The 275,962-nt window shown below is 42.1% G+C and overlaps 4 protein-coding genes, 2 non-coding genes and 2 pseudogenes across 9 annotated transcripts in view; 6 read left to right on the top strand and 2 right to left on the bottom strand.

The window, feature by feature from the left end:
* Window positions 1-723: 723 nt before the first annotated feature.
* LOC126025205 (U6 spliceosomal RNA) lies at window positions 724-830 on the top strand. Its single transcript, XR_007501247.1, has one exon. It is a non-coding gene; the product is annotated as a U6 spliceosomal RNA (small nuclear RNA).
* An 8,680-nt stretch (window positions 831-9,510) lies between these two features.
* Window positions 9,511-20,359, top strand: NAGK (N-acetylglucosamine kinase). 2 transcript variants are annotated; one of them, XM_049785081.1, is made up of 10 exons: window positions 9,511-9,566; window positions 12,118-12,202; window positions 12,356-12,454; window positions 13,497-13,638; window positions 13,754-13,864; window positions 14,923-15,035; window positions 17,617-17,704; window positions 18,298-18,395; window positions 19,301-19,379; window positions 20,084-20,359. In XM_049785081.1, exons 1-10 carry the CDS (start codon window positions 9,538-9,540, stop codon window positions 20,272-20,274), a joined length of 1,035 nt encoding a protein of 344 aa, XP_049641038.1. In that variant the 5' UTR covers window positions 9,511-9,537; the 3' UTR covers window positions 20,275-20,359. The 2 variants fall into 2 exon arrangements, with proteins under 2 accessions (XP_049641038.1, XP_049641039.1); XM_049785082.1 differs by lacking the exons at window positions 17,617-17,704; window positions 18,298-18,395.
* Window positions 20,360-28,683: 8,324 nt separating this feature from the next.
* On the bottom strand, window positions 28,684-63,632 carry PAIP2B (poly(A) binding protein interacting protein 2B). The gene is made up of 4 exons (XM_049785130.1): window positions 63,456-63,632; window positions 37,251-37,399; window positions 32,172-32,348; window positions 28,684-28,965 (listed from the first exon to the last, which is right to left on the bottom strand). Exons 2-4 carry the CDS (start codon window positions 37,386-37,388, stop codon window positions 28,909-28,911), a joined length of 372 nt encoding a protein of 123 aa, XP_049641087.1. The 5' UTR covers window positions 37,389-37,399; window positions 63,456-63,632; the 3' UTR covers window positions 28,684-28,908.
* A 26,929-nt stretch (window positions 63,633-90,561) lies between these two features.
* On the top strand, window positions 90,562-90,665 carry LOC126025171 (U6 spliceosomal RNA). The gene has a single exon (XR_007501216.1). It is a non-coding gene; the product is annotated as a U6 spliceosomal RNA (small nuclear RNA).
* A 32,613-nt stretch (window positions 90,666-123,278) lies between these two features.
* ZNF638 (zinc finger protein 638) lies at window positions 123,279-244,335 on the top strand. Its single transcript, XM_049785138.1, has 26 exons — window positions 123,279-123,395; window positions 174,826-176,341; window positions 183,286-183,347; window positions 191,795-191,833; window positions 192,569-192,861; window positions 195,584-195,855; window positions 197,957-198,103; window positions 199,543-199,671; window positions 203,902-203,960; window positions 204,170-204,216; window positions 207,024-207,074; window positions 209,987-210,073; window positions 210,259-210,327; window positions 211,432-211,472; window positions 212,296-212,427; window positions 214,080-214,208; window positions 217,938-217,979; window positions 218,914-219,048; window positions 220,519-220,644; window positions 226,711-226,748; window positions 231,944-233,144; window positions 233,704-233,769; window positions 234,725-235,667; window positions 239,762-239,872; window positions 241,184-241,302; window positions 244,019-244,335. Exons 2-26 carry the CDS (start codon window positions 175,028-175,030, stop codon window positions 244,082-244,084), a joined length of 5,718 nt encoding a protein of 1,905 aa, XP_049641095.1. The 5' UTR covers window positions 123,279-123,395; window positions 174,826-175,027; the 3' UTR covers window positions 244,085-244,335.
* LOC126024667 (U2 small nuclear ribonucleoprotein B''-like) lies at window positions 140,090-140,801 on the bottom strand (annotated as a pseudogene).
* LOC126024935 (uncharacterized) lies at window positions 210,863-211,012 on the top strand (annotated as a pseudogene).
* Window positions 244,336-267,694: 23,359 nt separating the features above from the next.
* DYSF (dysferlin) overlaps window positions 267,695-275,962 on the top strand; it is a 226,636-nt gene continuing 218,368 nt past the window's right edge. For all 3 annotated transcript variants that reach the window (XM_049785137.1, XM_049785135.1, XM_049785136.1), the window contains exon 1: window positions 267,695-267,782. In XM_049785137.1, coding sequence (XP_049641094.1) covers window positions 267,695-267,782 — 88 coding nt within the window. The remainder of the gene's footprint in view (window positions 267,783-275,962) is intronic.

The following is a 275,962-nucleotide window of genomic DNA, read 5'->3' as shown; positions in this document are numbered from 1 at the left end:
TGAGGTACTGGAGATCAAGTCCAACTCCCTACATGCAAAGCATGTGTTCCAGCTCATTGATCCATTTTTCCAACAACTTGGTTTTCTCTTAAAGAATATAAGAATAGAAGTCGGAGAGATAGCATGGAGGTAAGGCATTTTTCCTTGAACGCAGAAGGTCATTGGTTCAAATCCTGGCATCCCATATGGTTGCCCGTGCCTGCCAGGAGCAATTTATGAGCGTGGAGCTATGAGTAACCCCTAAGCACTGCTGGGTGTGACCCAAAAACCAAAAAAAAAAAAAGAATATATATATATATATATATATGAGGGGCCGGAGAGATAGCATGGAGGTAAGGCGTTTGCCTTTCATGCAGGAGGTCATTGGTTCAAATCCCGGCACCCCATATGGTCCCCTGTGCCAGCCAGGAGCAATTTCTGAGCCTGGAGCCAGGAATAATCCCTGAGCACTGCCGGGTGTGACCCAAAAACCAAAATAAATAAATAAATAAATAAATAAATAAATAAATAAATAAATATATATATATATAAGAATACTCCATGGCCAGAGAGATAGTACAGTGGGTAAAGTGCTTGCTTTGCATGTGTCCTACCCTTATTGAGTTCCCAGTACTCCATACGGTACCGTGAACCCAACAGGAAAGATTTCTGAGCGCAGAGACAGGAGTAACCTCTGAGTGCCACCGGTGTGACCCCAAAACCAAAAAATAGAAAATAAATATGGTGCTTGCTTCAGCTGCACATATACTAAAATTGGAACGATACAGAGAAAATTAGCATGACCCCTGCGCAAGGATGAAACGCAAATTCGTGAAGCGTTCCATGAAGGAAAAAAAAAAGAAAACAAATATAAATAATAAATAAATAAATAAATAAATAAGGCTGCCTATAGATCCACACAAACTGAGACTTGCAAACCATTGCACACCCAGATATCCTTAGCGTTTGGAAGAGGGAATAAACCAACCTGATTAGCTGTGTTCACTGTCTTGGCCTCAGGCTGTATTCCCAAGGATCTTGCAGGTAACATCTCTTCCTCTCTTGGCTAAGTAGACTCGAAAGGCAGACTACTTAGACTCAGCTGGCCTATCTGCTTCTGCTCTCTGGGGCCACTTTGCAGTTCCTGGAGCTCTGGGTTATTCCTGCGGGAGTCCCTGTCTTATGGAGACCAGCTTCCCCACATCCTGTCATTGTGCAAGCAACCCCCTCACTTTTCTCCTTTTCATTGCAACATCTGACTCCAGCCTGATCGCTGAGGGAGAGAAGTCAGCATGACCGTCTCTCCATATCCACAGTTGGATCCTTCCCTGAGCCTTAACTTCTGCTCTGTCCTGCCCCAAGTCACTTCCTTTTTTCATTTCTTGCCTGGGCCATTGTTTCAACCTTCTAAATGCCTTTCCGCTCCGGGTGCTTCCCTCCACTCATCAAGAAACCTTCCAGATTAGTCATTCTAGAGCCTAGAGCTGGGCCCTCTACAGTGCTGACTGCTTCCCACGAGTGGGCCACAACAGGGCTAGATGCTTTTGAGGGCCCTTGACCACTTGTTCAACTCCTGTTTCCTTCAGTTGACCATTTCACTTCTAAGTTTCTCCAAGTTTCTGTTTCCCAATCTACTATGAAGTTTCTGAAGTTTTTGCTTTGAGTGTAGCAAATCACCGTGGGTGGTTTATTGCTTATTATGTTTAGGAAACCCTGGTTTCTGCCTTATAAGCACTCTCAGAACTACTTATCTACCACTATCATATGCTTAGTTCGAAGGTTACCCTGGAAATACAACAATTCAGTAAAAACAGATGACATCAGGGCTGGAGAGATAGAACAGCAGTAAGGCATTTAACCTTAGGCACAGAAGGACAGTGGTTCAAATCTCATATGGTCCCCTGAGCCTGCCAGGAGGGATTTCTGAGCATAAAGCCAGGAGTAATTCCTGAGCGCTGCCGGGTGTGACCCCCCAAAAAAACAAAACAAAACAAAACAAAACAAAAAAACAGATGACATCGTGCTTTCAAGAACAAGGAATCTATTGAGGATATTAAGACCAAAGTCTTTTGCCCTCCACAAATCCTAACTAAAGCTTTTAAGAAGCATCCTTAGCTACTGCCTCTTTCCCACAAACAGAGTTGCCATGTGGTCAGTCCAGAGAGCAAGTCAGACTGGTTTGCAGATCCCTTCAAGAGGAGCTTTATTTCTTTTAAACAAAATTTCTTTTTTTTTTTTTTTTTGCCACACTTGTTGAATGCTCAGGGGTTACACCTTGCTAAGCGCTCAGAAATTGCCCCTAGCTTGGGGGACCATATGGGACACCGGGGGATCGAACTGAGGTCCTTCCTTGGCTAGTGCTTGCAAGGCAGACACCTTACCTCTACTGCCACCTCACCGGCCCCAAAACAAAATTTCTATTTAGTTAAAGAACTGTGATTTACAAAATGAATAATAGTTGAGTTTTAGGCATATAATATCTCAATATCCAACTCACCAGTGTCATCTCCCATCACCAGAGTTCCCATAACTCGTCATCTCCAACCCCCATTCTGCCAGCCACCTTGACAGGAACATTACAAGTTTGGTGATTGCAGCTTAGATTTCATTTTTTAAGAGTTGTTGAGTCTGTGCTTTGAGTTTATAGCTATTCCACTCTCTCACATCATCTATATAACTGAAGCCAGGACCCTGTACCTCATTACTTCTCTTTCTCATCTTTTTGTTGTTGTTGTTGTTGTTATTTATTTTGTTTTTGTATGTTTTTCGGCCACACCTGGTGACGCTCAGGGGTTACTCCTAGCTATACACTCAGAAATCACTCCTGGCTTGAGGGACCAGATGGGACCCCTGGGGAATCAAACCACAGTCTATCTTAGGCTAGCGTACGCAAAGCAGACACCTTACCGCTTAGCACCACGGCTCCAGCCCCTTGCCTTGATTTCTTTCCTTTTGTCTTTCTCCTCCTTAAGGATGATCTAGGAATCTTTATCACATCACATTTCCTCATGTTTATTCAATATACCACAGATAAGTGAGATCATCCTGTATTTGTCTTTCTTCTTCTGGCTTACTTCTCTCAACGTGATATCTTTCATTACCAACCAGGTTGCAGCAAATTGCAATATTTCATCATTTCTTTTTGTTTGTTTGTTTGTTTGTTTTTTGGGTCACATCTAGCAGCGCTTGGGGATTACTACTGGCTCTATGCTCAGAAATCGCCCCTGGCAGGCTCAGGGGACCATATGAGATGCTGGGATTCGAACCACCTTCCTTCTTCATGAAAGGCAAACACCTTACCTCCATGCTATCTCTCCGGCCCCGATTTCATCATTTCTTACAGTTGCAGAATATTCCATTGTGTATATAGAATCTTCACGATCCATTCATCTGCTGTTGGATATCTAGGCCGATTTCATATCTTATCTATTTATTAAGCTCAGCAATGAATAATGATATGCATATGTCCTTTTGAATAAGTTTTTAAATCCTGTGGTTAGGGTTAAATCCTCGGTTACATTTAACAAACAAAGTTGAATTGCTGAGTCATATGGCAGCTCATTCTGAGTTTTCTGAGGACTCTATAGTTTCCCACAGGAGTCTAACCACATAGCATTCCCATCAGCAGTGAATGAAAGTTCCTTTTTCACCCCATTCCCCCCCAGCATAAATTGTTACTATTTCTGAGATGCGCTATTCTCATTGGTGTGAGATGATATCTCATTGTTGTCCTGATTTAGATTTTCCTCATGATAGGTGATGCTGAATACTTTTTATGTGCATACTGGCAATCTTCTTGTCTTCCTCAGACAAGTGACTTTTTCTTTCTTTCTTTCTTTTTTTTTGGGGGGGGGGTTTGGGTCACACCTAGCGGTGCTCAGTGGTTACTCCTGGCTGTCTGCTCAGAAATAGCTCCTGGCAGGCACGGGGGACCATATGGGACACCGGGATTTGAACCAACCACCTTTGGTCCTGGATCGGATACTTGCAAGGCAAACGCCGCTGTGCTATCTCTTCGGGCCCCGACTTTTCATTTCTTAGAGGAGCTTTTCAACCTCATGAGTCCCAAAGGAGTTGCTGTTAGAATTTTTCAAGCTATACAAAAGGGCATTAAACATTTATAAAGTTAGAGATTAACATTTGGAGGCCGGAGAGATAGCATGGAGGTAAGGTGTTTGCCTTGCATGTAAAAAGTCGGTTGTTTGAATCCCAGCATCCCATATGGTCCCCCGAGCCTGCCAGGAGCGATTTCTGAGCATAGAGCCAAGAACAACCCCTGAGCGCTGCCCGGTGTGACTCCCCCACCAAAAAAAGTTAGAGATTAACATTTCTCTACATCACAACATTTTATTTCCTTCTCTAGAGTAACTACATATATCCATAATAAGTGACATCCACTATTTTTTTTGGGGGGGGACACATTCATTTGACGCTCAGGGGTTACTCCTGGCTATGTGCTCAGAAATTGCTCCTGGCTTGGGGGACCATATGGGACACCAGGGGATCGAATCGTGGTCCGTCCTAGGCTAGCACTTGCAAGGCAGACACCTTACCTCTAGCGCCACATTCCCGGCCTTTACATCCACTATTTGTGTGAGCTATTTTAGACTTTTTACCCAGTTCCATGCAACATATTGTTATAAATCTATAATTCTCACGAAGCAGCTGTATGGTAAAAGAAGACGAAAGGGGCCGGAGAGATAGCATGGAGGTAAGGCGTTTGCCCTTCATGCAGGAGGTCATCGGTTCGAATCCCGGCGCCCCATATGGTCCCCCGTGCCTGCCAGGAGCAATTTCTGAGCATGGAGCCAGGAATAACCCCTGAGCACTGCCGGGTGTGACCCAAAAACCACACAAAAAAAAAAAAAAGAAGACGAAGGCAGAGTATTATAAAGGACAGGAGAGATAGTACAGGAGTTAAGGTGTTTGCCTTGCATGTGGCTAACCCGGGTTCAAATCCTGGCACTAAATGCTCCACTCATTAATCATCAGGGATATGCAAATCAAAACAATAGGATATCATCCTACACCATGAGACTGGCACACATTACAAAAAATAAGAACAACCAATGCTGGCATGGATTGGGTGAGAAGGGATTCTCATTGACTGTTGGTGGAAATATAAACTTGTCTAGCCTTTTTGGAAAACAGTATGAATACCCCTCAAAAAAACTAGAAATTGAGGGACTATAGAAATAGCACAGTGGCAGGGTGTGTGCTTTGCATGCAGCTGACCCAGGTAAGACACGGGTTCAATTCCCAGCATCTCTGAGCCTGCTAGGAGCGATTTCTGAACACAGAGCCAGGAATAACCCCTGAGCACTGCTGGGTGTGGCCCAGAAACCAAGAAAAAGAAAACAACAAAAAACCAAAAAACTAGATATTGAGCTTCCATATGACCCAGAAATACCACTTGTTGGGATATATAGGAGTTTAAAAACACAATGCAGAAAAGCCTTCTGTGTTCCCATGTTCATAGCAGCACTATTCACAATAGCTAGAATTTGGAAACAATTCAACTGCTTGAGAACAGATGAGTGGATAAAGGAAGTGTGGTATATCTATTCAATGGAATATTATGCAACTGTTAGGAAAAAGGAAGTCATGAAATTTGCTTATACATGGATATATATGAAGAGTATTATGCTGAGTAAAATTAGTCAGAGGGAGAGGGACAGACACAGAATGATCACATAATTTTCAGGATTAAAAAAAGACAATATTATAATAATATCCAAAGTCAATAGAAATGAGGGCCAGGAGGACCAGTCCATGGTAGGAAGCTTGCCACAGGGGCTGGAGAGATAGCATGGAGGTAAGGCATTTGCCTTTCATGAAGAAGGTCATCAGTTCGAATCCGGCTTCCCATATGGTCTCCTGTACCTGCCAAGGAGCAATTTCTTAGCATGGAGCCAGGAGTGTCCCCTGAACACTGCCGGGTGTGACCCAAAAAAGGAAGAAAGAAAGAAAGAAAGAAAGAAAGAAAGAAAGAAAGAAAGAAAGAAAGAAAGAAAGAAAGAAAGAAAGAAAGAAAGAAAGAAAGAAAGAAAGAAAGAAAGAAAGAAAGAAAGAAAGAAAGAAAGAAAGAAAGAAAGAAAGAAAGAAAGAAAGAAAGCTTGCCACAAATAGCAGGGGAATATAGAGAAAGAACCACTATGATAATGACAGATGGAAATGATTACTCTAGACAAGAACTGGGTGCTGAAAGGAGCTAAAGCAGGGGTCTCAAACTCGCGGTCCGCAGGCTGTTTGTGGCCCTCTGTACAATATTTTGTGGCCCTGCCCTAGAGGAATCTTTTTTTGTTTTGTTTTGTTTTGTTTTAGTTGTTCGGGTCACACACCCCAATGTTCAAGGCTTTCTACTGACTTTGCACTCAAGGATCACCCCGCCTTTGCCTCCTGCGGCCCCCAGGTAAATTGAGTTTGAGACCCCTGAGCTAAAGTGATATGCATGATACCCCTTCGGTAACAATATTGCCCACCACAATGTCTAAAAGGGAAAAAAGAAAGAGAGAGAAGAAAAATGTCTGCCACAGGGGAGAGGCAGGGGAGAGGCCTGGGGGAGAGGTCTGGGGGAGAAGGGAGGGAAATTGAAGATATTGGTGGCAGAAAATGTTGTACATTATATGACTGAAATGCAGCCATGAACAACTTTGTAACTGTGGGAAAATAAAAAACAATTGTATTATGAACAATCTTGTAAACCACAGTGTTTAAATAAAGTAATTAAAAACTATCTTGACACTGCATGTGGCTTCCCTAAGCACTGTCAGGAGTGATTCCTGACTACTGCCAAGTGTAGCCCCCTCCCTCAAAGGAGTGTAATAGAGCAATAATGACCTGTTTCGGTCATTATATATTTAGGGGACAGCCCAAAGGGAACTAGTGACTGTTCTGGTTCCTACCAGAATGTCACCCACCCTTTCTCAAACGGTGCTTTCCTATTCTCTTTCTCTACCCAAACTGGTTCATCAGTTTGACATAAAACACCAGCAGATATAAAACTTACTTTAAGGAAGAGAGTTCAACACCTTCCAGTCTGCAAGCTTATTGCCACAAGTTCTCTCTCCACCCTCCAACTGCTTTGCTTAATGCTCACCCTTTCGGCACAGTTAAACTGAACTTTCAGGGTTCCAATATCATATTGGTGGTCATTACATAGCTCCATCCCACTGATTTTGGGACTATGCCCAGCTGTTTTTAGGGAGTACTCTGGATTCTGAGCTCAGGAATCATCCTGGTGGGTTTGAGAAAACATATGGGGTACTGGGGACCAAAAATGGGTGGGCCATGTGTAAGGAAAACACTCTCTCCACTATACTATCACTCCAGCCTTTATCTCTTTCTTTCTGCTACAATCATACAGTGTATTATCTTTCAGTGGTTCTTGGAGGCTACAGTGTTTGGACTCCTTAAGTAGATAAGAAACAAGGTACAGATTGTTTTAGTCTATGTCACTTATAAAACACATTTATGTTAAGGCAAAAAGCCCTATGGGTTGGTGAGAAAATTCACTAAAATATTGCATTAAGCACAAATTTTAGGGATACTGCATGCTTGTGGCTTTTACACCCTAACAGAATTTTCCTAGGAAAAGACTAATCCTTGTTTTTTTTTTTTTTTTTATTATGGCTTACCTACCTTTTCTTGGATATGAGGTGGGGGCTGACCAGGGAGTCAGGCCTTGTATCAAAATCTGGGGCCGGAGAGATAGCATGGAGGTAAGGCATTTGCCTTGCATGCTGAAGGATGGTGGTTCAAATCCCGGCATCCCATATGGTCCCCTGAGCTTGCCAGGAGCGATTTCTGAGCATAGAGCCAGGAGTAACCTCTGAGCGCTGCCCGGTGTGACCCAAAAACAAAAAACAAACAAAGAAAGAAATACTGTGACATGCAGTTGTCTGTCTGGCCTGTCTGTATCCTGTTGATAAGAAATCCACTCCAGGGTTCAGAGATAGCACAGGGGTTAAAGTATTTGTAATGACTGGACTGCACTTCCATCCCTGATACCATAGTGATCTCAGGAGTGAGTCAGGTGACTCCAGAATACAATCAAGGTTGACCCAACACACCCTTAGTCCCCTTTAAAATATTCTGCTCAGGGATTGGAGCTATAGCACAGCAGTAGGGTGTATGCCTTGCACAAGGCTGACCCAAGACTAACCAGGTTTGATCCCAGATGGTCCTCTAAACCTGCCAGCATCGACTTCTGAGTGCAGAGTGAGCACAACTGGGCATGACACAAAAATCAAAATAAACAAATTCTGCTCAGCATCTGGGGCTCAATGTATTAAAAAAGTTCTACTAAAGAACTGGACTTACAAAGCTATTAATAGTTGAGGTTTAGACATATAATGTTCTAGCACCAATCCCTCCACCAGTGTCCCCAAGTTTGACTTATAGTTTGGATCTCATATACAGTGGTCTTTTTATTTTTATTTATTTATGTATTTATTTATTTATTTATTGGGGGGTACACCCGGCAGCGTTCAGGGGTTACTCCTGGCTCTACGCTCAGAAATCGTTCTTGTGAGGCTCGGGGGACCAGATGGAATGCCTGGATTCAAACCACAGTCTGTCCTGGATCCACTGCGTGCAATGCAAACGCCCTCCCAGCGGTATTTTTAATGTATCACCCCTTTGCTTCCAAATGGAGGTTTTGCTTTCCAATCTTAATAAGTATAAGCCAAATATATGTCTTTATAGAAGAAACATCATCACTACTCCTTATCAGGGGAGACTTCGCTAAAAAATGACACTTGGAGGGGCCGGAGAGATAGCATGGAGGTGGTGCATTTGCCTTGAATGCAGAAGGTTCATGGTTTGAATCCCGGCATCCTATATGGTCCCCCGAGCCTGCCAGGAGCTATCTCTGAGCCTAGAGCCAGGAGTAACCTCTAAGTGTTGGTGTGGCCCAAAAACAAACAAACAAAAAAAAATGACACTGGGGGACACAGGGTAGAGTGGAGGGAGCGACAGGCCAGTTGAGGGTCTGCACTGCAGAGGATCAAAATCCTCAGGCTGAGACTAGCCAGAAAGAGAGAGACCAAAGGCACCTGATGGATGGCTCACCACCCCTCACTTGGGGGTGGGGGTACCCAGAACAGTCAGGAAACTGCCAAGTTGGTAGGAGCATCCTTTGACACCCCCCCAGGCCCTAAAAACCAAACCCCAAATCAATAGCTTCGCCTCAGCCCAAATGCTCAGAAAAATGGGGGATTTGTTGTTCACTTGTGACTTTTGGCTAGCACCAGGCAGCTACCTGGTAGCTCAGTCGGGAGCTCTTCCGGTTGGAAGGAGCATCCTTTGCCCGGAAGTCCACTAGGCAGTGGCAGGAGGAGGGCAGGGGAGAGAGCCGGGTCGGGGTCAGGGTCAGGGTCAGGGTCACGGGAGGCGCCAAGATGCCGCTTACGACCGAGGGGCGGGGCGGGCTGGACTGTGCGCATGCGCGGGGTCGCTCACGTGACGCGGGGCGGGGCCTGGGGCTGGGACCTGGGATCCCGGGCGGGTGGGTGGAAGTGAGCGGACAGCTGGACCAGCGGCGGGGCCTGCGGCAAGATGCCCAGGGTCTTCGGGGGTGTAGAGGGGTGAGTGCGGCCGAGTGGAGGGAGTGCTGGAGGGGAGGGGTGGTCCAGTCACCCCAGCCGGCCCCGATGGTTGGTCCCAGGTCCCAGGAAGGCGGTGGCTGGCTGCTGGCCTAGTAGTTGGCCTCGAGCCACCCTTTGCATTGAGGGGCTTGCAGAGGAGGGTTGTGGGTGCACCCGTGGTTGCCCTTCTGAGCGTGGGCCTGTGCCCTGCTAGACCTCAGTGGGAGGGAGATCTTCCTATTTTATTTTTCTTTTTTTTGGGGGGGCCACACCCAGGTTACTCTTGGCTCTGCACCCAGAAATCATTCCTGGCTTGGGGGACCATATGGGACTCTGGGGGATCGAACCCAGGTCTGTCCTAGGTTAGTGCGTGCAAGGCAAATGCCTTACCACTTGTGCCACGGCTCAGGCCCCAAAATCTTTAGTATTTTACTGTGGAATCGCTTGTCCCAGCCCTGCCTCATGAATGACCCACCACCGCATGGTCGGTCCCCCGCCACAGAAGTCTTTTCCCTCATTTTTTCCGTTGCTCAGATAGTTCTGCCAAACCAGGTTCCTGGATCAGGGTGGGAATGCTGCTGGAATGCCATCAGAATCTTGGCCTGAGGATTGCTGGGAGCTGGATGCTTTCTAGGAGGTTGCGAGCTAGCGAGCCAGTCACTCACTCTCTCTCCACCCTCACTCCAGGCTCCTGGCCCTGAACTGTGATCAGTCCAGTTTTTCTTGCATTCAACCTGCTCAGAAATTTATACACTAGATTTTTTTTCTTTTAATATCTTTATTCAAGCACCATAATTACAAACATGTTTGTAGTTGGGTTTCAGTCATAAAAAGGACATCCCCCTTCACCAGTGCAACATTCCTACCAGCAATGCTGGATTTTTTTTTTTCTTTTTTCTTAGAACTCTTTACTTCCGCATGGCTACGGGGAAGACCTTTGCCCTTAAATGATGATAGGAGTGAAGTTAGAAAGAGAAGGAAGGAGATGGTCGCCTAAACCCTTTCAGGTGACTGACTGCATGGTGTGGATCTGAGTGTGCCCGATAACCCTAATGGGTGGCTGTGTCCTTCACCTCACCACTTTGGAATTTGAGATTGGATTCACATCTTAGATTTGGTTCTTGGTTACTGACACCACCACCTCATGCATGGACTTCCTGAAACTTTCTGTCGTCTCTGACTTAGAGAAGTAGACATCATAGCACTGCAGACCTCCTTCCTTGCTGCCACTTACCCCAGAGTCAGCACTGGAACTTTTTTTTGGGGGGTCACACCCAGCATCGCTCAGGGGCTACACTCAGAAATTGCCCCCGGCAGCCTCGGAGACCCATATAGGATGCTGGGATTCGAACCACTGTCCTTCTGTATGCAAGGCAAATGCCTTACCTCCATGCTATCTCTCCGGCCCAGCACTGGGACTCTTAATTGCTTCAGCAGGTATATAAACTCTCCCCTCCTTCTGGCTGGTGTTTGGCACAAGCAGAAATGTTTATTTACTGAGAGTTGCCTGTGCTAGGCTCTGATTGCATGAGGATGAAAAACTGATCTGGAGTTTGGCCCAAAGGAACTCACAGTTTGTGGAGTTTCACACAACAGACAACCAAAAACACAACAAACCAAACAAAAACCAAAATCTCATTTGTAACACGGAGTCTCTGCTAACTACAGGGTAAAGTTGAAGGCATTATGGGAGTGGGTCACATGTGAGAGGTGTCAAGAACTTGGTGATCTCGGCCCGGAGAGATAGCACAGCGGCGTTTGCCTTGCAAGCAGCCGATCCAGGACCAAAGGTGGTTGGTTCGAATCCCGGTGTCCCATATGGTCCCCCGTGCCTGCCAGGAGCTATTTCTGAGCAGATAGCCAGGAGTAACCCCTGAGCATCGCCGGGTGTGGCCCAAAAACCAAAAAAAAAAAAAAAAAAGAACTTGGTGATCTCAAATGGGTTCTTTCATGATCAGGACATCCTCAGAAGCTAAGCAAAATTTGTGTTTCAGATGCTGGAGTGAGAGTTCAGTGGATAGGGCACTTGCCTTGCACTTGGTTGACCCAGATTCAATCCCCAGCATTCCATATGCTACTCTGAGCATCATCAGGAGTGATTCTTGAGCAGAGACAGAGTAAGCCCAAGCAATGCTAGGGGTGGACCAAAATCAAAACTATAACCACAACAAAAAGTTCAAACAAAAATTTCATTTCAGGGCGGAGAGATAGCATGAGGTAAGGCATTTGCCTTGCATGCAGAATGTTGGTGGTTCAGATCCTGGAATCCCATATGATCCCCTGAGCCTGCCAGGAGTGATTTCTGAGCATAGAGCCAGGAGTAAACCCTGAGTGCTGGTGGGTGTGACCCAGAAACAAACAAACAAAAATTTCATTTCACTCCAAGAGTATATATAGTAAACAGCAAGCTGCAAGGTTGGGTTTGGGGATGGTGAGTGGGTTTGCTGAAGCAGTCTCTGCTCTGGACTCTGCCTGTGATAAGGACTGAGGCAAGCTAAGCACCGGGTAGGATTTCAGGAGTAGGGCTCATCATTTCCTTTGTGTTCCGCAGGGGAGGCACGCAGTCCAAGGTCCTTTTACTCTCCGAGGATGGGCAGATTCTGGCAGAAGCAGATGGACCCAGCACAAACCACTGGGTAATGGCTCTTCTGAGGGGGACTCAATGGACTTGGTTGTGGCTTAATGATCTAACGCTGGTGGAGATGGTGGCTGGAATTGTCCTCAACAGCCCACAGGGGGTGAACATAGGCCTGCAAGCCTTTAACTCCTCCTTCCTTTAATGGGGCCAGCTGATCGGGAAGGACAAGTGTGTGGAGAGGATCAACGATATGGTGATGCAGGCCAAACAGAAAGCAGGGCTGGACCCTTTGATACCTCTACGGAGCTTGGTGAGTCTCAGGGCAGTTTCCAGGGATTATGTTCCTATGCTTCCTTCAAGAGTGTGAGGGCTATGGGAAGAAAGTCTGAGGGTCTTCTCGAGTCTTGCCACTCCTGTCATCTCAGCCTTTCACTTGGTTGCAGTTATCCAGAAGTCATGAGGATCAGAGTAGCTCAAGGGCTTTTGGAGAATCACTGATCCCTGGGGTTGAATCCAAGCTTTCTCACACAGCGTCTGCCATCCTCAGCAGGCCACTTAACTTCTGTAAGCCTAAATTCCCTCATTTGGAAATGATGGCAAACAGTGGCTACTTCTATAGTGGTTAGGAAAGTTAAATGATATAGTGCACCTCAAAGTGCTTAGCACAGAGCCTTGACCCCAAAGTGCTCATGGGAGGAGAATTCTCACCCTCTGCTCAGTCCTGTCTACATATGACTGTAGCTCTGGCTATTTTCTAAGCTTGTTTTATGTTTTATTGTTGTTGTTTTCTTCTTTTAAAACTTTTTTTTTTCTAAATGTATTCTTCACTCAATGCATTTACACTGAGATGCTCTGAGGACACAGCCCATCCATTTCTCCATGTCCCTCTGTTTGTTCCTCTGCCTAGATTTTCTTTTCTTTCTTTTTTTTTTTTGGGGGGGGGTCACACCCAGCAGCGCTCAGGGGTTACTCCTGGCTCTATGCTCAGAAATTGCTCCTGGCACGCTCGGGGGACCATATGGGATGCTGGGATTCGAACCACCATCCTTCTGCATGCAAGACAAATGTCCTACCTCCATGCTATCACTCTGGCCCCGTGCCTGGATTTTTCTAAGGTCACCAGTGTCCTCCCAAACTCCCAATCTGAGGTTGTTGGACTTTTTAAATCCTCTCTCTGTCCCTTCCTAATTTAGCTGTTGCAGCCACAACCTTCAGAGAAGTCTGTGTGCGGTGGAAGATGGCCAGGGGTCCAGGCAGGGTTTGCCCATGCAGGGGCTGATGGTGGGAGGGCAGGGTGTTGGGAACAGAGCTGAGACTGGGGCCTGCTAACTCCCTCCCTCCTCATGGTCTAGGGTCTGTCTTTGAGTGGTGGGGAGCAGCAGGAGGCTGTGACGATTCTGACCCAGGCACTGAAGGACCGGTTTCCCTCCCTGAGTGAAAGCTACTTCATGACTACTGATGCTGCAGGCTCCATTGCCACTGTCACGCCAGATGGTGAGGAAGTGGTGGTTGCATCTGGTGGTCCTCAAGGTTGAGTCTCTCCTTGGTTGGGAATGTGCCCTTTGGCCTGGGCCTTGCATTTACGGAGCGTCTTGTGACCCTTCTTTAGGTGGCATCGTGCTCATCTCTGGGACAGGCTCCAACTGTCGGCTGGTCAACCCAGATGGCTCTGAGAGCGGCTGTGGTGGCTGGGGTCACATGATGGGGGACGAGGGCTCAGGTGAGCAGTGAGAGGCCTGGGTCCTTCTCTTCCTGTAGCTCCCCATCTCTTCTCTGCACTCACAAGACATGTAGCATTCCCTCAAGACAGCTCTAGGAGATCTGAGGAAGGGCTACGACAGACTAGAGAGGAAGCATCTCACACCCAAACTCAGATTTTGTTGTCCATGTTGACTTTGGAAGGCCCAGGGAGGTTTGATGGCAGAAGTTAAAGCCACAGATAACAGGAGGTGCTGCCCCCAAGTGTAGGTGTGTGTGGGAGCCTGAAGCTTCTCTTTTAGGATGTGGCATGACTGGCCAGCATGTGGCGTGACTGGCACTTGATTCCATCATCGTTACTTTTAGGTAGATGTTGATGTGACAACCGTAACTGTTGTAGTCCCCATCCATCTATCATTGTCTAGTTACTTGTAACTTATTTGCTTGTGTGTTTTTGTTGTTGTTGGTTTGGGGCCATACCAGGTGGTACTCAGGGGTCACTCCTGACTCTGCACTTAGAAATCACTCCTGGCAGGCTTGAGGGACCATATGGAATGCTAGGAATCGAACCCGGAATAGTCATGTGCAAGGCAAATGACTTCCCACTGTACTATCGTTTTAGCCTATCATTTTTTTATAGGGACCCACACCCACTGGGCTCAGCCTCCAAGACTCTTCACTAGGGCTTCTTGATACTGAGCTAGTTACTCTATTACTTTTTTTTTTTTTTTTTAAATTTTTGGTTTTTGGGTCACACCAGCAGCGCTCAGGAGATACTTCTGGATTCGTGTTCAGATGTCGCTCCTGGCAGGCTTGGGAGACCATATGAGATGCTGGAATTCGAACTGGGGTCCATCCTGTGTTGGCCTTGTGCAAGGCAAACGCCTTATCTCTGTGCTATTGTTCTGGTCCCTTTGCTCTATTACTTAAGCAATATCCCTGGCCTAGGTATAGTGCAGCTAGAGCCGTGGTTGGGAATCAGGACACTTCCTTTGCTCTCCTGCCCAAGAAGGTCTGTTTCTTTTCCCGTAAGCTCAGAGAGATTGTCCTCCACCCTTTGTCCTCTCTGTCCCCCCACAGCCTACTGGATCGCACATCTAGCAGTTAAGATTGTGTTTGACTCCATTGACAACCTGGAAGCAGCTCCTCATGACATCCACTACATCAAAGAGGCCATGCTCACCTATTTCCAGGTATTCCCGTCCCTGCCCACTGCCCAGCCCAGAAAGCGTGTTTACTTGGGATATGGCATTGGGAACCCAAGCGAGGGACTAGGGGAGCTGAGGGAAGTTGGGGTGAAGCAGCACTGGCAGGTGTGGGAATCTGATGTGAACAGGATTCAGGGGGCAGCTGGGCTCTGCTGGGAGAAGCAGTAGGACTGCATTTTTGGCTGGAATGAGCAGTGCAGGATGAGGTCGGAGCACTGCACTCAGACACAAGCTAGCATGGGAACTTGTGTGTTTTTGTGCCTGACAATAAACTTCCCCTCTTTCTTGGAAGGGTCAGGAAGGAGCCTATTTTTTGTTTTTGTTTTTTTGTTTTTACTTAAGCACAATTACATACATGATTATAGTTGGATTTCAATCATAAAAAGAACACCACCACCCCCCCACCCCCCGAAGGAGCCTGTTAGGTGTGCAAGGGGCCAGGAAAGCAGTGCAATGGGCTCCTGTACTGCATGTTTGGACATGGGGTTTTATCCCTGAGACCACATGGTGCTCGTGAGCACTTCCAGGAACAGCCCCTGAGCATTACTGGGTGTGGCTCAAACACTAAATGCTGAGGGGTATAAAAGGTGAGCAGGGTGACAGGGCTGGAGTGGTGGCGCAAGCGGTAAGATGTTTGCCTTGCACGCACTAACCTATGACAAACTATGGTTCCATCCCCGGCATCCCATATGGTGCCCCAAGCCAGGAGCCATTTCTGAGCGCATAGCCAGATTTCTGAGCGTCATTGGGTATGGCCCAGAAACAAAAATAAAAGGTGAGCAGGGTGAACTTGGGAAGGTGGTACCTTCCACCCAGCACCCCTGGAATTGACTTTCCGTCTGTCTAGGCACATAGGGAGCAGCTTGGAAACAGCTCTCTTAGTCAAGAAGGAGAATGGAAATGCTAGAAGGTGGAATTTGATTTCTTTTTTTGGGGGTGGAGTGGTCCATACCCTGTGGTGCTCCTAGCTCTGCAATCAGAAATTGCTCCTGGCAGGCTCTGGGGACCATATGTGATGCTAGGGATCAAACCTGGGCTGTCACTTGCAAGGCAAACGCCCTACTACTTTCTGTGTTATCGCTCTGGCCCTGAATTTGCATTCTTGAGGTTCAGTTGTTGAAAATTAAGGAGAAACTAACTGAGCCACAGTGAGGAATAGGGAAGGACCAGGAAGAGAAGTCACTTAGTCAGTTGCTGTGGCACTTCTTCTTTTCTTTTTTTTTGGGGGGGGGGGTGGTGGTCACACCCGGCACCGCGCTCAGGGGTTACTCCTGGCTCTATGCTCAGAAATCGCTCCTGGCCGGCTCAGCGGACTATATGGGATGCTGGGATTCAAACCACCATCCTTCTGCATGCAAGGCATACACCGCCCTACCTCCATGCTATCTCTCCGGCCCTTGCTGTGGCACTTCTGTAGGGAGAGAAGTTAAGCCAGACTGTCTCAGTGCGTTGGTTAGGACCCCACTGATAGGGGCCAGAGAGATAGCATAGAGGTAAGGCGTTTGCCTTTCATGCAGAAGGACGGTGGTTTGAATCCCGGCATCCCATATGGTCCCCTGAATCCACCAGGAGCGATTTCTGAGTGTAGAGCCAGGAGTAACCCCTGAGCGCTGCCGGGTGTGACCCAAAAACCAAAAAACAAATACAAAAAACAAAACAAAACAAAAAAAAAAAACCTCCACTACCCCTTCTTCAGCCCTTGAGTTCTTACAGAGTTGTAACAGGGATGACATGAGAGTGAATAAGATGCTTAACAAGCGGAAGGTGGACTGGACAGAAATTTTAAGTCCAAATCAATGTGTTAAATCATGACTTCCATGGGCCGGGCGGTGGCACTAAAGGTAAGGTGCCTTGCCTTGCCTTGCCTGCGCTAGCCTTGGACGGACCGAGGTTCGATCCCCCGGTGTCCCATATGGTCCCCCAAGCCAGGAGCAACTTCTGAGTGCATAGCCAGGAGTAACTCCTGAGCATTACTGGGTGCGGCCCAAAAACCAAAAAAAAAACAAAAAACAAAAAAAATCATGACTTCCATGTTCATGTTTTTGCTCCACCTTCCTCCACTTTAGATATAGTGGGAATTACTGGCTCCTCAAGATCTAGGAGTTACAGATCAGATCAATTTGGGGGGATGGAAGAAGAATCTTCAGAAGGCAAATTTAATTTAGAAGAAGCAAGTCACTTTCTTGTCAGAACCTTCAGCTTGCTGATGTGCATTGTGCCTCAGTTTAAGAGAGAAATGCAAAGTGCAGTAGACCTCGAACCACTTTCATCAAGGAAAGCTTTACAAAGGCCCACTGACGAGTTACACAACACAATACGGGGAACACACATTTGTGCTCTGTGCTGTGTCCCAGCTAATCTGTGAAGGACAATGGTGTCTGTATTGAGGAGAGGAAACAGAATTTCGCAAGTCCTTGCACTCACTAGACTGCCAATTCGCAAATGAATAAACGTTCTTCCAGTTTTTTAGACAGAAGGAATGCAGGAAGGCCAGCTTGGGTGGACAAGCTCAGTTTTCCCTTTGCTATTATTGATAACCAGCTTTTTCCCTGTCCCTGTGTCTTAGGTGCCTGATCGGATGGGACTCCTCAGTCATCTGTATAGGGACTTTGATAAAAGCAAGTTCGCGGGGTTTTGCCAGAAAGTTGCTGAAGGTAATGGAGGTGGGGCAAGCGTTTATCTGTCTTTATTCTCCAAAGCCTTGTGTGTGTGTGTGTGTGTGTGTGTGTGTGTGTGTGTGTGTGTGTGTGTGTGTATGTGTGTGTGTGTGTGTGTGTGCGCGCGTGCACACGTGCATGCTTGGGTGTTGGAAGAATACTGTGTGTGTGTGTGTTTGTGTGTGTAGGGAGGGAGAGGGTGTGTGTGGGTGTGTGGGTTTATGGGTGTGTGTACTCATGCAAACCAGGAGTATGGACCAGCACAGTCTTGGAGTCAGAGACAGTTGAGTCTAGGGGGGATCTGGGAGGTTCTTCTAATGGAGGCTGGCTTACTCAAGCACCTGGAATCACCCTCCTTACTGGACACTCTGGGTGGATGTTCCTGATTGCCCAGGGGGATTAGTTAGAATGGAGAGAAAGCATTGGATACTAGCTCAGCAATATTCCTGGGGTGAGGCGAGGGGCTGGGGGGAATCTAAATTCTTGTATCTGCTCTCTCTGGGCCCAGCCTGTCACTCATGCTGGCCTGTCACATTCACTGAGGTCTGGCGGCGGTTCCCAGCTCTTCATCAGCACTCTTGCCCACCCAGGTGCTGAGCAAGGAGACTCCCTCTCCCGCTACATCTTCAGGAAGGCAGGGCAGATGCTGGGCAGACACATTGTGGCCGTGTTGCCCAAAATTGACCCGGTGAGTAGAGATAGGAGGTGAGGGCTGGTAGCCTTGGGGTTCTCGGGGGTTGGGACTGTCCCACCAGCTGTCATTTGGACACTTAAATAAAAGAATATAGGTATGAGAAACATTTCCATAGCAAAGCTGTAACAGAAAGTTCTTTGAGGTCTGGGGAGATAACTCAAATGGATTGAACACACACTTGCCATGCGGGAGGCCTGGGTTCCATCTCCAGGCCTTTATGGTCTTGAGCACTCAGCATTGGTGTTTGAGGACTGCCTATGGTGCTGGGGTTCTCCACATGTGAGGCAAGCACCTTAGAAGATCCTTGTGCTCTCTCCACCCCAGGCCTATGATCTATATTTATATTAAATTGGTTCCAAGTTGTGCACTGCGTGGTCATTTTCTTTCAGTCATTTTCTTCCATTCATGATAGTTCCTCTATGTTGTTGCTTAAACCTTTATTGCTTCTCCCCTTTATGAATCTTAATTTATTTTTCTCCTTTTTGTCTTTTTTTGAGTGGGGGGGGGCATTTGAGTCACACCAGTGGCACTCAAGGGTTACTCCTGGCTCTGTTCTCAGAAGTCACTCCTGGCAGGTGTGTGGGACCATACAGGATGCTGGGGGTCGAACCTGGGTCCATCCTGGGTCGGCAGCATGCAAAGCATGCAAGTAAGGCAAACGCCCTATTGCTGTGCTATTGCTTTGGCCCCTCCCTTTTGTTCTTGAGTCCGACCTCTAGTACTTCATTTTGTAGGGTGAACTGGCCTTAAGGAGCTATCCACTTTGACCCAGACAGATTGCTCAGTGTTTCCTTGGTCTGAGGGAGGCCCAGGTTTGAGCCCCAGCACCACCTCAAGCATCAACCCTCAAGCATCAATGGCCATGGTTACCCCAACATCTGTTTTTGCTTTCCGCCCAGGTTTTGTTCCAAGGAGAGCTTGGCCTCCCTATCCTGTGTGTGGGTTCTGTGTGGAAAAGCTGGGAGTTGCTGAAAGAAGGTGAGTAGAGGAGGATGGGATAGATACAGGCAAGGATGGGGTTCAGAGGTTGCAGCCAGGATAGCTGCCTGCCCCAGGGACAGACTTGGGGCCAGAGCTCTCTACAGACACCTCAAACTAAGGCCCTCGGAACTTCTCTGTACTGGGGAGCTCTTTTACATTGTCCCCACAAATTTCCTTGACATTTTGAGCATCTCCCAGAGGTAGGGGGAGGTAGTTCAGAGCGTGGGCTAAGCATAAGCTCTACATGGGGGAACTCTTGGTATCACAAGTTCCCCTGAACAAAACAATAAAAAGGGGAAAATGACACCAAGCCTTGTTATTTGTTTTCTGGACCACACCCTGCAGCTCTGAGATTACTCCTGGCTCTGTGCTCAGAAATCACTTCTGGCAGGCTCAAAGGACCATATGGAATGCCGGGGATTGAACCCAGGCCGGCCACATGCAAGGCAATTGCCTATCCACTGTGCTATTATTTGGGCCCTGTTATTTTTATAAAATAGGCATCAGTTTTAAAAACATTAAAGATAGATGAACTTAAAGCCAGTTTGTGATTAGCATGTGGCAACATCCTTGTCAGCACAGCTGGGAGGACCATGTGCCACTGCTCTTAGTAGCCTTGTTCTGGGCAAAGCTGTGCTGGTCTCCATGACAGCCTCTGGCTGGTCCTCATCTCATTTGTTCTCTGCCTTTTTTCCCTCTAGGTTTCCTGTCAGCGCTGACCCAGGGCAGAGAGAGCCAGGCTCAGAATTCCTTCTCTAGCTTTACGCTGATGAAGTTGTGCCATTCATCTGCCCTAGGCGGTGCCAGTCTTGGTGCCAAGCACATTGGACACCACCTCCCCCTGGACTACAAGGTCAATGCCACTGCCTTCTACTCTTACACTTTCTCCTAGGGGCTGGCCCTGGCCCTACCCAATCCAAGTCTGGTGAGCTTTGGGAGTTGAAAAACAGAAGGAAATAAATGCACTTTATCCATTCCCCTGTTGGATCAATGTTCTCAGCTGTTGGCTGGCACCTGAGGGTTCCAGAGGTTTGAGATTGTCCTAGGTCTTTCTATGTCATTGTGTATGTCCTGAGTCTGCTGGAGTATGGGTCCTCCTGCCTGCTTCCTTGGGAGCATAAAATGCTCTATAGCTGCTAACCTGTAAGGAAGTGGATCAGGAACCCTGCCCCACCATTTCCTGTGGAACTGAGTATTTTCTCTACAAACCAGTACCAGGAATAGTTTCAGACAAACCACACCTGCTCAGCTGCAGAAGCAGAATTTAGCGGGCAGGTCCATTCTAGACTGGGTGAAATTTCCTCTCATTGCAATTTATATTTACAAGCAAACTAAGATTTTATGCTATCCTGCTCCCCCAAATAAGTCTTTGAGTTTATAAGGATGAGATCCAAGAACGTTAATTGGTTGGATATAACTCAGTCAGTTCTGTTTCTGGCAACTTAGCCTGGCTCGGGTCACTGTGGCACCAAGAGTACACATCAATGAAGGGCAGACGTGATGTCTCTCCTTGAAACTAGTTTCAGGTTTTCTGTTGTGTCACCCTTGCTGCTTAATGAAAATCCAGAGTTTTGATTCAAAGTGGTCCTCTATTCAGATGAATAATAGCTCTTTGGCTTGTCTCATGCCCTGGACATCAATTCTCAAAAACTTAATGTGCAGCCTTAATCTAGAGTTTGAAGCCTGGAATTTTGTCTTCTCCTCTGTAAATGTCCCATCCTGTAGGTCAATGATGAGATGGGGACTCTTTGTTGCTGCTTCCTTCCTGGGGTCACTTCTGCTACAAAAGTGCAGAAGCTATTCTGAGGAACCCTGACCTTTAGCTTTCACTCAAATTAGGCCGCAGAGAGGTCTTGGATACTTATTTCTGGCCAGAAGGCATTTCATTCATAGGGTAGCAGTCATACAGGACAGAATGGATATTGCTTTAATACCACTAACTGTACCCCAGCATTTGAGCTTAAACTTCAGTCCCTATCTTCACACCCAGCAGCGTCTCATACACGGTGCTTAGCACTCAAATCTGTATCTTCTGATAAAAGCTTGTAAAGCAGAGGTGCCTGTTATGTCCCATACTCTTAGTAAGTTATTAGTAAGCAGTGAGCTTTTTTGAGAGACCACACCTAGTGGTCTTCTGGGTGACTCTCAGCTGTTTGGGGTCCCTTCGGACAGTGCTCAGAGTACTTGTGCTGGGAACTGAACTGGGCTTCCTGCATTCAAAGTCTGCACTCAATTTAGAGAGCTCTGCTCTTCTTTATCTTTTCTTGTTAATATCGCAAACTCTGGCTCTAGCAGGGTTTGACTTTGGAATATGAAAAAACTATTGGTGGTACTTGACAGAGATACTTACTCTTTTGGGGGCTGTGGTCATCATTCTTCTACGAATCTAAGGGTTGCTATTTCAAGTAGGGAATTTTAGTGCAGGACAAAGGCATCTTGATTTTGAGCCCTGGCACATAAACGTTGGTTTTAAGAAATGGGGGTTAGAGATAACGCAGAACAGAAAATTGTGCAACTGAAATTGTGATCTTGACAAAAGTTCTCTCACAAATAATGCTTCACACATACTCTGTAATGTATGGCCCAATATAGGAAAAAAGGACACCACTCAAAAGCATTTTATTCTTACTTTATTGAGATTTCCAACAGCTGCCATTTGGTGCGTATAGCAAAATTTTTGTTTAAAAAGTAACTTTTTTTTCCATTTTTGGTTATTTTTATGAAAATTATTTTTTCAATTAAAGTCCTGACCCTCTCCCAAAGAATTATTAATAACTATCTGGTAATATTTAGGAAAACAAGCCTCTAAACTCTTGTGAAACAGGGATAAAGGTCCAAAGTCAAGACCTGAGTTTCCTGGATATGCTACATTTGTCCCCTTGGTCCATAAGCGCACCTGTCCCAGTCCAACAGAAGGGTGGGCCCTGCTCAGACCCTCTGGGGGGCTGTGGTTTCCACAAACTCCATTCCCTTAACCTGCTGGACTCACACTCTGCTAAACTACTGGTTGTCTCCTTCCTGCCAACTCCGTGTGAACAAAGGCAGCCTCAGCATGATCATATGATTGGTACTGTGATATTAAATTTAGTAAATTCAGTCATGGAGGGAAATCTAGCATCCCATGTGGATTTCTCTTTCATGTTCCTCAAACACATGCTCATATTTATTGTTGCGATGAACAGGCAGCACAAAATTTCCTTGTAAAAAATCTTGTGGGGCTGGAGAGATAGCATGGAGGTAAGGCGTTTGCCTTTCATGCAAGAGGTCATCAGTTCGAATCCCAGCGTCCCATATGGTCCCCTGTGCCTGCCAGGAGCAATTTCTGAGCATGGAGCCAGGAATAACCCCTGAGCACTGCCGGGTGTGACCCAAAAACCACAAAAAAAAAAAAAAAAATCTTGCAAAGTTATTAAAAAAAAATTCTGCAGCAGTTCAGCCACAAAAGGAGCTTTTGCCAGCAAAGCTAGTTTGAGGAGGGGCGTGCTCAGCAGCTTTCCCTATAAGTTTATGAGCTATAAGTTCTAAGGACACTACTGAATTCACAGGAGGATAAAAAATCCAAGTTGAAAGACCCATGGGGAAAAAAATGGCATATCCAAGCTATTCCTTACTAAGGAACAAATGACCAGCACAAATTTTGTGCCATGGAGAAATCTCAAAAAGACATTTTTGAGAAAAACAAAAATAAGAGACAAGAAATCTCATAATGGGGGCTGGAGAGATAGCACAGCGGTAAGGCGTTTGCCTTGCATGTGGAAGGTCGCTGGTTCGAATCCTGGCATCCCATATGGTCCTCTGAGCCTACCAGGGGTGATTTCTGAGCGTAGAGCCAGGAATAACCCCTGAGCATTGCCGGGTGTGACCCAAAAACCAAAAATAAAATAAAATAAAATAAAAAAAAATCACATAATGTATGATTCTATGACTATGATGTTCATAAAGAGCAAACTTATAGACAGATTAGTGTGCTTGGAGCTGAAAATAGATTATCATGTAAATGGGCATGAAGGGCTATAACTGAGGAGGACAAAAAGTTCTGGGTTATGGTTCTAGAACGCCAGCAAAGTCACTAAAACTGCCAAACCACACACCTGAAACGGTGAATTTTATAATATTTAAAATAAATTGTGGAAAAAAGAAAGACTCCTTGCCTCCCAAACCATCTGTTAATAAGCATTAAACATTCCTGCACTCTCACAATCCACAGGACAGTATTTTCACTCTGGATTGAAACATATTTTCTTGTATGCACATATAGGAAATGTAAAATAACAAACATTTCATATCTCTTTTTTTGGTCTTTTGTTTATAATATTAACGCAGAATGTTCATACTTTATTTAAAATAAAAGGTAGCCAATAAGAAGGCAGGACAGCTCTGCAAATGTTGAATGGGCAAGCCCTTTCTTTTGGAATAGAGATGATGCAGCCATTCCTTTGCAAGTTTTTCTTTTCCCTCTGTGGTTGGAGGTGGCGAGTGTCAAGGCTGACATCCCGTCAAGCAGTGTTCTCAGTCATCATCCTATTCCTATGACCCACCCCCAAAATAAAAGGAGTGGGGACAACAATAGGGATCTGGGTGGCAGGGGCAGAAGGCTAGGTAGCAAGCAGGATTTGTGTATGTTTGGGTTAGCCGTTCCTAATCCTGTTGTCAGTTTCAGCCTTTAGATGAAATGCAGGAGATTAAAAACCTTTCCATTGTGACTAGGCCCTCTTTGGATAAAATCCACCAGGTAGCAAGCAGTGCCTGCAGAAAATACTCTGTCCTCCCCAGGGCAGGACCTGAGAACTAGCACAACTGATCCCTACTGGGAAGGACTCACAGGAGACTTCAAAAGGCAAGAGGAGATCAAGGGCCTTTCTGCATAGGGTCAGTCCTATTCTCTCCACCCAGGCTTATGAGTTTTGCACTATTATCTCTGAGGAGATAATACACAAGCTTTTCCAATCGTTGGACATCTTTGAATCTTGTCACACTGTCAGAAGTCTGTGCCTGTTCCCATACCTCAGTGCCACCTAACCAAGAAACATTAATTTGTGATGCTGGGACTGTTACAGAAAACATTTGCCCCCTCCAGTCACAGCAGGCTCAAGAGACTCCCGGGCATGGGGTGTGTGAACGATTCAGTCAGTTGTCTCCCTTGGTTCTTGCTTCCTACATAAATATAAATCGTCAGAGCATCCAAGTGACCTCCTTACTTCTGCAAAAATCAAGGCAAAAAACATTTATATTATTGTAACATACAATTTGAAAAAAAATGCTTAGTGGTTCACTAAAATATGTATGTATGTATGTATATATATATATATTTTTTTTTTGTTTGTTTGTTTGTTTCTATTTCTTGGCCATAGCCATTGGTGCTCGGATCACTCTAGGCAGGCTTTAGGAGACCTTCTGGGCTGCAGGAAAGAAAGTGGGCCAGCCACATGCGAGGCAAACACCATACCTGCTGTAGCATCTCACTAGCCCTACAAATATTCTCTTGATCCAGTTACCATTATCACCTCAATTGAAGAAATGGAAAGTTCTGAATTTAGAAACTAAATGTGATGCAAAGGTTCAGCCTGGTCCCTGTGAATTTTTAATGTTTTAAGCTTAAACAATCCCCAAGTCAACGCTGCAGTCAGAAACTGGCCTAAAAACCTGGACAGCAATTTTCTGTGGCAGTTCAAAGACCTACAGAAACAAAAAAGGATTTCCTAGAATTTTCCTCTCGAGAATAAGAGAAAAAAGTAATTTTCACTTGTAATTTCAGAGCCAAATAATCATGAAAACTCGGTATCAATCACCAGTAAGACTTGGACCAACCAGAATGAACAACTATTAAAATATATGCCATTTGTATATAACTACCAGTTGAAAGAAAAATGTGTGATGAAAGTTGCCTAAATTTACATCAAGTTGATCACTTATGAAATACCAGTTTGACTACTAAGGGTAAAATAGTCCCACCTTTACCTAGTCAAGTCCAACAAGACATCAGGTTTTTTTTTGTTTTGTTTTTTTTTTTTTTGGTTTTTGGGTCACACCTGGCAGTGCTCAGGGGTTATTCCTGGCTCCAGGCTCAGAAATTGCTCCTGGCAGGCACAGGGGACCATATGGGGCGCCGGGATTCGAACCGATGACCTCCTGCATGAAAGGCAAACGCCTTACCTCCATGCTATCTCTCCGGCCCCGACATCAGGTTTTTTATGATATGAAGGCACAAGCCCTACCCATTGCTGAACATATGTGGTGGTAACAACTTTACCTTAAATACAATAGGTGGAGAAAGAACTGGGCTGTAAGAGGAACCACTGAATGACAAGCTTACATATTTAAGAATGGTTCCCATTCACTGTTATTTCCCAATCCTGAAGTCGGTACACAGTGTGTAAATGAAGTGAAAAGCCCTCAGGTTCTACTGCTCATCAGGAAGGAAGCTTTCTTAATCCTGCCCAAATATGCCTTGTAAAACACACTGCAAATAGAGGTGTACAGTGACACCACAAGTAGACAGGCCCCTGGGACTGCACCCAGCATCTCAGCCTGTGTTCTTGTGTCAGAGAAGATCTTCAAAATGAAGAAATGACTCCATCTGGAACCTGTAGGATTCCAGGCTAGAAGCCAAATAAGAATCCTTTTATACTCTGTGGAGACAATGGTCTAGAAAATGGCTCCTTTAGGAATCCCAACAAGTTCCAAAATTCTACACTTATGAGGCTCAAGGAGGAACAGAGGCCCCTGAAGAAAGGGCCATCTATCTCTTTACTTCCTAGACTTAAGTCTCACTACATACAACCACCTAGCTGACACTAAAAGCTGTTCCTTTATTTGTAACCCTCCCTGAAAAAAGTTGAGTTCTATTGTCTTGAGGTAGAGGCTTTGGGAATTAATGTGCATACCATGCAATTGAAAATACAATTCCCCAAGCTACTCTCCTAGGAGCTACAACTTAACACGGTAGGCCACTTTTCTAATGATACCATCTTATGCTCAAATGAAGGGAAAATGAGTTTCATATTTTAAATCTGACAGTCTGGGTGTTCAAATATTTAATGAGGAATTGTATAAGAAAACCGATATTCTTTATATTTTTTGAGAAAAAGATTATTGGGGGGGGGTGTTGGGTCACATCCAGTGGTCCTCAGGGTTATTCCTGGCTCTGCACTTAGAAATCCATCCTGGCAGGCATGGGGGACCAGATGGGATGCTGGGATTTGAACCACCATCTGTCCTGGACTGGCTGCGTGCAAGGCAAATGCCCTACAGCTGTGCTATCTCTCCGGCCTCAGAAAAGGAAGGATTTTTAAAGTTTCCCTAACCATAATCCTTTCTTTCCACTGTCCCATATGCCCACATCTACGTACTAAATTTACACAGGCTTTATGTCAAGATCCATGGTCCTTTCCTGATAGGACTAGAATACTACACAGTACCAATTACCTGAAAGCTACTGTCTTCCTGGAGGCTGGAGCAATAGTACCTTGGGTAAAAAAAACTTGCCTTCCATGTGACTGACCTGGGTTTGATCCCTGGCATCTCATATGGTTCCCTAAGCCCAGACAAAAGTGACCCCCGAGCACAGAGCCAGGAGTGACCGATGAGCACAGCCAGGTGTACCAAAACTCAAAACATAAAAAGAAGTCACTACCTTCCTCTGGCTTTTGCAATTCCTGTCCGAGGAGAATAGACTCTGTCAACGTACATCTCTGTCCCACAGAGGGAGCTCCTACTGCCCAATTCAGTGCTTTGTCTATGAGCAAAGAACCCTAGTATATGACAGGCAGGAAAGTCAACGGAAAATACCCTGAGAGGAACCAAAGAACTTGCAAAGATGGTGTGGCCAAATGCCAATCAACTACAACTGTTGAAACTATTCCAGTGAGTCCCAGACATCTGGGTCAATCACAGGACTACTTGTCTGGTCTTTGTTTATAGAGTTCTTCTGCATAATTCTATAAGGGGGGAAAACCACTCAAATTGTGAACTGAGGAACTTACTAGTGTCCTGAAAAATAATTTACTGAAGTGTAGAATCCTTTCTCAGAGTTAAGACACCAGAATTAAGTGTTCACAAAGGCTTAATGTTCATAAATGAGACACAGTGAACAAGGGTGAGCAATTCCAGGATGACTTCTTTAGGCTTCAGATGATAGCCAGCATAGTGTACATTTCACGTGCCTTTGGTAAGGCATCTTTCCTAAAATCAAAGTGGGGTGGATGGAGTGGGAAGGATAGAGGGGACTAAACACCATAAGGGATGAAGTAACATGTCAACTCTAGTGTTCTTTTAATTTGCAAGGATGTGTTTGATGGCGGGCTAACAGAGACTTAACAGTGACTGCATGACTCAAGTGATAATAACCAGTTCAGACCTGCAATTAGCCATCAAAGATTTACTGTAACCCAGCTCTTTAGGCCATTGTTTTTTGAATAGGTTCAGGCCAGGAGTCAAGGATAAGTAAGCTACTGGTAATCTTCATTCACTGCAGGAAAGCTGAAGGGTCAGGGAGCAGAACTGCACACTCTGGCTTGCAAACCTGCTTCTCTCACTTGTCATTCTTCCTTTTGAGTCTAAGTAAACTCATAAGTTGTTATCCAGGTATTAAGTGCCCTTGGTAAGTATACAGCAGGACGAGCAAGGCATTTCTTAAGCACCCAGATTTTCTTGGTCAACTTACTTTAAAAACACACAGTAGAAAAATTCTGAAGAATTTACAAGGATTGCCAATTCCTTAACTCAACAGAGACACTATCTTGCTCAACAAGGCAAAAAGTTACCCAGCCATGAGTGATTCATCCTCTCAGCCTGATTCATGTTTCAGTCCTTTGACAATTAGCAAGGTTCTAGCATGGGAGGTTGATCAACATGCCCTGTGTCACCAAAGACCTGCTATAAGCCAAGTGCTCTAAGCCCAGTCCCCCTGGGTATCACTTACAAGTATGACTTCCCAAAAATGTTTAGGCAGGAAACTGAACACATCAACATTGGCTGCTGGGTGTCCCTGTAAGCCCACCCCTTGCCTTCTGAGTGATGTTCATAAAAGCAGGCTGGAAAGGGGCAATGCCCACAGGTAAAAGAAGAGTCCAGGTCAGGAAATGTAGATCAGCAGGCCCCTCAGGCCAGGGCTGGAATCCTGGGATTTCCCTTCTTGTACCCACCCCTGCATTGTGTTCAGGAACTCTGGCCAGTTCCTGTACCTCTCTGGGCTTTAACTTTCTCCTCTGTAAACTGAGGGGGATAAAGGGATCCATGTATAATGGAGAAATTCTGTATTCAGTAGGTGCCTAGTAAAGGGGACTTTAGTGTTTAAAAAAAAAAAAAAAAAAGGTAACAATAGGAAACTGCTCCAAACATAGAACAAAAATTGGTGTACAGTAAGACTGAGCACATAGTTCCTTCCTCCAGTCACAATGTCAAACCACTGCTCCCCATTCCCAGTGTGCACCCCTCACCCATCCCACCCCCTCTTCAACTCCGCCTTTTTGTGTAGTTCTGTACCCAGATGTGGGAATATACAAGTCTTTCTCAAAGCTCTGTCAGCTCAGTACTTCACTCCTGGAATGAATTCCTTGGCATCTGGGTTCAGGTTACTCTTGTTCTGAAATAAGAATGAAGAGATAATAAACCTCAGAGCAAGTTGTACTTTAAAGCTTACTCTCTTTCTGCTCCTGTTATTACTGACACCTTCCTTTTTTTTTTTTTTTGGGGGGGTCACACCCAGCAGTGCTCAAGGGTTATTCCTGGCTGTCTGCTCAGAAATAGCCCCTGGCAGGCACGGGGGACCATATGGGACACTGGGATTCGAACCAACCACCTTTGGTCCTGGATCGGCTGCTTGCAAGGCAAACGCTGCTGTGCTATCTCTCCGGGCCCTTTTTTTGGGGTTTTTTTTTTTTTTTTTTGACACCTTCCTAAGAGTTTTAAGGAGAGGGAGGTAGAATGCTTTACAACTCAAATCATACTGCTAGGCTGCACTTAGTGGCACGTATTTTTTCTTTCCCGCTTTAGAATTCTGTTTCCTTCATAATGTTTTCATAAGCAGCTTGGCAAAGGGGCACAGATTTGCCTTGCACACGGCCAACTGGTTCAATCTCCGACATCCCATATGGTCCCCTGAGCCTGCCAGGAACTATTTCTGAGCAGAGCCAGAAGTAACCCCTGAGCACCCCCAGGTATGGCCCAACAACCAACACCTCCCCCCCCCCAAAAAAAAAAGCTTGGCAAGTCTAACCCCAAAAGAAATTTTTGATTCACTGAGTACCTTAACTCAATGAAAATCAGACTATTCCAATCACATCCGTTTGGTTTATTACAATCCTTATAAAAACAAGTATTTCTGAACTCTCTTTAATATCTAACTCTGCTGTGGACACCAAAAACCCTGGTGACCTACAATCATTCAGGGACAATCATTCAGGACAAGAGGTGTATGAGAACTATACCACTTAGAATCCTGACATGTTTACTCACAGAGAAGACAGAGAAGTCATTTATTTTATTTTCTCAGTATAAACAGAGACCTACCTCTTCAGGAATGTTTTATTATTATTATTATTATTATTATTATTATTATTATTATTATTATTATTATTATAAAGCAATATTCAGAACTATAAAAATAGCTGAGGGAGCATGAAAGGAAAAGACAGCAACAAACATATCAGGGATTAAGCCCACGGCCTCATCCATGGAAGGTAAACACTCTACCACTGAGCCATATCCCTGACCTAGAAAATGGCTATTCACGGAGAGATAGCATGGAGGTAAGGCGTTTGCCTTTCATGCAGGAGGTCATCGGTTTGAATCCCAGCATCCCATATGGACCCCCCCCCTTGCCTGCCAGGAGCAATTTCTGAGCCTGGAGCCAGGAATAATCCCTGAGCACTGCCCGGTGTGACCCAAAACCACACACCAAGGGCCCGGAGAGATAGCAGAGCGGCATTTGCCTTGCAAGCAGCCGATCCAGGACCAAAGGTGGTTGGTTCGAATCCCGGTGTCCCATATGGTCCCCCCCGTGCCTGCCAGGAGCTATTTCTGAGCAGACAGCCAGGAGTAACCCCTGAGCACTGCTGGGTGTGGCCCAAAAACCAAAAAACAAAAAAAAAAAAAAAAAAAAAAAAACCACACACCAAAAAAAAAAAAAGAAAAGAAAAAAGAAAATGGCTATTCAAAACTAAACCCATGGAGCCGGAGAGATAGCATGGAGGTAGGGCATTTGCCTTGCATGCAGAAGGACGGTGGTTGGAATCCTGGCATCCAATATGGTCCCCCGAGCCTGCGAGGAGCGATTTTTCTTTTTTTCTTTCTTTTTTTTTGGTTTTGGAGTCATACCCGGCAGCACTCAGGGGTCACTACTAGCTCCACGTTCAGAAATCGCTACTGGCTTAGGGGACCATATGGGACACAAGGGGATCAAACTGCAGTTCGTCCTAAGTTAGCACGCGTAAGGCAAACACTACTGCCTATGCACGGCTCTGGCCTCAGGAACAATTTCTGAACACAGAGCCAGGAGTAGTAACCTGTATGCTGCTGGGTGTGACTCAAAAACCAACCAACCAAACAAACAAATCAAAACTAAACCTCTTGGGGGCCGGGCGGTGGCGCTAGAGGTAAGGTGCCTGTCTTGCCTGCGCTAGCCTTGGACGGACCGCGGCTCGATCCCCCGGTGTCCCATATGGTCCCCCAAGCCAGGAGCGACTTCTGAGCGCATAGCCAGGAGTAACCCCTGAGCGTCACCGGGTGTGGCCCCCCCCCAAAAAAAAAAGAAAACAAAAAAAACAAAAAAAAACAAAAAAAACTAAACCTCTTCTGGGGCAAGAGTAATAATAGTACAATAGGTAGGGTGCTTGCTTTGTATGCCGCTGTTCAGTCCCCAGCACCTTTTATCATCCCCCAAGCACTGCCAGGATTGAACCCTAAATGCAGAGCCAAGATTAAGTTCTAAGTACTAGGTATGGCCTCTAAACAAAACAAAACAAAACAAAACAAAACAAAACAAAAGTCTTCTACACTCAATTCTTTTGGTTTTGTTTCTAGTTCACACCCAAAGGTGCTAAGGAGTTATTTCTCGCTCCATACTTGGGGTAACCCTAGCCAGTGCTAAGGAGATTATGTGTGGAACTAAGAACTCTAACCAGGGTTGGTGGGAAGCAAAGTACTTTTAAGTCCTGTTCTTCTTTGGCCTGTGTTCAGATTTCTTTTCTTTACTTTTTTCTTTTTTTTTGTTTTTTTGGGCCCATACCTGGCAGTGCTCAGGGGTTACTCCTGGCTCTGCACTCAGGAATTACTTATGACAGGCTTGGTGAACAAGCTAGAGATAGAACATAGGTCAGCTGCATGCAAGGCAAATATCCTCACCACTATGCCATTACTCTGGTCCCTCAAATTTCTATTATTCATCCTAATTATACCAAAATAAAACTTGGCAACGCTATAGAGATGTCTTCACAATAATTTGTGAGATGTGCTGCAGCATCAATGTATTTTTTAATTAAATGATAAAAAAAAACAGTAAAAAATTAGTAGTGGGGCTGGAGAGACAGCATGGAAGTAAGGCATTTGCCTTTCATGCAGAAGGATGGTGGTTCAAATCCCAGCATCCCAGACCTCCCCAGACCCCCCCCCCCCCCCGTGCCTGCCAGGGGCGATTTCTGAGCATAGAGCCAGGAGTAACCCCTGGGCGCTGTCGGGTATGATCCAAAACCAAGTAAAAAAAAAAAAAATTAGTAGTATCTCAGAGGACTCCCAGAAAGCTGAATATAATTCAAATCCTCTGTCACACATGGAGCTACATGTATTCCTTACCAAAATCTCTTCAGAATCATGGTCATCATTGACTGACAATCCATTTAACTGCTGCTGCAGCTGTCCCATGGCCTGAGGGAGGTCGCGTGAAGGAATAAACCACTCTTGGTCTTCTTCATCCAACATCTCCTGGAAGCAGCGGTCCAAAAAATCTTGCTCCTGAAGTTCTTCCTCCACCTAATGAGCAATAGTGAGGAACTCAAATTCAGATCTCTTGTCTCAATAAGACAGCTTCCACTGTAAGCTTTTCTTTACATCCTTTCAGAGGGTATCATTCTGTAATTATGAATGATCTTATATGAGAGCTAAGATGCTTCTAATGATTGGCTAGAGAAAATATAATTTGAAATTCAACAGTAAGACTGAAAAAATGGTTATACAAAATAGCAGAAATTGCATGTGTTTGAGGATCTTCTGTGATCTCTTATTTTCTATTAACCTGGCACATGTGGAAAATCATTTAGAGCTTGAAGTTTCTTTTTCAAACTCCTAACTTTCCATTTTATGAATATAAAAATAATAATGTAACTAGATTATTTCTTGGAAGTGGAGGGTAAATCAAAACCAATTCAGTTTCTGGCCTACCTTTGGAATAATGAAACCCCTATAAGGAAAAAAATACTTTCAGGATCTAAGAACAATATAAAGAACACATTTTGGCACACCACTAGACAATGATGACAGAGATCAAGCATTCTTTCTAAATAAGGAAGAAATATGAATATTATATAACTCTAAACTAAATCCAAAGCTAAAGCAAAGTATATCTACAATATTTTATATTTCTGTGGGCATTGTTAACTCTTAATAAAGGTTAGGGTTTACACTATTAATTAAAACATGACTTTAAAAGGCCTCATCTCTTTTCTTTTCTTTTTTTTTTTTTTTTTTTTGGTTTTTGGGTCACACCCAGTGGCCCTCAGAGGTTACTCCTGGCTCTATGCTCAGAAATCACTCCTGGCTGGCTCGGGGGACCATATAGGATGCTGGGATTCAAACCAATGATCTTCTGCATGAAAGGCAAACGCCTTACCTCCATGCTCTCTCTCCAGCCCCCTCATCTCTTTTCTGCAGGATGCCAAGTGACTTAGAGCTGCTCAACTGCATCACCACTAGAGATCAAGCAATAATAATACAATGTATGGGGCCAGAGAGATAGCATGGAGGTAAGGCATTTGCTTTGAATGCAGAAAGACGGTGATTTGAATCTTGGCATCCCATATGGTCCCCCGAGCCTGCCGGAAGCGATTTCTGAGCGTAGAGCCAGGAGTAACCCCTGAGCGTTGCCAGGTGTGACTCCAAAACAAAATAAAACAAAACAAAAAAACCAAAAAATAATAATCCAATGTAGTCCAAAAGTTAACATCATCAACTCAGTAAAAGTAATTAGTACCATGACTTAATGATTTTTTTGTTTGTTTGTTTGTTTGTTTGTTTTTGGGCCACACCCAGTAACGCTCAGGGGTTACTCCTGGCTGTGTGCTCAGAAGTCGCTCCTGGCTTGGGGGACCATATGGGACGCCGGGGGATCGAACCACGGTCCATCCTAGGCTAGCGCAGGCAAGGCAGGCACCTTACCTCCAGCGCCACCGCCCGGCCCCCGACTTAATGATTTTTCAACATTACTCCCTTTAAAAATTTTCAAGTATATTGAGGCCGGAGAGATAGCATGGAGATAAGGCATTTGCCTTGCATGCAAAAGGACCATGGTTCGAATTCCGGCCTCCCATATGGTCCCCTGAGCCTGCTGGGGGCGATTTCTGAGCATAGAGCCAGGTGCAACCCCTGAGCACTGCCGGGTGTGACAAAAAAAATTTTTTTTTCAAGTATATTACTTACAAAACACTTAAAAGAACGACATATTTCTAAGACACAGGATTAATATGACTGCTTAAGATCTAGCCTAACTTTACCCAATAGCATGCTCCTTCTTAATGAAATTTATCCTTGTCTGTAGTACAACCATAAAAATGGGTACCTAGGGGCTGAAGAGATAGCATGGAGGTAAGGCTCAAATCCCAACATCCCATATGGTCCCCTAAGCCTGCCAGGAGTGATATCTGAGCATAGAGCCAGGAGTAACTCCTGAGCACTGCCAGATGTGACCCAAAAACCAAAAAAACCAAAACAAAACAAAATAAGGGTACCTAGACACAGAAATGATAGGAAAGTCTATGTGCCTAATAGTAAGAAACAAAAACTTGTGATGGAAACTGCTGGCTTCTTCCTAATCTTGTTGCCTTCTTTCTAGGCACTAGAATAGGGGCAAAAGTGGTGACGCAGGTGGTAGGCATCCCATATAGTCCCCCAAGCCAGGAGTGATTTCTGAGAAGAGTAACTAGCGCATCACTGAGTGTGGCCCAAAAAACAAAAAATAATCATATTATCTGGGGCTGGAGAGATAGTACGGTGTGTAGGGTGCTTGTCTTGCATGTAGCTAACCACATTGAATCTTTAGCGTCCCATATGGTACCCTGTGCATTGCCAGGAGTAATTCCTGAGTACAGTCAAGAGTTACCACTGAGGGCCCGGAGAGATAGCACAGCGCCGTTTGCCTTGCAAGCAGCCGATCCAGGACCTAAGGTGGTTGGTTCAAATCCCGGTGTCCCATATGGTCCCCTGTGCCTGCCAGGAGCTATTTCTGAGCAGACAGCCAGGAGTAACCCTTGAGCACCGCCCAGTGTGGCCCAAAAACCAAAAAAAAAAAAAAAAAAAAGAGTTACCACTGAGTATCATGATATAGGTATGACCCCAAAACAAATCACCCCCCCAATCACATTTCTGAGGCAAAAGAGGTAAGGTAAGGGCCTTGCATGTGCCTTATCATATTAACATTACAGGCAACAATATGGTCTCACAATCATTATTGGGGGGGGGGTCATTCCAGTGTACAGAGCCAGGAACACAATTACATTTCTTTTCTATTTTTTGGTTTTTGGGTCACACCCAGCAGCGCTCAGGGGTTACTCCTGGCTCTATGCTCAGAAATTGCTTCTGGCAGGCATGGGGGACCATATGGGATGCTGGGATTTGAACCACCGTCCTGCATGCAAGGCAAATGCCCTACCTCCATGATATCTCTCTGGCTTCATTTCTTTTTTCTTTTGGTCCCCAATCACATTTCTGTGGGCCAGAGAGCAATGGGCTGGAGCACATGTTCTGTATTCAGGAGGCCTAAGTTCAATCCCTGGCACCACAATCCAAATACAAAGCCAGGAGTAATCTGTGAGTATAGTTGGGTATGGCCCCAAACAAACAAAATATAATGGTAGTCAGATTTCCCACTTCACATGATGACTGGTCATTTAATCATTTATTATGTAATCTTCGCAGAAGGCACATGAGCAGTCTGATTACCAATGAAAGGCAAATGCTTTACTTTAGCCTTCACTATCTCTCCATTTATCTGTTAGCTACTCAATTGATAAATGGCACAGGATGGTAAAGAACTAAAGAAGGAACAAATGGTCAAAGAATACTGCTGACCTAAAATGCTTACGCTGAGCTGTTAATATAAGGCCACTGATTGCTGCTCTATCTTGTGGGAGCAGCCTTCCTTTCCTCTACATAACACAACTCACTACCTCAGGCCCACATTCTGCCAGAACATGAGTTCCTAGCCGGGGCATGGTAGCTGCTGTCTCTGCATACAGCTGCTGTTTTTCCAGAAGTCTGCCAGAGCATGACTACTCATTATGATAGAAAAATATCAGTATCGGGGGCCGGAGAGATAGAATGGAGGTAAGGCGTTTGCCTTTCGTGCAAAAGGACGGTGGTTTGAATCCCGGCATCCTATATGGTCCCCTGTGCCTGCCAGGGGCAATTTCTGAGCAAAGAGCCAGGAGTAACCCGAGTGGTGCCAGGTGTGACTCAAAAACCAAAAGAAAAAAGAAAAAAAAAAGAAAAATATCGGTATCCGGGCTAGAGTGATAGTACAGCGGGTAGGATGTTTGCCTTGCATGTGGCCAACCCAGGTTCAATCTTTGGCATCCCATATAGTTGCCCAAGCCTGCCAGGAGTGATTTCTGAGTGTAGGGCCAGGAATAACCCCTGAGTGCTGTTGGGTGTGACCCAAAAACCAAAAAATAAAATAAAATAAAAATATCAATTTATTCTAAGCCATAGTGAAGTTATTCTAATTTTAGAGTTTCATAACCTTTTAGTGTTTGATAAGAACTATGGTCCTTTTGTCTAGAAACTCATAAATTTGTGCCTGCAATTATAAAGAACTAAGTGTTCCTGTAATATATATATATATAATTTTTATGAATCACCAGTAAAATTTTTTCTTTGAAATACCTCCTTTAAATGTCAATTGTTTCGACCAAATTTGACATGTCAAAAAAAAAGGGGCTAATATTCGTATCTTTCATGATAGTGACTCAACAAATATCTGTAGTTTAACCATACCAGGCATTTTTCTTCCTTCTCACTTCACCCATAGCTCCCTCTCATTTGCTCCTTTTCCCATTTCCACTCCCTCTTGCACCGCTTTATTTCTGTTCTAGATTCTGAAACAAGAGTTATGTATCTCTCCAAAAGCCAATTTGCTTTTTATTTTTGATGATTTCTTGTTGCTATTTTGTTCTGTATTTGAGTTCGGCTAAACTGCAGTTTAACATTTTGTGGTTCAGACTCATAGACCTTTATTGCCTTCAAAACTCAGCCTTGTTCTTCCTAACTATGTGATATTGGACATGCTGCTTGACCTCTTCAGAGTTTCCACTTCCTTATCTCTAAAATAAGGACAATAGTACAATTTAAGGACCGCCATAAGGATTAATAAGACAATGCATGAAAAGTGATTTGAAGGATACAAGGACATAGTGATTCTCAATAAACATTTCCTGGATGCATTAAAAATAAATAAATAAATAAATAAAAATATCAGTATCTTCCTCTTAGTTACTCTTGGTTTCTTACTAAATGAAGATGATCTTTGGTCAAACCAGACCAGGCTTCCATTTATTTCATTTTAATTCTAATGTCAAGAAACTTATTTCCTTTGAAACAGACCGATAACAGAGTATTATGTAATTGCTGAATTGCATATACCACTAGCCTTCTACTTTTCTTTACCTGTCTGTTGAAATCCTCTTCATTCTCCATCCACATGTACTCTGCAAATGGATTTTCCTTCTCCTCATGCCCATTTAGCCCCTGGTCCTCTTTGGATTTGACATTGGGTGGTGTACTGGCTACATTGGATCCATTCATTATGACTGAACCTAAATAGGAAAATACATAAAATAAATATAAGAATCAAGAAAGACGTCTGCATAGGCTGGAGAGATAGTATAGTGAGTGAAGAACTTGCCTTGTATGTGGCCAACCCAGGTTCAATCCCCGACATACCATATTGTTCCCCGAGTCCACCAGGAGTAATTCCTGAGCACCACTGGGTGTGTCCCCAAAATCAAAACAACAGAGGTAGGCTGATGTGTGCGTGTGGAAAGTGAGGGAAATTGGTGGCAGGAAATGAACACAAGTGAAGGGATTGGTATTGGAACACTGACTGAAACTCAATTATCAACAACTTTTTAATCTGTATTCCCTGGTGATAATATAAGAATTTGATAAATGGACTGAAGCAATAGCACAGTGGTAGGGCATTTGCCTTGCACACGGCAGACCCGGATTTGATTCCCGGCATCCCATATGGTTCCCTGAGCCTGCCAGGAGTGATTTCTGAACGCAGAGCTAGGAGTAACCCCTGAGCATCGCCAAGTGTGACCCAAAACAACAACAAAAAAGTTCTTAACTGAAGAGGAGCAGAATATGCTCATCTCTAAAAGCTTGGCTATATCCCATGGTTAACAATGATACAAGTTATCATTCTTTAAGAGTTAAAATAATAAGGGCCAGGGAGATGGCTCAAAGGTCCAGACACATGCTTTGTATGCATTCGAGACCTCCAGATTTGATCCCCAGTACTGCATGAGCCTCTGAATACTATGTCAGGAGTAGACCCTGAGCACTGCCAACTGTTCCCCCCCCCACCATACTCACAAAGTTAAATATAAATTTTTAAGAGTTAAAGCATAAAACATGTCATGTAATTTTCCAAAGCTGAATAAGGGAAAGTAGAAAGCTTAAACAGGTCAGTCACAAGTAAGGAAATTAAAACAGTAATTAAGAATCTTCCAAGAGGGCCCGGAGAGATAGCACAGCTGTGTTTGCCTTGCAAGCACCCGATCCAGGACCAAAGGTGGTTGGTTCGAATCCCGGTGTCCCATATGGTCCCCCGTGCCTGCCAGGAGCTATTTCTGAGCAGACAGCCAGGAGTAACCCCTGAGCACCGCCGGGTGTGGCCCAAAAACCAAAAAAAAAAAAAAAAAGAATCTTCCAAGAACCAAAGTTCTAGTCAGGATGGGTTCACTGCTGAATTCTTTCAAACCTTCAGAGAAGAGTTACTACCTTTACTCATTAAGCTCTTCCAAAACATTGAAGACACAGGAATCCTTTCTAACACCTTTTATGAAATGAACATTACACTAATATCCAAAGCAGATAGAGCATTTCCAGAAAAGAAAATTTCAGATCAATCTCTCTGATGAATATCAATGCCAAAATCCTTAACAAAATCTTAGCTAACTGAATCTAACATATCAAAAAATCATATACTCCGATCAAGCTAGATTTATCCCAGGGATATAGGATGGTTCAACATATGCAAAAAATTTAACAGAATACAAATTAATAAAAAGGAAAGGTAAAAGCCATAAGATCATATCAACCAATAGAGAAAGCATTTATTCATTTGTGATAAAAAAACCCTCAATAAGAGATGGAAGAAACTTATCTGAAAATAGTTAGGGCCGCCTATAACAAAGCCACAGCCAGTATCTTATTTTTTGTTTTTGTTTTTGGGCTACCTTCGTGGTATTCATGAGTTACTCTTCTTAGCTCTGCGCTCATAAATCACTCCTGGCTGGCAAGGGGGACCATATGAAATGCCAGGGATCAAACCCAAGTCTGCTGCTTACAAGACAAACACCCTACCTGCTGTGCTATCGCTCCAGCCCCACTGCCAGTATCATACTTAATTTTTACCTTAATGGTGAAAATCTCATTTCCTCTGAGATTAGGCACAAGGATGACCACTGTCTCCACTGTTTTCTATTTAATAAAGGATTAGTCTATATGTATGTCTAAAACCCAACTATGAATAACTTTGTAAATCACAATAATTTAAATAAAAATTAAAAAAAAATCCTGGCTACAGCAATCAGGTACAAATAAGAAATCAAAGGGACTCAAATTAGAAAAAAAAGCAAATGGTCTCTATTTGCAGGTGACATGATAATATACATAATATAATATACATAAAAGACCCTAATGAGTCAACCAAAGAACCTCCTAGAAATGATATAGCTAAGTAGACAGATTCAAAGTCAATACACAAATATCTGGTGCATTCTTATTTACCAAAAAAAAAAAAAAAAATCAGAAAAGAGGTCAAGAAGTCTATTCATTTAAAATAACATTCCAGTTAGTTCACCTCAATATGTTAATCAATTTTGTTTCTTGAATAAATTCTTACAATAAAAAAAGTGAAAAAAAATAAATTTAATGAAAAAAATAACATTCCAGGGGCCAAAGCAACAGACAGCATAGCAGTAGGGTGTTTGCCTTGGAAGTAGCCAACCTGAGACAGACCCAGTTTGGATTCCTGGCATCCCATATGTTCCCCCAAGCCTACCAAGGAACGAATTCTGAGCAGAGTCGGGTAACCCCTGAGAGCTGCTGGATGTGGCACGCACGCATGCACGCGCGCGCGCACACACACACACACACACACAGGAAAAAATGTATCTCAAAACATCAAGTATCTAGGAATCAACAAAGATGCACACACACACACACACACACACACACACACACACACACACAGAAAAATATGTATCTTAAAACATCAAGTATCTAGGAATCAACAAAGATGCATACCATGTAGACTGTAATAACTTTAAATCACTTAAGAAAGTAATATAAGCCCTTAGGAAATAGAAAGATATTCCATGATCATGGAATGGAGAATCAATATTATATTTTTGGTTTTTGGGTCATACCTGGCAACACTTGGGGGTTACTCTTGGTTCTGTGCTCAGAAATCACCCTGGCAGGCTCAGGGGACCATATAGGATGCCAGGAATCGAACCACTATCGGGTCCTGGGTCTGCCGCATGCAAGGTAAATGCCCTACCGCTGTGCTATCTATCCACCCTGAGAATCAATATTGTTAAGATGACTATCTTACTCAAGATATTATATAAATTCAATGCAATCCCATCAAAATTCAGATGACATTCAAGGACCTAGAAAAGTCATAATAAAGTTTATATAGAGGGGTATGCAGAGGTACTAGAACAGGGTTCTCAAACTCAATTTACCTGGGGGCCACAGGAGGCAAAGTTGGGGTAAGGCAGGGCCGCATAAGGAATTTTTCAATTTACCTGGGGGCCGCAGGAGGCAAAGTCAGGGTGAGGCAGGGCCGCACAAGGTTTTTCACACACACACACACACACACACACACACACACACACACACACACACACACACACACACACAAAGGAACAGCGGGCAGGAGCAATGGAAATGACGTCTGCGCTAGGCGCAAAGTATTCGCAATTATTCGCTTACCGAATATTAGCAATAAAAATCACATTAGTAAGAAAAAAAATCGCAAAAAATCACATTAAACATTTGCACACCCCAAACGAAACTGCTCGGGTATGTGAATGTTTAATGCTATTTTTTTCTTACTAATGTGATTTTTATTATGATTATTCGGTAAGCGAATAATCGCGAATACTGTGATATTTGAAGGCCGGTCGCGGGCCACAAAATGTTGTATGGAGGGCCGCAAACGGCCCGCAGGCCGTGAGTTTGAGACCCCTGTACTAGAATAAATAAGCTCTCTGATCACTGGGTCAGAATCAAATACCCAATGACAAACCTATATATATATATATGGACAGCTAATTTTTATTTTGTTTTTTTGGGTTATACCCAACAGTACTCAGAGGTTACTCCTGGCTCTGTGCTCAGAAATCACCCCTGGCAGGCTCAGGGGACCATATGGGATGCCGGGAATCGAACCACCATTGGTCCTGGGTTGGCCATGTGTAAGGCAGATGCCCTACCACTCACTGTGCTATCTCTCCAGCCACTGGAGAGCTAATTTTTGATTAGGAAGCAGAGAACATGTAAAGATGCTTCTTTACATGGTGCTGGGAAAACTGGATAACTACATGTAAAACATTAAAACTTGAGCCTATCTATCTCTCACTTTACACAAAATTCAAAGTGGATAAAAGATCTAGAGACACATCCAATAAATAAGTAGAGTACAATAAGGAAAGTGGGCAGTGTTCAAAATTTGAAACTTCACGGCATCTTCAATGATCTGATGACACTGGCAAAGGCAACAAAATAAAAAATAAACATATAGGACTTGAACAAACTAAAAGGTTCTGCATGGCATAAGGAACCAAACTAAAAGTAAGACAATTAACTGGATGGGAAAAATATTCTCATTCAACATTTCAGATAAGGACTTAATATCCATAAAGTTTAATACATAAAATTTAATTAATAAAGATCAACAAAAACAAACTTAAAAATGCTATTAACAGGGGCCAGAGTGATAGCACAGCGGTAGGGCATTTGCCTTGCACATAGCCAACTCTGGATGGACTCCAGTTCGATTCCTGGTATCCCATATGGTCTCCAGAGCCTGCCAGGAGCGACTTCTGAGTGCAGAGCCAGGAGTAACGCCTGAGCGCCACCAGGTCTGACCCAACCCCCTCCCAATGCTATTAAAAAAACGGGGAGAGAAAATTAACAGACATTTCTTAGAGAAAGACAAGTGGATCACCAATAGGTACATGAAAAATATCAAGACAACAATGTGATAACTTCACACCATGAGAATGGCACATCAAAAATAGTAGGAACGGGGCCGGAAAGGTGGCGCTGGGGCTGGGAAGATGGCGTTAGAGGTAAAGTGTCTACCTTGCAAGCACTACCATAGGATGGACCGCAGTTCGATCCCCCGGCGTCCCATATGGTACCCCCAAGCCAGGGGTGATTTCTGAGCGCACAGCCAGGAGTAACCCCTGAGCATCAAACGGGTGTGGCCCAAAAAACCAAAAAAAAAAAAAAAAAAAAAAAAAAAAGAACAAAAATAGTAGGAACACTTAAATAGTTTATAATAATAATTAAAAAAAAACACTAGTAGGAACAGGGGCCGGAGTGGTGGTGCAAGCGGTAAGGTATCTGCCTTGCTGGCGCTAGTCTAGGAAGAACTGTGGTTCCATCCCCCACGTCCCATATGGTCCCCCAAGCCAGGAGCAATTTCTGAACGCACAGCCAGGAGTAACCCGAATGTCACCTGGTGTGGGCCAAAAAAACAAAATAAAACAAAAATAGTAGGAACAATCTATGGTGTTGGGGATGTAATGAAAAAGGGAACTCTCATTCACTGCTGGTGGGAATGTTCTCTAGTTCAGGCCCTGTGAAAAATGATAGGGAGAATCCTCAGTCAACTTAGAAATGAGCTGCCAAAAGATTCAGCAATTTCACTTTTGGGTATCTATCGCCAGGACTCATTTATTATATTCAAAAAGATGTATGCACACCATTATTCATTGCTTTTAGTACAACAGTTAAGATAGAGCAACAGCTAAGACATATGGATTATAAAGATGTGGTATGGAGAAGCAATGAAATACTATGCAACTGCAAGGAATGATGAGATCATACAATTTGCTGCAATCTGGTTGAAACAGGAAGATATGTTGAGTGAAGTAAGCCAGAAGACAAATACAGGATGATCTCACTTTATCTGTGGTACATAAAATAATTGTACTAGGAAATGTAGTAAAGGGTGATGCCTATATCACCCTTGACCCCAGAGCTAGGGAGGAAAAGGACAGAAAAGAAAATAAATTAGGTGGGAAAGAAGATGAGAAAGGTAAGTAATGGGGAAAAAGGGGACTGGGTTTCAGTTATATTGGGGATGTGCTATACATCCAAAACACCGATCCAACACTGAAAACATGAGATCTGAGCTGAAACCACCAAACTGAATGTGCCTGCCAAGATGGCAGACAGGGGGTGGGAGAAATGGTTGGGGATAGGGTGGGGGATGTATGGGAGTATGGGAGCGCTGATGATGAGAATTGACACCGGTGATGGGATGGGATTGACGTTGAACTATTTAATATGCCTAAAACTTGACTATAATAACTTTGTAAACCATGCTTTTTTTAGGGGCAATTCTTTCATTAAATAAACAAAATAATAATTCTACCAGAAGTAGGTGTTCCTCTGTACCATAAATATTATGAAATGAATTGTCTATATTCACATTTCTTTGATTTTATTTTTGTTTTGTTTTGTTTTGTTTTAGGGCCACACTAGCAGCGCTCAGGGATTACTCCTGGCAGGCTCAGGGGACCATAAGGAATGACGAGGATGAAATCTCAGGTCTGTCCCAGGTCATCCTTGTGCAAGGCAAACGCCCTACAGTTGTGCTATCACTCCAGCCCCTTCTTTGATTTTTTTTTTAACTGAGGTTGAATAGTTTGAGATATTTAGACACCTGGACATCAATATTTATTTTGTAATTTTTTTTTTGTTTTTCTTTTTTTGAAAATTTTTTTTTCTTTTTTTGGTGGTAGGGTGGTGGGGGGTGGTGGTATGGTGAGGGGGTGGGGGGTTTGAAATTTTTCTGATAAAGCATTTTGCCTATTTCTCCTTGGGGTATAATGTAGCTTAAGAAAATTATACTTGCCAAATTTTATTTTTTCATAAAATAATGTACAAATGAAAACATCATACTTGATTGTATGTGGTGCAGGGTTTGAACCATGGTTGCAGCTGCCCCCAAAGGCATTCAAGGCAAATGCCTTACTCCTGCATTGTCTGGCCCACAAATTACTATTTTAGGGGGATGAAGGCAATGTTTAGTAAATTTAATTTTTGTCTATAGCTTGTGTCTTCCTGGCTATAGTAGCCTTTTTAGGGGGGTTGGGGGAGTAATCTAGGTCACACTTGGTAGTGCACAGGGGCTACTCCAATTGGTATTTTGTAGACTATAAGTGGTATTGGGGATCAAAATGGGCTTGATCTCATGTAAGGCAAATGTCTTACTCTCCCGTATAGTCCTGGCTTTTAAAAGTACACATACATTTTTTTAAAATTTTCCTTCTTTTGTTCCCAAATCTATTTTGATATGTTCATTCTCTTTTTCTGTTCTTTATTTGAATGTGAAATCCTGGATCAGACCCCAACATGGCTCCCTGTACACTGAGGAATGTGGCCCTGGAACACAAGAACTGTACCTAATTATATTATCAACTTCTGAAAAGCAAGACTAAGGTTTATATATCTGGTGACTCACTGTAACATGAGGAATTCCACAAATATAGCTAATCATCACGCTCATGTCGCAACTTTCCCTTCCTTGCCTCAATGCTTCAATGCTTCTGCATGCTCCTTCAAGAACTTTTTGAAGTTCTCTTTAACAAATTATATCCTCACTAATAACATCTTGGCAATGTACATGACAAAGTTCTCTACTTCTGGAGAACTGGTCTTCAGTACAAAGCTTGGGGTGAGAAGGGTAAGTTAAGAAAGGGAACATTGGGGCCGGGCGGTGGCGCTAAAGGTAAGGTGCCTGCCTTGCCTGCACTAGCCTTGAACGGACCTCGGTTCGATCCCCCGGTGTCCCATATGGTCCCCCAAGCCAGGAGGACTTCTGAGCGCATAGGCAGGAGTAACCCCTGAGCGTTACCGGGTGTGGCCCAAAAACCAAAAAAAAAAAAAAAAAAAAACCCAAAAAAAACAAGAAAGGGAACATTGGGGCCGGTGAGGTGGCGCTAGAGGTAAGGTGTCTGCCTTGCAAGCGCTAGCCAAGGAAGGACCACAGTTCGATCCCCGGTGTCCCATTCAGTCCCTCCAAGCCAGGGGCAATTTCTGAGCTCTTAGCCAGGAGTAACCCCTGAGCATCAAATGGGTGTGGCCTGAAAAAAAAAAAAAAAAAAGAAAGGGAACATTAAGAATCTCAGAGAATGGGCCCGGAGAGATAGCACAGCTGCAGCGGCGTTTGCCTTGCAAGCAGCCCATCCAGGACCAAAGGTGGTTGGTTCGAATCCCGGTGTCCCATATGGTCCCCCGTGCCTGCCAGGAGCTATTTCTGAGCAGATAGCCAGGAGTAACCCCTGAGCACTGCCGGGTGTGGCCCAAAAAACAAAAAAAAAAAAAAAAAAAAAAAAAAGAATCTCAGAGAATGGGGCCAAAGCAGTGGCATAGTGGTAAGGAGTCTGCCTTGCAAGTGCTAACCTAGGATGGACTAATCCCCCAGCGTCTCATTTAGTCCCCCCAAACCAGAAGTGATTTCTGAGCACATAGCCAGGAGTAACCCTGAGTATCAACAAAACCAAACGAACGTATCTCAGAGAAGAAATGTGCTTGTCAAAGGCAGGGGGAAGGGAGGGAAATTGGGGACATTAGTGAAGGGTAATGGGAACTGGTGAAGGAATTTCTGTATTGTGTTAAAACATTGTACACTTGAAACTAAACCACAAATATCTTTCCAACTTTGTAACTCACAGTGATTCAATAAAAAATACTATTTTTAAAAAAGGTCTCTGCTTCTAAATACAGTAAAAAAAAAAAAAAAAAAAAGGTTGCTTAACCCCTTTTAAAGTTTAAAAAATTTGGGGCCTGCTATGAATTTCTTAGGAAAGCGGATCTCAAAAGGTAGAATTTTTTTTTGGCGGGGGTGGGGTGCACACCCGGCATTGTTCAGGGGTTACTCCTGGTTCTCTGTTCAGAAATCACTCCTGGAAGGCTGGGGGACCATATGGGATGCCCAGATTCGAACCACTGTTGATTCTGGGTCGGCCCCTTGCAAGGCAAACGCCCTACCACTATCTCTCCGGCCTCAAAATGTAGAATTTTATTTTTATTTTTTGGGGGGGCCACACCCAGCGGTGCTCAGGGATTACTCCTGGCTGCCTGCTCAGAAATAGCTCCTGGCAGGCACGGGGGACCATATGGGACACCGGGATTCGAACCAACCACCTTAGGTCCTGGATCGGCTGCTTGCAAGTCAAACACCACTGTGCTATCTCTCCGGGCCCAAAATATAGAATTTTAAACAGTGAAAAACAGCTGGGAAAATAATTTCTTAACAGTTATGCTATAAAAAGACAACATATCAAAATGTAGTCACTTTTACTAAAACCACACCACCACGCTGAGAGTTAAGAGCTGATTTAATTAGTTTCATCCTCTCCTAGGAATGGAATCTTAAAAACCAGTAGATCTGGAATTACCAGAGCCAGCTCTAGTGAGATAATTGGCTCGACAGACCTCAGCAATCCCCTAAAGGAAGGTGACCTTCCATAAACAATCTCTCTGCCAGTCTAACTTCCTAGTCCCATCCCCCTCTGTCTATAAAAGTCTCATTCGATGCAGTACTCAAGAGATTCTTTGTACTTGGCTAGATGGGAAACTGATATATGAATCATAGAGTACAGCCACTGAAATCTTTTGAATGTAAGACAGAACCCATTTGGGGCCAGATAAAAGTACAGTGGGAAGGATTCTTGCTTTGCAAGCAGCAGATTTGAGTTTGATCCCCAACAACCCCCATAAGGTCCCTTAAGCCCCACCAGGAGTGATCGCTGAGTGCAGAGCCGGGTGTAAGTCTTGAGAACTTGAGTGTGCCCCCAAACCAAAAGAACAAACAGATGAAAAACAAACCCATTAATAACTAAACCACTGTCAGTTTAATTAAGCATCTAGCATGAAATGTATGAAAGCAATGATTATTCTGACCTAGGTTCGATCCCTGTATGGTTCCCAAATTTGCTGCCAGGAACAATTTCTGAGCACAGAGCCAGGAATAACCTCTGAGTGTCACCAGATGTGGCAAAAAAAAAAAAAAAAAAAAAAAAGATGATAGTTGGCTACACAAATATGGAGTATTTATATAAACGATAACTGAACATATGGGCTGAAATATATTAACCAGGAAGAAAAAGACAAAATGAGATGGAAGAAGACCCAAGACATAGTCTTAAACTATTCAGACGTTTTACGAAGACAAACAGAGGAAAGAAGTGTGAGAAGTCACAGAATTGAGAAGGAAGCCAAAGTGTGGCATCAATGAGATCAAGAAATGATAGAACCCCCTAGAAACAAAAACAAACAAACAAAAGAGGTCAGTGATAGCACAGCAGTGGGGCATTTGCCTTGGACATGGCCAACCTGGGATGGACCCAGTTTGATCCCTGACATCCCACATGGTCCCCTAAGCCTGCCAGGAGCTATTTCTGAGCACAGAGCCAGGAAAAACACCTCAGTATCGCTGGTGTGGCCGAAAAACAAAAAACAAACAAGAAATGATAGAATGCTAGTGCAAAGAGAGGGCTGAGGTTAATGCAGGCCTGCCATGGGAGAGCTAAATGATTTAATCCCTAGAACCTGTGAAAGTTACTTTCTCTGGAAAAGAGAGCTTTACAGATGTCTTTAAGGACCATGTAGTGAATAGATTATCCTAATGGACCTTCAATTTGGTCATGTCCTTATGAAAGGAAAGCAAAGGGAGACTTGAAATAAGAGGAGGAGGCAATGAGATCAAGGAGGAAGAGACTGGAATGAAGGCATGACAAGACAATGTCACAGCCACCAAAAATCAAAAGAATAGATTTTTCCATGAAGTCTTTAGGAGCAGGTCCTAACTATATCTTGATCTTTTCAGGGTTCATTATCTGGGCTACAACCAGCTCAGGGCTCAGGTGCTTAAGTCTTATTCCTGGCTCTGCATTCAGGGATCACTATTGGAGGGCTTGGGGGACCATATGGGGTACCAGTGATTAAACTCAGGGTGGCTGCGAACAAGGCAAATGTCCTATCTCTCCAACCCCTATATCTTGGTTTTAAACTTCTGGCTTCCAAAAGTGCAAGAGAATGTATTTATGTTACTTAAAACCATAAATTATGCTGTTTAAAGCCATCAATTGGTAACTTGTTACAGCAACTATAGAAAATGTGCCCTATTAAGTGCATATGCTGAAAGCTGCTGAATGAGCCAGTGGAAGACTGGGGTGTGTCCACAAAATTTAGGATGATGATCTCTAATGACCTTAACGAGAATAGCTAAATAAAAAAAAAGGAGCAACTCCTGGATAACTAACGGGGTAGAAGGAATCTTTCTGAAGGACCAGGGTTAAGTGCAGAGCTGCTCCACAGGAGAAAGGGAACCATTTTCTGGCTAATTGGAGCACAACACTATTACAAAGCAAAAAAGAAAAAAAAAAAGATCAAATGTGAAAATGTTGCAGATAGTGAAAAGCCTCACACTGTGTAATGTGAATTCTAGCCCAACATAAACTCAGTTTTCAAAAAAAAAAACCGCCAGCTTCTATAAAGATTAGCACATTGAATTTTTTGGTGTGGAACTGACTTGAACAGGCAGAAATTGATGTCTCTACAGTGCAAGGGTAAGACAGAAATAGGTCATGAAATGGGTTAAGTGTTCAAAACAAGTCTACCCAACCCTCTAAAGAAAAGAGAAGGCATCATTGGACAGTTTGGTTACAGAGGAAACAAGCAATCTATCCACATACAAGGGGAAAACATAATCAAGTATTAGGTTCCAGAGATGTCTCAGTGACTTAAATGCTTGGTTGAAAGAAGTTCATGAACACAATCCTCAGCACACTGCCATGAGCCAAGGTGATCCTAACAACCTCTCAGTTTGGTCTTTCTGGCTAGACTTAGAAAAGTAACTTAGGAAAAAAAAAATATGGCTGGCACGGCACTGCCCTACATGTGGCCATCTCTGGCTTGATCCTTGGCACCCCATATGGTTTCAAGCACAGCCTGTGCCAGGAGTAAACCCGGAGCATAATCAATATTCTACTACTCTCTCTTTTAATCTTCACAACATATCTATAAAATAGGTGTTGGGAGCCGGAGACATAGCATAGTGGTAGGGTGTTTGCCTTGCAAGCAGCCAACCCAGGGCCAACTGAAGTTCAAATCCCAGCATCCCATATGGCCCCCTGTGCCTGGCAGGAGCGATTTCTGAGGAGAAAGCCAGGAGTAACCCCTGAGCGCCCCCGGGTATAGCCCAAAAACAAAACAAAGAAACAAAAAAACGGGCCCGGAGAGATAGCACAGTGGTGTTTGCCTTGCAAGCAGCCGATCCAGGACCAAAGGTGGTTGGTTCGAATCCCGGTGTCCCATATGGTCCCCCGTGCCTGCCAGGAGCTATTTCTGAGCAGACAGCCAGGAGTAACCCCTGAGCAACGCCGGGTGTGGCCCAAAAACAAAAAACAAAAAAACAAACAAACAAAAAAAAGATAGATGCTGTTATTACTATTTTTTTTAAATACGGCTTTTCCATCTACTTAGATTTATTAAGTTTTTTTTTAACCTTGACAATATAAAACCTAGTTAAGTGCCAGAATTAAGGCCTAAAAATTGAAATTTAAAAAAAGTGGGGCCCAAACCCAGTTATACTTAAGAGTTTTTTAATCTGGCCCCTGCATTCAGGAATTACTCCTAGAGGAGACTGGGAGACTATATAGGGATATGGGGATAAAACCTGGGTCAGACACATGCCAGGCAAGTGCTCTCTACCCATTGTACAACTCTCCAGCGTTCTCTCACACTTCTTACCTTAGTTCTAGAATGACATAATTTTTTTTTCCTCAAACACTGCTAACAGAATAGGAAATAAAGCTAAATAAAAATATATTCAAAATATGCTACTTAACAAAGGAACTAAGATTTGGGAAGAAAAAAAAATTAAAGCTACACTTACATAATAGTTTGCAAATATATTATATTCTTTACCATAAATATCCCAAACTCCAAATAACTGAGCCTGTTGGCACTTTAATAAGAAATCAAAACCGTGGGGCCAGCGAGGTGGCGCTAGAGGTAAGGTGTCTGCCTTGCAAGTGCTAGCCAAGGAAGGACAGCAGTTGGATCCCCCGGCGTCCCATAGGGTCCCCCCTAAGGCAGGGGCAATTTCTGAGCCCTTAGCCAGGAGTAACCGCTGAGCATCTAACGGGTGTGGTCCAAAAAAACCAAAAAAAAAAAAAAAAAAAAGAAATCAAAACCTAAGTAAGCTGATAATGCCTTAACACACTATTTCAAAATCCAAAAAGCTCTAAAAATGTTTCATGTTTCATGTCAAAATTCAGGTTACACTAAAACTTGTCCTGAACTGATGTGAAGTTATATATAGCTCCCATTTCTCCCATTTTGTGTGAATACTTCTATTTTACTCAGAAATATGAATGTGACTAAGGGTGTTGCACTAGACTTGCTGGGGCATCATATAACATTCGGGCAAACTAGTTCTCCCAAATCTCAACTTTTTATCTGATAATTGCCTTTTCTGACCTTGTTTCCTTCCTGTAGCCCTCACTCATCTTGTGTTGTGACCCTCTTCGAATATGGGGGCCATGCAGGGCTATAGGTGTTCAATAAAAAAAAAAAAATGACTGAAACCCAACTACAAACATGCTTGTAATCATGGTGCTTAAAGATCTCTATATATTGATATCTTTATTCATACAATTTGATTACAAACAAGATTAATTTTAATTAAGGGGGGGAGCAATGATGCAGACAGTAGGGCATTTGACTTGCACACACTAACCTAGGACGGACCGCAGTTCGATCCCCCAGCATCCCACATGGTCCCCCAAGCCAGAGGTGATTTCTGAGTGCATAGCCAGGAGTAACTCCTGAGTGTCACCAGGTGAGGCCCAAAAACCAAAACAACAACAACAACGAAAAGCAAACAAACCCACAACAAAACACTATGGTGTGGTTGGAGTTAGGCAGTCCTACAGTGGGGAGAGCACTTACTTTGCATGCAGCCTACCAAAAACAGCCAATGGTTTTATACCCAATACCATAAGGTCCCCCGAGCCCTGCCATGAATGACCTTAAGCATAGAGCCAGGAGTATGTTCTAAGCACTATTATGGATGGTCCCAAATTGCCTTCCTCAAAAAAATTTGAAGATAGTTAGCTTTATCAATATTACATCATACAAGGATATGCTAGCACACACACAATGTGACTTTAGTAAATAAATCTTTAAACTCAATAAATTTATTTTCATCAAAAAAATCTATGTCCTAATTTTTCTAATTTCACCACAAGGCTGTGAAAATTCACTTGGGACACATACTGGCAGCTAGCTACATAAAACTGTTTCAGAAAATTAATTCAAGTACAGTACTGACACAGGGGTGCTTGCCTTGTACTGTACCAAAAAACCAGGAGTTTGACCCCTTCTCGGGGTACTACTTGCATGCATGGTCAGGTTGCTCTACTGGCTGGCACCCCAGTGCTGCAGCAGTGTGTGCGGTGTCTAGCATAAAGCCAGGTGAGGTCAAGCACCAAGCTGGATGTGGGACGCTTCGCAAGCACTCAAACCTACCAGTGAACACTGTGGCCAGAGTACAGTGGAGCACAAGTAAATGTACAACCTCTACAACCATAGTCAAGTTACACACCCTGACACAATAACAGCAAGAAAAGGGGAAAATGACATGCAGATTCTCAGGCTCCAGTCAGAGAAATGTCAGAGGTCTGGGATGGAGTTCCAAGTCTATATAATGTTTTAGGAAATCTGGGGTGTTTTAGTGTGCAACCAACATTTGGAACTACTGTTCTAACTGTTTTAACTACAGGAACCAGTTCAACTTTTTTTTCTCCTCCTTCAAATTCTCTGAAGAAGCAAAACAGGAATGTTTCCAAGTAGTGAGGTCAACCCAAACCACTTGTAATACCAGTTACTTCTCCAACAGTCAACACTGGACGAAATAATAAACTTGAAAAGTGAAATCTGTCAGCAGGTAGCAGACAAAACACTTGCAAGAAAGCCTCCTCTATGGAAAGGTGTGGCTTCAAAGTTTTTGTCAGTATTCTTTCACTTCAGATGAGGATTATATATGATGTCAAAGTTCAGCACAACTTTGCCTTCAACTCTAAAAAAGCAGGTGTTTACCTACCTATTCCTTCACAACTGACCACTGTATTCCACTTAAATGCCAGGTTTATATTGGCTTTTTTTGTAATCTTCAAAGGGATTACAAGAATTGCTAGTACTGCATTAAAAATACAATGTTAAAAAAATACAATGTTGATTTACATGTCCCTCATATTTTGGTGGGCCTATGCAAACAATAACTGCCACTTTAACATTGTTTTTATGGTGCTCCTTTGGCTCTAATCCTTAAAAAAAAAAAAACACTTAAACTTTTGAGGTTGAGCCCGCGAGGTGGTGCTAGAGGTAAGGTGTCTGCCGAGCAAGCGCTAAAGGAACAAACCAATTTAGATGCCAATGTGTTCCTGACGTCACTTAATGTTCAGAAACTAATGAAATGACAGGATGGACAGCTAACAAGAGCTTACTAAGTCTTCTACTCTTGTCTTAATGACTTCATTGGAGATACAATAATTTTCACAAATTTGCTTGCCACTGTATTTTTCTTTTGGATTTTGGTTTTTGGTTTTTGGGTCGCACTCGGCAGCGCTCAGAGGTTACTTCTGGCTCCATGCTCAGAAATTGCTCCTGGCAGGCTCAGGGGACCATATGGGATGCCGGGATTCAAACCAATGACCTTCTGCATGCAAGGCAAATACCCTACCTCCATGCTATCTCTCTGGCCCCGCCACTGTACTTCTTTTTCTTTTTTTTCATTGAATATTTTCTTTCTTTTCCTTTTTTCTTTTGGTTTTTGGGCCATACCTGAAGGCATTCAGGGGTTACTCCTGCTCTGCACTCAGAAATTACTTCTGGCAGGCTCGGGGGACCATATGGGATGCCGGGATTTGAACCACTGTCCTTCTGCATGCAAGGCAAATGCCCTATTCCATGCTATCTCTCCGGCCCTTCTGTTTTATTTTTAAAAGGTGCATTTTAAATAATGAAGGATGGGTCACTGGGACAACTAGTTGTGCAAAAATGGAATGAGAGGGGGCCAGAGAGATACCACAGTGGTAGGGTATTTGCCCTGCCTGTGGCTGACCCAGGACAGATCTGGGTTCAATCCCCAGTATCCCATATGGTCCCCTGAGCCTGCCAGGGGCAATTTCTGAGCACAGAGTCAGGAGAAACCCCTGAGCATCACCGGGTGTGGCCCCCCCAAAAAAATACGGGATGAAAGGGCAAGCAAATGGTTTATGTTCACACACAAACACAAAACAATTGAGTAGGTTTACTTTCACACAAAGTATATAAAATACAAATTAGGGTTTAGAATATATGAAAAAGGAGGAGGAGAGGACTTAAAGAAGGGGGCCGGAGAGATAGCATGGAGGTAAGGCGTTTGCCTTTCATGCAGAAGGTCACTGGTTCGAATCCCATACTCTCTCCGGCCCATGAGAAAATATTTTTTTGATTTTTTTCCTTCTTTTTTTTTTGGGGGGGGGCACACCCGTTTGATGCTCAGGAGTTATTCTCCTGGCTAAGCGCTCAGAAATCGCCCCTGGCTTGGGGGGACACCTATGGGAAGCCGGGGGATCGAACCGCGGTCCTTCCTTGGCTAGTGGCTAGTGCTTGCAAGGCAGACAACTTATCTCTAGCACTGGCCTAGAGAAAATAGTTTTTGTTTCTTTTCTTTTCTCTTCCTTCCTTTTTTTTTTTGACTTTTGGGTGATACCCACAGCTCTCAGGGATCATTTCTCGTGGTGTTGGGGGCGGGGGGCCAAATTCTGGATGCCAGAGATCAAACCTAGGTTTGCTGCTTGGAAGACAAATGCCCTGTCCTCTGCGATCACTCTTTTTTTTAATTTTGTCTGATTGAGAAAATGTATAATAGTTGAACATACAGTGAGTGATAATCATTTCACAATATGAGCAAATCAAACACCCTGTAAGCCTTGAATTTATTTAATGTATATAATATACATATATAGCGTTTAATAAGCAATGTAATGTCAATTCTCTTAATAAAAAACTTAATGGGATGGGGAGAGAAGGCAGACAATCAAAATAAAGTTGAAAGAAAAATTAGGTCATTGCCATCTTTGCAGTCCACCAGCTCAATAGACTATACGCAAGAGATGTATACCAAGCCTTGAAAAACCATGGGTAGACTTGTCAGCAGCTAAAAATGGCCATTTTGGGAGGAGAAGACGAGCCAAGTCTCCACCCTGCAAAAGCCATGCCAGCTGCACCCACCAACCTCAACTACAGCTTTGACAATGGCCCAGCTTCTCCACTCAACCACAGAGATGCCAACAGAACCAAAACTCCAGGTATACTGGTATTTGGGCTAACATCTCCAGGACTTTTTTGGAGTGACCTCCCCCAACCACCTTCTCATACTTCCGGAAGTTCTGGCAGCTAAAACCATGCCCCACAAAAGTGGCAATATCAGCCACTAAACTTGGATTCCTGGACCATATGGACACATACGATGACAATAACAAATTTTTGTCAGTACTGTCATCTCAGTAGGAACATACCAATTTAGACATCAACATGGATTCAAAGCCACCTAATGTTCAGACACAAAATAAATAACAGAAAACTACTAACAAATTGCTTAGCATACCTTCTGACAATGGTTTAATGACCTCACTGTGAAATACGTTAATTTTCTTATATTTCACAAATTTTCTTATATTAAATTTTCTTAATATATTACTTATTATTTCTTATAAACAAACAAAACAAAAATACTTTAAAATACATAGTCTTTAAATAAATAAAAAGATTAAGAAGAAGAATTACTGGGGAAGTAACTTGCTGGGGAAAGTATCTGCAATCTCAATACAATGTAAAAGGTAACATCATTAGCCTATATATATCAGTCTTTTAAATTACTTTAAAATGAAAAATGCTCGGGGCCGGAGGATAGCATGGAGGTAAGGCGTTTGCCTTTCATGCAGAAGGTCATTAGTTCGAATCCCGGCATCCCATATGGTCCCTGAGTCTGCCAGGAATGATTTCTAAGCGTGGAGCCAGGAGTGGCCCCTAAGCCTGCGAGTTGTGACCCAAAAATTAAAAAAAAAAAGAAAGAAAAAGATGAAAAATACTCTTGATAGAAAATGAGTAATAGAGAGAAAGGCAACCACATAGAGCATAAAAATGGCCAATATTGGCTGGAGAAAGTACAAGGGATTGGGGAGCAATCAAGACCCCAATAGATTTAATCCCTTGTACCATAAGTGTTGCCCTGGAAGTTCACATACTGTTGATGAACCCTCATGTTGAGATCAACTGGCCTGGTTGGCTAAGTACCACTAGGAGTGGACTTCTGGCACCTTGTGTATAGTCTGGTAGCCTCCCAATAAGATAAAAAAAAAAAGGCAAAATACTTGCTCAAATTCACTGAAGTGTACATACATGGAAGTTCACCCTGGGCAATGGTTAATAATACACAAACACTGCACCTTAGACCTTTCACCCGCTTTACACTTGTTGAGTGTGACCCTGGTGGTATGAGACTGGTCAGACCTAACAGCCCCCCTGAGTATTACCAGGAGTGGCCCCTGGAACCCTCTGAGCACAGTTTGGGAGGCCTCCCAAGATAATGCTAGGACACAACAAAACTCTCCTTGGAAACTCTGTAGTTCAGGTGTGCTCTGAGAAACAGTCACCACCAGGCCTGGCAACTAGATCTGACTGGGATTTCAACCTTTCTTTGAATTTTTTAAATATACCCTAGGGAATTTTCCTCGCATGTGGCTGCCTGGGTTTAATCCCCAGCATCCTATATAGTCACCTACATCTGCCAGGACTGATTTCTGAGTGCAGAGCCAGGAGTAATCTGAGTATTGCTATCTGTGGCCCCAAAACAAAACAAAACAAAAAAATACCCTGCGTTACTTCTTAGAAGCTTATACAGACATGGCCTAGGACAAGCATTTTCTCTTGCACTTGCCATCTGTACAAGAAAAATTTGTTATAGACATTTTACAGCTACTCATATCTGATATGAAGAGGTGAAACTTGCTTTCCCAAGATCAAATATTCCTAAACTCATCTGCTCCACCTTGCAGTCATAGTTGTGTACAGACTAATTTTAAAAAATGTATTGAATGCTAAAGTTTATTCATGTATACTGATTATTAAAGTGCTAAAATCTGAAGAAAAAAACCAACAAAACTCTTATAAAACTACAATGATTATCAAAAGCAAAAGGAATGAATGGGGAAGAGGGAAGAATGGTTCAGGATCTTTTTGGTTGCTGGTGGCATTGTAACTTTGTAGGTGCAAAGGGTCTTTTTTTTTTTCTTTCGGTTTTTGGTTTTTGGTTTTTGGGTCACACACGGCAGCGCTCAGGGGTTACTCCTGGCTCTATGCTCAGAAATCGCTCCTGGCAGGCTCGGGGGACCATATGGATGCCGGGATTTGAATCATCGACTTTCTGAATGCAAGACAAACACCTTACCTCCATGCTATCTCTCCAGTCCCCCATGCAGAGGGTCTTACACAAAAAACATGAACTAGGATTTGTGAGATTCTATAGTATTGTTTACCAATGGCAAATCAAAACAAAATACCAGAACATACTTCCTGTTGTGGAAATATGCCTAAATTCAGGTAAAAACTCAGATTATATAGTATGATTCTACTTTTGAATGTTTATAATGTATACAAAAAACCAACTGAACTAAGATAGTACTGCAAGTGAAGCAAAAGAAGAAAAGTATGTAAAAAATAAAAGTATGTGATTTCTTTTAAAAAAAGGAAACAGTATTATTTTCACTTTTACATATTTAAATCTCAGCTTTTCCTCCTCTACATGTGGCATAAATAGACTAAAGGGCTTGAATTCCTGGTAATTGAGGTAGGCCAGCCCCTTCCTGATGTGCATTAGACAAAACTGCTCTACTTTAATGGTATCCAAGAGTGCTGGGGGTGGAGGGTACCATTTAGTGCCCAAGATTAAACTCCATCCTCCTGCATGCAAAGCACATGCTCCAATCTTTTGAATTATCTCATAGCCAGGAGTGACTCCTGAGCGTCACAAGGTGTGATCCAAAAACCAAAAAAAATTTTGCCAGCAACCGCTGGCAAGCACAAGTACAAAGACAGATGTGAATGTTTTTTTGTTTTTGTTTTTGTTTTTGGGCCACACCCGGCGGTGCTCAGGGGTTACTCCTGGCTATCTGCTCAGAAATAGCTCCTGGCAGGCACGGGGGACCATATGGGACACCGGGATTCGAACCAACCACCTTTGGTCCTAGATCGGCTGTTTGCAAGGCAAACGCCGCTGTGCTCTATCTCCAGCCCCAACAGATGTGAATGATATGACAGCAAGCAGGAAGTGTGGTTAAGTACATATGTGAGTACCACCAATCCTAACTGTGTACCTCAACTAAGAGTGCAACTGCCCAAAGCACAGGAGCAAACACTGCAACTAAAGAAAGGCAAACTTTAGAAAGCACCGAGGCTAAGTGAACAAGTACTCATTCCTGATGTCCACTGACTTGCAATGAACACACCTAAAAATGTGAAAGCAACACAATTATGTGTGTTCAACACCTGGTCATCATTCCAAAGGGGTGGGGGCAGAGGAAGAAATTAAGTAAATACATAAAAAGTATAATAAATACTAAGTTAGTCTTTAAGATTTAGAAATCACAAGCTGTGAGAGTGAGGTGATTTTCCATTCAAGTTGACATTAAACCTTCACAATCACTCTTCTGTGCAACCCATAAGGACCTAATATCACCAACTTTGAAATAAGAAAACAGGCTTAAACACTCAGTATCTAAAATCAAAGACCAGGTTGGTCTGGTTGTTCTAGAATATCCTGACAAGTACATATGGGCAAAAAAGCTTCAAAATTAATTATTAGAAAATAGAGGTTTAGATAGAATAGAAATATTCTAGAAGTCAGATCCTAGGTTAAATGAGTAAGGGCCTGCCAGGTTTCAATTAACCAAATTAATTTATAATTCCTTTCTGGATCTCTCAGTCCTTTTTACTTAAATATAAAATCCCTAAGGGCAAGAGCTTAACCTTTAGTTTATTCACTACATTCTCAAACAGAGACTCACATTAATTGCTTAATAAGTCTTTTGGAGAAGGCGGTGGTGAGGAGAGCACATTTGGAAGTGCTCACAGGGCTCTGTGTTCAGGATTGATCCCTACTCGGAGTACTCAGAGAATGGATACATTCTAGGGATCAAACTGGGGGAGTCAGAGCATGCAAGGTAAGTCCTTATTTCCAGTCCAAAAAGCTGACTTCTAGATTATTTAACATGGCAAGTTTTGCCTTTTTTTTTTTCCAGAGCTAGACATCAAACCCAGAGTCTCACACATGCAAGGCAAATGCTCTATCACTAACTTATACCCCCACGCCATACATTTTTTTCTAAACTAAACAGAAAATAATTTTTTCCTAGCGATTCTGAGGATTAAACTCAGGGCCTCATACATATCAGGGAAGTGGGAAAATTCTATTCACAAACTAAAGGAAAACTCTGAGAGAAGGGTTACCAAAAACTAGATTTCTGTAATCCTTATGATTTGTGGATCCTTTACTTGGGACTTCACCTAATTACAAACACTTATTTCCAATCCAAAATATTTACTGGTGGTGCTTTCTGAGTCATTCACAGACATGTACAGAATAACAAAGATGTTCATCACGCCTCAACCACTTACTGAGGGAACACAGAACAGGAAAGTACTCTGCCTTTTAGTTTCAGCTCTGAGACAAGAAAAAGATGCAGGCAGTAGGGGGCAGTGCAGGGTAGTGAAAAAAAAGAGCTGGGGTCAGTAAAACAGGGTTTGAATCCCAACTCAAGCAAGTGATGAAGAGTGACCTCAAGCAAATCATTAAAAAAAAGAATCTCACATTTTCTCTTTTGTAAACTAAAGAAAATAGAATCTACTGGAATGAGCTGTATTTGAGATTAAAAGATTATAAATGCTGTGAAAATATGCACTTATTTGCTGTAGAAGGAACAGTTTTGAATGCAGATTTAATGTTCTAGGTGATTTAGGGGCCAAAGCGGTGGTACAAGAGGTAGGGCGTTTGCCTTGCATTCGGTTAGCCTAGGACAGACCAAGGTTCAAAACCCCGGCATCCCATATGGTCCCCCAAGCCAGGAGCAATATCTGAGTACATAGCCAGGAGGAACCCTTGAGTGTCACTGGGTGTGACCCCTCCCCCCCCCCAAAAAAATGTTCTAAGTCATTTAATAAACCATTCTGGCTAAGAATAAGAAACTGCTATCGTTATATGTAATAAAACAATAGCAAAGAGAGATAACCAGCGAAGAATAAGGCGATCTTTTTGGTAATAGGATAGTCCTGTAATTTTGACAGAGGGAGTGGTGGCAATTACACAAATATTAAAAAGTGTAGTGTGGTAACCAATAAAAAAATTTAGACTTAACTTAAAGATATAGAAAAAATTAAATTGAGGGCCTGAAGAGATAGCAGAGCAGTGTATGCCTTGCAAGCAGCTGATCCAGGACCAAAGGTGGTTGGTTGGAATCCCAGTGTCCCATATGGTCCCCTGTGCCTGCCAGGAGCTATTTCTGAGCAGACAGCCAGGAGTAACCCCTGAGCGCCGCCGGGTGTGGCCCAAAAACAAAAACAAAAAAAAAAAAAAAAAAGAAAAGAAAAATTAAATTGAGTGGTGACCAGTGACAAGCTTCAAGGAAGTTTTTTTTGTTTTGTTTTGTTTTGTTTTTTTTTGGTTTTTGGGCCACACCAGGTAACGCTCAGGGTTACTCCTGGTTATGCGCTCAGAAATTGCTCCTGGCTTGGGGGACCATATGGGACACCGGGGGATCGAACCGCGGTCCGAACCGCGGTCCGTCCAAGGCTAGCGCAGGCAAGGCAGGCGCATCTTACCTTTAGCGCCACCGCCCGGCCCCTTCAAGGAAGTTTTTAACTTAGGATTTAGACTCGGGGATATAAAGTTTGGCTTTTAAGTAGAGAAAACAATGCCTCCTGAGACAAGTTTGAAATAAACAGATGGGTTTAAAAATGGTACTTTGGAAAATCTGGAACAATAGATGAGACTAGCATCTGGGATCATTAGAGTTCTGGGCCCTACACACTCCCCATATTAAAGAACCTTCTGTTTTTTGTTGGGTTTTTTTGTTTTGTCTTGGTTTGGTTTTTGGGCCATACCCAGCGGTGCTCAGGGGTTACACCTGGCTATCTGCTCAGAAATAGCTCCTGGCAGGCACGGTGGATGACGGGATTTGAACCAACCATCTTTGGTCCAGGATCGGTTGCTTGCAAGGCAAATGCCACTGTGCTATCTCTCTGGGCCCAGACCCTCTGTTTTTGAGTCTGGGCTTGAAGAATTATGAAGGCCTTAAATCACAAAGTCTCTAGCACAAATCATAGTTACAGTCCTTTAAATGTGCAAATAATTACTAAGTACCTGTAAAAGACTAAAAATAACCTTGGTCTTCAGCCTTCTACCAGTTTAATAGTGACCAAGTCACAAGCTTGCAACTATTCTAGCACAATTTTGACTTTGGTGATTGCATTTTGAGGGGGGAGTAAATTCTCTTTACTATTCTGGATAACTGGGCACTTGTTAGAATGGTATGAATTAGGGCTTAAACATATGGCCCATTTAGAGATCATGTTGCCTCCACGGAGCAAAGATTCCTTTTCATTCACTCTACTGTACTTCTCTAGATACAAGATACAGTTTTACATTAGAAAAGCATAAGAAAAAAGTAATATATATGTTTAAAATACAATTCAGGAAAACAAGTTGTTGGCTTTTTTTTCCTACAAAAGTCTGTAAATTCTGGGCCAGAGAGATAACATGGAGGTAAAGCATTTGCCTTGCATGTAGAAGGTCAGTGGTTCGAATCCTAGCAATCCATATGGTCCCCCGAGCCTGCCAGGGGTGATTTCTGAACGTAAAGCCAGGAGTAACCCCTGAGTGTGACCCCAAAAAAACCAAAACAAACAAAAAAGAAGTCTGTAAATTCTGGCCAGCTAGATTTACCTGTGACATTTCATGGCTAAGTACTAAGAAAAATAATTCCAATTTGTGTAAACTCATGCAACTAAGTCCTTACAGAATTTAAAGGTTTTGCCTGTACTTCTGATTTATATTCATCATCACCTCGAAAGTCTTCTTAATTACAGTATTTCAATTTCCTCCACTCCTCAATATCTAAATTAGTATTTTCACAACTCTTAAAAATCTCAGTCTAAGCTAGGTGCGGTGAGTTACCTCCCCTCACCCTAAAATTCTTAGCATAATTTCATTTAGCAGATTATAGCTTGCACCATCTGGAAACATACGGTTAATAACACTATTGAAACCCAAACGGATTTCAATTTTCTCTAAAAGGAGAACAGAGACTGTTGTTCCAAAACTGTTGTTTCTATACCACCAACACAGGCTAGATGGGATCAAATCCTATTGTGCTAAACAGGTGCTGTATTAAAATACATATCTAGGACATATTTTTAAGTCAAACTTGGGGATGTGTGTGAGGCTTCCAAACTGCAAACTCCCTTCCAAACAAACTCAGCAGCTTGAGATATTTATCCAATTCAATCTACTTTCAGAAGGAAAAAAAAAATCACATTGTAATTTCTTGCTGGCAAATGCATGCTTCTCACCTACCTTTTCAGAAATAACCCCCTACGCAAACCGCTGTATTCGGACAAAGACTCGAAAAGTGATGAAATGTCCTATTTTAAGAGGAAAACAAGCAGGGGGTTTGGACCATCTAGCAAAACCCATTCAAGTTCACAAACATAGTCAAGCTCCCTGGATTCACTTTTCCAAGCAGCCTGGAAGAGGAGTAAGCAGAAAAGGTTTTTTGAGTCAAATTCACAAAATTCATCTTGTTAAAAAAAAATCAGTATAGGGGCCGGTGAGGTGGCGCTAAGGTAAGGTGTCTGCCTTGCAAGCGCTAGCTAAGGAAGGACCACAGTTAGATCCCCCAGCATCCCATATGGTCCCCCGAAGCCAGGGGCAATTTCTGAGCGCTTAGCCAGGAGTAACCCCTGAGCATCAAACGGGTGTGGCCCAAAAAAACAAAAAACCAAAAAAAAAAAAAAAAATTTCAGTATACTTTGACCATTTAAAGGATGTGGATTGGGGGATTTTTGAAAGGACATATTCTATATATTTTCTCCTATTCCATATGCTGTAACTATTTTTAACAAAAGGTACTACTTTTATATATGGAATTTGAAGCACATCAGGGTTATTTATATCATTTTGTATAAGAAGTATAATACTTTATAACAGGGAAAGAAAATTCTGATGAAACAATAAACTTTAAATATAAAAATAAAAAGGTTTCTTTCCAAAATCTGGGGAGTGGGAAGGCGTAGGGGGCTCGGTGAAGAAAGGGGGAGTCACCCTTTCAGGGCAGGGAGTGGGCAACGTGCTGGAGGGCTCCCCCAAGAGGTGCTCGGCTCCGATACCAGACCAGGAGTGCAAGCAAGCTCGGAGCGGAGGTGGAAGGGGCAGGTGAAAGGAGTCGAGGCTACGTGGGGTGCGAGCGGGGGAAGGGAGAGTACTCGGTGCAGCACCTCCTCCTCCTCCTCCTCCTCCTCCTCCTCCTCCTGGGCCAGTCGGAACCAGGGATCCTGCCCGGAGTCCCAGTAGGGGATCCGGGGGGTTGGGGGGAGCTGGGAAGTCGGAGGAGCAGCAGCAAGGTCTCTGCAGCAAACGGGGGATCAAGATTCTCCCCCAGGGGGGGCCGGAGAGCTAGCTAGCATGAAGGTAAGGCGTCTGCCTTGCATGCCAAAGGACGGGGGTTCGAATCCCAGCATCCCATATGGTATAAAATAAATAAACATATACAAACATATAAAATAAATATAAAATGTAAGATAAAATAGGGTAAGGAATTAAGGTGTGACCCCCAAAACAAAACAAAACAAAACAAAAATGATCCGAAGCAAGAATAAAGAGGAGCCGGAGAGCTAGCCTGGAGGTAGGTAAGGCGTTTGTTTGCTTCGCATGCAGAAGGACGGGGGTTCGAATCCCATGTGGCATCCCATAGGGTTCCCCCCTTAATCGAGCCAGTTCTGAATGCAGAGCCAGGAGTGACCCTTGAGCACCTCCAGGTGTGACCCCAAAAAATACCTTTACAAAAAAAAAGACTTTCTCCCCAAAGTCAGCCACTTGGAGGACACTCGCTAAAGGACGCCCCAGCTGAAGCCATATGCATGCCACGACGTGAGGGCGCCGGGGCGCGCGCCCCCTTCCTTCCCAGCTCCGGCGCACGGTCCCCTACCCGGGCAGCCCGGGCACCTCGAGCCCACCTGCGAGGGAACCCGAAGCCCTTCTTCTTCCAAGTCCGCGCGCTCCTCCGCCGCTTCTCGAAAGCCTCAAGCCGGCGCCTGCACACGGGCGGTCGCTGCAGCCCCTCGGCCTCTCTCGTCCGTCCCCGAAGCGCAAGCCGCCGCACTCCACCAGCAGCGCCGCTACCACCCGCCAGGTTTTACCTCCGCGGCACACTGGCTCCTAGCCCCGCCCCCCGACGCCAGCCATTGGCTCCCGGGAACCGCCCCCGCGCTCTGATTGGGCCGAAGGAAATGCCGCTCAAGGGCCTCGAGGGAAGCTATGAAGCTCATTGGTTGTACGTCCGGGCTGTTCCCGCCTATACGGCTTTCTGATTAGTCGTCGCGTCTGTCTTTTATTTTTCTCACTCGGCGGGAGGGGGAGGAGACGCAGCTTCTGATTGGCTGAGAAGAGGCCACGCTGATTTTGGGATAGGCACAAGGCCAAAGGATGCTAGTGGTCCCCCAGGTGGGGGAGGAGCTCAGGGCTGAGTACCTGGAGGTTTGTTTACAAGGGCTTTGGCTCCTGCTTCTTCCTATTGGTTGAGCCGCAGCCACTCCCAGCAGGCTGTGCTACTCGGCCTAAGGGGAAGGGGCGGGAACGCAGGGACTCAGTGGGGTTTCCCCCAGCTGTCAATTAGGGAGGGAAGAGGGTTAAGCGATTGTAGGCTAGCTAGCACCTGAGGCAGGTACTGCGCTGCCTTAAGGAAAATTGGCTAGTGGGGCTCCTTGAAGGGTCTGCACAGAAGATGAGGGACTCTTATTTTTTTTTTCCTTTTTCGGGGGCAGAGATGGAGGCCCCCTCCTGGTGATGCCTAGGAGACCATGTGTGCCATGAATTAGACCCAGGGCTCCCACTTGCAAAGCATGTGTCCCTGCCTCTGACACCAGTCCTGGGCCCCTTCAGGATTTGGGGTTCCCCCCCCAAGGACCCTCAAGTGGCAGGTTGTGGCTTATCTTTTTGTATCTAGACACAGCAAGTGACCCCGGACTGGGTGGTCAGAAAGCTGGTGATGGGGCCAAAGCGATGGCACGGTGGGGAGAGCACTTGCTGACCTAAATTGATCCTCAGCATCCCGTAGGGTCCCTGAAGCACTGGCAGGAGTAATTCATGAGCACTGGCAGGTGTTGCCTCGACAAGAAAAGAAAGAAAAAGGAAAGGAAAGGAAAGAAAAGGAAGGAAGGAAGGAAGGAAGGAAGGAAGGAAGGAAGGAAGGAAGGAAGGAAGGAAGGAAGGAAGGAAGGAAGGAAGGAAGGAGGGAGGGAGGGAGGGAGGGAGGGAGGGAGGGAGGGAGGGGGGAGGGAGGGAGGGAGGGAGGGAGGGGGGGAGGGAGGGAGGGAGGAAGGAAAGAGGGAGGGAGGGAGGGGGAGGGTGGGAGGGAGGAAGGAAGGAAGGAAGGAAGGAAGGAAGGAAGGAAGGAAGGAAGGAAGGAAGGAAGGAAGGAAAAGAAAGAAGGAAAGAAGAAAAATTAAGGGAGAAAGGGAGGGAGGAAGGAAAAATGGAAAGGAGGGAGGGAAGGAAGGGAGGAAAGAAAGATGGAAGATGAGGGACTCTTTCCAAATATCTAGAAACAAACCAAACTTCATGAATGATTAAGAATAAACCAACAGGGGGCCGGAGAGATAACATGGAGGTAAGGTGTTTGCCTTTCATGCAGAAGGTCATCAGTTCGAATCGGCTTCCCATATGGGCAGAAGGTCATCAGTTCGAATCGGCTTCCCATATGATCCTCCGTGCCTGCCAGGAGCAATTTCTGAGCATGGAGTCAGGAGTTTCCCCTGACACCCCTGCCGGGTATGACCCAAAAACCAAAAAAAAAAAAAAAAAAAAAAAAAGAATAAACAAAACTTTTTCCCTCTTTGGATTTCTACTGTCCAAGAGTTGGACTTTGAATGTTCTCTTTCAGAAAGTTGCAATGTCTTTATGAAATGTATAAAATGTCTTTATATCACTCCTGGTGAGGGGATGATATGCAGTGAGTGCCTTTACCTCTCCCCAACGCTCAATTCAACTCTGTACATAATACTAGGTAGCGATGTAGTATGCAACTGCCTAAATGATACACATGAAAAAGACTTGGATAACTAAATAAATAACAATGGATATGCTAATTATAGAATTAATCTAACATTTTAAGTAAATTAATTCCAATATTGAAGCTAGGTCACTGAGCATTTGCTATGTTATCCCAGATTCTGATCTAGCTGTAGTTTCTGAGCTGAAGATACACCCAAAATGCTTATTTTTCTGGTGAAGGACACTGACAATAAACTGGTACTCAACAAATAAAAACATCATGTTGCCTCAAGTTCTCAGAGTGAAAATAAAATATTACTGAAAGAATAGCTTCTCAGGAGGAATGCACCATGAGATGTTTGAGAAAGGAGCAGAACAGAGGCCTCAATAATGTGAAAAGAAGCAAAGGGAACACTAAGCAGAATTACTACTACCTGAAACAACTTCAGGATCACTAGTCCCCTGATGTATTTTCAACCTGTTATATATTAGATATAATTTAAGAATTGGCTATTCTGGCCTTAACTTTACCTGCATAAAGATTCCATTATTTTTGGTGAGTTTTGGGGCCACATCCAGTGATGTTTATCCTAGCTCTGTGCTAAGGAATCACTCTTGGTGGTGGTTTATATCCAGAAAAAATCACTCCTGGTGAGGGGATGATGATATGCAGTGGCAGGGTCAGCTGAATCCAAGATGAATAGTCTTTGTACTATCTTTTTCCATGATATTTTCTTCATATCCACCTTTGCCTGAAGTAGCCTTCAAGTAAATGGTGAGAGTATCTTACATGTCCCCAGAGCTTTGAAGAATAGTGTCCTAAGGTTCATCTTGCATCTTGGTACAATAAGAAAAACTCTTCCAGTAGTAGTATTTATTGCCAGGATAGCAATATGATATGGGAAACGGTTGATGATCTCCTGTCATTTCTCTCTATTTCACTGACCTCTTAGAACTTCATAATGGGATGCCACTAATATTAAAAAGGGAACAATAAAAATGGAGAAAAAAGATATACTAGATAGCAAGATGGTTTTAAGAATCAAAGGATACTGCTTCAAAAAAATATAAAAGCCAAAAGACAGCAAAGGATGGGATAAATTTCTGATAATAACATGCAGACTAGCTAGGAGTCCAAAGGGATATTTAGGATGTAAAATTCACAAGAACTTGAAATTTTAGGAGATGGAATCAGTTGAGAAAAGAGAGAAAGGGGGCGAGTAGGAGAGAGAGAAAAGTATATTATTCTTTCCCACATACCTTGCTGTCCTTTTAATAAATACTAACCTTGAGACATAACTATTTCATTTTATTTTGGTAACAATTGAAAAATAGCCAGAGAGATAGCTGAAAGGGCAGGAGGACATGTTTTATGTGCAGGAAACCCAGGGACATGCCCAGAACCATATGATCTCCCATCTCTGTCAGAAGCCGCTCCTAGGCATACCCCAGAAGTCACCCTTGAGCACTGCTGGGTGTGTCCCAAACATAAACAAAACAGAATTCCCCTAACATAAACCATTTTAACCATCAGGATCACTCCTGATGGACTCCTAGTGCTGGTGGGGGCACCCATATGAAGTGCCAGGCATCAAACCTTGATTTAGCTATGTGCAAGGTAAACACCCTTCACTCTGTACTATTGCTTCAGGACCTCCAGAAACTTTTTACCATGCCAAATTGAAATTCTATACCAATAAATTATACACTTCCTATTGTACTTTTCTCCTCATTACATTGAAATGCTTATTTACTTTCTGTCTCAGTTCAACCTCCTGTACATGGAATCATCTATACTCTGGCCTTTCATATCTGACTTATTTCACTGGCTAAAAGGTTTACCCTTATTGCCATGTGTATCAGAATGTCATTCCATTGTGATTGTTTTTTATTTTTAAGTAAAAACAGAACCAAACAGAAGAGAAGGTTTTATTTGGAAAGAGGAAGGAGAGGGAGAGAGGAAGAGAAAGAGAGTAATGCACTCAAAGGAGAGTACAGGTTTCTCCAAAGGTGGAAAGCGCCCCAGTTTACTTCACAGTATGAGAGTAGGAAGGTAGACAACTCAACAGGGGAGGTGTGGGAGAGATATGTATGCATGTACTATGTGCATTTGCTGGCAACATACATGTGCACAGCCCAGATACATTAGCTCAGGGTGCACATGTGCCTGACATTCCATTTTTTTTGGGGGGTGGGGTCACACCTGGCAGTGCTCAGGGGTTACTCCTGGCTCTATGCTCAGAAATTGCTCCTGGCAGGCTCAGGGGACCATATGGGATGTCAGGGTTCGAACCGTTGACCTTCTGCATGCAAGGCAAATGCCTTACCTCCATGCTATCTCTCTGGCCCCTGTCATTCCATTTTCAAGCTGAGTGCTTTAGAGCTTCAGAGACAGTTTAAAGGGTTAAAGCACGTGCTTTACATGCAAAAAGCATGGGATCTACCCCTGAAGCTGCATCTCCAAACACTATGTTGGAGCACATTGGAATATGGCTTCAAAAAACAGAACAAAAGAACAAAAATCCATACCCTCATCCCCCAAAAGTATAAGCCTTCATAGTAAGCCATTGTATGAAATATATATTGTATGTAATATATACACTCTTTTTTTTCCTTCAGCACCCAGAATCAAACCCAGAGTATCACCTATGTGAGATATATTCTATTGTTGAGCTGCGTCCTTGGCTCTGTATGAAACAACTTTTGTTAGTCCATTTACTACCAATGGAATTTGAATAATATTGTTACCTATCGTATCAATATATGTGTAAGCCCCAGATTTTAATTCTTTTGAGTATATATATATATATATACATACATACATACATACATATATTTTTTTGTTTTGCTTTGTTTTTGGGCCACACCCGGCGGCGGTCAAGGGTTCCTCCTGGCTGTCTGCTCAGAAATAGCTCCTGGCAGGCACTGGGGACCATATGGGACACTGGAATTCAAACCAACCACCTTGGGTCCTGGGTCAGCTGCTTGCAAGGCAAACGCTGCTGTGCTATCTCTCTGGCCCCTGAGTATATTTTTTTTACTGCATCACAAGGAAATTCTTTTTTTTTTTTTTTTTTTTTTGGTTTTTGGGCCACACCCTGCGATGCTCAGGGGTTACTCCTGGCTGTCTGCTCAGAAATAGCTCCTGGCAGGCACGGGGGACCATATGGGACACCGGGATTCGAACCAACCACCTTTGGTCCTGGAGCGGCTGCTTGCAAGGCAAACGCTGCTGTGCTATCTCTCTGGCCCCTGAGTATATATTTTTTACTGCATCACAAGGAAATTCTTTTACTGAGAAACAGTCATACTGTTCACAGTGGTTGCTCATTTTACATTCTACCATGAGTGCATACTGTTCAAATTTATCTACATTACCCTGGCTTTTTTTTTATTTATTTATTTTCAATTTTATTTTACTTTTCATTAAAAATACTATATTTAAGCACCATGATTACAAACATGTTTGTAGTTGGGTTTGTTATAAAAAGGACACACCCCTTCACCAGTGCAACATTCCCACCACCAATGCCCCCATCTTCCTCCTCCACCACCCTATTTCTCTCACTCACTACTTTTGTCATGATAGTTGTTGGTGTAGTTATTTCTCTAACTGCACTCACCACTCTTTGTGGTGAGCTTTATATCATGAGCGGTCCTTCCAGCCCTCATCTCTATTGTCTATGGGTATTATTACAAAAATGCCTATTATTTTTCTTAAAACTCATAGGTGAATTTTATTTTTTATTTTTCACCTCATTCACTGTGGGTAGAAATAAAATGTCAATTGGTTCAGCCTTTTTATTTATTTAGGCTTTTGGACCACATCGAAGTTATTCATGGCTCTGTGCTCAGAAATTACTCCTGGTAGGCTCAGGGAACCACATGGGATGTCAGTGATAGAACCTAGTGAGCTGCTTGCCAGGCAAATGTCCTACCCACTGTACTTTCGCTTCTGGTTTTATTTTTATTTATTTATTTATTTATTTATTTATTTATTTATTGTTAATAGCTACTCTTATGAGTGTGAAGTGGCATCACATTGTAATTTTTATTTGCTCTATGCAAATTATTGGCATTACTTTAAAAGTTTTTTATGTGTTTATCGAAAAGTTATATTTATTTCTTTGGGAAAATGGCCATACCCATTCTTTGCTATTGTAAATTGAGCTCTTAAAAAGTATTAATTATAGGACATATATCTTAGGTATTAATTTTTTGTTTTGTTTTTTTGGTTTTTTTGTTTTGTTTTGTTTTGTTTTGCTTTTGTTTATGGGTGGCACCCGGCAGTGCTCAGGGGTAACTCCTGGCTCTATGCTCAGAAATCGCTCCTGGCAGGCATGGGGACCCTATGGGATGCCGGGGATTTGAAGCACCATCCATCCTGGATTGGCTGCATGCAAGGCAAATGCACTGCCACTGTGATATCTCTCTGGCCTCTTTTCTTTTTCTTTTTAATGGTTTTGGGGCCACACTTGGTAGTGCTCAGGGGACCATATAGGATGCTAGGGATTAAATTCCAGGTTATTTTAGGATCAGCCACATGCAATGTAAGTGTCCTACCCATTGTATATTTCTCCAGCCCCTGCTTTTTTTCTTTATTATAAGTATCCTGGTGGGGCTGGAGCAGTGGCGCAAGTGGTAGGGCGTTTGCCTTACACACGCTAACCTAGGATTAGCTAATTGATAAACTCGGTTCAATCCTCCCTGTGTCCCATATAGTCCCCCAAGCCAGGAGCTATCTCTGAGTGCATAGCCAGGAGTAACCCCAGAAAGTCACCAGGTGTGGCCCAAAAACCAAAAACCAAAAAAAAAAAAGTATTCTGAAAGCGATTTCTGAGCACAGAGCCAGGAGTAACCCCTGAGCGTCATTGGGTGTGGCCCAAAACAATAAAACAAACAAACAAACAAACAAAAACAAAAAAATCAAAGTGTCCTCGGAGCGATTTCTGAGCCCAGAGCCAGGAGTAACCCCTGAGCACCACCGGGTGTGGCCCCAAAACAAAACAAAACAAATAAAAGTATCCTGAACTGGAGTGATAGCACAGTGGTAGGGCATTTGCCTTGTACACGGATGACCCAAGATGGACCTCTCAATTCCGGGCATCACATGTGGTCCCCCAGCATGCTAGGAGCGATTTCAATTTCTGAGTGCAGAGCTAGGAGTAACCCCTAGGCGCTACTGGGTGTGTCCAAAACAAACAAACAAACAAACAAACAAAAGTATCCTTTGATGGACCAGGCAAACATGGTTGAGTTCCCACCACATATGATCCCCTGACCACTGCCAGACATATCCCCTGAGCACAAAACTAAAAGTGGCTTCTGATCACCACTGAATATGGTGATATGCCTCAAATTTTAAAACTAGGGCTGGAGAGAGTACAGGGGCTAAGGTGCATGCCTTTGTTCATAGCCAGTCAGTCCGTGGCACCAAATATGGTTTCCTGAACTGACCCCTAAGCAGAGAGCCAGGGACAATCTCAAACAAAATAAAGTAACCTTTGATGTTCAAAGAGTCAGTTTATCCTTCTCTCGCTCTCCACCAGGCCCCTCATTTTTTGTACCACACCTAACGATGGTTAAGGGCTACTCTGAATTGTTGCTTTGAGATTGCTCCCAGAGTTCTCAGAAGATCATGTGTTGCTGAAGATTGAACCTACCCTCTGGCATGTATGGCTTGTACATAGCCCTTTGAGCTATCCCCCAGGCTCTAAGTTTTTGTTTTATTTTGATTTGGGGCCACACCCAGCAATACTTTGAGGTTACTCCAGGTTCTGCACTCAAGAATCACTCCTGTCAGTTCACAGTGACCTTATGGGTGCCAGGGATGGAACCCGGGTTGGCCATGTGTAAGGCAAGCACCCTAAGCTAACTGTACTATGTCTCCAGTCCCTAAAAGAATATTTGAGGGGGCCGGGCGGTGGCGCTAGAGGTAAGGTGCCTGCCTTGCCTGCGCTAGCCTTGGATGGACCGTGGTTCGATCCCCCGGTGTCCCATATGGTCCCCCAAGCCAGGAGCGACTTCTGAGCACATAGCCAGGAGTAACCCCTGAGCATCACCGGGTGTGGCCCAAAAACCAAAAAAAAAAAAAAGAATATTTGAGATTGTGCAAGGACACTGTGTGTACCTGAATACTCTGGTTTTTAAAGCTTCTACATTTTTCCATCCAGCCCCTTGTCACCATACATCTCAAAGAAAAGAATCAGGAAGCTGTGAAGAAAGCTCAAGCAGCAGAGCACATACACAGAAGATAGAAACAAGGCTCTGAGTTCTAGCACCAAGTCCCAAGCACTCCACCGGTGACCAACATGCCAGCATTGCTGAGGCCTATAAAAGATAAACAGTGGAGGGTATAAAAATTTAAAAAACAAAATAGTGCAGGGTACAAGGAAGTTAACACTGTGCTTTTCTAAGCACCTCCACAAGTGATTACTAAGCATAGAAACAGGAGTAAGTCCTGAGCACCTCTGGGTGTGGCTCAAAGATCCAAAACAAAACAAAGCAAAAACTCTGTAATATCCTTAAAAGATAAGATAACACATCATGAGGGCCAGAGCGATAGCGCAGTGGTAGAGCATTTGCCTTTCATGTGGCATATCCAAGATGAACTTCAGTTGGATCCCTGGCATCCCACATGGTCGCCCAAGCCAAGAGCAATTTCTGAGCGCATAGCTAGGAGTAACCCCTGAGCATCACCGGGTGTGGCCCCAAAAAACAAACAAAACAAAAGATGGGCCGGAGAGATAGCACAGCCGTAGGGCATTTGTTTGCCTTGTATGTGGAAGGACTGTGGTTTGAATCCCGGCATCCTATATGGTCCCCCGAGCCTGCCAGGAGCGATTTCTGAGCGTAGAGCCAGGAGTAACCCCTGACTGCTGCTGGGTGTGACCCCAAAACAAAACAAAACAACAACAATAACAAAAAAAAAAACTTAAAATGGGCCTATTATACTGGCAGGCTGGTGGTTTGGGATGCATTTGGGGAACACTGGTGGAAGGAGGTAGACGCTGGTGATGGGATTGACACTGATTCATTGTATGTCTGAAACCCAATGTGAAGGACTTTGTAAATCACAACGGTTTAAATAAAATAAAATTAGGGGCCGGAGAGATAGCATGGAGGTAAGGCGTATGCTTTCCATGCAGAAGGTCAGTGGTTTGAATCCTGGCCTCCCATATGGCCACCCCGAGCCTGCCAGGAGTGATTTCTGAGCATAGAGCCAGGAGTAACCCTTGAGCACTGCTGGGTGTGACCCCAAAACCAAAAATAAATAAATTAAATTAAATTAAAAAAGAAAAGAAAAGAAAAGACGGGGCCAGGAAGGTGGCGCTAGAGGTAAGGTGTCTGCCTTGCAAGCGTCCCATATGGTCCCCCCCAGTCAGAAGTGATTTCTGAGCACATAGCCAGGAGTAACCCCTGAGCGTCAAACGGGTGTGGCCCAGAAACCAAAAATCAAAAAAAAAAGAAAGAAAGAAAGAAAGAAAAGAAATAAATATTAGGCTTGAGGGTGTGCTCAGTTTTAAAGTTCAAGCTTTACGTGCATGAAGCCCTGAGTTTGGTCCCCAGTACCACCAAAGAAAATAAAAAAAGAAGGAAGTGAAAAGATTCAAAGAACAAGAAAGAATTATTGGAATTTAAAAACTCAAATTTAGAGTATTCATTCCTTTTTTTTTTTTTTTTCCTTTAGGACCACACCCTGTGACGGTCAAGGGTTACCTCTGGCTATGTGTTCAGAAAACGCTCCTGGCTCGGGGGACCACTTGGGAAGCTGGGAGATGGAATCAAGGTCCTTCCTAGATCTGCCGCATGCAAGGCAAACAAATGCCCTACCACTGTGCTATCGCTCCGGCCCCAGAGTTTTCATTTCTATCTAATAAACCTAAGAGACTAGGTCTTCCACATTCCAGATTGTAGACAACATGTGTAGGTTGTGTCTTCTCCAAGAGTCTTCAAGGAAGTGCTTCATTCACGATTTCCAGTGGCATCCTACTACCCAGAACTTGAATATATTTAGATGTCGTGGATCTTAGTCTGGATGACCAGATGCTTAAAAAAAATTAGGGTGTAAAACAAAACAAAACACGGATTCTATCAGTAATTAAGAGACAATTGAGGAACTGTCCAAGGAAAAAAGAAAGAGAAGAAAAACATATGCCATGGGGTAAGGGCAGGAGGAAAACTGGGGACATTGGTGGCAGGAAAAGTGCACTGGTGAAGGGATAGATGTTAGAACAATGTATAATTGAAACTCATTCAGAAACAACTTTGTAAAAAAAAATTTTTTTTTTTTTTTTTGGTTTTTGGGTCACACCAGCAGCACTCAGGGATTACTCCTGGCTCTACGCTCAGAAATCGCTCCTGTCAGGCTCGGGGAACCATATGGGATGCCGGGATTCGAACATTAACCTTCTGCATGCAAGGCAAACACCTTACCTCAATGCTATCTCTCCGGCCCCTGTACATTTTTTTAATTAAATTATTTTTAAGTTGATGGGGCCGAAGAGATTCCCCGCATTCTATTTGATCCCTGAGCCTGCCAGGGGTGATTTCTGAGTGCAGAACCAGGAGTAACCCCTGAGCGCCACTGGGTGTGGCCCAAAAAGTAATCAATCAGTAAAGTTAAAAACATATTTTTATTCAGTCACATTTGTTATGATAGTTTTCAGTGTAATTATTTCTGTGACTGCACCAAACAATCTCTGTGGTAAGCTTCATGTCGGGAGTTGGATCCTCCATTCCTCCTCAATTTTGTCTTTGAGAATCATTACACAAATGAACGAGGGAAGTAGAAAGTCTGTCTAGAGTACAGGCCACTGTGGGGTGGGGAGGAGGGACACTTGGGATATTGGTGATGGGAATGTTGCACTAGTTGAGGAACTTTCTCATGAAGCAAAGGAAAATATTTCTAAAAAGTAGAGAGATTTCTAGAGAGAATAGATGTTATATTATTATATATCATTACATTTCATAAAACTAGCTTAAATTTACTCTTTATAATAATGATGACATTAGAATCACTGTAAAAATTATATTTTTATTCAATAAAACATAAAACAGTAAAAATGGACATTTTCACATCAGAAACTAATCTTACCTACTTTTACCTACTTGAACTTTTACTGTGTGCTAGGCATTGCTGCAAGCTCTTAATATATATTAAGCCAGAGTTGTAGCGAGAATAGGAACTAAAGTTCTTTCCTTGCTACTAATTCCAGTTCAATTTTTCACACACTATGGTCACCCAAGTACCACTAGGAGTAACTCCCCCACCAAAAATAAAATACAGAGGCTAGAGCAATAGCACAGAGGATAGTGCATTTGCCTTACATGTGGCTGACCCGGGACCGATCCAGGTTCAATCTCTGGTATCCCATATGGTCTCCTGACTGACAGCAGCAATTTCTGAGTACAGAACCAGGAGTAACCCCTGAGTGCCACCAAATGTAGCCCAACTACCCTCAAAATAAAATAAATGGGGGCTGGAGAGATAGCATGGAGGTAAGGCGTTTGCCTTTCATGCAAGAGGTCATCGGTTCGAATCCCAGCATCCCATATGGTCCCCCGTGCCTGCCAGGAGCAATTTCTGAGCATGGAGCCAGGAGTAACCCCTGAGCACTGCCGGGTGTGACCCAAAAACCACAAAAAAAAAAAAAAATAATAAAATAAAATAAATGAATAAATAAATAAAAATAAAATGGAGCAAGGAGTAGAAACTGACTGAGCACAGTCAAGTGTGGTGCTAAATCCATAAAACAAAAAACCCATATATTAATCCATTTCATCTTCAAAATAACAATGTGAGTACAGTTATTATCTCAATATTACAAAAAGTTAAGAGGCATAAAAGATTATATAAATTATTCAAAATAGGGGCCAGAGTGGTGGCCCAAGGCGTAAGGCATCTGCCTCGCAAGCGCTAGCCTGGGATGGACTGTGATTCAATCCCCTGGCATCCCATATGGTCCCCCAAGCCAGGAGTGATTTCGGAGCACATAGCCAGGAGTAACCCCTGAGATTCAAACCAGGTGTGGCCCAAAAACAAACAAAAAATAAAATTACACAAAATCACTAAGGTAGTAAACGTTTAGGCTGTGCTACAGGTGGGAGTGGGTTTGGATGTCAGTACAGATAACTCACATATGCATCAAGAGGACATCAAAAGATTTATTATGCATATAATGAGTCTACATGACTCTATTGCCCAAGCAGGCTAAATAAGATATCAAGAGAGGCAGGAAGAACGACTGTCATTGGCTTTGATTGTGGCTAGAGTAGGCTGCAATTGAGAGTTTTCAAGTACAAGTGAAGGCTTGCATGATTTGAACTTCCTGAAGAAAGGAGAATTTGGCTTATTGTTTTGTCTACTGGTGGAGCAAGAGAAGAGATAGGGGTGAGGACTGAGATATGTTCACTGTCACATATAAAAAGCATAAGGGCTGGAGAAATAGCGGCGTTTGCCTTGCAAGCAGCCAATCCAGGACTTAAGATTTTTGGTTCGAATCCCGGTGTCCCATATGGTCCCCCATGCCTGCCAGGAGCTATTTCTGAGCAGATAGCCAGGAGTAACCCCTGAGCGCCGTCAGATGTGACCCCAAAACCTAAATAAATAAATAAATAAATAAATAAATAAATAAATAAAAAGCAGAGTCTGGGGGCCTGAGCAATAGCACAGCAGATAGAGTGTTTGCCTTGCATGTGGCCAACATGGGACATCCCAGGCATCCCATTTGGTACCTCGAGCCTGTCAGGACTGATTTCTGAGTGCAGAGTTAGGAGTAGCCCCCAGCACTGCCAGCTGTGGCCCTAAAACAAAACAAAAAGCAGAGTCCACTTCCCCAGCTTTCCTCCCTTCCCTTTGTTGTATCTCAATGTCCAGTGTGTTGGGGAGGGAGAGGATGGGAGACTGGAAAGCTCATCACTTGGTTTCAGTGCTCATATATTTGGTTGTGGTGCTCACTGGAAAACTCATTTGTTGTGGTGCTAGGAAGCATCTCAATTATGTGGATCTGATGTTGTTGTAGATTGTACTTTTGCCTCACTATCTGCAAGCACTGAGTCACAAGTGTCTAGGGAGAAATAGATTACACACACCAGAAATCAAGACTTCCCAAAAGTAATGTAGGAGGACAAGACAATACTTTTCAAAATTCTGAGGGATAATCATTTCTAACATTTGGTAGTTTGGGCTGCCCTAACAAAATAGACTGAATGACTTGAAAGCCACTATTTATCATGGCCTGGAAGTTGAGAAGTTTAAAATCAAGATGCTGGCAAATCTGGCAAAGACCAAATTTCTGGTTTTAGATATCAGTCTTTTGCTATCATCTCACAGGGCTACTCAGTGGTGAAAGATATGCAAGGACTTTCTTTCCTAAACACACTCATCTTAAACATCTGGCCAGACTCTCATGGTCTTCTAAAAGCTCCACATCCAAATACAGTAACACTGAGAATTCAGTGTTAAACTATGAATTAGGGGTTGGGGGTGAGGGAGTCATTAGAAACTATATCTATATTATCATTAAGTGTGAGGGTGGAACAAAATCACTTTTAGACCATCAAGAGTTCAAGAGCTCTTGGATGACTGTGTCATCAAAATTAAAAAGTAATTTAATTTTGGTGGGGATCACACCTAGCTGTGGTCTTACTCCTGCCTCTGTGCCCAGATGCAACCAGGATGAGCTGCATGTAAGGCAAATCCCTTAGTGCCTGTATTATCTCGCCTTTTTGTTTGTTTGTGTGTTTTTGTTGTTGTTGTTGTTTTGTTTTTGTTTGTTTGTTTTTTGGGCCACACCCGGTGTTGCTCAGGGGTTACTCCTGGCTGTCTGCTCAGAAATAGTTCCTGGCAGGCACGGGGGACCATATGGGACACCAGGATTCGAACCAACCACCTTTGGTCCTGGATTGGCTGCTTGCAAGGCAAACACCGCTGTGCTATCTCTCCGGGCCTGTTTGTGTGTTTTTGGGTCTCACCCAGCAGTGCTCAGGGGTTACTCATGGCTCTGCACTCAGAAATTGCTCCTGGAAGATTCCAGGGACCGTATGGGATGCCTAGGACAGACCCCTAGGGAGTCAAACTGGGGTTCGTTCTGTGTTGGCTGCATGTAAGGCAAATGCCCTACTGCTGTGCTATCGCTACAGCCCTTTGTATTATTTCTTGGGCCCCTTGTTAACTCACTTAATTCTAGTTTTTTTTTTGTTTTTTTTTTGTTTTTTTTTTTTTTTTGCTCAGGGGTTACTCCTGGCTGTCTGCTGAGAAATAGCTCCTGGCAGGCACGGGGGGACACTGGGATTTAAACCAACCACCTTTGGTCCTGGATCGGCTGCTTGCAAGGCAACAACGCCGCTGTGCTATCTCTCCGGGCCCAATTCTAGTTTTTCAAATGAGAAATTTTTTTTTTTTTGGTGGTTTTTGGGTCACACCTGGCAGTGCTCAGGAGTTACTGGCTCCATGCTCAGAAATTGCTCCTGGCAGGCACGGGGGACCATATGAGACGCCGGGATTCGAACCGATGACCTTCTGCATGAAAGGCAAACACCTTACCTTCATGCTATCTCTCCGGCCCCCAAATGAGAAAATTTTTGTAAATCACTCAAGTACCTTGTTGATGGTCACATAATGTATTAGTTTTCTTTTGCTTCTGTAAGCAAATAATGGTTTAACACAACAGCAATGTATATCTTACAGTTCTGGGAACCAGAAGTGCTTACTAAATTCAGTGATCTAAAGTCAAGGTGTCTTCCACTTGGAGGCTCTAGAAGTTTTCTTTCCTTTTCCATTGTAGTTTCCTGCATTCTTTGTAACATGGTCCTTCTTCTGTCTTCACAGGCAGCAGCTGAGCTAGCATCCTTTCTCCCTTTGATTTCTTTTTTTTTCTCTCTCTGATTCTGATTACTCTCCCTTTCTCCTTAGGGATTGTCATACCTGGCTATTCAGGATAATCTCTCTAAGTCAAAATTATTAATTTAATCTATACACCCATATACAGTACCTTTGACCATGTATGGTAACATTCCCACAGGTAAGGATTGGAACATAGGCATCTTTCTTTTCTTTTTCTTTCTTCTTTCTTTCTTTCTTTCTTTCTTTCTTTCTTTCTTTCTTTCTTTCTTTCTTTCTTTCTTTCTTTCTTTCTTTCTTTCTTTCTTTCTTTCTTTCTTTCTTTCTTTCTTTCTTTCTTTCTTTCTTTCTTTCTTTCTTTCTTTCCTTCTTTCTTTCTTCTTTCTTCCTTCTTTCTTCTTTCTTTCTATCTTTCTTTCTACTTTCTTTCTTTCTTTCTTCTTTCTTTCTTCTTTCTTTCTTCTTTCTTTCTTCTTTCTTTCTTTCTTTCTTTCTTTCTTTTTCTTTCTTCCTTCCTTCCTTCCTTCCTCTTTCCTTCCTTCCTTCCTTCTTCCTTCCTTCCTTCCTTTCTTCTTTCTTTCTTTCTTTCCTTCTTTCTTTCTTTCTTCTTTCTTTATTTATTTCTTTCTTTCTATCTTTCTTTCTTTCTTTCTTTTTCTTTCTTCCTTCCTTCTTCCTTCCTTTCTTCCTTCCTTCCCTTTCTTTCTTTCTTTCTTTCCTTCTTTCTTTCTTCTTTCTTTCTTTCTTTCTTTCTATCTTTCTTTCTTCTTTCTTTCTTTCTTCTTTCTTCCTTCCTTCCTTCCTTCTTTCTTTCTTTTTTTCTTTCTCTCTCTCTCTCTTTCTTTCTTTCTTTCTTTTTTTTCTTTTTTTTTTTGGTTTTTGGGCCACACCCGTTTGACGCTCAGGGGTTACTCCTGGCTATGTGCTCAGAAATCGCCCCTGGCTTGGGGGGACCATATGGACGCCAGGGGATCGAACCGCGGTCCATTCCTTGGTAGCGCTTACAAGGCAGACACCTTATCTCCAGCGCCACCTTCCCGGACCTCTTTCTTTCTTTCTTTCTTTCTTTTTCTTTCTTTCTTTCTTTCCTTTCTTCCTTCTTCCTTCCTTCCTTCCTTCCTTCCTTCCTTCCTTCCTTCCTTCCTTCCTTCCTTCCTTCCTTTCTTTCTTTCTTTCTTTCTTTCTTTCTTTCTTTCTTTCTTTCTTTCTTTCTTTCTTTCTTTCTTTCTTTCTTTCTTTCTTTCTTTCTTTCTTCTTTCTTTGCTCTCTTTCTTTCTTACAAAGGGGAAGAGAGATTCAGAAAAGAGAGAGACAGAGAGTAAAATAGAGAGAATATGTGTGTGTGGGAGAGAGAGAGAAAGTGAGTGAGAGAGGGGGGGTATCTTTGAGGAGACACAATTTAGCTTTTCACACACAGTTGGATGGAGTCAGGACACAAATCTAGGCAACCTTGGGACTAGAGAGATAGTACAGTGTGTAGGAGAGGGCTTTTCTTGCACAAGACTGGCTCAAGATTGATCCCTGGCATTCCATTTGGTCCCCCAAGCACCAGCAGGATTAATTCCTAAATACAGAGCCTGAAATAAGCCCTGAGCATCATCAGATGTGGCCCCCAAACAAAACAGAACAAAAATCTAGAAAATCTAGCTCCAAAGTCCTTACTCTTATTCTTTATGTCCTGCTGCCTATGTGTTAATTTTTCCATAATTATCATGCTGACATTGAAAATGGATTTAAAAAAAATTGGAACATAATCACACTGGGAGAATGAGGAAAAAGAAAACATGTGGTGAGTAACATAAGAATGAATTCCCCCTCCAAAAAAAAAAAGAATGAATTCCCCTACATCACAGAAAAATGGGAGGTTGAAGAGGTAGCAAAGCTGTGGGGTGTTTGCCTTGATGTGACCAACCCTGGAAGGACCTTGTTTTGATTCCTAGTGTCTCATATGGTCCCCCGAGCCTACCAGGAGCGATTTCTGAGTACAGAGCCAGTAGTAACCCCTAAGCACTGCCGGTATGACCCCCCCAAAAAAACAAACCCACACAATCCCCAAATACAAAACTTAAAAAAGAGCAGATAGATATCATCAAGTTATGAATCCATGAAGATCTATATAAAACTAGAAACAGTTCACTGGGAGGAGGATTATCTCAGAGGTAGAGAAGACTAAAGATTTTCATTAAAAGCCTTGCAAAACCAACTGGTTTAGTCCAACCTGTATGGACATTACTTTGATTAAAGACTTTCATTGGGAAATCGTAGGTGTGAAGAGATTGTTTATGGAGTTTCTATTTGCAGTGTCCTGTCTGCCGGTCTTTACGCTCATGTTCCTGACCTTCTCTCAGGATCCTGTTTCTTCCTTCTGGCTCCTTATAATGATTAGATTTGTCTGAGTTCTTCAGCCTGGACACACTGTTGGTAGACACAGCTTTGGTATTTGTTCCTGCCTCCAAAGGCTGACATTCTGGGTGTCTAAACCTCTGCTGTCAGATGGTGGGCGGGTGGGGAGCCTTTGCTAAATAAAAAGTAAATTGGATGTTATGGCTGCTAGACACAGCCTGAATGCAGAGCAGTTCTGTCCCAGGTTTATGTCTTTAAAGTCAAAGAGCAGATATCAGAAGTAGACACACATCGGGTGTGATCATCCAAGAAACAATAAAGTGAGAAGCCAGGTTATAGAGCTAATGTGAATAAATGATAAAATGGGGAGGGTGAAGTAAGGGGAAAAAGTTTCTTCTAAAAATAATAAAAACCCAGGAATGGGTAATGGAGAGAAGTTGATTTGGGGAAAATCAATGTGCTATCCCTAGTGGGTTGCAGATCTGTCTTATTAAGAACATTTACAAATACACCAGTGCTTTTATCAGATTCATGACAGTTCGTTCTTTTCTGCCCTTGAAAATTAGGCATGAACCTAGGAATTGCATGTGTGAAAGCAATGTGTGTTATTTCTAGACAGGTATCATTATATATGTATATATATATGTATATATAATTTTTTGGCCACACACAGTGATATTCAAGGGTTACTCCTGGCTCTGTGCTCGGGAATTGCTCCTGGCAGACTCTAGGGTCCATATGATTTGCTGGAGATAGAATTTGGACTGGCTGTATGCAAGGCAAGTGCCCTCCCGCTGTGTTATCATTCACATCCCTAGACAGACATCTTAAGAACCAGAACACTGGAGCCTGAACAATAGTATAGCATGTAGTACTTTTGCCTTGCATGCAGCTGACCAGAGTTAAATCCCCAGATCCACATATGGTTCCTGGTGTCCCTACAAGGAGTGATCCCTGAATATAGAGCCAGGAGTAATCCTTGCAAACTTCTGGTGTGACTCCAAAAGCAAAATCTAAGAGGGTTAGAACATGATATGCCACCAGCTTCCCATTATACTAATCACATGTGATCACATAGAGATCACATATTGGTGTAGAGAGCCAGAATGGTGGGTCTGTTGAATAACTAAAAGGAATGGAGTCCCCTGCTGGCTGACAATAGACAGTGAGACTAATTTTTCTCTCTCCTCTACCTCCTCAAACCAGAAAGCAGCATAGTTTTGAGGCATGTACTGGAGCTATATTACAAGTCCTATTAAGAGTTAACTTTTGGGCCCGGAGAGATCCAGGACCAAAGGTGGTTGGTTCGAATCCCGGTGTCCCATATGGTCCCCCGTGCCTGCCAGGAGCTATTTCTGAGCAGACAGCCAGGAGTAAGCCCTGTGCACTGCCCGGTGTGGCCCAAAAACCAAAAACCAAAAAAAAACAAAAAACAAAAACAAAAAAAAAAAACAAAAAAACAAAAAAACAAGAGTTAATTTTTTTTTTGAGTCACACCCGGCAGTACTTACTAGGGGTTACTCCTGGATTTCTGCTCAGAAGTTGCTCCGTTGCTCCTAGCAGGCTCAGGGGACCATATGAGATGTCAGGAATTGAACCTGGGTCCATTCTGGTTTGGTCATGTACAAGGCAAACACCTTACTGCTGTGCTATCACTCCGGCCCAAGAGTTAACTTTGTAAATTAAAATTTTAATGATTTAAATTAGGTTTAAAATCCTATATAAAGAGGGGCCAGAATGAGTGCACAGCAGTAGGGTGTTTGCCTTGCACGTGGCCAATCTAGGACGGACCTGGGTTTGATCTCCGGTGTCTCATATATGGTCTCCGGAGCCAGGAGTGATTTCTGAGCACATAGGCAGGAGTCACCCCTGAGCATCACAGGGTGTGGCCTCAAAAATACCACATAAAGATATGAACTATAGATTGACATCTCACTATGTGTTCTACTATAAGCTTCACGCACCTACTAACAAAGTTCCAGTACTCACGATCAGACTGACCTCTTACATCCATCCATTCCTCTTACCCTTCTTCCCCTTCCTTTATGGTAATCATCAATCAGTATAAGGTTATTCCAGTGATTTATTAGTTTGCTTTGGTCATTTATAGTCTACATATGAGAAAAATAACCAGCATTGTTCTCGTTTTCTCACTCAATTTTTTAGCATAATCAAGTTCCACCCATGAAGTTTTCTTTGAAATAGTTATGTAGTATACCATTCCATTCCAATATTAAAATTGCTTTATTCAGTCATCTATCAATGGACATTTAGAATGTTCCAGCTTAGCTACTGGAATAAAGTTTGTTTGTTTGTTTCTCTTTCTTTCTTTCTTTCTTTCTTTCTTTCTTTCTTTCTTTCTTTCTTTCTTTCTTTCTTTCTTTCTTTCTTTCTTTCTTTCTTTCTTTCTTTCTTTTCTTTCTTTCTTTCTTTCTTTCTTTCTTTCTTTCTTTCCTTTCTTTCTTTCTTTCTTTCTTTCTTTCTTTCTTCCTTCCTTCCTTCCTTTCTTTCTTTCTTTCTTTCTTCTTTCTTTCTTTCTTTCTTTCTTTCTTTCTTTCTTTCTTTCTTTCTTTCCTTTCTTTCTTTCTTTCTTTCTTTCTTTCTTTCTTTCTTTCTTTCTTTCTTTCTTTCTTTCTTTCTTTCTTTCTTTTCTTTCTTTCTTTCTTTCTTTCTTTCTTCTTCCTTCTTTCTTTCTTTCTTTCTTTCTTTCTTTCTTTCTTTCTTTCTTTCTTTCTTCCTTCTTCCTTTCTTTCTTTCTTTCTTTCTTTCTTTCCTTTCTTTCTTTCTTTCTTTCTTTCTTTCTTTCTTCTTTCTTTCTTTCTTTCTTTCTTTCTTTCTTTCTTTCTTTCTTTCTTTCTTTCTTTCTTTCTTTCTTTCTTTCTTTCTTTCTTTCTTTCTTTCTTTCTTTCTTTCTTTCTTTCTTTCTTTCTTTCTTTCTTTCTTTCTCTCTCCTCTCTCTCTCTCCTCTCTCTCCTCTCTCTCTCTCTCTCTCTCTCTCTCTCTCTCTCTCTCTCTCACACACACACACACACACACATATCTGGAAGCACTCAGAGGTTACTCCTGGCTTTACACTCATAAATCGCTCCTGGCAGGCTTCGGGACCATATGGGATGCCGAGATTCGAACCACCGTCCTTCTGTATGCAAAGCAAACACCTTGCCTCCATGCTATCTCTCCAGCCCTGTGGAATAAAGTTTCTATGAACATAAGGTACATATATTTTTAAATTAGTGTTTTTATTATCTTTGTATTAATACTAAGGTGTGGTATTACTGGGTCATATTTTATTTCTATTTTTGTGATTTACAGAAATCTTCATACCATTTTACATAGCTTCATGAATTTTCATTTCATCAATTGTGTTCATGAGTTCTTTTTCTCCACACCCTCTCCAACCAGACTGTTTCTGGCATCTTTAATACATGCCATTCTCAAAAATAAAATAAAATAAAAATAAATAAAATAAAAATATATGCCATTCTCATTGGTTGATGTGAAAATGGGTTGTGATTTTTTTTTGGGGGGGCCACACCCGTTTGATGCTCAGGGTTTACTCCTGGCTAAGCGCTCAGAAATTGCCCCTGGCTTGGGGGGACCATATGGGATGCTGGGGGATCGAACTGTGGTCCTTCCTTGGCTAGCTCTTGCAAGGCAGACACCTTACCTCGAGCACCACCTCACCGGCCCCGGGTTGTGATTTTTTTTTTTTTTTTTTTTTTTTTTTTTTGGTTTTTGGGCCACACCCATTTGACGCTCAGGGGTTACTCCTGGCTATGTGCTCAGAAATCGCCCCTGGCTTGGGGGGACCATATGGGACGCCGGGGGATCGAACCGCGGTCCTTCCTTGGCTAGCGCTTGCAAGGCAGACACCTTACCTCCAGCGCCACCTACCCGGCCCCAGGGTTGTGATTTTTTAAAACAATTTTATTTTTTGCTTTTGGGCCAGACCTGACAGCTCTCAGGAGTTACTCCTGGCTTTGTGCTCAGATATTGCTCCTGGCAGGCTCTGGAATTGAACCCGGGTCCATCCCAGATCAGCAGCATGCCAGGCAAATGCCTTACAGCTGTGCAATTGCTCCGGCCCCAGTTGTGATTTTTCTTTTTCTTCTTCTTTTTTTTTTTTTTTTTTTGTGGTTTTTGGGTCACACCCGGCAGTGCTCAGGGGTTTTTCCTGGCTCCAGGCTCAGAAATTGCTCCTGGCATGCACGGGGGACCATATGGGATGCCGGGATTCGAACCGATGACCTTCTGCATGAAAGGTAAATGCCTTACCTCCATGCTATCTCTCCGGCCCCGTGATTTTGCTAATGTAATAATTTTAGAGATGTGAGGAGAGAGAGAGGTGTTCTAGAGAAAGTATGAACTTCTCTAGAGTAGAACAAACTTCTGCTTTTTTTTTTTAAAAGCTCACTAGTTTTTATTTTGCCCTAGTAAATAAATTCTACATTTTATGGGTCTATTAGTCATTTGTATGTTTTATTTGGAGAAGTGTCTATTCACTTATCTCTATTTTGTAATTGAGGTTTTTACTTGAGTTGTGTGAATTACTTCTGTAATGAAACTTTTTAGCCTAATGTAGCCCCATTTGTCTTGCTTTTGTCTCCTTTGCCATGGAAGATGAATTTCCAAATACATCTCTGTGGACTATGAATCTCTGTGGACTGTGAACTCTATGGTTTCTAGTCTTATAGCCATTTGGGGTAATTGTTGTGTATTGTTAAATTATGCTCTAATTTCACTTTTTGTTTGTTTGTTTGTTTGTATTTGGCTTACACCTGACAGCCCTCAGGGATTATGCCTGAGTCTGTGCTTAGAAGTCACTCCTGGCAGGCACAGGGGACCAAATGGGATGCTAGAATTCCACCATCTGTTCAAATTAGTTGCATTCAAGGCAAATGCCCTACCACTGTGCTATCTCTCCGGTCCCCTAATTTCACTTTTTTAAAAAAATTCTTTTTGCATTTGGCTGTCCAGTTTTCCCAGCACTATTTTATTTGTGTGTGTATATGAAGTAATATCATGTTCACTGAAACTTATTTTAAAAGATGTGAGGAAAAAGAAAAAGAAGAACTTATTTGAGAGAGAACACAGGCTTCTCCAGAGTGAAAATGAGCAAACAAACAAACAAACAAATAGGGACATCTTAGCAACTGGTGGACCTAGATTTGATGATCCCTGGCATCCTATATGATTCCCTCATGGGCACCACCAGGGGTAATCCCTGAGTACAGAGCCAGGAGTACCCCTAAGCATTGATGGAAGTGGCCCCCAAAACAAAACATATATATGTGTGTTGTATGTGTGTGTGTGTGTGTACATACACACACACTGATGAGAAATCAAGGCTGTGTAGACAAACATATGTTATCAGCACTACTAACCAGAAACATTTGATATAAGTTCTTTAGTATAATAAACCCCAGATGAGAGTTTAGTTGGTCAATGAAAGTTTCCAGGGCCCGGAGAGATAGCACAGTGGCATTTGCCTTGCAAGCAGCAGATCCAGGACCAAAGGTGGTTGTTTCAAATCCCCGTGTCCCATATGGTCCCCCGTGCCTGCCAGGAGCTATTTCTGAGCAGACAGCCAGGAGTAACCCCTGAGCAACGCCGGGTGTGGCCCCAAAACAAAAACAAAAACAAAAACAAAAAAAGAAAGTTTCCAAACTTCTGGGGCCGGAGACATAGCACAGTGGTAGGGTATTCATTCACCTTGCACGTGGCCAACCCAGGATAGACCTGAGATCCCATATGGGATCGAGGCATCTCATATGGTCCTTCAAGTCTGTCAGGAGTGACTTCTGAGCACAGAGCCAGGAGTAACCCCTGAGCTCCACTGAGTGTGGCCCAAAAACAAAAACAAATACAAAACAAAAAAAAAATGTCCTAGGCTTCTTTTGGCTTTAATTATCTGAATATTTATTTTTTAATTCTTCTATGTTAAGGACATTTGGAGTAATGAGTTCTTTCTTCACCTAGTATATATTTTTGTTTGTGGTCCCCTTCCTTTTTTTTCTTTCTTTCTTTCTTTTTTTTTTTTTATGGTTTTTGGGTCACACCCGGCAGTGCTCAGGGGTTATTCCTGGCTCTATGCTCAGAAATCGCTCCTGGCAGGCTTGGGGGGGGCCATATGGGATGCCGGGATTTGAACCACCATCTTTCTGCATGCAAGGCAAACACCTTGCCTCCATGCTATCTCTCCGGCCCTATCTCTTTCATTTTTGTCTAGAATTTCTATTATATCATCATGACTACCTTCTTTATACAGTTTCCCAACATGCACATACCCCCGAACTGTTTATTCATGATAAACTTTAAAGATTCACACTGTGAATACATTAGAAGAACCCAGATACCCAATTTAAGTTGGGCAAACTATTATTTTTACATAGTAGCTTGCATGCTGAAAGCAAAGCCCACAGGATCTCAGCACATCTCAGAAGCAAAATTCCAGAAATGTCTCCGGGTTCCAAATTTACCTCTCCTGTAATGGAAAATCCAGGGCTGTCCTTTATGCTGAGGTGGTAATTTGGAATTGCACAATCTTGTGTTCTCTTCCCAGGACTGCCAAAAACCCAAACACTCTAGAGAAGCTCTCTCCCCACTAACACGTTGTTCATTTAGCAATTAGAGCTGTCAGAGAGACACCTGTCTCTGTCCCTGAGCAGGAAGCTGTTGGCAGAGTTGGGATTTCAGGGTCTAGAAAGAAGAACAGTGTGTCATATCTGTGATTTCTTCAGCACTTATTAAAACTTGTATTGTGGCAAATAATTCTGTAATAATGGCACCTAGATGGTATAGTCAGAAAGGAAGTCAGACAGGACAGATAGGATAAAAGTAATGACAGGAATGAACTGTGTTGCTTGCAGATACGGGTACTGCTACCTCTATTCATAACTCCATTCAGCACCCCACAACTGAGGAAGACCCTTTAATTTGCTTTCTAGCTCTCATATATTCCACGTGAATAATAAGAATCCCCTGTTCTTATCTACTGGAATGATCAAGGACTCTCAGAATGATATACTTTGTCTGGACAATAATAAGTCTGTATTTTCCTTTTCACAGACTGAGAGAAGGGCCAGGCAAGACATTTTATTTTGGGGGGGGGTCACACCGGGCAGCGCTCAGGGACCACTCCTGGCTCTATGCAAAGGAATCGCTCCTGGCAGGATCGGGGGACCACGTGGGAAGCTGGGATTCGAACCACCGTCCTTCTGCATGCAAGGCAAATGCCACACCTCCATGCTATCTCTTCGGCCCCAGGAGTAACCCCTGAGCGCTGCCAAGTGTGACTCAAAAACCAAACACCAAAACCAAATAAATTCCCTTAAGCAAAGAAAATAAACAAATAAAAATTTACTGGTTCATTTTCACTGAAAAGTCAGTATATGATTTTTTTGTTTGTTTGTTTTTGGGCCACACCAGTGACGCTCAGGGGTTACTCCTGGCTATGAGCTCAGAAATCGTTCCTGGCTCAGGGGACCATATGGGATCCAGGGTCCATCCTGGGTCAGCGCGTGCAAGGCAAACGCCCTACTGTTGTGCTATCGCTCCGGCCCCCAGTATATGATTTTGGGGGGGTTGGGTCACACCCGGTAGCACTCAGGGGTTATTCCTGGCTCTAAGCTCAGAAATAGCTCCTGGCAGGCTCAGGGGACCATATGGGATGCCGGGATTCGAACCACCGACCCTCTGCATGCAGGGCAAACACCCTACTCCATGCTATCTCTCCAGCTCCAGTATATGATTTTTGAGTGCCCCAATTAAGTGTGTGAGCAGCACAAGCAACAGTGTAACTCCAGCACACTGAAAAATGACAAAAGGAAAGAGAAATAAACAGACAATAATAAATATTATAAATTAATTAATTATTAATTATATTAAAATAAACACATGTTAAATGAATACTGTCTACATTATATAAGCACCATGGGTGCTTATTCTTTTAATTTTTCTCTTCTCTGTCTCTGTCTCTGTCTGTCTCTGTCTCTGTCTGTCTCTGTCTGTCTCTGTCTCTCTGTCTCTGTCTCTGTCTCTGTCTCTCTCTGACTCTCTCTCTCTCTCTCTCTCTTTCTCTCTCTCCCCTTTTGGGCTACACCTGGCAGTGTTCAGAGGTTACTTCTGACTCTGCACTCACAAATTGCTCCTGGCAGTCTTGGGGACCATATGGAATGCCAGGGATCGAACATGGTCAGTCCTGGGTTGGCCATGTGCAAGGCAAACACCATTCCATTGTGCTTTCACTTTGGATCCTCTGTTCTCAGTTCTTTTTTTTTTTTTCTTTTTTTGTTTTTTGGGTCACACCCAGCAGTGCTCAGGGTTTACTCCTGTCTCTATGCTCAGAAATTGATCCTGGCAGGCTCGGGGACCATATGGGATGCCAGGATTCGAACCACTGTTCTTCTGCATGCAAGGAAAACACACTACCTCTATGCTATCTCTCCAGCCCTGTTCTCAGTTTCTATTTTTTTTCTGTTCTCAGTTCTTTTTTTTTTTTTTTTTTTGGTTTTTGGGCCACACCCGTTTGACGCTCAGGGGTTACTCCTGGCTATGTGCTCAGAAATCGCCCCTGGCTTGGGGGGACCATATGGGACGCCGGGGGATCGAACCTCGGTCCTTCCTTGGCTAGCGCTTGCAAGGCAGACACCTTACCTCCAGCGCCACCTACCCGGCCCCTGTTCTCAGTTCTTAAGTTTACCCTTCCTGCATTATAATTTTCATTAATTTTCTCAATTCCTCAATAGAATGGCATCCACTTGAAAATGAACAGTAGTAGAAATACAATATTTTTCTCCTAGACATTTGTGTAAGTCCCTCTCCAGCGTCACTTAAACATCTCAAGTACCCCTTCTCAGAGATATTTTCCTTAATCAGCCTATCTTTTTTTTTTTTTTTTTTTGGTTTTTGGGCCACACCCGGCTGTGCTCAGTAGTTACTCCTGGCTGTCTGCTCAGAAATAGCTCCTGGGGCCGGGCGGTGGTGCTAGAGGTAAGGTGCCTGCCTTGCCTGCGCTAGCCTTGGATGGACCGCGGTTCGATCCCCCGGTTTCCCATATGGTCCCCCAAGCCAGGAACGACTTCTGAGCGCATAGCCAGGAGTAACCCCTGAGCATCACCGGGTGTGGCCCAAAAACAAAAAAAAAACAAAAACAAAACAAAAAAAAAGAAATAGCTCCTGGCAGGCACGGGGGACCATATGGGACACCGGGATTCGAACCAACCACCTTTGGTCCTGGATCGGCTGCTTGCAAGGCAAATGCCGCTGTGCTATCTCTCCGGGCCCAATCAGCTTATCTTAATAATATACCTTACACCCACCAATATTTTTTGTTGTGTTGTTTTGGAACCACACCTGACTATGCTCAGGGATTACTCTTGACTTTGTGCTCAGGGATCATTCCTGGCAGGCTTGGGGGACCATATAAGATGCTTGGGATCAAACCTGGATTGGCTGCGTGTAAGGCAAATGCCCTACCAGCTGTACTATCTATCACTCTAGCCCCATCTACTGTCTATTCTATTTCTCACCTTTTCTTTTATTTCATAGCATTCCTCATTCCCTAAAACCATATTATCTTAGCTTAGATCTACTTCTGGGAAACCCAAACTATGCGAATAAGTATAATTAAAAAAGGCAAAATAAGAGTTTTTCCTGGAGTGTGTAACTTCATAAATACTCTGGCTTGGAAAGCACATTTGTCTATCACTTTTCTGGCTGATGATGAATAACAACAGGCAAAGATACACACGTACTGGTAATATGTAGTTCGAAATAGCATGTGTTCTATAGTTTCTTTTTGTGTAAGGACAAAATATATGATGAGAAATGTGTCATAGGTGATTTTGTTGTGTAAGCATAATAGAGTTTCAACAATTCTAGATGTGCTCGCTTCGGCAGCACATATACTAAAATTGGAACGATACAGAGATTAGCATGGCCCCTGCGCAAGGATGACATGCAAATTTGTGAAGCGTTCCATATTAAAAAAAAACAATTCTAGATAAACTAGCTTATTACACACCTAGGAAGGTTCTATTTACAAATTTTTGGAACCATGTCAATATGTTTTTCCTTGCTGTCTAAAAAACACTTGACTCCAATGGTAAGATATACCACTAAAGGTAATAGTATGGCTGGGCCCCAACACCATCAGTTACATCAGTATCTCTTTAATCTCTATAATCTACCTGATACCTAGTGGGTATCACGTGGGGTCCTAGGGTTGTTCTTCTGGCAGAGTCCCTACCATCCATGACTAAGGCTGTAAGTTCAGTCCTTGGCAACTGCCTCATCCCACTATCAAATTTATCCCTAGCTTTGCTGTCATCCTAATGCTGTAATAATGTGTGTGCACATTGCAACCAAGTATATGACCCTTGGCACACCTGATTCACCTGATTATTGCAATCTAAAGTACAACTCCTGGTGTGTCCCAATTAAGTGTGTGAGTAGAACAAGCAAGTGTGTGACCCTATACATTGAAAAACCCATTGCGATGGGTTTGTGGTAAATGGCTTTGACTATATTGAGAAAAAAATCATTCCATTCCCATCTTGTTGAGAATTTTTTTTTATCATGAATGGGACCTTATCAAATTCTTTCTCTGCATCTATTGATATAGTCATGTGAGTTTTAATTTTCCTTTTGCTGATGTAGTGCATTATGTTGATTGACTTGCATATATTGAACCATCCTTGCATCTCCAGAATGACTCTACTTGGTCATGGTGTATGACATTCTTGATGAGGTATTGGGTCCTATTTGCTAGGATTTTGTTGAGCATCTTTGCATCTGTGTTCATCAGGGATATTTGTCTGTATTTCTTTCTCTTTCTCTTTATTTTGGGCTTCTGTCTGCTTTTGGTATCAGGGTTATGTTAGCTTCATAAAAAATTTTTGGGAGTGTTTCTGTTTCTTCAATTTCCTGGAAAAGCCTGAAAAGTGTAGGCAGTAGGTTCTATTGGAAGGTATGAAAGAATTTGTTATTGAAATCTCTTTTTCTTTTTCTTTTTTTTTTTTTAAATCCATTTTTCAAAAGCATGGGCTTGGACTGGAGTGGTGGTGCAAGTAGTAGGGCGTTTGCCTTACACGTGCCAACCTAGGATGGATCACGGTTCGATCTCCTAACATCCCATATGGTCCCCCAAGCCAGGAGTGATTTCTGAGTGCATAGCCAGGAGTAACCCCTGAGTGTTACCAGGTGTGGCCCAAAAACCAAACCAAACCAAAACAAAACAAAAAATCAAAAGCATGGGCTTTTGTTTGGGGCAAGAATTTTTTGTTTTTGTTTTTGGGCCATACCCAGTGATGCTCAGGGGTTACTCCTGGCTATGTGCTCAGAAATTGCTCCTGGCTTAGGGGACCTATGGAATGCTGGGGGATTGAAACGCAGTCCATCCTAGGTTAGCCACATGCAAGGCAAATGCCCTATTGCTTGCGTCACCGCTCCAGTTTGGGGAATAATTTTGATTACCATTTTAATTCCCTCAATAATAATGAATTTATTCAAATATGATAGATCATCTTGGTTCAACCTTGGAAGGTTATAAGAGTCCAAGAATTTATCCATTTCTTCCAGGTTATCATGTTTTGTGACATAGTTTCTCAAAGTAATCTCTGATTAAACTTTGAATTTCTATAGTATCTGTAGTAATCTTCCCCTTTTCATCTCTAATTTGGTTTATTAAGTTTTTCTCTCTTTCTTCCTTTGTGATTTTTACTAGTGGTTTATCGATCTCATTAATTTTTTTCAAAGAACCAACTCTTGCTTTCATTGATGTTTTGGATTATTTTTTGGAATTCCCATTCATTGATTTCTGCTCCAAGCTTTATTATTTCCTTCCATCTTCCTATTTTTGGTTTATTTTGTTGATCACATCCCAATTTTATAAGCTGTGTCATTATTTATGTAGGCCCCTTCTTCCTTCCTGATGAATACTTGCAAAGCTATAAATTTTCCTCTTATAACTACTTTTTCTGTGTCCCAGATTCTGATAATTTGTGTCTTTGTTCTTATTTGTTTCCAGGAATATTTCTATTTCATCTTTGATTTAGTCTCTTACCCCCTGGTTGTTCAGTAGTGAGATGTTTAAATTTCAGGTGTTAAATTTTTTTCCAGTGTCTGCTTGTTATTCACTTCTCATTTTAGTGCATTATGATCTGAGAAGGTAGTATATACCTTTTTAATTATATATTTATTTATATCTATCTTCTTTATTTTATGTAGGTTTGTTTTATGGGCTAGCATGTGGTCTATTCTTGAGAATGACCCATGTGCATTGGAGAAAAATGTGTATACACTTTTCTGGGGGTGGAGAGTACTATATTATCTATTAGGCCAATTTTTCTCCATTGCTCCCTTCAGTGCTAATATATTCTTGTTACATTGCAGCATGGTTGAGCTATCAAATTGTGACAAGGCAGTGTTGAAGTCTCCATATATATATATATTTGTTTTTGGTTTCTGGGTCACAGAATAACAGGTGTTAATTTTTGAGGTAATTGGTAAGACAGATACCTTGTCACTTTTTTTTTTTTTTTTTTGGTTTTTGGGTCACACCCATCAGTGCTCAGGAGTTACTCCTCGCTCCACACTCAGAAATCGCTCTTGGCAGGCTCAGAAGACCTTATGGGATGCCAGGATTCAAACCACCATCCTTCTGCAAGCAAGGCAAACACCTTACCTCCATGCTATCTCTCCAGCCCCGAAATTTTTCGATATTATTGTGTTTTTATAGATATCTTCCTTCATGTTTGTCAGCAGTTGTTTTACATATTTTGCTGGTCACTCATTGGATGCATATATGTTTAGTAGTATGATTTCCTCCTGTTGTACATATACTTTAATTATTAAAAAATGTTCATCTCCTTCCCTTATAATTTTTTGAAGTCTAAAGTTTGTGTCATCTGAAATTAGTATGGCTACTCTGGCCTTTTTAAGAAAGATGGCTGCTTTAATGATTTTTCTCCAACCTTTGAGTCTGAGTCTGTTTGTTTTAACTATTCAGATGTGTTTCTTGTAGTCAGTAAAGCGTTGGATTCAGTTTTTTGATCCATTTTAGCACTGTATGTCTTTTTTTTTTTTTTTTTTTTTGGCTTTTGGGCCACACCCGGTGATGCTCAAGGGTTACTCCTGGCTATGCGTTCAGAAGTCGCTCCTGGCTTGGGGGACCATATGGGACGCCGGGGGATTAAACCGCGATCTGTCCTAGGCTAGCGCAGGCAAGGCAGACACCTTACCTCTAGTGCCACCGCCCCGCCCCTGTTTGTCTTATCTTTTTTTTTTTTTTTTTTTGGGCCACACCCGGTAACGCTCAGGGGTTACTCCTGGCTATGTGCTCAGAAGTTGCTCCTGGCTTGGGGAACCATATGGGACACCGGGGGATCGAACCGTGGTCCGTCCAAGGCTAGCGCAGGCAAGGCAGGCACCTTACCTTTAACGCCACCGCCCGGCCCCTGTTTGTCTTATCTTAAAGTAAATTTTTCAGTTCATCCATTAAGGCTGGTTTTGAGTCTGTAAAGTTTCTAAGCTGTTGTTTATCCATGAAGCTCTGTATCCTTCCTTCAAACCTGAATGTAAGTCTGGCTGGGTGAAGTACTCTTGGCGATGCATTAATTTCATTGAGTTTTGTCACTATATCTTCCCATTGCCTTCATGCCTTGAGGGTTTCTTGTAACAAATCTGTGGTAAATCTTAGGGATGCTCCTTTGAATGTAATTTCCCTTTTTGATCTTGTTGCTTTCCATCCCTATCTATGGGGTTCATCATTGTGACTAGGATGTGTCTTCGGTTGCTTTTCTTTGGATCTCTTTTGGCTGGTAATATTCAGGCATGTAGGATTTGGTTACATACACTCTAGCTCTGAGAGTTTTTCTGCAATGATGTCCTTGATTGTTAATACTTTATGGGTTTGTTTGTTTTTTCCTTTGTCTCTGGGACTCCAATGATTCTTTTTTTTTTTTTTTTTTTGGGTTTTTGGTTTTTGGGTCACACCCAGAAGTGCTCAAGGGTTACTCCTGGCTCTGAGCTCAGAAGTTGCTCCTGGCAGGCTCAGGGGATCCTATGGGATGCCAGGATTTGAAGCAGGATCCATCCTGTGTTGGCTGCATGGAAGGCAAATGCCCTACCACTGTGCTATCGCTTTGGCAACCTGCAATGATTCTTTTTTTTTTTTTTTTTTTTGGTTTTTGGGTCACACCCGGCGGTGCTCAGGGGTTACTCCTGGCTGTCTGCTCAGAAATAGCTCCTGGCAGGCACGGGGGACCATATGGGACACCGGGATTCGAACCAACCACCTTTGGTCCTGGATCGGCTGCTTGCAAGGCAAACGCCGCTGTGCTATCTCTCCGGGCCCCTGCAATGATTCTTATGTTGTTTCTGTTGAGTTTATCAAAGACTTCTAATTTTGTCTTCACATTCTTTGAGGACTTCTCCCATTGTCTGATCATTTGTTTTCAGGCTCTTTTTTTGTATGGAGTTATGCATCTCATCTTCCAGATCACTGATTCTGTCTTCAGTTGCTGTTACTCTGTTGGATAGACTGTACAGTGAGGTTTTCATTTTGCCTACCAAGTTTTTCATCCCTGTTATTTCAGTTTGAAGTTTTCTCTTTTTCTTTCTTCTTTCTTCTTTCTTTCTTTCTTTCTTTCTTTCTTTCTTTCTTTCTTTCTTTCTTTCTTTCTTTCTTTCTTTCTTTCTTTCTTTCTTTCTTTCTTTCTTTCTTTCTTTCTTTCTTTCTTTCTTTCTTTCTTTCTTTCTTTCTTTCTTTCTTTCTCTCTCTTTCTTTCTTTCTTTTGCTTTCTTTCTCTCTTCTTCTTCCTTCCTTCCTTCTTTCCCTCCCTCCCTCCACTCCCTCCCTCCACTCCCTCCCTCCCTCCCTTCCTCCTTCCACTCCCTTCCTTCCTTCCTTCCTTCCTTCCTTCCTTCTTCCTTCCTTCCTTCTCTCCTTCCTTCCTTCCTTCTTCCTTCCTTCCTTCTTCCTTCCTTCCTTCCTTCCTTCTTCCTTCCTTCCTTCCTTCCTCCTTCCTTCCTTCCTTCCTTCCTTCCTTCCTTCCTTCCTTCCTTCCTTCCTTCCTTCCTTCCTTCCTTCCTTCCTTCCTTCCTTCCTTCCTTCTTTCTTTCGGGTCACACCCGCCAGTGCTCAGGAGTTACTCCTGGATCTATGCACAGAAATCACTTCTGGTAAGCTTGGGGGACCATATGGAATGCTGGGATTTGAACCACCATCCTCTGCATGCAAAACAAATGCCCTACCTCCATGATATCTCTCTGGTTCTGAAGTTTTATTATTTCTATTCTAAGATCCACTTGATTTTTATTTGTGGCTTTTTCAGTTTGTTCCATGCTTTCCTTGTGTTCTATGAACATCCTCCATATGTCTTCTCTAAAGTCTTTATCTGAGAGCTAAATAGGTGGCTGGTAATTTTCGGTTCATTGGAGCTACCATCTTCATTCTTTAAGCATGTTGGAAGCCTGAGTTGTTTCCTCATTGTTGCAGTTGTAAGGTGATGTTTTCTATGTCCTGTGATGGTGTTCCTTGGTCAGGAGGAGTGGCAGCCATGGAGTGGAATGGCGCAGTCTCACTCCACTGGCTCTGTCTCACCTGGGCACAGCTGATGTGGCTTCCAGGCCCCACAGCTTCAGGGTCTGCTGCCCTGGCCTCTTGTCTCAAGGGCATGGGTTCTGCAGTTCTTGGATTACTTTAATTTATGCTAGTTTAGTAAATGAAAACTCTGAGCTAACTCTTTTTATCATTTGTTTGCTTTTTGGTTCATATATAGCAGTACTCAGGGCTTATTCCTGGCTCTACACTGAGAGATCTTTTCTGGTGGACTTGGGATACCATATCGGATCCCAGGATTAAATGAACCCTAGTTGGTTGCATAAAAGCAAGTAACCAACCCAATGTACTATCCAGCCCCTCCAGCTAACTTATTGTTTTGTTGTTTTTAGGCCATACGCTGTGGTGATCAGGGGTTAAGTCAAACACCCTACTAGCTCATTTCAGTCCTTCCTGCTAACTCTTTTTTTGTTTTTTGTTTTTGGGTCACACCCGGCAGCGCTCAGGGGTTACTCCTGGCTCTGTGCTCAGAAATCGCTCCTGGCAGTCTTGGGGAACCATATGGGATGCCTGTATTTGAACCACCATCCTTCTGCGTCTAAGCCTTACTTCTGTGTTATCTCTCCGGCTGATCTTTAAGAGTGTGCAGAAAGAGGCAGCACCTAGAACAGTAGCAACTGTCAGAATTGTGTTTGGCTGGAGCTGATGGTAAATGGGGGACAGGGGAGAGCTGGGTTTCAAGGAAGAGTTGGATTAGGTATGTGACTATATTTTCTAGGAAAAGTAGCAACTCTACCGTCTCTCATGTTCATCTATATTTAATCATTTCCATTAAGAGGTGATATCTCCTTGAATCTGGACATGCATTTTTTTTTTTTTTTTGGTTTTCGGGTCACACCCAGCAGTACTCAGGGGTTACTCCTGCCTCTTTGCTCAGAAATCGCTCCTGGCAGGCACGGGGGACTCATATGGGATGCCAAGATTTGAACCAATGACCTTCTGCATGAAAGGCAAATGTCCTACCTCCATGCTATCTCTCCGGCCCCTGGACATACATTTTTTTTTTATAACCAAGAGAATGTTACAGAAGAGGTTATGGAAAAAAAAGAAAAAATTAGAAAAGGGGCTGAAGAGATAGCATGGATGTAGGGCGTTTGCCTTACATGCAGAAGGATGGTGGTTTGAATCCTGGCATCCCATATGGTTCCCTGAGCCTGCCAGGAGTTATTTCTGAGCTTAGAGCTAGGAGTAACCCCGGAGTTACTCCCTGCCAGGTGTGACCCAAAAACAAAAACAAAAACAAAGTAGAGAAGAGAAGAGGTAATGAGTGAATTCAGTAGCAGCCATTAATTGTCAGGTAACTTCCACCTTTTTCTCTGGGACACTCACTCTTGGAGTTCTGAAATGCCAATAAGAAATCTTGAAGCCGGTGAGGTGGTGCTAGAGGTAAGGTGTCTGCTTTGCAAGCACTAGCCAAGAAAGGACTGCGGTTGGATGCCCCGGCATCCCATATGGTCCCCCCCCCCAGCCAGGGGCAATTTCTGAGCGTTTAGCCAGGAGTAACCCCTGAGCATCAAACGGGTATGGCCCGAAAAACAAAAAACAAACAAAAAAAAGAAATCTACTCTGAGGTATCCAAGCTACCAAAACACTGAGTTACTTACTCTTAGCTCCATGTCAAGGATCATAATGTTGGTGGGCTTGAGGGGCCAAATGGGTGCCAGAGATTGAATCTGGTTCAGCTGTGTGCAAGGCAAGCAATTTATCTATATCCTATGTCACCAGCCCAGCAGTACTAATCTTTTCCACCATGCTCAGGCACCAGATCTGTGAGTGAACAGTTTTCAAAGATACTAGTCAACATCCAAGGATATACCTCTTGAGAAGTCCATAGCTTCTCAAGAAGTAGAGGCAAATGTTTCTTAATGAGCCCTTTATAAATTGCTGACTGATGTACATAATCTGGGAGTCTATTACAATGGTTATTTTATACTACAAGGTTCAGAATAATTTGTCAGAGTCATAATAACCAGAACACTGGTTTGGGCTTTATCCTGAAGGCCATGGGGAAGCATGGAAGCAGTTTCAGTCATTGGAGTAACTAAATATCTCAGAAGATTTAAAAAGGAGCCAAAGAGATGGCGCAGCAGTAGGGTGTTTGCCTTGCATGTGGCTGACCCAGGACAGACCACAGTTCTATCCCCCAATGTCCCATATGGTCCCCCAAACCAGGAGCGATTTCTGAGTGCATAACCAGGAGTAACCCCTGAGCACCACTGGGTGTGGCCCAAATTAAAAAAAAATAAATAACAAAAAGAAGAAGAAGAAGAAGAAGAAGAAGAAGAACAACAACAACAACAACAAGATTTCAATAGTGACTATAAAACCTCAGTGTTACCTAACTCCTAACTCCAAAATGTACCAATGATAGAGGATTCATTGCAACGCTGGTCTAAAATTGCATGCAGTGACATCCCTGGCTGCTGTGCAGAAGCTAACAGACAGGAAAAAATTAACTACTCGTGAGGCTTATTGTAATTCCAGTGTGAGAAGAATGCCTATAATAGGATAGAAGCAGTAGAGAAGAAGAAAAGGATATTTCAGATATTTCAGGGGCTGGAGTGAGAGTACAGTGGGTAGGACATTGCCTTGCATGTGGCCAACCCGGGTTTGATCATCAGCACTCCATATGAGCCCTGCGCCCACTAGGAATGATCCTTTTGCACAAAACCTGAAGTAAACCCTGAGCACTGAAGATGTGGTGCTTAAAACAAATGAACAATAATTCAGAGCTTGGAACTACCAGGTAGATCTTAGTGATGAGACAGAAGAAGTCTGGAATGACAACCAAGAAGAGTCTAGGTCCTGGAGGTGAAAAAGGACTGACCAGTATGATAGATACATTAAGATCTGGACACGTTAAATTTAAGGTTCCTGGGAAAGTCTAGGCATTGTTAAGGGTTCCATTAGCCCATTTCCCCAAATTCTCAGAGAAAAACAAATGACCACACGGTAATGCAATGACACACAGGATTTATTTACCTAGAGCGGTCTGAGGTCCCACCGTCTCCTGTGGCAGCAGGGTTGTCAGTGGAACCCGAGCCTCAGAGATCTTGGGTTTTTATACAGTTTTACAAGCTAATAAGGCTTCAAATCATAAATGTTTTATTGGTTTGTCCAAATGTTATAATTTAAAATAACCAATAATGCAAGCAGAAATAGGTACACATTCTTGATAGTACCAGACCCCCATTTTCATCAGTCACCCTTGCCCACATCCTGATGGGTTATACAGATGTAGCCCAAACTTCCAGATGGCCCCTTGAGAAGGTTCTGATCTGGCAGGGTGGAGGTTGGATTCCTATGGCAAGATGTTTATCCTATTGGTCATCTTGTGAGGGTGAGGCTGACCAAAGAAACCTGGTTTTTGGGAAGCTTATACAACAGCAAGCCTATTACAGAAGCTAAGAGTGGTATTAATTTCTATTCCACTATTATTTTATGCTTATTGCTTCACACTGTCCCATATTGTAAGTATCACTCTCAGTTAATAAATCATAAGAGTACCTGCATCATCTTACATTAATCAAACTTAAACCTCCCTTGGATGCAAGGGCAGGCATTGCAGCCTGTAGTCCTTCAATCCTGGTGCAGGGCATAGATAGCTACAGGCCTGGGCATAAGTTAATCTTTATTTCTATAGTCCAGTTACTCAGTCGCTAGAGCCCACCCTGCCCAGTAAGTTGTTTATTTCACTGGTTACAGTCTGGGCCTGTCATGCTGGACTTATGTTAACTAAATTCTTAAGCAAGATCATACAGAAGCCAAAGCATAGTTAGTTCTAAATAAAACTATGTTTGAAACACACTTCTAAATAAAACTATTTAAAACACAGTTCAACATTTCCCCCTTTTCAGTAGTGCCTAATGAGAAATCCTTCTCCTAACTTGCTAAACCACACTGTAATTACTTTGGTCTTCCATAACTATGGGGGAGTATTGTTTTCTTAAAACTAAAAGCTGGACCATGTTGGCGTGGTCCTTAACAAAACGCACTAACTTATTTAGGATACACAGGCCCAAAGTTAACAAAAGTAGAAGAATTACTAAGGGGCCCACCAGGGTGGAAATTAAGGTGGTGAGCCAAGGGGTCTTAATGAACCATCCCTCAAACCAGTTCTGCAGCCAATCCAGGACCTAAGGTGGTTGGTTCGAATCCCGGCATCCCATATAGTCCCCCGTGCCTGCCAGGAGCTATTTCTGAGCAGATAGCCAGGAGTTACCCCTGAGTGCCTCTGGGTGTAGCCCAAAAACCAAAAAAAAAAAAAATTCTTTGGAACTGTCAAAAACTGTTAACTATACACAGAATCACTCCTGCCTTAGAATACATTCGCCAACTTCCTGCATCCAGGATAGCCCTTGTTCCAGTACCCAACTTGTGTTCTGTTTGAGCACACAGTCCTTGGTCTTTTTCTGGGACTGTGCCTACAAACTTTCCTTTTCCCTCGATAAGGCCTATGATTAGTCCTCTTGGAATTATTGGAATTCTTCCCATCTACACTGTGGGTTTATCCTCAGTATTCATTTGATGACTGCTGTTTAAACCCACTGCTTCATAGTACGGAGAATGGGGGTCAAAAACACAACCAGCATGGCTCGATGAAATTAGGTCTAGCTGGGCCCGGAGAGATAGCACAGCAGCGTTTGCCTTGCAAACAGCCGATCCAGGACCTAAGGTGGTTGGTTCGAATCCCGGTGTCCCATATGGTCCCCCGTGCCTGCCAGGAGCTATTTCTGAGCAGACAGCCAGGAGTAACCCCTGAGCACCGCCAGGTGTGGCCCAAAAACCAAAAAAAAAAAAAAAAAAAAATTAGGTCCAGCCTGTCTTAGAGCCTTTTTGACTGCAACAACCATGGCCAACAAAAGGTCTCTTTCAGCATTAGGTACCGTACTGTTCCTGTCAATCCCATCACCTAGAGTGGTGGGTGTTGGAGCAGTGGTGGGAGTGAATGTGGTAGTAGGGGCGAGTGTGGTTGTAGGAGCCTAGGGGTGGATCTACTCTCCCTTCTTAGTTACTACCAATAGTGACCTCAGATGGTCTCCTCCAACATTGAGGAGGTTGTATATGATGATCCACCCCTCTGCTATCCACCCTTGCTCCTTTTTCCCTAGTTTTGTGAAAGTCAACTGCATCCAAGCAGTACATGCTCTCTGGGATGGAGTGGCCCAAGAGAGTTCCACTAGGTCCAGGAAGCCGCCAACGATCCATAGGTACCACACATACTTCCAGGCTTGGAGTGGGGATGTTAACTGGTATAGTTTGGTCAAATCCAGGAGACAAAAGAATAATTCCGGCCACCAGCCATTGATGGAAGCTATTTTAGAAACTGAGGACAATTTCTCAGGGGTTATTCCATCAGACAATATCCACATGACCTTGGCTTGGTCTTATCTTATGTCAAGTTTATAGCAGGGGAGATGGCAGGGTACGGATCTGGCTCCTGAACACACTCTCTTTTCTGAGTAGCAACTTAGAATGACTACCTCTCAGTCTGTAATAGGGTGTACCCAATGTTATGCCAGAGTTCTATCTCCTGTCCTGCTTCCCTTCTGCTGTGAAGGCTAATTTGGTTCTGTCCAAATTGACTTGCCCACAAGGATCACGAGCTTGTGGCACTACCCCCACCCCTTTGTTTGGGTGTATGTAAGACAACTTTTCAGATCTGAGTTAGTACTGTCTCATTTCCAATCCCTGTCATTGGAGGTTATACAGTCCCAGCTTTTGCAGAATGCTTCATCTGGCCCACCACACATCCTGACTTTCTCTGGGTCATGTCCTGGGAAGGCATAAAACCCATACTTATGGGCCGTTGTAGGCTGGGTTGTGCTGTATCCCCTGTTCAGATTCTGGAAGCAAAAGTGTAGGTCCAGTCACCAGGAGTGAGGAGGTGTCACTCAAGAGATGGAAGACAATACTTCTTGGGTTTGCCATTGGTGAGGATTCATGTAATTTGGACAGGGCAGAGAACATTGGTCACCTGGCTGAGAGCACAAGGAAGGTGTCCTCCTCCTCCAAGAATGAGGAGGCAGGCAATCACCAAAAGTTCCATGAGGAGTTGTGGTGCTCACATCTTTTTACTGGGAATTCTAGTCCAGGGGAATGGGTGACAGCTTAGGACAAATCTTTTTTCTGTTTAGCAGGAAGGTGTGTCAGTTTCAATTTGAGTGGGTCTGATAGCAGAGCTGACTTGGATCATCACATACAACCTCCTCAATGTCGGAGGGGACCATCTGAGGTCACTATTGGTAGTGACCCACTCTGAGGGATGTGACCTTGCTTTCCATTCTTTGGTGCTTTGCTCCTCCTCATGTGTGGCCTTATGCACATGGGAGTGGTGCACCAAGGATCCAACACTTTCCACCTTAAAAGCGGTGGGGGTTGTCAATAAAACAACTGGTCCCTTCCAGGGTATGAGACCGGTGTCTTGGAAGATGTGCACCAAGGGCCTAAATATTCATGGGTACACTGGTATTCTTTTTGTTGTTGTTGTTGTTGTTTTTTGTTTGTTTTTGGGCCACACCCGTCAGGTGATGCTCAGGGGTTACTCCTGGCTATGTGCTCAGAAGTGGCTCCTGGGGCCGGGCGGTGGCGCTGGAGGTAAGGTGCCTGCCTTGCCTGCGCTAGCCTAGGATGGACCGCGGTTCGATCCCCCGGCGTCCCATATGGTCCCCCAAGCCAGGAGCGACTTCTGAGCGCATAGCCAGGAGTAACCCCTGAGCGTCACAGGGTGTGGCCCAAAAACCAAAAAAAAAAAAAAAAAGAAGTCGCTCCTGGCTTGGGGGGACCATATAAGAAGCCGGGGATCCAACCTTGGTCTGCCCTAGGCTAGCGCAGGCAAGGCAGGCACCTTACCTCTAGCGCCACCGCCCGGCCCCACACTGGTATTCTTGTTTAAAACTATGCGAGGCCCTTAGGATGGGTCAGGCCAAGACCCTGCCCTGTCCAAGTCTTGCATCTACACCCCAAAATCCACTGCTTCTTGAGTAATCTCTACAGAGACACCAAATGGACAAAAAGTCCAGGTACCCTGGTCTTTGAGAACTTTGGAGTCTTCTCAGAAAGGGGGCAGACAGCTTCCCCACAACTCCCATTCTGCCAGAAGCCCCAGCAGCCACACACACATCCCACATTACATAGCTATATCAGCTAATCAGCCCAGCCGCACAGATGCAGGAGTTCCTAGACACCTCCAAATTCCTCAATACTGACACCCCAGTAGGAGCACATCAAATTAGATGGGAAAGTAGCACAGAAACTACCTAAATTCAATAAGCAAAACAATAGAAGGCTCAATTTGCAACACATAGCTTAGTAAACCCTCAGATAATGTCTTAATGAACCCATTGTGAGATATACAATTTTCACCAATTTTCCTTCCATTGAAATATTTCAATAATTCAATTAGACACTTAGCTGTAACAAACAATATAAAAGAAATTATTTTATGCCTCTTAAGGGGACAGGCTTGGAGGTGGGTGGGAAACTAAGGGCTATGGTGGAAGGAATGTCGCACTAGTGGTGGGATTGGTGTTGGAACACAGAATGCCAGAAATAACTGTATAATGAACAACTTTTTAAATAAGTTTAAGCAATACATGTTTTAAAGAAAAAAAAAGGAATAACTGATTAACAAGAATAGAAAATAATGATTTAGAATTATGCATTAATGGCTGGAGCGATAGCACAACAGTTAGGGTATTTGCCCTGCACATGGCTGATCAGGGTTCGATTCCTGGCATTTCATATGGTTCCCTGAGCCTGCCAGGAGCAATTTCTGAGCACTTTGCCAGGAATAACCTGAGTATCAATGGGTGTGGCCCAAAAACCAAAAATAAAATATTTTGCATTGGGGCCGGAGAGATAGCACTGAGGTTGAGCATTTGCCTTGCACATGGCTGACCCAGGATGGACCTTAGTTCGATTTCCAGCATCTTACATGATCCCCTGAACCTGCCAAAAGCAATTTCTGAGCACAGAGTCAGGAATAACCCCTGAGCACTGCTGGGTGTGGCCCCCCAAAATCAATCAATAAAAATTATTTTGCATTAAAAATAAGTGAGGGGCCGGGCGGTGGCGCTGGAGGTAAGGTGCCTGCCTTGCCTTCGCTAGCCTAGGACGGACCGCGGTTCGATCCCCCGGCGTCCCATATGGTCCCCCAAGAAGCCAGAAGCAACTTCTGAGCGCATAGCCAGGAGTAACCCCTGAGCGTCACAGGGTGTGGCCCAAAAAAAAAAAAAAGTGAGAGTGCCCCTGATTCAATGTCACTATGTACCTGAAATACTACTGTAAAAAATGATTTGCAAACCACTTTGGTCAAAATAAAAATTATTAATATAAAAAAATAAAAAAAATAAAATAAAATGAATAAATGCTTAAAAAAATAAGTGTTGAAGCTTTTTTTTAAAAAGTACAGTTTGGGGCCAGAGAAATAGAATGGAGGTAAGACATTTACCTTGTATGCAGAAGGATGGTGGTTCGAATCCCAGCATCTCATATAGTCTGCTAAGCCTGCCAGGAGCGATTTCTGAGCATAGAGCTAGAAGTAACCCCTGAGCGCTGCCGGGTGTGACCCAAAAAAAAAAAAAAGTACAGTTTCAGGAAAAGAACCTCAGGGATAAAGAGACTAGTGTAGGGTGTAAGGAGTTTGGCATATAGGCCTGTCAGGAATGATCTCTGAGCACTGATAGATGTGGTCCAAACCTCCCAGAAGATCAAAGGAAGAGGACCTTATAAAAAGATATCCTGAAAAGGTACTAAAGAACAAAAGTGGTAAAAGAATATAAGTATCTGGTGCCAGAAAATCTGAAAGAAGAGAGAATTAGATTTTATCTTGGGGGAGGGCCAGTGATGCTCAGGGGTTACTCCAGGCTCTGCACCAGGAATTATTCCTGGATGTTCTCAGGGGACTATATGGGATGACAGGGACTGAACCTGTGTTGGCTACATGCAAGGCAAACATCCTGCCTGCTATACTATTTATTGCTCCAACCCCAAAGAAAAAAAAATTTTTTTTTTTGGTTTTTGGGCCACACCCAGTGGTGCTCAGGGGGTTATTCCTGGCTGTCTGCTCAGAAATAGCTCCTGGCAGGCACGGGGGACCATATGGGACACCGGGATTCGAATCAACCACCTTAGGTCCTGGATCGGCTGCTTGCAAGGCAAACGCCGCTGTGCTATCTCTCTGGGCCCCACAAAGAAAAAAAAATTTTTTTCTTTGTTTTTTGTAAGAAAAAATTTTAACAAAAAATATAATGGTCACCATAGTCCATATCTCATAGAGCAAAGTAGCTAGTGAATGTGGTTTGGAGAGGTCACTGGTGCGTTTGGAGAGAGCAGTGTCTATGGAGTGGTGGGAATAATGAACAATGAGTGATAGAAAAGGACTTTTGCAGAGTAAAAAAAAACATGAGTTCCCTAAAGCAGACAAGAAAAGAATATTGAAACTGAAAATGGCAGGGCGAGGGGGCAGCGAAGTTGAGTGGGATGACTCAACTCTTTGTTAATTATATTGCAAGCCTTTGTGTGTTGGAGGAGCAGGATGGTGCAGTGGTTACTACCAGCCTTGGAGCCAAGCTACTAACATTTTATCCTGGCTTTATCATCATTTATTAGCTATGTAAACCAGGGAAAATTATTTAATTTCTTTGTCCTTAGCCTCCTTATCTGGAAAGTATAATTGTAACCACTGCTTGGGCTTTTTTGCTTAGAATAAGAATAAGTAACTCAGTGGTAGGGCATTTGCCTTGCAGCAGACAACCCTTGGTAAACTGGATTCTATCCCCAGCACCCCATAAGGTCCCCTGAGCCTGCCAGGAGCAATTTCTGAGCACAGAGTACTCCTTAAGCACTGTAGGGTATGGCCCCAAAACAAAACAAACAAACAAAAAGAATAGCACTCAATCAATATTATCTATATTAGAATCATCATTAACAATTTTATGGGGCCAGAGTGATAGCACAGCCATAGGGCCTTTGCCTTGCAAGCAGCTGACCAGGGATGAACCTAGTTTGATCTCAGGACCTAACCCTAACCCTGTTATGGCAGAGCTTATGTCAACTAAGAGTCAACTAAAAATTTCTGTAAGCAAGCAAAAACAGAAGCCAAAAGCATAGTAGTCTTTTTTTTTTTTTGGTTTTTGGGTCACACCCGGCAGTGCTCAGGGGTTACTCCTGGCTGTCTGCTCAGAAATAGCTCCTGGCAGGCACGGGGGACCATATGGGACACCGGGATTCGAACCAACCACCTTTGGTCCTGGATCGGCTGCTTGCAAGGCAAAGGGCGCTGTGCTATCTCTCCGGGCCCAGTCTTTTTTTTGTTTGTTTGTTTTTTTTGTTTTGTTTTTTTTTGTTTTTGGGTCACACCCGGCAGCGCTCAGGGGTTACTCCTGGCTCCAGGCTCAGAAATCACTCCTGGGGGCCGGGCGGTGGCGCTGTAGGTAAGGTGCCTGCCTTACCTGCGCTAGCCTAGGAGACGGACCGCGGTTCGATCCCCCCGCGTCCCATATGGTCCCCCAAGCCAGGAGCGACTTCTGAGCGCATATAGCCAGGAGTAACCCCTGAGCGTCACCGGGTGTGGCCCAAAAACCAAAAAAAAAAAAAAAAAAAAAAAAAAAAAAAGAAATCACTCCTGGCAGGCTCAGGGAACCATATGGAATGCCGGGATTCGAACCCCTGTCTTTCTTCATGAAAAGCAAACGCCTTACCTCCATGCTATCTCTCCGGCCCCAGTTAGTCTTAATAAATTGTTATACCTATTGTACCTAACTTATCCTAGCTTAATTTTAGCCCTCACATTTCCCCATTTCTTTTTTTTTTTTTTTTTTTTTTTTTTTTGGTTTTTGGGCCACACCCGGTGACGCTCAGGGGTTACTCCTGGCTATATGCGCTCAGAAGTCGCTCCTGGCTTGGGGGACCATATGGGACGCCGGGGGATCGAACCGCGGTCCATCTCCTAGGCTAGCGCAGGTAAGGCAGGCACCTTACCTCCAGCGCCACCTCCCGGCCCTCCCCATTTCTTTTTCGGTTTTTGGTTTTTAGGTCACACCGGCATCATTCAAGGGTTACTCGTGGCTCCACACTCAGAAATCGCTCCTGGTAGGCTCAGGGGACCATATTGGGACGCCTGGATTTGAACCGATGACCTTCTGCATGAAAGGCAAACGCTTTACCTCCATGCTATCTCTCCGGCCCCTTTTCCCCATTTCTTTAAGGGGCCATTCCAGTCTTAGAATGTTCACGAATAGGGTTGTGGGCCATCTTGGCACAATTCCGAGTATTGCTGCTTGAGCATCATCACCTAAACAATACTAATCCTCTCCCTAATAAATGTCATGATTTTGTTAAAAAGAAGAGGTCCTAGTGACAGTAAAATTAATAAGCCAGGTACTGGGCCCAGGAAGAGAAGAAGGTAGGGCAAAATCCCACCCCAGACACTCCCCATAGGGTTGTCAAAAGTTCTTGACGTCTCTTTTCCAATTCTTGTTGATGCTTCCTGATTCTGTCGTGCACAATCCCGGACTTATTGGCATAAAAACAGTATTTCTCCTGCAAAACTAAGCAAATGCCTCCCTTATCAGCAGTAGATCTAAGCCACGCCTGTTTTGGAGGACCACCTCGGCCAAGGAATCTACCTGATCTTGTAAATCCTTGACGGACTGATACACCATGTTAACATCATCTATCAGCAGCTGGGATAGCTTAGTATAATGGTCCAGGGCTACTCCCACATGGGCCAAGCCAGTGGCAAGGGCTCCGGTTATCCCAAGTCCAACAAGAAGGGGAGTAAACTGTATAGCTCTCTTATTCCTGGGGGAGAAGGTATCAAAGCTAGGCAAGGGAACAGGTTGGTCACCTGGGAGGACCTCGATACCTGGCAACAGCAGTGCTGGAATGCAGGATCCAGTTCAATTTAGAGGGAGAAAAGAATATGCCATATTATCCCCAACACACAAAAACTTTTTATTTACCTAGACACATTGTCCTGAAACATTAATGTAATGACTACACGAAGCAAATTGTACTAGACCAACGTCCACATCAAAAGAATCATTCTTAAATGGACTCAAAAGGCATTTTGAAGTCTTAAAGCCAGAGGGTAACATTTGAAGAGTCTCATATAGTATTTACAACTTCCTCACTAGAATAAAGAATCATTGAGTAGAGAAATTACCAGGGGCCAAGAGGCACCCAACTCTAAGCATAATCAGAAATCACTGGCCAAAAGGGGGTTAGTTAAATTAGGGCTTTGTGTGTGGCCTCCAGAATTTCAGTGGTTTGGGAGTCTAGGTCAATGCCTCTTGGTTTAGGCAGCAAAAGTGGGTGGTAATGAAGGCATGGCAGGAGGCTGTCAATGTGGGTTTAGACCCATTCTTGCACTTTTAAATCCTTCATTTGATCAGTAGGGCCCCTATCTGACACATGTATGGGAGCAGTTTGTGGCCAACAAGTGGGTTTACCTAGTGGTGCAGTACAGAAGCCTGTGCATACTTTTGAGTTGGGCCATGTGTTTGAGGAATAACAGACCAATCTCCACCCAAAGTGCCCCTTAAGGTCCTATGAGGTATTGCCATAAAATAGGTTTTTCCATTCTTAGAGCAACCTGTATGTTCTGTGTAGCAGATGGCATTCATCTGATCCACAAAATTGCACTCCTCAACACACTTCCTGCCTGAAGCAGGCAGAGGCTTCGGCTTCCTAACACAAACCTGCTTCTGAGTGACCCCTCCTGTAGTGGAGTCGAGAATGCCCAAATAGGCTATCTTATCTCCACAATCAGCAGATGAGGAGTAGCGTGAGGGCGGAGCCTCCCAAATTCCTCCCGAACAGTCACAGGGGTTACCATACAGTGTTTTCAGGAGCTGCTTTGGGTTGACAGGTTGGTCGAATCCACTCTCAGTTTGTTTCAATATCATGAGCAACCCGAGGCTGATCAGCATTCTCATCTTTCCTGAGGGTGTTTGCCCCCTTTTTCAGTTCCGATTTCCCACCAGTTTCTCCTTCTTGGAAGCTTGGTTCCCCCTTCAGGCTAGTCCTTAGATAATTCAGACGAAGCTTGATTGAAGATCATGAGTCCTGCTAAAGACAGTGGAAATCATTTCCTATTAATGGTTAGTTTTAAGGAGTTGCTGGGACAAGCTTGGACTCTCCAGTGTTCCACTTGCTTGACTTCTCCCACCAGGGCCCTTCGGGCATGAGAGTGGCTACCTTTGGGGTTGTGGTGGTGGTTAGGGTGATTACAAAGGGTCCCTTCCCTCTATGTTCTAGTTCTTAACCTGATGTCTTTTCACCAAAATCCAGTCTCTCAGTACCAGCCCATGTTCTGGGTCCTTTCCCCCTTTTCTTACCTTCGAGAAATGTGCCAGCAAGAGGTTCTTAGGGGTAGTCTGAACTTGGCCCATGTTGTAATTCACACTTAACAAAGCACAAGCAAGACAATAGACAGAAAGCTAGCAACAACACAGATTGCTTTCTCACTTTTCCACACTCTGACTGGTCCATACAAACACCTCAAGCGATTTTACATTCACTCCACTCTCAGGTTTGACAGGCAATCTGCCAAAAGGGGTCCACGACCCTTTAGGGTTCAGAGGGACGTCTCCCTCGACTAGTGAATGTTCCAGTTTAAAAAGGGAAAAAAGAAAAATGAAACCAAAATAAAAAATAAAACCAGCCTGTAAAGGATCCGCTCTCAGGGGTCTTGCCCCTCTACCAGGAGCCTGGCCAGGGTTCATTGAGGGATCTGCAGGTCTGCTCTACCTTGGACTGAGGGAGATACGAAAGCTCGGCTCCAACCTCGTCCATTTGGTCCGATTTCGGTCTGAGGGAGCTCAATGGGAGAGATACGCAACCACTTGGCCTCGGCTCCTATCTCCCTGGGGCCTTAATTTTTCAAATACCTTTGGGCTCTCAGTACTCTTCTACCGATTCCATTTATTCCACTACATACCATTTAAATTACTAGTAGTTTTATTGTACAGCAATCCCTCTCACTTTTTTCTTTCTCATAATTTGTGTGTATTTATTCTGTTTTATTGTTTGTTTGTTTTTGGGTCACACCCAGCAGCATTCAGGGGTTACTCCTGGCTCTATGCTCAGAAATCACTCCCAGCAGGCTCAGGGGACCATATGGGATGCCAGGTTTTGAACCTGTCCTTCTGCATGCAAGGCAAAAGCCTTACCTTCATGGTATCTCTCTGGCCCTGATGTTTTAAGGTTCACCCATCCCTTTACCAGTGCAAATTTCCTGCCACCAAGGTCCCCAGTTTCCCTCCCCTTGCCTATCTCTGTGGCAGACACCTCTCTGGCAAACACTCTTTCCTCTCTCTCTCTCTCTCTCTCTCTCTCTCTCTCTCTCTCTCTCTCTCTCTCTTTCTTTCTTTCTCTTTCTCTCTCTCTCTCTTTCTCTCTCTCTCTCTGTCTTTCTCTCTCTTATTTCTCTCTCCCTCTCACTTCCTTTCCCCTCCCTTTTAGACACTGTGTTTTGCAATACTGTTACTGAAGGAGTATCATACATATCACTTTACCTCCTTTCAGAACCCCATGTCCTGAAAGTGGTCATTTCCAATTATTGTCTAGTGGTCCCTTCTCTGCTCTAACTGCCTTCCCCTGCTCTTTGTGGCAAGTTTCCTACCATGGACCAATCCTCCTGGCTCCTTATTGCCTTTGGGTATTATTACCATACTATTTATATTTTTTCCTCTTTTGGGGCCACACCCTATGACGCTCAGGGATTACTTCTGACTATGCACTCAGAAATTGCTCCTGGCTCGGGGGACCATATGGGACAACAGGACGAACCAAGGTCCATCCTAGGTTAGCTGTGTGAAAGGCAAACACCCTACTGCTGTGCTATTGCCCCGGCCCCTATTTTGTTTTGTTTAATTTGGGGCCACATCCCACAGTACTCAGGGGTTACTCCTGGCCCTGCGCTCAGGAATCACTCCTGGTGGGCTCAGAGGACCATATGGGATGCCCAAGTTGGACATGTACAAGGCAAACACCCTACCTGCTGTGCTGTGCTCTGACCCATACCATAATATATTTTTATATATCACAAATGAATTCAGTCATTCTTTTTTTTTTTTTGGTGTGGTTTTTGGGTCACACCCGGCAGTGCTCAGGGGTTATTCCTGGCTCCATGCTCAGAAATTGCTCCTGGCAGGCACAGGGGACCATATGGGACGCTGGGATTCAAACCGATGACCTTCTGCATGAAAGGCAAATGCCTTACCTCCATGCTATCTCTCCAGCCCCGAATTCGGTCATTCTATGTCTGTCCCTATCCCTATGAGTCTTTTTGCTCAGCTTAATGCTCTCAATATCTATCTATTCATACCGGACAAATAACATAACTTTAAAATTATGTTATTTATACTGTGAAGAATGCAACAGGAATTTTGATGGGAATTGCACTGACACTATATATCTTCAGAGTCATTTTACAATATTAATTCTTCTAAATTAATTCTTCTAAACTATGCTAAATAAAAAAATTAAATGGTGCTTGAGATTAAGCTACTGAATCACACTGAATTACTACTGAGTTACTACTGAATTATATTTTTTGGCATTCTTATTTGTGATTGTAACATGGAGATCTTTAAATCAGGATGTTGTTTTATGTAGAGGATCGCATTCAACACTTGTTTTATTTGTTTGGGGGCCACACCTGGCAGTGCTCAGGGGTTACTCCTGGCTCTACATTCAGGAATTATTCCCGGAGGACTTGGGGACCATATGGGTTGCTGCACTATCATTCAGCTCCCTGCAATGAACAATTTTTACCAGTTAAGTCAGAGATTGCTGAGAAATTGCTAAAATTATCACATTCTTTTCTCTAATATTTAGATTTTCCTACCTAGATTTTCTTTTACAGGTTGGGTCTTGTATAAAGTGTAGCTCTGAAGAACTAAACTGAAAGTAATAAATGACTTTATATAGAAATTATCGGACCCGGAGAGATAGCACAGCAGCGTTTGCCTTGCAAGCAGCCGATCCAGGACCAAAGGTGGTTGGTTCGAATCCCGGTGTCCCATATGGTCCCCCGTGCCTGCCAGGAGCTATTTCTGAGCAGACAGCCAGGAGTAACCCCTGAGCATCGCCGGGTGTGGCCCAAAAACCAAAAAAAAAAGAAAAAAAAGAAAAAAAGAAATTATCAAAAACAAAACAAAACAAAACCAACCAACCAAAAAAACCCCAACAAACACAAAACCAATTCTGTACAATGGGAATGGGACTAAACTCTTCTGAAAATACCAACTTTGAAAAACTATTTTAGAGGGCTAGTGTTAGATAGTGCAGCAGTGAGGGCACTTACCTGCTTTGCATGGAGGGGACTTACTAGGGTCTTTAGCATCTCAGGGCCCCCAAGCACTGCCAGGAGTAATTTCTGAGTGTAGAGCCAAGAGAAACCCCTGAGGATCACCAGCAGTGGACCCCCAAGCATAAAAGAATTTATCCTAGAGAACGGTTAACAGTGGTACTACTTTTTTTGTTTGTTTTTGGGTCACACCTGGCAGCACTCAGGAGTTACTCCTGGCTCCACGCTCAGAAATCACTCCTGGCAGGCTCGGGGACCATATGGGATGCCGGGATTCGAACCCTCAGCCTTCTGCATGAAAGGCAAATGCCTTACCTCCATGCTAGCTCTCCAACCATACAGTGGTACTACTTTTTGATGTTTTCCTATGAACATGGCAACTGAAATATAGTACAGCAACTAGTTGAGCAATGCCTCTGTGGCCTGGGTCCTAGGGAAACTTCTTGGCTAAATTCTTGGGTTCTAATACATGACTACTTATTCTACTTTCTATCCTAATTCAGTAAGGAAACTTGCAGTTATCATGGAAGAATTGAGTCTCCATAAAATCACCTATTTATAAAAATATTAAGGTCCTAGAAACCTGCTGATTTATGTGCAAGTTTAGTGTTTTGAAGGAGAGTGTAAAAGAACAATCTGAAAGTCTGAATATTACATAAGTGGCTGGTTTCATGACAGAGAAGCTGTGCACTGAATTTTTTTTTTATAATTGTAGGGTCAAGGATGTAGCTCAAGCAGAACATATATGTATAGTAGAATATATAGAACCTATAATATATTGGTTTTGGGGCCAGACCCAGCCATGCTTATTGCTTACTCCTGGGGCCCAGGTAGTCACAGGTGGTGCCAGTAATTGAACCCAAGTCAGTTGCATGCAAGACAAGTTCCTTACTAACTATATTGCTTTCCTGGTCCAAGTAGAATGTATATTTTGCAGGTTTGAGGCTTTGGATTTCATCTTCAGCATTACATAGTTTCCCAAGCATCCCCAGGTGGAAACACTGCCTTTTACTATTCTTAATTTTTTTTTCTGATAATTTTTCTGGGCTGTTACTGTTTACAAGATGTGATGAGTCATTTTCTGTAATCAACTAGCATCTGCAAGCAATTGTTGAGCAAGTCTCCTTTACCCATAAAACGGTTAACCTCTCCAGGACATTAATTCCTCAACTCTGCTGACAGCACACAAGTTATCATATAGCCTGCATGGGTGTGTGAGGTAAAATTCTATTTTCAGTTCATCCTCTGGCTTGCTCTATAACCTTGGAAAAACAACTTCCAGATCTTAGTCACAGACCTGCCGTTGGTAAACTAGAGCTGGCTAAGTGAATAAATGTCATGAATTCTGGAGTTGGGCAATTGAGAACTTTCAACAGGCTCCTTAAGAACTACTTATATTCTATATAAGTAAAATTCTATAGGAATTTTCTTGCTAACATCCTTAAATATTTGATCATATTTTGTTACAATTTTTGCTACAACAACCCTTCAAAATAGAACAATTCTTCTAAATTTGTAGAACCTAACCATATGCTTTCCAATCTTACTATGAGAGAGGTAAGAATACATTTTTTTCATGTATTTCTGTCCATTCCCCAAACTCATTCAAGGTACAGGGTTCGATCCCTGGCATTCCATATGGGCCCCCGAATTACCCTTCAGGAGCAATTCTGAGTACAGATACATGAGTAACTCCTGAGCACCATTGAGTGTGGCCCCAGCACAAAAAAAAGTATATATTTCATTTTGGGTGGCCTCCCCAGCATTATCACAGATCAAGAAGCCACTCCTAGTAGTGTTCAGCTCAATGGTGTGGGATGCTACTCTGCCCTATGCTTGGCCTTATGATATGTTGCTGCTTGGATTTGGAGATCCTGGGGTCACCAGGGAAACCCCTCTATTACTCAAGGCCTACAGGGCCATATCTGGTGGGCTGCAAACAGAACCAGGACTAAACTTCAGGCTTCATGAATATAAGACATGTGCTCTTTGTGATTAAACTATCCCAATGGCTCTGAAAAAAATTTTTTGTCTTTTTTTGTTTGTTTGTTTTTGAGCCACTTTTGACAGTGCTTAGGGGTTACTCCTGGCTCTACACTTAGAAATTACTACTGGCAGGCTCAGGAAATCGAACCTGGGTCTGTCCCTGGTCAGCTGGTTACAAGACAAACACCCTATCACTGTGCTATCACTCTGTCTTGGCCCTGAAAAAATTTGTTTAATTTACAAGAGAAAGCAGCTTAACAAGATATTACTAGTAGGGGCTGGAGAGATAGCACATCGGTAAGGCATTTGCCTTGCATGCAGAAGAACAGTGGTTCAAATCCTAGCATCCCATATGGTCCCCCAAGCCTGCCAGGGGCGATTTCTGAGCGTAGAGCCAGGAGTAACCAACCCCTGAATGCTGCGGGGTGTGACCCAAAAAACAATCAACAACAACAACAACAACAACAACAAAAAAGATAATAGTAAAGATTTCTGAGCCAGAGTGATAGTACAGAGGAGCGTAGAGCACATGTTTTCCACACAGCTGACCCAAGTTCAACCCCTGGGACCACTATGGCCCCCTGAGCTCCCCAAGGAGTGATCCTTGAGTGCAGAGAGCCAGGAGTAATCCCTGAGCACTGCTAGGTTTGTCCCAAAAGTTTAAAAAAAAAAAGGTCAGAATAGTTGGAAGCTTGGGTATAGTTCAGAGGCATAAAGCCTGTCTTGCAAGTATGAGACCACAGTTCAATTTATAACCAAAAAAAGTGTGCACTCTATGGCATGGTGTATTCAAGTATGTGCTGACACCACACCTAAAGAATACAATGTCCAGCAAGTCCCACACTATAAAACAAGTGTGCGAGTACCACAACCAATTGTAGTGCCAGCATCCACTCTACTACTGAGTTATATCTCCAGTGAACTAACATTTTGTTTGAAGTTCATGAAGTAAAATGTTCCAGTAAACTAAGGTAAATTTATGAACGAAGAATAAAAAACATTTTTTTTCTAACTTTAATGTAGTTTAAATATACAGGACAAAGTCTTCAATATTGTAGTTATTTCCTAGATTATGAATTTCAGTCACAGTTCACTCACTCACACAGAGAAACTTCTAGAACTCCATGCACCATTCATAATAGGTGCCTATACAGATACATCATTTAAAATGCTTGGGGCCAGAGCAGTAGCACATCAGGGAGGGCATTTGCCTTGCATGCAGCAGACCTGGGTTTGATCCCTGGCATCCCATATGGTCTCCTGAGCCTTCCAGGAATAATTTCTGAAGGCAAAGCCAGGAGTAACCTTTAAGTGCTGTAAAAATAAGACCCCATGGTTGTGAAATCACCCCAGGCACTGTATTTCTACCCCCATGCAGACAGGTCTGAAGAAGCAGGGTAGCAGCGAAGGATTCATAAACCAAGCTAGTCAGGAGAATAATGGGGTCAGTGGATTCTCTCTCTAGGTGTTGTCCCCAAATGCCACACTAAAACCAACTTTTCTTTAGTATCCCAGAATAAAATCCACCAGGGTTGGGCAGGGCAGAGTAATCCAGGTAGGCTTTTACAAACCAAAGGAGAGATTTAACAGAAAGAGGAAGATGAGTGAATGGGTTAATAGCTGTGTGTTATCTTATAGAGTGCCGCCTGGTGTTTGGCCCAAGAAAACAAGGCAATACAAAAAAAGTCTCATACTTTTCTTTATTTACAATACCTTTTCTATGTCTAGATATATTTTTATGCACACATTCTGTTATGCTATAACTACCAATAATATTCACTATAGTGACGTGTATATAGGTTTATAACCTACAAGCAATCTTGGCTATAACAGAGCCAAGTATATAATAGATTATACTATCCAGGTTTATATAAGTATAGTCTGATGTTCACATAAGTCTAAAATCACCATGGTCACATTTATCAGACTATATCCAGCTGTTAAGTACTGCATGACTGTGCAAAGTAAATGTTATATAAATATTTTAATATCATGTTGTTCAAGCAATAATAACATGAAAAAGTCTAAATATCTTAACTGCAAATGGAGTAACCTATTAAGCCCAACAACACTGTACATGTAGTGATTCAAGTTTCATTAGAACCCACAGATAGAAGGCCAGATGCATTACTACATTCCTCACCAGAGTCTGCAATGTTCATTTCTTTATGTATACTATCAGCATTTACAGATTGATTTTAATTCTACTTTTCTCATAATGCATGTATTTCTTCATGTTTATATACTATTACATTAATATACTCCCAGTTATCAGTAATTGAATTGTTTCTAATTTTATTATACTCTATATACACATAATGCTGCTATAAACCTTCAGTGAAGGGGCCGGAGAGATAGCACAGCAGTAGGGCATTTGCCTTGCATGCAGCTGACCGGGGAGAGACCCAGTTTGATTCCAACTGGCATCTCATATGATCTCCCAGCCTGCCAGGGGTGATTTCTGAGTGCAGAGCCAGGAGTAATCCCTGAGCGCCACTGTGTGTGGCCCCAAAACCAAATAATAAATCAATAAATAAAGTTTAAAGAAAAAGAATTTTTTTCATGGATTATTTTGAGGAAAAACATTCTAAAATGTGGGCTGTGAGATTGATATAAATAATTTCATAGATCATGAAATCATGAATCACAGATTCATATGTGAATAATTTCAGTTTTGTCTCAGTTAATTTTATTAACTTATGATGAATTTAGTGATTTTTCTTAGTTTTACCTAGATTTACCTTTATAATTTTCAATCCATCTTTCAACAGGGATAATCATTTCCCCAAGATTTATTTCTTTTATTTTTTTAAAGAGCCCCCAAGAAATGCCCAGGAAGCCAAGAGGCCAGCCCTAGTAACATTTGGTCAATGTAATTAAGTGGCTAAATGTTAGGGAATGCTCAGATCCTGCAGTGGTAGGGACCACCAGGGACACCCTGGTTGTTCAGGAGCCTCCAAGTCCACAGCAGTGCTTTGGACATTTGTATATTTTCTTTGATAACTATCCATTTATAATTGTTGTCTTGCTCTATTTATTTTTGGTTTTGGGCCACACTCAGCTGTACTCGGGGTTTACTTTTGACTGCACTCAGTGAACATTATAGGATGCCAGAGATCAAACTAGAGTTGGCTGCATGCAAGGCAAACACCCTGCTTGTTGTACTATCACTCTGTCACAGATTTATTTCTTTTTATAATTTATTTTCACTGTAGAATCTCTGTGTTGTGGATTGATTGTATATATTTTAAGTCAGAGTACTAGAAGCAAACAAGAAAATTTTTCTAAAAATTTGGGAATAGTGACAATTTTTCTAGGATTAAAAAAATAAAAATCCAATTTAGTAATGTAAATAAGCAATAATGTAACCTTTAAGTCTATAAGAATGACAAGAGGGGGCCCGGAGAGATAGCACAGCAGCGTTTGCCTTGCAAATAGCCGATCCAGGACCAAAGGTGGTTGGTTCAAATCCCGGTGTCCCATATGGCACCCGTGCCTGCCAGGAACTATTTCTGAGCAGACAGCCAGGAGTAACCCCTGAGCATCGCCTGGTGTGGCCCACAAACCAAAAAAAAAAAAAAGGAAAAAAGAATGACAAGAGGGCTGGAGGTACAGGTGGTAGTCTTGTGGTGTGTGTGTGTGTGTGTGTGTGTGTGTGTGTGTGTGTGTGTGTGTGTGTGTATTCCCAGTTCTTCCTTGGCACCACATTTATTCTCCTGGGCACCACCAGGGGACACTCCTGAGCACACAGCCAGGATTAGCCTATGGCTCTAAGAATTTCTGAAAGTGACCCACCTCACTACTCTAAATGAAATCTTTACAACTTGAATAGAACTAATGGGGTCTTGTTAAGCAAAATAAGTCAGAGGAGAAAAGACAAATAAATATCAGATGGTGTCACTCATGTGAGGAATGTAAAAAACCAAAACCAAAATCAAACAAAACAAAGCATGGGAACAGACAATATACAGTTAAAAAGAAAACAAAAACAAACAAACAAAAAACGGGGTCGGAGAGATAGCATGGAGGTCAAGCATTTGAGTTTTGTGCAGATAGTGATTCGAATCCCGGCATCCCATATGGTCCCCGAGCCTGCCAAGGGCAATTTCTGAGCGTGGAGTCAGGAGTGACCCCTGAGCGCTGCCGGGTGTGACCCAAAACCAACCAACCAAAAAAACAAACAAAAAACAACAAAAATAACAAAACCCCTCAGCTCCTGAGGGGCCAACAATAGTACTGGGGGTAGGGCACTTGCAAACTACTGACCTGGATTTGATCTTCAGCATCCCATATGGTCTTTGGAGCACTGTCAGGAGTGATTCCTGAGTGTGGATCCAGGTGCAGTCCCTTGGCACCTTAAGTGTGGTCCCAAAATAAAACAAACAAATAAACAAACAATGAAAGCAAACCTCAAAAAAACAAACAAACAACAACCTTAGACCTTGAGAATAGAATTGAGCTTACCAAGAAGGGAATGGATAGTGAGGGTACTATGAACAGTGTTGGAGGAATATTGGCAATTTAGTGGTGGATGAGGTCTGTTAATCTATGTTTAAAATAGAAAAGTATGTATATTTTTCTTTTTTTTTTATTTTGGCTTTTGGGCCACACCCGGCGGCGCTCGGGGGTTACTCCTGGCTATCTGCTTAGAAATAGCTCCTGGCATGCACGGGGGACCATATGGGACACGGGGATTCGAACCAACCACCTTAGGTCCTGGATAGGCTGCTTGCAAGGCAAACACCACTGTGCTATCTCTCCAGCCCCGAAAAGTATGTATATTCTTATAGAATATTTAAATAATAAAAATAAATATTATTCATAGAGATTTAAGAAAAGAGATTAAAGAAAAAAGCAAGCAGTACTCACATGAAAATTAAATAATTAATTGCAAAACATACAATAAAAAACAAAAATTGAATAAAATAAGGGACAAAAATAAAAACAGTTAACAAAAAAATTAAGTTTGGGGGCCAGAGCAGTGGTGCATGTGTTAGGGCATTTGCCTTGCATGCACTAGCCTAGGATGGACAGCTGTTCAATCCCCCGGCGTTGTATATGGTCCCCTAAGCCAGGAGCGATTTCTGAGCATATAGCTAGGAGTAACGCCTGAGCATCACCAGGTGTGGCCCCCCCCCAAAAGTTTGAGGGGTCCAGAGAGATAGCACAGAAGGTAGGGCATGTGGTTTGATCCCTGGCATCCAATACGATCCTCTGAGTAATTTCTGAGTGCAGAACTAGGAGTAGTCCTGAGCACTGCCCGGTGTGGACCAAAAACAAAAAACAAAAACTAAAACAAAAAGATAAAAGAAAAAATAAGGTTAAGTTTGAAAACATTGTATAGAGAAATGTAGTTAAACAGGCACTAATAAACTTCTATGGTAGCATAAATGGACACAAATTGTCTAGAGAACAAGTTGGCCAATGATTGTAAGAAATTTCAATATCCCGGGGTTGGAGAGATAGCATGGAGGGTAAGGAGTTTGCCTTTCATGCAGAAGGTCATCGGTTCGAATCCCGGCATCCCATATGGTCCCCCAAGCCTGCCAGGAGCGATTTCTGAGCGTAGAGCCAGGAGTAACCCCTGAGCGGTGCCGGGTGTGACCCAAAACCAAAACCAAAAACAAAATAAAACAAAACAAAAAAAGAAATTTCAATATCCCGAATAATCAGCACTCTGATTCCACATAAGCTGTCTATAGCCTCACATGCAAAATAACTATATATATATATAAAAAAAAAAAACTAATGGCAAAAAGAATGGTGAAGCCTTGGGAAAAAAGAATTTGATGAAATACCATATGATCACCAAAAAAGAACAAAGTTATCCAATATAGAGTGTTAAGTGAAGAAAAGCACCACACAAAGTACTACATCTTTTTGTGTATATGTAAGGAGTAGTCTAAGAATAAAGAATAGTTGGGTAAGTGGCTTGAGCTTTACCAAACGGGTAGGGCATTTGCCTTGCAAAGAGGTTGACCCGGATTCAATCCCCGTTATCCCATTTTTATCCCGTTATCCTAGCCTGTCACAAGTGATTTCTGAGAGCAGAGCCATGAGTAAGAGGGTCATAGGGCATCATAGGGTACGCCGCTGAGTGTACCCCCCCCCAAAAAAGAAGTGTAGATTATGCACTGTAGTCGCAGGCATCAGAATTCCAGGACAATAAACCTGAAATTTGATTCTCACCGATCCAATCTCTTTTTCCTATGCTCCCCTCTTCCCACTTGCGAATTAGGACTTGGCTACTATTGGAACAGGTCTTCTCTTTGCCTTCCCCGCTTCGGTACTTAATCCCTCAGCGGTTCCTTGCTCAAGTGCTTGCGAAATCCTCTAAGTGACTTCCAATTGACTGTTAGCAGGTGTAACAAGGTTGAAAACCGTTATAAAATGTTAGGAAGCATTGGGGCTGGAGTGAGAGCACAGCGATAAGGCGTTTGGCATGGATTCTGGTTCGAATACCGCATATGGTCCCCTGCCAGGAGCGATTTCTGAGCACAGAGCCAGGAGTAACTCCTGAGCGCAGCCGGATGTGACCCCAAAACCAAAAAAAAAAGTTATAAAGCATCATAAAATGTTTTTCATTTTCCTGCTTCCCAATCATTGTAGCTTGTCCACAAAGGAATATCTTTCTAAAAAAAAAAAAAAAGAATGAATGGGGCTGGAGAGAGAGAGCATGGAGGTAGGATGTTTGCCTTGCATGCAGAAGGACGGTGGTTCAAATCCCTTATGGCATCCCATAGGGTCCCCCACTAGAGCCTGCCAGGAGCGATTTCTGAGCGTAGAACCAGGAGGAACCCTAAGTGCTGCCGGGAAATAAATGAGGTGTGGAGTTAGGAAAAACATGTTCAGATAATAGTATATCAATGCAGTGGCCATTATTTCAGCTGTGTGTGTGTGTGTGTGTGTGTGTGTGTGTGTGTGAGAGAGAGAGAGAGAGAGAGAGAGAGAGAGAGAGAGAGAGAGAGAGAGAGAGAGAGAGAGAGAGAGAGAGATCTGGCAATGCTCAGGGATTACTTTGCACTCAAGAATTATTCTTGGGGCCGGGAAGGTGGCGCTAGAGGTAAGGTGTCTGCCTTACAAGCGCTAGCCAAGGACCGTGGTTCGATCCCCTGGAGTCCCATATGGTCCCCCCAAGCCAGGGGCGATTTCTGAGCACATAGCCAGGAGTAACCCCTGAGCGTTAAATGGGTGTGGCCCAAAGAATTATTCTTGGGGCCGGAGGAGAGATAGCATGGAGGTAGGGCAAAAGTTTGCCTTGCATGCAGAAGGACGGTGGTTCAAATCCTATGTGGCATCCCATAGGGTTCCCCATAGAGCCTGCCAGGAGCGATTTCTTTTTTTTTTTTTTTTTTTTTTTTTTTGTGGTTTTTGGGTCACACCCGGCGGTGCTCAGGGGTTACTCCTGGCTCCATGCTCAGAAATTGCTCCTGGCAGGCACGGGGGACCATATGGGACACCGGGATTAGAACTGATGACCTTCTGCATGAAAGGCAAATGCCTTACCTTCATGCTATCTCTCTGGCCCCCCAGGAGCGATTTCTGAGTGCAGAGCCAGGAGTAACCCCTGAGCGCTGCCGGGGTGTGACCCCCCCCCCAAAAAAAAAACCCAAAACAAAACAAACAAAAAAAGAATTATTCCTGGGGCCAGAGAAATAGCATGGAGGTAGGGCAAAAGTTGCCTTGCATGCAGAAGGACGGTGGTTCGAATCCCATATGGTATCTCATAGGGTTCCCCCTAGAGCCTGCCAGCAGCAATTTCTTTTTTTTTTTTTTTTTGGTTTTTGGGTCACACCCGGCGGTGCTCAGGGGTTACTCCTGGCTGTCTGCTCAGAAATAGCTCCTGGCAGGCACGGGGGACCATATGGGACACCGGGATTCGAACCAACCACCTTTGGTCCTGGATGGGCTCCTTGCAAGGCAAACACCGCTGTGCTATCTCTCCGGGCCCGCCAGCAGCAATTTCTGAGCGTAGAGCCAGGAGTAACCCCTGAGCGCTGCCAGATGTGACCCCCCCCAAAAAAAACCCCCAAAAACTAAAAAAAAAAAATAAAAAGAGCAAGAAGATTTGGAGCCAGACAGATAGCATTAGCGATCAGGCACGTGCTTTGCACCCGGACTACCGGGTTCGATCCCTGGCATCCCATTTGCTTCCTCAAGCACTGCCAGGAGGGGCCCTAGAGCCCCTGAAAAGTCCAGAGCCTGGAGTCAGTAACCCCTGAGCCTCTGCAGGTGTGGCCTCCAGACAAAACTAAGAAGAGAATAAAGAAGTCTCCGCGAAAATCCGAAGCGTGTCCAGAATCCGGGCCCGACTCCTGAATTGGTTTCCGCGGAAGGTGCGTCTCCTCGCACCCCTCAAGCTCATTCACCTGAACCCCCAAAAGAGCCGCGCCACAGACTGACAACACCTCCCTGGGCCGCTTCCGAGCCGCGCAGGTCGCGACCACTCGGGGCGGGGCGTCGGGCACCACCACGCCCCCTGGCTTCCCGCGCTGCGTTCCCATTGGCCGCTCTCGGGGGAGTGGGCGGGCCCTCGCCGCGGTGGGCGGGCCCTCGCCGCGGTGGGCGGGCTTTTCCGGGGCCGACCGGGCCCGGACTCGCGCGGAGGCAGCTCCCGCGGGAGTCGCGCGGGGAGTTGAGCTCTAGTTGAGCGCGCGGCCGGCGATGCCCCGGGACGAGGCGCCCGCGGACGCAGTAAGTCAGGCGGCAGCCGGGGCCCAGGCGCCGAGTTCCGTTTCCTCCGCCGTCGCCACCGCCGCGGACCCCGGGGCTTCGGACCAGCTGCTGAGGCGGTAAGCGCTTCCCTTCTCGCCGAGTGCCCGCTACATGACAGACAGACAGGGTCGTCTGTGGTAAGTGGCGGGAAGGATGTCGGGGTGTCTGCCTCGCTCCCCACGACTCCTCGGGCCGCGAGACCGCCACACCCCCGTCTGTAGGGCCCGCCTCTGGGCCGAGGAAGTTCGGGGTCCCCCTCTCTCGCCGGCTGGGGGACGGATGGCGACGGATTCGGACCGGCCGACGGAGGGCGGCTCTGCGCGGCGGAAGTGGCGGCGCTGGGGCTGCTGCTCAACTAGCGGCCGCTCGAGTCTCGGGTCGCGGCCGCTGCCTCGGGCTGGGAGGGCTCGAGAGTGACACGGCGCTGGCTGTCGGGCAACTACGCTTAAGGCAACGGTCTGCCAAGGCTTTGCCGTCCGGGGCTGGAGGGAAGGGGTCACCCAGAGAGCTTCGTTCTTGTGTTGAAGCCCATCGAATGAATAGCTTGCACGAGTTTGATCTTTTTGTTTGTTTGTTTGTTTTCATTTTGGGGACCACAGCTGGCAATGCTCACAGGTGACTAACCTCTGGATTTGCACCCAGGATTTACTACTACGCCTGTCTGGACTAGGGGACCTGATGAGGGAGTCACCTTGTTTTTTGTTTTTTTTTGTTTTTGGGGTCACACCCCGCAACGCTCAGGGATTACTCCTGGCTCCAGGCTCAGAAATTGCTCCTGGCAGGCTCAGGGGACCCTATGGGATGTCTGGATTCGAACCACCGATTTTCTGCATGCAAGGCAAACGCCTTACCTTCATGCTATCTCTCCAGCCCCGACCTTACTTGTATTTAAGTCCATCAAATAGCTTGCACACGAGTTTGATCTCTTTTGTTTGTTTTGATTTTGGCACCACACCCAGCAGTGCTCAGGGGTTACTACTCCTGGATTTGCACTCAGGATTAACTATGCCTGGTAGGATTTAGGGGACCTTATGGGATACTGAGGGGGAAAAAAACCCACCCTGTCCGCTCTGTCCCAAGGCTAGAGAGTCCTACCTGATGTACAAGATCGCTCTGACCCTGTTAGATATACTTTTTGGTTGTTTTGTTTGTTTTTTACTTTTTTGGTCACACCTGGCGCTCAGGGGTTACTCAGGGGTTACTCGTGGCTCTGTACTTAGAAATCACCCCTGGCAGGCTCAGGGGATAGGATGCCGCGAATTGAACCGCTGTCTGTCATGTTACAGGTTGCATGCAAGGCGAATGCCTTACCTTACCGCTGTGCCTCCCGGCCCAAATCTCATTTTTTTGTTTTTATTTTTGTTTTTTGGGTCACACCCAACGGCGCTCAGGGGTTTTACTCCTGGCTCTGCGTTCAGAAATCACTCCTGGCAGGTTCGGGTAGGGCCATATGGGATGCGGAGATTCGAACCAAACCACCGTCTGGCCTGGATCTGCTGCGTGCAAGGCAAATAAAAGCCCTACTGCTGTGCTATCTTTCCAGCCCCCCCTAGATCTCCTTTTATTTTTTTATTTTTTTTTTGTGGTTTTTGGGTCACACCCGGCAGTGCTCAGGGGTTACTCCTGGCTCCATGCTCAGAAATTGCTCCTGGCAGGCACGGGGGACCATATGGGACGCCGGGATTTGAACCGATGACCTTCTGCATGAAAGGCAAATGCCTTACCTCCATGCTATCTCTCCGGCCCCTAGATCTCCTTTTAAAGACTGAAATTTGGAAATCCCCTAATGCCCTGTGCTGAAGATCACAAATAGTGCTTTCACATCAGTATATTCATTTGAACACAGCACTTGTAGTTTTGTTTTCTAAATAACAGAGAAAACACTTTTCATTAAAAGAGTATTTCAAAATACAGAAAAAAGAATTTATGCCTAATATTGAATCAATTATTTGAGTGTGTATTGCTTTCTATTTTTTCTTTAAAAAAGTAGTTTGCTCGGATGGAGCCATAGCACAGTATGGAGGGCGTTTGTCTTGCACTCAGCTTACCCGAATTCTAGCCCCAGCATCCCATATAGTTCCCCAAACACCGCCAGGAGTGATTTTTGAGAACAGCCAGGAAAACCAAAAGAATTTGGAATGATGTAAATAATGCGCTTTCCTTGGTCAAGTGACAGTGTAGGGAAATCGGCAAGGCCTGCAAGCCTTGGCTTGCTCCGGGGCCCCCAATTGTCCTCTTGCCAGAGAAGCGACAGCCAGGGAGGATGGTCAGATGCCAGCTGAGTGGCGAGTTGATGGCAGAGGTTTGTTTGTTCCCTAGGCAGTTGAGCTGCAGACCTGTTAGTACACAACTCACGTCCTGGAGGACACTTCGAGCAGCTTAAAATCTTGAATTTCAGGGGGTGGCCTGAGGCAGCCTCCAGCTCTTTTCTTTGGAGTAGCTGAACGGACTGTCACTGTAATTAAACGAGTGGCTCTCCAACTAGTACTGTACTGTCCTCTTCCAATCTTTGTGGCATTTTGAGAGTTGTTTGGTGGGAGTTTGGAGCGGAGAGAATGATAGTCCTTTATTATAGAACGGAATGCTCTAATGTTATGCCATGTTTCTTGGCGCTGATTACTAGCAGGGCTCAAGTTCTGGTGACATTGTTTCAAAGGCCTTGACCTTTCTCCAGCTAGGATGGTGTGAGTAGAAAAGTAGTTTCTTCTCTCTTTTTTCTTTTCTTTTTCTCTCTCCCCCACCCCCCTTTTTTTGTCATACCAGTTCTGGTGATATTATTTCAAATGCCTTGACCTTTCTCCTGCTGGGATGGTTTTGAATAGAAAAGTAGTTTCTTCTTTTTTGTCTTTTCTTTTTTTCTTCTCTCTCTCGCATATATAATATATATTCATATGTATAAATATATAGGGGAGAGAGAGAGAGAAAGAGAGTGAGAGGGAGAGAGGGGAGTAGGGAGGGTCTCAAGCTGAGGTCCAATATGTCCTTGGGAATTTTACCAACTAGACCTGCAGTTCTGTGCTAGAGAATGAAGATGTGCACTGCTAGTGTCCTGTGATGTGTGACTACCAGGGTCACCCTGGGGTGCCTGAGTCATACCTAGCAATACTTGTAGGACCCAGTGATGCAGGAAGTCAAGTTGTAGTATGCACCTGTCTCCTCCCACCAGAGTACTTGATTTTTTTTTTTAATTTGGTTTTTGGGCCACACCCGGTGATGCTCAGGGGTTACTCCTGGCTATGTGCTCAGAAATTGCTCCTGGGGCCGGAGAGATAGCATGGAGGTAAGGCATTTGCCTTTCATGCAGAAGGTCATTGGTTCGAATCCCGGCATCCCATATGGTCCCCCGTGCCTGCCAGGAGCAATTTCTGAGCATGGAGCCAGGAGTAACCCCTGAGCACTGCCAGGTGTGACCCAAAAACCACACACCAAAAAAAAAAAAAAAAGAAAAAGAAAAAGAAATTGCTCCTGGTTTTAGGGGGACCATATGGGACACCAGGGGATCAAACCGAGGTCTGTCCGAGGTTAGCGTGTACAAGGCAAATGCCCTACCGCTTGCGCCACTGCCCCGGCCCCCCAGAGTACTTGATTTTTATCCAGAAGAAATTAGGAAAAATTATTGCTGAATTGAGATAAAGGTGCTAGAATTCAGTCTGCTGCCTTCCAAGGATCAGAAAATTAGAATTATTTTTTACAGTGATGGAGTACTGGAGATTGTAGAATTCTGTAATCATTGTTCTTATGAGGATGTTGAAAAATAAAAATAATGTTCAGCTTGATTCTGTAATTTGGAGCCAGAGAGATAATACAGAAGGTAAGATCTTTGCCTTGCATGCGCTACTGACCCAGTTTGATCCCCAATACCACATATGGATCCTTGAGCATTGCCTAGAGTGCTGAAAATGAAAACGGGGTGGGGGTCTAATTCAGCATTTAAACAAAGTGTATTTTTTGCATAAGCTTAAAATATTTGTGTAGTACATTTCTTCAGTTTCTGTCAAGATTCTCAGTGACTTCTTATTAAACTTTAAGTATAGTTTAGAGAAATTAGATGAAGGCTATTCAATGTAATAATTAACTTGCCTATGGAAAGGCTTAGTGGCTCATGGACACACAGGTTTTGATGGGGGGAAGAACCAAACAGCACTGGGGACCTTGAAAGAGCTCACATTTATTTCACACCTTCTGACTCAGAGGAGCATTCTCCAAAGCCTGACACAGAAAGGACAGCGGGCTTTGTGCATTGCTACTTCCGTATACATGGCAGAAGAGCTAGTGGGGATGTTTGGCATTTGCACAAGCAAGCAGAACAGGGGCCAGAGCAATAACACAGCATGTAGGGAGTTTGCCTTGTACACCGCAGACCTAGGTTTGATTTCTGGCATCCTGTTTGGTCCCTTGAGCTCCCAGGAATGATTTCTGAGCATAGAGCCAGGAGTAACCCCTGAGTGCTGCCAGTATGGCCCAGAAACTACTCCCCCCCCCCCCCAACCAAATAAGCAGAACAACAGGATTCTGCATCTTCCCCAGAGGAAAGACTTGATCTGTTATTCTCCTTTAATTCTAACTCTACGTCCTCATAGCTTAGGAAAACATTTGCTTGCTTGGGTGGCCTTTGTGGTCATCTCACACGCCAGTGTTCAGCTGTGGTTTTTCAGTCTGGTGACAAGCCTAGAATTTCTCAGGATAGACAGGAACTTGAGGAAACTGAGACCAGACCTAGCTGAGGTAGCATGTATCTCTGCAGGTCAGCCTGCCCATTACAGATGACAGTGCCATTTTGTCCATCACACGAGAATATCACGATTTAAAGAATTTTGGGTTGCTTATTAAAAAAAACCTTGGCACTATGATTATGGTATATAAAATCATTCAAAACATATCTTGGGGCCGGGCGGTGGCGCTGGAGGTAAGGTGCCTGCCTTACCTGCGCTAGCCTTGGAAGGACCGCGGTTCGATCCCCCGGCATCCCATATGGTCCCCCAAGCCAGGAGCGACTTCTGAGCGCATAGCCAGGAGTAACCCCTGAGCGTCACCGGGTGTGGCCCAAAAACAAAAAAAAAAACAAAAAAAAAACAAAAAAACAAAAAAAACAAAAAAAACAAAACATATCTTATGTTAAAAAATGGTCTGATGTCAATATTTGAATGCAATGTTGACACTTTCAATTCCTAAAATCTTAAGGGTATTTTTCATAATTTTCACACACTATTTTTTATTGTTGAAAAATGAAAAAATATAAAAAATAAAAATCCATGTATACTTTTTATGCACTAAAGTAGACACTTAGCATATACTAAAGTTATTAATGTTGGGGCCGGAGATATAGCACAGTAGTAGGGCATTTGCCTTGCATGTGGCTGACCCGGGAGGGATCCAGTTCGATTCCCGGCATCCCATATGGTTCCCCAGCCTGCCAGGGGTATTTCTAAGTGCAGAACCAGGAGTAACCCCTGAGCACTGCTGGATGTGGCCCAAAAAATAAATAAAAAATAAATAAAGTTTAAAAAAAGTTAAGCAATGTTTTCCAGTTTGCTTAGATTTTTTTCACTCACAACTACATACTCAGGTTATGCATTTGCAGTGTTGTTAATAGAGTAGAATATGCAACATTGGAGAATCAGAAGCTTATAGGTTGTATTAAAATGCTTACTTTTCTCCATTGAAATGTCAGCACCAGCTGATATCATTATGGTATTATCTCCATCAAGAAAAGGATGATAAAGTATTATAATGATTTTGAATATAATAACCACTAGCTTAAATGCTATGATATTTTTGTAGTTCTGGGGATTACATTCAGGGCATGTTGGTTTACAATTTACAACTTGGTTTCACCCAGAACAAAGCTCATCCCTGATTGACCTGGGTTCAATTCCCAGCATCCCATATGGTCACCTGAGCCTGCCAGTAGTGATTTCTGAGCAAAGAACAAGGAATAACCCTTGAACGACGCTGGTTGTGGCCCAAAAACAAAAAACAAGCAAACAACAACAAAAAATTATAAACCATGATGCCCTGGTTAAAAATTTTTAGTAGGGGCTGGAATTATAGTTCAGTGGGTAAGACGCGTGTTTTCCACACTGCCAACCCAGGTTCAATCCTCAGCATTCTATTCTTTGGCACCTAGCACTGCCAAAAGTGATTCCTGAGTACAGAACCAGGAGAAATCCCTTAAAACCTCTGGGTATAACCCCCAAACAAAAACCAGTTAAATTAACAATAATCTGAGTGGATATTTACTAATGAATATATGGAACAAAGTATTGTCATAACATGCCCAGAATTTTGACCATACCCTAAATTTAAAAGTCACTGCAGATATTTTATCACTGGTTGAAAGTGTCTATATTTAAGGATAGTTTTTCTCTTATGAAACTTTTTTTTTTTTAATTTTTGTTCTTGAGTCACACCCACCAGCATTCACGAACTGGTTCTTTGTTCAGGGATCACTCTTGGTGGAGTTCAGGGGAACTTATGTGGTCCTGGGCATCCATTCTGGGTCAACCATGTGCAAGGCAAGTGCCCTACCTGCTGTACAATCTCTCTGGCCACTGAGCTCAATTTTTTAAAATACTGTTCTCAATTCAACCGTACAAAACTGAATTTTACAGTACACATTACTTGCAATTCTTAACTGTTTCTATACTCTGGTATAGGGAAAATGGTGTCAAGTTTTTGGTTTGAGATGAAAAGTATAATGGGTTACCAAAAAAATGTAGGAACTAGATGTTCCTAGCTCTCTTTCCTTAGTTATTGCTGTTGTTGGCATAACTGTGGTCATTGCCTGCTCTTGGTTGAGTGGTGCTAGCCTGGGGTAGGTCACACATTTGGTCACAGTGCTGACACACATGGTCACGGGGCTCAGCTGGGGCAGCATTTATTTTGTTATGTTACTCTCACATTTTGGTGTTCTGTACTTATACTTGTGCTAAATAGAGGTCTCACTCCCATCAAAGTGCTCATAGATCTTGCACCCACTGGGCTATGCTCCAGAGCTAACATATTATATTACATCACTGGCATTTACAGACAGCGAACATGCAGGTGGTAACAAGGATTGAATTTATGGTTTCCTGTTTACAAGGCAGATTGCTTTTAGCCATTGAGCTATCCTCTAGGCTTCAATACTTTTGAATTTGACTTTTTGCAGTTACCACTTTGGGCAGGGATGGGGAGGCATAGATCATGCCCAGCCACGCTTAGGGGTTTCTCTGAGCAGTGTGTAGGGGGATCATCTAGTTCTAGGAATTGAACCCATGTCTCCCAATTAAACCATCTCTAGACTTCAGCTTTCAAATTTATTATCTCCAATAATTATGTTAGGTTCCATGACAATAGTTTATTAAAATAATATTTGAACTTATAAAATATTAACACAATTTAATATAAGAACAATCAAACCCATCAAAAAATGGAGAGAAGAACTGAGCAAAACTTCCTCAAAGAAGATATCCAGATGGCCCATAAGTACACCCAAAAAATGCTCCTCACCACTGATCAAGGAAAAAGAAAATACAGCACATTCAAATGTCAGTGAGATATCCCGTACCATTGAAAATGCTAGACCTTAAAGGGACAGGGAAAACCAGTACTGGTAGGGAATGTGGTGAAACAAGACCCTTCATCCATTGTGGGAATACCATTTGGTTCGTTCTCAATGGAAAACAGTAAGATGATTTCTCAAAAAATTAAGACTTGAGCTTCCATATGACCCAGTAGTTCCACTTTCTAGCATCTATCCCAAGAGCACAAAAGCATTCATTTAAAAAGATATTTAAATTCTATTGCTAGTCACAATAGTCAAGTTCTGGAAACAACCTATATCCAAGAACAGATGAGTGAATAAAGAAATTGTGAAGTATGTACATGTAAAATGAAATACTACTCAGCTACAAGAAAAAATGAAATCTTGTAGTTTGTTTAGTTTGAATGGAAGTAAATCAAATTATGCTGAATGAAATGAGTCAAAGTGAAAAGGATTAATACCAAATGATCGTTCTCATCTGTGGAGTATAATGATAGTAAGGAGAAAATGACAAATGATAGTGACCCTGAGAGTATCTGCAAAACTGAGCCTGCTATAGCAGAAGTCTCATGTCATAATCCCAGCAAATTGGGGAGCGTGGTCTGGAAGCAAAGGCCGACACAGGAAATAATCCACATAAGGTTAAAAAGAATAAAAACAGTTTCAAGAAACTTCCATCACAAAAGCTTTCCACTCACTGGCAAAATATACCAACAGGCATAGACTAGTTATGGAAACTGAAACCACAAGCAGGGAGACCCAAGGTCTTTATTGGGAAGAGAAGGTCCACTCCCATGACTGGAGAACTGTTTGGGGGAAGAGGCCAATCCAGAGGTACTTCCAGTCCATGAGTGACAAGAACAAGCAAAGAAATTGAAAAGTAGAAAATTCCTAATTATTAATTTCATCATAGTAAATATGTACTAGCTCAGAAGTCATTAAGACTTCTTCCTCTTCTCCCTTCTTCAGCCTCTGGGAGCAGCTTCAATGAAAATTCTTTTTTTTTTGTTTTTTGTTTTTTGTTTTTGGGCCATAACTGGCGGTGCTCAGGGGTTACTCCTGGCTCTCTGCTCAGAAATAGCTCCTGGCAGGCACGGGGGACCATATGGGACACCGGGATTCGAACCAACCACCTTTGGTCCTGGATCGGCTGCTTGCAAGGCAAATGCTGCTGTGCTATCTCTCCGGGCCCAAGGAAAATTCTTAAAAAAAAAAAAAAAAAAAAAAAGGGGCCAGTGAGGTGGCGCTAGAGGTTAAGTGTCTGCCTTGCAAGCGCTAGCCAAGGAAGGACCGTGGTTCGATCTCCCGGCATCCCATATGGTCCCCCCAAGCCAGGGGCAATTTCTGAGTGCTTAGCCAGGACTAACCCCTGAGCATCAAACGGGTGTCCCCCCCAAAACAAAACAAAACAAAAACAAAAACAAAAAAATTCTCTGAAAACTTAAGAGGTGAAATCATTAGAAAATAAAATACAAAAAAATACATAAGGTATTTTGTTTGTTTTTGAGCAATTCTGTGTTCAAGCCTTAATCCTGGCTCTGCTATCAGGGATCACTCCTGGCACCATATGTGTGTGGTGCCAGGGGTTGAAACTGAATCAGCTGCATATAAGGTAAGTGTTGTGCTATCAGGCGCTGTCCTTACATTCATGAGTGTCTGTTGTTGCTTTATTGAAATTCTTTGCTTTGGGAGCAGATGTCTGTCATCTCTGACAGGCCGCCCTGTACTTCTCTCTCCCTGGCACTGTTATTCTCACCCTGGCTCAGAGGCAGCTATGGCTCTGCTTCTTCAATTGCCCTCTGTGTGTTGCTTTTCATAGAATTATAGACACTAAAGATTCTCTATTAAAACATTTGACAGCAAGGGAAAGTTTTTTTTTCTAAAGTTCTCAAACTTAGTTCAAGAAAACAGAAGGTGAGGGGGGGAAATAAGGAACAATGGAAAATGTTTTTCTTTTCTTTTTTTTTTTTTGTGGTTTTTGGGTCACACCCGGCAGCGCTCAGGGGTTATTCCTGGCTCCATGCTCAGAAATTGCTCCTGGCAGGCACGGGGGACCATATGGGACACCGGGATTCGAACTGATGACCTCCTGCATGAAAGGCAAACACCTTACCTCCATGCTATCTCTCCGGGCCCGGAAAATGTTTTTCTAAATGTTAATTTATAAGTACTATTAGAGTGCTCTATTTTCTTTAGTTTATTGAGTGTTTAAATTTTGTTTTGTTTTGTTTTTGGGCCTCACCTGGTGACATTCAGGGTTTATTTCTGGCTCTGTGCTTAGAAATTGCTCCTGGCAGGCTGGGGGACCATATGGATGTCAGGAATTGAACCCGGATCTGTTCCGGGTGGCCTTGTGCAAGGCAGTTGCCCTAATGCTGTGTGTCACTCTGGCCCCTATGTGTTTAACTTTTTGTTTTGTTTTGCTTTATTTTTGGGTCACACTCAGCAGCGCTCAGGTACTCCTGGCTCTGTGCTCAGAAATTGACCCTGGTAGGCTCAGGGTACCATAGGGGATGGTGGGATTCAAACCACTGTCAGTCCTGGGTCAGTTGCTTGCAAGGCAAACACCCTTCTGTTATGCTATCTCTCTGGCCCTGTGTGTTTACATTTTAATTTTGCTGAGTGTTTAGAAAAATATGGCTATGTAAGGAAATAACAATATGAAAGGAAAACATGGCTACTATCCATGTCACATTTCTCCTTGATCCATTTTGATCATCAGGTGGTTTAACTGGGAGTTATGTTTCTGAATGTGCTCTTTGGTGGTTCGTCAAGTGTAATCCTTATGCTAGCAGCCAATCCTGGCATTGTCTGAGGGCTTATTAGAAAATGCAAGTTCTTAGGCCCGAAGAGGTAGCACAGCGGTGTTTGCCTTGCAAGCAGCTGATCCAGGACCAAGGTGGTTGGTTCGAATCTCGGTGTCCCATATGGTCCCCCGTGCCTGCCAGGAGCTATTTCTGAGCAGATAGCCAGGAGTAACCCCTGAGCATCGCCGGGTGTGGCCCAAAAACCAAAAAAAAAAAAAAGAAAAAAAGAAATTCAAGTTCTTGTGAACTAGAGAGATTGCTTAATAAGCTGGAGCCCAGGCTTTGCATACAGGAGGCCTAGATCTAACTTGGTACTGTATATGGCCTCCTGAGCATCAGTGATTTTGAGCATGAGCTGGGAATAAATTTTAATTGAGGAGAGGAGGAAGAGGAAGAAATGAAAAAAGAGGGACAAGGGGTCAGAGAGTAGCATGGGCATTTGCCTTGCATGCAGAAGGATGGTGGTTCGAATCCCAGAATCCGGTATCCCATATGGTCTCCTGAGCCTGCCAGGAGTGATTTCTGGGCTGAGAGCCAGGAGCAACCCCTGAGGCACTGCTGGGTGTGACAGGAAAAAAAAAAAAAAGAAATTGCTCCCAGGAGGCCTGAGCAGTAGCGCAGTTTGCCTTGTTGGCAGCTGACCCAGGATGGACCGCAGTTTGATCCTCTGCATCCCATATGGTCCCCCAAGCCAGGAACGGTTTCTGAGCCCATAGTCAGGAGTAATCTCTGAAGGTCACTGGGTGTGGCCCAAAAACAAAAACAAAACAAAAAAATTGCTCTTGGCAGACTTAGGGATTTTGGGGATCAAACTCAAGTTGACTGTGTACAAGGCAAATGCTCTACCTGCTGTGCTATCACTCCTGCTCTCCAGATTTAAAGAGTAAGAAACTCTTGATAGGTAAGTGTGGGAGAGACAGAACAGGAGTAAGGTGTTTACCTTGCAGTCAGCTGACACAGTTTGATCACCAGCACTGAAAATGACTCCCCAAGCACTCATGTAGTAAGCCCTGTGCACAACGAGGTGTGACCCAAAGCCCCCACTCATCCAAAGGAAGTATCTTTTAAGAGTAGAATGAAGGGTTAGCAATCTGTATATGAACAAAATTTTCAGGTAGTTCTTCATTTGTTGTTTTGGGGCCATATCCAGCAGTGCTCAGAGCTTACTCCTGGCTCTGCGCTCTGGATCTCTCCTAGTGGTGCTCAAAGGACTAATTAGAATGCCGGGGATAAAACTCAGGTTTGCTGAATGCAAAGCAAACACCCTGCTTGCTGTGTTATTGCTCTAGCCCACCTTTCAGATACTTCTAATTTACACTAAAGTTTGAGAGTCACAGTTCTATTGAACTTCGGTTTAACTGTTAAATTCATACATGAAAATCCAAGACAATTTTCAAATTTCTATATTGTCTTCATGCTTCTCTGACATTGCTTGATGGGATATATTAGATATGTTGTTAAACTGTAAAACTCCATTGTTGTAGTTATAGTAAGTTCACTTTTTTTTTTTTTTTGCCATGCTCTGAAGTGATCAGGGGCTACTCCTGGCTTAGAAATTGCTCCTGGCAGGCTCCGGAGACCAGATAGATGTTGGGAATTGAACTCAGGTCCATCCTGGGTTGGCTGCATGCAAGGCAATGCTTGGCAAAACACTCGGGCCTGTAAGTTCATCTTTTGAATGACAGGTGTTAATTTTTGGGGTAATAGGAAAGACAGATGCCTTGTCACTTTTTGAAGAGGTAACTTATCTTGGCATACCAAATAAACAGTTTATTTGGTATCCCAGGAACTATTGATAATAGTTTCATAGTTTAGAGACAATTATTTTCATTTTCATACTTTATATAAATAATTATTGAAGAAAATAGATCAGAGTATGTCTCATCTAGGTTCAGTTTCATTTTTGGAGGCAAGAGCGGTGGCGCAAGCTGTAAGGCATCTGTCTGCCTTGCATATGCTAGCCTAGGATGGACCGCGGTTTGGTCCCCCAAGCCAGGAGCGATTTCCAAGTGCATAGCCAAGAGTAAGCCCTGAACGTCATCGGGTGTGGCCCAAAAAACAAAACAAAACAAAAAAACAAAAACACAACTCAATTTCTTTTTTTGGAAGGGGGTACATTGGTGCTCAGAGTTACTCCTGGCTCTGCCTTCAGAAATTGCTCCTGGCAGACTTGGGGGACCACATAGAATGCTGGTCTGTTCCTGGTCTGCATGTGCAAGGCAAACACCCTACTGCTGTGCTGTCCCTTCAGCCCCGAAGTTCAATTTCCTTCATTGTGAGAACGTCAAAATGAAATTTGAGCAAGAGACATAGGCCAGGGGTTAAGGTACTTACCTTGCATGCACTGATCATGGTTCAATCCCAGTACTACATATGATTTACTGAGCATTACCAGGAGTAATCCCTGGATACAGAACCAGGAGTAAGCCCTGATCATTGCTGTATGTGGACCAAAACAGAAAAGATATCTGACACTATCTGCTATTATAAACATGATTAAAAAAATATCAACAATAAAAAAGGGGGGGGAATCTAGGAATAAAGGAGAACATTTTCAAGTTGGAAAAGAAAATATAAAAATAATACAAAGGTGAGACAGACTCACCGTGGTACACTGAAAGAATGAACTTTGGTACACCCAGGTATAGATAGCCTCCTGAGTGAGAAAAAAATACTCTCTCTTTTTTTTTTTTTTAATTATTTTTAAAATACTGACTCTCTTGAGACCTCCCTGGCAGTTGTGAGGACTGATCATGGTGACATAGGAGAGAAGTACCTTGAGACTACAAAAGGAATCATGGTAGAGCAATGCAAAACCCACCATTTCAGGTGGGTGAAGATTGCCAGCTTGAAGACAAAATCAGTTCAAATCCCCCAAATATCCTCTCTGAAATGGAATTCAGAGAAGAAATGCTTAGGATGTTAAGTGAGCTCAAAGAAACAATGGACTAGACTGCCAATAAAACACAGATTTATGAGAGCGGAAATAAGAAAAATACAAACAGGGCCCGGAGAGATAGCACAGCAGCATTTGCCTTGCAAGTAGCCGATCCAGGACCTAAGATGGTTGGTTCGAATCCCGGTGTCCCATATGGTCCCCCATGCCTGCCAGGAGCTATTTCTGAACAGACAGCCAGGAGTAACCCCTGAGCACCGCCGGGTGTGGCCCAAAAACCAAAAAGAAAAGAAAAAAAAAAAAAGAAAAATACAAACAGAAATGTTAGAACTGAAAAACTTGGTAAGTGAAATGAAAAAATTCTGAGGTTGGAGTGGTAGCACAGCAAATAGGATATTTACTTTGTACAAGGCCGAGTTGGATTAGATCCCTGGCATCCCGTATGGTTCCTTTAGGCTGCCAGAAGTGATTTTTGAGCACAGAGCCTGAGTAACCCCTGAGTGCTTCTGGTGTGACCTCAAACCAAAAACAAACAGCAACAACAACTATCACAACACATTAAAAAAGAAATGAAAAGTTCTTTGGAAAGCATTACCAGCAGAGTAATAGCTGCTGAGACAGAATCAGTAAGTTCAAAGACGAAGTTCAAAGAGGGGTTGGAGCTGTAGCACAGCTGTAAGGTGTTTGCCTTGCATATAGCTGACCTAGGACTGACCTGGGTTTAATTCCCGGCAATCATATGGTCCTCCCAGCCTTCAAGGAGCAGAGCCAGGAGTGACCTCTGAGTGTCGCTGGGTGTGGCCCACCTCTCCTAGAGAAAAACCTCCAGAAAACAATAGAAGATGGAAAAAAGCCACAAAATGAATGAACAAACGATGGGGAAAAATCCTCAAAATAAATGAACAGACAATAGAACTTTAGGAACAACAGGAACAGCATAAGAATAACTCGGGTCCCAGAGAGCTAGGAAGAAATCTCGTATGAAAGACATAATTTCAGAGAAGTTGTCAGAGATGAAGAGTGCATGTCCTTACATCCTGGATGCCTGAAGAGTACCAGCTAAATGAGACCAGAATTAAAGTGCCCCAAGGCACATCCAAGTCGCAATGATGAAAACCACAGCTACTGAAAGCAACAAGACCAAAATAGACAAAGATTCATCCTTAAGATTTATAGCAAATTTCTCTTTTTCTTTTTTTTCTTTTCTTTTTATTTTTATTTTTTGCCCTTTTTTTGTTTTTTGGGCCACACCCAGTGACGCTCAGAAGTTACTGCTGCCTATGCCCTCAGAAATTGCTCCTGGCTTGGAGGACCATATGGGATGTCCGGGAATCGAACTGAACTGCAGTCAGTTCTTGGCTAGACACCTTACCACTTGCACCACCGCTCCGGCCGCAATTTACAGCAAATTTATCCCAAACAGCCCTCTAAGGCTGAAGCCAGTGGTTATAGTGAAGATCTCAATGAAATGAATGTTTCACTAAAAATGCTTTACCTAGCCTCATTCATGTTTGAAGAAATTAGCTTTATGGATAATCAACAGCTCAGGAATTTTACAGACTCAACACCAACTTTAAAAGAACTGAAGGGATACTTTATGGCAGACAAACTCCACAAACACCAAATTTCTACAAGAAGATGCCATAAAATTTTTTTTTTTGTTTTTGTTTTTGGGTCACACCCAGGAGCGCTCAGGGGCTACTCCTGGCTCAATGCTCAGAAATCACTCCTGGCAGGCTCGGGGGACCATATGGGCTGCCGGAATTAGGACCACCGTCCTTTTGCATGCAAGGCAAACACCCTACCTCCATGCTAGCTCTCCAGCCCTAAATTTTTTTTTTTTTGGGTCACATCCTGCAGTGCTCAGGGCTTACTCCTGACTCCAGGCTCGGGGGACCATATGGGATCCCTGGATCTGAACCAATGACCTGCATGAAAGTCAAATGCCTTACCTCCATGTTATCTCTCCAGCCCCATTTTTTTTTTTAGGTTTTGGGCCACATTTGGCGGTGCTCAGGGCTCACTCTTGTCTCTAAAAAACAACCCAAAAGATCAGTGAAAGCAAGGGTTACTTCTTAAAAAGAATAAAAAAGATCGATGACCCATTAGACTCACGAAGAGAGAATTCTAATAAACTGAATCAGAAATGAAAGGGGATGTCACACTGAAACATATATAGATATTCAAAGGATAATCAGACATTACTTTGAGAATCTTTATGCTACAAAAAAAAGAGAACCTAGAAGAAATAGATAAATTCTTGGACTCGTAACTTCCCAAGGTTGAACAAGATGATTTGTAACACCTGAACACACCTATCACTATTGAGGACATTGAAATAATAATAAAAATATTCCACCAAAGGGCCAGAGAGATAGCAGGGAGGTAAGGCATTTGCCTTGTATGCAAAAGGTAGGTGGTTTGAATCCCGGCATCCCATATGGTCCCCCGAGCCTGCCAGGAGCGATTTCTGAGCATTGAGCCAGGAGTAACCCCTGAATGCTGCCAGGTGTGACCCCCCCAAAAAAAATTCCCCCAAACAGAAGTTTGGGCCCATATGGATTCACTAGAGAATTCTTTTTTTTTTTTTTTTTTTTTTTTTTTTTTGGTTTTTGGGCCACACCCGGTGGTGCTCAGGGGTTACTCCTGGCTGTCTGCTCAGAAATAGCTCCTGGCAGGCACGGGGGACCATATGGGACACCGGGATTCGGACCAACCACCTTTGGTCCTGGATCAGCTGCTTGCAAAGCAAACACCGCTGTGCTATCTCTCCGGGCCCAAGAATTCTTTCAAACCTTTAAAGAGGACCCTGAGTGACCCCTGAGTTCAGAACCATAGTAAGCCTTGAGCACCACTGGCTATAGCCCCAAAGCCAATTAAAAAAAAATTGTGTATATATATATATGGCCCGGAGAGATAGCACAGCAGCTTTTGCCTTGCAAGCAGCCGATCCAGGATCAAAGGTGGTTGGTTCAAATCCCGGTGTCCCATATGGTCCCCCGTGCCTGCCAGGAACTATTTCTGAGCAGACAGCCAGGAGTAACCCCTGAGCATCGCCGGTTGTGGCCCAAAAACATATATATATATATATATATATATATATACATACACACACATACACACATAAGTAAAAATATTTTTGACAAGATCAGCTTTTAAGGAAATGCAATGAACACCACAATGAGGAGGCCTGAGCTATATATAGCACAGATGAAATGGTATCTGCCTTGCACATGGCCAACCCATGTTTGATCCCCGTCATCCTATGTGGTTTCCCAAGCCCACCAAGGAGTTATTCCTGACTGAAGAGTCTGGAAAAGTAATCTCTGAGTGCTGTAGGGTTTGCCCCTCTCCCCTCAAAAGCCATTTCAAGCTCAAGACTAGGTAATTTTAAGCCTGTACAAAATTTCACCTTCCTTCCTCATTGTGATAATTGAGAATATCACATAATTGAAGATAAACTCCAATTGTCACAATGCCAGGCCAAATTCAAAAAAATACTATAAATACCACTAAACCTTTTTAGGTTAAGTATTTCCAGTGTTATTTCATGGCATAGACAATTTTTGTGGCATGGATGGTGTGATCTTAAATCCTCTGAGATAATCCTGGCAGCTCCAACCTGTCATTTTTAAATGCAACAAAAATATCCTGTCTCTCAGGTACATCTTTGAAACCAAGGAACTGATTAAATAGCATGGATAACACTGTCTCATTAGTCTCTTCTGATAAATTATTCAGAAATAAAATATAGTCTGGTGGGTAATATTACAGGGACCTGAAGATCTGGTGTTACGTTTCTTTTGGGTTTTGTCTGAATCTAATATTTCAGACCATGCTTTTTGTTTGCAGTTATTGCAGTCTGTTCCACAGTTTTTGGCTGTTTTCTTTTTTTTCTTTGTTCCTCAAAGTGCCATGCATCTTTAATATTATTTCAGAATCTGGTTTTGCATACTGGATTCTCATTGATTTACCATAAAATAGAAATTCTTGTAATTGCCTTTAAGGGATTAGTGGATGAACCAAGTTTCTTAAACATAAAAGCTCACGGTGCTTAAATAAATTATATATATATAAAACAAAAGCTTGTGGTCTCATCTTCATGGTCTTTAAAGCCATAATTGAGAAAACAGTGCATATTAGCACTCTTTTTAGTTCTTTTCTTAAATCCAACCCCTAATTATTCAGATTCTTGCTATGAATCCACAGTATTCAGATTATTGATCAAAATAGTATAGTTTGGTTTCATATTCATGATTTTCTTTTTTTTTTTTTTTTTTTTTTTGTGGTTTTTGGGTCACACCTGGCAGTGCTCAGGGGTTATTTCTGGCTCCAGGCTCAGAAATTGCTCCTGGCAGGCACAGGGGACCATATGGGGCGCCGGGATTCAAACTGATGACCTCCTGCATGAAAGGCAAACGCCTTACCTCCATGCTATCTCTCCGGCCCCATATTCATGATTTTCAAGCAACCAAAGAGAACAGATATCAAAACCCTAGATATTCACTTTTTTTTTTTGGTTTTTGGGCTCTTATGGGTTACTCCTGGCTCTGCTCAGAAATCGCTCGTGGCAGGCACGTAGAACATTATGGGATACTGAGACAAATTCGAGTCACTATCCTGGATCTGTAGGCAAATGCCCTTACACGTTGTACTACTTCTTTAGGCTTAAACACAAAAAAAGATTATTAACACGAAAAAAGATGTTATTCTTGTTATATGCAACAATCTGACTAGACTATTATGCCCTTGAGCCATATTCTTGGTGTCTTTTTTTTGAAGACAGCATGTTTGAAGGCAGGCAGGCCCAAGCATTGTTTGGGGGTACACAAGACTGAACATAGTACTTCATTCTAGGCATATGCTCTACCCTTCGTACTATCTCCTTGCTTCCCTGCTCAAAACTTGTTTTAGATTACAGTATCAGGAGTCAGGGAGTAACATGCTTTGAGGTCTAATGCCTAGAATTGAATCCCTAGCACTCCCTAGCTTTGAGGCATGTAACCCTGGCTCCTGAATACTTGCTTGGCACTGGCCAAGCAAGCTTCAGGCCCTCACTGTCAAATGCTTCTCATGGGAAATAGCACCAAAGCACTACTAGGGAAGACCTCACAAATAGTAAAATAAATAGGACTAGAACCATAGTACAACAGGGAGGGCATTTGTCTTGCATGCTGCCTACTCAGGTTCGACCCCTGGTATCTTGTGATCTGAGTGAGCACCGCCAGGAGTATTTCCTGAATGCAGAACCAGGCGTTACCCCTGAATATAAATGGATATCCCACCTCCTGCCCCCAAAAGTGAAAAACTAATAAAGATTAAATCGTATTTAGCATTCCCACTCTGGAGTTTTTGCAGAATGGAAAGCAGTTATAATGTTATAAATACGGACTACAGATAATAAGATTTATAATAGCTTTGAATGTGGAAATAATCTGTTTATAGATGGTTAAGAGATTAGCAAAATGTGGTATATACATGTACAGTGGATGTTATCCATTCTTAAAATGTAAGGGAAGGACTGGAGAGATAATAGGTTGCTTATCTTGTGCTCAGACAACCCAGGTTCAATTTCTGGCATCTCATATAGTCCCCTCAGAACTATGAGGAGTAATTCCTGAGCTTTAGCACAGCTTGATGTGGTGCTCCTCCCTCCAGAGTAGAAGGGTGTTCTGTACTATACTAGAACATAGACAATTGAAAGGAATTATGTGTCTAAGTAAAATGAACCTATTGCAAAAGGAAAGATGCTATATGATCATTTGATGTACTTAGAGACAGAATTAATGGTGGTTTCTAGGGCCTGTAGTGGAGAGAGATGGGAAGTTATAGTATAGAGTTTCATTTGTCCAAAATGAAAGCAGTCACGAGATGAAGAGTAGGAGAATAATGAATTTCAGAATTTTGATTTTATGATGGAGGAAACAGGGAATCCAACTCTTAATAAGTTCAGTAGAGAGAACTGTCTTGAGATTATTGTGACTGAAAAGTCAACTAGATCTGGGTGGGGTGATGGCACAGCTCTCTCTCATCGTCTCTGCCTCTGCTTCTCTGTCTCTCTGACTCTGCATCTCATTTTTTTCAAAACTTACATTTATTGATTGATTGATTGTTGGGCCACATCCAGCAGTGCTCAAAGGTTACTCCTGGCTCTGCACTCAGATAAAAATAAAAATATTTAAATTAAAATTTAAATAAAGGGCCCGGAGAGATAGCACAGCGTTTGCCTTGCAAGCAGCCGATCCAGAACCAAAGGTGGTTGGTTCGAATCCCGGTGTCCCATATGGTCCCCCGTGCCTGCCAGGAGCTATTTCTGTGCAGACAGCCATAAGTAACTCCTGAGCACTGCCGGGTGTGGCCCAAAAACCAAAAAAAATGAATAAATAAAAAGAAATTAAATTTAATTTAATAAAAATTATTTTAAAAAAGTTTAAGGGGCCGGAGAGATAGCATGGAGGGAAGGCTTTTGCCTTGTGTGCAGAAGGACGGTGGTTTGAATCCCGGCATCCCATATGGTCCCCCAAGCCTGCCAGGATTGAATTCTGAGCGTAGAGCCAGGAGTAACCCCTGAGTGCTTCCGGATGTGACCCAAAAAGCAAGCAAAAAAATTTAGGGCCCCATAGAAAATCATGTAAAATATCAAAGCAATAATGTGTTCAATATTTTTAAATATATAAATTACTTCATTTAAAGACCATGTATCATGATATACATAGTTGATTCATAATACTTTGTCCCTAGGTAAGTGGGAGTGAAATTATTAAAAAAGAAAAGAAAAGAAGAAAAAAAAATGAGTACAGAAACGAGAAAATTTGTGAAAAATATTGTATTTCTTAATGAGATTATTAAGTCATTGTCAGGTTTATTAAACTCTTGTTGCTAGTTCATTTTGTTACCTCTTTTGTTTCTGAACATTAGGTGGTTTCAAATACACTTTGACATCCAAATTGATGTGTTCCTGTGGGGATGATAGTATTAAAAAAATTGGAGTTTGGGTGTGGCCCCAAAATCAATCAATCAATAAAGTTTATAAAATAAAGATTTAAAAATAATTGGAGTTAGAGAAGTTCAAGTCCAAGAGTTCCAAGTACTATTGCTGATACTATGGCTTTTGTGGGGTGTGTTTTCAGCTGCCAGACCTTCGGAAGTATAAAAGGTCAGGAAAGGCGGAGTGGGTGTGAGCAGGGTGCCTGCACTCACTTTGAAAAAGTCCTGGTGATGTCAGCCCAAATACCTGCATACCTGGAATTTCATCTCTTGTGAGAGGCTTTGAGGAGTGGTGAAGAAGGGCCATTTGCAAAGTGGCATTTGTAGTGGCGGGTGCAGCAAGTGTGACTTTGGCAAGGCAGGGACTTGACCCTGCTCTGTTCCCAAGATTGCCAGCTTTCAGCTGTGTGGCCAGTATCTATAATTTTTCATGACTTGGTGCAGACATGGCAACTGCATTTGTCAAAAGGTGTTCAATTTTGTTTGAATTCCTAACCAGAATCATTGAAGGAATATCACAATAGGTTGAGTAAATTTGTTGTGTGCAGGAGATCTGGCTTTGATCCCTGAGCACCTCCAGAAGCCACCCATAAGCACTGACCTGTGAGTAGACCCTGGGAGTAGACCCTGAGTATTGCCAGGTATTGCCAGATGTGGTCCCCAATCAAAAGAATTACGGTACTTAAATTTTTTCAGCTGCAATACTGTAAAAGACCACAAGGTGGCAAAAGAACTCTAGAATGTCTTAAAAATAAATCAGTAGGTCTTAACTTTGATATTATTTATGAGACTGACGCGCTGCCTACTGTGCTAAGAAGGCGATAACTTTGACATTATTTAAAATTTTTTTTTACCCAATCCTTCCATTTGTTGTTGTTATGATGACCTAGGGTCACATGGGAATTCCAAATGTCAGTGCAGTCTGGATCACACCCATTTTCTGGGTTGAAGCCAGAACATGGAGCTATCCTTGGATCACCCAAAATGCCCTTTTAAAAAAGATTTGGGAGAGGCAGTTATTAGAACAGATGTTCCCTGGTGAGAATAAGGAAAAGGAAAATTGAGGATGTCTGTATTTCAAAGTTTTTGAAAGGATCAAAATACTTTTTCTGCCAGTTTTTAAAAAAAATTTTTTTTTGTTTTGTTTTGCTTTTGGGCCACACCGGGTGATGCTCAGGGAGCATGTGGAGTGCTGGGGATAGAACCCAGGTGAACTGTGCAATGCAATTATTCTGCCCACTGTACTATGTCTCCAGCTCCATCTGAAAGGATCTCTAAGATGATAAAAAAAAAACTGTTAAGGATCTGATATCATGGGGTCTGAGAGATAACGCATTAGACTGAGCACAGACTTTTCGTGCAAAAGGACCAGGTTTGGCCCCTTGTGAGGTGGGCGGGGCAAGCCCAACAATTCACCCCTCCTGCCAAAACTTTGGTTGCTGTACATATAGACACACCCAACACTCACCCAACAAACTACCTGTATCACTAATGACCCAGCTTCACACTTTTCCACTAATCTCTGCAGAGACACCTAACAGCCCCAAACTCCAGGTATGCTGGTGCTTGACTGACCACTCAGGAACACTTTGGAACCAGGGCCAATGACCTCATCCTCTTGCTCTCCCCAATCCCCTTCTTTGTATTTCCAGAAGTCCTAGAAACCGCATCCACGATCCAGAGATTCTTGAAGTCCTGGACTATGCTATGGCTTAACACAGTTGCACAACACCTCCATAGTTCTAACACTGACATTCCAGTAGGAATATACCAAATTAGAAATGAAATTATCATAAAAGCACATAAGCCCAACAAACAAAATCAACAAGAGTGCTCACTAGCAATAAACAACACAGTAAATATTCAGACAGTGATGTAATGATCCCATTGTAAGATACACCACTTTTCACAAATTTTCTCTTAATCAAGCCTTTTTTGATCATTCCATTATCATTATTGTAACAAGCAGTATTTAAATATTCATACCAGCCAAGGGAAAGTCTTTTGAGAGAGGTTGGGCAACTAGGACAATGTTTCAGGGAACGTTACACTGGTCTTGAAATTGGTGTTAGAATATTGAATGCCAGAAACAGTTGCTGGGGCCTGAGCAACTGAGCAGATAGGGCATTTGCCTTGCACACAGCTGATCTGGGTTTGATGCTTGGATTCCATATGATCCCCTGGGCCTGCCAGGAGTGATTTCTGAGTGCAGAGCCTGGAATAATTCCTGATCGCTGCTGGGTGTGGCCCCCAAATAAAAAAGAAAATAACTATTATGAACACCTCCTAATGTTTTATTTTGTTTTGTTTTGTTTTGTTTTTGGGTCACACCCGACAGCACGGAACCGGATCCTATGGGATGCCAGGAATTGAACTGGGGTCCCTCAGGGTTGAATGTGTGCATGGCAAACGCTCTACTGCTATGCTGTAGCTCTAGCGCATCTCATGATGTTTAAAATAAAGAAAAAGAAATGTATATATATTTTTTGTTTTTGGGTCACACCTGGCAGTGCTCTGGCTACTCCTGGCTCTATGCCCAGAAATACCCACGGCAGGTTCGGGGGACTATATGGGGGGATGCTGGGATTCAAACCACTGTCCTTCTGCATGCAAGGTAAACACCTTACCTCTGTGCTATCTCTTCAGCCCCAAGAAAAACAATTTTGAAAGGCCCAAGTTCATCCCTGTTACCTACTGGTCCCCAAAGCACTGACTGGGTGTGACTTCCAAAACAAAACAAAAGTTATATCACTTTTGTACAGAATTCTAAAAAAATCAAACTCATAAAGAATAAAGACAGAATAACTGCTTCACATGGGTGTAGGGCAGGGTTCTGCAACCTTTAAGGCATAAAGAGCCACTTGGACTTGTTTTTGAAGGGAAAAAAAACCTGGGAGCAGCAAAACCATTGTGACATTTAAAACAAATATAGCACTTCATACATTGTTTCTTAATGCTATATATACAGAATCCTGCAATTAGCTGTCGATCTGAAGAAAAAAAGAACTTTTTAAATTTACCAATGTAAGATATATTTGTGCAAATTAATAGCCAATTAACATTTACTTTATCTGTTTAATGAGATTTTTTTCTCCTGAACCTCAGCACAATGTCTGCACATCAGGGCTGTAAGACATTACCTTCATTTCGCACAAGCTTGTAAGCTATCATCTTTGCTTGATCCCCCTCAGAATTACTCCTCCTCATAGAAATAAACGTTTAATTAACAAGTCACCTTTTTTTTTTTTTTTTTGAGTCACACCCTGCAGTGCTCAGGGGTTACTTCTGATTCTATGCTCAGGGGACCATATGGAATGCCGGGATTCAAACCACCGTCCTTCTGCATGAAAGGCAAACGCCTTACCTCCATGCTATCTTTCCGACCCCAAAATTAATATTATTTTAGCATTCAAATAAAACTTCTAGTTTCTTTTTTTCTTTTTGGTTTTTGGGTCACACCCAGCGACTCCTGGCTCTACTCAGAAATCTCTCCTGGCAAGCACAGGGGTGAGGGTGGGGATGTAGGGATTAACTCCAGCTGATTGTTTACTAATAGGCACATTATGCTTTTTATTTTTGTTTTGCTTGTGTGTGTGTGTGTGTGTGTGTGTGTGTGTGTGTGTGTGTGGTTTTTTTTTTTTTTTTTTTTTTTTTTTGGTTTTTGGGCCACACCCGTTTGACGCTCAGGGGTTACTCCTGGCTATGTGCTCAGAAATCGTCCCTGGCTTGGGGGGACCATATGGGACGCCGGGGGATCGAACCGAGGTCCTTCCTTGGCTAGCGCTTGCAAGGCAGACACCTTACCTCCAGCGCCACCTACCCGGCCCGTGTGTGTGGTTTTTGGATTACACCCGGCAGTGCTCTGGGGAAACTTCTGGCTCCATGCTCAGAAATTGCTCCTGGCAAGCACGGGGGACCATATGGGAAGCCGGATTCGAACTGATGACCTTTTGCATGAAAGGCGAATGCCTTACCTCCATGCTATCTCTCCGGCCCCTCCTTTTTTATTTTCAAAGAATTAAGATTCTAATCTTCATATAACATGTAAATTAGTTACCAAAAATTTAGAAGCTTGTAATACATAGATACATATGTAGCGATATATATTTTTCTTTTCCATGCTTGCAGTTGGACATTAGTGCTAATCTAGCCAGAAGTTCATATTCATGATAGTTGTTGGCAAGAGAATTTAATTCTTCCCCTTTTGGGTTTCTTAACAAATGAATAGCATGTCCTCATGCCATGGCAGCTGACTTTCTTCAGTCTGAGTAATTCAAAAGAGAGGTGGGAGAGTCAGACATAAACAGACCATTTTTATGACCTAATCTTGGAAGTCAAATAACAGCACTTCCACATTCTATTAGAAATAAATAAATCGCTAAGTCTGCTCTGTTTCGAAAGAAAGTGAAATCAAAGTTCATTTTATAGTGAATTGTGTTAAAGAATTAGTGGACAAATGTAGAATCACTTTAACAAGAAACAAACTGAATTCGGTTTTAATTCTGGATTTAATAGTCTTGATAAACATTTGAATATTTTTGTCTTACTTGCATATTTTTTGTAAGATGAAATTATGGTCTAAGATAAAAATATTAAAAATAGTTACTATTTTCTTAAAATAAATAATTTAAATGTTTTTAATTCACAGCAATGCCTACATTTAAAAAATTGTAGCCATTATTTCTTCCAAGCAGAAAAAAACATTAGAAATATAATGTACATAAAATGAGTTTATCATAAAAATAAAATAGTAGTTAAAATAAATTTTTTGAAATTTTGATAGTCAGAAAATAATTGCTTGTTCTTTTTTTTTGTTTTTGGTTTTTGGGCCACACCCAGTGACACTCAGGGGTTATTCCTGGCTATGTGCTCAGAAATCGCTCCTGGCTTGGGGGACTATATGGACGCCAGGGGATCGAACCACAGTCCTAGATCTGCCATGTGCAAGGCAAACCATAATTAGATTTTCTTGATATTTGGTTTGGTTTTTTTTTTTTGTGTTCGATTTTTTTTTTGCAGGACATGAAAGGACTGAGTGTTTTTCAAGTTTCATCATAGCTTCTGTATAAATCCCAATAATTAAATAAATTTTTTTTAGAAAAACACATTTTTCCTTTCTGTTGACTTATCTTTTATTTATATAATTTCATATTATATAATGTGGGGTCACACCTATTGGAGCTCAGGAGTTATTCCTGACTTTGCACTCAGGAATAACTAGTGGAGGGGATCTTATGACTTTGGGGGCCAGGTATTAAACCCAGGTTGCCACTTGCAAGGCAAGCGTTTTACCTGCTGTACTATCTCTCCAGCCCCCCTTACATTATATAATTTTAGGGGTATGCTTAACTCCTCTCTGTAATAAAGGTTTCACTCCATCCACCACCATTGTTCTATCATCACATGATCCCATGAGTCCACTAGGAGTGATCACTGGATTCAGAGCCAAGTAAGCCCTGAACACTACTCTGTGTAACTTCATGGGTGTAACTTCAACCCTTCCCTTAGCTCCCCACACAAATCTTCTCTCCTCTCATATGTCCCTTTACAAGGAGTTTAGCACTGGGGGGAGATAATTCTTGGGTGGAGGGATAGTACATAGATAATGTACTTTCCTTGCATACATGGCTTTTCCCTCCACCCATCCTGACTTCCACCAGTTGTGATTCCTGAGTGAGATTCAGGAGTAATCCCAGAACATAAATTGGGTGTGACCTAACCCACTGATTGCCCCCCCTCCTCTGAAAAAAAAAAAAAAAAAAGATAATTCTGTGACTTTTTTTGTTTTGTTTTGTTTTTTTGCGCCACACCCGGTGAAGCTTGGGTTACTCCTGGCTATGTGCTCAGAAATCGCTCCTGGCTTGGAGGACCATATGGGGCATTGGGGGATCGAACCACGGTCCATCCTAGGTTAGCACGTGCAAGGCAAACGCCCCTTTGCTTGTGCCACCGCTCCAGCCCCAATTCTAACTCTTAAACCATTTTTTTCTATGATGCTATTTATTTTTTTTTAATTATAATAATAATTTTTATTTTGACCAAAGTAGATTACATATCTCTCACAGTAATATTTTAGGTACTTATTAACATTGAATCAGGGGAATTTTCATCACCAAAGTTGTCCTCCCTCCACTCCGGTTCCCAGCTTGCATCCCATATCCCACTTCCTTAATCCCCGGGCTGCTAGTTTAAGTGGTCCCCTCTTTGTTTAGCTTGTTGTAGATTGGGTATTGATTCTCTTGTCGTTGGCTTTGGATTTGGTGTTTTTTTTGTTTGTTTGTTTGTTTTTTGGTTTTCTGGGCCACACCTGGCAGTGCTCAGGGATTACTCAGAAATAGCTCCTGGCAGGCACGGTGGACCATATGGGACACCGGGATTCGAACCAACCACCTTTGGTCCTGGATCGGCTGCTTGCAAGGGAAACGCTGCTGTGCTATCTCTCCGGGCCCAGGATTTGGTGTTATTTTTAAGTGTCTTATGAGACTGTATGATCTGGACTTTTGTCCCTTCATCCTCATCTTCTACATTATAACCCCCAACTGTGCTAGCTCTTTTTTTCCTCTATTCCTTCCTTTGGAGGAACAGGGAGGGCTTGTTTTTTGGGTCATACCCTGGCATACTCAGGGGATTATGTCTGACTCTGTACTCAGGAATCACTCTTGCTTGGGGGACCATATGGGATGCCTGGAACTGAACCTAGGTTGGGCATATACAAAGCCTCACCCAATGTAATATCTTTCCAGCTCCTATTCCAGAGCCTTTGTATAGAAAGTGCACAAAGCTCTTCTGATATCGGTGGCTTTCTACTTCCCTTTTATCTCTGCTCATATATCATATAATCAGAGAAAATTTCCTTAACTATTCTACCTTAACAAGTAACATCATCTATGTAGCTAAATAGAGCACACTCTGCTTTCCCTTAGTTCCCTAAACACACAGTTATAACGCAGAGCACACAGCCTGCTTTCTCCTAAACACACAGATCTCACAACCTACTTTCCCCTAACCTGATTAGCTGAAGCACACTATAAGTATCCCATTCTCACCTAAAATAAACAGTAAAGATCTCTCTCAGATCCGACACCCCCAGCAGAATCTACACCTCAATATTGCTTAATCATTTTTCTTATTCGCTTAATTTTTCCTATTTTATTTTTCTTGATTATTAAAATATCAATTTTATGAGTTGTATACTACATTTTTGTTGGCTGCTCTACCTGCCAATGCTTTGAATGGTGGCACAGAAGAAAAGCAGTCAAATGCTTTTATATCATTCACAATAACCTTTTTATATCATTCACAATAAAATTTAAAGTTTTGTGCTGGCGGGGTCGGAATGATAGCACAGCGGTAAGGCGTTTGCATGCAGTAACACAGGACAGACCCCTGCTCCCATATGGTCCCCTGAGCCTTCCAGGAGTGACTTATGAGTGGAGAGCCAGGAGTAACCCCAGAGCGCCCTTGAGTGTGACCCAAAAACCAAAAACAAAACAAACAAACAAAAAACAACTTTTTTTTTTGTGCAGGAACAATTGTACAGTGTGTAGGGTACTTACTTGCCTTGCATTCAGCCAACCCAGGTTGATCTCTGCACCTTGTATCATAGTCTCCCAAGCAAAGCCAGAAGTGATCTTTGAATAGAGCCAGGAGTAAGCCCTGAGTACCACTGTGTGTGGTATGGAAAACTAAACCAAAAGTTCTTAAATTAGCCTGTATTGTGGGCTGAATAATTTCCTCTCAAATTCATATGGCAGAGACCTATTCCTCCAAAGAGACTTTATTAAGATCTAAGCCCTTTAAAGAGTTGATTGGCATGAAGTGCCACAAGTGATTCCTAAACTAGTCTGACTGGTGTTCCAAGAGAGAGAGGCACCAGAATGTGTGTGCAGAGAGAAAAAGCAAGGCAAGAGATACAGAAAGAAGGCGGCCACCTGGTAGTCAAGGAGAAAGGCTATGGAGCATCTAAATCTAAATCAATCTACACTTACAGTCTCTTGAACTGTACAGAATCAAATTTTTACTTATACGCCACCCTGACTAGGGTATTCTGCTGTAACAGCCCCAATCACTAATACTCCCAAGATTTTCCAGTTTTCTTTCACATCACCTCCCAGGTCTCTTATTAATGCTTTTGCAACCTCTTGGGTATAGCAGTTTCATTTTTTGTATTTTCTTCAGTTTTTTTTTTTTTTTTTTGGTTTTTGGGCCACACCCTGTGACGCTCAGGGGTTACTCCTGGCTATGCGCTCAGAAGTTGCTCCTGGCTTCTTGGGGGACCATATGGGACGCCGGGGGATCGAACCGCGGTCCGTCCTAGGTTAGCGCAGGCAAGGCAGGCACCTTACCTCCAGCGCCACTGCCCGGCCCCATTTTCTTCAGTTTTGGGCCACACAGGCAGTGCTCAGAGATTACTCCTGGCTCTGTGCTCAGAAACATTCCTGGAAGGTTCTGGGGAGCATATGGGATGCTGGGACTCAAACCCAGTCTGTCCTGGGTCTGCCATATGCAAGACAAATGCCCTTGTACCCCTATGTCAGTTTCTGAAGTACTCTCATATTTTGGGACACTAGAGATTAAACTTAGAGCCTCACACATGCAAGGCAAGTGATCTGTATTCTAACTAGCGTTTTTGTACTTTCAGTGTTTATTCCAACTGGAATAATTTTTCTCCCATATATCTCTACTGCTTTATGCTCTTTAAGTAGGTTTTTGCTCTCTATGTCATGTTACTACTTTGTTTTTCTCCATGTATCGCCATCTGGCAGAAGGACACATTTGTTTATCTAGTTATTTATTTTTGGGTTTGGGGGCACACCCTGCGGCGCTCAGGGTTTACTTTTTACTCTGCATTCAGAAATTACTCCTGGCAAGCTCAGGATGCCTGGGACCAAACCAGTTGGCCACGTGCAAGGCAAACACCCTACTTGCTGGGTTGTTACTCTGGCCCTAGAATTGCTCATTTACTTCTTCGTTCTCTTGTCTTTTCCATACACTTTTGAGTCAGTGGTGTCCTCTGACTTACTGCCATCTCTGGTACCTAAAAGAGTTCCTGGCGCAGAGAACTCTTTGATCTCCAGCAACCCTCTAGTAATATGGGTCAGCTAATGAATTGCTCCCTGGGGTAAATTGGTTAATACAGATGAGAAGGTTTTTTAAAACTCATTTACATGTATATGGGATCTTATAAATTTGTTAATATTCTTTTTTTTTGGGGGGGGGGTCACACCTGGCAGCGCTTAGGAGTTACTCCTGGCTCTATGCTCAGAAATTCTATAAGCTGCATCATTAAGCTGTTCATGTATGCTCCTTCTTCCTTCCTGATGCGTGCTTGCAAAGCTATAAATTTTCCTCTCAGTACCGCTTTTGCTGTATCCCATAGGTTCTGATAGTTTGTGTTTTCTTTGTCGTTTGTTTCCAGGAAATTTTTGATTTCTTCTTTGATTTCATCTCGGACCCACTGGTTGTTCAGTAGTAGGCTGTTTAATTTCTGGGTGTTAAATTTTTTCTTCTGTGTCCCTTTGTAGTTCACATCTAACTTCAGAGCCTTGTGGTCAGCAAAGGTAGCCTGCAAAATTTCTATCTTATTTATTTATTTATTTATTGATTTATTTTGTTTTGTTTTTGGGCCACACCTGGTGTTGCTCAGGGGTTACTCTTGGCTATTTGCTCAGAAATAGCTCCTGGCAGGCACGGGGGACCATATGGGACACCGGGATTCGAACCAACCACCTTTGGTCCTGGATTGGCTGCTTGCAAGGCAAACGCCACTGTGCTATCTCTTCAGGCCCAATGGAGGTATGTTTTATGTGCCAGCACGTGGTCTATCCTGGAGAATGACCCATGTACGTTGGAAAAGAATGTGTATCCAGGTTTCTGAGGATGGAGTGTCCTATATATTTCTACTAGGCCTCTTTCTTCCATTTCTCTTTTCAGGTCTAGTATATTTTTGTTGGGTTTCCATTTGGTTGACCTATCAAGTGTTGACAAGCCTGTGTTGAGGTCTCCCACAATTATTGTGTTATTATTGATATCTTCTTCAGATTTGTCAACAATTGTATTAAATACTTTGCTGGCCCCTCATTGGGTGCGTATATGTTTAGGAAGTGATTTCTTCCTGCGGTACATATCCCTTGATTAGTACATAATGTCCATCTTTGTCCCTTACAACTTTTCTGAGTATAAAGTTTGTGTCATCTGATATTAGTATGGCCACCCCCGCTTTTTTAAGGGTGTTGTTTGCTTGAATGATTTTCCTCCAGCCTTTGATTTTGAGTCTATGTTTATTCTGTCTATTCAAGTGTGTTTCTTGTAGGCAGCAGAAGGTTGGCTTCAGTTTTTTGATCCATTTCGCCATTCTGTGCCTCTTAATGGGTGCATTTAGTCCATTGACATTGAGAGAAATAATTGTCATGGGATTTATTGCCATCTTTGTGTAGAAGTTTGGTGTGTTTTTTGTTCTGTCTTGTCTTTAGAATAGATATTTCAGTTTTTATTTTAAGGCTGGTTTTGAGTCTGTAAAGTTTTTGAGCTGTTGTTTATCTGTGAAGCCATGTATACTTCCTCCAAACCTGAAAGTGAGTTTTGCTGGGTGCAGTATTCTTTTTTTTTTTTTTTTTTGGTTTTTGGGTCACACCCGGCAGTGCTCAGGGGCCACTCCTGGCTCCATGCTCAGAAATTGCTCCCGGCAGGCACGGGGGACCATATGGGACGCCGGGATTCGAACCGATGACCTTCTGCATAAAAGGCAAACGCCTTACCTCCATGCTATCTCTCCGGCCCCGGGTGCAGTATTCTTGGCGAAGCATTTATTTCATTGAGTTTTGTCACTATATCCCACCACTGCCTTCTGGCCTTGAGTGTTTCTGGTGACAGGTCTGCTGTAAATTTCAAGGATGCTCCCTGGAATGTAATTTCCCTTTTCAATCTTGCTACTTGCAGTATTCTATCTCTATCTGTGGGATTCATCATTGTGACTGGGATGTGTCTTGGGGTGTTTCTTCTGGGGTCTTTTTTAGTTGGTACTCTTCGGGCATGCAGGATTTGGTCACATGTTTTCTTTAGCTCTGGTAGTTTCTCTGTGATGATGTTCTTGACTATTGAGATTTTCTTCTTGGGTCTCTGGGACTCCAATGATTCTAAAGTTGTTTCTGCTGAGCTTATCAAAGACTTCTATTTTCTTTTTTTTTTTATCTTTATTTAAACACCGTGATTACAAACATGATTATAGTTGTATGATTACAGTCATGTAAAGAGCACCCCCCTTCACCGGTGCAACATTCCCACCACCAATTTCCCAGATCTCCCTCCTCCCTACCCCCCTACACCTGTACTCGAGACAGGCTTTCTACTTCCCTCATTCATTCACATTTTATGATAGTTTTCAGTGTAGTCATCTCTGCAACTGCACTCATCACTCTATGTGATGAGCTGCATGTCCTGAGCTGCACCTACCAGCCCTCATCTCTCTTGTCTCTGAGATACTGTTAAAAATGTCCTTCATTTTTCTTAAAGCCCATAGATGAGTGAAACCATTCTGCGTCTTTCTCTCTCCCTCTGACTTACTTCACTCAGCATAATAGATTCCATGTACATCCATGTATTGGAAAATTTCATGACTTCATCTCTCCTGATGGCTGCATAGTATTCCATTGTGTATATGTACCACAGTTTCTTCAGCCACTCATCTGTTGAAGGGCATCTTGGTTGTTTCCAGAGTCTGGCTATTGTAAATAGCGCTGCAATGAATATAGGAGTAAGGAAGGGATTTTTGTATTGTATTTTTGTGTTTCTTGGGTATATTCCTAGGAGTGGTATAGCTGGATCGTATGGAAGCTCAATTTCCAGTTTGTGAAGGAATCTCCATATCGCTTTCCATAAAGGTTGTACTAGACGGCATTCCCACCAGCAGTGAAAAAGAGTTCCTTTCTCTCCACATCCCCGCCAGCACTGCTTGTTTTCCTTTTTTGTGATGTGTGCCAATCTCAGTGGCGTGAGGTGGTACCTCATAGTAGTTTTGATTTGCATCTCCCTGACGATTAGTGATGTTGAACATCTTTTCATGTGCCTTTTGGCCATTTGCCTTTCTTCTTTTTCAAAGTGTCTGTTCATTTCTTCTCCCCATTTTTTGATGGGGTTAGTTGTTTTTTTCTTGTATAGTTCTGTCAGTACCTTGTAAATTTTGGATATTAGCCCTTTATCTGATGTGTATTGGGTGAATAATTTCTCCCACTCAGTGGGTGGCCTTTGTATTCTAGGCACTATTTCCTTTGAGATGCAGAAGCTTTTCAGCTTAATATAGTCCCATCTGTTTATCTCTGCTTCCACTTATTTGGAAAGTGCCATCTCCTCCTTAAAGATGCCTTTAGTCTCAATGTCCTGGAGTGCTTCACCTACATGTTGTTCTATATACCTTATAGTTTCAAACTATATATATATTTTCAAACAAACTATCAGAACTTATGGGACACAGCAAAAGCAGTACTGAGAGGAAAATTTATAGCTTTGCAAGCACACATCAGGAAGGAAGAAGGAGCTTACCTGAGTAGCTTAATGACACAGCTAATAGAACTAGAAAGTGCTCAACAAAAGGACCCAAAAATAGGGAGACAGAAGGAAATAACAAAGCTGAGAGCAGAAATCAACGAAGTGGAAACCCAAAAAACAATCCGAAAGATCAACGAAAGCAGAAGTTGGTTCTTTGAAAAAATAAACAAGATTGATAGACCATTGGCAAAACTCACAAAGCAAAAGAAAGAGAGAAACTTGATAACGCGTATTAGAAATGAAAAGGGGGAGATCACTACAGATACTGCAGAGATTCAAAGGGTATTCAGAGAATACTTTGAGAAACTCTATGCCACTAAATATGAGGACCTGGAAGAAATGGATGAATTTCTGAACTCATATAACCTTCCACGGTTGAATAAAGAAGAGGTAGCATATCTAAACACCCCCATCACTATTGAGGAAATTAAAACTGTAATCAAAAATTTACCCAAAAACAAAAGCCCAGGCCCTGATGGATTCACGAATGAATTCTTTCAGACCTTTCAAGAGGAACTACTACCAATTCTGGCCAGGCTCTTTTATGAAATCGAAAAAACAGGAATACTTCCAAATAGCTTTTATGAAGCCAACATCACCTTAATACCAAAACCTGATAGAGATGCTGCCAAAAAAGAAAATTACAGACCAATATCCCTGATGAACACAGATGCAAAGATCCTCAACAAAATCCTGGCGAACAGGATCCAGTGCCTCATCAAGAAGATCATTCACTTTGATCAAGTAGGTTTCATCCCAGGAATGCAAGGATGGTTTAACATCCGTAAATCTATCAATATAATACACAACATAAACAACAACAAAAATAAAAATCACATGGTCATATCAATAGATGCAGAAAAAGCATTTGATAAGGTTCAACACCCATTCTTGATGAAAACTCTCAGCAAGATAGGAATAAAAGGAACCTTTCTCAATATAGTCAAAGCCATCTACCAGAAGCCAGTGGCAAATATTATCCTCAATGGAGAAAAACTAAAATCCTTTCCTCTAAATTCTGGTACAAGACAAGGCTGTCCTCTCTCACCACTCCTATTCAACATAGCACTGGAAGTACTTGCTATAGCAATTAGGCAAGAAAAAGATATCAAGGGAATCCAGATAGGAAAGGAAGAAGTCAAGCTCTCACTGTTTGCAGATGACATGATACTCTACTTAGAAAACCCTAAAGACTCTACCAAAAAGCTTCTAGAAATAATAGATTTGTATAGCAAAGTGGCAGGATACAAAATTAACACACAAAAATCAATGGCCTTTTTATACACTAATAATGATAGGGAAGAAATGGACATTAAGAGAACAATCCCATTCACATTAGTTCCACACAAACTCAAATATCTTGGAGTCAACCTGACTAAAGATGTGAAGGATCTATACAAAGAAAACTACAAAACACTGCTCCAAGAAATAAGAGAGGACACGCGGAAATGGAAACACATACCATGCTCATGGATTGGCAGGATCAACATCATTAAAATGGCAATACTTCCAAAAGCATTGTACAGATTTAACGCGATTCCTCTAAAGATACCCATGACATTTTTCAAAGAAGTGGATCAAATACTTCTGAAATTCATCTGGAACAACAAACAACCTCGAATAGCTAAAGCACTCCTTGGGAAAAGGAATATGGGAGGCATTACTTTCCCCAATTTTAAGTTGTATTACAAAGCAACAGTTATAAAAACAGCATGGTATTGGAATAAAAACAGACCCTCAGATCAGTGGAATAGGCTTGAGTACTCAGAGAAGGTTCCTCAGACATATAACCACCTTGTTTTTGATAAAGGAGCAAGAAATCCTAAATGGAGCAGGGAAAGCCTATTCAACAAGTGGTGTTGGCACAACTGGTTAGCCACTTGCAAAAAAGCGAACTCAGACCCACAGCTAACACCATGTACAAAGGTAAAATCCAAATGGATTAAAGACCTTGATATCAAGACTTCTATTTTCATCTGCTCATATTCTTTGAGTAACTTTTCCATTGTCTGATCCTTTGATTTAAGGCTTTTTTTCCAATCTCTTCTGCTGTGTAAAGTTGTTATGCATCTCATCTTCCAGCGCACTAATTCTATCCTCAACTTCTTTTAACCTGTTGGAAAGCTTGTCCATTCTGTTCTTCAATTTGTCTACTGAGTTTTTCAGACCTGTTATTTGACCTGATATTTCAGTTTGGAGTATTCTGATTTCTATCTTCATATTCTCTTGATTTTTCTTAGTGTTCTGATTTATACTTTCTTTGAGTTCTGTGAGCAACCTCCATATTTCCTCTCTAAACTCCATTTCTGAAAGACTGCTTAGGTGGTTGCCCATTGTTGGGTCATCAGAGTTTCCATCTTCATTCTCTATGGCTGAAGTTGGTCTGCATAGTTTTCCCATTGTCACGCTTATGCTGTGGGTTTTTCTACATGGTGGTATTCATTGGCTAGGTGGAGTGCGCGGCTTAAGGGGGCCAGCAGAGTCAGCTTTATCCGCAACTCTGTCCCGGAAACACTCACCTCAGCCAAGGCAAGCTGTCAGGGGATGAATGCCAGAGAAGATCAAAGTTCCCAGGTTGAAGCAAGCCCGGGGAAGCCCCAAAATGTCTGCTGAGCTTAAGGGGCCATGCAGAGTCTTTGTTGATATTCTTTTTTTTTTTTTTTTTTTTGGTTTTTGGGCCACACCCGGCGTTGCTCAGGGGTTATTCCTGGCTGTCCGCTCAGAAATAGCTCCTGGCAGGCACGGGGGACCATATGGGACACCGGGATTCAAACCAACCACCTTTGGTCCTGGATCGGCTGCTTGCAAGGGAAACGCCGCTGTGCTATCTCTCCGGGCCCCATTTGTTGATATTCTTAAGTGAAGAGAAATTTAAGTGATACAGGGAAAATTATAATTAGTTAACATTCAGAAACTTTACATTTGGTGCTGTAGCGATAGCTCTGTTATAATGTTAGCTCTGTTATAACAAAAAGCCAATACAGATTCATATTTTAATATAAAATCCCATTTTAGTTCATTATTTCCTACCCTTTACATCCATGCATTTCATATTTAGAAGTCTTTTTTATTATGTTTTGGTGAAAACTACTGAAATGAAGAAAAAAATATAAGCTTCCAAGACAAGCAAAGGCTTCCTGATGAGAAAAATGTGATTGAGGGCTGGAGAAATAGCACTGTGGTAGGGAATTTGCCTTGCAAGTGGATCCAGGACCAACGGTGGTTTGAATCCCTGTACCCTATATGGTCCCCCATGCCTTCCAGGAGCGATTTCTGAACGCACAGCCAAGAGTAACCCTGAGCGCTGCCTGCTGTGACCCAGAACTGAGTTATGGAGCCAGAGCACAGTGGGGAGGGCATTTGCTTTGCACTTGGCCGACCTGGGTTCGATTCCCGGCATCCCACATGGTCCCCAAGCTTGCTAGGACTGATACCTGAGTGCAGAACCAGCAGAAACCACTGGCCCAGGTGTGGTGCAAAACCCAAAAAAACTTCACAATTATATGATACATTTAGAAGAAAACAGTTGATATTAGATCTCTGTTATATGAAAATTAATTCTGTATTAAACAATCGTCAAAAGTTGTTAATTTGTGAGTAAAATTTAGAAAGGTAAAACTAACTTTTTTTTAATTAATTAATTAATTTATTTATTTATTTTATTTTGGGCTATACCCAGTGGCACATAGGGGTTACTCCTAGCTTTCATCTCAGAAATTGCTCCTGGCGGGGTCAGAGAGATAACATGGAGGTAAGGTGTTTGCCTTGCATGCGGAAGGTCAGTGGTTCGAATCCCGGCATCCCATATGGTCCCCTGAGCCTGCCAGGAGCGATTTCTGAGCATAGAGCCAGGAGTAACCCCTGAGCGCTGCCAGGTGTGACCCCCCCCCCCAAAAAAAAAAAAAAAAGAAAGAAATTGCTCCTGGCAGGCTCCAGGGACCTTATGGGATGCCGAGGATTCAACCCTGGTCAGTCCTGCATTGGCTTTGTACAAGGCAAATGCTGAGCTATTGCTCCGGTCCCTAAAACTAACTTTTGCAGAATTTCTAGATGCATATGCTTCTGGGACTGGAAAGAAATCTAGTCAAAAGAACTAGGTCAGTGGCTAAGATGTTAGGAGTCGCTACCCCACTGATTGGGTTTATTTGTTGGTGTCCTAGTGTAACTTGAGAACCTATTAACTACTATCAAACTTCAATGAAGTCTCAAAGAGTTCAATCAGGAGGAGGTGGTGGTACTGAAAGCTGGTAAAGTGTCATTTTTGAAACCCTATCAGTAACAACAGTACAGTAAACCAGTGCAAAAAAATGTGTGTATATATGTGTATATACATATATATGTATATATACATACACAAAGTGCTTCATGTAGAAGCAGACTGGTGAGAGGTAAATGGCGGGGTGCTAAGATTGGTGAAGGGAAGTAGACACTGGTGTTGCACATTGTATACCTGAAACCTAATCATGAGTAACTTTGTAATTTAACTTGACTATATAAAAAAGAAAAAGGACAATAAAAATCCTATAGGGGAGACATCTGGAGCTATGCACAGTAAGAAGAGCTTAAGCTTTTAGATCTGGTTATACACCAGTTCCCCATATGGTCCTGAGACCTGCCAGGGGAGGCCCTGAGCACAGAGCCAAGAGTAAGTCTGTGGCCCCAAACCAAACCAAAATATTTCCTATCATAGGGCCAGAGATGGGTCAAGAGACTGAAGCAAATATTTGGGTTCAGGGACTGCAGGCCTGGTAGCTGTGTGGTTTCTCCCAATCCCTCAACAAAGAACCCAAGCACCCTACTTCCCTCCAGCATTGCATGTGACCCCAAACAAGAACAAATTCCAACCACACAGGCAATTTTTTCTTTGACATCTTGAGTGGCTCTCATATTACATCACATCATAGCTAGAAAGAGGAATGAAAGAAAGATAAGACGAGGGGCCAGAGTGGACACAGCAGGTAGGACGTTTGCCTTGCACAAAGCCAACCTGGCTTCAGTCTCCAGCACATTCTGCATGGTCAGGAGTGATTCCTGACTGCAGAGCCAGGAGTAACTCCTGAGCTTAGCTAGGTGTGGCCTCCAAACAAAACAGAACAAAAATTTAAATTAATCAGAAAGAAACCATCAGTAACACTTTTATTTTTAAAGTTTTAGTTTTTTTGTTAAAAAAAAAAGCCACATATTAACCATACCATTTATTGGCATCAAGAAGTAACCTGTTGGGGCCGGAGAGATAGCATGGAGGTAAGGCGTTTGCCTTTCATGCAGGAGGTCATCGGTTCGAATCCCGGCGTCCCATATGGTCCCCCGTGCCTGCCAGGAGCAATTTCTGAGCCTGGAGCCAGGAATAATCCCTGAGCACTGCCGAGTGCGCGCGCGCGCGCGCGCGCACACACACACACACACACACACACACACACACACACACAACTAACCTGTTTATTTAACCTATTTATTATCTAAGGTAATCAGTCAGGGAGGAGGACTGGTATTATTTTTTTTTTGGACTTCTATACTATACTAATAAGGTAGTATGCTTATCCTCTATAAAATAATCCAAGTTTCAAAGGATGCCTCTGATGTAGAAGCCATCCATGCCAGCCAGACCCGGGCTGCCGAAAACCGGGAACTTTGCGTCCTCGAGCGCCCCCTGCAGGGACTCCCGCTCCTCTCGCCCTAGCCCGCCCCTCGGGATCACCGACGTCCGCGATACGCATGCGCCGGCCGCCGCCGCCGACGGCTCGCCTCGCCTCGCCTCGGCCGGGCCCGGCCTCGCGTCCCGTCCGCGCATGCGTGCAGCTGCTCGGAGGCGGCGGCCTCTCCGGCGTCGACCCTGGCTGGAGGCTGAGCGCCGGGCCGAGAGGGGCGCCCCTGGGAGCCGGCGGCGAGCGGCGGGGGCCTAGGTAGGACGCGGCTGCCGCGCGGGGACCCCAGGCCGAAGAGGGGGCAGTCCGAGGCGCGGGGCCTCGCCGCCTCGCCTCGCCTCGGCGGCGAGAACCCGGGCGACTATTGTATGTGTCGCAGCGGCTGCGCACAAAATGGCGGCGGGCCGTCGGGCGGCGGGGGCGAGTGGAGGCGGCGCGGACCCCGGGCGGGGGGGGGGGAGGGAGCGAGCGCGGCGCGGGGCTGAGCCGGGCCGAGCCGGGCAGCGCCGGTCGGGACCGTGCGGGCCGCGCGGGGGAGGCGCGGCGGGGCCCCGAGGGAGGGGAGGGGAGGGGCAGGGTCCGGGGAGGCCTTGGCCGCGGCCCAGGGGCCGGATTGCCCGCGACGCGCTCGCTCCCTCGCTCGCTCGCTGGGGTCTTCCGGCCGGCAGAGCATCCCGAGCCCCGGGGATCGCGGGCCCGGCGCGCCGCGAACTCTCCCCGCAGGGGGTCCGGATTCCAATTCTTTTCTCTGCACCAGCCCTTGGAACTGTGGCACACCCCAAAATCCCTCGTTTTCGCCCAGGTATCTCTCTCCCTCTCTCTCGTTACAGGGTTGATTGCAACCCCTTCGTCAGGGATGTGCGGCGAACTTTGAAGGATCAGGGGGAACAGAAAAATCAAAAGCACCCCATGCATACATAGCCTGCTATGTCTTATCTATTTACGTTTGCTCTGCGCAGAATTGATTTAGCATGATGATGATCCAACGCTTCTTGTCGGCTCCCAGCAGCCTTGAAGACGTTTAGCATTTGGTTGCCAGGCCTTTAGGCATCCTGGGAGAAATAGGCCCGCTGTTGCTTTTTTATTTTTTCTCTCCTTAAAATCTGACATTTTGATATACCTTGTATTCGCACACTCTTGTCACTCGTGCTTGTGAATAAAGGGGGAGCCTGACGTTATTTTAAACATAGGCTTGACTGGTCCTTTTCGTGACGGTGGTGGTGGTGGTGGTACGTGTTGGTAGCAAGGAAGGCCTAAAAGATCCTCTTTTAGGAAGTTGGAAAAACAAGCTCTCATTCGTTCTGACTGTTCTCAGCCTCGATTTATTCGTGAACTGAACTTGAGCTATTTTGGGACCTTGTGTCCTGTTATCTGTATAACAGGTATACGGAGTAGATGCTGTGCATGGCACATTCTCTGGTCAATTAAAAAACAATACGCCTGAATGCTCTGATTGACTGCTAGGATGGACGCTGTCCTGAATGAAAGTTCTTCTTCTTAGTGTTCATAAGAAAGTGGTTTCTGTTTTTTTATACCGTGGAAGAAAATGAGAAAGAGGGCCCAGAGTGATAACACAGCGAGTAGGGAGTTTGCCTTGCACGTGGCCGACCTGGGTGTGATCCCCAGGATTCTACGTGGTTCCCCAATCCTGCCAGAGTAGCCCCTGAGTGCTGTTGGGTATGGCACAAAGGGTGAGAGGAGAGAGTGGGGGGGGGGAGGTAGGGTAGGGAAGGAGAGAAGGAGAATGAATATAGGCTTTGGAATTAAAAGATCTGAATTCACATCCTTCATCCTTTTTCTCAGCCTTTGTAAGGGAGACTTGGTATGTTATTGAGTTATTACAGTGTGTGTGCGTGCGTGTGTGTGTGTGTGTGTGTGTGTGCAAAGTCTTCATATTTGCAGAGGTACTTGTATTTTTTGCAATTATTAGGATTATGTGAGCGTGTATGGAAAGCCCCTATCCCTTAATTCAAATGACCTGATAATTTTGCCTACAGTGTTTTAGCTTCTTAGGCAATTTTTCTTCTTTTGTTGGGGGTGGGTGGGCTTGGGTCATACTCGATGGTACCCTGGGATCACTCCTGGTGTGTCCATGGGAGTTTATGATGCTATGGAACCTAGGCTTACCACATGGCAAGTATCTGTTATACAGTATCTCCAGCAGCATGGGGAATTGTAGTGGAAGAAACATTTCTTCCTAATTAAAAGTATTTTTTTTTTTTTTTTTTTTTTTTTTTTGTGGTTTTTGGGTCACACCCGGCAGTGCTCAGGGGTTATTCCTGGCTCCAGGCTCAGAAATTGCTCCTGGCAGGCACGGGAGGACCATATATGGGACGCCGGGATTCGAACCGATGACCTCCTGCATGAGAGGCAAACGCCTTACCTCCATGCTATCTCTCCGGCCCCAATTAAAAGGTTTTAAAAGGAAATCATTGGGGTCCTGAGAGATAGCACAGCGGCGTTTGCCTTGCAAGCAGCTGATCCAGGACCAAAGGTAGTTGGTTCGAATCCCGGTGTCCCATATGGTCCCCCGTGCCTGCCAGGAGCTATTTCTGAGCAGACAGCCAGGAGTAACCCCTGAGCACTGCCGGGTGTGACCCAAAAACTAAAAAAAAAAAAAAAAAAAAAAAAAAAGAAAAAGAAAAAAAAAAGAAATCATTGTAATAGAAATTTTAAGCTGAAAGATCCAATTCTTTATTAAATATTTTTGTGTATAAACTTTATATGCCTCTCACTTAAAGTAATTGTAGTGGCTTTATATGTGTTTGTGAATGTTCATTTGTGTATCTGCCCTAGTACCTGTTCTGAATTAGATAGTCCGTGATCGAGAGAATTTTAGTTGAAAACAAAAGTAGGACAATTATGGTACATTGGAGATTAGCAACTAATGGAAAATACCTAAATTTTTTTTCTCAAAAAATTTTTTATTTTTGGTTTTGTTTTTGGGCCACATCTGGCTTAATCTTGGCTCTGTACTCAAGAATTAAATCTGGCATTGTTGGAAGGGATTGAACCAGGTTGGTCAAGGGCAAGGCAAGTGCCCTACCATTCTGTCCTTTCTCTAGCCCTCCTGAAAACATTTTATTTACAGAAAAAAAAATGAAACACAAGAACAGAGAGAATTAAAATGTATCAATCCTCTTGCTTCAGTTGCAAACTATGACCATATCTCTATTCTCTTCCTGTTATTCATTTATTTAGTTATTTTGGTTTGGGGTTAACATTGTGTTCTAGGACTACTCCTAGCTCTACGTTGCTCCTTGTGGTGGTATGGGGACTATATGGTGCCCCAGGGATTGCACCTTGGCCTCCTGCCTGCAAAACTTGTACTCAACCCTTTGAGCTACATCTGCTGCCCTCTCTTTATTATATTAGAGCAGATCCCATATTAATTCAATCATATATTTAGAATTAAAATTTCGTAGGCCGAAGCAATAGCACAGCAGGTGGGACGTTTGCCTTGCACGTGGCCCACACCGCGTGGCCCACACCGCGTTCAATCATTTGGTATCCTTTATGGTTCACTGAGCCTGCCAGGAGCGGATTTCTGAGTGTAGAGCTAGGATAACTATGAACTACATAAGGTGTGACCCATAAACAAAACAAAACAAAACAAAAAAAGAATTTAAAATTAAGCTATTTAGGCTTTGTTGTTGTTGTTTGATTTTTCGACCATACCCAGTGTCCCTCAGTGGGTATTTCTGGCTCTGCACTCAGAAATCGCTCCTGGCAGGCTGGGGACCACATGGGATGCCAGGGATCCAGGTCTGTCCCGGGTCTGCAGTGTGCAAGGCAAACTCCCTCCCCTCTGTGCTGTCATTCCCTGCTCCCTCTTTAAGCTAGAGAAAAATTTTTATCACTCCCAAAACAAATATTTAATTTACCCAGTTTTTTGTCTTATACGTAGACATGCATATGTATATTAAGTCAATTTCTATTTCACCTGCCAAGTACCTTTTGTAAATTTCCCATTTTTTGTTTATTTGGTTTTTGGACCACTCCCACTATGCTGTTTTCAGGCTCCAAGGTCCACTTTATTAGCCATGCTACTTTAGTGTTAAATCTTTCTTATGGGAGTTCACCAGTTTTGCATGTGAAGTCATTCATTGGCTTCTCTCCTAGGAGTGTGGGTATCTTCAGATCACTGGAATTTTACCCAAAGATCAGATTATTGTAGATTGCACAATGGGTTGACTGTGAATTAGTTAGGCAATGAACATGATTCAGTAAAAGGTCAAAATGCTTAGGATTGAACTTTGTTATTGTGTTTCCGTTTTTAGTGGTCTTGTTTTAAATATTAAGCTTTAGAAACCATTTTATAGTTTTGGGGCCATATTTAGTGGTCAGACATTATGGGTTCCTATGCTAGAACATAAGACAAGCACCTCAATCATCTTTTTATTTTATTTTATTTATTTTATTTTTTTTATGGTTTTTCGTTTTTGGGTCACACCCGGCAGCGCTCAGGGGTTACTCCTGGCTCTATGTTCAGAAATCACCCCTGGCAGGCTCGGGGGATCATATGGGATGCTGGAGTTCGAACCACCATCCTTTTGCATGCAAGGCAAATGCCTTACCTCCATGTTATCTCTCTGGCCCACCTTAATCATCTTTTGAGGAGCCTTTTGATAGTTCATTCAAAAAACACTATTTTTGTTATTCATAATTGTTGATTTAATTATTTGTTTTTTAAGATGTGTATTATAGTTTAGGTATTAGGGTTACACTAATATTTAAGTTTCTGATATTGGAGTACAATTACTGCACAACCCCCACAGAAGAACCCATGATCTTCTTTCTTGTCCCTATGTCACTTCTAGTTCAGCATTTTCACCGCAGTTATTTACCTGATTTTTTGAGATTGTGTTTTTTTTTTTTTTTTTTTTTTTTTTGGTTTTTGGGCCACACCCGTTTGAGCTCAGGGGTTACTCCTGGCTATGTGCTCAGAAATCGCCCCTGGCTTGGGGGGACCATATGGGACGCCGGGGGATCGAACCGCGGTCCGTTCCTTGGCTAGCGCTTGTAAGGCAGACACCTTACCTCTAGCGCCACCTTCCCGGCCCCAAGATTGTGTTTTTTTTTGTTTGTTTGTTTGTTTTGCTTTTTGGTTCATAACCAGTGATGCTGAGGGGTTATTTCTGGCTCTGCGCTCAGAAATGGCTCCTGGTTTAGGGGACCATATAGGACAGGAGGAATCAAACCAGATCCTTCTTGGATCAGCCGTGTACAAGGCAAACACCCTACCGCTGTGCTATCACTCCAACCCCATCATGATTACAAGCATGTTTGTAGTTGGGTTTAGTTATATATAAAAGAAAAGAACATCCCTCCCTTCTCCAGGGCAACATTCCCATCACCTATGCCCTCCCTCTTCCTCCTCCACCTTTGCCTGAATTCAAGACATTCTATTTCTCTCATGACCATTGTCATGGTAGTTGTCAGTGTAGTTATTTCTCTAACTGAACTCACCACTCTTTCTGGTTAGTTTCATATAGTGGGTTTCCCCTTCCAGACCTCATCTCAATTGTTGGTGCAACTATTTCTCTAATTGTGCATTGTGGTAAGCTTCATATCATGGACTGGTCCTGCCAGCCCTCATCTCTCTTGTCTCTGGGTATTATTACAGTACTGTCGTTTATTTTTCTTAAATCTCAAAGATGAGTGAGGCTATTCTGTGTCTCTCCCTCTGATTCATTTCACTCAGCATAATAATTTCCATGTCCTTCCATGTGTAGAAAAATTTCATGACTTCATCTCCTGATGGCTGTGTTGTATTCCACTGTGTATATGTACCACAGTTTCTTTAGCCACTCATCGGTTGTTGGGCATCTGGTTTGTTTCCAGATTCTGGCTATTGTAAATAGTGCTACAATGAATATAGTATGCAGCACCTTTTAGTTTCTTGAAACCATACTTCTGGTTCTTTTTGACTCAGTATATATAACAAGTGGAGGAGTTGGAATTAAAAGATTGGGCCCTGGGTTGGAGCTGTGGCACAGCGGGTAGGATTGCACATGTCTGACCTAGAATGAACCACGGTTCAATCCCTGGTGTCCCATATGGTCCCCCAAGCTGTAGCGATTTCTGAGCACATAGCCAGGAGTAACCCCCGAGTGTCACCGGGTGTAGCCCCAAAACAAACAACAAAACAAAAGGTTGGTTATTAACTTTTTTTTTTTCAAATGAGTTTGTTCCTACTTCACATAGGATTTTTGACTTTATTGTTGTTTGCTTTTGTTTTTGAGCAACACTAGGGGATGCTTAGGACTTACTCTTGGCTTTTGCAGTCAAGTATTACTCCTGGTCGACATGGAGACCATATGGAGGGTGCTAAGAATTGAACTTGGCTCAACCATGTGCAAGGCAAACTACCTATGCACTGTACCACCCATTGCTCCAGTCCCACAGAATTTTTTTGAAAAACAAAACAAAACAAAACAAAACTGAATTATTGGGGCCAGAGCGTTAGCACAGCTGTACAGAAGGGCGTTTGCCTTGCATGCAGCTGATCCAGAACGGAAGGTGGTTTGAATCTTGGTGTCCCATATGGTCCCCCATGCCAGAAACAATTTCTGGGCTCATAGCCAGGAGTAACCCCTGAGCATTACAGGGTGTGGCACAACAATAAAAAAATAAACCAAAACTGGATTATTTGATAAAAGGTTGCACTTACTCTGCTTTATAACCTAGTTTGTTTTCTAGTAATCGTTTATAGTCCTACTACATTTGTTATATGCAATAACTTTTAACTTGATTAAAATTCTTTAATCTGGGGACCGGGAAGGTGGCGCTAGAGGTAAGGTGTCTGCCTTGCTAGCGCAGGATGGACCGCGGTTCGGTGTCCCATATGGTCCCCAAGCCAGGGGCGATTTCTGAGCGCATAGCCAGGAGTAACCCCTGAGCGTCAAACCGGTGTGGCCCAAAAACCCTCCAAAAATTCTTTAATCTGGGCCGGAGAGATAGCATGGAGGTAGGGTGTTTGCCTTGCATGCAGAAGGACGGTGGTTGGAATCCCGGCATCCCATAAGGTCTCCCGAGCCTGCCAGGAGCAATTTCTGAGCATAGAGCCTGGAGGAACCCCTGTGCGCTGCTGGGTGTGTGACCCAAAAACTGGAAAAAAAAAAGTGACTAATCTGGGGCTGGAGTGGTGTCGCAGCAGTAGGGCATTTGCCTTGTACGCAGCTGACCTAGGATGGACCTTGGTTCAATCCCCCCACCATCCCATATGGTCTCCCAAGCCAGGAGCGATTTCTGAGCGCATAGCCAGGAGTAACCCCTGAGCGTCACCAGGTGTGGCTCAAAAACCAAAAAAAAAAAGAAAAGAAAAGAAATGTTGCTTTAAAAACCTCAATATTTAAAAAAATAACCAGCAAAATTATTTTTTGTTGATGCAGCACCAGATATATATATATATATATATATATATATATATATATATATATATATATATATATATATATATATATATACACACACACACACCAAATCTCAAGCACTAATGACATGTTTTACTGGTGAATCCCAGTGCTGAACCTAAATTAGAAATTATTTTAAAAGCATAAGTAGAGGAATGAGGAGTTCAGCAGGTAGGTGTTTGCAGCCCTCCTGGATTAGATCCCATCCATCCCATAGGATCCCCTATGCACACCAGGCGTAATTCCTGAGTGCAGAGCCAGGAGTTACCTGAGTGTCACCGTGGATAGCCTCCACACAAAAACAAACAAAAAGCACAACTGAAAGCTGAGTTCTTAAAGTAGTGATAAAGAAAGGGATTAATGGTTTAAAATGGCCAGAAGATGGTTCAAAGCAAAGGTTCCCAAACCTATTTGGCCTACCACTCCCTTGCCAGAAAAATCTCAGTGCTCCCTAAAAATTTTAAGCCAATGGGCCCGGAGAGATAGCACAGTGGCGTTTGCCTTGCAAGCAGCCGATCCAGGACCAAAGGTGGTTGGTTTGAATCCCGGTGTCCCATATGGTCCCCCGTGCCTGCCAGGAGCTGTTTCTGAGCAAACAGCCAGGAGAAACCCCTGAGCACTGCCGGGTGTGGTCCAAGAACCAAAAAAAAAAAAAAAAATAATAAGCCTAAAGAAATTGCCCACCAGTTGCACCCAGTGAAACATCACCCATTTTAAGAAGAGAGCTGTAAAGGTTAGAGTGCATATTTGATGTGTGGGGAGACCTGGATTGTTCCTCAGTGTTACAATATTCTATACCGCCACCAGCACTGATATGGTGGTACCTGAGTACTTAGCCGGGAGTAACCTTCAAGTTATGCCTGGTGAGTTGCCCATCCTCTCCCTCAATCTCCCAAAGCACTACTATATTCCATTAGGCACTTTTAAGGAGAAGAAAGCCATATTTCGGAGGGATAAAATGATTAGAGCATAATAACAACATTTTAGGTTGTGTTTTCAAGTGTCTTTATTTTTTAGGGCTACATCTTTTGGCGCTCAGAGGTTACTCCTGGCTCTGAGCTCAGAAATTGCTCCTGGAGGGCCCAGAGAGCATATGGGATGCAGGGAATTGAACCCGGGTTCATCCTGGGTCAGCCAAATGCCCTAGCTGTGCTCTCTGCAGCCCTCAAGTTTTGGTTTAAAAAAAAAGTTTGGGCCACCTCTGATTGTGCTCAGGATCTTCGTCTTGGCTTTGTACACTGGGATTACTTCTGGCAGGCTTGAGGGACCATTTAGGGTCCTGGGGATTTGCTTTGTCAGTGCAAGCACCCTCCCCTCTGTACTATGGCTTTGGCCCCTGTATTTTCAAAATGCTTTTTGATGTTCTTCAAGAGTTTAATTCTATTATTTTTTGCTCTTCTTTAAGCCTGAAAAATTATAACAGCTCCTTAGACTTTTCACAGAGAAGATTAAAAAAATTACTGAAACTTTAAAACAAGGGACTGGAGAGATAATATAGTGGTTTAATACTGTAATTATACTTTGCATATGACTGACCCTCTGTTTTGAGGATTAAAGAAATTTATTCTTGGAGGAGGGTAGTAGGATACATTGAAAGAATTGAAGCACATTTATTTGCTTATAGAGGTAGATTTCCCAGTATTTGCATAAGAAAGTTAGTTTCAATTTGCCTAGGCAGTAAAGGGGAAAAGGTGTCTCGAGGCGTCAGCAGTTAATTTAATTCTCTATCCTCATTGTATGATATTTCACATTGAAACTAATGATATAGGTGGTCTAGGTTCTTCTACCTGCTGCACTCTCTCTCCAGCCCCAGAAAAAAAAGCCTTTTGATTCTTCTCATGTATTTCTGATGGTCTCTGAAAGGCAGATATACTTTTAGTACTGATATTTAATGACAGTGTGTTAATATAGCTATGCTATAATGGCCCCAAGTGCCATATTTACACTAAGGGAAAGTGGGTCTACTAGAGCAATGGGTGCTGCAGCTGATAGTGAAATATGCACAGGGGCGGGGCGGGGTGGGGAGAAGATGGATAGATGGATGTAAACTAACAGAAAAAGAAGCTAGGGATTGAAGCTGGAGCAGGGTGCAAGGCTTGCACACGCTAACCTAGGACGGACCGTGATTCAATCTCTCAGTGCTCCATATGGTCCCCAAAGCCAGGAGTGATTTCTGAGCACATAGCCAGGAATAATCCCTGAGCATCACTGGTGTGGCCTCAAAACCAAAAAAAAAAAAAAAAAAAAAAACAAACCCCAACCCAGAAGCCAGGGATGATCTTTGGGTGGAAACAAATTGTAAGTTGTAAACCACCAATTCCCCTTTTTGTTTACTAAAATAAAGAAATAAATAACACCAGAATAGAACTGTGTCTCACAGTTCTAGGATTTTAGAATATGGTGGAGCTTGGGAGAAAACTCTCAAATAAAAAAATAAAAAGCTATAAAAGTTGTTTTGACTGTTATTTTGTATAGGAACGGTAAAAGCTGGAGAAATAAAAATAAAAACCTTTGAGCTTACATAGGGGCAGGCTGGCCTTTCCCAAGAAGCATTTGGTCATACTTTTCCACTGTTGTCTTCAGAGCGTCTTTAAGTTTTGCTTACCTCTAAAGAATCTTTTAGGTTCCAAGAAAAACATAGTCCTATGTTGTTACCAGGGTGTTACGAAGAATGCCCTGGTTTACAAGTTGTTGCCAGGATGTCATGGAGCATGCCAAGGTTGCACCAGGGTGCCACAAAGGATGCCTGGGTTTGTGATTGTAAAATCACCCCATGTGCCGTATTTCTAGCCCCCAGTTGAGCGTGGTGAAGCAAAGTTGCTGCACAAAATAATTCAAACTAGGCTGAAATACTTGTAGTCTGGCAGTCTTCTACCTCCTATCAAGAGTGAGCTGCCTGCCAGAAGTACAGAGACCACTCCAGGGGGGAGTAATGACAGATAGCTCAGGCTATCCTGAACCAGACCCCCAGGTTTACATGTAAGACAATCTCTGATTTGGGGTGAAACCAAGTTGTCAACAAATAGATACAAAGGAACCAGGAATGATCTTTGTTTTGGGTAAAACAAGATGTAATTTAACACTAAGCTTTTTATTTATATGACATATTAAAATACATGATCTGGATATTATTTGTTATTATCTGGATATTACTTGTTAATATTCCAGATAATTTGGATATAAATTGCCTTAGTAAATAGCATCTGACCTAGAGGTGTTTTTTTTCTTGAGGTCTGCTCCAGTGCCATTTCATAATGCAGCTGCATATTTTTATAGGAGGGGTACAGACCTGCTTGCACACAGGCACACTTACTGTTCTGATAGTAGGTTGCTACTTACAAGTCTAATTAATTAAATCACACTTCTACCTATGTATTGATAAGTTATGTTTGGGAATCATGTTTAAGATTTAAAAATTGGGCCAGAGAGAGAGCATGGAGGTAGGGTGTTTGCCTTGCCTGCAGAAGGATGGTGGTTCGAATCTTGGCATCCCATATGGTCCCCCAAGCCTGCCAGGAGGAATTTCTGAGTGTAGAGTCAGGAGTGACCCCTGAGCACTGCCGATGTGACCCAAAAACCAAAAAAAAAAAAAAAAAAAGATAAAAACACTGTTAAACAGCGAGGTACCTCAGTGTTTGTGTAGTAGGCAATATATCCCTGTAAGAAGTATATCAGGTACCAGCTTTTCAGTCTTTTGGCCCAGGGAGTTTATTTTTGTTTTGGCTATACATGGTGATGCTCAGGGGTTATTCTTGACTCCGTTCTCAGGGATTACTACTTCTAGTTGATTTCAGGGACCTGATGGGAAGCCATGGATTTAAGCCAAGTCTGCCGCTGCTGCATGCTCAGTAAATTCTCTACTATATCCCTCAGTCCTCAGCAATGATTATTCTTTTTTTTTTTTTTTTGCTTTTGGGTCAAACCCAGCAGCGCTCTGGCTCAACGATCTGAAATTGCTCCTGGCAGGCTTGGGAAACCATATGGGATGTGGGGATTCGAACCACCGTCCTTCTGCATGCAAGGCAAATGCTCTACCTCCATGCTATCTCTCCGGCCCCAGCAATGATTATTCTTAAGATTGTTACTAGGCATTGCATTGACACTGGATTGCTGAAAAAATCAGACATACATAAAAATATAAGATAGTAAAAAGTTGGAGTCTCAAAATGCTGCACACTATAAGTAGGAGTATTTTATTAGAAGATTCAGGAGATTTAATAATAGAGACTGACAGGGAATACAATCCTGTTGGGCAGGGTTAATGTTTTGATTATGAGAGAAAAGTGAGACAGAAGAATAGAAGAAAGACAAGCTGCAACAAATATTTTATAGAAATAGAGCTCCTCACTATTTGGTTGGACTTAAGTAATAAAACAAGGAATAAAAAGAATAAGATATTTGTGGGTTTTGAGTGAACACATTAAATACGGGAAATGTTCTGTTGCGTAGATTAAATGTGATAGCTACATGTAAAGGTTTGGAAAAAACTGTTGGCCAGATCAGTTCTATTTTTCAGCCAAGTTAACATTTTACTAACATTAAACAAAAATTATTAAAATATATAATAAAGTTTAGATGAAATGTAAACTGAACCAAAAATTCTTATCACATAGGCTGCATAATAGATGGTTTCTGTAATAGCTCTTATCTGCATTTCTGTGAAGTATAAAAATGACCAGATGGCTTCACAAGTCCTGTAGCTGCTGACCATGGTCCTGAACAAAAACGAAAGTACCTTTTTCTCTGAAGAGTGGGCTGGAGTTATCTGTGCATGGACTAGGCATTAAACAATTGTACCAAATTGATTTGGTATTTTAGAATACTGTTATTAATATTTATTGACACTTAGAATATAGATTGCATTATTATGTAGTTAATGAATTATAATGGCAAGTTTCAAGATTTGCCACTCTTAATTTCTTAATCTCCTGGTGCTTTACTGCTTTTCTCTATAAAACTCTGTACCTGAGGGGTTATGAGAATGAAGTTAAATCCATTGATGTGAAGTGGCATAACCAACATGGATAATGCTTTATAAAGTTTATCATTGTTATGTTCTGTAAGACTTGTCTCTGCTCTCCCTATGGAAGAAATCCAAGAGAAAGGCATATGATTTTTGTTATACGTTGTATATTTTTACCAATTCCGTGCCTTTTCAGATGTTGTCGTTAAATTGGTGGTGACAAATTTATTATAAACAGCTGTTTAATGGCAAAATTAGCCATGTGTAATTTATGAATGCAATTATGAGGAAGACAGTCTTGAAGAAATGAGTCTTTTAAAATTTTAAGCTCATAATTTCTATTTTCATTGATTGTACACTTGATAAAATATATATGAAGTGTTTGCATTTTTAAAGTATTTTAAAGCCTTCACCTATTTTCTAGTATTACTAGTAAGCATGAAATCTCAATGTTTTTCAAGATTATTTAAAAGAAATTCTAATTACCACTCAGCACCTAGGACAGCACCCAGTGCGGCACAAATACATGAACTCTGTCCTGTGGTTTGTGTTTGTGTTATGTATTTGGGAAGTTTGAAATTCCTGTAAGCATTTACTCTAGATTGTAAGAAATGCTGAATGGTTTCATGGTTTTGTTTCAAAATGTATGAGTTACACTGGCTGTAGAACCCACTTCATAAAATAATTTGAGTTAAAATGATCTAATATTTGTGTTTTAACTTTCAGCTGTGTGTTATTCTTGGAAAATTTCGCACCACTTGTGAATTCCTTGAACCTGGGCATTGCAAACCCACTTCTTTTGGGCCCATCTCCTTTGCACTTTGCTCAGATTAAGACTCAGTTGGCTCTTCAGCAGCTGAATGCCGTTGCCGCACATAGTTCAGCACCACCTTATACTTTGTTAAATCAGGCTTTCTTGAAAATAGCCATGTCGAGACCCAGGTTTAATCCTCGAGGGAACTTTCCACTGCAGAGGCCTCGAGCGCCTAACCCTTCTGGGATAAGGCCTCCAGGACCATTTATGAGGCCTGGATCTTTGGGTCTTCCAAGATTTTACCCAGCAGGGAGAGCCCGTGGAATTCCACACAGATTTGCTGGCCACGAATCGTATCAGAACATTGGACCACAGAGAATGAATGTTCAGGTAACTCAACATAGAACTGATCCAAGGTTGACCAAAGAAAAGTTGGATTTTCACGAAGCACAACAGAAGAAGGGGAAGCCTCATGGCAGCCGGTGGGACGATGACGCTAATCTGTCTGCATCGGAGGGAGTGAAACAGAGTTCTTTGACACCAGTTACGGAACAGAGTCCCAAAGTGCAGAGCCGCTATACAAAAGAGAGTGCCTCAAGTATCTTAGCAAGTTTTGGATTATCCAATGAAGATTTAGAAGAACTGAGTCGCTATCCTGATGAACAGCTAACACCTGAAAACATGCCATTAATTTTAAGGGATATAAGAATGCGAAAAATGGGACGCCGGTTACCTAATTTACCTTCTCAGAGCAGAAACAAAGAAACCCTCGGCAGTGAATCGGTTTCAAGTAATGTGATTGATTATGGGCATGCAAGCAAATATGGCTACACAGAAGATCCGCTTGAAGTACGTATTTATGATCCTGAAATTCCAACTGATGAAGTCAAGAATGAATTTCAATCACAGCAGAATATTTCTTCATCTGTTCCTACTCCAAATGTGATCTGTAATTCTATGTTTCCTGTTGAAGATGTATTTCGACCCTTGGACTTTTCCAGTGAGTCCAATAAAAAGTCCTTTTTCTCAGCTGAGAGTGCAACCAACAAGATGTCAGGTTTACACGTTTCTGGAGGACACTCAGTCCTTGAACCTGTAAAGTCTGTCAGCCAATCCATTAGCCAATCAGTTAATCAGACAATAAGTCAGTCCTTGATTCCTCCATCTATAAATCAGCCATTTTCATCAAAGGTAATTTCATCTGTAAGCCATCAAGATAGAATTCCTCGTGAACCTGTGTCTAATTCATCTAGTGTACTTGGATCTTCAGGAGGAAGTAAAAAGAATTACCGATCTGAGACTGACAATACATTTCGTTCTCCATTTGGGATTGTGAAAGCATCATGGCTACCAAAGTTTTCACAGACTGATACCCAGAAGATGAAGAGACTTCCTACTCCTTCTATGATGAATGATTACTATGCAGCATCTCCAAGAATATTTCCACATTTGTGTTCTCTGTGTAACGTAGAATGTAGTCACTTGAAGGTGAGTGTTTTTAAAGATCATTGTATAATGGTGATACTCAGCGCCCACATTTCCTCTGAGTTCTTTGTGTATGATGGTGTTAGACATTAAGGAAATGGCAGAAATTAATTCTATTTGCAACATCAACATTGATAGTGATACTATAAGTAGCTTTCGCCTGTAGACTGAAATGAATGTTAAGTTTTCTGTGTTCCTGTGAATGGGCACACTACATGGTTGCCCATTTGTTTTGAGCTGTGGATTAGTTACCCTAGAATGTTTGTGCATAAAATTTACTTAACAACAATCTGTGTACATATAAAACAATGTCACATGCAAAATACCTTTTAAAAATGTAGTATAAAATATAAAAGTTGAAATAAAACGCTTGTACTATATACACTTTTAAGAGATAGTGTATATTGTGGTCTTGCTTGCATGTTTTTGTCTAACTTGAACTAAAAACAGTTAATGTTGATTTAAATATTTTCTGTCTCTGGAGTAGGTCTTTAAAAATATTTCATGAGAAGGATTCTTAAAGCTTCCTAAAATAATTTATAGCAAATTAAATCATGATGAATCATTTTGGGACCAGCTGTTGGTTCAGGGACTGGAGTGAATAGTGATAGCTATTTAAGAGAAAAATCTTCTAGAATAAAGGAAACCATAGCTGTTTTATATGGTAGTATAGGTGAGAGTAGTATTTTCCAGATGTTGGAAATTAATGTTGACTATACTGCTTAGCAGTAAAAATTGGTGAATTTGAATAGAAATTTCAAGCATGTATTCTGTACTTAAAAATTACTATTCCTGGGGCCGGGCGGTGGCGCTGGAGGTAAGGTGCCTGCCTTGCCTGCGCTAGCCTAGGACGGACCGCGGTTCGATCCCCCGGCGTCCCATATGGTCCCCCAAGAAGCCAGGAGCAACTTCTGAGCGCATAGCCAGGAGTAACCCCTGAGCATCACAGGGTGTAGCCCAAAAAAAAAACCAAAAAAAAAAAAAAAAAAAAAATTACTATTCCTTTTGTTTATGAATGTGAGTAGAAATTTTATAATTGGTAGGAAAAGAATGGACTGCTAAAAGAAGTTTGATTTAAGGCTGTTTGTAATGTTGGTTATATGCTTTGAATAGTCTTAAAAACCTGTAGGTCTTAATTTTTTAATTTTTTTTTCTTTTACTGCTGTCCTTTTAGGACCCTCATTATGGTTTAGCTAATAGGAACTTTCATCAGTTTTTAGTGATGATTTTAGGGTTGAGTTTTATCTTAAAGTTAGTGTTTCAGCAAAGGAAAGCAGTAGTCTAGCCTGCTCTAATGAGATTTACTGAGATCTAGTGTTGTCTTACTGTATTAAAGGGGACAAGTAACTAAAGTACTGAATTGGGTATTAGATTTTCTGTATTCCGAAGTCTAGGCACAGTACATATTTTTCCTTTGGTTTTGAACTTTTAATACTAATTGTAATGATGAATTTAAGAAATATAATTGGGGCCAGAGAGATAGCATGGAGGTAGGATGTTTGCCTTGCATATACAAGGACAGTGGTTCAAATCCCAGCATCCCATATGGTCCCCCGAGCCTGCCAGGAGCAATTTCTGACCGTAGAGCCAGGAGTAACCCCTGAGCGCAGCTGGATGTGATCCAAAAATAAACAAAAATAACATGTCTTAAAAAAATCTGTGAAGTAGAAAGTGTATATTTATTTAGCCAGTATTTACTGTATGGTGTACTTACTAGTTTTATATATGGCTATTTGGTGCTGGGGGTAGAAATAGCTACAAAATATAAATGTTGCTCTTAAGTAGTTATACAGTCGCATTGAAAATCACAAAAACACTTAGGAATATTTTAAAATTTGGAGAGTAGGAATGTAGCCTAGAGTATTGGTGTATGTCTTGCATGAGTGAAGCCTGGAATTTGATCCCTGACACTGCTAAATAAAAAAAGTGGAGGATAACAAGTGTGTGTTAGTGATTTTTGAAGAACTCATATCAGGGGAGTGAGGTAATATTTCTCATAGTTCATTTCCTATTAGTTTAGGTTAGCATTATTGGTTTGATAACACCTATTATGGAATTGAAAGACATACTGATATACTTTTATTTTGGTTTAATTTTTGGTATTGCATATGGTCCCATGAGCATTGCCAGAGTAAACTCCAGCACCTACTGGACGTGGAGCCCCAAGCCAAAAATAAATGAAATATTTGAAAAGGCTTCTTTGGGAACAGAGATAGGGTAGTGGTTAATAAGCCTTGCTTGCAGCAATCTCCTGTTTAAGCCTCAGTACTATGTATCAGAGCTCACCAGAAGTGAGCCCTTAAGCACTGATTAAGTGTGACCCTCATGTCCCCCTCCTTTCACCCTCCCCTGAAAAAGATATAAAGACTTCTGTAGTCTAATATAAGACCAAATGACAGTAGCTAACTGAATTAAATTGATCCTGTAGGAAAGACACACACACACACACACACACACACACACATATTTCAGATGAGATTATATAGAGTATCCTATACACACGCGCACATGCGCACACACACACACACACACACATATACAATAGAGTATAACAACAGTATATAGAGAAGCAAGGGCATTCTTTTTTAAGACCGCATGGGTTGGGGCCGGAAAAGATAGCACAGCGGTAAGGCGATTGCCTTAGACGCCTTAGACACAGAAGGATGGTAGTTGTAGTTTGAATCTCAGCATCCCATATGGTCCCCCGAGCCTCCAGGAGCGATTTCTGAGCATATAGAGCAGGGGTGGCGAACAAGTTCGACACAAAATTTTAAACTGTGAGAGTCAGAGAGCCACACCACGCAGTGACCTGCCAAAACAGACAAACACTCACACAAATCATCTAATTTTAACAATAATCTGTTAAACACATATTGCATTTTGCCATTTGAGTGAGGGTCAAAATCCTGCAGTGATGGTGAGGGTGTGCTACGTCCTCTACACTAAGAACTAACGGCAAGATGTGACCCAACATGTGACACATGAGTGTCGTCGTCTCCCCCCCCCCCCCCCCCCTGCTGGCCCGTGCAGTTGTTTCCGAGGGATTGGGAGAAGGGACTCCACACTCGGAGATCTCTCCTCAGAGGTCCCTCCTCAGAAGCAGCCGAACAAAATCCAAACTTGGCAAAGAGCCACAGTATACAAAATAATGATAAGAGGCAAAGAGCCTCATTCATTTTGGCCACCCCTGACCTAATACCTAGAGGCTCTATTAAAGATGTTTATATGCCAGAGCCAGGAGTAACCCCTGAGCCTTCCGGGTGTGATCCCCTCCCCCCCAAAATAAAGGAAAAAAAAGACCACATGGGTTGAAAGGTGACTGGAAAGGTGTGATGCTTCTATTAAAAATAAGTATAAAAGGCCTTGGTAAATTAGTTAACAGGATTAGGCTGTTCTCTTTGTTTTCATTGTTTGTTTTGCTTTTAGGTCACACCTGGTGGTGCTCAGGGATTAACTCCTGATTCTTCAGTACAGTAATCACTCCTGGGGGCTTGGAGGACCATCCCAGTGCCAGAGATTGAATTTAGGCTGCCCTACTTGCTTTATTATTTCTCTGGCCCCTACAGGGTCTGAGCTTAATATTAGGTATTTGAGAGCTAATTAAGGTTCTTGATATATAGAAAATTAAATACTGGGAACATTCTGGATTTATAGCAGAGGTCTCAAACTCGCAACTAAAATTCTTCAGTACTTGATCAAATGATTTGTGAACATGAACAGTGGCACAAACTACTTTTATTTCTGTAGCAGATTTTAAAAAGTGTGAACATAGATGACAAAAAATATAGCCAGGGGCCGGCGAGATAGCATGGAGGTGAGGCCTTTGCCTTTCATGCAGGAGGACGGTGGTTCGAATCCGGCATCCTATATGGTCCCCTGAGTGCTGCCGGGTGTGACCCAAAACAAACAAAAAATATAGCCAGTGTGTCTGAATTATTAATTACAGATGTTTTTCATGCCAAGTAGCATCTGATAGTGTTTCTTAACAGATTTTTACAACCTGAACAAGAACAACTATAGAATATGATGTTTATTTCTAAGCCAGGGTTAAGACTTTAGAGAGGAGCTGCGTAGCTTAGTGAAATAATTTATTCTGAGAAAATATTAACAGTATTTTGAGGTCATTGGAGGAAAGAGCTCTGATAATGGATAGTTATCTTCACACAGTGATTCTGGACCTAACTAATCAAGCCGATAGTCATTTGGTAATGTGCTTAATAGGTTTTTTTCATTGTTTTAATTTTTACTTTTAAATAATAGCTTGATTAAAGCACCCTGATTACAAACATGATTGTAGTTGGGTTTCAGTTATAAAAAGAACACCCCCTCCTACACCAGTGCAGCCATTCCTACCACCCATGCCTCCCTTCTCCCTCCTTCCCCAACCTTAATAGGTATATAGCACTTGTTCTCTCAAGAAGTAGAATACTGCTTTTATACTTTTAATAGAATACTGTTACTAGAGAGATTAAGACTTGGGGTTGTAAAAAGGCAGTTTTATTTACTGCACTTATTTTTTCTGGGTTTTTTGTTTGGTTGTGGGCCACACCTGGTGTGTGGCTCAGGTGTTACTCCTGGGTATGTGCTCAGAAACCGCTCCTGGCTTGGGGGACCATCTGGGAAACCAGGGAATCAAATAGTGGTCTGTCCTTGGTTAGCGCGCTTAAGGCAAATGCCCAACTTCTGCGCCACCGCTCTGGTCCCCTTTTTTCCCTTGTTTTTGAGCTACCCCAGCAGTATTTGGGGACCAAGTGGAACCTCCCAAAGAGTATGCACTCAGCCCAGTGAGTTCTAGCAATCTTTCCTGTCTGTCCTGTTAACTGAGTTTAAAGAAAGTATTGTCAGTGAGATGAGCCTGTTCCTTAACTTTTTTTTTGAAGGGGATGTGGGTTGCTTGTGTGCTATGCCTGGGATCAAACCTGGTGTTTCTGTATGCAAGCATGCATTTCTGTCTGAGCTCTCTCTCTAACCCTTGAGGAGGACTCTTAAAAGACAATACAGAGTGTCCTTGTGATGTATGTGTTTGTAGAACTGCTTTCAACAGGACATGCTCTTAGCATCTGTTGATAGTTGATAGAAGATTATATACCAGTATTACCATATCATATTTTTAAAAGAAAATCTGGAAATAGGAATTTAGTGTTCACATTTCTAGGTTTTTTTGCTCAGTGCAAAAGCACTTGCTTTGCATGCTTTGTACTTGCTTTGCATCCCACTCTGGGTTTGATCCTGACACCAAAATAAATAAATTAAAAAATGATTGTCAAATAAATCATGGCATTCACTACCTGCCAGTGTGTTTGATATAGTGTTTATTTAATGTCAGAGACATGATTATGGCAATGCTGGAGAACTCTAAGCTTCCTGACTCTTGAGTTTTCTGTTTATATGTCTGAGTTAAATGCAGTTATTTCTGATTTGCAATCCACATCAGTTCTATGATTCAGTGATATAGCTTAGAATTTGTCATAACTTATGCTGTTAGTATGCACTTATTTCAGGTAGTTGACAAGCCAGAGTACAAAATTGTTAACTGGCTATAGATAAAAACATATAGTTTGTTTTTACTATTGATAAAATGCAGTACTCTTGAAATAGAAACTAAAAACATTTTTCTCAAGGGAAAATTAAAAATGTACATCACTGAATAAAGCTTCCCAAGTTAGTTGTAGAAACAATTAAATCAAATAATATTTAGTTCTTTATTATTAACTTTCACTTGTAAACTTGATCTTTGAAAATGGTCTTGCTGGTCATTGTCATTTGAAAATTAGATGTATATGGATACAAACTAATTTTAGGGCAGATTTGGGTTTTTGTTTGTTGTTTTTTGGGTCACACCCAGCAGTGCTCAAGGGTTACTCCTGGCTCTAGGCTCAGAAATCGCCCCTGGCAGGTATAGGGGACCTGACCATATGGGATGCTAGGATTCGGACCACCATCCTTCTGCATGAAAGGAAAACACCTTACCTCCATGCTGTCTCTCTGGCCCTTTTAGGGCAGATTTGTAAATGAAGTAATATATAAGAACTTTGTTCATCTTATAGCAATATGAGGGATACTGTATCTTTAAGATGGTCTTTCATTTAGATCATCAGTAATTTATTTTTTGTACTTTATTTTGTTTATCCTTTGCACATATAGCGCGTACCTTGTTTGGATGGTACTAGACTAAGAGGTAGGATATTTTTGTTCAGATGGTTACCTTGAGCTTGGAGGGTTTTTTTTGTTTGTTTGTTTTTTTTGGGGGGGGGGTTGGGTCACAACCGGCAGCCCTCAGGGGTTACTCCTGGCTCTATGCTCAAAAATCGCCCCTAGCAGGCACTGGGCACCATATGGGATGCCGGGATTCGAACCACCATCCTTCTGCATGGAAGGCAAACGCCTTACCTCCATGCTAGCTCTCTGGCGCTTGGAGGTATTTTTGAGACTCTTATTTTGTGTGTGTTTTTTTTTGTTTTGTTTTGTTTGTTTTGTTTGGTTTTTGGGTTGTTTTTTTTTTTTTTTTTTTTTTTTTTTTTGGTTTTTGGGCCACACCCGACGTTGCTCAGGGGTTACTCCTGGCTGTCTGCTCAGAAATAGCTCCTGACAGGCACAGGGACACCAGGATTCGAACCAACCACCTTTGGACCTGGATCAGCTGCTTGCAAGGCAAATACCACTGTGCTATCTCTCTGGGCCCGAGACTCTTATTTTGAAGTTGATATAATGAGTATCAATGAGTATAATAATTTAAGTTTTTTGTTCAAAAGTATGTATTCTATTGGCATTAATGAGATATCCATTTTGAGTACTTTGGGTGCCTTTTATTTCTGTAAAAAATTTGAATGCAGTTTATATGTAGATTTGTTCAATTTTTTTTGAAAACACTGTCATTTAAAAAATTCTAATTTCATTAGTCAACTGAGAACTACTCTAATTTTAGCACTTTTCTTCTTTTACAATAGGATTGGATTCAGCATCAAAATACATCTACTCATATTGAGAGCTGCCGACAATTACGTCAACAGTAAGATCAATATTTCACTTTTCAGAGAATGCAAATTTACAGGATGTTTATGTGTGACAGGTTGTCTAAGAAATTCTTTGTGATATTTTGGAGAAAAATATTTTTTGAAAGTCACTCTTTATTTGGGATACTAGTTTTATAGAGGGATATATATGTGTTTTACTTCTTTTTCAAAACGCAAAGTAAATATTTTTTCTTCTGACTCCATTTTTTTTGTGTGACTTTTTGGCCACACCTGGTGGTGCTTAGAAACCCTTCCTGGCTTAGGGGGGGCCATATGGGACACCGGGGGATAGAACCTCGGTCTGTCCTAAGTGCTAGCACTGCTCCATGCCACCGCTCTGGCCCTTGACTCCTTTTTTAACATAAATGGTTAGACGTTTTTTTTTTTTTTTTTTGGACATACTAGACAGTTCTCCAAAGTTATTCTAATCCTGACTTTGTATTTGGGGTTGCTCTGGGCAGTGTTCAGGGGATGGATGATACAGTGCCACAGTTTGAAACAGTGTCCCCTGCATGCAAAGTATATTCTCCAGTTCTTTGTGCTATCTCCTTCACCCTAGCAATAGGCGTGTAACATCATCATTGATTCATTCCTTCTTGGCTTGCCCTTGGTAGGAATCTATCTCAAAGCAGATTATTTTCCCTTCTATCCCTCACTGTTTCCCTTCTCCCAAACCCCACCCAGCAGATAAATAACAAAATTCAAACCAAATACCAGTGTTTGTGCTTAACTATAGGTCTTCTCTTTTATATATTCTCATATAAATTATTTACCCTCTTTTATTTATTTCCAAATTAAACCTTAAGTAGGAGATAAAGATGCTAGATGTATTTATTCAGTCTTCCATCTTTCTGGTTTTTAGACAGGGTACCTGTGAAGGAGGAAGGAGTGGCACCTGTTGATATCAGGAGTTACTTCCTAGCTCTGCACTCAGGATTCACTCCTTGCAGGCTCAGGGACCAGTATGCAGAGCAGATGCTCTACCTCCTGTACTATTGCTCTAGCCCCATCAAACATCTTTTTAAGTAAAGAAGCTTACTTCCTCTTACGTAAGGAAACATTAACTGGGAAGCTTAAGAAGTAGTTCTGCACTATCCATCATGCAAACATGCGTACTATATAGAGGGCTTTTACTCACATGTAAAAATACGCATAACTCACAGAGTTATTATGCACCCAAATACTAGATGAAATCTCTTCACATCCATACAGAGAGGTCCCACACATGGAGAGAATGCACACACATGCTTGTAAAGGCATGCAGCATGCATGTCTCCATTTATTAGGGAAGCATGCATCAGACGTGGTTTTTGGCTTTTCTGGTGTAGTGCCTAATTTTTTTCTCAAGAAATATCTGCCAGAGGCCCATTGGAGAAGTCAATCATTGACCCTTGCATGAATTACTGGCTGTATATATATATATATATATATATATATATATATATATTTTTTTTTTTTTTTTTTTTTTGGTTTTCGGGCCACACCCGTTTGATGTTACTCCTGGTTATGAGCTCAGAAATTGCCCCTGGCTTGGGGAGACCATATGGGACTCTGGGGGATTGAACCGAGGTCCTTCCTTGGCTAGCGCTTGCAAGGCAGACACCTTACCTCTAGTGCCACCTCGCCGGCCCCTGGTTATATTTCTGACATGGCTGTGACATTATATTTTCTCTTTTCCTTTTATTTTGATTTTTGTCTCCTTTTCTACTACAGTAATTCAGCCTTAGCTATCCTGCAATCACAAAGAAATTTCAGTAAGAAAGCCCACCAAAAGCTCCCCGCTGGCTAGTTTATTATAATTTTTTTTTTTTTTTTTTGGTTTTTGGGCCACACCCTGCGGTGCTCAGTGGTTACTCCTGGCTGTCTGCTCAGAAATAGCTCCTGGCAGGCACAGGGGACCATATGGGACACCGGGATTCGAACCAACCACCTTAGGTTCTGGATCGGCTGCTTGCAAGGCAAGCACCGCTGTGCTATCTCTCCGGGCCCTGGCTAGTTTATTTGTAACTCTAACTTTGAGTATAACCTGGCATTAGCAACTTGTTTTTCTGGGTCTAGCTCCATGATGGTAAACAATTATTTCTGTCCCCCCAAAAATCCATTTTCCAACCACTGCAAATACATTTCTTCCAAAACCTTTTCTCTCCTCCTGTTTCTTGAAAAACCTGTTTTTTACTTACCCAAAAACACCTCCACCTCATCTTACCTTACCTTACCTTACCTCTAGCAGGGCTTTCTCATCTAGGGTAGTTATTTGATATGTAGATTCTAGGGTCTGGTACCATTGTGTTGTCCCTCCTAATGATCCTCTGCCCTTTGTTTTCCCTGAAGACACCTTGCATACCAGAGTAGTGCTTAAAATGTCATCAGCTGAAAAGTAAAATTTATTTTTCGTCTCATAGACATGGGTCCCCATAAAAAAAAAAAAAAGTAGTAGTTCTGATTTCAAGAATGACTGAATTGGATGTGCCCCAAAAAAGTGTCTGAGAGATATTTTTGCTTTTGGTCATTCTCTTTAAATTTGACTTTTTGAAAATCAGACACACTTCTTCCTCCAAAAAGTAAAATAACCCCTCCATAGTTCCCATAGTTATGGGCTTAACATAATTTTTATAACTAGTATATATGTGTGTATATGTGTATATAGATATATAGTGTGCATTGGTAGAAAAATAGTACCTTTCCTCAGAATGCCTGTAGATTCTCTGGGTTTGACTTTTGTTCACTTTTAATTAGATTTATATTTCTAAATTATGCATGTGGGACTAGAGTACTCTACTTGGTTGGTGTCTTGTGCCTATTTCTGTAGCTGTGATATAAGCTCTGTTTGAATAATATGCCTTCCTGTATCATATAGTCTAAAAATAGAGCTTTGAGTTGCTTCCCTATGTAGTTCATGTGCAGACAAATACGCTATCGTAAGGAGATAATGTTACCTGAATTGGGTAGGTCACACTGCTTTTGTCAATGAAAAATGTCTTAATCCATACATATACCAATGGACTATCTGGTTTTTATAAAGTTGAGGGGGTTTAGGTAAGAATTGTTATTTGTTGTTGGTCGACAGTGATGTAAACAAGGGCATTTTAACTATAAGCACTGTCATCAATTTATCTAGAGAAAATGGCAACATTCCCCCAGCATCCCATATGGTCCCCCGCGTCTGCCAGTGGTGATTTCTGAACGTAGAGCCAGGAGTAACCCTGAGCGCTGCCGGGTGTGACCCCCAAAAAAAAACAAAGAAAAAAAACTATATTGTTATGAAATCTATTGTTTAGGCTCTTGTTCTTAGCCATTGTTACATTGTCTACTGTAATAAAGAGTATTATGCTTGTGAAAAGGAATTTATTTAATTTCTTATCTGGGGAGCATACTCGGCAGTGCTAAAGGCTTACTACTCCTTTCTGCCTCTGCTCAGGGATCATTCCTGACAGTGCTTAGGAAACCTGGGTCAGCATTATGCAATGCAAGTGTCCTACCTATCACAGGTAGGAATTATCACAGGTGGTATTATCTGACCCCTGAATATTTAAAATTATTGAGGCAGAGTATAAAGGGTCCAAATTCTATTTACAGAATAGTGTCAATCTTTTATCTTTCTCTCCTGGGCAGTGGAGATAAGAACCTGTTTCATACAATCATCCCAGTAACTATCTGAAACATTAATGCCAACTGTTGATTAATAGTTCTCAAGTTCTTGTGAATCCAAAAGCTGGAGGACCTTGGAAATAAAACTCCTCCTTGTCGACAACTAGCTATATAAAGCTTACTCTTAATGTAACTGGCAGGTGTCTACACTTAGATCCAGCTTTGTTTGAATCCAAAGGTTTTGCCTTTAAAAATTATGCCATAAAATAGGGATTTATTTTTATGGTTTCTTTATAAAAAACCTAATTAATAAATCTTTATTACTTTATTTTAACATCATAGTTTACATTGTAGGTGTTGATAATGTAGTTATTTTGAGCTTTTAGTGTTTCAACACCATTTCCACCACCAGTGTAACATCTTTCTACCATTGTTACCAGTTTTCCACCCACACCCCAGGCCCTGCCCCTTAGGGGGCACAAAATAGTTTATTTTATATTGCTGTTAAAACTAAATGACTAAATTATCAATAAATACTTCAAAAAGAAAATTTGTGAAAATTATTAAGTCTTCAACAGGGTCATTAAGTAATTGTCAGGGGGTTTACTAAGATTTTTTTTTTTTTTTTGCTAGTTGAGCCTTATGAGTTATTGATCTTTTTTTTTAATTTAATTTAATTTTATTGAAACCATTGTGATTTACAAAGCCCTTCATAGTTGGGTTTGAGACATACAATGAATCAAGGCCAATCCCACCACCTCAGTTTACATCCCTCCACCATGTTCTCAGTGTATGTATCCAATACCCTTTGCCCCCTGGCCTGCCAGTATAACAGGCTCCTTTAAAGTTTAGATTGTTAAGAGTTGGGTCTCTTGATTCCGTTGTTGTTGTCTTTGACTTGGATATTTAGTTATGTCTTTTTTTTTTTTTTTTTAATCTCCACCAATGCACCTGAGACCAATTGGCCCTGACCCCTATTCTTTTATATTTGTGTTTCTCTCCAACTCAGTTTCTTTCCTTTTTCTCACTGTGTTCTGGGCCAAGTGTCTTTATGGTTTTGTTTATTTTCATGGTTTGAAGTATGAGTAGGTGAAGTAAAACTATTCATGTATTCATAATTGATGATAAGTGAAGTTATAGACACTATTAACTTTTTGGGGGGGTGGGGGTTTGGTTTTTGGTCACACCTGGTGACACTCAGGGGTTACGTCTGACTCTGTGCTCAGAAATCGCCCCTGACAGGCTCAGGGGACCATATGGAATACTGGAATTGAACCCTGGATCGGCCTCGTGCAGGGGAATCACCCTACCACTGTGCTATCTCTTCAACCCTTATTTTATTTTATTTTGTTTTGTTTTGTTTTGTTTTGTTTTGTTTTTGTTCTGGGTCAGCTCCATGCAAGGCAAACTCCCTAGTGCTGCACTCTCTCTCCAGCCTCACTGTCAACATTTTTATTTATAATTTTTTACTTTATAATGCTCCTAGGAACTTGTCTCATTTCATTTTTTATTTTATTTTATTTGGTTTTTGGGCCATACCCGGCACCGCTAAGGGGTTGTTATTCAAAAATTGCTCCTGACAGGTTCAGGGGACAATATGGGATACCGGAATCGAACCCAGGTCCATCCTGGCTCAGCTTCGTGCAAGGCAAACACCCTACCACTGTGCTCTCTCTTCAGCCCTTATTTTGTTTTGTTTTATTTTATTTTTGTTCTTTTTTTTTTTTTTTTTTTTTTTTTGATTTTTGGTTTTTGGGCCACACCCTGCGGTGCTCAGTGGTTACTCCTGGCTGTCTGCTCAGAAATAGCTCCTGGCAGGCACGGGGGACCATATGGGACACCGGGATTCGAACCAACCACCTTTGGTCCTGGATAGGCTGCTTGCAAGGCAAACACCGCTGTACTATCTCTCCGGGCCCTATTTTTGTTCTTTTTGAGTCACAGCGGATTTTGCTCGGGTTACTGGTTCTGCTCAGAAATCGCTCCTGGCAGGCACGGGACCATATGGGTTGCCGGGATTCCAACCACCTGGATCAGCTACATGCATAGCAAACTCCCTACTGCTATACTATCTCTTCTGCCCCATTTAAATCAGGAAGGTGGAGCAAGTTTTTTTGTGTGTGTTTTGGGGTTTTTTTGTTTGTTTTTTTTTGGTTTTTCTTCAGAAATCTACCTGTTTTTTTTTTTTTTGTTTGTTTGTTTTTTTATACCTGTGTCTGAGATGGAAAGTAGATACTTTTGTTTAGTTTTTGGTTTTGAGCCATATCTGACAAAGCTCAGGGATTAATCTCCAGTGCACTTGTAATTATTCTTAGCAGTACAGGGAAACCAAAGGGATCAAATCCAGATTGTCTTTATGCAAGGCCTTTCCTTGCATAGTCCTTGGTTGGTTTGTGTTTTGGCTTGCTTGTATGTTTTGTCTTTAAGTAGAGTCTTGCAAGGGAAAGGGGAGTTTAGAACAAATATTGTCAGCCAGCTAACAATGTTTGAGACAAATGAACAAGAAAAAATCCACATTGCATTTACTGGATATTTTGTTTTATATCTGGTAGGAAACCTATTGAGGCTGGTGCTTTCATTTCCTTATCTGCATATCTTTACCTCCTTTTGTGGATTAAAATAATATTTTTATATATAAGTGTAATAATTGATTTAATCACTATTCTAAGCTTTACAGTCCCGATTCTCTAAAAAGGTTAAAAATGAAGATAACATTTTTCTTTCTGTAATTACCCTTTAATCTCTTTCATTAATGTGTATTTGAATTTTTACTCTTAACTTGGTATGTGCATTCTCTCAGTTCTCTACCTCCAGATCTATATTGTTAGTCTCACTCTTAACTATATTAACTGTAACTTCTTCATGATTGATTTATGAATATTTCAAATTTCTTTCCCCTTTTCCAGATACTCATTTACAGTTCTGAAAATATTTTTGCCATTCTTTGGAAATGCTTGATTCCACATAGTCTTTTATTTGTATGCATCTATATTATTTTTTATTTTTGGTTTTTGGGTAACACCTGGCGGCTCTCAGGGGTTACTCCTGGCAGGCTCTGGAGACTATATGGGATCCATAACCGGGGTCCATCCTGTGTTGGCCACAGGCAAACACCTTACCGCTGTGCTCTGGCCCCTGTATGCACCCTATTTTTTTGTTTGTTTGTTTTTGTTTTTGGGCCACACCCGGTAATGCTCAAGGCTTACTCCTAGCTATGTGCTCAGAAATTGCTCCTGTCTTGGTGACCATATGGGATGGCGCGGTCTGTCCTAGGTCAGCTGTGTGCAAGGCAAATGCCCTACCACTGCGCCACCACTCTGGCCCCAAGTATGCAGCCTTTTTGTTTTTTTTGTTTTGGTTTTTGGGTCACACTTGACAGTGCTAAGGAGTTACTCCTGGCTCTATGCTCAGAATTCGCTCCTGGCAGGCTCAGGGGATCATATGGCACACCGGGATTCGAACCACCGACCTTCTGCATACGAGTCAAACGCCTTTACCTCCATGCTTTCTCTCTGGCCCATATGCAGCCCTTTTAACTTCAACATTTTTGGTTTCAAGAAACAAACCCAGGGGCTGGAGCAGTGGCACAAGCGCGGGGCATTTGCCTTGTGCATGCTAACCTAGGATGGACCAAGGTTTGATCCCCCAGCATCCCATATGGCCCCCCAGGCCAGAAGCGATATCTGAGCGTCACCGGGTAAGGCCCAAAAAGAAAAAAAAAAAAAAAAAGAATCAAACCCAGGGCTTACTCATGCAGGGAAAGTGCTCTCCCACTGAACTACATCCCTGGCCCTAATTTTAGAATTTGTCTCAGATGTTTTCCCTTATTGTTTTCATAGTGCAACTAGACTGGTTTCTGTTATTTTGCCTACAGTTATGTATTGCCAATTTAAGAAACCTAACTTCTAAGAAATCCATCTTGATGGAAAGAGACCTTTATTAACAGTTATTTGAAAAACTACTTTTTTCCCCCTCTATATGCCAAGCCTACCCACCTCCTTGAAAAACTACTTTTTATGTTAATTCTCTGCTAGTTCTTTCCAATAGATAAATCTTACCAAGGATTATTTGATGCCATGTAAGCAATACCATTCATTTGGGGTTTTGTAGAAATGTGCCCTCTTGTGGCCGGCGCGTTGGCGCTATCTGCCTTGCCAGCGCTAGCCGAGGATGGACCATGTTTGATCCCCTGGCGTCCCATATGGTCCCCCAAGCCAGGTATGACTTCTGAGCGCATAGCCAGGAGTAACCCCTGAGCGTTATTGGATGTGGCTCCCCTCCAAAAAAAATAAACCAAAAAAAATAAATGTGTCCTCTTGGAGTTTGGTAAAATGTGTTCCCCTACTTAAACTTGTATCTTGTACCTTTTCAGAATGTCTTAATTCTTTTAAGTGTACTGCTTATTTTACATAAATAGAATGCCTTGAAAGTATGGGGAGGGCCCGGAGAGATAGCACAGCGGTGTTTGCCCTGCAAGCAGCCGATCCAGGACCAAAGGTGGTTGGTTCGAATCCTGGTGTCCCATATGGTTCACGTGCCTGCCAGGAGCTATTTCTGAGCAGACATCCAGGAGTAACCCCTGAGCACTGCCGGGTGTGGCCCAAAAAGCAAAAAAAAAAAAAAAAGAAAGTATGGGGAATGACCCCTCAGACTTGACATCTCTCCCAGTTGCTTACCAGCATAATGCCTTCTCTATTAGACACTCAAAATATTTTACTTTCACATCAGATTTTATATTTATTAGATTAATGAATCAATTATGTTATGTTTGAACAGTCTTCTTTCCTTCAGGGAAAAATTAATTGAGCCTTAGTCATTTTTAACTGATCATTAATATTATTTATTCTTAAACTAGGTATCCTGATTGGAATCCTGAGATTCTCCCATCAAGAAGGTGATTATTTTTTTAATAGTGGTGTAATAAAAACTTTATTCATTTAAAAGTAAACAAGTCTTTTTTTTAAAAAGGTATTGTTTTGAATTGAGTCCTGTTTTTGACCATTTTTACTTTTAAACAGCAATCAAATATAACAATCTCTGAATCTTTCTTAATTAGCCCAGCTTAAATGTGGTAACTTCTTCCTGTGAAGTTTTTTTTTTGCGTCTTTTCTAAAAAAATGTTTTATACTTAATATTTATTTAAAGCTATGCGATTCAGATTGTAAGTGCTCAGAAGACTATTTAAATGTGTGTATGTATATGTGTAAACGTACATATAGTATACATACAACGCATATATACACACAAATTATACATGCAAGCAAAATGTAGATGGGATAGTCTTTCAGGAAAATGTTGAAAACATTTATTTATGGAAATCATTTCTTAAATTCTTTATTAACAATATCAGAACATACTTGAACTGTGATCTAGGAAAAGCCCAATAAATTGATAGTCTTTTGAAATTACTTTAATACAGTATTTATAAACAATTAGAGGGCTGATGAATCTGATCTGGCTGTTTCTTATTTACCTATAAGACTGAATTTCAACAGAACAAATAGTAAATTTTTTTAAGTAAATAATATATATTATTCATTTGGTACTCTTTCTTTAAGAAGGTACTTCTATCATATAGTTTAAATTTACATGAAATCATTAAATCTTGTCTGGTTTTTGTTCTCTATAGAAATGAAGGCAATAGAAAAGAAAATGAAACTCCAAGAAGACGTTCCCATTCTCCTAGTCCTAGACGGTCCAGGAGATCAAGTTCAGGTCACAGATTCCGAGAATCTCGAAGTCCAGTTCATTACACGTATAGACCAAGAAGTCGAAGTCCAAGAATTTGCCATCGTTATATTTCTAGATACAGGTCCAGATCCCGCTCACCACATCGAGCAAGAATTCCATATAGAGGCAGTCCAAAATACAACCGATCAGTTAGTCCTGAAAGGACAGTAAGGAGATCAGTGAGATCATCAGGTACCTTTAAGATCATCATGTGTTTCTTTGTTTTTATTCTTGCAGTGCCTTGGTCAAACCAAGGGCCCATAAGCATGTCACTCATTTTTTTTTTTTTTTTTTTTTGGTTTTTGGGCCATACCCGGCGGTTAGGCTGCTTGCAAGGCAAACGCCACTGTGCTATCTCTCCGGGCCCCAGCATGTCACTCTTAAACAGTCTTTTCATTTTTTTCAAAAATTGATTTCATAGGGTATTAGGTTCTAGCAACTTAGTCTTATCCATTGGTTCTCATAAAGTATGTTCAGAGTGAAGGACATTGGTGCTTCAGTTAAACCCATGTTTTTTTCTCCACTTGTTTCAGTAAGCTGCCTCTAATATCAGAATGCTTAATATATTGAAACATTAATTCTCTTGGCATTGACTCTTGCTCTTTTTCATTTAAAACAATGACAGGCATGCTGGGTAACATTGTAAACTTCCAGATTTTCCATGGTAACATTTGTGGGGTATACTTTTTTGAACAGTGCACATACCCTTTATGTCTACACTGTCACCTTTCTTTCTTGTATGTGTTTAAAGGAACAGTTTTAGATTTTTTTAAAAGGTCAGTATAGATAAGGTATACTTATTTTTCCCCTTAGATTGATCATTTTGGTTATTTGCTGATGACTGTTCCAGGAAAAAAAGGCTCTATAATTTAAATTTTTTTCTGTAATTTACTTAGTTTGAAGTTGTTTGTTTGTTTTTGTTTGTTTATTTGTTTGTTTTTTGGTTTTTGGGCCACACCCAGCAGTGCTCAGGGGTTACTCAGAAATAGCTTCTGGCAGGCATAGGGGACCATATGGGATGTCAGGATTCAAACCAACCACCTTAGGTCCTGAATCGGCTGGATCGGCTGCTTGCAAGGCAAACACCACCTTGCTATCTCTCCGGCCCCTTAGTTTGAAGTTGTGACTTATAAACTGACAAGTTTTCGTAGAAGTTGACGATTTCTGCTATGTGCCCTAGGCTTTTTAAACCTTTTAAGTTTATCTGTTCCACTAATTAATCATAGACTTATCTCTGATGAACTATAGTTTTTTTCATCCAGCTGTGCTTATGGTTTACTCCTGCTGTTAAATTTGGGGGGCCATATAGGGTGCTTGTGATGGAACCTAGGTCAACCACATGTAAGGCTCTCCATTGTACTATCACCTTGTCTATTTTTTTGGGGGGGAGGGACACACCTGACTCTTTTTAGGACTCACTCCATGTGGGGTGCTGGGGATAGAATTTATACTGGCCACATAGAAGGCAAATGCCCTTCCTGCTACCTTACCTGTCCAGTCCCAGAAACAAACTTTTTTTTAATATAATTTTTATTTTAATCATAGTGTCTTACATATCGTTCATAGTAGTATTCCAGGTATATTTTAACATTGAATAAACTTTAATCTTAAATCTGGTTTAATAATCTTTAGCAATAACTCAAACAAATACTTGTTTTATTTTTTTGGTACTCCTTTCAGAAATCTGTAACATTTTCCACATTTTTTTTCACATTTCTTATTTATGAAGTTGGATTTTTTTTTTGCATATTTTAATAAAATGATATTTCTAGCAAATTGGATCAGATTCTGACATAATTTAGGTGTGTTTTAATCCTATTACAATTTCTTGGAAAATATTAGAGTGGGGCTACTCATTTGACTAATTCCTTTGTGTGTATTGTGGAATTTAAAATGGTTTTGAAAGGTATATTAACATGGGGGTTTATTTGTAAGGCTTATTTTGAGTATATTGTTTGCATTGATTTTACACAAAGAAATCTCTTTGAAGTCCTCACTGTTTTTGTTGTTGTTATTGGGCCACACTGGCAGCACTCAGTCATTCCCATCTCTGCCCTCAGAAATCACTACTGGCAGGCTTGGGGACCATATGGGATGCTGGGGTTCGAACCAACAACCTCTGCATTCAAGGCAAACGCCATACTCTCCGGCCCTGATTCCTTACTTTTTAAGAGCATACAGTATTCTAAAACCAAATGTCAAAGTAGTTTCCAAGGGTTCCAGGGGCTACCCTGGCAATTCACAGCTGAACTGTAGAATAATAAGGACTAAGAATGTTGTGCTACTCAGGCCCTGCACTGCCAGTTCTACCAGTGCTAGTGCAGTACTTTTCAAGTACCTCTGGGGATAGACCTGGCACTGCTAGGGATGCCATATAATAGCTCTGGAGATTGAACTAGATTTGTACTAGGTTGTACCTTAAAACAAGAATTTAGATAACTGGTATAAGAGACGCTCACTGAATCAGAAACTTGAGTAAAAAGCCTTTTGAGTGGAGGTTTGTGGGGGGAAGGGATAGATATGTTCTATAAGATATAATCTGTATATGATCTGTAATTATGAGATAATAAGATAGCTATGAACAGTAACAAGCCACTTTTTCTTCAAGTACTCGAATAGTGCTGTTATAGATTGGATTTGCCACATCATATATAGGAACTTTAGCCTCATGCTAATGTTTAAGTGTATTATTGTCTAATATATTTTCCCATTCATGACATTTTAATTTGTATGCTATGATTTTCTTCCATGTAAACAATAAATACTAGACATGATCTTTAAAAAAAAAAAGGTAGCTAAGTGTTAAGTATGGTAGGATTTGGATTTCTTTTTTTCCCCTCTAATGTTATGGTATTAGTTTCACTCTACTTTTAATTTCTTTTCAATTGATACTATGTTTTTGTCCTTTTACTAGATAGAAAAAAAGCATTGGAAGATGTAGTACAACGATCTGGACATGGGACAGAACCCAGTAAACAGAAGCATCTCGAAGCAGATAAAGGACACTCACCAGTGTTAAAGCCTAAAAGTAGCAGTGGATCAAAGCCATCAACTAAATTGACAAGCTCTACAAAGAGTGATTCAAATTTAGCACATTCTACTCGTTATAAATCAAAGAATCTTGAAGATGAATCCTTACCAGAATGTAAACAGGTGTCTGATAAAACAGTTTCTCTTCAGCGTAAGGTATTCCTTTGTTAGTATAAGTATCAAACTGGTTGGCCCTGTGCAATGCTAGTACATACCTTATTATATTCCCTCTAGTACCTATTTTTTATATTTCTCACACACACACAATTGAAAATTCAGTATTTTTTTGAATTAAATATACCAGATAACATTTTTTAAGGGACCACATCTGGGCATATATAGGGGTTACTACTGGCTGTGGACTAAAGAATCATCTCTCTAGCTCTTAAATTATTTTAACTTGTTAGAACAGTGTGAACAAAGCTGTAACAGCTGTAGCTATTGATGGGCAGTGCTGTACTCTTAGTACAGTTACTAAGGTATTTGCCTTACATGTGTCCAACCCATGTCCCACTGCTAAGGGTCACGTCTGAATATACTCTAGTGTGTTTTGTGCATCTCCAAAACCCAAAATATACTTTGAAAAAAAGGTACTCTCTAATAGTTTCAAGTTTACCTATGGTACTTTTTTTTTTTTTTTTACTGTTTTTTTTTTGGTTTTTGGGTCACACCGGCGATTCTCAGGTTACTCCTGGCTCTACGCTTAGAAGTCACTCCTGGCAGGCTCAGGGGACCATATGGGATGCCAGGATTTGAACCGGGGTCCATCCTTTGTTGCCCGGGTGCAAGGCAAATGCCTTACCGCTGTACTATTGTTCTGGCCCCACTAGTTTTGTTTTTAACTGGCACTTTGAGGGTGAGGGTTGGTCCCCACCTAGCCACAATCTGGTTACTCCTGTTCTGCCTCTCAGAAATTATCTTGGCAGGTTTGAGGGACAATATGGGATGCTAAGTAATGCCCTACTCACTGTGCTACTTGTACCCTAAAAGCACTTGTCCCCATAAAACACATTTTAATTTTGATTTTTTGGGGGGACCACACTAAGCTTGGCAACAGCCCTCTAATCTCATCTTGTTGCTTGGGAGTTTCTTCAATTTAGTTATCTAGGGATCATATATGGTACTAAGCATGAACTCCAGTCTGTTGAGCCTTCTCTTTGAGAATTTGAGAATCTTGGATGGCAAGGGTACTGCTCAGGCTCAGGGGAGCATGCAGTGCTGGAAATTGAATTCAGGGTTTCTTTCACATAAAAGACTATCATTGAGGGGCCAGTGAGGTGGTGCTAGAGGTAAGGTGTCTGCCTTGCAAGCGCTAGCCAAGGAAGGACTGCAGTTTGATCCCCTGGCGTCCCAGATGGTCCCCCCAAGCCGGGGCAATTTCTGAGTGCTTAGCCAGGAGTAACCCCTGAGCATCAAACGGGTGTGGCCCAAAAAACAAACAAAAAAAGACTATCATTGAACCACATGTCCAGCTCACCATTTAATTTTATTTTCTTTTTTTTCTTTTTTTTTTTTTTTTTTTTTGGTTTTGGGGCCACACCCGGCATTGCTCAGGTGTTACTCCTGGCTGTCTGCTCAGAAATAGCTCCTGGCAGGCACAGGGGACCATATGGGACACCGGGATTAGAACCAACCACCTTTGGTCCTGGATCAGCTGCTTGCAAGGCAAATGCCGCTGTGCTATCTCTCTGGGCCCCATTTAAAATTTTAATTGTGGTAAAATACTTAGAAAAGACTTTAAGATACTAAAATTAAGGGTGGGGAAAAGTGACATTTGGAAATTTGTGGGGGAGGGGGCACACCAGGTGTGCTCAGGGGTTATTCCTGGCTCTGCTATGGGATGCTGGGGATTGAACCTGGGTTGATCACATGCAAGGCACATGCCTTACTGCTGTCGCCCTGGGAAATATTGGTATTCTACTTTGTGAAGTAGAATGAACTTCTTTTTTTTTCTTTTGTGGTTTTTGGGTCACACCCGGCAGTACTCAGGGGTTACTCCTGGCTCCATGCTCAGAAATTGCTCCTGGTAGGCACGGGGGACCATTTGGGACGCCGGGATTCGAACCAGTGACCTTCTGCATGAAAGGCAAACTTACCTCCATGCTGTCTCTCCGGCCCCAAGAATGAACTTCTATATAGTATATATAGTATGTGTATATATATATACATATATATGTCTTTATATATATATGTGTGTGTGTGTGTGTGTGTGTATAGTATAGTTTTTTATTTAAATTTTCTTTTTTTTCTAAACTAGCTTCGGAAAGATCAGTCTTCAAATTATAGTTCAGTTCTTCTTATATCTGAATTACCAGAGGATGGCTGTATTGAAGATGATATTAGGAAAATATTTCAACCATTTGGAAAAGTTAATGACGTTCTTATTGTTCCATATAGAAAGGAGGTGAGTCATTTATTCTTTTTTTTTTTTTTTTTTTTTTTTTTGGTTTTTGGGCCACACCCTGTGAGGCTCAGGGGTTACTCCTGGCTATGCGCTCAGAAGTAGCTCCTGGCTTCTTGGGGGACCATATGGGACGCCGGGGGATCGAACCGCGGTCCGTCCTAGGTTAGCGCAGGCAAGGCAGGCACCTTACCTCCAGCGCCACCGCCCGGCCCCGAGTCATTTATTCTTTTTTTTTTTTTTTTTTTTTTTTTTGTTTTTTTTTTTTTTTTGGTTTTTGGGCCACACCCTGTGACGCTCAGGGGTTACTCCTGGCTATGCGCTCAGAAGTTGCTCCTGGCTTCTTGGGGGACCATATGGGGCGCCGGGGGATCGAACCGCGGTCCGTCCTAGGCTAGCGCAGGCAAGGCAGGCACCTTACCTCCAGCGCCACCGCCCGGCCCCGTCATTTATTCTAATCTAAAATACATGCATAGTTCTGAGTCGATCTCAACACTATTGGGTGTGGCCAACTCTTCACCCCTCCCCCACAAAAACACAGGAGTGAAAGACTTTTTTTTTGTTTTTGTTTTTGGTCCACACCCGCTAGTGCTCAGGGGTTTACTCCTGGCTGTCTGCTCAGAAATAGCTCCTGGCAGGCATGGGGGACCATATGGGACACCGGGATTCGAACCAAACACCTTTGGTCCTGGATTGGCTGCTTGCAAGGCAAATGCCACTGTGCTATCTCTCTGTGCTATCTCTCCGGGCCCAAAAGACCTCTTTACCAACAGTTGCTTTAGCACATAAACAGTTTTACTGAGACAGACTATTTTCTTTAGTATGTGTTTTTTACATGTATTTATTTATTCCTATACATAGTTCACTAAGTTTAGAGGAATACCTCTGGACTGAACAGAACATAAAGTTCTGAGATAAGACAAGGGAATGTGTTTGGTAGTACTTTCATTCTTGCAAAAAGACTTATACATCAGAAATAACATCTAGGGGCGGAGAGATAGCATGGAGGTAGGGCATTTGCCTTGCATGCAGAAGGACGGGGGTTCGAATCCTGGCATCCCATATGGTCCCCCTAGCCTGCCAGGAACGATTTCTGAGCGTAGAGCCAGGAGTAACCCCTGAGCACTGCAGGTTGTGACCCAAAATCCCCTCCACCACCACCCCCCAAAAAGAAAGAAATAACATCTAGATTAGATGCTACTCTTGTCAATGAGTTTGCTTTTTTGTTTCTTACATTTTTGTCTGTGTGCTTGGTATAAATAACACTTTTTCTTTTCTTGGTAATAATACAGAAATTTTATTAGGTTAACTGATATCATCTTAAAGATTTGATTATATTCTTGCAAAACATAGAAGTAACCAGATAATTTTATAGTTTCATGATCACAAAAGGCAGAGAAATTTTAAGATAGAGTTTTAAAGATGGATTATATTTCTTTTAGGCTTACTTGGAAATGGAATTTAAAGAGGCAGTTACTGCAGTCATGAAGCACATTGAAACAACACCTCTTCTGATAAATGGGAAAAGTGTTAATGTTAAAGTATGTGTTCCAGGAAAGAAAAAAGTCCAGGTAGGTTGTATTTAAATCCTTTGTGTTTCTTCTAAACTGTGCATATTGGAGAACATAAAATAGGAATGTTTGTACAACAGGTTTGCAATATATAAGTTCAAATAACAATGAAATTTAGTAAAACGTTTTTGTTTCACATCTGTAAGTACTCAGGTGAGTGAATACCATGGTATTGAGGATCAAATCTGTGCCTCCTTCCCTCCTGCAATGCTCTAGCCCTGGAAAAGGTGTCCAAGAAATAACTTTTATGTTGTTAATTTCTTACTTGAAAAGATATGTAGAGGCTGTGCCTGGTGATGTGCAGGGGACTATGTAGGACCAGGAATTGAACTGTTGTACTTTCTTCTAATTGTGGTTGTATGTATACATACAAGTTTTCTACTCAAGTTTATTGGTTTTCTCCTATGATATTGTTTTTCCCCCTTTGGTCTAATTTTAATATGATTTCTCTATACCCGTCCTTAAAGGATCACACATGGACTGGAGAAATAGTATAATGGGTATGTGCTTATCTTGCATATGGCCAACTCTGGTTCAGTCCCCAGTACCCCAAATAGTCCCCAAGCCCTAAATAATTCCTGAGCGCAGAGCCAAGAGTAACCCCTGAGCATTGCTAGGAAAATATTAAATTTTCTTAGTAAACATTTGTAGCTATGAAATAGTTGTATAATAGTTGCAAAAATGTAATTTTAGATTTTTAGTGTTTTTATAGAGAAATGTTTGGGGACCATACTTGGTGACGCTCAGGTGTTACTCCTACTTCTACACTCAAAAATCGCTCCTGGCAGGCTTGGGGGATCATTTGGGATACCAGGATTCAAACCCGGGTCTGTCCCAGATCGTCAGCATGCAAGGCAAAGCCCTACTGCTGTGCTATAGCTCTGGCCCAGAGAAGTGTTTTTACTAAGAAAATCTAGAGAGGGTAAGGCATTTGCTTTGCCCACAGCTGATGCAGATTCAATCTCTGGCATTTCCTATGAATTTCTGAACACAGTCAGAAGTAACCCCTGTGTATCACTGAGTTTGGCCCAAAAAACTGAAAACCAAAAATGGGCTGGAGAGATAGCACAGTGATAGGGCGTTTGCCTTGCACGAGGCCAGGTCAGACGATGGTTTGATTCCTGGCATCCCATATGTTCCCCAGAGCCTCTCAGGCAATTTCTGAGTGTAGAGCCAGGAGTAACCCCTGAGTGCCACCAGATACGACCAAAAACACACAAAAAAAATCTAGAGCAAACAGCTAAATGCCAATAAGATTGTTTGGAATGTTTTTAAATGCTCAGAATTGAACAGTAGTTGAGTTTTATGGGCAATATATTGAAGATTAATAATGAAAAGAAAATCAATTTAGGTAAAAAATGTATTATAGTTTTAATTTAGGAACTATTTCTTAAATACTTGTGTGTTGGCCTTTGTAATATATGTATAGAAGATGCATTTGGTAAAAACAGATCTTCCATCCACACTTCATGACATTTGTAGTTTTTTTATTGAAGTTTAAAATAAAAAGGGAACAGACCTGGCGAGATATACTATAGACCTAATTTACATATAAGTGGATATGAGTATTGTTAAAGACTTTTTTGCAATTAACTGAAGAACAACTTGAAGTGATTAGGCAGAGATAGTGCAACTGCTCAGAGGAATAAATTAGCCTCAGATAGCAATGTATCACTTTTTCTAAAAGATCTCTTAAAATCAAGACTTGATTAATTGAAGAACTGGTGACTAAACTGCCATGAAATGCATTTTATGACATATAGTTCCATATACTGGAACAACTAAATAGAGTCTGAAAAGACTAATTCCAGTCATTTGTTGCAAGTGAGAAAGGTGCTCCTGCTGAGTTCTCATAGGGCTCCCTAGGGGCCTATGTGAAGAAAACTGGCACCACCAGAAACAAAGACCAAGGTGATTTTGACATTTTCTTTCTCAAGTTTCTTTCTCCTGTGGGGATTCTCAGTCCAATCTTTGTGATGTTTTAGCAAGTTTTTGCAAGAAGGTATTCAGTTCCCTGCTCTGCTGTGAGGAATCCCTAATTGTTGCTGGAGGAATACCACTCCATTAACACCAAAAACCATGGAGTTGGATGAGAGTCATTAAATTTCAGTTTCCAGTGATCACTGCTCTCCACTACAAGATTCCTGGAAGGAGTGATAAGGTTTCCCACAAAACCACAGCTGCATACCTAGCCAAGATCCTTAAGCATGTCTTGGTGAGGATCCCTAAAAGTTGGGGATGAGTCACCATCCTAGGGCCCTGGTGGAGGAAACCCACAAAATTACATGAGAATCATTAGATTGTATATGTCCATCACTGAGACATTCTGTCCACTTCAGGCATCACTTGAGGTGTGAACTAGCTTCTGACACAAACATTGCTGTGTACCAAGCCTTTGGTTTCAGAGCCGTTGCTTTGCCCCTTTTTTAAATTTTGGTGTGAAACAAAAATGTTTTTATTGAAACTTATTTAAAAAGGTTGAGGGGATAGTAAGGAAGAAATATATGTTCAAGAGAGACGACAGGTTTCCCCAGGGTGGGAATATGTAAGCAAAGAAATCTTGAGACAAGCAAGTGAGAATAAGTTCAAGGAAGAATGCAGGCTTGAGATCACAGATCACTTTGCATAATCTTCACTGGGTTTGAGGAGAGTAAACTGTTTTCTCTCCCTTGCTAGTGGCTTGCATCTCTTCTCTACTAGATTCTGCTGCTTTTGTTAGTGAGTAGCCTGTGTCCTGGATTTAGTAGCATCTCTATTCACTTTCTAAACTGAGGGATGCGATAGTTAAGGAAAGGAATCTAGTTCACCGACCTGAGGGCAAAATTTCCTCTAAAGACTACAAAAGACATTTTCCTAGTGGAAAATAGTGGATTGTACTGCATGACAGATTTTCATGGTGTTAACTCCCTTGTTTTAAACCTATTCATTGGCTTGCCATTGGGAGCTATGCCTCTCACACTAGAAGGACATAGAGTCTTTTGGGTGTCTTATTGAAAAGTGGGGAGAGAGAGAGGTGCCACAGTGAGAAGGGAATCTCTTGCTTTCCTCTCTACTCACTTTGGTCAGCAAGGGAAATGCTTAGGGAAACCTGCACAGTATAGTCTTCTAGGTCTCACCAGCCCAGTAAGGTGATTCTTTGGTCTCAGAAATGATATCCTCATTCTCCCTTTCTTCGGGAGCCATCAAACTCAAGTTGGAAATAAGAATTACTCTTCACAAGAGAGGAAACGTCAGTCCTAAATCTTTCCCAGGCCTTTCCAGGTACATTGTTCTCCCTCACAGAAAAGAATTTCAAGAAGAGATGAATAGTGAAGTAAAACATGTTTATTTAGGAAATAGGGGAGAGGAAAGCAGACATTATGGTTAAATCCCAGAATGAACCCTACCTCAGAGTAGAGCCAAGAGGATGTCTAAGCACAACCAAGTGTGATCCCAAACATAATTATACATTTATTTGTACTTTTCGTAAACAGAACAAAAGATTGCAGACAAGATTGGTACAGAAAAAAAAAAATGAAATATCCTGGGGCCGGAGAGATAGCACAGCTGTAGAGTGTTTGCCTTGCACGCAGCCAATCCAGGATGCACAGTGGTTCAAATCCTAGCATCTCATATGGTACCCTGTGCCTGCCAGCAGAGATTTTTTTTTGGGGGGGGCCCACACCCAGTAACACTCAGGGGTTACTCCTGGCTATGCGCTCAGAAATCGCTCCTGGCTTGGGGGACCATATGGGACACCAGGGGATTGAACCTCAGTTTGTCCTAGGCTAGCGCAGGCAAGGCAGGCACCTTACCTCTAGTGCCACCACGCCGGCTCCACGATTTGGGGGGGGGTGGTCAGCAGTGATTTCTGAGTGCAGAGCTAGGAGTGACCCAAAAACCGAGAGGAGAGGGAGAGGGAAGGAGAGGAGAGGAGAGGAGAGGAGAGGAGAGGAGAGGAGAGACTTGCACCTTATTATTCCCTGAGATTCCTATGAATCACCAAAATGAAAGTAGCCCTTGAGCACACCTGGTGTAGCCCAAAAATCAATAAATGAAAATAGAAGATCGGTGAGTAACAAAACACAAGATCTATCAGGATTACAGATCAAATTGTAAATACAAAAATCCAATAATCATACTTTATGATAAGATCAATGTGCTTTTTAGTTGAATTTTCTTATATTTTCTAAATTGCTCTCTATAGTTGGAGAAGAAATTAAGTTTTTTAAAATAACTTTTTCTTAATAGAACAAAGAGTTGAAAAAGAAGACATCAGATCCAAAGAAAACACTTGTATCTACTTTAAAGTAAGTGGTTTTGTGATTTGTTTTTGAAAATGAATATGTTAGAATTTTATTTTTTATGATTGCTTTAACTATTTTATAATGCTGTTTTCAGTTTAAATGGGATGTCATTCACATAATTTTAGATTGTTTAAATTTTGATGTTTTGCATTATTGGAAATTATAAAACTTTAAATTTTAATCTTTGACTAATACTTTGTTCTCTTAAATAGAAAAGATTCAGATTCTTCCAAAGCCACTGAAACTGTGACTTCTGCTAGTAAGTTATTTTTAGTACACTTCTCCAAATAATGACTTATGGTGTTAGTAAAACATATATTGTGCTAGAGTAGAAAGAGCCCAAATTAGTTTTCATATTGTTTAAGTTAGTGTTTAACATACATTACCAGGCAATTATGAATTATTTCTGAAATATTGAGTCAGTAAGATAATGTATAGGTTTTTAGGTATTTTTAGTTTGTTTTCTTGTTTTTGGTTATATTTTGTTTCCTAAAAGATTAAATATATTTTTTTTGGTTTTGGTTTTTTTGGGGGCCCACACCTGACAGAGCTCAGCTTACTCCTGGCTTTGTGCTCAGAAATCGCTCCTGCCAGGCTCAGGGGACCAACTATATGGGATGCCACGGATTGAACCCAGATCAGTTGCATACAAGGCAAACGCCCTACCCGCTCCACTGTGTTATCTTTCTGGTCCCAAAGACTAGATAAATAATTAAATTAATGAGTATATCATAGTGGCTGTATGGAGACATCCTAAGTAATTATCACACATTTCATAATAACTCTTAATTTTAGTTCTTTCCTCCTCAGAGGTCCTTCCAATAAACATTAGACAAAAAAGAAATGTATTGCAATTTCTGGTCCCCTTTGAATTTGAAAGTCTGCTAATTGCCATTAAATAGAAAGACTAGAGAGGCTGGAGCGGTGGCGCAGCGGTAGGGCGTTTGCCTTGCACACAGTTGACCCAGGACGGACTGCAGCTCAATCCCCCAGTGTCCCATATGGCCCCCACGCCAGGAGCGATTTCTGAGTGCATAACCAAGAGTAAGCCCTGAGCGTCACCAGGTGTAACCCAAAAAAAAAAAAAAAAACAAAAAAAAAGGAAGAAAGAAAAGAAAAGAAAAAGACTAGAAAGAAATGGATATTTCTAGATTTGTGCACTAAAGTTGTTTCTGGAGCTGGAAAGAGTACAGTGTGTTAGGTGTTTGCCTTGCATGCGGTTGACCCAAATTCAATCCCTGCCTTCCCATATGGTCTTTTGTGTACCACAGGATGATTTCTGAGCACAGAGTTAAGTAATCTCTGATTGCCACCAGTGATGACCCCAAATTAGCAAAAAGTATTGTTTCTAAAGCTTCAGAAAAAATGTATCTTTGGGGAGGGGTTTGTTTGGTTTTTGGGCCATACACAGTGACCTTCAGGGGTTACTTCTGGCTATGCATTCCCAAATCACTCCTGGCTTGGGGATGCCAGGGATTGAACCAGAGTTGTCGCTTGCTCCAAGATTTATCTTTTTCAATCAAATTTGCATATGATTTATTAAATTGAGTTATTCTTTTTCAGCAGTGACAGGAGTTGAACACAGAGCTTCACACATAAAAGGCAAGTGCTCTACAGCTGAACGAACTCTTTTTATTAGTCCACGTAGAATTGTTAAGGTGGAGAGAAATACGGCCACTTATATGGGGGGAATGAGTTGGTGTAGCCCTAGGAAATGTGTGCCTTGCACATATACGCTAGAATATGCATTTTATAAACCAGTAAAAATAAAGCTTGATAGTGTAGGATAACACAGAAAAGCTTATTGTAGACATAAAACATTTAGAAAAGGAAATTGTATTCTTCATTCTTCTTCCACTGAGTTGCACTCCATCTTAAAAAAAATGAAAAGGAAATTGTGATTTGAAAATTTGCTCTTGGGAAGGATAGTAGAGCATGTTTTGGGTTTTATCTGGATAAATTTTCAGATTGGAACTAATACACTAGTGGTTTTTTTGTTTTGTTTTGTTTTTGGGCCACACCCGGCATTGCTCAGGGGTTACTCCAGGCTGTCTGCTCAGAAATAGCTCCTGGCAGGCACGGGGGACCATATGGGACACTGGGATTCGAACCAACCACCTTTGGTCCTGGATTGGCTGCTTGCAAGGCTGTGCTATCTCTCCGGGCCCTAGTCTAGTGATTTAAACTATGTAGAATATCTTACTTTTTCTGTAAAATACTTTCTTTTGTACAGCATTTAAGAAATTGTTTTCTATGTGATACTTATTTTTATTGTTTGGGGCCAAATTAACACTAGTTAGGGCTTATTTCTGGATCTGTTCTAGAGGGATCTTATGGGGGTGCCAGGGTTCATACCAACATTGGTTACAAGCAAGGTAAGCGCCTTAACCCTGATGGATTTAAAAGATAGATATGAAGAGCTCATAAATAAGAAAAAGAAGTCAATATAAATATATCGTGAAATAAATTGTCAAATATTAATGAGTAGACAGAGCACAAGAAAATACTGCATATTAAAGAAATAACTAGTAATGAAAGCAACTAAATGATTTTTTTTTCCTTTTTATTTATTTTTTTTTTTTTCGGTTTTGGGGCCACACCTAAGGCACTTGGGTTACTTCTGGGCTCTGCACCCAGAAGTCACTCCTGACCGGCTTGATGGACCATATGGGATGTCGAAAATCAAACGTAGGTCCATCTTGGGCTGACGCCCAGCCCCCAAATTACCAGTTTCAATCAGATTGGAATTAGTGATGTCTCTGTTTTAATTAGGTAGGAAAGCTCTACTTTCACTTACTAATAGTATAAATTTTAATTGGTACAATCTTTTTTGGAAGGCAATTTAATTTTAATTATTTTAAATATTTTAATCTTTTTTTTTTTTTTTTTTTTTGGTTTCAGTGATTCCACATGTAGATGAATTTACATACTTCCACAATGAAAAAGATGAACCTAGAGATGTTTCTTGTGTTTTGTTTTTGTCCAGAATTATTTTCAGGTTAGCTCGTTTCTGAACCTAAATGTTACTTTTAATGACTGTCTCATTAATATATTTTTTTATTTTAGTCAAAACTGGACAAGCAAAGATATCTACAGTCAAAGTGAATAAATCTTCAGGTATGATTTTTATTAACCTGAACATACTGACTTTAAATTATGTTAAGCATAATCTATAGTTTATATTAAGCATATTCCATGGAACATTAGTATGATTAGGTTAGTTTGAGATTGATATTCTGATCTTAAAATTATAATCGTCTAGAAATTTAAGAAAGGAGAGTTAATAGATACTGTGCTTTCATTTGTATTTTGTGGAGGGAAAGGGTACCACACCTGATGTTTCTCAGGGATGCTCCCAGTGCTCAGTGGACCATATATGTGCTTGGATTGCAGCTGGGTTCACCCTTATGCAAAGCAAGTTCCTTTATCTCTGGATTCTCTCTCTAGCCTTAATACACTCTTTATTTGTAATCATCAAAAGCAGTGCATTTATTTGGAAAATTATTTCTAAGGATGACTGTTCTCTTTTCCTTTAGTTGTAGTAAAAAAAAAACAACATAAAATGTAGTTAATAGTGAGCCATAGTGTTTAGATAGTGTTCTTGATGTTGGAGAGACATTTTAGTGGGTAGGATGCTTACCTTGCATGAAGATGACCCAAATACATTTTCCAGCACTACAAAAGGTTCCTCAAGCACCTCTAGGTGCCCCTGAGCTTATGAGTACAATGATACAATGAGCGCAATGATAAAATTTTCTTCCCTTAGAATTTTTCTCCTTTTACTTTTCCTTTTTTTTTTTTTTTGCCAAATATTGACTAATGAGTCAACTTTTAAAGTTATTATATTTTGGTGGAAGCAGCACTTCCCAAAAAAAAAGCAGTGCTCAGTGGTCCTGGGAACTGCTTGTTCAGATACTTAGGTCCTAAGGTGTCTATATTACTGAGGGCTAGTCAAGCAGTGCTCAGAGGCCTCCAGGGCTACAGTTAGGGATGCTCAGGAATCCACATAGTGCCGGGACATAAAGTCATGGCCCCTAACTCATATTAAATTCCTGATCCTGATTATTTTATGTTCCTTTTAGTCACAGAAAAGAAGAAATAGTCTTGAACTATCAAGTACTACTTTTTGTGATACTTTATTTATTTTTTGGTTTATACCCGGCAGCACTCAGGGGTTACCCCTGGCTCTACACTCAGAAATTCGCTCCCGTCAGGCTTGGGGGACCATATGGGATGCCGGGATTCGAACCACCGGCCTTCTGCATGCAAGGCAAACGCCTTACTTCCACGTTATTTCTCCAGCCGTGATACATTATTTTGTATTACTATATATGAAACACTAGATAGTAGTGTTTTAAAAGCTGTAACCTGAGAGGGTCAAGAGTTGCTAGAAAATTCCTTTTAAAGTGCCAAGAAAAGATAGAGGGGGTAGTATACATCCAGGTGCAAGTCTAATCATAGCCACCACGTGGATGCTTTTTCCACTTCCTCAGCTTACCCCCTAGCCCAGTACTGCTTTGTTCTAAAGCCCCTGATCCCTGCTGGCTTTGGCTCTGGTGATCTTCAATACCTCCACGAAGCCCTAGTGGTCCCTGGCAAAACATCCTAAGCCCAGCTGCATCCTCGGGCCCTAGTATTAGCTTTTACTACGTGGTTGATCACAAATTGCCAGAAATAATCCTGTTTCCACTGAACAGTACTTGAAGTTCTCCCTCCCAAGATATTTCTTTGAAGGATGCAAAAAGGATGTTGATTTATTTCATTTGCCAGGTTGCTACTTTTATATATTTCAAAAATAGGATTTAAATTCTTATTATAATGTCATTTTTCTTCCTGGAGAATTTATTGTTATTGCTCGATTTAGAAAATGATTTGTGCTTGCAGCCAGAGCAGTAGTATAGCCAGTAGGACCTTACCTTGTATGTGGCTGAGCGAGGTTCTATCCCAGAATCCTGGTCTCCTGAGCCCATGAGGTGTTAGCTCTTAGCTCTGCTGGGTGTGGCCCAAAAACAGAAATAAAAAATAATCTGTGCTTCAAAGGTGATAATATAAGTTTTGCCTTGTTATTCAAGTTCTTAGATTCTTTGCAGATTGTAATTAGTTAAAGGAGCTAGTTTTGATTATAGTTTTTGTGATTTAGGGAAACCTGCTGGTTCTGTAAAATCTGTGGTATCAGTATCTGCTAAAGGTAATAAAGCTTCAATCAAAACAGGTAAGATTGTTGGAAAGGAGAGATTTATTAAAGTTTATTGTTATGCCTTTAAGATATCAAAAGCCAGTTTTTAATTCATATAATGTATATTATTTAATAATGTTTTGAAAGGTTTTATAGGGTGCCCTGAGAGATAGTACAGTGGTTAGGTAACTTGCCAAGCCATCCAGGATTTGATAGCCAGCATCATGTATGGTCTTCCAAGCACCCCCAAAGTAACCTCTGAGCATCTCTGGGTGTGGCCCAAAAAACCATTCAACCAATAAATGTTCGTTAGGAACATTGATATCTAAAATCTGACATAGGAATTTTATTTTGATACTTTGATATGTAGTATCTTCGACTACAGATAGATTTTGACAGCAGTATTTTACAGCTTGCCGTTTTTTTATTTCTAAAATTGTTTGATATTGGTTTTCTTAGAGTTTACATATTGTTGTTAAGGATTTCTCCCATGTTTTAAAATGTATTTCCTCCATAATGAAATGGAAATAAATGGAACTTGTTCATTATAACGTATGTTTATTATAATTTTTGCCAGTAGATGAATCTTTATCTTTAAGGGAGTATTATAGAAATTATAAGATACATTTTTTGTTGTGATTTTGATATGTTTTAGCCACATTTGTCTTAATATTTGATCATCAATAAAAATTTATCAGTTTATATTTGCTTTAAAATTTCAGGGGTAAGATGTTAAAAATATATTAATGAAGAAAACTATAATATTAAAATTATTATTTAGTAGCTTATTAGAATGGAACTTGTTAAGTTATTTAAAAAATCTTAGAATAATGAATCATTTTACTTTTTAAAGCAAAATCTAGTGGAAAGAAGTCTCTAGAAGTCAAAAAGAGTGGTGTTGGCAAAAACAAAGATACCAGCAAACCTATGAACATGCAAGGTGAGCTTTCTATGATCTCATCTCACTTTATTTTTCATTTAGATTCTCTAAATTATGTTTTAAAGGAGAAATTTGAAGCATCAGAATATAGTAAATAATAAAGTAGCTTGATTTCTAATGTTAGATTAATTCATGTGATTTTATTAGTGTTTTTCTAGACTATTAAACTTGACTATTTTACACAGAAACCTCTGAATTAAACAGCGGAATGGAAATCAAAGTTACTGAAAATACTTCAAATGAAACTATTTCAGGTATGTCAATAAAAGTATTTTGTTCTTTTTTTTCCTCTTTTTTCACTTATTTTGAATAATTTTTATTGAGAATTACAAATCTTTCACTGTTATATTTAAGGTACATAGTGACAGTTTAAAAGCATTTTTTTCTTAAAAATAGATAATCAAACTTATAAGAAAATAAATTTTGGGGCCGGAGAGATAGCATGGAGGTAAGGCGTTTGCCTTTCATGCAGAAGGTCATCGGTTTGAATCCCGGCCTCCCATATGGTCCCCCGTGCCTGCCAGGAGCAATTTCTGAGCATGGAGCCAGGAGTAACCCCTGAGAACTGCCGGGTGTGACCCAAAAACCAAAAAAAAGAAAAGAAAATAAATTTTATTCTGTATTTTCTTCCGCAATTAAAAGTTTTTTTTAATGAAAAAGAAAAGTTTTATTTAAATAAATTTACTTAATAGAATTAGATGTGTTGAGTAAGAAAGAGGTAAGAGATATATATGTTCAAGAGAACTTGGGCTTCTCTAGAATAGTAATAAAATAAAATTTTTATTAAAAATCCTTACCTGGCAGGGGACTTACCATGATCACCCAGGGCGAGGCTCACCCATTGCACTCCGGGTGTGCTGACCCCTGTGATTTCCCCAAATGTGGGAAACTTGACTGCATAATTTGTGGTAGTGGGGACTGTGTTTGCCCTCTCCCCTCGGGGGAAAAAATCTTTTGGGACCTTTTATATTTTCAATCAAGCTAACTCAAAAAACAGTGGAATTTATGCCTTGCATGTGGAGGTTTTAGCACTAGGTGTTACTTTGGTGGACCGAGCACTTCCGGTGCCTGAGAAGCACAGCACAACTTGGAATGAGGACTATTTATTTATCAGGCTTATGTTTTTGAGCCAAGTATTGCCAAGAGTGTCCCTTTGAGCACTAATGGTAGGACCTGCTCAGGCCTACCCCCACTTTTCCTAATTAAAGATCAGTGTAATTAGTATATTTTTCCTCTTTAAAAGCCAGCATTTTATCAGTTGTATACATTTTCAATTATATACTATTTAATGCATTATGGAATAAACTGAATTTTTGATAAGTAAAATATAACTGAATTCTTTTATTTTATGTCTCAAGAAACTGTTTTGGATGCCACAGAAAATGTACCAGTTAACAAGGTCAGTTGTCCTATTTTACATTTTCAAAACTTAAAACATTTACAACTCTATATTTTTCCTATAAATCCAAGGTCAAAATAAAACAAACAAAACACAGATTTGTTTTGGTGTAAAACTCCAGTCATTTGTGACTTGAACTATGATTTGAAGTAAATAACCTTCAGTTGTTGCAGTAAATCACAAGAATTTAGGAACATACCAAAACAAGCCAATGTGGTTTTTGAGTAGGCCAATTAGAGCCAGTAGCATTTTGTAGAGGAGATTGGGTAATAGGATAAGGACCCTAAGAAGCTTTATTGTACTGCCTAAAAGTGAACCTGTAAAAAAGAAAGATATGCATAGTTAGCATCATAAGGCACGAGAATGATAATGGTACTTAAAGGACATAGTTGGGGCTAGAGTAATAGCATAGTGGATAGGGTTTTGCCTTATGCATGCTCAACCCAGGTTGGAGCCCCAATATCCCACATGGTCCCCCAAATAATGCCAGGAATGACCACTATGCTCACAGCCAGGAGTAACCCCTGAGTACCGCCGGGTGTGACCCAAAAACAAACAAAAAAGGTCATGGTTATCAAGAGACAGACTTAACTTATATTATTAAACAGCAGTTGAAAAATAATTGTAAAACTTTATGTGACATGGTGTAAGTGAAAATATTTTTCTCTGTTTAAAAGGAAATTTACATTGTGTTTTTGATTTGAGGTTGAGAGCAGCCTTTTCATCATGCTAATGAAATTGAATTACTAAATATCTATAAATTTGAGTAAATATACAGCCAGTCAGATTAATTTTAATGTCAATTCTGTAATTTCTTTTGTAGGAAATGGAAGAAATTTGTGTGTTATTTATTTCTAATTTACCTAATAAAGGATATTCTACAGAAGAAATTTGCAACCTAGTAAAACCATTCGGTAGCTTTAAGGATATTTTGATTTTGCCATCTCATAAAAAGGTAAGAGTTTACCATAGCTGCTCATGTCTGAAAGAACAGACAGGGGCTGGAGAGATAGCATGGAGGTAGGGCATTTGCCTATTTAAAGATCTCTGTAAGGAACAACTTTTAGAAGATACATAATTAAGATTTCGAAAAAGTTTCAGTCACTTTATAAAAATTTATAATTAAAATGGTAGGAAATAGCACTCTTAAAATAGAAAGGAGTTGATCACTAGAGATATAGATGTTTGATGGCATTAATCTGAGTTTAAGAAGATAGTTTTAACAATTCACAAACTGTTAAAAGTAGAATTGGATTATATACTTCTTAAATATTCTAATAATGACTGATTTACCACTTACTAACAGGAGAATTTTGTGATATTGTAAATTATTTCAACAAACTCTTTATCTCCTTTGGGGGTGGATAAGATATCCATACTTCTGTGCTGAGTGCTTGCTCCTACCTTTGCAATCTACAGTCTCATGGGACTGTTCAGGGTAACATTCTGGGCTAGGGATCTAACTTGGGTTGGCTACATGTAAGACAAGCACCATATTATCTCCAGTCTCTTACACAATTACATTTTAATTAAAATTTTTTATTTTTATGTACACTTGTTTTTGTTGTTTGCTTTGTTTTGTTTGGGGGCCATACTTGGTGGTGCTCAGGGGTTACTCAAGGCTCTGCACTCAAGATTCACTCCTGGTGGGCCCAGAGAGATAGCACAGCAGCGTTTGCCTTGCAAGCAGCCGATCCAGGACCTAAGGTGGTTGGTTCTAATCCCGGTGTCCCATATGGTCCCCCGTGCCTGCCAGGAGATACTTCTGAGCAGACAGCCAGGAGTAACCCCTGAGCAATGCCGGGTGTGGCCCAAAAACCAAAAAAAAAAGAAAAGAAAATTCACTCCTGGTGTGCTCAGGGGACTAAGTGGGATGCTGGGGATCAAACCTGGGTTGGTTGCATAGAAGGCATGGACCCTACCTGCTAGGTAGGTACTAAAGATACATTGAAGAATAAGATTTACAAGATTTGGGGCCAGAGAAATAGCATGGAGGTAAGGTGTTTACCTTTCATGCAGATGGTCATCGGTTCGAATCCTGGCGTCCCATATTGTTCCCTGTGCCTGCCAGGAGCAATTTCTGAGCACGGAGCCAGGAAAAAACCCCTGAGCACTGCTGGGTGTGACCCCAAACCCCCCCCCCCCCCCCACACACACACACACACAAAAGATTTACAAGATTTTCTTTAATTTTTTTTACTTAAATGTCCCTTCATATTTCTCTTACTACATGATTTCTTGTTTATTAGTATTAAAACAGTCTATTGTCATCTTTTGAGGGAATTCATTTTTTGGCTTTGAGAATAAAAGCTACTTATGTAATTAACTCTTAAGACTAAATATTTTTAGAATATTAAAGCTTTTTCTTTTTTGTTTCTTGGGCCACACCTGCTAGCACTCAGGGCTTACTCTGTTTTTTGCTCAGAAATTACTCTTGGCAAGCTTGAAGGTCCATATGGGATGCTGAGTATCAAACTCAGGTCAGGCATGTGCAAGGTAAATGCCTGCCTGCTGTGCTATTGCTCTGGTCCATAAAATATTGAAGCTTTTTAAGGAAAGTAATTTAAGAAATTAACTCTTCTGTTCTTATAATTTATGTTTTAAAAGGTATTGATTGAGATAAGTAAGAAGTCTGCAGATTCTATGGTAAACTTTTATACCTGTTTCCCAATATCAATGGATGGAAATCAACTTTCAATAAGAATGGCTCCAGAAAATACGAACATAAAAGATGAGGTAAGTTATATTTAAATAAGCTTAACATATTTTTCTAGAATATTACTAACTTTGAAAATCAGATTTATTATAATTGGTTACATTTTCTTTGGGTTGTGTATTTCTGGCAGTGAAAGTTTCCAGTCCTTACGCAATCTTCCATTTCACTCTTTGAAATTTCTTTAAATATTAACAAAATCCTGTCCCTTATGTATTGTGCTAGGGGAAAAAATGGAAAGCTTACTTATGTTTGTTTGCTTGACCACACCCACTGATGCTCAGGAGTTATTCCTGGCTCTGCTCATAGGAATCAGTCCTGGGGGCACAGGGAGATGATAAGGAATGCTGGGGATCAAAACCAGATCAGTAGCATGCAAAGCAAGCTGCCTTACCCACTACAGTCTCTGGCCCCAAAGTTGAAAGCTCTTTTTCAAAAGAATTAATTTTATTTTTATTTCACTCTCCCCTCCCTTCCCCCAAAGAACTTTCTTTCACTGTCATTTTTGTCTTCAGATTAGAATCTCAGTGGTTACAATTTTTCTTTCCATTTTTGACCACCATTGTATCACTATGTCTTCTATTTTAATTTCTGAATAAACTTTTGGAGTTTGTTTCTTTTTTTTTTTTTTTTTTTTTTTTTTTGGTTTTTGGGCCACACCCGTTTGACGCTCAGGGGATACTCCTGGCTAAGCGCTCAGAAATTGCCCCTGGCTTGGGGGAACCATATGGGACGCCGGGGGATCGGGGGGATCGAACCGCGGTCCGTTCCTTGGCTAGCGCTTACAAGGCAGACACCTTATCTCTAGCGCCACCTTCCCGGCCCCGTTTGTTTCTTTTTTATTCTCCCTCCCATCACTTCACTTCTTAGAAGTTATAAAGTAGCTTGTATTTTCAACCTACAGTTTTGTCTTCCCTCAAAACTTTCCTCCACAAAGGGGCCTGAGCAGTGGGGTAAGTGGTAGTAAGGTATCTGCATTTCGTGCAGTAGCCTAGGACAGTCCTCCGTTTGATCCTCTGGTGTCCCATATGGTCCCCCATGCCAGGAGCGATTTCTGAGTGTATAGCCAGGAGTAACCTCTGAGCATCACTGGGTAGAAAACAAGAAAAAAAAAAAAGGAAAAAAAGGAAAAAAAAACCTTTCCTCCACAAAGCTATGAAACTAAATTACACTCAGATGTATTCAAATTTTCTGGAAGAACTGTATTGTTTCTGACCTATAAATTTACTATTAGCTGTTAAGACATGAGGCAGAGATATTAGAATCTCTAGGGGAGGGCCCGGAGAGATAGCACAGTGGCATTTGCCTTGCAAGCAGCCGACCCAGGACCAAAGGTGGTTGGTTCAAATCCCGGTGTCCCATATGGTCCCCTGTGCCTGCCAGGAGCGATTTCTGAGCAGACAGCCAGGAGTAACCCCTGAGCAACGCCGGGTGTGGACCCAGAAAAAAAAAGAATCTCTAGAGGAACATGGAAAAACATGTGATATATAAGTCCTATAGCTGAATTGTATGTTATATTCTGGAAGTTCATGTTCGATAGTAATAACATAGGACTTGAATCTCGGTTTGATTTGAAATCATAGCACAATTCCAGCTATGTCTTGTTTTGTTTTGTTTTGTTTTTCTTTTCTTTCTTTTTTTTTTTTTTTTTTGGTTTTTGGGCCACACCTAGTGTGTGTTACTTCAGGCTATGCGCTCAGAAGTCGCTCTTGGCTTGGGGGACCACATGGGACACCGGGGGATCGAACCGTGGTCTGTCCTAGGCTAGCTTTGGCAAGGCAGACACCTTACCTCTAGCGCCACTGCCCGGCCCTTGTTTTTCTTTTTTGGTTTTTGGGTCACACCCTGTGGTACTCAGGGGTTACTTCTGGATTTGCACTCAGAAATCGCTACTGTCAGGCTTGTGGGAGGGGACCTTATGGGATGCCGGGATTTGAACCTACCATCCTTCTGTATATAAGGCCTTACCTCCCTTAAAGATCTCTGACTCTCAGAAAGATGACAGAAAAATATGTATATGATTCAGTGTCTGAATTTTACTTGAATGTTGTGTATTCTACCCTGCTATTGATAACATCTGTGGTGCTTTCATATATATATATTTTATGTAACATCATGTCATATCTGTAGCTGTTACAACACATACAAGATATAAACTACTTATTGGTAATTCAAAGACTTGGAAGTGAAAAGTGTAGAAACTAGTTTTGACATTTTTCTAAGGTTGTGATCAGGCACAATTTTCTCATTAAGAAATATGGGGCCGGGCGGTGGCGCTAAAGGTAAGGTGCCTGCCTTGCCTGCGCTAACCTTGGACGGACCGCAGTTCGATCCCCCGGTGTCCCATATGGTCCCCCAAGCCAGGAGCAACTTCTGAGCACATAGCCAGGAGTAACCCCTGAGCGTTACTGGGTGTGGCCCAAAAACCAAAAAAAAAAAAAAAAAAAAGAAATAGGATGTTTTTCGAGCGCGCACGTTGTGTGTGTGTGTGAAATCCATAGTCTCAAATGATTTTGTACATATAAGTCTTATATTTTCTAGCCTCTCACTGCTGCAACTTTGTAGTTTTGGATCTCTTAAGACTCTTAAGTTACTATCTCAAAATCTCAATATTTGATGCCCTGTGCTCTTTTTTTTTTTTTTTTTTAAACTAGTCCCCTTTTCTTTTTCATTCGCTATTTTGTGAAGGTAACTTTTGTGTGGGAAGGCTTGGTAGGGGAGGGAATAGTTTATCCTTGGCCATGTTAAAAGTGCCATGCCAGTGATTAAATCTGGGGCTCCTACATACAAAACATGTACCCTGCTCTTTGAGCCATTTCTTAGACCCCTCTAAAGGTTGTTTATTATGGTGGTTGTTGGAGGCCAGGCACTGTATACTCAATTGCACTGCCAGTAGGGAATCATACTGACAGGATCACATTATAAGTTGTAAGGAATTGAACACGGTCCTCATGACTGACTACGAGATATGCATTTGACCAATAGGCCACAGCAATGTATGCTGGGATTTAACCTCGCTATCCTGCATGCAAAGCATATGTTGATTTCAATCCATTGGACTATTCACCTTTTTTAATGCTACTGGCTTGGCTGTGGTGCCACACTCAGTTGTGTTCAGTTTTCTATTCTTTGCTCTGTGCCGGAAGTGACCGCTGATGGTCTTCAGGTGGTCATATGTTGTGCCAAGGATCAAAATTGGGGTCATCTGCATTTCTGACCCTTTTCTTTTATTTACCCCTTAAATTTTTTTGAGTTCTCTGTTGAATTAAATCTTTAGTTACATGCATATAAGTGTTAGTTTCCTCTCTTTAATGGCCCCACATTATTATTATTATTTATTTATTTATTTTGGTTTTTGGGTCACACCCAGCAGTGCTCAGGGTCTACTCTGGCTCTACTCTCAGAAATCGCCCCTGACAGGCTTGGGGGACCATATGGGATGCTGGGATTCGAACCACTGTCCTTCTGCAGACAAGGCAAACACCTTATCTATATGCTATCTCTCTGGCCCCCCACATTATTTTTAATTGCACATAACAGGGAACTAAAATATGTGGGTACATTGAGTTAATAACTTGTTTATTAAGAGTTGTGGAAAAAAATTTGAAAGGAAGAGCTCTCTTGCTGATTTCTCAATTTATAAATAGTGTTTAATGCTTTTTCACGTAGGTTGTTTTATTGTTAATCTTGACTAAAGTAAATGGATAAGGAAGAGCTTACATCCTCAACCTTTATCTATTTTGGCTTTACAGGAAGCTATATTCACAATGTTGATTAAAGAAAAAGACCCATTGGTGAGTTTATAATTTAAATCCTTTTGTGCACTTGTTTAATTGGTAGAAATATGATCTTCTAGTTATCTGTTAAGAATTAAAGTATGGGAGCTGGAATGATAGCATGCCTTGCATGCAGCTCACCCAGGTTAGATTCACAGCCTCCCATATAGTCTCCTCAAGCCTGCCAGGAGTAATTTCTTAGCGCTGAGCGAGGAGTAGCTCCTGAGCATCACCATGAGGTGAAGCCAAAAAGCAAGGGGAGGGGGGTGGAGAAAGTGTAGAGCTTATTTTAAAATACTGAGGTGATAAAGTTTCAGATGTCTTCTCGGTAAAAAATAAAGACAAATGATGATGGTGGTAGTTTCTGATAAGAAATATTTTCCAAATACTGAAGCCATTTTAAGTATCTAAATAGGTCAGTACCTTGTCGAGCATTTTTAGGTCAATATTACATTGTTAGACAAAAGATTATACTTTTTATATCATTTTATTGTTTATGAAAATCTACAGCTAAGCCCTTATAAAGAGGTTTAAGAAAAATAAGACCTTAGTCAAGGAATGTGAATCAGTTCTAAACACCTGCTTTATATGAGGCAATTCTAAATTCAATCCCAGGCTTTGCAAACAAAGTTAAATTTTAGGTGCCCAAGCGATAATAGTGTGGGTAGGGTGCTTGCCTTTTAGCAGCCAACCCAGATTGATTCCTGGCATCCCATACGGGGCCCCTAGGAATCAGGAGTGATTCCCAAGTGCAAGGCCAGAAATAACCCTTGAGCACTGAGTGTGGCCCAAACACGAAAACCAAAAAAAAATTAAAATATAATGTCTTTACTATCTTCACTCACCCATAGTCATTTTCTTACATTTTGAGAGGACATCATTTAGTCTTTAACTTCTGCAATACTATTGTTACCTATAGTGTGATTTTTTTTAATTGCCTCAAAAATTACAGGTAAATATGGATGGCATTTACAATAGATTTGTACATCTTGGTAATTTGCCAGAAGATGGACTGCAGTGCGTACTTTGTGTTGGACTTCAATTTGGGAAAGTCATACATCATGTATTCATGAGTAATAAAAACAAGGTAAAAATTGCTTGTTTTAGCTATATGTTCAGTTGAGAATACAAGCTGAATTTCTTTTTTTATTATTATCTGCAACTTTCACTTTGCTTCTGAATTAAACATAAAACTCTACAGGGCCAGGAAGATAGTTCAATGGTTATGGTACTTGCTTTGTACATGGCCTACCCTAGTTTGACTCCTGATATCCTATATGGTTCCACAGGCACCACCAAGAGTAATAATTTTTTAGGGCAAACCCAGGAGTAATCCATGCACATTACTGAATATGGCCCCCAATTAAAACCCTCTAAAAATAGATCAAAGTTTTTATAGGGATATGAAGAACTTGCATGTTTACTCTTCTGTAGATTATTTCTGTCTTCAGAATGCCTAACGTTCCCTCTAGCCATAAAACACCTGCTTATTTTGTTCCTTTAGTTAAATAAAAGTGGAAAGTGAATATCCTCTTTATGATTTTGCTTCATAAAAGAAATCATTTGTATTTCTATACTCAATAATGTTTAGTTCAGATTTTTGTCAGTCTATTTATAGAAAGATAGGTTTTATATCAAACTTGAAGCAGTATGCTTCACCAAAAGTATATAATGGACCATAAATCAATATTTAATTTTTTGGCTCACTTTAACTAAAACATGTACCAGTTTTGATATATTTAAAAGTAGAATGATAAAGACTGGAAATGACCTGTGGTTAGAATAATTCTGACTTTAGACATTTAATCTTTTGTTTTAAAAATACATTTTTGATGGCTGGAGCAATAGCACAGCGATAAGGCGTTTGGCTTGCACGCAACCAACACAGGACAGACTTTGGTTTGAAAGCCAGCATACCATATGGTCCCCCAAGCCTGCCAAGAGTGATTTCTGAGCACAGAGCCAGGAGTATCCCCCTGAGCGCTGCTAGGTGTGACCCAAAACCAAAAAGAAAAAAAGGAAGAAAAGGCATTCTTGGGAGCTAGAGCGATAGCAAAGTGATTTAACTGTTTAACCATCATTTTATCCATTTTGAGAACTGTGTTTTGTTCCCAGACTTAAACTTCATTGAATAGCAACTTCCCATGCTGCTTCTAGCTCCTGGCATGCATCATTCTGCCATTTTACTTTTTATGAATTTGATTGCTCTAGGCACTTGATAAGTGGAATATTTGTCCTTTGTTGTTTCATTTCTTTCACTTGTTTTGTTGTCTACTGGGATGTGTTTAGCATTTGTCAGAATTCTCTTTCTATTTTGGCTAAATATTTCACTCATTCATAAATTACATTTTACACTACTCATCCATTGATGAACACTTGGGTTTCTTCTACCTTTTGACTGTTTTAACTCATTTTAGTATGGATATGCATGAACAATACCTGTTCTTGATTTTTGAGATTTTGGTTATATATCAAAAGGCAGAATTGTTAAATCTTGATCATTGTACTTTTAATTTGTAGAGTAGCCTTCATACTTTTCTTTTTGCCTTCTCTATAGGCAATTCTTCAGCTAGATAGTCCTGAATCTGCTTTGTCAATGTACAGCTTTCTGAAACAGAATCCACAGAACATCGGCGACCATGTATTGACCTGCACATTATCTCCAAAAGTAAATGCATTAGAGGTAAGATTGTTCTGTAGCAAATTTTGTGCTTTTAACAAATAAAGCGTATATGTTATTACTTAAGACTAAAACACAAATTTAGAAGGGACTTTTATTTTTTTGTTTTTTTGGCCACACCCAGTGACGCTTTGGGGTTACTCCTGGCTATGTGCTCAGAAATCGCCCCTGGCTTGAGGGAACATATGGGACGCTGGGGTCCATCCTAGGCTAGAGCGCTCAAGGCAGACACCTTATGGCTTTTGCCACCACTCAGCCCTCAATTTAGAAAGGATTTTAAGAATTATTCTTGGGTACTAGTCAAGTTGTTATTGAGTTTAGATATTCTTTTAAATTTTTGTTAGCTCTACTTTGTAAGTAACTACTTATTAGTTTATTATTTTAAATGTATCTAAATAAGTATAAATTAAGCTAATTTTGAAAAAATGTAACTAATTCTTTACTTATTAGAACATATGTAAATATAAACATGTAAAGTGATTTTCTATAAAATGTGGCTTTTATTTTATTTTGGATTTCTAATAGAAACGGATTTATTCTTTTATTTGCTGAAATTATATTTACAATTAGTCGCAGTTATTGTAAAAATGTTTTTTTTTTGGCTTACACAGCAGTGTATAAACAGTCATTTGAAAATATTAAATTTATATTTACATATTCTAATTTTTTATATTTCGTTAACTGGCACTGAATAATAGGGTTTTAAACTTGATATCTATTTGTTGGTTTCTGTTTGTATTTGGGGGTTTTTTTGGGGGAGGTTAATCGAACCCTGGTCTCCCGCATGACAGGCAGGGAGATATTTTGGGGACTTTAGGGAGAGTCACACCTAGCAATACTGGAGTATTCAGTAATACAGGAATTACTCCTAGTGTATGGTCCTTGTGGGACCATATGGGATAATGAGGAATAAAACCCATTGTACTAGCTCTAGCCTAAGTTTTATTTGCTTTTTGGATTATACCTGGCAGTGCTTAGGCTTTTTTCTGGCTTTGGTAAACACTGCTTGGAGAGGTTTGGATGATTATATGTGGCACAGAGAATTGGGGTTGGCTACATTCAAGAAAATGCCTTCCACCTTGTCACCCTGTACTATCACTCTACTCACCTGCATGCTTTTTGTTAAATAGGCCAAAAATCGGTTGTTAAAAAAAAAAAAAAAGAGCTACGGTAACTCAAAAGAAATTTTCTTTTTTATTTTTTGGATTTTGGGCCACAGCTGGTGCTCAGAAATTTCTCCTGGCAGGCTGGAGGACCATATGGGATGCCGGGAATCGGTCCATTCCTGGTTTGTAGTGTGCAAGGCAAACGCCTTACCACTATGCTATTACTCTAGCCCCTCAAAAGAACACTTCAATTTCAATGTTTAAAGCCAGATTAGAGAATCTATAATTAGAGGTACTAGTTTAAACAAATTGGAGTGATTTAATTATTTCGGGGGGGGGGGAGGAATTGGGAGGGCTTCAAAGCAGTGCTTTGTGTACCACCAGGGCCATACCTGCCAATATTCTTGTGCCACCATGTCACCTGGTGGTGCTTAGGTGGGAAGGAATATGTAGTGTCAACAATTGATCTTGGGGCATATATTCCAGCCCTTTGAAATAGCTCTCCAAACCCTGGGGAGAAGTGGTTGGTTGGTTGGTTGGTTGGTTTTTTTTTGTTTTTTGTTTTTTTGGGTTTTTTTTGTTTTTTGGGCCACACCCGGCGGTGCTCAGGAGTTACTCCTGGCTGTCTGCTCAGAAACAGCTCCTGGCAGGCACGGGGGACCATATGGGACACCGGGATTCGAACCAACCACCTTAGGTCCTGGATCGGCTGCTTGCAAGGCAAACGCCACTGTGCTATCTCTCCGGGCCCTGGTTGGTTGGTTTTAAGCAATTTTGCCAGTTTCCCTTTTTTCAACTTTTAAACTGTTTGTTGATACATTTCCAAATTATACTTTGTTCAGGAATTTTAGAGCCATTGGGTTTTATTTTTTGCTCTTCTCCCTTTTCTTCTTTCTCCCTTCCTTCCTTTTCTTTTCCTTTTCCTTTTTTTTTTTTTTTTTTTTGGTTGGGGCCTCCTAGCAATGGTCAGAAGGCCCAGGTACCCCTCCTTTTGATTCTTTGTCAAAAGGATCTACAGTTTCTTCCTTTGCATTGCTTGCAAGTCAAATACTTTCAGACACCCATGCTGTTTTTAGTCTACATCTTAAAATTACAGTAAACTGCTACATATAAACATTTCATTCAGAAACATTCTAATTTCTTAGTGCAAGTAATGTTGTAAAACCATTACCTGACTTTGATCATTTTATTTTTCAAGCCCTCCAAAAAGAACTCATTCTTGGGGCCAGAGAGATAGCACAGCAGTAAGGTGTTTGCCTTGAAAGCAGCACATCCAGGACGGAAGGTGGTTCAAATCCCGGCATCCCATATAGTCTCATGTGCCTACCAGGAGCAATTTCTGAGCACAAAGCCAGAATTAACCCCTGAGCACTGCCACCGGGTGTGACCCAAAAACCAAAAAAATAAAATAAAATAAAACCCCTTATTCTTGGGGCCAGAGAAGTAGCACAGTGGATAGGAGTGAGTGCCTATGTGCTAACTGGGTACATATGGCCCACATCTCCCCTTTTGAGATGTGGACTTTCCTACTTATGCTGGGCTGTGTACTAGGACAACTATCATTTGTTGAACACCTTACTTATTCTCTCTTGCTATCTTCTCCAAATGAAATCTGTTTTTACTTTAAAAAAGGGGGGGGGTGGGGGAAGAAGAAAGTAACAAGCTTAAGAAGGAACACAGGCTTTTCCAAAGACAGAAGCCCCGCTATAAAACCCAACATGAAAATAGCGATATATACATCTCAAGAAGGTCTATCCGGGTGTTATCTCTATGCAGACTGGGTTCATGGGCCTAGGGAGCATGAGCCTAGATTTGTTCTTTAACTAGAATTACACTGCATATGAAACCTGCAGTCTTAATTCTAAAGTACAAAAACTGGTATCTCACGGGGCTGGAGTGATAGTACAGCAATAGGGCATTTGCCTTGCATACAGCAGATCCAGGACAGACCTGGGTTTAATCCCCGGTGTCCCATATGGTCTCCCAAGCCAGGAGCAATTTCTGAGTTCATAGCTAGGAATAATCTCTGAGCACAGGGCCGGGAAGGTGGCGCGTAAGGTAAGGTAAGCCTTGCAAGCGCTAGCGTAGGACGGACCGAGGTTCGATCCCCCGATGTCCCATATGGTCCCCCCAAGCCAGGGGCGATTTCTGAGCGCATAGCCAGGAGTAATCCCTGAGCGTCAAACGGGTGTGGCCCAAAAACCAAAAAAAAAAAAAATCTGAGCATCGCCTGGTGTGGCCCAAAACAAACAAAAACATAAACATAAACAAAATCCTAAACGGAGAAATAATAGCACTGTGGTTGGGTGTTTGCCTTACACGTGGCCAACTGGAAGGACCCCGGTTCAATCCCGGGCATCCCATATGGTCCCCTGAGCATGCCAGGAGCGATTTCTGAGTGCAGAGCCAGGAGTAACCCCTGAGTGCCACTGGATGTGATCCAAAAATGAAACAAAAACAAAACCCTGGTATCTTAATTTTTCATGCTTTGCTTATCAAGATAACTAGCTACAGAATCAAATATAATGAGAGTGAATCTAGAGAAACTTACATTTGCTTCTTTATTTTGTTTTGTTTTGTTTGTTTTTTGTTTTGGGCCACACCCGGCAGCGCTCAAGCTCCTGTGCTCTGTGTTCAGAAATCGCTCCTGGCAGGCACAGGGGACCATATGGGATGCTGGGATTCAAACCACTGTTGATCGGCTGCCCTACTGCTGTACTATTTCTCCGGCCCCTACATTTGTTTCTTATATGACTTGAATGGCTCTCTTCAAGTTCAGTCATTTTTCCTAATGATGCTGTTTTGTTTTCTTAGGTTTGATTATGGTTTTCATGTGCAATCTAAGAATTGAGTTGTTACTATTGAAAGGATAAAAGACTATATTAAGTTCATACAATTTTTTTTTATTTTTTTTTGTTTTTGTTTTTTTGGGCCACACCCGGTAACGCTCAGGGATTACTCCTGCCTATGCGCTCAGAAGTTGCTCCTGGATTGGGGGACCATATGGGTCACCGGGGGATCGAACTGCGGTCCGTCCAAGGCTAGCGCAGGCAAGGCAGGCACCTTACCTCTAGCGCCACTGCCCAGCCCTAGTTCATACAATTTAATTATGATTGTTGACAAGTCTACCCAACTATTTTTTTCATTTATTATTTTACTTATATATTCATTTATTTAGGTTTTTGGGTCACACCCAGTCGGGTTCAAGGGTTATTTGTGGCTCTGCACTCAGCAGTCGCTCCTGGCAGGCTCAGGGGACTATATGGGATACTGGGAAATGAACCAGAGTCAGTCTGTCCAGGGTTGGCCATGTGCAAGGCAAATGCCCTACCGCTGTGCTATTTCTCAGGCCCCCTCATTGCTTATTTTAAATGTGGACCATTTGCTTTGTAAAAGCAACTCAACCTTTGGCTCTTTTGTTTTGTTTTGTTTTGTTTTTGTTTTTAAGCTCAATGATGCTCAGGGGTTACTTCTGACAATGCGCTCAGAAATCTCACCTGGCTTGGGGGACCTTGTGGACGCAGGGGGATCAAGCCACGTCTGTCCTAGGCCAGCGCACGCAAAGCAGACGCCTTACCGCTTCTGCCATCACTCTCAGCTCCTTTATTTTTTATTCTCTTGAGTGTTCTTATTTCTTAAATTTGGTATCATCAGCTCTCTTAGATGACTTTTATCTTTTTTGTGTTTGCTTTGGGTCCACACCAGCATTGCTTAGGACTTACCCCTTACTCTGTGCACAGGGCACTCCTGGCTGTCTGCTCAGAAATAGCTCCTGGCAGGCACGGGGGACCATATGGGACACTGGGATTCAAACCAACCACCTTTGGTCCTGGATCGGCTGCTTGCAAGGCAAATGCCGCTGTGCTATCTCTCCGGGCCCAACAAACAAGATTTTTCAGAAAAAAAGCCAGTTAGTTGTAAACAGCCTAGGTTGAGATGCATTTGACCCCCAAAATGCCTAGAATACCATTTTTAATGAGGCAGGAGAAGGGGAAATCAGTAGATAGCACTGAATTGAACCCAATGACTCACACATGCAAGATACGTATTCTAGCATTTGAGCCACTTTGTTGTACTTTAGTGTGTCTTCTAAGCAAATGATAGTACTTCTAGGGTTTTTAAACTTTTTAAATTTATATAAAATTAATGAACTTTATTTTTCTCATTGATTGCTTGCTATTCTGTATAACTTTTTTTTTTTTTTTTTTTTTGGTTTTTGGGCCACACCCGGTAATGCTCAGGGGTTACTCCTGGCTATGCGCTCAGAAGTCGCTCCTGGCTTGGGGGACCATATGGGACGCCGGGGGAATCGAACCGCGGTCCGTCCGAGGCTAGCGCAGGCAAGGCAGGCACCTTACCTTTAGCGCCACCGCCCGGCCCCTATTCTGTATAACTTGAAAAAGAGCTTTTTATCTAATGAAAAAATTTTAAAACTTAATCATTTTGTAGACAGTAGGACTATGAAATGGTTTTTGTTTGTTTTTGTTTTGGGGCCACACCTGGTGGCACTTGGGGGTTATTTCTGGCTCTGTGCTCAGAAAACACTCCTGGCAGACTCAGGGAACTGTATGGGATGCCAGGAACTGAACCCAGGTTTGTCCCACATCAGGATCCAGCCCCATTTATTTTGGTTTATTTTTAAGATTATAGTCTTGTGGGCTGGAGAGATAGCATGAAAGTAAGGCATTTGCCTTGCATGCAGAAGGCCGGTGGTTCAAATCCTGGCATCCCACATGGCCCCCGAGTCTGCCAGGAGCAATTTCTGAGCAAAAAGCCAGGAGTAACCCCTGAGCGCTGCCGGGTGTGACCCAAAAACAAAACAAAACAAAACAAAAAGATACAGTCTTGTTTCACAGCTTTTTTTTTTTTTTTTCTTTTTAAGAATTGGAAGTTTTTCATTGATGGCTTAAATATTTAAAATGCAATAGAATAACCACTTATAAACTGTGAAATTATGTTACAGGTTCAAACAGAGAAACACCCAGAACCAAGAAAAGAAAGGTATGTTGCTTAAATATTGCTAATGTTTCATATATTATTTAATTAGTATTGTATTTTATTTCTGTTTTATATCGTACCTGTAGCAAAAATTTATCTTCCAGGTCACTTATATATAAGTATATTGGTTTTCATTTTTAGATGTCTGTAGATTTTTTTAAGTTTTTATATTTGATATATATTTTTCACATTGAAAAATTTGTTTTTCAGTATATACAAACTAGTGACTTCGTTATTACCAACATTGTATGTTATCCATAATTTTATCTTCTTGGTAAATACTACCACCCATTCACCATCTTCCTTCAACCAATTAATAACTCTCATTACTCTTTCATAAAATTGTTTTTGTTTTGGGGCCACACTGGAAATATTCAGCACTTCTTCTTATCTGCTCAGGAAGCATTCCTGGTTGGCCTCAGGGGACTTTATGTGTGCCCAGGATAGAACCCTGTATGCAAGTTTTGGCTGTTTGCAAGGCAAATGCCCTACTCAGTATCTCTGATTTATAGTTTGTTTAGAGTATATGTGATAAACATTTTTAAATTGAAATGTAAATGTGGAATTTTAAAATGTTTCCTCAGGCTATTAAAAGAAGCTTAAGAAATAGTATATCTTATAGGTTTTGGTTTTGGTTTTTGTTTTGGGGGCCCAGACCTGCAGTGCTCAGGTGTTCATTCCTGGTGGTACTCAGGGAATCACATGGGATGCTGGGGATCTAACCTAGGCGGATCATTTGCAAGGCAAACTCCCCACCCGCTGTGGTATGGCACAGCCCAATTATGTCTTATGTATTATGACTTATATTCTTTTTTTTCTTATAAAGATCTTTAAATGCGGGCCCGGAGAGATAGCACAGTGGCGTTTGCCTTGCAAGCAGCCGATCTAGGACCAAAGGTGGTTGGTTCGAATCCCAGTGTCCCATATGGTCCCCCGTGCCTGCCAGGAGCTATTTCTGAGCAGACAGCCAGGAGTAACCCCTGAGCAATGCCGGGTGTGGCCCAAAATCAAAAAAACAAAAAGAACTTTAAATGCTAAAGATGATTATGAGTACATTGAAATATCTTGGTAATTTGATAGGTTGCTCTTAGCACTGAATTTATTACACTATATTTTCATACCAGTAATAGTCACATGACAAAATACCAATGGCATTGTTTGATATTATTTATATAATTGTTTGATATCACTGCTTGACTTATATATAATAATGCTACTTATAGTATGGTAGACAAAGATACAGTTTTATCATGTTAATTTGAGCAGGTAAGTAGTCTCTCCAGAACGTTTATTGTGTTTCATTTTGTAGACATTTTTAGGGGATCAAACTTGGGTCAGCCACATGCAAGGCAAACACCCAACCTACTCTGCTAACACTCCAGCTCCTGTTGTTTTTTTTTGTTTGTTTTTTTTTTTTAATTGGGAACTATATGAAATGCATTGCTAGAGGCCATTCAGACTGGTATTCTGGGAATCTTGTGTGGCGTGCAGGGATCATACCAAAACCTCCTGCATGCAAAGTATGCTCTCAGCCCTGTGAACACTCTTCCATGTCCTTAAAATTTTGACTCATCTTTAAGATAATTTATAGATGCTGTATCTTATGAATCTCTTTTAAAAATTCTATTGTGGTAGTGAAAGACTGCGTTCGCGCTCTCCCCTAAAAATAAAAAAGAAAAGAAAAGAAATTCTAACACTCATAACTTAAATTTTTATTTTGTAGTTTTATTCCTGACACTAGAGAAAAATACCTGGTAGTTGCCTGATTGATTTTTTTTTTTTTTGTAATTTGATTTTGCAAAAGTAGTCATGCTTTTATGTATTTTATTTCAAGTCACTTGTGGGTGCTTACTTCAATCAGAAATCTGATAACAAATCTGATCCTATTTGTAATTAATGCAAGTTATTTATATTATTTAAAGGAACTCATGCATTGCTAAATTTTGCTTGTTCAGCTTCTACTTTATGTAAGCATGTGATCAAATCCTAAATAAGGATAATGGAGAAAATTATTCAAGTTTATTCATCATATTGAAAAGAACTCACTTTCTGAAATAAATACTAATCTTCAGTATTAAGTTTCAGTTTAAAGTTTCTCAGAAAGTCTGTGCTATGATGTTAAGCTTTGTTCTCATGCCTAGTTTTTATTGTTAGACTTTTCTGAAGATTTCAAAACAAAATTATATGGGAACGGGATGTGGGGGTTGGGAAATTAGGTATCTAAATCTTAATTACCTTCCTGTAACTGTTTTTTGTGTGTGTGCCCATCTCCCAGATTGTGTTTCTCCTTGATCTTTAAAAAAATTGTTGTTTGGTTCTGCTGTTAATAATTTAATTTATTAGATATCCCACATTGATTTTTCAAGTTAACTTATGAGCACTGAAACATTTTTCTGTTAGCCAGAAAGCTTGGCACTTATTTTGGTCATTGAATTCTGTTAAATAAAATAATGTAAATAAAAAATGTGAATACATAAGAATAAATACAGAATTAAGTTATTTTTCAGAGTAAGTAGTATTCTTGAGAGTTGAACTGACCAAGTGATTTATTTTATATAAAAGGTAATTGAGGCTCTTTTACTTGATGATTTTAAATAGGGTAGATGAAGGAATTTTTTGGTAAGGAAAAAAATTCCCGATACTTTATATTCTAACCCAACACTTTGAATTTTTGTATACCTAATTTCTAAAGATTCTATGATTAAGTGTGCAGTTCTATAAGGATACAGGAAATTTGAATTCAATCTTAATAAAAATGAATATTGTAATTAAAAACAAACTACATTAAAATGATGCAGTTAAATGTCACTATTTCTCTTTTTTAAGTTTGTACCACTATATTTTAAATAAACTGTCTGCAACTTTTAATTTTAAGAATTTGGAACACTTAATCAGCCAGCCATTGGTACTTTTTTTTAAATAAAAAGACATGAATTATTCCAAATAAATGTTTAAGCCCTTTCAGCCTGCAAAGTGTTGTTTACATAAATATAATCCATATTGATTTTGGATCTATGATTACTAATTACTCCAGTTAAAAGTCTTTAAAACTGGGGCCGGGCGGTGGCGCTGGAGGTAAAGGTGCCTGCCTTACCTGCGCTAGCCTAGGAGACGGACCTCGGTTCGATCCCCCGGCGTCCCATATGGTCCCCCAAGCCAGGAGCGACTTCTGAGCGCATAGCCAGGAGTAACCCCTGAGCGTTACCGGGTGTGGCCCAAAAAACAAAAAACAAAACAAAACAAAAAAAAAAAAAAAAAAGTCTTTAAAACTTTCTCTTCAACTTCATCAGGAGGTGTTCGATTTCTATAAGGATTTTACTTTTGAAGTTCAAACTTACTGTCTTTGGGGGAAAATTCAGTTACTGACTCAAATAATTTACACCTTTATGTGTTAATATTTTACTTTCTCCAAACTTTTGAAATATAAACATCTCAGGATACAGGTACATAGCATATTATACTAACTAAAAGCTATATGGCCATTCATTGGTAATAATATCAAATGGAATATCTTATTCTTGAAAAATGGGAGAAAAAGAATGTTTACTTTTTTACCTTAAATACTGGTATGTCATGATCTTTGCTGCATATTTTTTGACTTGCTGCTTCTATTGTATCTTATAAAATTTATTTATTAAACCTTACTTTATGTTGATAACATACTTATGCCTTTGAGAACTAAGATTTATTTGCTGTTCTTCAAGATAATGTCATTCAAGCATTAAATAGAAAAAGAAGCTTATTTTTTTTTATCTATCTAGATAAAGTTTAATTACATACCACTTTGGATTTGGGAAGAACACGATGTTATAAGATTGGTTACATATACGAACCATGCGGTTTTTCCATTTCTGCCAAATAATCTTACCTATGTTTTTAATTTTTGTGATAATTTCAATTATTTTGTCACTTGAAGGATTTCTTTGTTTTTTGTTTTTGTTTTGTTTTGTTTTTATTGTTGTTTTTTGTTTTTTACTTATGCTGCTCCTAAATGATGCCCAGAGGCTCTGGGCATGATCATCAGTAATTCTCAGCCACCTACACCAGAAATTCAGTGCAGTATTTGTGGTGCTGAGGAGGTGTTTGGTGGCCTATAGGGCCCAGTGGTGCCTGTGAAACCATGTAGTAGACTGAGCTAAGTTGTCTTCATACAAGTAATGTACCTTAATCCTTGTACTATCTCTCCAGCTCCTGGAAAGATTTCTTTTAGCTTATTTTCATAATACATCCTGTCTCTTAGACTGCATATTTCTGCTAAAGATGACTGTTAGCCTTGCCTTAACTTTACTTCTCCATAACTCCCCAACCAGGGTGTCTAAAGATAACTCCAAAGAAGGTTTTCTTTTAAGTATTATTTCCAAACATGCTTTATGACAAATTAAAAATAAATATTTTACATGAAAATAAATATGTATTAATATTTTTCTTTTTAAAAATTAATAAATCTATTTTAACCTCAAAAAGAAAGGCCTCATGGTTATAGAGAAGCTTATCTTCCAACCAGTTTTGTTTATGTTTTAGGTAAGGTTGATCAAATTTTTTGTTACATTTATTATCTATATAAAATTTTTATCTCATTCTTTATTTGTTTTTGTTTTGGGACCATACTGGCAGTGCTAAGTAGTCACTCCTGATTCTGCACTCAGGAATTAACTCCTAGTGGTGCTTGGAAAATTATTTGAGATGAGATACCAGGGATCATTTGATCAACTACATGCAGAGCAAATGCCCTACCCTCTGTGCTATCTCTCTGGCCCTGTTCATTAGTTTAATTATGTGGCTATGCAGATTTTATTTCAGTTACATTATTGGGAAAGAGGATGAAAATTATTTGAGATGTCTCATTCACATTTGACCTAATATCAAATGTAAACTTGATAAAAAAGATAAACATGGGGTTATTACATGAGTGAAAGGATATCAGAGGTCGAATTATTTGACAGACCTTGAATTAAAAGGAATCTTCGATCTTCAGTGGTAGCTCTTTAAAATTTATATTGTTTTCATATTTACATCAAAAACATCTTAGCCGTTTTAAAGCTAATTGCTGGATTTCCATTGCTTTTTACTAAAGCAAAAGGAAGTCTTAACAATTGGCATCAATCGAACTACTTCTAATGGTTGAATTCTCATCATAGTTTGATTTTTGTTTGTGTTTTTGTTTGTGTTCTTTTTTATTTGTTTTTAAATATTTTTAGCCCTGACTTGAAAAACAGTCCAGTTGATGAAAGTGAGGTGCAAACAGCAACTGATAGTCCCTCTGTTAAACCTAGTGAAATTGAAGAAGAAATTCTTTCCAGCATTCAAACAGAAACTTGTGTACAACCAGAAGAGCCTGGAGAGGAAGAACCTGAAAATGCACTCTGTGACTCTGACTTTATGATAGAAACATTGGAAGTTGAGACTCAGGAAGCGATCAAAGTGGAAATTCCTCTTGTAGCATCAACTCCAGCCAATCTTGAATTATTCCCTGAGAACATAGAGGAATCAGTTTTAAATCAGCAAGTGTATACCAGTGACTTTCATACAGAAGCGGCAGAAATTATTAATCCTGAAACAGAATTATCGATTTCTGAAGGTGCATTTATAGAAGAAAGGGGCATCAAAGGAATTCTAGAAGAAGCTTCATCTGAAGCAGCTGATTTTTTCTCTGGGATTACACATTCTATGATCGAAGTTGTAGCTGACATAGACAAATATCAACCTGCTTCAGAAGTTACACCGTCTAGTGTTTCGGCATTAATATCAGGAATTTCCAATGGAAATGAGAAGGTAGTGACCAAAACGGCTATTTCTGAAAAAAGTTCCGTGGATGAAAAGGAGGAGAATGAATTTAATGCAAAGGAAACCAGAATGGATCTGCAAATAATAACAGAAAATGATGAAAACAATTATGCTAAGGCAGTTGCAGATGAATTGGAAAAGACTATGACAGCAATGAAAGAAAAGCCTGCAGAAAACATTGTGAACAAGGCATGCCCAAATAAAGGAATAAGTCAAGCAAATAAGTCTGATGAAACTGGTAAAACTAGTATGCTGCCTGCATCAAATATATCTGGTGGTAAAACAAGTATTAAGGCCAGAACGGTCTCTTCTCCAAAGGCAAAAGCGACTGCTACAAAGTCTGAAAACCAAAAAGATTCCCTAAGATCTGTTCTTGGAGATCAAATAAATGCCAAGGAAGTGGCGTCACTTAAATCTTCAAGTACCAAGTCAGGCTTGACTGAAAGCGTCAGTAAATTAAGACCTGCTCAGAGTGCTCTTTCCAAAGGAAGCAGTGGAAGGATACCAGCCTTTCAAGGCAAGGATTCTAAACTGGATTACAGGGATATAACAAAACAGTCTCAGGAAACACAGGCTAGACCTCTCTTCATGAAACGGGAAGACAGCAACAATAAGGTGAGAATAGGAAGAATGATTCGGTCTGTCTTTGAAGGGATTGCCTCTGCTATTGTAGCTCTGGAGTAGGAGATGCAGTCTTGTTTTATACTTCCATCTCCTCGACACACGAAAACTCCCATTTCCCTTCTTAAATAATTCATTGATGTAAGCAGGAAGACATTTAGAATAAGCTCACATTTGTTATTTATTGACAGGTTTGAAAAGTATTCGTACAAATGAGGTCAGGAATATAAATTTACATTTAAAAAAGGGCTCTCTGCTTTTGAATGGGAAACTGTTTTCTTTTAAACCCAAGCTGCTTTTATTAGCTTATTACTCACCCAATTTAGTCATTGTGGACTCTAGGGAAGGAAAAAATCAGTTAAATTACAGTTAACCACAACAATAGGGAGATGAAGTCTCTATTGTTAAATGACTGTTAACTTAGTTTGGTATTACTGTTAATATTTACATAAGTGAATGTAGATAATGTTTGCTGCTTAATTTTTTTTATAAAGGGGCATTGTAACCTAGTTGTAAATGATTATTTTTCTGTATTTCTCATTTAATATTTTAGACTTTCACTGGGCAAAACAGTAAGACACCTAAAAGCTCCACTAGTAGAAGCTCCAAATCTAATGAGGTAAGAAACATCCCACTAACACTAACTCTTACGTCTCTCAACTTGGAGTTCATTTAGTTCATAACCTGTATTTTTCTCCTATAATAATTAGTTCTAGACAAAACAAGGAATGACATTTTTTTTCTCTCTATTGCCACTAGTTTTTTTGACCTTTAGCTAAGCTAATTAGTTTGTGTTCTTGGTACAAAGAATTGAACAGGGACAGAAAGAGAATTAGAGTGGGAAAATAGCTCCAATCTCATACTGAATGAATGTTAGAACTGGATGAGATTAGATTTAAGTGAAATTGGTGTCTGACTGAATTCCTTCCTATTTTGAGATTGGATTTCTTGCTAATAAGGAAAACAGAAACTTCCAGACAGCACTAAGATTCATTTTTCCTGGTACCGACCGAGTTCTGTTGTCAATTGTATGTTTTAACTTTTTGTATTTAGTTATGTGGTGTTTTCGGATTCCACCGCTCATAAAATACATTTTTCAGGGTATCCAGAAGATTCCTTAGTGACTCAGAACACTTATCTGGCAAGTACAAAGCTTTAAATTCAAAACCCAGTACTACCAGTAAGCACTGAAATAGATGTTCCTAACAACTCGATAGGGATGCCCAGTGAGAAAAGAAACTAGAAAATGATTCAGCTTAGGAAACTACACATATACTCATGCTTGAATGTGGTAGGGAATGAATTTGGGCCTTGCAGTAATGAGGATTACCTGAGTCATCCTGGTGTTGCTCAGGACCTCCAGGACTGTACCCAGTGATACTGTGCTGAATACCCAGCCAACATCAGTCACTTTTATGTAAACTCCTTAATCCCTTTACTACCTTTTCAACCCAAATTTTAGTTTGGAGGGAATATCTTTTATTTACTATGATTATTTGGAACTTTCCAGGCAAGCTTAATAATGAATAAGTAGTTAAATAAAATATGTGACTTTTTTTTAATATTTCCAACAGGAACTGCTATTATTTTCATTTAATTTGGATGAACTTGTTATTGTGGATGAGGTTATCGAAGATGTGAACCCTTTTCAAACCAAGCAGAATCCACTAAAGGCAAAAAGAAAGGAAATTCTCAAGAATGCCACTTCTGAACCTAACATAAAGAAGAAGGAGAAAACTGCTTCTCATGTTGCTGAAGGAGAGTTATCTTTTGTAACCTTGGATGAAATAGGGGAAGAAGAGGATGCAGCTGCACATCTACCACAGACGCTAGTCACTGTGGATGAAGTCATTGATGAGGAAGAAATAAATATGGAAGAAATGGTAAAAAATTCAAATTCACTTCTTACATTAGATGAGTTAATTGATCAAGATGATGGCATTTCCCATAGTGAACCTAAAGATGTTACTGTACTGTCAGTGGCTGAAGAACAAGATCTTCTTAAACAAGAGCGCTTGGTAACTGTGGATGAGATTGGAGAAGTAGAAGAGATACCTTTAAATGATTCGGCAGACCTGAGTTTTACTTTAAATACTAAAGTGGACAAGGAAAATACTGGAAGGGATGATATTCGGTTCATTTCTTCTCAGATGCCTGAAGACCCTTCTACCTTAGTTACTGTAGATGAAATACAAGACGACAGCAGTGATTTGCATTTAGTGACTTTGGATGAAGTAACTGAAGAGGATGAAGATTCGCTGGTGGATTTTAACAATCTTAAAGAAGAGCTTAATTTTGTTACTGTTGATGAAGTTGGAGAGGAGGAAGATATAGATAATGATTTAAAAATAGAATTAGCACAAAACAAAAATGACCATTCTGCGGATAAAAGAGAGAGAAAAAGGAGAGTTATGGATACAAAGAAAACAAGACTTGAAGCCTTGTCCCAAGTGGGTCAAATAAGTGAGAATTTTATGGCTGAAGATCTGGAAAACATGATTGAGAGACATTTAGCAGGTACATATTTTAAAGGAGTAGTTTTCTTTCAGTTTTGTTTGTTACTGTTTTGGCCATACCCGGCTGTGCTCTGGGTTTACTCTTAGCTCTGTGCTCAGAGATCACTCCCAGTATGCTTGATAAACCATATGGCGAGGGATAGATAGATAGAACCCAGGTCAGGCACATACAAGCCAAGCTTCTTACCTGCTACATTATCTTTGACTCTAGTCTTTCTGTTATGAGGTGATTTTTATTTTAAAGTATATAATTTTATAAAATTAGAGATTTTATTATATATATTTATAATATTATATATAATATATTTATATTACTATACATTTGTATAATTTCTCTTAATTACAGGGTGTCATTTATTCATAACTTCATATTAATTTAACACACATAAAACCAGGAAGCAAATTAGAATATTTGCTCAAAATTGAAATGAAATTGATCTGTCTTATCTTAGGGAGAAAATTTGTGTTTAGCAGAAGATGTTCAAAGGTACCATTTCACTTTCATCTGATTTTTTGACAGTATAGGAACTGTTAACTCACTTACACAACTTGAAATAGATCAAAAATAATTTCTTTTTTTTTTTTTTTTTTTTTTTTGGTTTTTGGGCCACACCCGGTAACGCTCAGGGGTTACTCCTGGCTGTGCGCTCAGAAGTCGCTCCTGGCTTGGGGGACCATATGGGACGCCGGGGGATCGAACCGCGGTCCATCCTAGGCTAGCGCAGGCAAGGCAGGCACCTTACCTCTAGCGCCACTGCCCGGCCCCCAAAAATAATTTCTAACAAGAAAATTGCTAAAGATTGGATTGAGAATGAAAAATACCACAAGCTTATTGAACAAAATAGAAATCTATAGAGCTCTTTCAGATAATCATAAAGGAATATATGAGTTTCCTCTAAGTAATATACATGGAAAATAAAAGATTATTTAGACTTATGCAATTTTTTAAATAAACTTTAAACATATATTAGAAGTGAGTTTCCAAGGTTTTTTTGTTTTTTTTTTTATAAAGACAGGTGTTAAAATTGTTGTTAAATTTGGTTACTGCAGCCATAAATTAGACTTTTTCTTTAAAGCTAAAACTCCAAGCAAGAGAGTTAGAGTTGGTAAAATGCTACCACTGGGAAAAAGCTCATAGAGCAGAACCAGCAGAAGGTGAAGAAGCCAAAGGTTTACAGAAGGAGGGTAATGACAGTGTAAGGCAGTAGTAATAGTTCCAATCAAACACTTGCTATCTTTGTTTTACTTTAAGAAAAATGCACCCATTATGACTATAAATTTGCTGAATACAGGGGCCAGTGCCGATAGTGCATTTTCCTTGAATGTGGCTGGCCTGTGTTCAATCCCCAGCATCCTATATAGTTCCCCCAAGCCTGCCAGGAGAGTTTTCTGAGTGCTTAGCCAGGAGTACTTTGCCGGTTGTGGCCCCAAAACAAAAACAACTAAAATTCACTGAGTTTGATCTTGGGCCTTTAATGCTGCTCTAGTCTTCCAGTTTCATTTCTGGTCAGGTATAATGCCCTTAAACCCTCCTGCTGAGATCTGCTCTATTAACTAGCCTATTACTCACCACTTTCGTTTGTTTTTGTTTGTCAGAGTTAATAAAGGGCTCTCATATGCTATTTGTCAGCTTTATTTAAAAAAAAAAACCCTATATTGACTCCTTAATCATAAGCTTGCCATGTCATTCTGAACTTAACCATGGTATGGGAGGAGGAAGGTGTTGGAGGGGACATTGAGACAAATGAAAGCAAACACTGGTGGTGATGTGGTTAGATTTTATCATTGAGTATTATAAATCCTGATGCCCAAACTATTTTTTAATTATATTCATGAATTTAAAAATGAAGTCCTTGACCTTGGAATATTCCTTGCTCTCATTTTTCTTCAGTACAAAACAAAATCACTTCTGGGGCCAGAGTGGTGGCACATCAGTAGGGCGTTTGCCTTGCACGCGGCTAACTGAGGAGGAACTGCTTTTTGATCCCCCAGCGTCCCATATGGTTCCCCAAGCCAGGAGCAATTTCTGAGCACACAGCCAGGAGTAATCCGAGTGTCACTGTATGTGGCTCAACCCCCCCCCCCCAAAAAAAAAAAAACCAAAATAAAATCACTTCTTAATTTTCCTTCATCTATGTTGAACTGTGTTTTGTATTTTATCTGCTTTTTTGTTTTGTTTTGTTTTGGAGCCACACCTGGTTCCTGGCTTTGGGGACCATGTGGGATGCTGAAGGATCAAACTGCAGTCTATCCTTGGTTAGCAGTCTGTCCTTGGTTAGCACATGCAAGGCAAACGTCCTACCATTTAAACGCACCACCGCTCCTCGACCAGAGCAGTACCCCGGCGGTGGGTCATTTGCCTTGCACGTGAATGACCCCGGGTGTCCCATATGGGGACAATTTCTGAGCTCAGAACCAGGAGTAACCCTTTGTCACCGGGTGTGGCCCAAAAACCAAAAAAAAAAAAAAAAAAAAGTGATAATGAAAAAGACACTTGAGTTTCTAAATATTTATGTTTTTTGTGCTGGGGCTCAAGTACGGGTCCTCATGTACTCAAAAATGCCATCTACCACTGGTCCCTCTTAATTTGCTTCTTTAGTCATTTAGTCATTTCTCTTTTTTTTTTTTTTTTTTTTTTTTTTGGTTTTTGGGCCACACCCAGTAACGCTCAGGGGTTACTCCTGCCTATGTGCTCAGAAGTTGCTCCTGGCTTGGGGAACCATATGGGACACCGGGGGATCGAACTGCGGTCCGTCCAAGGCTAACGCAGGCAAGGCAGGCACCTTACCTTTAGCGCCACCGCCCGGCCCCATTTAGTCATTTCTTTAGTCATTATTATTAATCAGTCCCTCATATTTTTTGCCTATTTTTTTTTTTGGACTTTTCCTCAAATTTTTCTTCTTGATAACCATTTGATAGTTCATGGTCTAGTAATCTGACAGATAGCTCACAATGGCTATCACTGTTGCTGTATTTCAACTTCAGCTACTAGATTATTTAGAACTGCCTTATCTTGGCCAAAGAGTGTCAAGAATGTCTGTTAATGAACAATATATTTCACAAAAGCTTCACTTGGGTTACAAAAAAATCATCTGAAAATTTGGCCTTGAGATAGTGGGTAAAGCTCTTGCCTTGCACATAACTAACTTGGATTCAGTCTATGCTAAGTCTTCCAAGAGTTATTAGGAATGATCCTTGAGCACAGAGCTAGAGGTATGAGTACCTGAGCATCACCAGTGCTAAGAAATTAACCTCTTTGTTTTTATTTTATCTATTTTATTTTATTTTATTTTATCATATAACTTGTTTTAGGATATAAACTCCCTTTTTTAGTGGCAGAGGCAAATGTATCAGAAAGTTGGTTAATCAGTCTGCTGACTTAAGTACTGCTTGCATTGCAGTTTATTTTTCTACGTTCATTTTATGTTTGTTTATTATTCTGTCCCAGCTTTTAGGCTGTTTATCTTTGGCTGGTATGGTACCGGTCATTATATTGTGCTCTTTTCTTGTTAATGCCTACTCTTTCCCCAAGTAAGCATCTCTCAAAGTGATTCTTGCCAATAGTACAAAACTTAACACTTCTTTCCTGACTCTTTAAGTACTTTTCGTAGCAATTGCATAGAATAGCTATTACTTTTTTATCCTGTACCTTTATAATCATTTATTGTCATTTACATGTTTATTCATCAGTTGCTTATATCTTTCTTTTCTTTTTTTTTTGGGGGGGGGTCACACCCGGCTACGCTTAGGGGTTACTCCTGGCTCTATGCTCAGAAATCACTTCTGGCAGGCTCTTGGGGGGGGTGGGCCATATGGGATGCCAGGATTCGAACCACTGACCTTCTGCATGAAAGGCAAATGCCTTGCTTCCATGCTATCTCTCCAGCCCCTTTTTCTTTCTTTCTTTTTTTTGTTTGTTTGTTTTTCAATTGCTTATATCGAAACAGGCAAGTAGCCAACTGAATTAGTTTAGGAAGATCTACTTAGGTAAGTCATAAATTTATCTTTTAGAGCAGGACTTTTTTTATGTTATCTTCAAAATGTCTGTTCATCTATCTTGAATAATTTTTTTTCTTGAAAATTTTAAAACTTTAGTTGATGAAGATGAATCTGAATCAAGGGATTCAGAGCCTGAACGAAAACGCCAGAAAACTGAAGAAACGGACTCTCCTTTAGGAACATCAGTGACATCTGACGTCCCTGAAGGTAGGGTGAAAATGACTTTACCCCCTTTTCCTAATGAAATAGAAATGTAGTACTGTAATCTGTTATTTTAGTGACCAAGAGGATAACCTTGCTTAGGTGATTGTTTTGGAGTAGAAATTATAAAAATTTTGCACATTGGTAATTTGAAAAGAATTTTGGGTGTAGTATTTTGTTACTCTTGCTTCTGCAGTGTTGCAGGGTAGCATTGTTTGTGAGGTGTCAGAACTCATACTTGTCAACATGGGGTATGCCAAGGATCAAATTTAGTACCTCACAGAAGCAAAACAGGTTCTCACCACTAAGAATTCTGTTAGGCTTTTTTTTACTTGACAAGGATACTTTAATTAATCTTCTTTAAGTCTGGGAAATGCCTTTCTTTTTCTTTTTTTGGGGGGGAGGGGGTCACATCTGCCGGTGCTTAGGATTTACTCCTGACTCTGAGCTCAGAAATCGCTCCTAGCAGGCACAGGGGACCATATAGGATGCTGGGATTTGAAGCACCATCCGTTCTCGATCAGCTGCGTGCAAGGCAAATGCCCTACCGCTGTGCTATCTCCCAGCCCCATGGGAAATGGCATTTTTAATATCTTTTTGGGTTGCTCTGATAAGAACTTAGTTGCATTTGCCCAAACACAAATTCCAATGAAGCGGAGCCTATTGTTTTAGCCAAGAAAAATGATTTGAAGACACTTTAGTTATGAGAATGTTTCTAAAGCAGACACTTGCTTCTCATTTTGCCCTTTCTCCTGTGTTATTTTAACAAGGAGGTTCTCTTAAGAGAATTTTTTAAATTTCCAGTGAATTGCTTTTTATTAGGGACAAAGGAAGGTACATACCTACCCACCCTCTGGCACTATATTCGTTGACTTTCTCCCAGCAGTCCTTGCAAGGGACTGGATACTATGGGATGCTGGAACTGTATTTGGGGCTTCCACATGGAAAGCATATACTCCAATTTCTCTTTTGCTTTCCTTTGTATTGATGGCACCAGGGATTGACCCTAGGGCTTTACAGCTGTGGAGTGTAATACCTATACCACTGAGCCATTTTCTCCACCCCTAAATTAATATTTTGAAGGAATTCCCTGGCCTTCTGGAGGCCTCTTGAATATTACGTAATTTGTTAACTAAAGACCTGTGTATTGTAATTTAACTCTCAATTGTTCTTGGTACCCAGATATATTGTATGTTTCATTTGTTATATGTACATGTGATATACTATGCTTAATATTTTTGTCATGTTTAGATAAATTGATTGTATACATTACATAAATTATAGTTAATTTTTCTCTCTTCTCTTTCTATCTTATAGATTTAGACTTTCTTGTACCGAAGGCTGGATTCTTCTGCCCAATTTGTTCCCTTTTCTACTCAGGTGAAAAAGCAATGACAAATCACTGCAAGAGTACACGTCATAAACAAAATACAGAGGTAAATTTTTTTTTTTTTTTTGTAACTCTCAACCGCTATTAATGTTAGATAGTGGGCCTGGAGAGATAGCACAGCGGCGTTTGCCTTGCAAGCAGCTGATCCAGGACCAAAGGTGATTGGTTCGAATCCCGGTGTCCGATATGATCCCCCGTGCCTGCCAGGAGCTATTTCTGAGCAGACAGCCAGGAGTAACCCCTGAGCATCGCCGGGTGTGACCCAAAAAGCAAAAAAAAAAAAAAATGTTAGGTAGTGTTACTACGTTAAAGCTTAGGGGCCGGCGAGGTGGCGCTGGAGGTAAGGTGTCTGCCTTGCAAGCACTAGCCAAGGAAGAACCGCGGTTTGATCCCCCTGCATCCCATATGGTCCCCCCAGGCCAGGGGCAATTTTGAGCGCTTAGCCAGGAGAACCCCTGAGCATCAAACGGGTGTGGCCCGAAAAACCAAAATAAAACTTAAGTATCAACTTAAGTATACATTTTTCCCCTTTGGGAGAACTTTTGAAGGAGTGTGTCAGTTTATTCCTCTTAAATCCACAATCCTATCTTAGGTTCCTCTTTGCCAGTCAACCTTCTAGTCTTTAGTTTTTTTGCTCTAGTAGTGCTTGTAGAATAGATTCTCCATATACATCTGTCTCCCTATTAAAAAAAACTTCCTTTGTTCTCTCATGTTATGGGCATATAAATTAATCTTTTTAAGTATATACTTTAAAAATATGTATAACTTTAACCTATTTAAACTGATTCGGTGAGTTACTCCTGTTCTCACACCAAGTGGGGGAGAAAGGAAATACTTTCTTTTGTTAAAGTTATATACATTTTTGGGAACCATTACTTTAGACAATTTTCATTAGCAATAATGATCATAATGATTCTGATGTCTATGTGAGAGAAGACTCCCCCCTCTCACACACACACACACACACACACACACACACACACACCTGGTGTGCTCAGAGTTAGCAATAAATAATGATCACAATGATTCTGATTTTGTGTGTGTTAGTGTGTGTTCATTTGTGTTCTTGCATGCATATGCCCACACCAAGTAGAGCTCAGGATTTATTTCTGTCTCTATGCTTGAGAGACCATATGGGATGTCAGTGTTGAATTTGGGTTGGTCACATGCAAGGCAAGCATCTCTCATCCATGAATGAATATTTTATATAGCCCATATTATTAAATTTGTAGCATAGATGATTTTGTATTTTAAATTGCTATTTTACTCATTTATCAACTTTTATGTGGAATCATTTTCAGTGAAAGAAAAAATTGATCAGTATTAAATCACAAGTTATTTATTATAATCCCAAGGTCTCATAGTTAGTGGTAGATTTAGATTTTGAGCCTAACTTTCTTTTACGCAGCTTTTAGACACTGTGTTACATTCTTGGACTCTGAGTTTTAGCATATCATTTCCATTTAAAATCTTGGGCCCGGAGAGATAGCACAGTGGCGTTTGCCTTGCAAGCAGCCAATCCAGGATCAACGGTGGTTGGTTCGAATCCCGGTGTCCCATATGGTCCCCCGTGCCTGCCAGGAGCTATTTCTGAGCAGACAGCCAGGAGAAACCCCTGAGCATTGCCGGGTGTGGCCCAAAAACCAAAAAAAAAAAAAAATCTTGCAGTGAAATTTGTCACTTGGATAGTCGATAATTGGAATAATGCCCAATTTCTTGTGAGTTTGACACGCTTTGCATATTCTCATTCCCTTTTTACTTCTCTAATCTTACTGCCTTTTACTTTGCTATTTTTTTTTACTGTTTACTGTTCCTTAGCTTTTATTTTTCATACTTGAAAACCCTCTCAACTCCCTTTGTACTTTATATCACTATTTCTTTTTTTTTCTTTTCTTTCTTTCTTTTTTTTTTTTTTTTTTGGTTTTTGGGCCACACCCGGCAGTGCTCAGGGGTTACTCCTGGTTGTCTGCTCAGAAATAGCTCCTGGCAGGCACGGGGGACCATATGGGACACCAGGATTTGAACCAACCACCTTTGGTCCTGGATTGGCTGCTTGCAAGATAGCCGTGTGCTATCTCTCCGGGCCCTATATTACTATTTCTTTGTCTTCTCACTTAGTTGTATGGATGTTGTTTCTTCTTGTAAGTACACACACACACACACACACACACACACACACACACACACACACACACACAAACACATGTACACGTGCTCACGTGAATAACCTAGTATAAACTCCCTCCCATTCCCCCTGAAAATAATTCTTGGGGGCCAGAGCAATAGCACAGCAGTAAGGCATTTGCCTTGCACACAACCAACACAGGTCAGGCAGTGGTTCAAATCCTGGCATCCCATATGGTCCCTGAGCTTGCCAGGGGCAATTTCTGAGCACAGAGCCAAAAACAAAACAAAACAAAGATTATTCTTGGTTACTTTGATTTCTTTCTTTGGTACTGTTTACCACCACCCCAGATTACCTTGTTTATTTTTATTTATGTTTCCCTACTATAATATAAATTCATTTGAAATATAGACCATGGAGTATCCCCAAGCACCAAATGTAATGCCTGTTTATCATAACTATGAGATGACTGATGAATAGGTGGAATGAATGTTAATGTAAGACACAGTGTTTCTAATCTTTATTTGTAGGATTAGGCTCTTTAACTTGTAAATATAATAGAATACATTACATAAATGTATACACATATGAAAACAGCATCTAATCAATATTTTATATTGCACATTGCTTTTAACAGAAGTTCATGGCCAAGCAAAGAAAGGAAAAGGAGCAGAATGAGACTGAAGAAAGAAGCTCTAGGTGATTGGGGGAAAGGGAAAATAATTCATTAGAAATTCACTTAGGGTCCAGTTGATTTGTGTATTTTTGTTATCATTTAATTTGTAATTTTTGTTTCAGAAGCAAATATTCATGTTGTATAAATTTCTGATTGCTCTGGATGTAGAGACAGATGGGGAAAGTATGATGGGTTTGATTTTTATATCAAATCATCAGGCATGGAGAAATATCTTTTAGAAGTGTTAAAATAAATGTTCCTACTGCATATTTAAAATACTGCCTTGTGTCTGTGGCTGATTTATTTACCTCTGATTGTAGAGGGTTTCTCTACAACTGCTCTGACTTGGGATATTTGGGGATTCGTCACATATTACTGAAGTCATAGTATGGCACTGTTTCACTTTGCTTCAAGCATCCATATATAGGTCCAAGGTTTATTTTTTGAATTCTTGAACCTAGAGCAGGGGTCTCAAACTTGCAGCCCTCTGTACATTTTGTGGTCCTGCCCTAGAGGAATCTTTTTTGTTTTGTTTTGTTTTGTTTTAGTTGTTTGGGTCATACAACCCAAAGTTCAAGGCTTACTACTGACTTTGCACTCATGGGTCACCCCGACTTTGCCTCCTGCGGCCCCCAGGTAAATTGAATTTGAGACCCCTGACCTAGAGCAATAGTACAGGATTCAAAGAGAATACAGCAGGGAGGGTGCTTGGATGCATGCAGCCAATCCTTGGTATCCCATATGTTCCCATTACTACCACTAGGAATAACCCTGGAGCATTGCCAAGTGTGCCCGACCCCGAGAAAAACAGAAACAGAGTGATAGTATAGTATGTAAGGTGCTAGCCTTACATGAATTCAATCCCCAGAAGCCCATATGTTCTTTCCAACACCACCAGGAGTGACTTCTGAATGCTGATCATTAACCCATGAAAATCTCCAGGTATAGCTCTCCCACCTCTTCCAAAAATTCTCCCAACTTTTCTACATAAAATTATATTTTTGGGGCAATAGCACAGCAGTAAGGCCTTGAATATGACCAACACAGAACCCCGGTTCGAATCCTGGTGTCTCATTTCGTCTGCCAAGCTTGCCAGGAGCGACTTCTGAGCACAGAGCCAAGAGTTAACTCCTGAGCACTGCCAGGTGTGACCCAAAACCAAAATAAAATTAAATTTAAAACAATTAGATTTCTGCATGTTTATTTTAGGTACGTTTGAGTTTAAAAATTATTTAAGTCAGGCCACATCCATATGTTTTAGGGGTTGAAGGTATATGCTTTGTCCTTCCTTGCTGGGGCTTATGTGTGCTAGGTATTACTTTACTACATGAGCATAGAGCCAAGAGTAACTCCTGAACATAGTTGGGTGTGACCCCAAAACAGAAACAAATGAAGTTCAGCATCTGCCTCAACAGCTTGTGATGTTTTGCTGTTGAAAATTTATAGATGTCAAAGTAATGTGGTAATGAGTCAATCACAGCACTTTTTTGGCTTTTGGGTCACACCTGGCGGGGCTGGAGCTATAACACAATGATAGGGCATTTGTCTTGCACATGGTCAACCTAGGATGAACCTGGGTTTGATTCCTAACATCCCCATATGATCCCCCGTGATTGTCTAGCACAGAGCCAGGAATAACCCGACTGCCGCCAGATGTGGGCCCATATGGAATGCCAAGAAGTGAACTCAGGTCATCATGTGCAACATAAATGCCATATCTGCTCTGCTATTGCTCCGGCCCCTATTATATATCTGAATAAAAGAGCATACAAAATATTTTAACTGCATTTTGAATAATCACTGTTGATTATGGTACTGATGATTATGGTACTGATATTATGTGCTAGGTTAATTATATCAATCTGATATCCTAAAAATTTACAACTGTCGACAAAGAAAAAAGATCTAGATTTAAGATATAAAGTCCTAATTATGAATTAGAAGAAACAGTGTGATTATATTGTACCCCTAATTCCTTCTACTAACTGAAAAGTAATGATAAAGCCTTTGTACTGGAAGAAATGGTTGGTGTCAGATATGAGGCAGAAAGCATACAAAACAAAGTTGCAATGTTATTTAAAAAGGTGGGGGGTGAGGTGGCGCTAGAGGTAAGGTGTCTGCCCTGCAAGTGCTAGCCAAGGAAGGACCGTGGTTCGACCACCCCCCCCCGCGTCCCATACGGTCCCCCCAAGCCAGGGGCAATTTCTGAGCATCAAATGGATGTGGCCCCCCCCCAAAAAAAATCCAGAAAATAAGTAATTTCATGTAAAGAGAAATAACAAGTCAAAGCAAAAAAGGTGGTAGTCAGGGACAGAAAGATGGCTTAAAAGGGCAGGAACACATACATTGCATATAGAAGTCCTATGTTTGATCCTCAGTATCTCAGAGAACCCAAAAGCACTGCCAGATGTGAGTCAAAGTTGAAACAAAAATACCATGGTGTGTGCATTGTGTGTGTGTGTGTGTCTCAATTTGAGATCAGTAAAACTAGTATGGTTACACTATCAAAAGTTTTGTTTTTGTTTTTGTTTTTGTTTTGTTTTTGGGCCACACCCAGCGGTGCTCAGGGGTTACTCCTGGCTGTCTGCTCAGAAATAGCTCCTGGCAGGCACGGGGGACCATATGGGACACCGGGATTCAAACCAACCACCTTTGGTCCTGGGTTGGCTGCTTGCGAGGCAAACACCGCTGTGCTATCTCTCCGGGCCCACACTACCAAATGTTTTAATTCACAAGTCTAAGAAGGCTCAATGATGTGACTCAGAAGTAGAGTACATGCCTTATTTATATGAGGTTCTGGGTTCAATCTTGGATACCAGGGATTAAAAAAAAGAAAGAATTGGCAGGGCCCTAGAGAGAGTACAGTGTTAAGTAAGGCTTGCCTTGGCATGCAGCCAACCTGAGTTCAATCTCTAGCACTGGTTTATGGCCCTCTGATCCACCAAGAGTGTTCCTGAATTCAAACAGTAATAATCCATAGCAGTTGTGTATGACACAAATACCAAAATCAAAAAATGAAAATTGTTATTAACAAAAAACATATTACTTTACCACAGAGGAACCAAACAGTAGGTATGGAAATTTTTCTTTTCTAAAATTGCACCCCCAAATCATGCTTAGTTGAGAAAAAAACATCATAAAAATTATCTATACTAAATACAAAATACATGCAAGGCAAGCACTTTAGCAGATGTACTATATTCCTGGTGCCAAGCTTTTTATCTATCTTCAATGTTTGGAGATCATTAATATACAAAGATAATTGACCAAGTTCACCTATTCATACTGAGACATGGAGCATTAACATGTAAGAAGTTAAATTAAAGGGTGGGGCTAACAAAATGAGTTTCAAATTTAATTATTTTCCAAGAGCTGCTTTCCTCACCCATAATAAATTAAGGATCTCTGTCACTGGGAAAAAATACTTGTAAATTGGTTGGTCAATAGAGGAACGAGGCATATAGTTAATAGGAGCACATGCCTGACATATACAAATCCCTGATTTTTAGCCTCAGCCTGACCTCACTGGCCCAAGCAGTGACCGATCCAGCTTGCATAGCTGGGCCAAGTGTCTCTATGAGTGACACTTAAATTTTGCTTGGGTGTATCATCCTCTCAAAGAAAGGTGCTTGGAGAAAGGACTATAAAGAAATAATAAACATACAAGAAAATAGAAGATTGTTTAACCCCTTTAGTAATCTTGTGTACGTGTGTGATTTTGGGGGGCCGGTGATGCTCAGGGATTACTCCTGGCAATGCGCTCAGAAATCGCTCCTGCCTTGAGGGACCACATGGGACGCCGGGGTATGAACTTTGCTTCCTGTCCATCCTAGGTTAGAGCTTGCAAGGCAGATGCCTTACCGCTAGCGCCACCACTCCATGCCTCCCCTTCAGTAATCTTAATGCCAATACATTCCAGTTGGACATTAAATATTAACGAGTTAAATAGCACGTTTTACCTAGTCCATATCTTGAGTTAGTGTTAACCAGAGTAATAGAACTTCTCAAGAAATCAGATCCAACTGATGTCCCCAACATAAAAGAACACTTTCACCTCCGAGATGATCTTCCCTTCTCGTCTAAGCTTGAAGGTTAATCTTGGCAGATGCCCAAGTGGCTTCAAGAACTATGTACTTGTCACAGCATCCTGAGTTATTACATTCAGTATGTGAAATAATGGGGGAGATGGGAAAAATAATTCTTAAATCGTAACACGGAACTTCACTCTGTATCTAGGAGTAGGACCTATGTTGATGATCACAGTTTAAGTTTTCCATTATTCGTTCCTAAATCCTCTAAACTCCACCAGCATAAACACTGGGCATATGTGAGTCCTGATTTGTCATTGTTGAATTGTTTCAGTCTCCAGACTAGTGGACAAGAGTTAGAAGGGGCATTCCCATGAATACTGTGGGTTCCAAACATCCTTGCTCCTCCTGTGTGGAAGCAACTGATTTTTCTCTTCTAAGATTAACCATTTCATCTGTTACAACCCATCAGATCCCTTTCCCTTCCATTTGGAAAAGGCTTGAAGAACCCCAAGAAGTGAGAATAGTCTCTGCTTCCAGCTTATGAGAATTATGCACTTATTTACTGGTGTTTGTTTTCTTCTCCTGGACACTTGTACTCAAGATCACAGAGATGGGAAGTAAAAATCCTAAAGAAAACAGAAGGAAAGAAAGAGGGGCTGGAGAGATAGGATGGAGGCAGGGCGTTTGCCTTGCCTGCTGAAGGATGATGGCTCGAATCCTGGCATCCCAGATGGTCCACCGAGCCTGCCAGGAACGATTTCTGAGCATAGAGCCAGGAGTAACCTCTGAGCAACACCAGGTGTGGCCCAAAAACAAATTAAAAAAAAAAAAAAAAAAAAAAAGGTCCCAGAGAGATTCTTAGCCTCTCCAGCATATAAGGGTGTGATATGAAACCTGCAGCCTGAAAGAGAACTGACCCTCAACCATGAGGAGACCCTGATGGAATACCCACCTCCAGAACTAGGAGAGATTTCTACTCATAGGCCACCTGTCTACCCTATTTTGTTACAGTAATCCACATGGGTTAAAACAGTTTGTAGTCATTTGTATAAAGGTTTGGGGGCACAACCAGTGGTGCTCGGAGCTTATTGCTCACCCAAATGAACATATGGGGTGCCGGGGATTGACTCCAGGTTGGCTGTGTGCAAGACACCCTCCCCTCGGTACTATTGCTCCAGCCCTAGCTTATGTAACATTTAGTAGCTGTAAGAGACCATGAAGACTGTGGCTTCATTTTTTTTGTTTTGTTTTAGGGTTACTCCTGGCTCTGCTCTCAGAAATCGCTCCTGCCAGGCTCAGGGGACCATATGGAATGCCGGGATTCGAACCACTGTCCTGCATGCAAGGCAAATGCCTTACCTTCATGCCATCTCTCCAGCCCCAAGCTTCATTTTTTTTTCTTTTTTTTTTGGTTTTTGGGCCACACCCGGCGGTGCTCAGGGGTTACTCCTGGGTGTCTGCTCAGAAATAGCTCCTGGCAGGCACGGGGGACCATATGGGACACCGGGATTTGAACCAACCACCTTTGGTCCTGGATCGGCTGCTTGCAAGGCAAAACACCGCTGTGCTATCTCTCCGGGCCCGCTTCATTTTTCTTTTAAGTTTTTATCTAAATTAATACACATTTCAATCAAAACAATAGTAACTAATGAGTGCTCAGTAAATAGGCACATGTAAGCAAAGTGTTAACAGAATTCACAGCTGACCAATAGGATTATAAAATTACATAGTCCTGGAGAGGACATTTTTATTTGCCTCATTCAGATTTTGCTTCTGGCACCCATATTGTCTCCAGGCTCCACCAGGAGTGATCACTGAGTGCAAAGCCAGAAGTAAGCCCTGAGCACTGCTGGGTGTAGCCCCACAAGCAAAACAGGATTATTTGTGGGGAGAAGACACATCCAGCGATGCTCAGGGACCACTTCTGATAGGGCAAAAGGAACCATGTGGGCTGCTGAAGATTGAATGTGTTAACTGTGTGCAAGGCAAGGTCCTTACCCATTACACTCTCTCTGTACCCCATAGAGCTTTATTTTGGAAAATTGACATTGTGGAGACTGGGAAATCCCACAGTTTGTCCTCTTCAGGCGAGGACAGGCCATTAGCAGCTCCAGCTCTAACCCAAAGACCTGAGAACTAGAGGAACCAATAGTCTTCAGACTGAGTCAAAGATCAGAAAACTAGGATTGTAGATATCTGAAAACAAGATAGATGTCAGTGACTGGAGCTGTGGCACAAGTGGTAGGGCGTCTGCCTTGCATTGCGCTAACCTAGGACAGTCCACTCTTCGATTCCCCGGCGTCCCATATGGTCCGCCAAGCCAGGAGCGATTTCTGAGCACATAGCCAGGAGTAATCCTTGAGCGTCACCAAGTGTGGCCCAAAAACCAAGAAAAAAAAAGATAATGTCAGTTTTGTGCAAAAAGGAAATTTATGAGGCTGGAGTGATAGCACAGCAGTCAGGTGTTTTTGCCTTGCATGTGGCCAACTCCGAGGACCTCGGTTTGATTCCCAGCATCCCATATGGTTCCCCAAGCCTGCCAGGGGCGATTTCTGAGCGCAGAGCCAGGAATTACTCCTGAGAGCTGCCAGGTGTGACCAAAAAACCCAAAAACAAACAAACAAAAAAGGGCAAATTTATCCTTGGTAAATTTGATCTATTAATTCTGTCTTGGCCCACCTTACCTTGGATGATGCCTGCCTATGCTGTTTTATGAATCAAATGCTCGTCTCCCAGAAACATCTTCAGACACCCTTAAATAATGTTTTACCAGCTATGTGGACATCCCTTAGTACAGCCAAATTGACAAAGCTAACCATCACATGTTTACCCTGTGAGCTGTATTCTCTAGTATCCATTTGACAGATAGGAAAGCAGATAACCGAAAAGCAGATAACCAAAGAGCTAGGGTTGAATCCATGTAATTTGACTCTAGTCCTTTTACACAGTTGCCAGTTTGTTTGTTTTTTCCCTCTATTCTGGTTTGCTGTTTTCAAAACCTGAATATTCTATCCCTACTTCCTGGTACTTTGTTTCTCCAGTTAAAGATAATCCCCAGTCTTCACAGTCTTTAAGAATATCCTCTGCATTCAAGAGTACTTGAATCATCTGGCAATTTAGGTGATTATCCAAATAACCAAAAGCCTGTTCTTTTTTTTTTTTTTTTTTTTTTTTTTTTGGTTTTTGGGCCACACCCAGCGGTGCTCAGGGGTTACTCCTGAGCTGTCTGCTCAGAAATAGCTCCTGGCAGGCACGGGGGACCATATGGGACACCGGGATTCGAACCAACCACCTTTGGTCCTGGATCAGCTGCTTGCAAGGCAAACACCGCTGTGCTATCTCTTTGGGCCCCAAAAGCCTGTTCTTTTGTTTGTTATTTTTGTTTCTTTGTTTTGCTTTGTTTTGTTTTTGTTGTTGTTTTTGGGTTACTCAAGAGTTACCCCTGGCTCTACACTCAGAAATCGCTCCTGGCAGGCTTGGGGGACCATATGGGATGCCAGGATTCAAACTACCATCCATCCTGGATCGGCTGAAAGCAAGGCCACGCCCTACCGTTATGCTATCTCTCCGGCCCACTATTACTACCTAGGTCAGTGGCCCATGATCTTTGGTCTGCATAAAAATAACTGAAGAGGCAACTCAAAGCGATGGAGCACACGCTTTGCATACAGGAGACCTGTGTTTGATCCCTAGCATCATACACTATCCTGAGCACCACTAGTGTAGGAAGAAAAATCAATTCTTTTCTAATGACTAGGGAAACTTTTAAGAGCCAAATTCTTGGGCCATCTGAACTATTTTGATTCTGTATATCTCTATTTCACAGGGAGATTCTGCTATTCAAACCTTAAGGCTGAACTCAGTGAGAACCTCTGATCAACCAAATACTTGTTTGGTGAACCTACCTTTACAGAAAGAAAGGAGAAATCAACAAAAATGCCCTTTTAACTATTTAAATGTTCCTCTGGTTTTTGTTTGGTGATGTCTCCTCTTCTCCTCCCAACACAACAGGAGTCCTTGGTTGAGGAGTTTTAAGAGGAGACCCTCTCCGCTTGCTCCCCTCATTTGCCCCTGGTCTGCCTTGTGTCCTCACTCTGCACCTTCATGGGGAGTCAACCAGAACCTGATCTCCCCCTGCTGGAACCACCTGCAGGAGGCTGCTTCACATGTGCTAAGACTTCGGCCTGGGAAGCTGAGTCATCCAGAGGATGAAATAACCACATGGGAGACTGCTTAACCCTGTTGTCCTGCAATAACGCTGTCCTCTGCATGTCCCTCTCCTTACACACAAGCTTCTCTTACTTTCCCCCACACCCTTTCTTTAGTGCACAAGCTTCTCTTCGCCGGTGTTCAATGCGCTTTTCTTCTCAAGGGAAGTAGTTAAGATGGCCAGAGTGTGATCAGGGCCTATGGTTCTTGGCAAGATATAGAGTCAGAAGGGGGAAGGGAGGAAAACTAGGTTTATTGGTGGCAAGAAATGTGCACTCAAGGAAAATGCGTATGTTACACGTTGTATGACTGGAATTCAATCATGAACAACTTTGTTTCATTTTATTTATTTTTTTTTGTGTGTGGTGGTGGTTGGGGGGAGTGGCCACACATGGTGATGCTCAGGAATTACTCCTGGTCTGTGCACTCAGAAATTGCTCCTGGCTTGGGGACCATATGGGATGCCAAGGTCCATCTTAGGTTAGTGCATACAAGGCAAATGCCCTACTGCTTGGGTCACTACTCCGTCTTCATCAATCATGAGCAATTTTGTAACTACATCACAGTGATTTAATTAAAGTTTTGTTTAAAAAAAAAAAGATCCAGGGACCAGAATGATAGCACAGCAGTAAGGCATTTGCCTTGCATGCAGCCAACACAGAATGAACCCCAGTTTGAATCCCGGCATCCCATACGGTCCCCAGCACCTGCCAGGAGCGATTTCTGAGTGCAGGGCCAAGAGTAACACCTGAGTGCAGCCGGGTGTGACCCAAAAACCAAAATAAATAATTAAATAAAAAAATAGATCTAGTATCCATTAATGACAAAAACTCTCAACAAAATGGGAGTTGAAGGAACTCTCAATATAGTCAAAATCATTTATCAAAACCCACGGCAAACTTTTTATTCAATGGGGAAAAGCTAAAAGCCTTCCCGCTAAGATCAGGCACAAGACAGAATTGTCCAATCTCACTGCTTCCATTCAATATAATATTGAAAGTACTTCCCATAGCAATTAGGCAAGAAAAAGATATCAAGGGCATCGAGAAGTCAAGTTCTCACTATTTGTGGAAGATATTTAGAAAAGACTACAAAAAAGCTTCTGGAAACAATAGGTTTTTAACCATTTCTTTTTGTTTTTGTTTTTGTTTTTGGGTCACACCCGGTGAAGCTCAAGGGTTACTCCTGGCTCTGTGCTCAGAAATTGCTCCTGGCTTGGAGGACCGTATGGGATGCTGGGGGATTAAACCACAGTCCACCTTAGGTCCAGCGTGCAAGACAAACACTCTACCACCACGCCACTGCTCTGGCCCCATGGAAACTATAAGTTTTTATAATAAAGAGGCTGGTTGCAAAATTAACATCAAAGCTCATGGCTTTCCTATATACAAATGATGAAAGAAGAAAGTGATATTTTAAAAAGAAATTCATTTCCATTCACAATTGTGCCTCAGAAAATCAAGTACCTCAGAATTCAACTAAAGAGGTGAAAGAAAAAAAAGAGGTGAAAGACCATGGGGTTGGAGAGATAGCATGGAGGTAAGGCATTTGCCTTTCATGCAGAAGGATAGTGGTTCGAATCCCGGCATCCCATATGGTCCCCTGTGCTGCCAGGGGCGATTTCTGAGCATAGAGCCAGGAGTAACCTCTGAGCGCTGCCGGGTGTGACCCAAAAACAAAACAAAACAAAAAAAGAGGTGAAAGACCTATATATATAGAAAAAAGCTACAAAACACTACTTCAAGTAATAAAATACAAGGAAGTAGAAACATGCACTGTTCATGAATTGGGGAATTAACATAATTAAAATGACAATACTCCCCAAAGCGTAGTACACATTTAGTGAAATCCCTATAAAGATGCTCAGGACAGTTTTTTTTTTTAAATAATCAGATATTTCTGAAATTCATATGGAACAATAAGCCTCTATGAATATTTAGAGCAATCATAGGGGAAAAGAAGATAGTAGGCATCACTTTTCCCAATTTCAAACTACTACAAAACAATAGTCATGAAAACAGCATGGTATTGAAATAAAGATAGACCCTCCAATGGAATAGATTTGAATATTCTTTTACATATACTCAGGTATATGATTAATTAAGCTTTGATAATGGATCAATAAAAATATGAAGTAGAGCATGTAAAGCATCTCCAAGTGGTTTTGGGAAAACTGGTCAGCTACATACAAAAAGAAAAAATTAAAAAGAACTGAGACCTCTCTTTAATGCCATGCAGAGAAGTCAATTCAAATTGCATTAAAGATCTTGATATCAGACCTGAAATCGTAAGTTACATAGCAGAAAGCATAGGCAGAATTCTTCATGACACTGAAGCTAATGGTATATTCAAGGATAAAACACTACAGTCCAAGCAAGTGGAAGCAAAGATACACAGATGGGATTACATCAAACTAAGAAGTTTCTGCACCTCAAAGGAAATGGTGACCAGATACAAAGACTGCCTATGGATTGGGAGGAACTATTCACTCAATACACATCTGATAAGGGGTTAATATCTAAAAATATGTGTGGCTCTGGTAGAGCTTAACAAGAAAAGAAAACATTAACCCTATCAAAAAAAAAGGGGGGGGGGAGAAGAAAGGAACAGACACTTCCTCCAAGAATAAGTATAGATGGCCAAAGGCACATGGAAAAATGCACCACATCATTAATCATCAAAACAAATAGGGCCCGGAGAGATAGCACAGCGGTGTTTGCCTTGCAAGCAGCCGATCCAGGACCTAAGGTGGTTGGTTCGAATCCCGGTGTCCCATATGGTCCCCCGTGCCTGCCAGGAGCTAGTTCTGAGCAGGCAGCCAGGAGTAACCCCTGAGCACCGCCGAGTGTGGCCCCAAAACAACCAACAACAACAACAACAAATAGGACCACATCCATATAGAGAATAACTTAATGAGGAAATACGATGCTGTAAAGGTGGGATGCCTCGATTACTCCTGACTTCAGAGCTTAGGGAGAAGGACCTAGAAGGAAAGTAATAAAGGTGGAAAGGGAAAAAATGAGAAAGGGAAGTAAAGGGGGAACAGGGATACTGGCATTGGTCATACTGGTGATGTGGGAAAATGGTATATGGCTATACATTCAAAGCAGACTCAACAACACATGAGATCTAAGCTGTAACCGCTGAGCTTGGTAATGTGCCTATCAAGGTGTGGAGGGGTGGGAGACAATGGAGCTTGGGAAGACTGGTGGTAGGATTGGTATTGAAATATGGTATGCCTAAAACTCAACTATAAATACCTTTATAAAGCATGGCACTTAATACATTTTTAAAAATTAAATAAGTAAGACCACATCCAGTGGTGCTGTGGGGGCACTGGGGGTAAGAGAACCTGGGGCCACTACTAGATGCTTTGGGGCCGAGTAGTACCAGGGTCTCACACATTCTAGCATATGTTCAGCCGCTGTGAGCTTTCTCCTCAGCTAGACCTCACACACTTGGTTGTGTACCCGGATCCTAAACAGCAGAGCCATTGAGCACAGTCTTGGGCATATGCCAGAGATGGAACTGCAGCCGCATGTTTGCAAGACACCCTCATGATATAATTTTAAAATGTATAATGGTGCACAATACTTTGATTATTCTGGAACAGCTTTAATTAAAAGACAAACCTGGGGCCGGGAAGGTGGCGCTAGAGGTAAGGTGTCTGCCTTGCAAGCGCTAGCATAGGAAGGATCGCAGTTCGATCCCCCAGCGTCCCATATGGTCCCCCCAAGCCAGGGGTGATTTCTGAGCGCATAGCCAGGAGTAACCCCTGAGCGTCAAACGGGTATGGCCCAAAAACAAAACAAAATAAAACAAAAAGAAGACAAACCTGATATATAATTACAAAAAATGGGGATGAAGGTGGCTATATATAAAGCAAGCACCTTGCCCCCCATATTATTTCTCTAGCCCTGACCTCCTATTTCCCTTCAAACAATAAGCAGTAAAATGTCTTAAAATTTTTGTTATAGGAGATAACATGCCAGAGAGATAGCATGGAAGTAAGGCATTTGCCTTGCATCCAGAAGGACGGTAGTTCGAATCCCAGCATCCCATATGGTCCCCAAGCCTGCCAAGGAACGATTTCTGAGCATAGAGCCAGGAGTAACCCCTGAGCGCTGCCGGGTGTGACCCAAAAACCAAAAACATTTTTTTCTGTTTTTTACAATAACAGGTCGCATGAAATTCCAGATGCTGGTGAATTAGTTTTTATATAAACTGACCATGCTGACACCGTGGTGGCCTAAAATAACACATTTCTCTGTCCACATATATGGAGACCAAGATGTTCCCAGAGCCATTTTCCTCTCTCTTTTGGAGAAGTGGTTCTGTGCCTCTTCTATCTTCTGAAGGTTACCTAGCATTTGTTGACTAGTAGCCCTATCATTTATTTGTTGGTTGGTTGGTTTTTGGGTCACACCCGGCGGTTCTCAGGGGTCACTCCTGGCTCTGCACTCAGCAGGCTCATGGGAACCACCATCTGTCCTGGGTCGGCTGCGTGCAAGGCAAATGCCCTACCGCTGTGCTCTCTCCAACCCCTATTCCTATCATCTAATCTCTGCCTCTGTATTCACTGTGTGTTCCTCTCATCTTCCTTTAGAAAGATACATGTGATTGCATTTGAGAGCCCGAGATAATCCAGGATAAATGTCAATATCTTTAATCATATAAACAATTTTTTTTGGGGGGGGGTCACACCCGGCATCGCTCAGGGGTTACTCCTGACTTTATGCTCAGAATATCGCTCCTGGCAGGCTCGGGGGACCATATGGGACGCCGGGATTTGAACCGATGACCTTCTGCATGAAAGGCAAACACCTTACCCTCCAAGCTATCTCTCCGGCCCCACATAAACTATTTTTTATAAGTCAAAAATTCCACATGAAAAGAGCATATTGGGGTTGGAGAGATAGCATGGAAGTAGGGTGTTTGCCTTGCATGCAGAAGGTCATTGGTTCGAATCCCAGCATCCCATATGGTGCCCTGAGCCTGCCAGGAGGGATTTCTGAGCATAGAGCCAGGAGTAACCTCTGAGTGCTGTCGGGTGTGACCCAAAAACCAAACCCCCCCCCCAAAAAAAAAGAAAGAAAAAGAAAAAAGAAAGGAAAAGAGCATATTCTTTTGTTTGTTTGTTTTGTTTTGTTTTGTTTTTGGCCACACCGGTGATACTCAGGGGTTACTCCTGGCTATGCGCTCAGAAATCGCCCCTGGCCTGGGGGGACCATATGGGTCGCTGAGGGATAGAACCACGGGATGCCGGGATTCGAACCACCGTCCTTCTGCACGCAAGGCAAACACCCTACCTTCATGATATCTCTCCGGCTCCCTCTGGTCCTATTTTTAAAAATCTTTTTAAGGGGCCAGAGAGATAAGCAGTAAGGGGTTTGCCTTGCTTGCAGCCGATTCAGAACTGACAGTGGTTTGAATCCTGGTATCCCATATGGTTTTATTCCCCGCCCTCTTCCCCCGCCCCGAACCCCCCCCCCACCCGTGAGTAACCCCTGAGCCCCACAGGGTGTGACCCAAAAACAAAAACCAATTGTTTTTAATTGAATCACCATGAGAGACACAGTCACAAACTTGCTCATGATTGAATTATAATTGAACTTTTCCCACCATCACTGTCCTCAGTTTCCCTCTTGCCCTGCCTTTCCCACCCCCACCTGCCTCTATGGCAGACATTTTTCTAGCATATTCTTATAAAGGCATTTTTTTTTCTGCCTACCCAGCTTGGCCATGAAAAGTTCTGTTGCCAACCACAACTGAGCCAGTTAAGTCCACCCCATGGTGCTAAACAGTCCAGATAATTGTAGCATTTCACCTTTTTTTTTTTTTTTTTTTTTTTTTTGGTTTTTGGGCCACACCCGGCGTTGCTCAGGGGTTACTCCTGGCTGTCTGCTCAGAAATAGCTCCTGGCAGGCACGGGGGACCATATGGGACACCGGGATTCGAACCAATCACCTTTGGTCCTGGATCGGCTGCTTGCAAGGCAAACGCCGCTGTGCTATCTCTCTGGGCCCAGCATTTCACCTTTTAGCAAAAATCAGGGATGGAGGGACCGGAATGATAGCACAGCAGTAGGGTGTTTGCCTTGAATGCACCTGACCCAGGAAGGACCTGGGTTTGATCGCCAGCATCCCAGATGGTCCCCTGAGCCAGGAGCGATTTCTGAACGCATAGTAGGAGTAACCCCTGAGTGTCACTGGGTGTGGCCCAAACACCAAAAAAAAAAAAAAATCAGGGATGGAGTGGGCATCCCCATTTGTTATGGCAAATAAAGAATAATTAAAAGGTGTAATTAGACTTTGTATCTTGATGTGCTGTTTTGATCTGCTATGATTTTTAATTTATCTAGACTAGAGAAGAAAGATACTATAATTTGGAAAGACTTTAAAATTGTGCTTACATCCTTTTTATTATTTTATTTTTTGTTTTGTTTTGTTTTGTTTTGTTGGTTTTTAGGTCATATCCAGCATAGCTCAGGGGTTCCTCCTGGCTCTATGCTCAGAAATCACTCCTGGAAGGCTCAGGGGACCATATGGGATGCCGGAATTCGAACCACTGACCTTCTGCATGCAAGGCAAACGCCTTACCTCCATGCTATCTCTTCGACCCCCCCCCCCGTTTTTTGGTTTTTGGTTTTTGGGTCACACCCAGCTGCGCTCAGGGATCACTCCTGGCTCCATGCTCAGAAATCGCTCCTGGCAGGCTCGGGAGGGCCATATGGGATGCTGGGATTCGAACCACAGACCTTTTGCGTGCAAGGCAAACACCTTACCTCCATGCTATCTCTCCGGCCCCAATTGGTCCCCCTTTTTATTATTTTTGTTTTGTTTTTGGTTTAGGAGTCACACCTGGCTGCTCAAGAGTTACTCCTGGCAGTGTTCAATGAACCACCTGTGGAGCCGGGGAGCTACTCATGTTAGCAAATGCCTTACCTGGAATACAATTTCTTCAGTCCTTTTGATATTTTTAGTTAAAGTAATTGGGGCCTCCCAAACAGTGCCCCCAGAGGGCTCAAGAGCCACTTCTTGATTCTCAGTCAACCAGGTGGATTGGACCTGAGGATGCAGTACCACTCAAACATGCAGTGGGAAGGACCCCTTGGGGTCACCCTTGTGATGCTTCAAGAGCCCTCCGCTATTCTCAACAATTCTGGTAGGGACTGAACCTAGATCAGGCACATGCAAGACATGTATTTCCCTGTACTAAGATAGTATATCCCTGGACCCTGAGTATATTTTATTCTTTTGTTTTGTTTTGTTTTGGGGCCACACCTGATGATGCTCAGGGGTTACCCCTGGCTATGCACTCAGAAATCGTTCCTGGCTTGGGGGGCCATATGGGACATCAGGGAATTGAACCGTGGTCTTTCCTAGGTTAGTACATGCAAGGCAAACAAATGCCTTACTGCCTGCACCACTGCTCTGGTCCCATATATTTTATTCTTATTTTATCTTTGCTATAATCCATCTTACAGATGAGGAAACTTAAGGTTCTGGGAGGATAAATCAATAGTTTGGTGAAAATAGGAATCTATACCCTCAGTATACCCTGACCCACCAGATTCTTTCATTTGAACACAAGGTATGTGGTTATGTGGTCCCCAAAGACTTCAGTTCATAAAAGTAAAAATGAATTTATTTTGAAAGGATTAAAATAATTTTTTCATAAATTGGTCAAGTTGAGAGGTTTCTATTTCTTTCTTTTCTTAGAGGAGAAAAGTAATTTTACAGATAATTTCTAAAAAACTAAGTAAACTCAACAGGGAAATATATGTCAACCTTTATATAGCCTGGGATAAGGCCAGAATCATTCATCAAGACAATAAAAGGTTGAAGCAGCAAAGTTAAAGACTCGTGCGGTTTAGCTACATAAAGTTGTAGACCTTCTGTGTATCAGCCAGCCTATGCTGGAAGTAGGGTAGAATTCCTTGAGGGATGTCATGAACTGCAGCTCACTGGCAAAATGCTTCCAGCTCAACACCTTGACTTTATGTAGTGGCAGCTAGAAAGATTCTCATCCAAACTCTTTAGCAACTACACATGTAGTCATATTGACAACCCCAGCTGTTATTCCACTAACATGTAAATAAGAGGCACTACAGTACTTTCTTCTCTCTCTCTCTCTCTCTCTCTCTCTCTCTCTCTCTCTCTCTCTCTCTCTCTCTCTCTCTCTCTCTTTCTTTCTCTCGCTTCATCTGAGTGCTAACTTCCTCTCTTCCTACCCCCTCTCTTTTCTACAACCCCAAAGCACAGTAGGCAAATAGAAGTAAAAGCCATTGGTGTTACTCTAGCCACAGTTGCTTTCAGAGCTAGGTCTTTGGCATCATGAAACAGAACCTGGAGAAATTCACTGGAGGGAGATGACATGTCACTTGCAGGCTTGGTGGCTGCAAACAACAGCAACCAAGAAAGCACGTGAGGCAAGAAAGAATGACAAGAGAACTAGATACCTGGGGTGAGAAATGAGTAGGATTCAGAGTCACAGAAACTCCAACTATAATCCTCTATCTTACGGCAGGAAAGCTAGTTATTTTGTTTGTTTTTGGGGCCACACCCAGTGGTGCTCAGGGGTTACTCCTGGCTCTGCGCTCAGAAATCGCTTCTGGCAGGGTTGGGGGACCATATGAGATGCTGGGAATGCAATCAAGGTCTGTCCTGAGTCGGCCACATACAAGGCAAACTCCCACTTCTGTCCTCTGTGCTATCTATCCAGCCCCAAAGCTAGTTATTTTCTATCACTGTAGCCTCTCTAACTTTTTGAAGCTCTTTAATTACTGACTTCAAGTCCTGACAGCATTCTGTTTTTTAAAAAAAGAGACTATGTAGGCATAAACAGCATCAAGAATTTTCAGGTAGGTGCTTATCAGTATAGAAAGCTGGCTCTCTTCTCTAGTTATTTCAGCCATAGTACATTTGCAGGCAGCTAAGGGTTTCTTAGATCTAAATTTAGCACAGCCTCCAGCAGCAGGTTTGTGTTACTTTACACATCCAAATGGAGCCAAACTCTACCTCTATAAAAATAGACCATAATTTGGGCTTTCCCTAAGATCAACGGGACCTCTTTCTTTTCTTTCCAAAGAAGTTGCAGTTTATTCCCTCTTTGCTGCCCTTCTCTAAAACTTGAATTTGCCAAACTCCTGTCACAGAAGAGATGAACTTCTGGTTGGTTAAATGAATGGGTTGGATTCATCCACCCCATGGTTTTTTTCTACAGTCACACAGAATGGCTAAGTTTAGCAGCAAGAAACTTGATCTAGTCCACCTGCTCTGTAGAATGAGCTTCCTACTTCTAGCTTAGTTTTACTTTTGTCTTCCCCAATTTTTTTGGAAGGGGATATGATTTATTCTTGGCTCTGCACACTACTCCTGATGGGTCCGGAAACCATTGAAATGGTAGGGATCAAACCGGGGCTGGCTACATGCAAAGCAAGTGATCAAGACCACTGTGCTATGTCTCTGGCCCTTTAGCACTTGGCGCTGTTGCCACCATCTTGTACCTAGACCCCCCACTGGCATTTATAATCTCCTTCACCCTGACCTATGTACCTTATTCTCTAAAAATTTCTGGACAAAGATTTGGGAAACTCAGTGGAATATTGTCATCCCACAGACCTGTATTTTTCTCTCTAGCCACACCTCTCCTGAGTGCCCCCCCCCCCCAATCTATAGTCACACGGATCTTCCTCCATGCATACTTCCCAAAGCCTTAACCAAAACCTCTCACTTCTTTGGGGGAGGGCCAGGGGGGTTGGGCCATACCGGGTGGTGCTCAGAGTTTACTTCTGGCTATATACTCAGATCATTCCTGATGAAGCTGGGGGACCATAAATGGTGTCTGGGATTAAATCCAGTTGGCTGAGTACTAGGTAAGTACTTTACCTACTCTACTGCCTGTCACCCAAGCACCCACTTCCTCTTCTTTAGTAAGCCTTTTCTCATTTTGCTTAGTGAATTTTGGGGGGTGGGGGTTTGGGTGACACCCGGCGGTGCTCAGGGGTTACTACTGGCTCTGCACTCAGAAATCACCCCTGGCAGGCTGGGGACCATATGGGTTGCTAGGAATCGAACTGAGGTCCATGGGGTTAGCTGCATGCAAGGCAAACACCCTACTGCTGTGCTATTGCTCCAGCCTCTGCTTAGTGAATTCTAATTTTTGTTTTGTTTTGAACAGAAAGGTGAAATTGTAAGATGACAATAGATAAATAATAGATAGATAAAACAATAAATAAATAGATGTAAGCTATTGACCCAAAACAAAGGCATTCCCTCTTCCCTCCCCATCTTCCTCTTTCCTTTAAACCTATCCCTTTGATATGTCAAAGATGACTTGGATCTCATTCCATCCTCCCCCCTTGGTTGAATTTTGTACTGGGTTAATAAAGAAAGGCAAATTTTGGCTTGGTATGCAGAGACACTATGGGGTAAGAAGCCACTGACTCAGGGAGAGAGACACACACATAGCATAGTCTCACTCATCTTTGGGTTTTAAGAAAAATAAAAGACATTATTATACTAATGCCCAGAGATGAGGGTTGGAAGGACCGGCTTATGATATAAAGTTCACCACAAAGAGTGGTGAGTGCAGTTAGAGAAATTAATTACATTAACAACTACCATGAGAATGTTAATGAGTGAGAGTAGTAGAATGCCTGACTCGGATCAGGCATCAGGGAGGAGGGAGTTGGGGGGCATTGGTGATGGGAATGTTGCACTGGTGAAGGAGATGTTCTTTTTTGACTGAAACCCAACTACAATCATGTTTGTAGTCATGGTGTTTAAATAAAGATATTATTATTAAAAAAAAAAAAAAGAAGTCTTGCCTTGCAAGCAGCCGATCCAGGACCTAAAGTGGTTGGTTCGAATCCCGGTGTCCCATATGGTCCCCGTGCCTGCCAGGAGCTATTTCTGAGCAGACAGCCAGGAGTAACCCCTGAGCAATGCCAGCTGTGGCCCAAAAACTAAAAAAAAAAAAAAAAAAAAAAAAAAAAGAAGTCACTGACTCCATGACTCTCTCCTGACTGGCTTGGTTTATTAAATCTTCGCGGCTACCCTACCGGCTCATCTGCCATGGCATGTGAGGGTGATTTCACAATGTGAGGATTTATTTTACACCATATAGCCTTTAGGTCTTCTCTCCAGTAGATCTCATGGTCCCTGGAACTAGATGAAGGTCTCTGTTTCACCTTGTCATATTTCCATCTTTTTTTGTCTATTCTAATTGTCAATGGCCTATGTTTGACTTGGTAGTTTGTGTTAGTTTTCTCCATGAAAGTGGAAACCCAGGAGCTGGAGAAATAGCACAGCAGTAGGGCGTTTGCCTTGCAGGCAGCTAATCCAGGACAGATGGTGGTTCAAATCCCGGCATTCCATATGGTCACCCAAGCCTGCCAGGGGCAATATGGTCACCCAAGCCTGCCAGGGGCAATTTCTGAGCACAGATCCAGGAGTATCTCCCAAGTGCTACAGGGTGTGATTCAAAAACCAAAAAAGAAAAAGAAAAACAAAGTGGAAACCTCTTGAAGTCAGGGGCCATGTTCATTTTCTTGGCTGCTGTAACAAAATACTACTGACTGGATGACTTAATAGAAAGTATTTTTCCTTCTTTCTTTCTTTCTTTCTTCTTTCTTTCTTTCTTTTTCTTTTCTCTTTCTTTCTTTCTTCTTTCTTTCTTTTCTTTCTTCTTTCTTTCTTTCTTTCTTTCTTTCTTTCTTTCTTTCTTTCTTTCTTTCTTTCTTTCTTTCTTTCTTTCTTTCTTTCTTTCTTTCTTTCTTTCTTTCATGTTTTTAATTTTTTTGAGCCATACCTTTTTGACACTCAGGGGTTACTCCTGGCTATGCACTCAGAAATCACTGGCTTACGGGATCATATTGGACACTGGGGGATCGAACTGTGGTTCATTCTTGGTCAGTCGCGTTCAAGGCAAAAGCCCTATCGCTGTGCCATCGCACCGGCCCTGAAAGTACTTTTCTTGCTGTTTGTAGGGCTTGAAACCCCAAGTCAAGTTGTAGTGTCTGCAGTTGGGTTTTTTTCTGCAGTCTCTGTGTCCTTTTCACTGTTTTCTTCCAGTTTTCCCACTGTGGACATGCATTTACATGCTGATTTCCAATTTCCTCTTCTTAGAAGAACACATTCATTAGACTGGATTTCAAATCCATCTTTTTTTCTTTTTTTTATACTATTTTATTTATTAAAAGCACTGTGATTAAAAAAGGTATTTATAGGTAGACATACAATGTTACAGTACTTATCCTATCAACAGTGTCAATTTCTCTCTACCAATTTTTTTAAACACCGTGATTACAAACATGATTATAGTTATATGATTACAGTCATGTAAAGAACACCCCCCTTCACCAGTGTAACATTCCCACCACCAATTTCCCATCAAAAAATGGGGAGAAGAAATGAACAGACACTTTGAAAAAGAAGAAAGGCAAATGGCCAAAAGGCACATGAAAAGATGCTCAACATCACTAATCGTCAGGGAGATGCAAATCAAAACTACTATGAGGTACCACCTCACGCCACTGAGATTGGCACACATCACAAGAAAGGAAAACAAGCAGTGCTGGCGGGGATGTGGAGAGAAAGGAACTCTTTTTCACTGCTGGTGGGAATGCCGTCTAGTACAACCTTTATGGAAAGCCATATGGAGATTCCTTCACAAACTGGAAATTGAGCTCCCATACAATCCAGCTATACCACTCCTAGGAATATACCTGAGGAACACAAAAATACAATACAAAAATCCTTTCCTTACTCCTATATTCATTGCAGCGCTATTTACAATAGCCAGACTCTGGAAACAACCAAGATGCCCTTCAACAGACGAATGGCTAAAGAAACTGTGGTACATATACACAATGGAATACTATGCAGCCGTCAGGAGAGATGAAGTCATGAAATTTTCCTATACATGGATGTACATGGAATCTATTATGCTGAGTGAAGTAAGTCAGAAGGAGAGAGAAAGAAGCAGAATGGTTTCACTCATCTATGGGTTTTAAGAAAAATGAAAGACATTTTTAACAGTATCTCAGAGACAAGAGAGATGAGGGCTGGTAGGTGCAGCTCATGACATGAAGCTCATCACATAGAGTGATGAGTGCAGTTGGAGAGATGACTACACTGAAAACTATCATAACAATGTGAATGAATGAGGGAAGTAGAAAGCCTGTCTGGAGTACAGGTGTGGGGGGGGGGGAGGAGGGAAATCTGGGAAATTGGTGGTGGGAATCAAATCCATTTTAACAACCTTTAAAGGTCCAACCTCCAACAGTGAATGTGGGGACCAGAAGAGGTGGTACAATTCTAATTCCTCACAAAGACCATGTTTCTTCTGGTCAGTCTTGTGTGTTCCCAATAACTTGCAGGCTTTGGGAGGTGACAGCTACCTGCTGAATGAGAGCTTGCCTCCCTCCTCCACCCCCATGGCTTCTGTACTGGGGTGAAAAACAAGGAAGGAAGTTGTTGCAGGTTGCAGCTGGGAATGCAGGATTGCGCAGAGCACCATGAGTGACCGCAGGGCCAGCTAAGTCTCCTGCTCTTCAGTGTCAGAGCTTCGGGGAAGCCTTACTCTCTCCCAAGCCCGCTGCAGGGGTGCCAGAGCCATGGGCGTGGTGGTTTGGATGACAGCTGTGGACCTAGTCAAGGGTCCTCTTTAGAAGGTGAGTCACTCCTCTGCCGGGAGTGAGTCTATGTGTCTCCCGGAAAGCAATTTAGAAATAGGGCCTGGGCCTAAAAAAAGACGTTCTGCCACCTGCTAACTCCCAGGCCAGCACTCCACTCTGAGAAACTAGCAAAGGGGAACTAAAGGCATGTTTATGTTGTGACTTTTATAAAACTCATTCTCATTTGTGTAGTAGTGAGAAGGAAGAGCTACAAGTGTAGATATGATATAAAGTGATATAACAAGAAAATATTTTTGGGGGGGGGTTGGGATGTCTCAAGTGATGTTCAGGAGGCCCTGGTGATTCCTGATGACAATGCAAAAGACACAGGTTGCTACTCATACCTTATGGTGTGCGGCTGGAGGAGGGAGAGGATAGCTTGGGGAGGGGGTACCTCATTACCCTAGTGATGCACTCAGCAGCACTTGAGGGACCTTGTGGTACTCAGAATTGCAGGTCTGAATGCAAGTCAAACCCCTAAATTTCTATCCCATTCCTCTGTCCCCTATGAAAACATAAATGGAATAACAGAAAAGGTCCCATGAAAAAGCATGCCAGCAGCAGAAAACCACACTGGGAAGGATACAATCAGCAATACTACTTACTTCAAACAGATTTCTCTTTTTGTTTTTTGGGGTTACACCCGACAACGCTCAGGGGTTCCTCCTGGCTCTGCGCTCAGAAATCGCTCCTGGCACGCTTGGGGGACCATATGGGGTGCCGGGATTTGAACCACCATCCTTCTGCATCTAAGGCAAACGCCCTACCGCTGTGTAATCTCTCCAGCCCCAGATTTCTCTATTTTTGAAAAAAAAAAAAAAAAACCCCAAAAACAAAAACAACTTAAAATTTTTCTGGTTTGAGGGTTGGATCCAGCTGTGTTCTGGGGACCAGAAGGTGGTGCCAGGGATCTATCCTGAGTTGACAGGTTGCAAAGCAAGCACTTTACCTACTGTCCTATCTCTCCAGTCCTCTTGTTTTTCTTCCACACCTACTGTTGCTCAGGATTGAAGAAATCAAATTTCCTGCAAGCAAAACAAGCCCTGCAGCCTGTTGAGCTATCTGGGCACTTCAGCTCTCCTAGCACCCTTTATCTCTCTCTTCTTTTTCCCATATCACCTAGGGCCTCACACTTTGCAAACTCGGCCCACTTTTGTGCTTTTTGGAGTTGAACACCGCACAGAGTCGTGGCTGCTTTTACAATCAGGTGGGGGAAAAAATACAACAAAACTAAGTATGCAGGAATTCAAGTTTTGAAGGGTGCTAGCAGGAAACATGAAGTAGCAAAAAGCTTTCAACTCGAGTCTTGTCGGCAATGCTCCGGGCTGTGCCCGCCCGCATTTCTCCACTACCCGGGGCCGATGCGGCCAGCAAGATGCGGGTGCAGCGCGGGGGGCAGCCACCGCCCAGTCCTGCCCCCCGCCCCCCTCCAGGTGCAAAGCGCCGTGTCATTGGGAGAGTCCGCGGCCCGGGCGCTGGGGACACCGCCCGGCCGAGCTGCGGAGCTGCGGAGAGCGGACGATGAGCAGAAGCCCCGGGTCCCCGGGCGCGCCGCAGCGAGCAGGGTGAGCGGCTCCAGCGCCCGGAGTGGCTCGGGCTGGCTCGGTCCCTCCCTAGAGTCTCGGCTCGGTTCTGCTGGGCTCGCCCGGAGCTGCTCCTCCGCCCTCCACGCCCTTCCCCGGGCTCCCTCCCGACCCGGCCCGGCCCGGCTCAGCCATGCTTAGGGTCTTCATCCTCCACGCCGAGAACGTGCACACGCCCGACTCAGACATCAGCGATGCCTACTGCTCCGCCGTGTTTGCAGGTACGAGGTGCCCGCCCGCCCGGCCCGTCGGGGGGTCTTGGGGGTACCCCGCGGTTCCACTCTGCTCCTCCCTGGGGCACCGCCGGGACACGACACTGACGGTCTTCCTGGCCCGTTGGTTTCTGCGGGAACCCCGGGCACTCAGAGGGAAACTGAGGCACCGCTCATAGCCTTCTTCCAGTGGCCTCTGCTTACTTGGTCTTACTTCTCTGCTCTGGATCTTTCAAGTAAGGTTCTTGGGGTCCTGGGTCCGAATGTGCTTTTTGGGCAGCGGGGTTCGGCTCCTCTGGACCGAGGTTGGGTTTCCCCAGGGCCTATTTATAAGCTGCCCAAGGCGCCACCAGTCTCTGGCCTGGCCTCGATGCTGGCCCCTACTCGCGTGGGAGCTGGGGGTGGATAGGCCTCCTTCCTGATTGTGTTCTCCCTGCCACTCTGAGCTTTAATGGACTCGGAATCGGCCAAGAATGAAAGCTAGAGTGGTGTCCCTGCTTTCCTGGGCCTTGGCACCATCCCAGCTCTGCGGGCACTAATGTAATTTCAACTCTATCTGCTTCCAAGCATATCTGAGCCCTGGGCAAGAAAGACTCAGACAGTGGCTTTGTCTGTTATAAGCTGCCACAACTTTCTGGGCCCAGACACAGGCATGCCAAGAAATGTTCGTGGCCCCCCCCACTGTGTTTAAGGAGTGGTGAAAAGGGCACTCAAGCAAGTCCCCTATCCACACAGCCAATCGCAGTGGCCTCTGACAGGCCCACCCTGCTGGTTCTGCCTCTGTGCCCCAGGGACTCGCTCTCCTCTGCGACTGATCAGATTCCTCCCTCCCTTTCCTCGCTGTATTCTTTTCTATCTCAGACATCCTGGTCCCCCCACTTGCCAGCCCCCAATTCTAACTTCAGTAGGAGGCAGGAAAGAAGCAAGTGAATACCCACAGGAAGTACAGCCAGGGGGCCTCCTCTTCTGTAGCTGCTATTTCTGTCCCAAGAGCTGTGTAAGTGTGTGTGTGTGTGTGTGTGTATGTGTGTGTGTGTGTGTGTGTGTGTGTGTGTGTGAGCAGCCCTGCCCCCCATCCTGCAGCTATATCCCCGAGCCAGTCCCTCTGTCCATCTGCCAATGGTCTTTGTGACCTCTTTCCCAGTGTTCTCAGGCTGCACTCAGGGCAGGCTGTGACCCCTCTGCTCCAGGCATCGGTGAGGGAATGCAGTCCCTCCTGCATCAGGGCCTCTGACTTAGCCCATGTCCAAATTTGGCCTCTGTGCGCCTGCAGGCCTGTTCTGCCTCTGTCTCATGGCCAGAGCCAGGCTAGTGAATGATTACACGAACTCAGCTCTCTGAGACACGCTGCTGCGTGCACAGCCTCTTCCGGAGGAGTTCCCTGGCTAGCTGGCTGGGATCTGGCCTTCCCATGCCCTTTATATTGGGGTCTTACAAAGTCTTGCCTCTGGCTACCTATAACTAATAACTGATAAGAACCTCTCACAGCTCTTCAGTGTAGAAATCCATTTCCTGATCCTACAGCACCTTTGTGAGGAGAGGGATCTTGAAGCCCCTCTCCAGAAAAGTGGAAGGGTCCTGTCCAGATGACACAGTGGCCAAAGTGCCCTCCTCCCCGCATCAATGCCCTTGGTTGTTTCTCAGCTCGTGAGTAAGAAATGCTTTGGGAAGCATTCCATGTGCTGCCCACACCCCGGGCACCAGGGCCTGAGCTAGCACCAGTCAGAACTGGGGAGGGCAGCTCATGATCACTCAGGGAGAGAGGAATGATCCAAGGACTGAAGACACTGATGTGTAAAGAATGTGCATTTAAGCTCCAAGAGGGTGAGTGACTTAAAGGGTCGAAGCACATTTCCAACACCTGAGCACACGGAGTCAAATATAGGGGCCACTGAGGCCTCTGGGCCTCCGGACCACTGAGCACTGCTTGAAGATCAATTCTTTTTGGTCACACCCATGACGCTCAGGGGTTACTCCTGCTATGCACTAAAGAAATCGCTCCTGGCTTGGGGGACCAAATGACACCTGGGGATCGAACCCTCGGTCCATCCTATGCTTGCGCGGGGCAAGGCGAGACGCCTTACTGCTTGTGCCATCACTCTCCGGCCCCGGATCAAACTTTTCTCCCCCAATGAAATTCTAGCTGAGAACTGTAATACAAGAAAAGAGAAATTAGAGTAACAGGTACATAAAATTTTTACTTGCTGTTTCTTATTTGATTTGGGGGACCAAACCTTGCTATACTCAGGGTCTTACTCCTAGGCACTTGCACTCAGGGATCACTCCTGCCAGTGGGGGACCATATGCACTGTTTGGAGATCAAATCAGGGACTGGGTACATGGAAGGCAAGCACCTTACCTTTGCTATCTCTCTGGCCCCAACTTTTAATTTATTTATTTATTATATATTTTATTTATTTTATTTATTTGTTTTTAGGGTCCACAGGTGGCAGTGGTGCTCAGGGGTTACTCCTGCTCATCTCTGTGCTCAGAAATAGTCCCTGGAAGGCTCGGGGGACCATATGGGGCGCCGGGATTCGAACTGATGACCTCCTGCATGAAAAAGGCAAACACCATCTTACCGTCCATGCTATCTCTCCAGCCCCAAATTTTATTTCTTTTTGATTTAAATCGTTTTTGGGGTCTTTGGACCCTACCTAGCAGTGCTTGGAGAGGGTACTTCTGGACTCTGTATTGGCTCCAGAAAATGCTCAGGGTTAGGTGATTGCCAGAAATTGAATGGGGATTGGATTAGTAGTGCATCGGCAAGCACCTTAGCCCTGAATATCTCTCTGGCAGATGCTTGTTTGTAAAGCATGTGAAAGTGGATTTTAACTGATGTGATGTCCTGCTAAAAGAAGGACCTCTAAAACATACTTATTTAATAATAGATAGACGAGCAGTACCCAGTTTGGAATTGGTAGATGGCATTGAGATATAGCCAATTGAAACTCTCCTCTATTGCACTCATCCATGGGAGCTGTGAATTAGCAGCACATTTCACAGATGAGGAAATAGCATCACAAATCATGGGACTGATATGACAACTCCAGAGCACAGTCTGTCTAAATGGTTGACCCTTTATGCCTACCAGGGGGCTCATATTATCCCTATCTGAGCCATCATCCCCTTTCACCTTACACCAGACTCTGGTGCTGTCTGTCTGTCTGTGTCTGTCTGTCTGCTTGCCCCCCCCCCCCCCGGAAGCTATATTATCTCAGGAGCTGAGAAGCTGAGTCGAAGATCAAGGGGGCGCTGTAGCATGGGCCTCAATTACAAGGCTAGGGTGAAGTTGGTTGGAGCACAGACAGCTGGTGCCCAGGGCCATATTCCAGAGGGACAAGAACAATTAAAGGGGAAGGAAGAAGGATGGGAGGGGAGAGTATGACTTTGGACCTCACTGCATGAGCTGCCTGAGTTCTCAAATTTGGAATGCCAGCCTTGCTCTTCCAGCTGTGTCTTTGGGAAAGTGTCTTTGTGTGTGTGTGTGTGTGTGAGAGAGAGAGAGAGAGAGAGAGAGAGAGAGAGAGAGAGAGAGAGAGAGAGAGAGAGAGAGAGGAAGAGAGGAAGAGAGGAAGAGAGAGGAAGAGAGGAAGAGAGGAAGAGAGAAAAAAGAGAGAAAGAGAAAAAAGAGAGAGAACTGGTGATGCTCAGGGCTTACTCCTGGCTCTGTGCTTAGGAATCAGTCCTGGTAGACTTGGCAGACCATATGTGATGCTGGGGATTCAACTTGGATCTGCTGCATTCAAGGCAAATGTCCCCCCCTCCCCGCACGCACAAGCACACACACACACATATACATACACAACTTACAAAGAAAAATTTTTAAGTAGCTCTTTTTCAGTTTCCTCATCTATAATGTGTTGATAATAATCATAGCACTTGCTTTGGAAGGGCTGTTCTGAAAAGTTTATATATTAAACCACATAATGCACTTGGAATAGTACATGGCACTATTCCATTCTGGCTATAAGATATATATTACATGTAATTCTACCATATTTGTTGTCATGATTATTAGTTAACCTGTAATATACACATATCAAGGGGACACCACACACATCCAGAGTCCCTAGCATATCTGGTTTGTCTTAGCATCAGCTCTGTTGGTCCAGTAACTGTCTCAGCAGAATGGGTACAGTGAAGTCAGGTGAGGCCACCCATCCCCCTGTGTCCAGAGGCACTGTCTTGGGTCCTCTGGCTGGTCCTCCTGAGTATGCAAGAAGGCTCTCATGAGAACTACATCTTCTTTGGAACAAATATATCGTTGACTTCCCCGAAACCTCCCAGTCTCTCTCCCCAGGTTAGACTCACTCTTTTTCTACTTCCTACATGTGAGTCTCTTTACAGGAGGGTTATTAACATTGAAACGTTGCCCAGAAGAGCTCTTGCCTCTGCCTCATATTCACTGGTTTTCAGACATTGTCTCTAGTGGGTTCCATTCTCTCCTTTCTGAAGCCTCATTCTCTAGCTTTCTCAGAAGCAGGAGATTTTATACCAATCACACAGCTAGAAAAGGGTGTCTGGGCAGCTCTACCTGGTGATTTCAGTTCTTCTGAGCCATCACAGGATCATAGTTAGAATCGTTCTATGTGTTTATTCCCTCTGTGTATACATCTTTTCTGGTTGATCTGATGGGCACATCCAGGGGCTGTCTGTTCTCATATGAACATAGAACAAGGGCCTGAGACTGGAGTGATAGTACAATGGTAGGACATTTGCCTTGCACATGGTCCACCTGGGACCAACCCGGTTCGATCCCATATGATCCCCTGAGTCTGCCAGGATTGATTCCTGAGTACAGAACCAGGAGTAACCCCTGAGTACCATCAGGTGCTACCCAAACCCCTTTAAAATAAAGAACAAGGGCCTATTGTCTTCTAGCAGAACCTTGAAGGAGTCTGTGAACCCATCACTGCCAGGGGGCTCCTCTTGAGATTGGCCACTGAGCACATGGGCACTTTTATCATTTCTTCTCCCACTAGGGCAGGTCTTGGGAAAAAACAGAGTGCAGCCATTAGGGAGGCAAAGCTGGAGTCCTGCTGGCCCAACCCTACAGTATGAAGAGCCTTGTTCTGTACAGGGCTTCCCAGACAGTGGGGAGGAGCACCCCAAGTTCAAGGTGGAGAAGGAGAGGCCATTAACGCCTGTGTCTGAGAACCTGATGGGAAAGTACATGCATACTGGTGGCAAGTGTGGTGTCCTGTTAGGGGCCCTGTTTCCAGCTTCTATAATTTTTCCAGAGTTTTGATAAACTCAGAGTTGTAAGGGAAATCTCCTCAAAGCTAATGAAGGTCCAGGTTTTTGTTTTGTTTTGTTTTGTCACACCCAGCAGCACTCGGGTTATTTCTGACTCTACCCTCAGAAATCACTCCTGGCAGGCTCAGGGGACCACATGGGATACCGGGATTTGAACCACCATCCTTCTGCATGCAAGGCAAACATCCTACCTCCATGCTATCTCTCCAGTTCCGAAGGTCCAGTTTTTTGTCATTCAACATAATGTTGGCCAGTGACCAGTTTGTGTATCAGTGATGCCTCTTTCTTGGGGATGACCAGTCAGTGCTGTTAGGACTACAGTGGCCTTTAATTAGGAGTAGCTCCTCACCTCTATTTACCCTAATACTTGATTGCCTCTGTTGACTGAAAGGAAAACTGGGCCTGCTTGCAAATTCAACTTTGAAACAGGTGTTTCTTTCCCTTGCCTAATCAGCAGGGTAAGTGAGTCAGTTCAACTATTGGGGTGGGAGAAAAGTTGAGGTCGGAGCACATTGTCCATGACAGCTGCTTTTCTGAGTCAACCCCTCATGTCCAGTCCCAGGACACGGTCTGAATGGGCTCTTGGATTAGGAGGTGGTGCGCTGTGAATGGGCAGTGAGGCTGGGAGGTCAGGCACTGGGGTGGAAAAGAGGCCTCAGGAAGTGTCCTTTACTGGGCTACGTCCCTTCCTGACATTCTGTGTTGCTTCAGATCCATCAGAGCAGGAGTAGAGAGGGCAGGGTGTGGTGGTCTTGAAAAGAATGAAGTCCAGAATCATTAAAAAAAAAAAACCCCAACAAAACCAAAAATGATCCCTAGGGGGCAGTATTGTCCTCTTTGAGAGCTTCAGACTTTACCTTCTCACGGAATGGGAGCTAGTCATGCTATATGGAAACTTCCCCTCCCCCCCCACACACCTCCCCCAGGGGCAGTACTGTCCTCTGAGACTCTTGGAATGAGGGATTCTTGGGGGAGCCCCTTGCCATGCCCAATACACCATTCCCATGCCAGCACTGGTTGCCACTGTGAACACCTGGCTGGCTGAGGCAGACTTGGTTTCTCCTCTCATTGATTCTCTGCTCAGTCTAGCTAGCAAACAAGTAGATGCATAGTTATTCCTGACACTGGAGGACACGGGAAGGAAATGCATGCTGGTGTTTACCAGAGGGAGGCAGCATAGACCAGAGGACTTACCTGGTCCTGCAGGATAATGGGGAAGAGAGACGGAGAGACAACTACAGGCAGAGTTCAAAGCTGAGAGGGAATCAGTATGTTCTAGAACAGGGGTCTTCAAACTTTTTAAAGTGGGGGCCGGATTACTGTCCCTTAGAGAGCTGGAGGGCCGGACTATATGAGCTACTAATTCTATTCACACTGCACATATCTTATATAAATAAAATAAAACCATTTATAAATAAACAGATCACGCACCAGTATTTCAATGGGAACTGTGGGCCTGCTTTTGGCTAAAGAGATGGTCAATGTCTGGTTCCATATTTGTCACTGCCAGCCGTAACAAGTGATGCAAGTGGGCATCAGTTAATCTTGATCTGGTTGGAGATTTCAGATGTTTCATTCTTGAAAAAGTTTGTTCAAAGGCATAAGTGCTACCAAAGATGGTTACCATTTTGAGTGCATGGTTCCTGATATTTGGATATACAATGAGTGTATATGCTGGCAAGTATCTTGGCAACCAAACAGCGCTCACTGCTGGCGGCCGGATCAGACTTCTCTGCGGGCCGCATGTGGCCCTCGGGCCGTAGTTTGAAGACCCCTGTTCTAGAAATTGAGAAGAGGATTGGAGGAGTAGTACAGCAGGTATTTGCCTTGCACAAGGCCAAACCAGATTTGATCCTCAGAATCCCATATGAGGCTCTGAACACTGCCAGGAGTAATTCCTGAGTATAAGTCCTGAGCATTATTAGATGAGGCCCCAAAAGTTAAATAAATAAAAAAGTAAAAACATTCCTAAATACTGAGAAACTGCTGGAGTTGGAGCTTAAGGAGTGAGGGGCTGAACCTCTATCTCCATGGGAGGGATCTGGGCTTTATCCCAAGAGCACAAGAATTTTTACAGGGTTCTTAATAATGGAGACACCCTGGTCATATATACATGCATTTACATGTATATGTGTAAAAATATATTTGTGGCAGTGCTGAGTGACAAAAGGAGACACCTGGGGTGCCAGGAATTGAATATAGGGCTCACATATACTAGACATATGTTCTACTACTTGAACTACATTCTCTGGCACCAATGTGGGTTGTGGAACAGAAATGACCCAATGATGATGATGGGACCAGCAGCAGGTCCCTAAGTAGCTCAGGCAGGTGAGGGTGATGGGGCACATCAATGGTACCAAAGTCATGGGCAAAGATGATGTAGGTAGCAAGGAGGTGAAATCCTGCCTCAAAGAGATTTTAACAGTGTAGTCATGCTGGGAAGAGAATTGGGCAAGAGGATCTAATGCTGATGCCAGGGATTGAGCTTGGGTCAGCAGGGTACAAGGGAAGCCCCTTAGCTCAGGTTCAAATGAAGAAATTTCAAGGTGAGCTTCATTCCTAAAACAAGTCTTCTTGGGAGTAAGCCCCATTGGATATGAGGCACAGGCATGATCCTAAGACCTGATCCAGAGACAACGTGGGGCTCTAGATAAAGTGCTCAGGTCCACTCAGTTGGAACCCAGCCTGGCTCCATTGTCCTCAGTGTCACCTTGAGCAGGGTGGCAAGTAGGCCTGCATGTCCTGTGTTCTCATGGAGCAGGGGAGGACTTGTCCCATCAGGGAATATTGTCCCTTCAGGGGATAACTCAGGTCTGTCAGTCACACTGAGAGAAAAGGAAGGACCTGGGCACAGAGGCGACTGGATGTCAGGAGGCTGGAGCCAGACAAGATTCTATGCTCAGTACATTGTAAGTAAGTAGAGGGTT

Source organism: Suncus etruscus, chromosome 12, assembly GCF_024139225.1.
Source record: "Suncus etruscus isolate mSunEtr1 chromosome 12, mSunEtr1.pri.cur, whole genome shotgun sequence".
Lineage (NCBI taxonomy): Eukaryota > Metazoa > Chordata > Mammalia > Eulipotyphla > Soricidae > Suncus > Suncus etruscus.
The sequence above is the reverse complement of the archived record's forward strand: the minus strand, read 5'-3'. Positions and strand labels throughout refer to the sequence as shown.

Excerpts from the sequence above, each read along its gene's own strand:
- NAGK (XM_049785081.1), top strand. The coding sequence starts at position 9,538 with ATGCCCAGGGTCTTCGGGGGTGTAGAGGG. Across the intron at positions 13,639-13,753 it reads TGCCACTGTCACGCCAGATG|GTGGCATCGTGCTCATCTCT; the intron begins GTGAGGAAGTGG and ends ACCCTTCTTTAG. Across the intron at positions 17,705-18,297 it reads TTGCCAGAAAGTTGCTGAAG|GTGCTGAGCAAGGAGACTCC; the intron begins GTAATGGAGGTG and ends TTGCCCACCCAG.
- PAIP2B (XM_049785130.1), bottom strand. The coding sequence starts at position 37,388 with ATGAATGGATCCAATGTAGCCAGTACACCACCCAATGTCAAATCCAAA. Across the intron at positions 32,349-37,250 it reads AAGAGGATTTCAACAGACAG|GTGGAGGAAGAACTTCAGGA; the intron begins GTAAAGAAAAGT and ends ATTGCTCATTAG. Across the intron at positions 28,966-32,171 it reads ATGATTCTGAAGAGATTTTG|AACAAGAGTAACCTGAACCC; the intron begins GTAAGGAATACA and ends TTCTTATTTCAG.
- ZNF638 (XM_049785138.1), top strand. The coding sequence starts at position 175,028 with ATGTCGAGACCCAGGTTTAATCCTCGAGGGAACTTTCCACTGCAGAGG. Across the intron at positions 220,645-226,710 it reads CAAAAGTAAATGCATTAGAG|GTTCAAACAGAGAAACACCC; the intron begins GTAAGATTGTTC and ends ATTATGTTACAG. Across the intron at positions 235,668-239,761 it reads GATTGAGAGACATTTAGCAG|TTGATGAAGATGAATCTGAA; the intron begins GTACATATTTTA and ends TTAAAACTTTAG.